This window comes from Hyperolius riggenbachi, chromosome 3, assembly GCF_040937935.1.
Source record: "Hyperolius riggenbachi isolate aHypRig1 chromosome 3, aHypRig1.pri, whole genome shotgun sequence".
Taxonomy (NCBI): Eukaryota; Metazoa; Chordata; class Amphibia; order Anura; family Hyperoliidae; genus Hyperolius; species Hyperolius riggenbachi.
Window position 1 is genome coordinate 431,605,730 of NC_090648.1, and position 211,192 is coordinate 431,816,921.

General features: G+C 44.9%; 2 protein-coding genes across 2 annotated transcripts; both read right to left on the bottom strand.

Annotated features, from left to right (window-relative positions):
* Positions 1 to 49,089: 49,089 nt before the first annotated feature.
* LOC137562380 (tubby-related protein 3-like) lies at positions 49,090 to 65,167 on the bottom strand. The gene is made up of 10 exons (XM_068273719.1): positions 65,063 to 65,167; positions 64,482 to 64,646; positions 64,242 to 64,401; positions 61,240 to 61,343; positions 59,678 to 59,875; positions 59,487 to 59,599; positions 58,241 to 58,361; positions 56,694 to 56,792; positions 55,514 to 55,685; positions 49,090 to 52,025 (listed from the first exon to the last, which is right to left on the bottom strand). Exons 1-10 carry the CDS (start codon positions 65,165 to 65,167, stop codon positions 51,892 to 51,894), a joined length of 1,371 nt encoding a protein of 456 aa, XP_068129820.1. The 3' UTR covers positions 49,090 to 51,891.
* Positions 64,387 to 183,237, bottom strand: LOC137562381 (tubby-related protein 3-like). Its single transcript, XM_068273720.1, has 6 exons — positions 183,096 to 183,237; positions 170,028 to 170,083; positions 91,849 to 92,020; positions 85,851 to 85,976; positions 65,063 to 65,231; positions 64,387 to 64,612 (listed from the first exon to the last, which is right to left on the bottom strand). Coding segments are annotated over exons 1-5 (498 nt in total). The 3' UTR covers positions 64,387 to 64,612; positions 65,063 to 65,229.
* Positions 183,238 to 211,192: the final 27,955 nt, after the last annotated feature.

Consider the following 211,192-nt stretch of genomic DNA (forward strand, 5'->3'; position numbering starts at 1 on the left):
CTCTACAGCTCAACACCCCAATGTGGAAACAGGCTGCAGACAGCCCATGTAAAGAGGGTCATCCGCCACCTGCTTCCGGAAGAAAGGAACTGAAAACGTATTGCAAAAAAGGGTGCACATGCAAAACATAACATAACCACTAACAAATATGCAATCATATGAACAAAGATCTAGCTATAAACACGACAGACATCCATGTATTGACATAAACACAGTACTTTACCCCAATAGAAGATTTTTCAAGAAGAAAAAAATCCAACAATACAATCCTATTTTCAAATCTCCTACAATCATCTCCATTCATCCCTACCTTTCACTACAAATCATCACTCACACACACACACATACACTCACACTAAAATTCACATACGCACATCAAATATTTTTGTGAAATCTAAACGCTTGTACCTAGAGAAATACAAAAATGTACATTACCCCAATAGAAGAATTTTCTGATTACAACTTGATTGCTTCCACTCTGCCACTAATTTTCCAAAAGGCGCACAACGGTATTGGGTCACAGGCCGTTTTCAAGTGTCTTCTCCTCAATGTGCTGGCCTTCTCTTCAATAGCAGGATCTGAAAAGAGAAGAAAAAAGAAACAATCCAGACCCCCCACCCCAACACATGCAAAACATAAGCACTAACAAATTTGCAATCATACGAACAAAGATCTAGATATGAACACAACAGGCATCTATGTGTTGACATAAACACAGTACTTTACCCCCATAGAAGAATATTCAAGAAGAAAAAATCCAACAGTACAATCCTATTTTGAAATCTCCTACAACCATCTTCATTCATTCCTACCTTTCACTACAAATCCTCACTCACACACACACACTCCCACTAAAATTCCCCTACGCACATCAGATATTTTTATGAAAACTAAACGCTTGTACATAGAGAAATATAAAAACACACATTACCCCAATAGAAGAATTTTCTGATTACAACTTGGTGGCTTCCACTCTGCCACTAATTTTCCAAAAGGTGCAGAACAGTATTGGTTCACAGGGCGTTTTCAACTCTCTTCAGCTCAATGTCCTGGCCTTCTTTTCAATGGCAGGATCTAAAAAGATATGAAAAAAGAAACAATCCAGACCCCCCCCCCCCCACCCCCCCACCCCAACACTGTCAAAAATATTTAATCTTTATTATCAGGTTGTCATTAGGTAAACTGAAATAGTGTAAGCACTATAATTAGAGAAACATATGCATATCTTATGGTATATGACTAATGTAACTGTTTGCATTATTATATCATGTGCAGTGTGTGTTTAATAATCCTATTATATCTGGTGTGCTGTGAATTATAATAACCGTATGAACTGCTTATGAACTATAGATGCCCTTTTACCTAGTAAGCTCAAACTCTAGGTGAACTCTGTGAAATCAACTCTCACCTAGAGAGAATGAACTTTAAATGACCCATTCAACTGTGCATAAACCCTGGAGTCGTAAATTTCAAGTTGGCCCCACGTTGGGCGCCAAAATTGCCAGCTCCTATATAATATAGGTAAGAACCCATCTGACCGATCTGAGGAGAACTAACGCTTCACTGAGTTAGTATTCTCCATAGTTGGTTACCTATATTATATAGGAGCTGGCAACACATGCAAAACATAACCACTAACAAGACACAGGCAACTATGTATTGACATAAGCACAGTATTTTACCCCAATAGAAGAATTTTCAAGAAGAAAAAAAATCCAACAATACATTTCTATTTTTATTTTTACTACAATTATCTCCATTCATTCCTACCTTTCACTACAAGTTATCACTCACACATACACACTCCTACTAAAATTCCCTTACGCACATCAGATTATTTTTGTAAACAGTAAACGCTTGTACATAGAGACATACAAACACGTACATTACCCCAGTAGAAGAATTTTCTGATTACAACTTGGTTGCGTCCACATTGCCTCTAATTTTCCAAAAGGTGCACAACAGTATTGGGTCACAGGACATTTTCAATTGTCTTCTGCTCAATGTGCTGGCCTTCTCTTCAATAGCAGGATCTGAAAAGAGAAGAAAAAAGAAACAATGCAGCCCCCCCCCCACCCCAACACATGCAAAACATAACCACTAACAAATATGCAATCATACGAACAAAGATCTAGATATAAACTCGACAGGGATCTATGTGTTGACATAAACACAGTACTTTACCCTAATAGTGGAATATTCAAGAAGAAAAAATTCCAACAGTACAATCCTATTTTTATATCTGCAACAATCATCTCCATTCATTCCTACCTTTCACTACAAATCATCACTCACACACACACACACACTCACACTAAAATTCACTTACGCACATCAGATGTTTTTGTGAAAACGAAATGCTTGTACCTAAAGAAATACAAAAACACACATTACCCCAATAGAAGAATTTTCTGATTACAACTTGGTTGCGTCCTCACTGCCTCTAATTTTCCAAAAGGCGCACAACAGTATTGGGTTACAGGGTGTTTCAATTTTCTCCTGCTCAATCTGTTGGCCTTGTTTTCAATGGCAGGATCTGAAAAGAGAAGGGAAAAAAAAACAACAATCCAGACCCCCCACCCCTAACACATGCAAAACATATTGCAAAAAGGGTGTGTGCATCAAACACCAAGTGAACCCATATATACCTGGCTTTGCAGATAAGGCCTAATTAGCTTATTCATGAGACACTGCTCAAGCAAATCTGCATTCGCTTTCGCATGCCAGGATATGCAGGGTTTTGCCAACTAACTCATCGCTAAATGTTTGCCCTGCCGGGGATTACTTTGCGCAGCATTTAGCACTTATCCAGGATCGCCACGTGGAGGCCCCCCCAGGATCCCAGGAAAAGGGGGGCCAACAGGGCACTCCAAGCACTTCACTGCTCAGACACTCTGTAGCGCCCCCTGGGGGGGAGGTTGAGAAGTGCGGGTAGGCCCGCCCAAGCGTTGCCACCACCAGGGAGGGCCGCCCGCACCCACCTCCCAAAGGATAGGACCTACCTTATTTCGTATTGCGTCCAAGTGCATTATTATGCCAGGCCAAATGTGCACAACTTGGGAGCACGACAGGGGGGGAGTGAAGCATAGGTCACCCCAAGCCCGGTAAAGCTCAAGGGTGACTCTACAGCTCAACACCCCAATGTGGAAACAGGCTGCAGACAGCCCATGTAAAGAGGGTCATCCACCACCTGCTTCCGGAAGAAAGGAACTGAAAACGTATTGCAAAAAAGGGTGCACATGCAAAACATAACATAACCACTAACAAATATGCAATCATATGAACAAAGATCTAGCTATAAACACGACAGACATCCATGTATTGACATAAACACAGTACTTTACCCCAATAGAAGATTTTTCAAGAAGAAAAAAATCCAACAATACAATCCTATTTTCAAATCTCCTACAATCATCTCCATTCATCCCTACCTTTCACTACAAATCATCACTCACACACACACACACTCACACTAAAATTCACATACGCACATCAAATATTTTTGTGAAATCTAAACGCTTGTACCTAGAGAAATACAAAAATGTACATTACCCCAATAGAAGAATTTTCTGATTACAACTTGATTGCTTCCACTCTGCCACTAATTTTCCAAAAGGCGCACAACGGTATTGGGTCACAGGCCGTTTTCAAGTGTCTTCTGCTCAATGTGCTGGCCTTCTCTTCAATAGCAGGATCTGAAAAGAGAAGAAAAAAGAAACAATCCAGACCCCCCACCCCAACACATGCAAAACATAAGCACTAACAAATTTGCAATCATACGAACAAAGATCTAGATATGAACACAACAGGCATCTATGTGTTGACATAAACACAGTACTTTACCCCCATAGAAGAATATTCAAGAAGAAAAAATCCAACAGTACAATCCTATTTTGAAATCTCCTACAACCATCTTCATTCATTCCTACCTTTCACTACAAATCCTCACTCACACACACACTCCCACTAAAATTCCCTTACGCACATCAGATATTTTTATGAAAACTAAACGCTTGTACATAGAGAAACACAAAAACACACATTACCCCAATAGAAGAATTTTCTGATTACAACTTGGTGGCTTCCACTCTGCCACTAATTTTCCAAAAGGTGCAGAACAGTATTGGTTCACAGGGCGTTTTCAACTCTCTTCAGCTCAATATCCTGGCCTTCTTTTCAATGGCAGGATCTGAAAAGATAAGAAAAAAGAAACAATCCAGACCCCCCCCCCCCCCCACCCCAACACATGCAAAACATAACCACTAACAAGACACAGGCAGCTATGTATTGACATAAGCACAGTATTTTACCCCAATAGAAGAATTTTCAAGAAGAAAAAAAATCCAACAATACATTTCTATTTTTATTTTTACTACAATTATCTCCATTCATTCCTACCTTTCACTACAAGTTATACTCACACATACACACTCCTACTAAAATTCCCTTACGCACATCAGATTATTTTTGTAAACAGTAAACGCTTGTACATAGAGACATACAAACACGTACATTACCCCAGTAGAAGAATTTTCTGATTACAACTTGGTTGCGTCCACACTGCCTCTAATTTTCCAAAAGGTGCGCAACAGTAGTGGGTCACAGGACATTTTCACTTGTCTTCTGCTCAATGTGCTGGCCTTCTCTTCAATAGCAGGATCTGAAAAGAGAAGAAAAAAGAAACAATCCAGACCCCCCCACCCCAACACATGCAAAACATAACCACTAACAAATATGCAATCATACAAACAAAGATCTAGATATGAACTCGACAGGGATCTATGTGTTGACATAAACACAGTACTTTACCCTAATAGAAGAATATTCAAGAAGAAAAAATTCCAACAGTACAATCCTATTTTTATATCTGCAACAATCATCTCCATTCATTCCTACCTTTCACTACAAATCATCACTCACACACACACACTCCCACTAAAATTCACTTACGCACATCAGATGTTTTTGTGAAAACGAAATGCTTGTACCTAAAGAAATACAAAAACGCACATTACCCCAATAGAAGAATTTTCTGATTACAACTTGGTTGCGTCCTCACTGCCTCTAATTTTTCAAAAGGCACACAACGGTATTGGGTTACAGGGTGTTTCAATTTTCTTCTGCTCACCCTGCTGGCCTTCTTTTCAATGGCAGGATCTGAAAAGAGAAGGGGAAAAAAACAACAACAATCCAGACCCCCCACCCCTAACACATGCAAAACATATTGCAAAAAGGGTGTGTGCATCAAACACCAAGTGAACCCATATATACCTGGCTTTGCAGATAAGGCCTAATTAGCTTATTCATGAGACACTGCTCAAGCAAATCTGCATTCGCTTTCGCATGCCAGGATATGCAGGGTTTTGCCAACTAACTCATCGCAAACTTTTTGCCCTGCGGGGGATTAGTTTGCGCAGCATTTAGCACTTATCCAGGATCGCCACGTGGAGGCCCCCCCCCCCCCAGGATCCCAGGAAAAGGGGGGCCAACAGGGCACTCCAAGCACTTCACTGCTCAGACACTCTGTAGCGCCCCCTGGGGGGAGGTTGAGAAGTGCGGGTAGGCCCGCCCAAGCGTTGCCACCACCAGGGAGGGCCGCCCGCACCCACCTCCTAAAGGATAGGACCTACCTTATTTCGTATTGCGTCCAAGTGCATTATTATGCCAGGCCAAATGTGCACAACTTGGGAGCACGACAGGCTGGGAGTGAAGCATAGGTCACCCCAAGCCTGGTAAAGCTCAAGGATGACTCTACAGCTCAACACCCCAATGTGGAAACAGGCTGCAGACAGCCCATGTAAAGAGGGTCATCCACCACCTGCTTCCGGAAGAAAGGAACTGAAAACGTATTGCAAAAAAGGGTGCACATGCAAAACATAACATAACCACTAACAAATATGCAATCATATGAACAAAGATCTAGCTATAAACACAACAGACATCCATGTATTGATATAAACACAGTACTTTACCCCAATAGAAGATTTTTCAAGAAGAAAAAAAATCCAACAATACAATCCTATTTTCAAATCTCCTACAATCATCTCCATTCATCCCTACCTTTCACTACAAATCATCACTCACACACACACACACTCACACTAAAATTCACATACGCACATCAAATATTTTTGTGAAATCTAAATGCTTGTACCTAGAGAAATACAAAAATGTACATTACCCCAATAGAAGAATTTTCTGATTACAACTTGATTGCTTCTACTCTGCCACTAATTTTCCAAAAGGCGCACAACGGTATTGGGTCACAGACCGTTTTAAAGTGTCTTCTGTTCAATGTGCTAGCCTTCTCTTCAATAGCAGGATCTGAAAAGAGAAGAAAAAAGAAACAATCCAGACCCCCCACCCCAACACATGCAAAACATAACCACTAACAAATTTGCAATCATACGAACAAAGATCTAGATATGAACACAACAGGCATCTATGTGTTGACATAAACACAGTACTTTACCCCCATAGAAGAATATTCAAGAAGAAAAAATCCAACAGTAATCCTATTTTGAAATCTCCTACAACCATCTTCATTCATTCCTACCTTTCACTACAAGTCCTCACTCACACACACACTCCCACTAAAATTCCCTTACGCACATCAGATATTTTTATGAAAACTAAACGCTTGTACATAGAGAAATACAAAAACACACATTACCCCAATAGAAGAATTTTCTGATTACAACTTGGTGGCTTCCACTCTGCCACAAATTTTCCAAAAGGTGCAGAACAGTATTGGTTCACAGGGCGTTTTCAACTCTCTTTAGCTCAATGTCCTGGCCTTCTTTTCAATGGCAGGATCTGAAAAGATAAGAAAAAAGAAACAATTGAGACCTCCCACCCCACCCCAACACATGCAAAACATAACCACTAACAAGACACAGGCAACTATGTATTGACATAAGCACAGTATTTTACCCCACTAGAAGAATTTTCAAGAAGAAAAAAAATCCAACAATACATTTCTATTTTTATTTTTACTACAATTATCTCCATTCATTCCTACCTTTCACTACAAGTTATCACTCACACATACACACTCCTACTAAAATTCCCTTACGCACATCAGATTATTTTTGTAAACAGTAAACGCTTGTACATAGAGACATACAAACACGTACATTACCCCAGTAGAAGAATTTTCTGATTACAACTTGGTTGCGTCCACACTGCCTCTAATTTTCCAAAAGGTGCACAACAGTAGTGGGTCACAGGACATTTTCAATTGTCTTCTGCTCAATGTGCTGGCCTTCTCTTCAATAGCAGGATCTGAAAAGAGAAGAAAAAAGAAACAATCCAGACCCCCCCACCCCAACACATGCAAAACATAACCACTAACAAATATGCAATCATACGAACAAAGATCTAGATATGAACTCGACAGGGATCTATGTGTTGACATAAACACAGTACTTTACCCTAATAGAAGAATATTCAAGAAGAAAAAATTCCAACAGTACAATCCTATTTTTATATCTGCAACAATCATCTCCATTCATTCCTACCTTTCACTACAAATCATCACTCACACACACACACACACACTCCCACTAAAATTCACTTACGCACATCAGATGTTTTTCTGAAAAAGAAATGCTTGTACCTAGAGAAATACAAAAACGCACATTACCCCAATAGAAGAATTTTCTGATTACAACTTGGTTGCGTCCTCACTGCCTCTAATTTTCCAAAAGGCGCACAACGGTATTGGGTTACTGGGTGTTTCAATTTTCTTCTGCTCAACCTGCTGGCCTTCTTTTCAATGGCAGGATCTGAAAAGAGAAGGGGAAAAACAACAACAATCCAGACCCCCCACCCCTAACACATGCAAAACATATTGCAAAAAGGGTGTGTGCATCAAACACCAAGTGAACCCATATATACCTGGCTTTGCAGATAATGCCTAATTAGCTTATTCATGAGACACTGCTCAAGCAAATCTGCATTCGCTTTCACATGCCAGGATATGCAGGGTTTTGCCAAGTAACTCATCGCAAAATTTTTGCCCTGCGGGGGATTTGTTTGCGCAGCATTTAGCACTTATCCAGGATCGCCACGTGGAGGCCCCCCCAGGATCCCAGGAAAAGGGGGGGCCAACAGGGCACTCCAAGCACTTCACTGCTCAGACACTCTGTAGCGCCCCCTGGGGGGGAGGTTGAGAAGTGCGGGTCGGCCCGCCCAAGCGTTGCCATCGCCAGGGAGGGCCGCCCGCACCCACCACCCAAAGGATAGGACCTACCTTATTTCGTATTGTGTCCAAGTGCATTATTATGCCAGGCCAAATGTGCACAACTTGGGAGCACGACAGGGGGGGAGTGAAGCATAGGTCACCCCAAGCCTGGTAAAGCTCAAGGGTGACTCTACAGCTCAACACCCCAATTTGGAAACAGGCTGCAGACAGCCCATGTAAAGAGGGTCATCCACCACCTGCTTCCGGAAGAAAGGAACTGAAAACGTATTGCAAAAAGGGGTGCACATGCAAAACATAACATAACCACTAACAAATATGCAATCATATGAACAAAGATCTAGCTATAAACATGACAGACATCCATGTATTGACATAAACACAGTACTTTACCCCAATAGAAGATTTTTCAAGAAGAAAAAAAATCCAACAATACAATCCTATTTTCAAATCTCCTACAATCATCTCCATTCATCCCTACCTTTCACTACAAATCATCACTCAAACACACACACACACTCACACTAAAATTCACATACGCACATCAAATATTTTTGTGAAATCTAAACGCTTGTACCTAGAGAAATACAAAAATGTACATTACCCCAATAGAAGAATTTTCTGATTACAACTTGATTGCTTCCACTCTGCCACTAATTTTTCAAAAGGCGCACAACAGTATTGGGTCACAGGCCGTTTTCAAGTGTCTTCTGCTCAATGTGCTGGCCTTCTCTTCAATAGCAGGATCTGAAAAGAGAAGAAAAAAGAAACAATCCAGATCTCCCACCCCAACACATGCAAAACATAACCACTAACAAATTTGCAATAATACGAACAAAGATCTAGATATGAACACAACAGGCATCTATGTGTTGACATAAACACAGTACTTTACCCCCATAGAAGAATATTCAAGAAGAAAAAAAATCCTACAATCACACTATGATCCTATTTTTATTTCTATTACAATCATCTCCATTCATTTCTACCTTTCACTTTAAACCATTACTCACACACACACACTCCAGGCCCAGTTGTATTCCCAACTCAGGCAGATCTGCCTTCACAGCTATCCACCAAATCCCCAAATTACATTGGATGAAAAAGAGCAATTGGGGCGGGACTTCAGGTCAGCTTTCAAGACGACAAAAACACTGAGAATCAGTAACAGGACATAACAGGCCTTCATCTCACCCGAGCAGAATACGATCCATTACAAGGAGAAGTATGGATCAAGTACAGCGAGGAGAGAGAGCTAACATCTTCCAACATGGCCGACTTCCTGGCTGTGACATCATGTTTTTGCCCGGCCCGACCTGTGTGAAGCCTCGCCCCCAACTGCGTGAAGCCCCACCCCCAAATCACCATGAAGCCCCACCCCCAAATCACACGCGAAGCCCCGCCCCCACGGACATATAAACAAATAGAGCACATGTCTACAAATATGGCTGGCAGGCTGACTGCCTGGCTCGGGTGCAGCAGTGATGAAAGATACGATCCATTACAAGGAGAGGCATGGATCAAACAAAGTGAGCTGCTGAGGGGCTAGAGCTGACATCTTGCAAGATGGGCGACTTCCTCACTGCGGTGCAGCTGTGACATCATGAGTTGGCCACGCCCCCAAGGCCTGCATGAAGCCTGCCCTCAAACTGTCACTCAAAGCCCCACCCCCAAACAACCACAAAGCTCCGCCCCACGGGCATATAAAGCAAAATGGTGAAAATCTGCCAAAATGGATGACTGCCTGGCTGGGGTTCAGCTGTGACATCATGCTTTGGCTCCGCCATCATACTGTCACTCAAAGCTGTGCCCCCTAACCACCATTAAGCTCCGCCCCCACGGGCATATGACGCAAACTTGAGAACATCTGCCAATATGGCTGACTGCCTGCCTGGGGTGCAGCTGTGACATCAGATACCAATGGAGACAAGTCAGGGATGGTTCACACTTGGCGCTTTTTCAGCGCTTTTGTGGTCGCCGACAATCACCTAAGTGCTGCTACTAATGTGTCTTGCCTGTGAATCGAGATCGGAGGGCAAGCGGCGGTGAATTCGCCGAATGTGAACCGGCCTTAACAACATTTCAGTTATGCTCAAGCCTACATCTATGCTGAGGGTTTTGTTTTCCCCTTTACTTTTAACCAGGATAGGATCGCAATACACCTGCGTGTGCCACAGGGAAGGGGGAGGAGACACACAACACGTACATGTGACCACACATGCGCAATTACGCGGCCACTTTCAACCTCCTATGGACAGTCAAGAAGGGGTTAATTTCGTTGTAAAATATTTGTTTTTCGTTTTTTCACATATACCTTATTTTACATGCATTGATGAGTATAAAGGGGCCTGTTAACGGTACAAATTTTTCATCAGACGCAATCTTTTGATGTATTTTGTAGTAATTGAAAGTAATAGGAAGGTAATCATCTATTGTTCCCATAAACAGGTTAATTAGGGCATTTTCTCTCTCTCTGAACCATTACATTTTCTGATCCAATCGACCATAGAATCGATTTTCACCACATACTTTTTTTATATATACAATTCAATTGTAATAATTGCATTGAAAGATTGCATCTGTTGAAAAAATTGTACTGTTAATGGGCACCTTTAAGCATGGGATGGTCTCAAAGCAAATGGGGAAAGCAGACAAAGGGCCTTTTACCACTACGTAACACAATCACAAGCGTAATCATGCTGCGTAATGATCGCGGTACCTTGCCGTGATTTCCTTGCGATCCGTCGGATATTTGAGCACAATAACAGTGAAAATCACGCAGGCTGGTGATTGTTATTTGGGAGAAAGAGAATAGCGCTAGTGGAAAACCAGCACTGCCATTTACATGTTACTTGCGGTGCTGCTACAATCAGCTAAAGAGCAATTGGGGGCGGGGCTTCAGGTCAGTTTTCAAAACAACAAAAACACAGCAAATCAGTAACAGGACATAACAGGCCTTCATCTCACCCGAGCAGAATAAGATCTATTACAAGAAGAGAGGCATGGATCAAGCACAGTGTGCTGGAGAGGAGAGAGAGCTAACATCTTCCAAAATGGCTGACTGCCTGGCTGGGGTGCAACTGTGACATCATGCTTTGGCCCCGCTTCCAACCACGTGAAGCTCCGCCCCCAAATCGCGCGCCAAGCCCCGCCCCCACGGGCATATAAACAAAGAGAGCATGTCTGCCAATATGGCTGGAAGGCTGACTGCCTGGCTGGGGTGCAGCAGTGATGAAAAATAAGATCCATTACAAGGAGAGGCATGGATCAAACACAGTGAGCTGCAGAGGGGCTAGAGCTGACATCTTGCAAGATGGGCGACTTCCTGACTGGGGTGCAGCTGTGACATCATGAGATGGCCACGCCCCCAAGGCCTGCATGAAGCCTGCCCTCAAACTGTCACTCAAAGCCCCACCACCAAACAACCACAAAGCTCCGCCCCCACGGGCATATAAAGCAAAATGGTGAACATCTGCCAAAATGAATGACTGCCTGGCTGGGGTTCAGCTGTGACATCATGCTTTGGCTCCGCCATCATACTGTCACTCAAAGCTGTGCCCCCTAACCACCATTAAGCTCCGCCCCCACGGGCATATGACGCAAACTTGAGAACATCTGCCAATATGGCTGACTGCCTGTCTGGGGTGCAGCTGTGACATCAGATACCAATGGAGACAAGTCAGGGCTGGTTCACACTTGGCGCTTTTTCAGCGCTTTCCTGATCGCCGGCGATCAGCTAAGTGCTTCTGCTAATGTGTCCCTATGTAAACATTCACACTGAAGCGTTTGCGATTTCGATCAATCGCAAATGGAGTGATTGCGCTGTGATTCTCGTTCTATTGATCGGAAATCACAAGCGCAAATCACAGTGAATCGCTAGGTTTTGCCCGTGAATCGAGATCGCGGGACAAGCGGAGGTGAATCGACGAATGTGAACCGGCCTTAACAACATATGCTCAAGCCTACATCTATGCTGAGGGTTTTTTTTTTACCCTTTACTTTTAACCACTTTCTGCCAAACTGACATTTTAAAACACTTTCTTTTTTTTTACTTTTTTTTTGCACTTTTCAGAGCAAAACTGTCATTTTAAAATGATCTGTTTTGCAGGAGATAGGATCGCAATACACCCGTGGGTGCCACAGGGAAGGGGACACACAACACGTATACGTGAACACTAGAGATGGCCCGAACCATTCACCGGGCGAATCTCTCTGGGCCCTGTACTACTTCCGGGTCGCTATGACCCGGAAAAGTACGCCTGCGCTGGCCCGACAGTGCGCGTCCTAGATCACGCTCCTGTTGCCGGGCACTTTCTGCGCATGAGCGTGACGTCGCGCACATGCGCAGAAAGTGCCCGGCAACAGGAGCGAGATCTAGGACGCGCACTGCCGGGCCAGTGCAGGCGTACTACTCCGGGTCATAGCGACCCGGAAGTAGTACAGGGCCCAGAGATGGTGAGATGTTCGCCGGCGAACGGTTCGTTAACCGTTCGGGCCATCTTTAGTGAACACGCATGCGCAATAATGCGGCCACTTTCCACCTCCTATGGACAGTCAAGAAGGGGTTAACTTAGTTGTAAAATATTTGTTTTTCAACTTATACTTTAATATTTTACATGCATTGATGAGTTTAAAGGGGCCTGTTAACGGTACATTTTTTTCATCAGATGCAATCTTTTGATGCATTTTGTTGCAATCGAAAGTACTAGGAAGGTAATCATTTATTGTTCCTATAAACAGGTTAATTAGGGCATTTTCTCTCTCGGAACCATTACATTTTCTGATCCAATTGACCATAGAATCGATTCTTACCACATACTTTTTTTTAATATACAATTCAATTGTAAAAATTGCATGAAAAGATTGCATCTGTTGAAAAAATTGTACTGTTAGTGGGCACCTTTAAGCATGGGATGGTCTCATAGCAAATGGGGAAAGCAGACAAAGGGCCCTTTACCACTACGTAACACAATCACAAGCGCAATCATGCTGTGCAAGGATCGCGGTACATTGCAGTCACTTCCTTGGGATCCCTTGAATAATCGAGCACAATAACAGTGAAAATCACGCAGGCTGGTGATTGTTATTTGGGAGAAAGAGAATAGCGCTAGTGGAAGACCAGCACTGCCATTTACATGTTACTTGCAGTGCTGCTACGATCATCAAAAGGGCAATTGGGGGCGGGGCTTCAGGTCAGTTTTCAAAACAACAAAAACACAGCAAATCAGTAACAGGACATAACAGGCCTTCATCTCACCCGAGCAGAATAAGATCTATTACAAGGAGATAGGCATGGATCAAGCACAGCGTGCTGGAGAGGAGAGAGAGCTAACATCAGCTAACATCTTCCAAAATGGCTGACTGCCTGGCTGGGGTGCAACTGTGACATCATGCTTTGGCCCCGCTTCCAACCACGTGAAGCTCCGCCCCCAAATCGCGCGCGAAGCCCCGCCCCCACGGGCATATAAACAAAGAGAGCATGTCTGCCAATATGGCTGGAAGGCTGACTGCCTGGCTGGGGTGCAGCAGTGATGAAAAATAAGATCCATTACAAGGAGAGGCATGGATCAAACACAGTGAGCTGCAGAGGGGCTAGAGCTGACATCTTGCAAGATGGGCGACTTCCTGACTGGGGTGCAGCTGTGACATCATGAGATGGCCACGCCCCCAAGGCCTGCATGAAGCCTGCCCTCAAACTGTCACTCAAAACCCCACCACCAAACAACCACAAAGCTCCGCCCCCACGGGCATATAAAGCAAAATGGTGAACATCTGCCAAAATGGATGACTGCCTGGCTGGGGTTCAGCTGTGACATCATGCTTTGGCTCCGCCATCATACTGTCACTCAAAGCTGTGCCCCCTAACCACCATTAAGCTCCGCCCCCACGGGCATATGACGCAAACTTGAGAACATCTGCCAATATGGCTGACTGCCTGTCTGGGGTGCAGCTGTGACATCAGATACCAATGGAGACAAGTCAGGGCTGGTTCACACTTGGCGCTTTTTCAGCGCTTTCCTGATCGCCGGCGATCAGCTAAGTGCTTCTGCTAATGTGTCCCTATGTAAACATTCACACTGAAGCGTTTGCGATTTCGATCAATCGCAAATGGAGTGATTGCGCTGTGATTCTCGTTCTATTGATCGGAAATCACAAGCGCAAATCACAGTGAATCGCTAGGTTTTGCCCGTGAATCGAGATCGCGGGACAAGCGGAGGTGAATCGACGAATGTGAACCGGCCTTAACAACATATGCTCAAGCCTACATCTATGCTGAGGGTTTTTTTTTTACCCTTTACTTTTAACCACTTTCTGCCAAACTGACATTTTAAAACACTTTCTTTTTTTTTTACTTTTTTTTGCACTTTTCAGAGCAAAACTGTCATTTTAAAATGATCTGTTTTGCAGGAGATAGGATCGCAATACACCCGTGGGTGCCACAGGGAAGGGGGAGGGGACACACAACACGTATACGTGAACACTAGAGATGGCCCGAACCATTCACCGGGCGAATCTCTCTGGGCCCTGTACTACTTCCGGGTCGCTATGACCCGGAAAAGTACGCCTGCGCTGGCCCGACAGTGCGCGTCCTAGATCACGCTCCTGTTGCCGGGCACTTTCTGCGCATGAGCGTGACGTCGCGCACATGCGCAGAAAGTGCCCGGCAACAGGAGCGAGATCTAGGACGCGCACTGCCGGGCCAGTGCAGGCGTACTACTCCGGGTCATAGCGACCCGGAAGTAGTACAAGGCCCAGAGATGGTGAGATGTTCGCCGGCGAACGGTTCGTTAACCGTTCGGGCCATCTTTAGTGAACACGCATGCGCAATAATGCGGCCACTTTCCACCTCCTATGGACAGTCAAGAAGGGGTTAACTTAGTTGTAAAATATTTGTTTTTCAACTTATACTTTAATATTTTACATGCATTGATGAGTTTAAAGGGGCCTGTTAACGGTACATTTTTTTCATCAGATGCAATCTTTTGATGCATTTTGTTGCAATCGAAAGTACTAGGAAGGTAATCATTTATTGTTCCTATAAACAGGTTAATTAGGGCATTTTCTCTCTCGGAACCATTACATTTTCTGATCCAATTGACCATAGAATCGATTCTTACCACATACTTTTTTTTAATATACAATTCAATTGTAAAAATTGCATGAAAAGATTGCATCTGTTGAAAAAATTGTACTGTTAGTGGGCACCTTTAAGCATGGGATGGTCTCATAGCAAATGGGGAAAGCAGACAAAGGGCCCTTTACCACTACGTAACACAATCACAAGCGCAATCATGCTGTGCAAGGATCGCGGTACATTGCGGTCACTTCCTTGGGATCCCTTGAATATTCGAGCACAATAACAGTGAAAATCACGCAGGCTGGTGATTGTTATTTGGGAGAAAGAGAATAGCGCTAGTGGAAAACCAGCACTGCCATTTACATGTTACTTGCAGTGCTGCTACAATCAGCTAAAGAGCAATTGGGGGCGGGGCTTCAGGTCAGTTTTCAAAACAACAAAAACACAGCAAATCAGTAACAGGACATAACAGGCCTTCATCTCACCTGAGCAGAATAAGATCTATTACAAGAAGAGAGGCATGGATCAAGCACAGCGCTGCAGAGGAGAGAGAGATAACATCAGCTAACATCTTCCAAGACAGCCGACATCCTGGCTGGGGTGCAACTGTGACGTCATGCTTTGGCCCCGCTTCCAACCACGTGAAGCCCCGCCCCCAAATCGCGCGCCAAGCCCCGCCCCCACGGGCATATAAACAAAGAGAGCACATGTCTGCCAATATGGCTGGAAGGCTGACTGCCTGGCTGGGGTGCAGCAGTGATGAAAGATAAGATCCATTACAAGGAGAGGCATGGATCAAACACAGTGAGCTGCAGAGAGGCTAGAGCTGACATCTTGCAAGATGGGCGACTTCCTGACTGGGGTGCAGCTGTGACATCATGAGTTGGCCACGCCCCCAAGGCCTGCATGAAGCCTGTCCTCAAACTGTCACTCAAAGCCCCACCACCAAACAACCACAAAGCTCCGCCCCACGAGCATATAAAGCAAAATCGTGAACATCTGCCAAAATGAATGACTGCCTGGCTGGGGTTCAGCTGTGACATCATGCTTTGGCTTCGCCACCATACTGTCACTCAAAGCTGTGCCCCCTAACCACCATTAAGCTCCGCCCCCACGGGCATATGACGCAAACTTGAGAACATCTGCCAATATGGCTGACTGCCTGCCTGGGGTGCAGCTGTGACATCAGATACCAATGGAGACAAGTCAGGGCTGGTTCACACTTGGCGCTTTTTCAGCGCTTTTCTGATCGCCGGCGATCAGTTAAGTGCTGCTACTAAGGTTTCCCTATGTAAACATTCACACTGAAGCGTTTGCGATATCGATCAATCGCAAATGGAGTGATTGCGCTGTGATTCTCGTTCTATTGTTCGGAAATCACAAGCGCAAATTGCGCAGAATCACTATATTTTGCCCGTGAATCGAGACCGCGGGACAAGCGGAGGTGAATTGCCAAATGTGAACCGGCCTTAAAGAGAGTCTGAAGCGAGAATAGATCTCGCTTCAGACCTCATACATAGCAGGGGCACTTGTGCCCCTGCTAAAACGCCGCTATCCCGCGGCTTAACGAGGGTCCCTGTCCCTCCAAATCCCCTCCGTGCGGCAGGGTAGCGCTTCCGCATTGGGGCAGGGCTAACCGCCGCAGCCGTGCCTCATGCGCGTCTATCAGACGCGTATCTCCGCCTCTCCCCCGCCCCTCTCAGTCTTCCTTCACTGAGAGGGGCGGGGGAGAGGCGGCGATGCGCGTCTGATAAACGCGCTGTGAGGCAGGGCTGCGGCCGTTAGCCCTGCCTCCAGCAGCAGCAAAATCTACGACCAAGTTGGTCGTAGATTTTGCAGGGGGTGGGTTGGGGGGGTCAGGGACCCTCGTTTAGCCGCGGAATAACGGCGTTTTAGCAGGGGCACACATGCGCCTGCTATATATGAGACAAGAAGCGAGATTTAGTCTCGCTTCAGTGTCTCTTTAAGAACATTTCAGTTATGCTCAAGCCTACATCTATGCTGAGGTTTTTTTTTCCCCTTTACTTAACCACTTTCTGCAAAACTGACATTTTAAAACCTTTTTTTTTTCTTTTTTTGCACTTTTCAGAGCAAAACTGTCATTTTAAAATGATCTGTTTTTCAGGATATAGGATCACAATACACCTGCAGGTGCCACAGGGAAGGGGAGGGGACACACAACACGTATATGTGAACACTAGAGATGGCACGAACCGTTCACTGGGCGAATCTCTCTGGGCCCTGTACTACTTCCGGGTCGCTATGACCCGGAGTAGTACGCCTGCGCTTGCCCGGAGGTGCGCATCCTAGATCGCGCTCCTGTTGCCAGGCACTCTCTGCGCATGAGCGTGACCTCACTCATGATGTCACGCACATACGCAGAAAGTCCCCGGCAACAGGAGCGAGATCTAGGACGCGCACTGCAGGGCCAGCGCAGGCGTACTACTCCGGGTCATAGCGACCCGGAAGTAGTACAGGGCCCAGAGATGGTGAGATGTTCGCCGGCGAACGGTTCGGGAACGGTTCGGGCCATCTTTTGTGAACACGCATGCGCAATTATGCGGCCATTTTCCACCTCCTATGGACAGTCAAGAAGGGGTTAACTTAGTTGTAAAATATTTGTTTTTCAACTTATACTTGAATATTTTACATGCATTGATGAGTTTAAAGGGGCCTGTTAACGGTACATTTTTTTCATCTGACGCAATCTTTTGATGCATTTTGTTGCAATCGAAAGTAATAGGAAGGTAATCATTTATTGTTCCTATAAACAGGTTAATTAGGGCATTTTCTCTCTCGGAACCATTACATTTTCTGATCCAATCGACCATAGAATCGATTTTCACCACATACTTTTTTTTAATATACAATTCAATTGTAAAAATTGCATGAAAAGATCGCATCTGTTGAAAAAATTGTACTGTTAATGGGCACCCCAGAAGCCCTCCCATAGAACTGGCTCCTAACCGCATCTATTTACATCAAGACATTCTATAGCGGCCACACGGGGGAGCTCCACACACAAGTGCAATGGACATTTTACAGTACCGGCCACAAGAGGGAGCTCCGCACTCAATGTTGCCGGCTTACATACGGGCTCCTGGATCCTGGCTACTCAGTGTGATGCCTCCAGAGAGCGGACTTTCTTCCTCCTCACTCAGCTGTGCAGAGCGGAGACTCCTCCACCTCCTCCGGCTGGCAATCGCTCGAGCGTGCTGTGCACGCGGAGGTCTTTGTTCGGTCCCGCTGCTGCTGTAGATGCCTCGCGCTGGTGACGTAGAGTTGTGCATCGCGCTCTCCTGGCTATATGTAATGTATACAATAACATTGCGTACTACAGTATACTGTAATCGATGCTATATACTAGGCATAGCGCCATACAGTATATTGCCTGTCTGTGTAAATGGGAAGCAAAGCTTTTTATTTGTTTCTGCAATTAGGTGTACAATACTTTTATGCTGTTACTGGGGACTTCTTATTCTGCTGGTCTATCCTTACACTAATAACACAGTCCACTTCAGCTTATAGGAGGGCTATCTAACTCTGAGCTCACCTCCATCTCTACTGGGCTTTTATTTACCCCAGGGCCGGATTTACCATAAGGCACTGTAGGCACGTGCCTATAGGCGCCTTATTGGTCAGAGGCGGCTCCCCGAATGTCCCCATATGTACAGGGAAAGTGCGGAGAGCAATGTGACTCATCCCTGCCCCAGTCCATTCACTCTCCCGCACGCTCGCTTTCACATCCGCCTGCCCGCTCTCCCGCACGCTCAGTGTCATCGGGTCCCCCTTGAAAGCCACATGGGAGTGCGATGTGACTCATCCCTGGCCCGCTCGCTCACCAGCCCGCTCTGCGTGTGATGGGGTCTTAGTAGCTGCAGCTGCCCGAATGTCCACCGCGGTAGCTGAGGTGCACTTCACTTGGCAGTTGGCACTCCAGTGCCCTGCAGAGCGTGTGTGGGCATGGGGAGGTAGAGAGCACGCTGGCCGGCGGCCGCTTGTGCAAAGAATTACCTGCTGACGCCTGCCGGGAATAATAGGCATGGAGAGGGGGGAAGCCCACGCTGGCCGTTTGGGTAATAGCTTCTTTGCTGCCGGGAGCCATCTGTGTGGGGGAGCTGCTGCCTTCATCCTGGGCTCGGCAGGCTACATCCGTCCTTTTGGAGCTGCAGCCCCAGCCGGAAAGAAAGTTTGCGACAGGACACCTGGAACACAAGTTTGTGGCAAAGTATGTTTCTCCTTGCTATCTGCTTGAATGGGTGTGTATGTTTGTGTGCGTGTGTGTGTGTGTGTGTGTGTATATGTCTGTGTGTGCATGTCTGTGTGTGCATGTCTGTGTGCATGTGTATGCATGTCTGTGTGTGCATGTGTATGCATGTCTGTGTGTGTGTGTGCATGTTTTTTTCTGTGTATCTGCATGTATGTGTGTCTGTGTGCGTGTGTGTCTGTGTGTGTGTGTCTGTGTGTGCATGCATGTGTTTTTCTGTGTGTGTGGGCATGTGTGTCTGCCTGTTTGAGTGCATGTGTTTTTGTGTGTGTCTGTATGTGTGTGTCTTTTCTGTGTGCATGTGTGTCTGTGTGTGTGCATGTGTTTTTCTGTGTGCATGTGTGTCTGCATGTGTTTTTCTGTGTGCACGTGTGTCTGTGTGTGTGTCTGTGTGTGTGCATTTGTTTTTCTGTGTGTGTGCGCATGTGTGTCTGCCTGTGTGCGTGCATGTGTTTTTCTGTGTGTCTGTATGTGTGTGAGTGTGCATGTGTGTCTGTGTGCGTGCCTGTGTTTTTTTTGTATGTGTGCCTGGCCGCATTCTGTAGGCCAGGGGCTACTTTGTGCCCTAATAGAGAAAGGGGGGCTGAAGGAGGTAGGCTTTATGGGGCGTTCTTGCCTAGGGTATTTGGGTTTGTACAGGGTGGCACTGGCGCGCAAAAGACAGGTCCAGCTACCTGCTCGAGCATGACTTTACAGGCAAACGCTGTTAACTCCCTGTGAACCTCTTGCTCAATCCCTTCTGTGTGTCCTCTCTGGCTATATTAAAGATTGTGTCACTTGTATTTGCTGCTGTATGGCTATCGCTCTCATATGCAAATGAAAACGATACAGGCTTCAATAAAGAGGGCACTCACAGCAGGGATAAAGCAAGAGGTACACGAGATGTTGTCTGTATACCTGCGCTCATGACATGTATCTGGGCCAGTCTTTTTTGTGCCACCCTGTACTTTAACAGGCAGGGGAGGGGGTTGCTGCCTAGGCCACAGTAAAGCTTTATAAGGGGCAGGTATCATCTAGGCCCCAGGCAGACAATAGCGTAACCATAGCCTCCACTAGTTTAGTGACTGCAGAGGGGCCTGGGGACTAAGAGGGCCCACCTCTCTCCCCTATCCAGTGGAGAATAAATACCAACGCCTTCAGCTCTGGGTCCTCTTGTCTCTTTATCACTGCCGCCATTCATGCTGCTGCATTCCTCCATCAGGGTCCGAAATTCATGTCATGTGACATCGGGAGCCTATGTAGAAACATTACTGCCTGCTGATTGGTGGAAGTGAATAGGAGACTAGAGTACCTGGACTTTCAGTAGGTAAATGTGCTACGCCGCTCTGCTGTTTGTTATGGGATGGAAGAGGTGACACCCACATTAACCCCCCCATCCCCTCCATTCCACCGTAGTGCCCGGGGATTACATTTTATACTGACCACACAGGGTAAAATGGGCAGCAACCACCAACTAATTGCTAATTGTGTACCCACTATTTATCAGTCACCTGCTGCTTTCCAAATTGTTATTACCTGCTTAGCACTAAATCTACCATTAACTGTCTGCTTGTTGTTGGTAATGTTGAGCTATTTTTGGTAAATTTTGTGTGTCATTAGTAATATTCGCATATTGTTGGTATTCTTGTCTTTGGCAATATCTGCATGACCTTGTGTGGTTTTCTTCATAAGGGATGGGGGTTTCATTGGGGGCGTGGTCTGTGCAGAGGGGCGGAGTTTAGGGCACCAGATTTTCTGTGCCTATAGGCTCCTGAGCTGTAAATCCGGCCCTGATTTACCCTGTTCCTCAGTTATCAATGCTGGTTCAGCTGTACCACAAAGCAGCCCTCCAATCCCATTTGTATAGCTGCTGAGCCATAAGATATCAGCAATTCTTCTTAGCAAGGAGTGATATGCTGGGGACAGGGGCGTCTTTAGCCATTCTTGTCTCTCCAGGCGAGAAAACCTGTGGCGCCCCTCCCCCCCAAATCTTTCACCATAAAATAATCATAACGCAGCAATGATTCACCATAAAATAATTGTAACGGCACAATGATTCACCATAAAAAAAATCGTAATGTGGGCAGCCTTCACCATAAAATAATTGTAATGTGGCCAGCGTTCACCAGAAAATAATCGTCCGTGGCCAGCGTTCACCAGAAAATAATCGTCCGTGGCCAGGGTTCACCAGAAAATAATCATCCGTGGTCAGCGTTCACCAGAAAATAATCGTCCGTGGCCAGCGTTCACCAGAAAATAATCGTCCGTGGCCAGCGTTCACCATAAAATAATCGTCCGTGGCCAGCGTTCACCAGAAAATAATTGTCCGTGGCCAGCGTTCACCAGAAAATATTCGTCCGTGGCCAGCGTTCACCAGAAAATAATCGTCTGTGCCCAGCGTTCACCAGAAAATAATCGTAATGAGGTCAGCGTTCACCAGAAAATTATCGTAATGCGGCCAGCGTTCATCAGAAAATAATGTTCTGCGGCCAGCGTTCACCAGAAAATAATCGTCCGTGGCCAGCGTTCACCAGAAAATAATCGTCCGTGGTCAGCGTTCACCAGAAAATAATCGTAATGTGGTCAGCGTTCACCAGAAAATAATCGTAATGTGGTCAGCGTTCACCAGAAAATAATCGTAATGTGGTCAGCGTTCACCAGAAAATAATCGTAATGTGGCCAGCGTTCACCAGAAAATAATCGTAATGTGGCCAGCGTTCACCAGAAAATAATCGTAATGTGGCCAGGGTTCACCATAAAATATTCGTAATGTGGCCAGGGTTCACCAGAAAATAATGTTCTGTGGCCAGCGTTCACCAGAAATTATTCGTATGTGGCCATGGTTCACCAGAAAATTATCCTAATGCGGGCAGCGTTTCACTAAAAAATGTATAATTGCCTGTAAAAAGAAAAGCATTTACTCACCTGTAGAAGACTCCTCTCCCTGGGCGAAGCACCCCCGACAATCTTCCTGCTGCAGCGCAGCCAGCCTCCGAAAGTTCCGCGCTGATGGGCAGAGCAGGGCTACAAGAAGATGGCGTCCGAAGCCCTGTACTGGAGACACAAATAGTCTCCAGTACAGGGCTTCAGACGCCATCTTCCTGTAGCCCTGCTCTGCCTGCTGGAAGACTATGCAGGCTGTAACAGTGAGCTGCGGGCTTTGGGGATGAACTGGTGCGGAGTCTAGTAGACGCCGCAGCCAGTTCACCGCAGGGGTCGCACAGTCTGACGGGGGAAGGTGGGCACTTCCCCTCGTCCCCCACCCGCGGCAGTGCCCCTCCTCCACCCGGCGCTCCAGGCCACCGTTTGTCCTTGCCTGGTGGCTGGGACGCCTCTGGCTGGGGATATTCTGTTTAAAGAATACCAGAGCCCAAGAGAAGATGAGAAACAGGGAGGGCATGGGCGTAACAATAGGGGATGCAGCCCCCCCCCCGGGGCCCGCTCGTGCCGTTTTGGGGGCTGGAGGGGTCACACCATGAGGGGAAAGCTATGGCCACACTTGGCGGGGAGGGGGGAAGGTCCCCCCCCCCCCCCTCCCTCACCTCGGGCTTTCCCCTCTGTACTCCCCTCCAGCTTCTAGCTATACAAGTGCAGCGGCAGGCAAACATACCTTCCGTGCGTTCCAGCGCGGACACTTCTCGCTCTAGTGACTGACGTGACTTCCTGTATAAAACAGGAAGTCGTGTCAGTCACTAGAGTGAGAAGCGTCCGGACGCACGGAAGGTATGTTTGCCTGCCGCTGCCCGCCGCTCTGCTCGCTGCACTTGTATAGCTAGAAGCTGGAGGGGAGCACAGAGGGGAAAGCCCGAGGTGAGGGAGGCGAATGTGGCCATAGCTTTCCCCTCATGGTGCGACCCCTCCAGCCCCCCAAAACAGCCACGAGCGGGCCCTGGGGGGAGGGGGGCCCGCTCACAATTTCTGCAGGGGGGCCCGGGGGCTCTTAGTTACGCCCCTGAGGGAGGGGGATGGAAGCTGGCGAGTTTGGTGAAATTGGATGTGTGTATGCACCCTTATTAGGCCTGTTTTTCACAGGCGGCTGAAGTTCTCATTTGTCGCACAGTTCAGCCTCCTGGCTGCTGGATACAAGTGCCATTTGGTTGCAATTACATGCAGCTGGATGGAAGCGTTTGTGAACGCCACACACGTCACATTTGACATGCGATGGTGTTACCTGTCAGCCAAAATCCATCTCATTTCACCACCACCATGCTTATATGCGACTCCATGTTGTGCACCTCGACATGCAGTAGGTGGCACAGAGGGGGACACTGCGGTTAAAGGGGCTACAGGGGACAGAGGGGGAACAGTGTTTCGACTTAAGTATGGGTTCAGGTTAAAAATTAAGGTGTGGGTCCTAATGAAGCACATAGCTGGAAATAGTCTACAATGGGCTCTATTCATAAAAAAGTTGTGGCGAAAAAACTCCTGGAGGGAAAATACCGCAGCGGTATTTTACACTTCTGGGTGGTCATTCAAAAAAATCTTGCCAGCTGCGATGCAAGAGAGGAGATCTCCCGCTGAAAGCTGGCGGTAAGCTGTCGGAAGGCATGCGGAAACACTTCAGCTGGCAGAGTCCCTCCGTGCACTGCTCTCTCTGGGAGGTCTGTCCCATTCACTTGTATGTAATCCGCAAAATCAGAGGAAGCGGTATTTCCCGTCCACATACCGCTTCCTCTAAACTTTATGAATGGCCATTTTGTTACTTTTTTCTAGATAAATCTAAAAAAACACTGGAGAAGGCGGAAATTTCTCGCTCTGCTGGGGGATTGTAGATTTTCATGCGGGAACAGCTTTTATGAATGCCTACTTTGCTAAATGGACGGGAAAATCCGCTGTTTTGAGCGGTAAACTTGCGGTAAGGTTTTATGAATAGAGCCCAATGTAGACTAGGGATGGTCAATGAGGTGCAATAATTGCTAGTTGATGTAGGCTTATGCAAAGTGTGAATCAATTGTAAATGTATGCAGCTTGAAAATAGGCCAATCCAATCTCATGAAGGTGGAATTTGATTGGTCCACTTTCAAGCACCATGCACCTGCCCTGCCAGCACATTCATCCTTCTCCTGTCCAGTCACTGCACCATGGCAATGCTGCCAGCATGTAACATTGATTTCAACATGCCAATGGGAAATAATTATGTTGTGTCATCTCATTACAGCTGGAAATATTGGGAGGCTCAAACACAGGACTGAACAAGTCCAGCACACTCCGCCTGCTGTTTACTTTGCAATGACTGGAAGAACTTCATTCTCAAGGGGCAAATGACTTCTTACTTCTAAGGCACGTGACTACCGAACTCGGCTACTTAGATGTGGTATCAGGTGGGTATGTGGATACCTAAATACTGCATCTGGGGCACATAGTTCCTTCATTCTGATACCTGGGGGCACATGGCTAGTTAATTTTGGTGTCTGGGGACTGGCAAACAAAGCTGCTCAATTGTAATGAATGGCTGCTGTATTCTGGTATTGTGCGGTGTATAGCTACCTCATTCTAGTATCTGGCAGCATATGGCTGCATATATTGTGAAAAAGGGGAAAACACTGTTTACATTGGGGGCTGCTTTCCCTTTTTCTTTTTTTTTTTCTGCTGCATAGTTAATACTAAACATTTGTTAAACTGTGCATTCAGGAACATCTCCAATATTACTTATATTTTTGGTTTTCAGCACCGGAACAATTAGGTGAAAAAAAAGATCTATTTACTAGGAGTACTCCATAATTGTGAAATAATACTTTTCTATCATTCTCCCAGTCTAAGACTGTTTCTGGCATTGCTTGATGATTTTTAATTCACTATTAATACTTGTTCAGATGTAATTGTATATTATCATTTTTAAGCCTCACAAATTCTTATACTGTACACCCGGGGAGGGGGGGGGGGGGGGGTACACGTACCACGTGTTCAGAACCTAACAGCTATTGGGTTCTTAAGGGCTCGTTTCCACTATTGCGGTGCAGAATCGCCTGGATTCCACCGCTGTTGAAATTCCATGAATTAGCATGCGGATGCGAATTTTTGCGCGTTTTTTGCCGCGAATTCGCATGCGAATTCGCATAGGTGAGGGTATATGCGAAATTAACCATGTCACTGCCTGTTTGAATTACATTGGTACCTATGCGAATTCGCATGCAAATTCGCATGAAAATTCGCATACCATAGCCGCATGCGAATTTCCTATTAAAAACAACGCGGCTCACTCTGACGTCCACATCGAAGAGCACCAGGCGTTGCGTTAGGTGCACGTTATGCGACCTTAACGTGGCACCTAACGCAACGTCTTAGTGTGCAAGTAGCCTAAAGGATGAATGAAATGAAATGACGTGCGTGCAGTTGCTGCAGCATACCGTACATGTAATGGCATCACTGACACTTTGTAAAAATGTACTGCAGGTACTGTATATGGCTACAGTTACAAGACTGCTATATGACAAAACATCACTGCAACCTCAACCATTATTATAATTTCTGATTATCTTCCACCCTTATTTTTTGCTCAAATTGGAAAAAAAATGCCTAGCATCACTAGAGATGCTAAGTAGGGCCCTGCCCAGCCATGATGGTTAGAGGCCAGCAGGAATAGTGACCTGTGAGGGATTACCCCCCCCAACCTCCTCACTAACCAATCCACATGAGAATGATGAGGTGCTTTGCAAGAGATGTTAGGAAAATCTACCCCTTCCTTGAGCATGACTTAGGGCCTGTTTCCACCAGAGCAAATCTGCATGCGTTTTCTGCATGCAGTTTCGCATACTCAATAATAGTCAATGGCCCTGTTTCCATTTGTCAGGAAATCTGTGCGGTGGACTGTGCAGAAAAAAACCTGCACAGCAGAGCCATTAGAATTCGCCTGTAATGTAATTAATAGGAAAACCGCATGCGTTTTCGCTTACGTTTTCGCAAAAAATGTAAAAGCACACAGGCACTGACATAGTTTAAATTGTATACTTACAAACCGATGCAAATTTTAACACGTTTTTGCGTTAAAATTTGCATACAAACGCGTATGAATTTGCATCCGCATGCAAATTCGGTTTCACGTTTTCCACAATGGAATCGCACCGCACTAGTGGAAACTTAGACTTAGGGCCCGTTTTCACTAGCGCGAATTCGCATGCATTTTCTGCATGCAGATTCGCATAACCAATACAAGTAAATGGGCCTGTTTCCGCTTGTCAGGAAAACTGAGCGTTTTGCTGTGCAGGAAAAATCTGCACAGCAAAGCCATCAGAATTTGCACACCGCACACTTGCGATTTGCATGTAATGTATTTAATAGGAATTCGTATTGTGTTTTCGCTATGCCAATTTTCCAGGCGAATTCACTTATGTTTTCATGTAAAATCGCACAGGCATGGTTAAGATCGCATACTTACAAAAATATACAAAAACGCATGCGAATTTGCATGAAAAATTGCAAACTCATACGAATTTTCATCTGCATGCAAATTCATTTATGCATTTTTCGCAAAGAAATCGCACCGCACCAGTGGAAACGGGCCCTAAAGGACAAGATGATCCTAAAAAGTACCGCACCACTCACGAATATCTAATTAGAACACGAATCGGTCTTTATTAATACAAACAAAAGCACTTAAAAGCCAGGTACATGAAAAGTAGCACTCAAAACGAGTATCAACAAATAATGATAATATTGATCATTCCAATAAATACAGATAAATGTGATACATGGTCCTATGACTCCATGGTAGCCAACATATGGTTCAAACCCTATTGAAATGCAACGGGCAGCAAGGTGGCGTAGTGGTTAGCGTTCTTGCCTTGCAGCGCTGGGTCCCCGGTTTGAATCCCAGCCAGGTCAACATCTGCAAGGAGCTTGTATGTTCTCCCCGTGTCTGTGTGGGTTTCCTCCGGGCACTCTGGTTTCCTCCCACAGCCCAAAAAATACAGATAAGTTAATTGGCTTCTCCCTAAATTGGTCCTAGACTACAATACATACACTACACAATACATACATAGACATATGTCTATGGTAGGGACTAGATTGTGAGCTCCTCCGAGGGACAGACGAACACACACACTTTTTTTTACTATGTACAGCGCTGTGGAAGATGTCGGCGCTATATACATACTAAATAATAATAATAATACTGTATATGCATAATTTATGCCAGCAACTTCCATATAAAGTGCAATGTGCTAAGAATATATATAGGATGAGAATGAATCCCAAAAGTATAAGTGAAATATAAATGGCAAGAAAACAAACGAAGGATCCAAAAGGGACATGAAGAGTGTGGGCAGCAGTGAGGGAAGTGAAGGAAACAAGGCGCTCACAAGCACCGTGAGAGCAGAGCGCAGGCACCGCAACCAGATGTAGAAAAGGGAAGGTAGAAGCTGGCTGGAGGTGTGAGGGAGCTTATAGAGGAGAGCTGGGCGAGGCTCCTGACCGCCACACAAGGGCAATGTAAGTCTATGGGGACTTGCACACTATAGCAACACGATGCAGTGCGACGGAAGTAGCTAAATCGACACAAGGCTGCCGCAAACTCTGCAGTGCATTGCCGCATGATCCGTGCTTACCGCATGGATTACGCAACAGTGCAGGTCTATGGTGACGCCGTAAGTGTGAATCCTATTGCAGCAGCGGTGCAGCACATAGTCAGAGCGATGACATTCCAGTGATGTACTTCCTGTCCAGCAGGAAGTACATCACTGCGCAGGGGAAGCACTACACATATTACCCTGTTGGTGCACTTTGCCGAAGTATAATATACCTGGGGAAATGGTGCACCCTGAGCTCTCCTGCTGCAGGATGGCTGCACTGCACAATGGCCTTGATTCACTAAAGCTACTGCCCACAAACAGCGCGGGTTATTAGCACACAGGTGCAACGCGCAGTCCTGTCAGCAAAGCGTGTGCGCTTAACTTACGCGAGATGCTTGTAACTGCCACGCGATGTGCTTGTAGTGTGACTGCGATACTCTGTTAGTGCGGCTGCTACAGTGGATTATGGCGGTTATGCTACAAGCACATCGTGCAGAAGTTAAAAGCATTGCACGTAAGTTGAGAACGCACACTACGCTGATGGGACCTCGTGCTAATATTAACTGGGGCTGTTTGTCTGCGGTAGCTTTAGTGAATCAAGGCCTGTATGTCAAATTGGCCTTAAAGGGTCCCTGAGATGGGGATAGAAGAAATTCATACATACGTGGGGCCTTCTCCAGCCCCCTTCCGCCTGATCCGTCCCTCGCTGCCATCCTCCGCCTTCTGGATTTACCGTGAAGGCTCCCATAAGTTCGGCCAGTTTGGCCGCGCACACACCCCTGTTGCGCTCATATAGCTGGGAGCGTTCTGTGCCTGTGCAGTACTATGCAGTCGCAGAACATTCTTAGCCACGAGAGTGCAATGGGGGAGCACGCGCAACCACACTGCACATGCGCAACTGGCCGTACTTACGGAAGCACTTACAGAGGATCCAGAAAACGTAGGATGGCGGAGAGGGAGCGATCACGTTTAAGAGGGCTGGAGGAAGCCCCAGGTATGTATGAATGTTCTCTATCCCCCGGTCTCAGGTACGCTTTAAGGAACTATCTTCTAAACTGTACAGTTTCAATACTGTGTAAGTACTCAGTGGGCCTGATTTGTCAAGACCAGCACAAGGAAAACTGATGCAAAAGTGTTGCAGTTGTCCTGAGCAATCAGTCAGAATTTCTATTTTATTTGACAGTTAATCCCTGATTGGTTGCTCTCGGCGGCATAATTACGCTACTTTATATTGCATTTGTGTAATAAATCAGCCTCAATACCGTCCTACACAACACTTCATAAGTCAGGTGCATACAGTTCATTAAGCAGTAGAAGTATACATCAGAGCCTATAAGAAGGTGCCCAGGTGTATTATAGCTTTGGCTATGCCACCAGTCATGTAGGTATAGGAGCATTATGTTAAAATGTAATGCACTGCAAGTCTGTGTGAACCAGCCCTTAGGTGACATGAACAACAACAAGGCCTTTCCCCATAAAACCGCACCACAACAGATTAGGAAAATATCAAAAAAGCTTTATTATGTCACAATTGGATTCCACAATAAAAACAATTAAAATGCATTCCAGGATACACACCAAAAATATATCAATCAATAAACACAATGGAATGTTGCATTATAATCACTTCCATAATAACCCCCCAATTATTAAATGAAATAGCAAGTCAAAATGGGTGGGTAGCTAAAGTGCTATCAAATAAAACAAACCTCTGAACCAATAAGTGCTAATAAAGGTGGATGCCCCCCTGCGTGCACCAATCGTGCCCCCAACAAGGCATCCTCCCGAAAGGAAGCAAAAGTGGTGAGAAAGATGTGTAACAATGAGGTAGGACCGGCTAGATCCGGAAATCCATGCTGAAAAAAGAGTGGACACAGCGCTGAACGGCGTCAGCGACAACAGCGTGCAAAGTGTGAGTGACAAAGGCTTACCAGCTACTGAATAGTGGGGTGGAAGTGAGGTGTGTCCCGGAGGCACCACCCCACTATTCAGATTTCCGGATCTAGCCGGTCTTTCGCTTCCTTTCGGGAGGATGCCTTGTTGGGGGCACGATTGGTGCACGCAGGGGGGCATCCACCTTTATTAGCACTTATTGGTTCAGAGGTTTGTTTTATTTGATAGCACTTTAGCTACCCACCCATTTTGACTTGCTATTTCATTTAATAATTGGGGGGTTATTATGGAAGTGATTATAATGCAACATTCCATTGTGTTTATTGATTGATATATTTTTGGTGTGTATCCTGGAATGCATTTTAATTGTTTTTATTGTGGAATCCAATTTTGACATCATAATAAAGCTTTTTTGATATTTTCCTAATCTGTTGTGGTGCGGTTTTATGGGGAAAGGCCTTGTTGTTGTTCATGTCATATTAATACTATTCCCCTTCTGCACGCTTGGGATTCATATTATCCTTATATAAGAAAAGCTTGTTTACATGATTTGACCGGTGCTTGCCTCGTCTTTGTGTCTTTAACCAGCCCTTAGGTAGCATCTCCTAGGTAGCGCCACAAAATATGCTGGTGCTTTTATAAATCAATTACCCTGGACGTGTTTAAATCCAGACTGAAAACCCACCTGTTCAGTTTGGTATTTGCAGAAATATAACTTTTGTTGTGTGAATACTTCATCCTACTACCAACTACTGAATCTGAGAGAGCCTAAGCACTTTGAGTCATATGAGAGAAAAGCGCTATGGAAATGTTATTATATTGTATTATACGTTACCTGTCCTGTAGCAGCCTCTGCGCGGTGTTCATAACCTTCCGTGTGGCCTCTGTCAGACGTTATGCACCAGTTGCGTGTACAGAGAGCCTCCCGGGGGTTACAGACATCGCGCGGAGGCTGCTACAGGACAGGTCACTCATGACGTCACGCACAAGCGCAGAAAGTGCCCGGCAACAGGAGCGGCATCTAGGACGCGAACTGCCGGGCCAGCGCAGGCGTACTACTCCGGGTCATAGCGACCCGGAAGTAGTACAGGGCCCAGAGATGGTGAGATGTTCGCCGGCGAACGGTTCGTTAACCGTTCGGGCCATCTTTAGTGAACACGCATGCGCAATTATGCAGCCACTTTCCACCTCCTATGGACAGTCAAGAAGGGGTTAACTTAGTTGTAAAAGATTTGTTTTTCAACTTATACTTTAATATTTTACATGCATTGATGAGTTTAAAGGGGCCTGTTAACGGTACAATTTTTTTCATCAGACGCAATCTTTTGATGCATTTTGTTGCAATCGAAAGTAATAGGAAGGTAATCATTTATTGTTCCTATAAACAGGTTAATTAGGGCATTTTCTCTCTCGGAACCATTACATTTTCTGATCCAATCGACCATAGAATCGATTTTCACCACATACTTTTTTTTTTAATATACAATTCAATTGTAAAAATTGCATGAAAAGATCGCATCTGTTGAAAAAATTGTACTGTTAGTGGGCACCTTAAAGCATGGGATGGTCTCATAGCAAATGGGGAAAGCAGACAAAGGGCCCTTTACCACTACGTAACACAATCACAAGCGTAATCATGCTGCGCAAGGATCGCGGTACGTTGCGGTCACTTCCTTGGGACCCGTTCAATATTCGAGCACAATAACAGTGAAAATCACGCAGGCTGGTGATTGTTATTTGGGAGAAAGAGAATAGCGCTAGTGGAAGACCAGCACTGCCATTTACATGTTACTTGCAGTGCTGCTACAATCAGCTAAAGAGCAATTGGGGGCGGGGCTTCAGGTCAGTTTTCAAAACAACAAAAACACAGCAAATCAGTAACAGGACATAACAGGCCTTCATCTCACCCGAGCAGAATACGATCTATTACAAGGAGAGGCATGGAGTGGCATATGCCCCCCACCACACCAATGCCAAGTGTTGGCAGCAGAACCAGGCCTCTAGTGTTTGTCCCCGGACCAGAGATGGATGAAGGTGTAATGGGGCCCTAGGCAACGAAGTAGATTTGGGGCCCCTTGTGGTCTTCTTGGTAAGCTGAAGTGAAGGTGGCTGATGGGCCCCTTGACATCCACTAGGCCTCTGGCACCTGCCAAGGTTGCCTAGTGGATGATCCTGCTGTGCCCAAGACACAGGCACAGCACAGAAGAGACAGGGAGGAGAGGTCCGGGCGGCAAAGGAGAGAAGACGTCAGCGGTGGACATGTGAGTATAAGCTTTACTGCGAGCACATCGGTCGTCCCAAAACTGAATGCAGCTACCGATGCGGTCTGACCTGCCTCCAAAGTATATCGTCCATCCGGTGTGACCAACCGATGATTTATTACGGCTGATGATTTTACTATTGTATCTGAAGAGAAATAGTGCTCTTCTGAAGCCGTTTATGGGAACAATTGATAATTACCTTCTGATTACTTACAATCCAGTAAATCTGATCGAACATTTGCATTATCGGTAAATCCAGTTTTAAAAGAATTGTGCACGATGCATGCAATGTCCTGTCATATCCACAGGGTGAACTGATCATTTCCGACATGTCTTATCTGCTCCCGATCAATGAAGAGATCGGTTTTCAGATCACTACTGCACAAAATCGATCCCGCAATCGATCAGAAGTAGATTGGACAAGTCGAAAATTATCAGTTCGCCCCGTCGATCTGATGGGACATTGCATGCATCGTGCACAATTTTTTTTAAAACTGGATTCAACGATAATGCAAATTAGTGCTTACACCCATCATTCTGATGAGAAATTGCTATGGTGTGTACCTATCATTACACCTGGCTGGGAGTTCCTTGCCACGGGGGCATAAGCGAGGAGGGGCGTGGCCCAGGCCACACATGCGCAGTAGCCGCGACAGGCAATCTTTCCGTGGATCACAGCTGATCACTGGAGCACAGCGGGAGGACAGCGAGGCACCTGTAAGGCTTCTCTGCTTGTCCGTCATTCTGTATTTAGAAACTGCCACAGTGGCGTTTTCTACCCAAAGTTTTTCAGAAGCTGTGGCCACACTTACCTATGTTGCCTCAGCCCACCCACAGCTTGGCAGCTGCGACCTAATAGGTGGCTGCTGTCGGCGGCTGGGCCGTGGCAACACAGGCGGGGGAAGCCACAGCTTTGGAAACATTCAGGGTAGGAACACACTAGGCAACGCGTTCAAGTTAGCGTTTTGCTGCATATGCGTTTGTGCATTTTCAGTGCATTTTGCGTGGGTTTGCATTTTTGTTCCGCACATGCATTTTGTGTGCGTTTTTTTAATGCATTTGTGGTTCGCCTATATAAATTGCATATGTGTGTTGTATGCGTTTTTGCGTAAATGCTGCGATTAGCAGTTACAGCAGGAAATAGCAGGCGCCTGCTGCTGTATATATAGAGGGCACCTCTGGCGCCCAAATTTCCTGTTGTAGTAGCTAATTGCAGCTTTTACCATTGGCAGATATGACACCATCCAAACTTCCCTGGTTACTAATAGGCTAAATTAGCGGGCGAAGCGAAAATGTGCAAAAATGTGGCTTAGTTGCGCTACTGTGTATTGAATAACCGATATTGATTAAAGATCAGTATTAACTGCGCCGATGTTTACTGCCACTAGTATGCCACTGGTGCATCCTGCCACTGGTACACCACTGGTGCACCCTGCCACTGGTACACCACTGGTGCGCACTGCCACTGGTACCCTACTGGTGCAAAGTGCCTTCTGGGTCCTCAGGTATTCCAGCCCAGTCCAGTATCGATGGGACATCAGTCAGGGCATCCATCAGTATCCTATCATCATCTGTTTAAACAGCTCAAGTTGCCAGCTTTTTCCCATCCCACCTGCAGATACTGTGGCCTGCTGATAACCAGCAGGGATGAGCTCACGAGTAATCACGATTCAGTAAGGACTCAAATTCATAATTAACCACTTGAGGACCACAGTGTTAAACCCCCCCCCCCCCTAAAGACCAGGCCTTTTTTATAAAATAGGCCACTGCAGCTTTAAGGCCAAGCTGCAGGGCCACAAAACACAGCACACGAGTGATTTCCTCCCCCCCACCCCCACCCCCCTTTTCTCCCCACCAACAGAGCTTCCTGTTGGTGGGGTTTGATTGCACCCCAGGTGTTGTTGTTTTTTTTAATAAATATTTATTTGTGGGGTTTTTTTTTATCAAAATAGTGTATTTTTTTTAAATTTCCCCTGCAGTGGCCACTCCCTCCCTCCCCCCTCCAGCCTATTAGTGTGATCGGCAGTCATAGGCTTCAGCCTATGACAGCCTATCACTTCTGGGCCAATGGAAGGGACAGCTGTGTCACACGGCTGTCCCCAGTACATCTCTGCACCAGATCGCGGCGCTGTATAAGCTTTATAGATGGCGGTTTCGCCATCTAACATTCTCCCGAGACTGAAGGCAGGGTGAAGCTCCTCCCCCAAGCAGGAGATGCGCGCAATCTCCTGCATTAGCTGGCCCCAGGAATTTACGCCGATGGCCGTTAGGCGGTCCTGGGGCTGCCGCCGCGGCCACGCCTGTGAGGATATATGTGGTGATGATATGTACGGTAATATGCAGAACATGGGTACCATTTTTTTTTTTATTAGTATCTAAGGTAGCCTCCATCTTGTGTGTCTACTTCACATGTGTGGGGCTATGAAATATTGTAGTGTCTCCTGGAAATAGTACAAATGCATCTGAAGGTGAGCTCATGTGAACAATAGAGCAGGAACTGCTAAAGTGACTTGCTAGCTTAGGGCAAGGGAATGGTTCATTAGGCCACTAGCAGTCATGTCCTCACCTTTGATCTGCTGTGAAATACTGTCTCAGATGTGTACTATTTTCACCTGGCTCAAAGAAGCTGCTAATGTGATTGTCGGTATGTCAATGAAATTACATTTGCATTCAGTTCCTCTGGATACAGGTAATTAGGTAACAACCCTCTATTCTGTCCTGGATCTTGCATTGCTTTGAACTTTGTGTATATGTAAACAAGCCAGTATACAGGATCTTCTCAAAAAATAAGCATATTGTGATAAAGTTCATTATTTTCTGTAATGTACTGATAAACATTAGACTTTCATATATTTTAGATTCAAATACACACAACTGAAGTAGTTCAAGCCTTTTATTGTTTTAATATTGATGATTTTGGCATACAGCTCATGAAAACCCAAATTTCCTATCTCAAAAAATTTGCATATTTCATCCGACCAATAAAAGAAAAGTGTTTTTAAAACAAGTCAACCTTCAAATAATTATGTTCAGTTATGCACTCAATACTTGGTCTGGAATCCTTTTGCAGAAATCACTGCTTCAATGCGGTGTGGCATGGAAGCAATCAGCCTGTGGCACTGCTCAGGTGTTATTGAGGCCCAGGATGCTTCGATAGCGGCCTTAAAGTGATCCTTAAGTCAACTGAAAAAAATGAGATTTACTCACCTGGGGCTTCCTTCAGCCCCCAGCAGCCGATCGGTGCCTCCGCTCTGATGTCCCAGGACCCGCCGGCGAGCACTTCCGGTTTGGCCGTCACCGGCCGACAGGCATGGGAACGCGAGTGATTGTTCGCGTTCCCAGCCTGTATATCGCCCCCTATGCTGCTATTGCAGCCTCCTGGCTGCTGTACTAAGCCAACGCTCATAGCCTAGAAGAGACTGCAGTGTAATTTACGTTACAAGTTCAGTGCCTGATTGTGCCTTGCTACTGTACGATTGTAGTGTGTGTGTGTGTGTGTGTGTGTGTGTGTGTGTGTGTGTGTGTGTGTGTGTGTGTGTGTGTGTGTGTGGCGTTCCCGTATTCGGACTAAAGCGCAAAGCTGACCAGAATATGAAAACACGGACTGCGTGCAGATCACTCGACAGCAGAGTGGGAATCGTGGAAGTGTCTAGCAGCAGCTAGTGGTGGCAGCGAGAAGTGCTTTGAGGGGTGACAGCCTTGTTGTAGCTTGAATAAGGCTGCTTCCCTCTCGATCTGGTCAAACCCGCAGTCGGGAACGGTATCTGCACGCTTGCCACGGGGCCGGTTCCTGACAACGCCCATCGGCGTGACGCGGTCGGCAGGAGGTTAAAATGAGCCTTAATTGCCGCAGCTGTGCGGCTGGATGATAAGGGGTTATTTACCCATAATTCCGCCGTCCTGCCTGCACTCCAAACAGCTTGCACGCGTCCTATTGGACCCATTGCAAGCCTCACTACGCGCACTTCCTCCTTTAAGCCGGAAGGAGGAAGTGCGCGTAGTGAGGCTTGCAATGCGTCCAATAGGATGCGTGCAAGCGGTTTGGAGCGCAGGCAGGACACCAGAATTATGGGTAAATAACCCCTTATCATCCAGCCGCACAGCTGCGGCAATTAAGGCTCATTTTAATTACGAAATCTTAAAGAGAACCCGAGGTGGGGTTCTGACAATGCAATCCACATACAGAGGCTGGGTCTGCCTATACAGCCCAGCCTCTGTTGCTATCCCAATCCTCCCTAAGTTCCCCCTGCACTCTGCAATCCCCCATAAATCACAGCCACGCTGTACTGTCACTATGCGTGCTCCCCCCGCCTCCTGCATAGCTCTGGTCCTGCCCGCGTCCCTTCCCTTCAATCAGCGGGGAGGGAAGGGACGCGGGTGGGGACCGGAGCTCTGCAGGAGGCGGGGGGAGCAGCAGACTGACAGTACAGAGATAAACACAGCCCGCTGCAACACGCTGTGTGTCGACAGCGAGGCTGTGATTTATGGGGGATAGCAGAGCGCAGGGGGGCTTAGGGGGATTGAAATAGCAACAGAGGCTGGGCAGTATAGGCAGACCCAGCCTCTGTATGTGGATTGCATTGTCAGAACCCACCTCGGGTTCTCTTTAAGCCTGGTACACACTTGCAATTATGATTGGCCAATGACTGACTAATTTTACCACCTCCATATAGTATGAGGGTCAACAGATACTGAATACTATGAGCAGATTTTGTAGGTAAACCCTCATACTACATGGAGGTGGTAAAATTGGCAGTGATTGGCCAATCATAATTAAAGTGTGTACCAGGCTTTACTCGTGAGCTCATCCCTGATAACCGGCATGGTCAGTGAGATGCTAATCATTCTGAGTTGATGCAGATTATATGCAAATTAAAGAAAATTGTATGCAGCTTTGAAATCATCCAATCAAACGCAACAGCTATTTCGTTTAAATGGTCCATTTCCATGCAGCATGTATTTGCATAAAAATACCACAAAAACACTTGGAATCATTGGCATGTAATTTTATAATTAATCTGTTAATCTTTATGTATATCCTCATGTGACTATAAGGACCACATGCACAAGATTAGATTATTGTGTTAGAGTGACACTTTAAGTAAAAGGAATATTGTTAACCAAGGAGTTATCACGATATCACTGAATATATGTTTTGAACTATTTACTGTGCACAGTCTTCTATGTCCTTCACAGTGAAATTCCAGAACGACCTTCCTCCCCCCTCCCGTCTGTTGTACCAGGCACAGAGAAGGAATTCTTTGGGAAGGGCAGTTTGAACCAGATTTCCATGGGCAGATTTGTCTTTGCTGAACACTGGCTAGAGGTCATAACGAAACTCCACCACTGTTTCATTTCCAGTGAAACGGAAGTCAGCCTGAAAGTGAAAGCTGAAATACAGGAAGTTTCTTGAAAGACACAGGGAAAACCCGCCCAAAGAATAGTCCCCTTTGGACATTGTTCATTGGACTCATGGGATGACAGACTGTTTGGAGGGAGGAATATATTAGCATGTTAACTGGGGTATAAAGATCAACAGAGGAAGGAAGTCTGCCCCCTTTTGTGACTGGCCAGGCTGCAGCTAGCCTGTTTCTCCTTTAATAAATGCTGGTATTTTAAAGGGTCCTCAGCTGAGTGAATAAAGATTTCATTTTCATTGGCACGAATTGGAGAAGTCTCATTGAGTAAGTTATTTTCCTTTAACACATGTCACTGACCATCCCCAGTGCTAAAGCTCGCCATATACATGTAGATTTTCACCTGATGATCCAAAACAATTGATTCCTCTCTCATTGAAATCGATTAAAGCCTGCCAATACAGATCCAACTGATTGCCCAATTTCACCACTTCCATGTAGTGTAGGAGCTTACTTACACAATCTATCCGTAGTTTTCAAAGTCTGTTGGCCTTCATACTTACATGAAGGTGGTAAAATTTGTTCAGTGATTGGCCAATCAAAATTGGATGTGTGTATGCACCTTTAGAAGGGAATAGATTCTTATCCAACAACAAATTTAATTTTCAGTAGATTCCAGCAGGGAATCTATGGAGTATCTCGTCTTTGGAGCATTCCGAAGACTTCCCGAAGTCACCTTCACCAGGGGAGCGAGCAGTGTTTGACCAAATTAGTAAAATACTGCTCCTGGGGACAGCGCTGCACTGAGGGCACTGGGAGAGGTAAGTATTACGGGAGATGTAAGTATTACCTTAGGTAAGTATCTGGCTTTTTTTTTTTAAGTAACAGTTCCCATTTACTTTAAACCAAAATACCACTATGGGATTCCAGGAAAGTCCTATTTAGGGTTAGGACTATAGATACCGTTGTTTATCTCATCAGTTAATTTACAGGTTTGCTTAATAGCTTGGAAGGTATTACATCATATCCGGTTTCACCAACAAAATCAGTACTATAGTGTATTTATGTTACTAGGGAGGACTGGATTCAGAAACAATGCCAAAAGGTACGTTAATTGGACTCGTAGGCCCAGTGCACACCAAAAACCTCTAGCAGATCCGCAAAACGTTAGAGGTTTTTGAAGCAGATTTCAGAACGATTCTAGGCATGTTTTCTAAAGCGTTTTTGTGTAGCAGATTTCATATATTGATACAGTAAAGCTGTTACTGAACAGCTACTGTAACAAAAACGCCTGGAAAACCGCTCTGATCTAGCGTTTTTCAGAGCGGTTTTCCACTTTCCTATACTTTAACATTGAGGCAGTAATGCCTCAGAAATCTAAAAAATGCTGCAGCCCCCGTGTTTGCGTTTGTGGAAAAAACGTACCGCTCTGGCGTGCACCAGCCCTTAGACAAGAACATGACAGACACATACACCAGTCTTATAGCTCCAATACAATAAACTTTATTGCCAAAATACAAAGTACACAATATAAAAATCAATGTAGTACAATGATAAACAAAAGCTTCATGATTAAAGTGCTGGAGACACAGAATGAGCCTTACAAAGTATTTTCCCTTTTTTGTACCAGATGAGCACCTTGTGACAATGCAGACATTTATTTAATAAGGACCATATCTCAGAGACTTCAATTTCCTGGTCCTGCTGACCCCACCTCTGACTCCTGATCCTAAATTCCCCATTGTCAGACCAGAAACATCACAAGAAGTGGGTAGAGCTGAGAACTCCACTGAGATTATGCTCAGAACAGGATGATTAGGGCCCGGTGTAGACTTTTTGCTGTCTGAGGCAAACTTGTGAAGATGCCAAAGCCCCTCCCCCCCCCCCCCCCCCCCTTCCGATTTGGAATGATCGCACAGCACCCTACTTCAATGTTCTCACGTGACGTGCTGCAGCTCAACACAATAGCAAACTGTCTGGCTGTGAGTCTGTGACAAACTGCTCTCCCTCAGCCACTCCATTCCTCCTAAGTCAGGACAGCAGTGCCACCTCCTCCCTTCTGCTGTTCAGGTCAAATTACACACTGCTGCTCTCTGGCCTCTCCCCTCCTCACTCACTGTCACACCTCACATCTGCTTTTCCCCAATGATGACCTCTTCACCTCGCTCTCCTCCCGCTTCTCCTCCTACTCTGACTATATGCTGTAAGGGCCTCTTGTCCACTAGAGCGTTTGTGATTGCTGAATCACAAAATCGCAAATCGCTACGGTTTGCTAAATAACATAGGAATCGCGGTAGGTCATTCTCTACCGCGATACGTATTTTACTAAATCGCGGGGTGGAACGATTTTTGCCGTGATTTTGCTATGCAGTGCATAGCATAGCAAAATCGTGATCGCAAACATCGGGAAATCGCCGGGAAATTTTTATTTTTTGCTGAATCGCAATCGCTAGTGTTTAGCGTGAACGCTAGCGATTGCTAGTGGAAAAGGGCCCCTTAGTGTAGTACAAACATGCTACCCCTGTAATCTCTGCGCCTGATGCAAATGTTTCGCCTTGCTTCATGAGAGAACCGGCCATGAGCATGATGATTTAGCACATACTGATGTTTCCCCCACATATGTGACTAATCACAACTATAATTTGATCTCGCAGCTGTGTCAGCTGGTAGCCAATTGTAGACGCAGGATGTTAACCCCATGTCTGCTTCCATGAAAGCAGTAAGTAGCCAGACTGCCGATGTATTGCAGGATTTGTAACAGCTGACACTAAGAAATGTTTTTCTTTAAAGCTTATTATGCTGTTGCTTATCTTTTAGAGCAGAGAGGAAGTTCTAGGTCCGCTTTAAGCAACTGTTCAAGCGTTGCAAACTGAAATCTTATTATCCTGATTTTTATACAGAACAGATAACCCAACATTTACAAGTGTGTTAATGACTGATAAGCATTAGCTTTTTACAAAAATAACTTGATATTTAAATGGACAGATCCACATACGGAATTACATTCTCCAGAATACAGAGGACAGCATGATCCTAGTAATAAGGCAGGATATTTATATTTCATACTAATGACATAAACATGGCAATTTCCCTGAATAAGGCCTCTTTCACCTGGGAGGCTAAAGATGGTGAATTCCCCGCCTGTCAGCAGCTCCCGGGCATCAGCTGGGCACTTAGTATGGGTGGTGAAGGGGTTACACCCCCTATGGAGTCGCATCTAAGCGCGGCCGTGCTCTCTCCTGACATGCCGCAGGTTTCTGCCTCTGGGTAAAGTCACTGCAAGTCAAGTGATGACAAATGTGTGGCTACAAACACTGCCATTCAGCTGCATATCAATGGCACCCGAATGGTGCTTGTGACCAGCAGCCAGGAGACTGACCTGCCCGACAAGCGCACAGTTCAGCCTCCCATATGATAGAGGCCTAAAGGCAGCAGGAAGGAGTATGTAGTTAGCCTAATATGGTGTAGTCTGTACACAGCGCTCTACAAGCAGCACACAGCACCGTACAGAGGCAGAGGCCAGGTGCTGCAACCTATGTGGCTGCAATAAGGACAGTAGACTGAGTGCAGCAGTGCTTAGTAATGTCACCTGAATCACTTTTATATAAGGCACAAATTTCAGCACCAAACCGTACCTAAAACAACAGCAGCAGCTCTGTCCCCACCCCGAGCCCCGCCCTACATGCAGCATCACAGCACATCCAAGCAGCCTTCACTACAAGTGAGGTCAGCGCAGAATGACCATGCATTGAGGCTTTGCAGCTAGCTTTCTTTGTAGTTTTGTTTTTGATTTTTTTTTTTTTTGGGGGGGGGGGGGGGGGGGGGGTTGCGGGGCACAATGGCTGGTTGGTGGAGCACATTTGGTTGATCAAAATCAATGTCCGTATGGCAAGCTTTAGATATTTTCGGTCTAACTCAGATAATAAGATTAAGGTTAACTGGTTCAGCAATGATAGGAACCAAATGTAAACCTCACAAAAAGAATTTAAAGGCTTTTAAGTAGAGCAGATTGTCCAAATGATGGTGCTTTTATTGAAGAAAAGTTACCTACAGATGTACTTGGCTAGTTTGCTTGCATGCTCCTTACTTGCTAGTAAGCTGCTCCTGTGGGACAGATCACAGACAAAGCATTCCAGCCCCCAGCCTGTGTCTCACGAATCTACAAGCAAGGGGATGGGGAAGAGGCAGGAGGGAGAGAAACACTGTGTGTAGTTCCTTATTAGTAGTCCTTAGTAGTTAAGCATTTAGTTTAAAAGAAAGAAAGCCTTCTTCAGACTCTATTCCTATTGATTGTTAATGTTAGTACATACTGTATAATCAGAAGGAATTAGAGACATTTCTTTGCAAATATAAGTGTCATCCAGATACATAAATTAGAAAGGGATCTTGCAAAGATTGTGGGGTTTTTATGGCAAATAGACAAGACTCTTGGTTTACATAACACCTACACAGACTCAAGCTGACATGGGAGAGTTTTTTTTACAGATCCTAGCCTGTTCACTGTATGCTGCTGGGGCCTGGAAACAGTTAACTGTACATTACTGAGCAGGGAAGGGGGCACTCGGGGGGGAGGAGTCACTTGTTGCAGCTAACAAGTGATTCCTCCTTTCATGCCGCCCATGAAAGGAGGAGTCACTTGTTAGCTGCAAAGCTGCTGATCAGAGTCTCAGGCTGAGTGTCTCCCAGCATCTGAATGAGCCAGGAATAAGCAGAGAGACAGGTGATCTGCATTATATTCAGGGCCGGATTTGTACTTTCCAGCGCCCTAGGCCGGCTGTCACCAACCGCCCCCCCCCCCATTCTGTCCAACTCTGACTAGTGATCACTGGTTTACATGGGCTCCTGTCTGTTTTGCTGCTTTGCCCCCCCCCCCCCCCCCCCCCGTTCAAAGAAGCAGTGCATGCTCTGTCCACTCCATGTAATTTTGCACTCCAGCCTGGATGCACAGCAGCCGATAGTGTTCTGGGCTTGCATAATTCAGAAATGATGCTCATATATGAGCAGCACTTGTCAAGTACACATACCCATAACACTCCCAGCCTCGGCTGCTGTGCACATCAGTACAGGAGTGCGTAATAACAAGAAGCCCGAGAGGACAGAGCATGCACTGCTTCTTTGTCCTTTGTGCGACTTGCTTCAATCAGAGTCACAAACAGGTGATGGTGCAGCGCAAAGGAGAGAAACCCATCCAAAGCAGAACAGGTAAGTAGAAGGATCCAACACTACACACGCTGGCATAGATGTCGTGTAATGCTAGGTACACACGATGCAATTCTGAGATTTACTGTCAGATCGACTGTTTACAATGTCTGATCTGATTTCCGATCAATTTTTCAATCGATTTTCCGTTCATTTCTATGAAAAAAATCATTCAGAAAATCTATCGGATAGCAGATGGGACATGTTGGAAATAGTCGATCTGACAGTAAATCTGTCAGAAAATTGCATCATGTGTATCTAGCATAAGCTCAGGTGTACTTTACACAGTGACAATTTAGCACTTGGGGCAAGTTAAGACAGATCTTAATCAGTCAGCAGGAAGTTTTTACGTTTTGTAATAGAATGATAATATTTATTGGCTAACCAAAAGAAAATAGTGAGCCTTTGGCTAATGAGTCATCTTCAGACTTTGTTCCTGTATACAAGATGTAAGATGTTGGGGAACCCAGATATATATAAAGTCAGCAGGAGATGCATACATTGTTTTGTAAATATAAATAAATGTAATACAGTTGTCATTCTGTTTCAAAACATCCTGCTTTCACTGATGGCTAAAACAGAACAATGCTTTGCTGCTTCTAAAACATGTCAGGAAAGAGTTAAACTGTAGCAAAGAGAATGTTGTTGTCAGGAAAGAAAACAAACCATAAATCTTACAGGTCTCAGGTCTTTAACAGCTCTGACCAAGTAATAAAACATCAGTCTGGGGGAGAAGAGAGCTGATAATTCCTGTCCGTGAATGCGTGCTGCATAAAGAAACTAATCTGAACTCAAAAGTTCTACTACTTGAGCCCATATATTTTTCTTCTCACAGCAGCTTGTATGTCCCCACTCATTATACTAAGGACAAGATCCTCAGATGACAACACATGCTGACTGTCATCACACACACTCTGCAGTGAGAGAGATGCAGGGATCTCTGGAATTCAGGCAGAATAGAGCAAAGCAGAAGTGATTTACTTTGACATGTGACCTCTTATCTCTCTAAGTCCAGCGCCCTGCTAAATTTTATCGCCCTAGGCCTTGACCTTTGTGGCCTTTCCAGAAATCCAGCCCTGATTATATTTACACTTGTCATCTGTAACGCACAGCAGAAGCTGCTTGTCATTTTATGTGTGTGAAAAAAGGTAGAGCCAGGAAAATTGAAGCAAAACAGGTTTCTACGTGGAGCAGTTGCTCAGAACAACCAATCAGAGTGATCGATCTGGGTACCTGCTCCACCTCTGCTCAAACTTCCCTGTCATTGGTTTTGAGAAATCGGCCCTAGTGTGTTTTCAGTGGCAAAAATGCTGTTTTCTACTTTCGATAAAGATGTTTGATAGCGATAAAAATGCTTTTTTTTTGCAATATTTTAAAGCTGATAATAAGCAAAAGAGAATACAAAGATCACTAAGAACTGGTATAACGAAGGATATGTTTATTTAGCAGAGCCTGGAGCTCCCCTCCAACACTGAGGGCCCGTTTCCACTACAGGTAGTCCCCGACTTACGAACAACCCGCTGTTACGAATGGCATGGATTGTGTTTCCATGGGAACAAGTGAAAAACATTTTTTTTTTTTAATTGGACTTGTAGTTTTTGAAAAAATAGATAAAAAAAAAATTCAAAGTAAAAATGGCTTTTAAAGGGACTCCGAGGAGTGCCCGAATTCAAAAGAATACACTTACCTGGGGCTTCTTACAGTTCATCATACGCGGTGAGGTCCCGCGGCGTCCTCCTGGCTCCTCTCCTTCAGGCTCCGCCGGCCCCCGTTACCGGCGTCACCCGGCGTGTCGGGCCGGCTCCTCCTGGTTAATGTCGGAAAACCGGCGCATGAACAGACGTGTCACGCCGGCCGCCGTGATGACGCGAAGCTGATGATGCATTGTGTCATTAACCAGGAAGAGTAATGGGGGCCAGCGGAGCCTGAAGGAGAGGAGCCAGGAGGACGCCGCGGGACCTCGCCGCCTATGGTGAGCTAGAAGAAGCCCCAGGTAAGTGTATTCTTTTAAATTCGGGCACTCCTCGGAGCCCCTTTAAACTTGTATAAGCAGGTACAGAGGGCACAGAGGGGGACACTGGAGGCACAGGGGACAGAGATGGCACAATGTTTCGACTTAAGAACAGATTCAGGTTAAGAACAAACCTATAGTCCCTATCTCGTTTGTTAACCGGGGACTACCTGTACATGCAAATTCACATGCATTTTCTGCACACAGATTGGCATAGCAATGTGTTTCAATGGACCTGTTTCCACTGTATCCAAAATTCGCAAGCAGAAAAAAATCTGGACAGCAGTGCTACAAAATTACAGATGCCGTATGGTAAGCGTCTTCGCGTTCTCGTGTGCCTTTTTGTTTATGTCAATAGAGGCAAAACACGAAAAGAAAAAGGGAAAAAAGTAGCGATTCCACATGCGAATTTGCATGCAAAAAATGGATGCAAGTGCATCCAAATTTCCACATGCATGCAGTTGCAGGTCTGGAAAATAGCATGTGAGTTTGCATGCTTGTAGTGGAAATGTACCCTTAGCCTGGAGGCACTGTCTCATTCACTGTGTCTTAAAATGAAGAAGAAGCTCTGGGTGTCATTTATTAAGGCTGTCCCTAGCTGGAGATCATTGGAGGGCATACGTGATTCAGCCAACTTAGCGTAGATTTAATAGAAACTGTCTGCTACAACGTAACAAACACTTGCAGCCCTGACCTGGGTTATATTGGACTATAACAAGGAATTGTGTGACTGCAGTTCTATGCACAGCCCCATAAGCATGTGGAAGGACGTTCAGCTGTAGGGAGACAATCACATACTGATTGCTCCTCTTTCTAAGATGGCCACCATGTCCTGCCCTATGTGAGCATAACAGCAAGCTTTTATTATATGTGTTCCCACTTATTTGAAAGTCATTGGGTATAGCTAAAAAAAATGAAGCAGATACTTACCTAAGGAAAGGGAAGGCTCTGGGTCCTATAGAGTTACCGCTCCTCTCCCGATCCCCTCTGATAAGCACTTACTCCCCCTGCTTGCACTCCCCGCCTCGGGGAACTTTGGGAGCTGAATCCTCCGGAAGACAGGCGGCTTCATACTGTGCATGCGCGAGTGCACAAGAGAGGGCGCTCACTCGTGCGCAGTATAGAGCAGCCCATTGTTTGGAGCACTCGGGCTCCTGAAGACTTCCGAAGCCTCCTTCTGCAGCAGAGAGATAGAGAGCAGTATTTGGCCAAATTGGTGGAATACTGCTTCCTGGGAGTCAGCGCTGAAGAGGGGACCGGGAGAGGAGAGGGAAGGCTCTATAGGACCCAGAGCCTTCCCTCTCCTTAGGTAAGTATCTGCTTCACTATTATTTTTAGCAGTTCCCATTGACTTTAAAGGCTGGCCATACACAACACAATGTAACTGTACAATCTTTCTTGAATCCTAAACTAGCTATAAAGCCATCGCAAGTGGTCGTACTTTGCGTCCGCACTGAATGCAATTGGAATATATAGTTCAGGTGGGTCAACAGGATTGTGTGGTGGGTGGTCAGCCTTAACACTGGGAAATTATCATGCATATACAAGAAAAGTGCTCTGCTATACCTTCACAATTCAATAACTATGCAATTTATATATACACTCTGCACCTAAACTAACACTAAAAGGAAAACTGATAAAATGCATTACCAGAGAACTGTCCAGAGAGCACAATCCAAATCAGAATGACTGCAAAACTGAAATTATAATTTTAACATTAAAAAAAATGACCTTTTCATTACAGCTTGAAGCCAGCCAAGATTAGGGTTATTTTATAAAACTGCTAAAAAAAAGCCTATAATTCCTCTATCATGCAACCATGGCAACACGACTGCTCAACCAGGGGAACTGGAAACTGGTTGAGCGGAAGCTCCTGCTGCCATGAATGTGCGCAATCATAGTGGTCATTAGCTAGCTCACAGCCACGCTTGCCCAGTTCAAACTTGCTCATTTGCAGCAGAGGGCGCTTCTGCTGGACTGGTTCTCAGTCAGCTGCCACACCACTTCTAAATCTACCTGCTTAACTATGGGGATCGGGGGCTCCCGGGGCTGCCATGTTTCTTTCCACACACGAGGCAGTGAGCACCAGCAGATCACAGTATGGATAGCTACTGAGAGGTATACCTTTGGTTACAAGATCCATATAACTGTAGTGCAGCATTGGGGAAATCCATTTATTGTATATTCTGGCGTATAAGACTTTTTAACCCCTGAAAATCTTCTGAAAAGTCAGCGGTCGTCTTATACGCCGGGTATCATTGATACCGGGTGATACGCCCAGGGCCAGTTCAAGTAACAATTGGGCCCTAGGGCAAGATTAGCCTGGGGGCCCCCCAACAGACACCCCCCGACCAAAAAGCATCATTAGAGTCCCTTTGTCGCAGCCAAACTTCCCTCCTGGGCCCCTGAGCTGGCTGCTGACCCTCCCCCAATCACCTCCCAACTTAACAGACCCTGCATAGTCCCTGGGGAGCAACAGTTAAGATGGGGGAGGGACAACCTGGGGGCCCCTACAGGCTCTGGGGCCCTGGGGCAATTGCCCATTTTTTCCTATGGTAACTCCGGCCCTGGATATGCCCTATCCTGTTACCGACTCTCATGTCTGACTGCTGAGGACTGTGGTGAAGGAGCGCAGGCACATGTGTGAGATCTGAGAGGCAGAGAAGGAGGTAAATAGGATAGAAGGGCGGGCCAGACGGGTGAAAGAGGCGTGTTTTGTGGGCACAGCGCAATCTATTCTTCCATACAGCTCTGATAAACAGGTAGACAAGGAGAGCTGACCAATCCATTTAGGGAGAGCCGACCAATCCAACCAATCAATCGCCTGTATACTGTTCTATATAGGGCTGATCAAATCCGGATCCGGGAGATACCCGGATAGTTGCTATCCGGATATCTCCCAGTAAACCTGGGCGGGGGAGTCAAGCTTACCTGTCTGACGTCTTCTTCGTCCGTCCCTGGCGCCTCCCACGATGCAGTCCACGAGGCGGTCACGTGACTACAAACACTTCCTCCTTCCGGGTTGAAGAAGGAAGTGTTTGTAGTCACGTGATGCGTGTGGACCGCATCGTGGGAGGCGTCAGGGACGGACGAAGAAGACGTCAGACAGGTAAGCTTGACTCCCCCACCCAGGTTTACTGGGAGATATCCGGATAGCAACTATCCGAGTATCTCCCGGATCCGGATTTGAGCAGCCCTACTGTTATATACTGGGTATCACATACAGTACAGCACTTGTATCTGTTCATACATAGCACTAGTATATGTTATTTGGTGTGTGTTGGAAGAGGGGTAGTCTTATACACCCAGTCGTCTTAGATGCCGGAATATACAGTATATATGTTTTGTAAGTGGCCTTATCCTTTCGTTTTTGCGTTTCTACGTACTGTGAATATCGCACTCTGCTCACACAATAGCCCCATATAGTCAATGGCGTACCGATGCCCAACAATCTACCCGGGTGATTAGCTGGTTTGGATTATTTTGACTGATTTCTTTGTTTCTGTCCGTACTCGGAAGCCCCCTGTATCTGATCCCCTTTCCCTCTCTATAGGAGAGTACATGAACCTGCAAGGCCCAATCCACATTCCAAATCTTTTTTCGATCAGAAGATGGTTTGTCAATGAACAGTCAATCAGTTGTCCATACACTGTACATGATATCTGATTTTGTTAGACTTGTGCTGTCGATCAAACTGTTCAGGAAGTGAGTCATAATACCATCTCCCCCCCCTTTCTTCCACCAAGCTGATGATGCGCATGTTCAGATACACTAAATACATTATTTTCTTTCCATACACTTAGCAACGTAAGTTGCTGTTGTATGATGTAAGGATAACGCATAATGATGCGATGAGAAGCACATACAGGTTATTTTGTGTTTGCTACTATGAAATATAGGGAAAGAAACAAAATTAAAGTGGGTGCTTATGGTATTGCTTTTTATCTAAATTCCTTCATGTATGACCACCTTAAAGGATACCTGAACTGAGAGTGCCATATTTATTTCCTTTTAAAAAATGGCAGTTGCCTGAGGTCCTGATGATCTCTTTGGCTGCAGTAGTGTCTGGATTACACCCCTGAAACAAGCATTCAGCTAATCTTGTCAGAAACGCCTGATCTGCCTGCTTGTTTGGGGGCTATGGCTAAAAGTATTAGAGGCAGATGATCAGCATGGCAGCCAGGCAACTGGTATAGTTTACAAGGAAATTAATATGACAGCCTCCATATCATTCTCAGTTTACGTGTCCTTTAAAGGACAACTGAAGTGAGAAGGATATGGAGACTGCCATATTTATTTCCTTTTAAACAATACCAGTTGCCTGGCAGCCCTGCTTATCTATTTGTCTGCAATTGTGTCTGAATAACACCAGAAACCAGCATGCAGCTAATAATGTCAGATACACCTGATCTGCATATGCTTGTTCAGGGCCTATGGTTAAAAGTATTAGAGGCAGAGGATCAGTGGGGCTGCCAGGTAACTGGTATTGCTTAAAAGGAAATAAATATGGCAGCCTTCATATCCCTCTCACTTCATTTGTCCTTTAAGTACAGCTACCAAACGGTGTCACAAGTACCTCGGCTATCCTCCAGATACCTTACTGTGATCCAGCTGTCTCTGGCCCACACAGGATAGAGGCCTGACTTGAAGCTCCGCCCATCCCTTCCTGTCACATCCAACCCCATGACAGGCTTATATTGTAGAATGGCTGGATGTGAAAGGGGATAAAAAAGCAGCTTCTATTATTGGATGTGATCCTGACTGATATTAGTTGGACTTTTGTGTACTCAGCCTGTTCAGGCCCATTTTTATGTTATTAGCAGAACATGATTTTAACATAAATATGCATAAAACAAGTTTTCATAAAAATAGTTGCTGCACTAATTCTCGTTTCCCAAGCTCCTCAGGAACCACCAGCTGCCAGCTCACTCAGGCCTCTTTCACATGGGCGGCTGAACTGCACATTTGCGTTTGTGGTTCTGCTTCCTATCGGCCAAGATTCGTGCAGCACCCAGATGCCATGCAGCCAAATGGCAGCATTAGTAACCACACATCGCTGGCTAGTACAAGGTGCAGTTAGGCCGAGGGACCACTAGAGAGCAGCATTTTGGAATCACCTAGTGCTAAATTAATGAAAGTCAATGGAGGGCATGGCACAGTAGCGACTGCAATTTTCCAAAATCCCAATCGCTGCAGCATTTGCACTTGTATATAGGATCGCTGCAAAGTCGCTTTTCAACCACCATACAGAACAATTTTGTGGTCCTTTACTGCCAAATCTGTGGAAATCCCAAATCACTATGGAAATTGCAATCACTGTACAAATTGTACAGGGCAGTAGGGGAGAGACCGGTACTAGATGTCAGCTGGCAGTGTGGCCCCGAGTCATTGCTACTCATAAAATGTGCACACCAGAAAGGACATCCATATAGGTAAAGACAGATATAGTGGCACTGGATCAGACAGACGGGTACCTATATTGTAGTTCGGGGTACAGACAATATTGTGGTATAAAGTGGGAGGGATAAGAGGACCCTGACAGCTCTTCAGAAGCTGCACTTTAGCCTCTGAAAAAGTGTGTAACCGTAAAACAGCTATCAGGCTCCTCCTACCCCTCACTGCATACCACGTTGTCTGTACCCATGAACCACAATAAAAGTACCGTTTGTCTGATCCAGTGCGGCTATATCTGTCTTCAACTATACAAACTGCTTGCTTTACATTTATAATCGCTTAAGAAACACCAGAAAACACTCTGAAAAATGCAGCAAATCACAAAAAAATCGCTACTAAAAGCACTCAGCAATTAGTGTTTTCTTGTGGATCCCAGCCCAGAGGCCTGCTGGGACGTACTACAGATAGCTGATCACTGTCGCTCAACGTTTTTGCTAGTGTTTTGTAGAGCGTTTTCAGCAGCAATTCCCTGCCTTTTTTGTAGCAGTTTTATTTTATTGCTGCCAATTGAAAAAGCCATTGCAATTAACAATTTAAAGTTCTGCAAGGGATTTTGTGTAGCAGTTTGGTGGTTTCTGGGTCGTACAAGAACTGTAAAATCGCTATGTATAGAGTTTGAAAAGTGATTTTGCTGCAATCCTATACTTAACATTAAATCATGATCGCTAGCAAAATGGTGGCAAATTAGGCAAAGCCAAATCGCAAATTTAGCCAAATCGCAATTACTTCAGTTGGCTCACCTCCAACCACTTTCATTGGCAGTGATTTTTAGAATTGCCGGCAATTCCTAGAATGACCTAACTGTGTAACAGAAAACCATTACATGTAACATCTAGGAGGTGGCTGCAGCCCACTCAGGTGTGTATGTGGAAGGGACCCCTCATTACCTGTGCCTGACACTTACACTGCAATTGCCTACAACCAGATCCATGGGAGCAGCTCACAAGCACTGGATGTATCTCTGTCCACTGCCTGTGTGGAAGAGGCCTAAATCAGTCTCTTCCTTTTTAATCCCATAGGCATGCAGGGGGAAGAGTGATTGCTTCATCAGCTGAAGCCACACCTCTCTGCTGACGGCCTATCATGGCTCAGTCGCTAGTAGGAAGGTGTGGCTTCAGACTAACTAAGAGATGGAATGAACAGGTAGCTGGGGGTTGCTGAAGAGGCCATGATGATTAATGAATTGGTGCAGAAGTTTTTTTTCTATTAGCAAAAGAAAGCAAAAATAGTGTTCTATCAAATGGATATAAAAGAACTGTGCCAGGACGGGCTTAAAGCGACTGAAAGGTTGTGGATGTTGCATCAGAACCACCATATGGTGCACCCAGGGCTGGCGGACTGCCAGAGACCACAAGAAAAGATGTGCAGTATAAAACACCTTGTGGTAGCTGCACCTCACCAGTAGTGTCTGTTTATGGACATCACAAACTGCGACTGTTAAGCTAGAGAAAGCAGCAGAGAGGTTGTCCCACCTGCCTTGTTGCATATTGGGTGTTAGTATAGGCACAATGGCGTTTGTGCACTACAGGCGCAGGTCAGTACTTTAGAGGTAAGGACGGACACACGCGTTTCTCCTGAATGAGGCTCCGCCTTGTCCTGAGCGTTGAGCATGAGGATGATATCCAAGAGAAAGGCGCCACCTTCATAAATGTGCGTAGATGAAGGGCGGAGATGCTTCTTGTTCACTCACATGCAAGCTTGCTGTCAAAGCTGGAGAGGGCCACTGCGAAAGCCTGCAGAGCACACATGGGGTAGCTGTAATCCAGGGTGAAGAGGTCCTCTGCTACCCGGCCAAACTGCATGACGATGTACTCGGCTAGAGGGGAACAGAGGAGGCCAAGGTCAGACGCAGAGACAAACTTACATAAAACCAGCAATACACAACCACAGTCAGGAGTGTGGAAGGTTAGGGCAGTAAACAGTGGAGACAATGATGAAAGCATTACTTAAAACTTTAAAAGAGAAATACAAGACATTTGATAATGGTGACAACAAAAGATTTTCCTTCTTTTTTTTCTGGATTTAGAAGAGGAACTTCTCACTTTGCAATGTATTAATTTATTTTTTTTCTCCCTACTGCTAACTTTCGGTAAAGTTCCTCTTTACGTTTAACAGTCTTCCAGACAGTTCTTCAGGTCAACCTTGTGGAGGAGGATTAGGCCTGGTTCACACTGCAAGAGCTTTTTAAAGCGGGATTGTCACCATAAAAATCGAATTTCAACAGAAACTGGTCTGAGTGTTTTAAGTGACAGAGATGCTAATCCTGCATTCAAAACTATTCTGCTGTTAATCACATACCTTAGGAGCACTGGCCCTTTAATTGCCATTGCCAAACAGTTGCATGCTGGGGGTCTTTTTTTTCAATAATATATTACTCCTCTTCCCTTTATTTTCCCCTCCTTCTAATGACATAAGACAGTGCACTTTCTAGTATAAACCTCAGTGGGAGTATCAGAAGACTCTGGGAGGAGGGCGGGTAACAAATACACAATTATCAAGAGAGAAAAAAAAGAGTGAGGGAGGAAATGTCAGGAGGTTAACGGTAACCAAGATGGAAACTGCCTAGAATAGGAATATTTGCTTTCCCTTTATAAAATTCACAGGCATCATAACGCATACAGTGCAATACATCTGTTATGTAAGTAGAACTAGTATTTATCTACTCATATACAGTACAGACCAAAAGTTTGGACACACCTTCTCATTCAAAGAGTTTTCTTTATTTTCATGACTATGAACATTGTAGATTCACACTGAAGGCATTCAAACTATGAATTAACACATGTGGAAGTATAGTACATAACCAAAAGTGTAAAACAACTGTCATGTCATATTCTAGGTTCTTCAAAGTAGCCACCTTTTGCTTTGATTACTGCTTTGCACACTGTTGGCATTCTCTTGATGAGCTTCAAGAGGTAGTCACCTGAAATGGTTTTCACTTCACAGGTATGCCCTGTCAGGTTTAATAAGTGGGATTTCTTGCCTTATAAATGGGGTTGGGACCATCAGTTGCGTTGTGGAGAAGTCAGGTAGATACACAGCTGATAGTCCTACTGAATAGACTGTTAGAATTTGTATTATGGCAAGAAAAAAGCAGCTAAATAAAGAAAAACGAGTGGCCATCATTACTTTAAAGAGAACCCGAGGCGGGGTTTTTACAACGCAATCCCCATACAGAGGCTGGGTCTGCCTATAGAGCCCAGCCTCTGTTGCTATTTAGCTTCCTCCAAAACCCCCCCTGCGCACTGTGAGACCCCATAAATCGTTTACCTCTCTAATGTCAATCTCCGCTCTCCCCCGCCTCCTGCATTGCTCCCGTCTCCGCAAGCGTCCCTTCCCTCCAATAAGCAGCGAGGGATGGGGTGGGGACCGGAGCGATTCAGGAGGCGGGGAGAGCGGAGACTGACATTAGAGAGAATAACACAGCCCGCTGCGACACGCTGCGTTTCGACAGCGCGGCTGTGTTTTATGGGGTCTCACAGCGCGCAGGGGGGGGGGGGGGGGGCTTTGGAGGAAGCTAAATAGCAACAGAGGCTGGGCTCTATAGGCAGACCCAGCCTCTGTATGGGGATTGCGTTGTAAGAATCGCGCCTCGGGTTCTCTTTAAGAAATGAAGGTCAGTCAGTCCAAAAAATTGAGAAAACTTTGAAAGTGTCCCCAAGTGCAGTCTCAAAAACCATCAAACGCAACAAAGAAACTGGCTCACATGCAGACCGCCCCAGGAAAGGAAGACCAAAAGTCACTTCTGCTGCAGAGAATAAGTTCATCCAAGTCACCAGCCTCAGAAATCGCAGGTTAATAGCAGATCAGATTAGAGACCAGGTCAATGCCACACAGAGTTCTAGCAGCAGACACATCTCTAGAACAACTGTTAAGAGGAGACTGTGTGAATCAAGCCGTCATGGTAGAATATCTGCTAGGAAACCACTGCTAAGGACAGGCAACAAGCTGAAGAGACTTGTTTGGGCTAAAGGACACAAGGAATGGACATTAGACCAGTGGAAATCTGTGCTTTGGTCTGATGAGTCCAAATTTGAGATTTTTGGTTCCAACCACCGTGTCTTTGTGCGACGCAGAAAAGGTGAACGGATGGTCTCTACATGGCTGGTTCCCACCGTGAAGCATGGAGGAGGAGGTGTGATGGTGTGGGGGTGCTTTGCTGGTGACACTGTTGGGGATTTATTCAAAACTGAAGGCATACTAAACCAGCATGGCTACCACAGCATCTTGCAGCGGCATGCTATTCCATCCGGTTTGCGTTTAGTTGGACTATCATTTATTTTTCAACAGGACAATGACCCAAACATACATCCAGGCTGTGTAAGGGCTATTGGAACAGGAAGAAGAGTGATGGGGTGGATGGTTTAGGGTGAGCTGGACCTCAGAGTGAAGGCAAAAGGGCCAACAAGTGCTAAGCATCTCTGGGAACTCCTTCAAGACTGTTGGAAGACCATTTCAGGTGACTACCTCTTGAAGCTCATCCAGAGAATGCCAAGAGTGTGCAAAGCAGTAATCAAAGCAAAAGGTGGCTACTTTGAAGTACCTAGAATATGACACATTTTCAGTTGTTACACACTTTTTGGTTATGTACTATACTTTCACATGTGTTAATTCCTAGTTTGCAGGGGCGTAGCAATAGGGGGTGCAGAGGTAGCGACCGCATCGGGGCCCTTGGGCCAGAGGGGCCCCGAAGGGGCCTCCCTCAACTCCAGTATTAGCTCTCTATTGGTCCTGTGCTCATAATAATCACTTCTATAGATACTTTGAATAGTGGTAATCATTAACAGACTGTTCCCCACCCCCTTCTTGCACCTCTGACACTGTAGTTACCATTGGCAGGTTTTGGTGCGCTGTATCAATTATTATGTATAGAGTGCTTGGGGGGCCCCATTGTAAAACTTGCATCGGGGCCCACAGCTCCTTAGCTACGCCACTGCTAGTTGGGATGCCTTCAGTGTGAATCTACAATGTTCATAGTCATGAAAATAAAGAAAACTCTTTGAATGAGAAGGTGTGTCCAAACTTTTGGTCTGTACTTTATGTGTTTTAAATTTCTAGGTTAGCATGGGTGTCACTGGTTCTTTAAATCGCTAGTGCTGTGATGCTATGGGTGATGTTTATAAAGTCACTTTGCTCAAGTGAGAACACAGCCACAGCATTTACTTTCGCAAGAACTTTTAAAATCACAAGCGCTTAGAAAAAGCTCTTGTAGTGTGAACCAGGCCTGAGACTGTAGAGGGGGGAAGGAAAAGCCAGAGATAAAGGAGGAAGACACATACGGCAGCTGGTGTACAAAGGACTTACGGTCATTGTCATGTACAATCTGGAAGTTCTTGACGGAGGCGTGAGTGACGCGGCCGTGGAAGTTCAGCACATAGGACTGAGTGTCGTCATTCCACACCGGCACCTTGTTGTGCAGCTCGATTATGTTTTCATTGCGTTTGCTCTGCCACCGGGACAGAAGACTCTCCGATTCCTGAGAAGGATAACAAACATCACTGTGACATCACTGCGGACTCTGGAGGACACGCCCCCCATGTGCTTCAGAATGTGGCACTAGAGATGTGCAAATCTAGCTGTGTGCTCACAATGCCATGTGCCAGTGACCCATTACATGGCAAACAACTGGAAAATAAAGGGGAGCAGCTGTATCTCTGTGTGCAGCAGAGAAGGAATTAGTATGAATATGTCTATCTGTGCTATGCTGCTCCTGTTGGTATAAACCAGGAAACCCCTGATTCTTGAAAGAATCATAAAGTTCCACTGCCCCCCCCCCCCCCCCCCCCCAGAGCATCCATCCTCTGATGCGTGAAACCCAGATGCCCCCCTCCCCGTGCGATGCACCCATTTCCGTCCCCCCTTGTTCGTCTAACCTATGATACCTTTCCGGTGCGCCTGTGCACTTATAGGGCGGTGGCTTAGTTTGGGCGGCGGCTTACTGCGGAGGTTGTAGTGTGCATGCGCAGCTGTGCGTCCGTGCATACTTCCAACCTTAATTTAGTAATAGAGATGAAAAGCTGCTGAGTGCAGATCACAGTATATGGGGTCAGTGCATTGTACGGGGGGTCATTGGGGTGTACAGTGCATGGGGGTCAGTGCATTGTATGGTCAGTGGAGTGAACAGTGCATTGGGGTCAGTGGTGTATACAGTGTTTGGTGGTCAGTGCATTGTATGGTCCAGTGAGGAGCACAGTGTAGGGGGTCAGTGGGGTGTACAGTGCATGGGGGTCGGTGCATTTACAGGGGTCAGTGGGGTGTACAGTGCATGGGGGTCGGTGCATTGTACAGGGGTCAGTGGGGTGTTCAGTGCACCGGGGTCGGTGCATTGTACAGGGGTCAGTGGGGTGTACAGTGCATGGGGGTCGGAGCATTGTACAGGGGTCAGTGGGGTGTACAGTGCACCGGGGTCGGTGCATTGTACAGGGGTCAGTGGGGTGTACAGCTACTGCACAATAAAAGGCCCATAAAAAAATGGGAAACTTACATTTACTGGCTGGAAAGGAACCCGTTCATGATTAATATTCATTCCAGGGATTAACACAGACATCTTCCGGGGTCCTTTAAAGCCCAAAACATTGGTCTCCTAAGGGATGAAATGATAAGAATAAGCAATAAAGAGAGGAGAGGGAGAGGCAGGTAGGAAGGGACAGACAAAAAAAAAGAGGAGGAAAAAAACAGAAGAAAAAGAACGAGAGTTCACATGCAATTTTTCAAAAAAAGCGATTGCTACATAGGTCATGTATTTCAATGGCACTACGTTTTATTAGCATTTGTGCATGCTTACATAATTTCTCTGCGGTTTATATTTGGATCATAAGTCTGCTTAACCACTTGCCGCCCGCACACTCATACCGTGTGGCGGCAAAGTGGTAGCTGGAGGACCAGCGACACACATCTACGTCGCCAGGTGCCTCCCTAATTAATTAGGAAAGGCCACTCGCGCGAGCGGCCGTTTCCTGTTAGATCACGAAGCGGGTCTCCGAGAATAGTCTGCGAGCCGCGATCAACAGGAGACGTTTGTCTCCTTTGTTTACATTGAACGGCGCTGCTGCTACAGCAGCGCCGTAAGGCAGATCGGCGATCCCCGGCCAATCAGCGGCCGGGGATCGCCGCCATGTGACAGAGGACAGCCTGTCACAGGCTGCACAGGACGGATAGCGTCCTGTGCAGCCCCGATCACCAGGGGTGACAGGGAGGGGGGGGGGGAATTTCGCCGCGGAGGGGGGCTTTGAGGTGCCCCCCCTGCAACACCCAGGCAGGCAGGAGCGATCAGACCCCCCCCTGCACATCATCCCCATAGGGGGGAAAAGGGGGGGTGATCTGATCGCTCTGCCTGCAACCTGATCTGTGCTGGGGGCTGCAGAGCCCACCCAGCACAGATCATAAAAAACAGCGCTGGTCCTTAAGGGGGGGGGGGGGGGGGGGGTAAAGGCTGAGTCCTCAAGTGGTTAATTTTATGTGCAATGTGCAAGTCGAGCTTCAATGCAAGTCAATGGAAACACAGAATATTTCTGTTAACATTTGCATGTGATTTTGAAGTTAATTAGATGGAAAAAAAATCAAAATGCAAAATCTTGCACACAAAAACATATATATAAAAGGGTCAGGGAGCACTGATTATAGGACAACTATTGCACAAAAGATGTAAATACATACATATAAAACATACATCTCTCCCTGAGTAAAATGCACTATAAATTTATTACTTTTTTCCAAGTTCCTGTCACTTACGGAAGGCAGGAGACTAGTCCATCTCACAAGTAGGAAAGCTGGCTTTGCGGGGGGTGGTTTTGTAAAAATAAAAGGAGGTACAGAGAATCCCCCATGAGGAGATGGGCTAGTCCAATATATGACAGATTTGTCAGGGACAGCATTATAGGAAACAAATAATGTACTGTGCATTTAACTCTAGGAGAAATGTACATTTTATATGTATGTATTTTAAATGTTACAATTTTTGGTGATAGCGGTCCTTTGACTATGAATAAGAGTATGGGGGTTCAGGAGAGAAGAGTAGGAGGAGCCTCTTACATAACAAACAGCCGCCAGCTCCTGCCTCATTTTGTTAGTGTCCATCGCTCCAGCAGCCTTGCCCTTACCGGGGCTCTCACCATCGTCATATACAGTAAACTTGGTCCCCATCAGGTTGGATCTAACAAGAAAGTAAATAGATCATTACAACAACCCAGAATATAGACCTCAGGCAGCCATTCGCTGATGAGGACAAATCTAGACCAGAGATGTACAGGTGCAGAGGATACTGCAGCAGGACGCAGCTGATGGAAGAAGACTGGAGTAAGGAAAGGATCACCCTGGCATGCTCCATAGGCACACTCAGCATGTGGAGGCGGGGCTGAGGGCAGCCCAGTAACCTGAATATATTTATAAATTAATAGATTTGCTTTTCACATGTCTATCTCCTACTCCTAATTATGACTTTTTTTATAATCCTACAATTTTAAAGGTGTGTCTCATCTAAAATTAAGGTATGTTTACACATTAGGTGTGTCTGTTGAGAATGTGCTCAACAGAACGTATTATGTTACTGCTGCGCCGGGGTAGTCATCATATGACTGATACAGTCTTGGACCTGAACTCTTGCACAGGACAGAAGGAAAACAGAGAGAAATGCACCCTGTATGTATTTAGAGAGTTTAGCCTGTTAATTCTCCTCATCTGTGACTAAAAGCACAAGTTGTAATTTGATCCCTTAGCTGTATCAGCTGACTGTCACGGCAGAGCAGCTAAATTGGTAAAGACAGGATGTTAACAATATGTCTGCTTCCACGAAAGCAGAAAGTGACACACTGCAGATTTATTGCAGGATTTCTATCAGTTGTAACAAGGAAACGCTTTTCTTTAAAGGTCATTATGCTGTTGCGTAGAGCAGAGAGGAAGTTCTGAGTTCAGGTCCGCTCTCAGTGTCCCAGAAGCTAAAATATATGAACTACTGACCTCTTTCATCTATCCCCTCACTCAGAAGCTGTTCTCTACCAGGAAAGAGTTTTACGGCTGTAGTTCCTCATCAGTGAGGGTTATGCTATAGTCTGACAGTCGCAACAGGAGACAAACTGTCACTTGCATACCTGATGTTTAATTTTCTGTTTAATTACATTTTATATGTATGTATTTTAAATTGTACAACCTTCTACGATAGTGGTTCTTTAGGAAAAGGTATGCTAATGCTTTAAATATACATTTTGGCAAATTCAATAGCCTATTTATTGACCATTGAGAGATAAAAGAGAACAGTGCAATGTGAAATATGTCTGCATACCGGAGTTTGCCAATGAAACATTCCCCTTCCCGGGACAGGTCTGTGGGGTCGATGGAAATCAGATAATTGGATGTTTTGCTTTTTTTCCGCTTTCTTCCAGCCAGAAGGAAAATCTGAAACAGAAGCCTGAGTAAGCAGGATGCGGGGATTGTGCCCCGCCCACCCGGAAGCACAGGCCTCAGCAGCCTCACCTTGCGGGTGTCATCTTTCTCCAGGTGCATATAGTAGGTAGGGAACAGTCCGCGGTCCATCCCCTTCTTGACACGGCTAATGCGGCACCGTACAGTGACACCTCGGGGGGCCGGCTGCAAGGCAAATTCTTTCAAGTCACCCACTTCTCCTACGTCACTTTGAGCAGCAATAGGTATGGTCTCTGCAGACGCAGATTCCTGCAGAGAACAGAGCAGTGGTTACTCAGTTATGTCATGAGGACTATTTTCAACAAACTTTAATAGACAGCAGACAGCCAATAGCAAGAGCCACCCCCCTCCTTCTTTTCACCCTATTTGATCCGATTCACTTGTAGGTCGGACTTCAGAATGACAGAGCTGGAGAAAGAGACACTCCAAAGAGGCTTTTCTGCATCACTATAAATGAGCAGATCTATATAGGGATACAGAGAAGAGTGGCATCTAGTGGCATGTAAGCACATTTAACTACTTAAGGCCCGCTGTGATTGAAATCTATGCCCTGTTTTGGTGGGCTCCTGGCTGGCAGGGCGTAGATTTCAATCACCGCCCGCAGCGCGCATCCGCCGTTTCCGTCACTCCCCGCCGATCACACCGCTCAAACACAACGCCTCTCACCGCAGCTCACTGGCTCTGCTTGTCTCTATGACGGCAGAGCCACGTGAGCTGGTCAGGAGCCGATTTCATTGGCTCCAGGGCGTGTCTATCAATGTAAGCCGCTCCCATTGGCTTACATTGATAGACACGGTCAGGAGCCAATGAAAGTGGCTCCTGACAGGCTCACGTGACTCTGCCATCATAGAGACGGCAGAGTCTATGTCAGGAGGATCCCGGCGTGCGTCGGTTGTGGTGGGTATGCGTCGGTATTGTACCAGCGGCCTCTGGTTCTGAAGGGGGCAGAGACCGCTGGTACTTAAGTGGTTACAGTGATGCAGAAAGCCTTTTCCTCTCTGTCACAGGAGCGTCGGCACAGCTTGCTGCAGAGACCTTAGCTGACTTAATACCCAACAGGCCTTGGTGTATTGAAGCAACATTTTTCAGTAATTTACTGAAATTTTACCGCATCTGTGAAAATCTTTGTGAATTTGGGGGAAAAAAAGTCTAAAATAATGAATGCGGTATTTTACTTTTTGTCGAACAGCCTATTGTTAATTGTAGCCATTGCCATGCTCCCAAGTCAGCAATTTATCTCACAAGTCAGTAATTTCAGCTTTCCATGCGGTACCGAACGGCCTTAGTGAACTGACATTTCACAAAATGTTCAGTAAAATCAGCTGTGTTCTGCCTTACTGTAATGCTTATGTAGTAATTGATTAAATGTATTACTAAACTTAAAGCAAAGTAAAGCCTATGTAGTAATAAATTACGTTTCCTTGGATTGGCAGAGCTCTGGTTTTGTGTTTCTGTTCACATTACTCTGATTTTCACTTCTGAATCTGTACTCTGCCATTTCTGGTGCTACTCGAAATTTAGATATGTGGTTTTCACTGTAGGTATCCCCCTGTAGACAGCTTTTCAGCATGCTCTATGGAGGTCTAAAGCAGCTTGTCCGTCCCAGAACTTACGGTCAGAGACTTTTTGCTGGCTGAAGAACCGGGCCGAGTACTTCCAGAGTCTCCCTCCTCCTCATCGGTTGTGTCTTCATCAAAAGGTAGACTGTCTGAGATGCCTGTTCATAATACCAATTCAATTATGTTAGAGCAGTTAGAGAATGAAACAAAACATGACCTCTGATGTATGACAGTCAGGAGTCCACTAGATGGCAGCATTATAGCCATCTAATGAAGGGAACCTGTGACAGGGACACAATTACTTTAGCTTTCAGCAGTATACCATCTCTACAGGTCTGTCATTCTACATATCTATGCTTTAAATGTTTTATGATGCCTCATAAATGTTTTATAGCAAAAAGATTGGGATATTAAACTAGGAGATTTCAAAGGGCCTGTTTACATAAAGACAGTATGAGAATGTAGCACTGTGAAGTATTTTGGCCACAGAGATAAGAGTAACCATTCTCCAGAGGCTTTCCCCATCCTTCTGGAGACCACTGCTGCTGCCCAAGACCGGCTGTATGACCATGTCTTTAAGTTTGTCTTGAATACACTTTAAAATTGGCGCTATTATAATGCACACAGTCTAGAGAAAATAGTAGAGTGAATTTAGGAAACAGTTTATACAGAGGGGCAGCATGGTGGTGTAGGGATTAGCACTCTCGCCTTGCAATGCTGGTTTCCGGTTCGAATCCCAGCCAGGGCACTATCTACACAGAGTTTGTATGTTCTCCCTGTGTCTGTGTGGGTTTCCACAGGCTCTACAGTTCCTTTCACATCATAAAAACATACAATTAAAGTGAACCTGAGATAGTTCACTAGCCCCTATTTATACATACCTGGGGCTTTCTCAAGCACTGTGGCCTCCCTCGCCATTCGTTCGGCCCCTCCGTTCTGCCGATATGTCCTCCGTTCTGCTGAGCAGTCGTGGGCCTCTGCGCATGCATGGCTCAGCCTCAGGTACACTTTAAGTTAACTGGCTTCCCCCTATAAACTGGCCCTAGACTTTATTACATAGACTACACAATACATACATAGACATATGACTATGGTAGAGATTAGATTGCAAGCCCCTCTGAGGGACAGTCAAGTGACAAGACAATATACCCCTATACAAACAAAGGATTGAGGAAAACTTTGAAAATGACTCAAACCCAAAGAGGATGTGGCAAAGCATTCAACTATTCACAGATTACAAAAAGAATAGCACTCCATATACACTGGACAATAACATCCCCAGCCTAGCAGAGGAACTTAACAACCTCTTTGCTAGATTTGAAAAAGACAACAATCGGCCTCCAGTCAACTTTGGGCCCACTACAGACTCACAGCCTTTAATCCTTCACATACATGAAGTGCAGCAAGCACTCACAAATATCAACACCAGGAAAGCTGCAGGTCCTGATGGTGTGTAAGGACGTGTGCTCCAGGCCTGTGCTGGTCAACTAGCGAAAGTTTTTACACAAATATTCAACCTTTCTCTGTTCTTGGGTGTAGTTCCATCATGCCTTAAATCTACAACCATTGTGCCAGTCCCAAAAAATCCTAGGATAACCTGTCTTAATGATTATCGACCAGTTGCTCTAACCCCTGTCATCGCCAAGTGCTTTGAACGACTGGTAGCCACACACATCAAGGCCTCCATCCCAGCAAATCTAGATCAACACCAGTTTGCTTACCGAACAAAGAGATCGACTGAGGATGCCATCTGTGTAGCTCTCCATGCTGCCCTCTCACACCTGGAATAGCCCAACTCCTATGTTAGGATGCTCTTTGTTGACTACAGCTCAGCATTTAACACCATTGTACCTAGCCAGCTGACCAACAAACTCCATGCACTAAGTCTTGCTCCCTCCATATGTACTTGGTTATTGGACTTCCTTACTAATCGCCCTCAAACTGTCAGACTAGGAAAACAGACATCCTCCACCCTTACCCTGAACACTGGTGTGCCACAGGGCTGTGTATTAAGCCCTCTCCTCTATGCACTTTTCACCCATGACTGCCAGCCTATCCATACCTCAAACATAATTGTTAAGTTTGCAGATGAAACGACTGTCATTGGGCTTATATCAGACAATGAGGAAGCTGCATACAGAGAAGAAGTTAGGAACCTGACTGCATGGTGCGACATTAACAACCTGTTATTAAATACAAAGAAGACCAAAGAAATTATTCTGGACTTTAGGACCACCAAAAAGACCACTCACCTACCGCTAATGATCAATGCAGAGGCTGTGGAGAGAGTTTCCAGCTTCAAATTTTTGGGAGTCACCATCGCAGAGAACCTGTCCTGGGCTGACAATGCTTTAGCTCTAACTGGCAAAGCACAACAACGCCTCTACTTTCTGAGAAAACTAAGGAGCGCTAACCTCCCACAGAAGCTGCTGGTTAATTTCTACAGATGCACTATAGAAAGCGTTCTGACCAATTGCATGACGGCCTGGTACAACAGCTGCACGAAGGCTACTAAAGAAGCCCTGCAGCGAGTTGTTAAAACAGCAGAAGCCATTATTGGCACTGAACTACCGTCACTGGAACTTTTGTATAATACTCGCAGCATGAGAAGGGCCAAAAACATTATCAAGGACAACACTCACCCTGGAAATGCCTTGTTTGAGCTCCTTCCATCAGGTAAACGTTTTAGATCAATCCGCACACACACAAACAGACTGAAAGACAGCTTTTTCCCATCTGCCATAAACTTGATGAACTCTGAATCCTCTCTGAAATAATTAACACTGTGTACAAATTGTTTAAATATCTGTAATACCTGGCATATGTGTATAATTTCTTCTCTTCCTTGTTACTATCACTATCCTCTTCCTTGTTACTATCACATGTTCCCTATATGCACCGTGGGGTTGTCATGAAAAGTAATTTCGTTGTGTTACACAATGACAATAAAGTGAATTGAATTGAATAGAGCGCTGTGGAAGATGTTATCGCTCTATAAATACTAAATAATAATAATACACTTTAGACATTCGAAGACATTATTTGTCACCACTGACCTCTCTCCTGCAGCAATTCCTGCAGGTCTCGTCTAGATTCCTCATGGTTTTCCTGGGCCCCCTCCTCATGAACAGGCCTGGCTGTGGTCTTGCTGGCAGCAGGACGGGATATGACCTCTTTCTTCTGGGGTTTCACCTCACTGACTCTTGCTGGAGTCTGCTAGTGTCAGTGGTGACCTCTGAGCTACCTCTATTCTCCACTGACACCTTGCCTTCACCTGGCCTCGGCCTATTGCTCACATCACTCGACTCAGGTCTGGAGGATTCCAATTCCTCCTCATCAGGACAAGTCTCGCCCACTGATAAAATGTGGATTTTGTATTCTACATCCTGAGTATCGGAATGCAGGAAGGCAGCTGGACCGTCAATTCCTGTAGTGATGAAGAAAGAGAAGAGGTACAGGAACTTTGAGAACAATTCTAGAGGTATTTAGAAGGTGACAAATTGTAATAACTAAAGATGGCAGTCTCCATTTTATCCTCATTGTAGGTTCTCTTTAAAGTGAACCTGGAGTGAGAGTAATATGGAGGCTGCCATATTTATTTCCTTTTAAATAATGCCAGTTGCCTGGCAGCGTTGTTGATTTTCTGGCATCAGTAGTGTCTGAGCCACAACTCTGAAACAAGCATGTGGCTAATCCAGTCAGACTTCAGTCAGAGCACCAGGTCTATGGCAGTCTCCATATTTAGCTGATGCTGCTTGCCACTGAATAGTTATCATACTATCAACTAGTATTTCTAAGCCCTCTCCGGGTGTGATGTTCCCAGGTGTATACAGCACATTATCAGGCTTTCTGTGTGATCTCAATCACCAGCTCTTACCATCCAGGATGACATCTGAGCTGGCAGATCAAGGCGTGTGACATGGCATGAGAAGAGCCTGCTCCTCGCTCTTTCTCGATTTCGGTCTTCGCTGTCTGGGCTCATGGTTGGGCTGCACCATTAGGATCTCCTGCCTCTTCTTCCTCTGCTTCTGCTCCAACAGTGCCCTCTAGTAATTGGAAGGAGACAGAAGAAGCTCAGAAATAACACACATTAAAGTGGACCCAAACCGAAATTTTTTTAGTTGCGCCACTCTGACACATACAAAGATAAACACACCTTCAAGCCTATGAGCATTTCAGTGCATCCCTCTCACCCTTCTCTTTTCATTACTAGGGTTATACAGGTGGCAGCCATTAGCAATTCCTCCTTTGCCGGACACCACCTACTTCACCTGTCTGCCGGATTCTGTCCCGGCAATATGAAAAGAAAGGAAGGGTTCCTCTAATAAATGTAAAATATTTTATATTTGTCATCATGCAGCTGAAAAAAGGCTGCTATTTATTAATATAATTTAGAAAATAGGTTTTATTTCTGAAATCTTGCATTTTTAATTTGGGTCCACTTTAAAGAAAAATCCCACAAGGTGTCACTGGCTTAGACATTGAGTGGACCTGAACTCGTGCTTAGGACAGAAAGAAAACATAGAAAAATCCACCCTGTACGTATTTAGAGAGTTTAGCCTGTCTATTTCCCCTCATCTGTGACTTACCACAAGTGTAATTTGATATTTCAGCTGTTTTAGCCCAAGAATTCTCGCCAGCCTGGGCAGAACAGCTAATTTGTAAACACAGGATGTTAACCCCATGTCTGCTTCCATGAAAGCAGTAAGTAGCCACACTGCCGATGTATTGCAGGATTTGTAACAGCTGACACTAAGAAATGTTTTTCTTTAAAGCTTATTATGCTGTTGCTTATCTTTTAGAGCAGAGAGAAAGTTCTAGGTTCAGGTCCGCTTTAAGCAACTGTTCAAGCGTTGCAAACTGAAATCTTATTATCCTGATTTTTATACAGAACAGATAACCCAACATTTACAAGTGTGTTAATGACTGATAAGCATTAGCTTTTTACAAAAATAACTTGATATTTAAATGGACAGATCCACATACGGAATTACATTCTCCAGAATACAGAGGACAGCATGATCTTAGTAATAAGGCAGGATATTTATATTTCATACATTTTTTTTTTCTGGCTTAAGTGTCTCTTTAACCACTTCACCACTGAGGGGTTTTACCCCCTGACCACCAGAGCAATTTTCACCTTTCAGCGCTCCGTCCATTCATTCGTCTATAACTTTATTATTACTTATCGCAATGAAATGAACTATATCTTGTTTTTTCCGCCACCAATTAGGCTTTCTTTAGGTGGGACATTATGGCAAGAATTATTTTATTCTAAATGTGTTTTAATGGGGAAAATAGGAAAAAAATGTGGGAAAAAATTATTATTTTCAGTTTTCGGCCATTAGTTTTTAAATAATGCATGCTACTGTAATTAAAACCCATGAAATTTATTTGCCCATTATTCCCGATTATAAAACCGTTTAAATTATGTCCCTATCACAATGTTTGGCCCCAATATTTTATTTGGAAATAAAGGTGCATTTTTTCAGTTTTGCGTCCATCCCTAATTACAAGCCCGTAGTTTATAAAGTAACAGTGTTATACCCTCTTGACATAAATATTTAAAAAGTTCAGTCCCTAAGGTAACTATTTATGTTGTTTTTTTTTATTGTATATATATATATTTTTTTTTTAAATTACAAAAAAAAAAAAATTGGGGAGTGTGGGAGGTAATGAGTTAATTTATTATGTAAAACAATTTATTTGTATGTGTAAAATGCATTAAGGTGTAGTTTACTATTTGGACACAAGATGGCCACAGTGAGTATGTTTACATGCGACCTGTAAGCGACCGGAAGGACGCTTACAGGAAGCAGTAGGAGGCTGGGAGACTCACAATGATCGCGCTGTTTCTGAAAGAAGCAGCAGATCATTGCGGGGGCTTAGATCAACGAACGGGAATGGATTTTCCCGTTCATTGATCTCCGGGCAAGCGGGCAGCGGCGTGCACGAGCGGCGGGTGCGCGCGCACGAGCGGCGGTAGCGCGGACAGCGGCGGGAGCGCGGAAGGTACGGATTTCTCCGTCCCTGTTTTTTTAGGAGGGAAAAAAGTGACAGAGAAATTCGTACCGCCGGGGGTAAAGTGGTTAACTATGGGGATGGGGGGCTGCCATGTTTCTTTCCACACACGAGGCAGTGAGCACCAGCAGATCACAGTATGGATGGAAGCAGCAGATTTGGGCGCATGAGACAAGTGGACAAAAGGGCGCCCCATTCACTCCCATTATAAATATTGTTTAATGGGCGCCGAACAGGGAGGGGGCTATGCCGCGCAGGAGGAGATCTCAGCCCCTGGTGGGGCGATTTTCATCCTGTAAAGTGCTGTACGCGCAGCTAGCACTTTGCTAGCTGGGCGTACAGCTTGATCGCCGCCGTACAGCTTGATCGCCGCCGCTCTGCGGCGATCGCCCGCACGCAGCGGCGCAAGAGGGCCCCCGCCAGAGCCCTGCGCTGCCCGGACCAATGAGTTCCGGGCGGCGCTATGGGCTGGATCGGAGACGTCTGACGTCAGGACGTCCATGACGTCATTCCGATCGTCGCCATGGCGACAGGAGAAGCCAATCAGGGGAGCGCGTTATATACGCGTTCCCCTGTTTGCTATTGTTGCCGGCGACGATCGAACTAGAGGGACACATGCGCCCTCTAGTGGAGTTTCATGTAGCTACCACTCTGGTAGCTTTACATGAAACATAAAAATTTTTTTTTTTAAAAATTGGATTTCTGCAATTTTTGCAGAAAAAATTAACCGCCAAGGAGGTTAACGTTTTACAAACGGCGCCCAGAGATTTTTAATGTTTTGTAACTGTGCTTGTGATGATTTACGTTTAGATAATGAGCCTGTGATGAATAACGTTTATAAAAAATACTAAACATATGTATCCTATTTAATTAAAACATTATTTAACATTTTAACCCTTACTTTTTGTAAAACATTATTATTCACAAAATAAAGCGATCAGTACGTAACGTAAATTGCAATATATTTTTTACAATCACTATTTGTAAAACATTTCTAAAACATTATTATCCACCCCCAAAAATTATTTAAATTTTTTTATTTACATTTTTCATTTATTAATGTTTGTAAAACATTATTATCCATAGGGTGTCTTAGGTTTAGGCACCACCAGGGAGGTCTTAGGTTTAGGCACCACCAGGGGGGTCTTAGGTTTAGGCACCCCCAGGGGGGTCTTAGGTTTAGGTACCCCCAGGGGGGTCTTAGGTTTAGGTACCCCCAGGGGGGTCTTAGGTTTAGGCACCACCAGGGGGGTCTTAGGTTTAGGCACCACCAGGGGGTCTAGGGGTTAGGGATGGGTACAGGGAGGGTTCTATGTGAGAGTAGGGTTAGGTATAGTTTTAGTACAATTTTAATAATACTAATCAACAGTTATTATGAATGTACTTATATTAATATCATTGTTATAAACAATATTTTCACATTTTATTATAATAATAAATGATAAACCAAGATTATTCATAACAATATATAATTATAATGTTTAAACAAATAATACAGTTTTTTTAACAAATGTAATTATAAGTTTCAGTTTAGAAACAGGGAAGATTAACGTTTTAAGAATTGCCGATTTCATACACATTATTTAATGATTTATAAATTCTTAAAACACTATTTGTAAACGAAATTCTACACAATATTTTTATAAACGATAATACTGGTTATCATTTACACCACGCGCCCTTTTTTCCCGACGCCCTTTTTTGATGAACGCGTATGGATAGCATTCCGGGAATGCGGAAAAAGCTACGCATGGCCAGTCCTGACGGGCCTGTCGGCAAAAACGAGACTAGCTGGCAGCGGGGGACCAGAGGATTAGTGAGTGGCTGCGAGGGCACAGGATTGCTGCAGGGGGCTGGTAGAAGCCCCAGGTGAGTATTACTCATTTTTTTTCTGGCTTAAGTGTCTTTTTAACTATGGGGATGGGGGGCTGCCATGTTTCTTTCCACACACGAGGCAGTGAGCACCAGCAGATCACAGTATGGATAGCTACTGAGAGGTATACCTTTGGTTACTAGCTCCATATAACTGTAGTGCAGCATTGGGGAAATCCATTTACTGTATATTCTGGCGTATAAGATTTTTTAACCCCTGAAAATCTTCTGAAAAGTCAGGGGTCGTCTTATATGCCGGGTGTCATTGATGCCGGGTGATACGCCCTATCCTGTTACCGACGCTCATATCTCGCTGCTGAGAACTGTAGTGAAGTAGCGCAGGCGCACATGTGTGAGAAGGAGGCAAATAGGATAGAAGGGGCGGGCCAGACGGGTGAAAGAGGCGTGTTTTATGGGCACAGCGCAATCTATTCTTCCATACAGCTCTGATAAACAGGTAGACAAGGAGAGCTGACCAATCCATTTAGGGAGAGGGAGAGCTGACCAATCCAACCAGCCAGTCGCCTATATACTGTTATATACTGGGTATCACATACAGTACAGCACCAGTATCTGTTCATACATAGCACCAGTATATGATATTTGGTGTGCGTTGGAAGAGGGGTAGTCTTATACGCGCAGTCGTCTTATATGCCGGAATATACGGTATATATGTTTTGTTTTATAAGTTCCCATATCCTTTAGTTTTTGCGTTTCTACGTACTGTGAATATCGCACTCTGCTCACACTATAGCCCCATATAGTCAATGGCGTACTGATGCCCAACTATCTACCCGGGTGATTGGCTGGTTTGGATTATTTTGACTGATTTCTTTGTTTCTGTCCGTACTCGGAAGCCCCCTGTATCTGATCCCCTTTCCCTCTCTATAGGAGAGTACATGAACCTGCAAGGCCCAATCCACATTCCAAATCTTTTTTTGATCGGAAGATGGTTTGTCAATGGATGAACAGTCAATCAGTTGTCCATACACTGTACATGATATCTGATTTTGTAAGATTTGTGCTGTCGATCAAACTGTTCAGGAAGTGAGTCATAATACCATCTCCCCCCCCCCCCCCCCCTTTCTTCCACCAAGCTGATGATGCGCATGTTCAGATGCACTGAATACATTATTTTCTTTCCATACACTTAGCAATGTGAGTTGCTGTCGTATGATGTAAGGATAACGCATCATGATGCGATGAGAAGCACATACAGGTTATTTTGTGTTTGCTACTATGAAATATAAGGAAAGAAACAAAATTAAAGTGGGTGCTTATGGTATTGCTTTTTATCTAAATTCCTTCATGTATGCCCACCTTAAAGGATACCTGAACTGAGAGTGCCATATTTATTTCCTTTTAAAAATGCCAGTTGCCTGATGTCCTGATGATTTCTTTGGCTGCAGTAGTGTCTGGATTACACCCCTGAAACAAGCATTCAGCTAATCTTGTCAGAAACGCCTGATCTGCCTGCTTGTTTGGGGGCTATGGCTAAAAGTATTAGAGGCAGATGATCAGCATGGCAGCCAGGCAACTGGTATAGTTTACAAGGAAATTAATATGGCAGCCTCCATATCATTCTCAGTTTACGTGTCCTTTAAAGGACAACTGAAGTGAGAAGGAATTGGAGACTGCCATATTTATTTCCTTTTAAACGTTCCTTTTAAAGTTGCCTGGCAGCCCTGCTTATCTATTTGTCTGCAATTGTGTCTGAATAACACCAGAAACCAGTTTGCAGCTAATAATGTCAGATACACCTGATCTGCATATGCTTGTTCAGGGCCTATGGTTAAAAGTATTAGAGGCAGAGGATCAGCGGGGCTACCAGGCAGTGCAGTTTCTAGGCTAAAATGCACCCAGGGCGAGGGTGTAAAAATTGCGCCCCCCCCCCCCGAAGCAAGGTATGGGTGCCCGCAGTGTAAGTTAGCCAGGTCTAGTTGCACTCAGTATAGATTCCCCCAGAATAGGTACCCCAGTATAGGTAGCCAGCTATAGGTCCCCCCGTATAGGTAGCCAGGCATAGGTGAGCCAGTATAGTTGCCTCCGGTATAGGTTAGCCAGGTAGGTGCCTCCATTATAGGTAGCCAGTATAGTTGCCCACAGTATAGGTTAGATAGGCAGGCGTCCCCGGTATAAGTTAGATAGGTAGGTGTCCCCAGTACAGGTTAGCTAGGTGGGTGCCTCTAATATAGGTAGCCAGAATAGTTGCCCCCAGCATAGGTTAGATAGGTAGATGCCCCCAGTATAGGTTAGTTAGGTAGGTGCCTCCAATATAGGTAGCCAGTATAGTTGTCACCTGTATAGACTAGCTAGGTAGGTAGGTAGGTGCCCCCAATACAGGTTAGATAAGTTAATGCTCCCACTATAGGTTAGATAGGTAGCTGCCCCCCAGTATAGGTTAGGTAGGTGCCCCCCAGTATAGGTTAGATAGGTAGGTGCCCCCCAGTATAGGTTAGATTAGGTAGGTGCCCCCTAGTATAGGTTAGATTAGGTAGGTGCCCCCCAGGATAGGTTAGATAGGTAGGTGCCCCCCCGTATAGGTTAGATTAGGTAGGTGCCCCCCAGTATAGGTTAGATTAGGTAGGTGCCCCCCAGGATAGGTTACATAGGTAGGTGCCCCACAGGATAGGTTAGATAGGTAGGTGCCCCCAGTATAGGTTAGATTAGGTAGGTGCCCCCAGTATAGGTTAGATTAGGTAGGTGCCCCCCAGGATAGGTTAGATTAGGTAGGTGCCCCCCAGTATAGGTTAGATAGGTAGCTCCCCCCCAGTATAGGTTAGATAGGTAGGTGCCCCCCAATATAGGTTAGATAGGTAGGTTCCCCCCAGTATAGGTTAGATTAGGTAGCTGCCCCCTCAGTATAGGTTAGATTAGGTAGCTGCCCCCCAGGTTAGATAGGTAGCTGCCCCCCAGTATAGGTTAGGCAGGTGCCCCAGTATAGGTTAGATAGGTAGCTGCCCCCCAGTATAGGTTAGATAGGTAGCTGCCCCCCAGTATAGGTTAGATAGGTAGCTGCCCCCAGTATAGGTTAGATAGGTAGCTGCCCCCCAGTATAGGTTAGATTAGGTAGGTGCCCCCCAGTATAGGTTAGATTAGGTAGCTGCCCCCTCAGTATAGGTTAGATTAGGTAGCTGCCCCCCAGGTTAGATAGGTAGGTGCCCCCCAGTATAAGTTAGATAGGTAGCTGCCCCAGTATAGATTAGGTAGCTGCCCCCCTAGTATAGGTTAGATTAGGTAGGTGCCCCCCAGTATAGGTTAGATTAGGTAGGTGCTCCCAGTATAGGTTAGATAGGTAGCTGCCACCCAGTATAGGTTAGATAGGTAGGTGCCCCCAGTATAGGTTAGATTAGGTAGGTGCCCCCAGTATAGGTTAGATAGGTAGCTGCCACCCAGTTTAGGTTAGATAGGTAGGTGCCCCCAGTATAGGTTAGATTAGGTAGGTGCCCCCCAGGATAGTTTAGATAGGTAGCTGCCACCCAGTTTAGGTTAGATAGGTAGGTGCCCCCCAGTATAGGTTAGATTAGGTAGGTGCCCCTCAGGATAGGTTAGATAGGTAGGTGCCCCCCCAGGATAGGTTAGATAGGTAGGTGCCCCCAGTATAGGTTAATTAGGTAGGTGCCCTCCAGGATAGGTTAGATTAGGTAGGTGCCCTCCAGGATAGGTTAGATAGGTAGGTGCCAACCAGGATAGGTTAGATAGGTAGCTGCCCCAGTATAGGTTAGGTAGATGCCCCCCATGATGGAGGGGGGAGCCGCAGCCGCGGGGAGGGCAGCCCGACCTCTCCCTCCCTTCCTCTACCCGGGCCGCCCACCGTGCGATTCCCCCCTCGGAGTGCAGAGTAATGCAGCAGGGAAGCGCTATGCAAAACTACTCACCTCGCTGGCTCCAAGCGCTGCTCTCTCCCCCCCCCCCCCCGAAGCAAGTTATGGGTGCCCGCAGTGTAGGTTAGCCAGGTTTAGTTGCACTCAGTATAGATTCCCCCAGAATAGGTACCCCAGTATAGGTAGCCAGCTATAGGTCCCCCCGGTATAGGTAGCCAGGCATAGGTGAGCCAGTATAGTTGCCTCCGGTATAGGTTAGCCAGGTAGGTGCCTCCAGCATAGGTAGCCAGTATAGTTGCCCACAGTATAGGTTAGAGAGGCAGGCGTCCCCGGTATTAGTTAGATAGGTAGGTGTCCCCAGTACAGGTTAGCTAGGTGGGTGCCTCTAATATAGGTAGCCAGAATAGATGCCCCCAGCATAGGTTAGATAGGTAGATGCCCCCAGTATAGGTTAGTTAGGTAGGTGCCTCCAATATAGGTAGCCAGTATAGTTGTCACCTGTATAGACTAGCTAGGTAGGTAGGTGCCCCCAATACACGTTAGATAAGTTAATGCTCCCACTATAGGTTAGATAGGTAGCTGCCCCCCAGTATAGGTTAGGTAGGTGCCCCCCAGTATAGGTTAGATAGGTAGCTGCCCCCCAGTATATGTTAGATAGGTAGGTGCCCCCCAATATAGGTTAGATAGGTAGCTGTCCCCCAGTATAGGTTAGATAGGTAGGTTCCCCCCAGTATAGGTTAGATTAGGTAGGTGCCTCCAGTATAGGTTAGATAGGTAGCTGCCCCCCAGTATAGGTTAGATAGGTAGCTGCCCCCCAGTATAGGTTAGATTAGGTAGGTGCCCCCCAGTATAGGTTAGATTAGGTAGCTGCCCCCTCAGTATAGGTTAGATTAGGTAGCTGCCCCCCAGGTTAAATAGGTAGGTGCCCCCCAGTATAGTTTAGATAGGTAGCTGCCCCAGTATAGATTAGATAGCTGCCCCCCAGTATAGGTTAGATTAGATAGGTGCCCTCCAGTATAGGTTAGATTAGTATAGGTTAGATAGGTAGGTGCCCCCCAGTATAGGTTAGATTAGGTAGGTGCCCCCCAGTATAGGTTAGATTAGGTAGCTGCCCCCTCAGTATAGGTTAGATTAGGTAGCTGCCCCCCAGGTTAAATAGGTAGGTGCCCCCCAGTATAGTTTAGATAGGTAGCTGCCCCAGTATAGATTAGATAGCTGCCCCCCAGTATAGGTTAGATTAGATAGGTGCCCTACAGTATAGGTTAGATTAGGTAGGTGCCCCCCAGTATAGGTTAGATTAGGAAGGTGCCCCCCAGGATAGGTTAGATAGGTAGCTGCCACCCAGTTTAGGTTAGATAGGCAGGTGCCCCCCAGTATAGGTTAGATTAGGTAGGTGCCCCCGAGTATAGGTTAGATTAGGTAGGTGCCCCCCAGGATAGGTTAGATAGGTAGCTGCCACCCAGTTTAGGTTAGATAGGTAGGTGCCCCCCAGTATAGGTTAGATTAGGTAGGTGCCCCCCAGGATAGGTTAGATAGGTAGGTGCCCCCCAGGATAGGTTAGATAGGTAGGTGCCCCCAGTATATGTTAGATTAGGTAGGTGCCCCCAGTATAGGTTAGATTAGGTAGGTGCCCCCCAGGATAGGTTAGATTAGGTAGGTGCCCCCCAGTATAGGTTAGATAGGTAGCTGCCCCCAGTATATGTTAGATAGGTAGGTGCCCCCCAATATAGGTTAGATAGGTAGCTGTCCCCCAGTATAGGTTAGATAGGTAGGTTCCTCCCAGTATAGGTTAGATTAGGTAGCTGCCCCCACAGTATAGGTTAGATTAGGTAGCTGCCCCCCAGGTTAGATAGGTAGCTGCCCCCCAGTATAGGTTAGGTAGGTGCCCCCAGTATAGGTTAGATAGGTAGCTGCCCCCCAGTATAGGTTAGATAGGTAGCTGCCCCCCAGTATAGGTTAGATTAGGTAGGTGCCCCCCAGTATAGGTTAGATTAGGTAGCTCCCAGGTTAGATAGGTAGGTGCCCCCCAGTATAAGTTAGATAGGTAGCTGCCCCAGTATAGATTAGGTAGCTGCCCCCCAGTATAGGTTAGATTAGGTAGGTGCCCCCCAGTATAGGTTAGATTAGGTAGGTGCTCCCAGTATAGGTTAGATAGGTAGCTGCCACCCAGTATAGGTTAGATAGGTAGGTGCCCCCCAGGATAGGTTAGATAGGTAGCTGCCCCAGTATAGGTTAGGTAGGTGCCTACCATGATGGAGGGGGGAGCCGCAGCCGCTGGGGAGGGCAGCCCGACCTCTCCCTCCCTTCCTCTACCCGGGCCGCCCTCCGTGCGATCCCCCCTCGGAGTGCAGAGTAATGCAGCAGGGAAGCTCTATGCAAAACTACTCACCTCGCTGGCTCCAAGCGCTGCTCTCTCGCCGCCAGTCTCCTCTCTACCTACAGGCTTATACATACACACGCTGCTAAACAGGAAGCAGCGTGTGTGTGTATCAGCGTGTAGGCAGAGAGGAGACTGGCGGCGAGAGAGCAGCGCTTGGAGCCAGCGAGGTGAGTAGTTTTGCATAGCGCTTCCCTGCTGCATTACTCTGCACTCCGAGGGGGGATCGCACGGAGGGCGGCCCGGGGAGAGGAAGGGAGGGAGAGGTCGGGCTGCCCTCCCCGCGGCTGCAGCTCCCCCTCCATCACAGCGCCCCCCTCCCAGCAGCGCCCCAGGCGGCGGCACGCCCCGCACGGTCGTAGAAACGGCCATGCTACCAGGTAACTGGTATTGCTTAAAAGGAAATAAATATGGCAGCCTTCATATCCCTCTCACTTCATTTGTCCTTTAAGTACAGCTACCAAACGGTGTCACAAGTACCTCGGCTATCCTCCAGATACCTTACTGTGATCCAGCTGTCTCTGGCCCACACAGGATAGAGGCCTGACTTGAAGCTCCGCCCATCCCTTCCTGCCACATCCAACCCCATGACAGGCTTATATTGTAGAATGGCTGAATGTGAAAGGGGGAAAAAGCAGCTTCTATTATTGGATGTGATCCTGACTGATATTAGTTGGACTTTTGTGTACTCAGCCTGTTCAGGCCCATTTTTATGTTATTAGCAGAACATGATTTTAAAATATGCATAAAACCAGTTTTCATAAAAATAGTTGCTGCACTAATTCTCGTTTCCCAAGCTCCTCAGGAACCACCAGCTGCCAGCTCACTCAGGCCTCTTTCACATGGGCGGCTGAACTGCACATTTGCGTTTGTGGTTCTGCTTCCTATCGGCCAAGATTTGTGCAGCACCCAGATGCCATGCACCCAAATGGCAGCATTAGTAACCACACATCGGTGGCTAGTACAAGGTGCAGTTAGGCCGAGGGACCACTAGAGAGCAGCATTTTGGAATCACCTAGTGCTAAATTAATGAAAGTCAATGGAGGGCATGCCACAGTAGCGACTGCAATTTTCCAAAATCCCAATCGCTGCAGCATTTGCACTTGTATATAGGATCGCTGCAAAGTCGCTTTTCAATCACCGTACAAAACAATTTTGTGGTCCTTTACTGCCAAATCTATGGAAATCCCAAATCACTATGGAAATCGCAATCACTGTACAAATTGTACAGGGCAGTAGGGGAGAGACCGGTACTAGATGTCAGCTGGCAGTGTGGCCCCGAGTCATTGCTACTCGTAAAATGTGCACACCAGAAAGGACATCCATATAGGTGAAGACAGACATAGTGGCACTGGATCAGACAGACGGGTACATTTATTGTGGTTTGGGGTACAGACAATGTAGTATATGTAGGCATACAATGCCCAGCACACACCGTCACCCACCTTTGTCGCCTAGAATGGTATGTCTTTATTATGAACAACATGTGTTTACAGTTGTCACCTTTTGCACTTGGAATAAATATTTGACAGCAGTGCCGGTCTCCTCTCCTCTCTCTCCCTCTTCTATGCAGCACAATACTGTTACTATTGACCAGAGCACGCAGTCTTAGCCACGTAGTGCATGCTACATTGTGGGTCCTGCCAATTAAGCTCCTCGCTCAAGTACAATTCTTTTTGCTACAGTGCCAACCTAACAACCTTTCCACCTTGAAACTTCCAGACAATGTAGTATAAAGTGGGAGGGGTAAGAGCAGGGGTCGAGTCCTGCGTGGACGCGGGTGAACGGCGTCCACCCACTTTTTCTTCAGCGTGGACGCCGTTCACCCTGGCTTGTGTGGAGGGGAGCAGAGCAGAGAAGAGAAGGCGAGCTATGGGGACAGCGGGGATGGGCGGACATCCCCCCCCCCCCCCATCCCTCACCTTCATGCTCCCCTTCCTGCCTCTCCCCTCCAGTGTTGTGAAGTGTTGGGCCCGGCGGAAAAAGTGGGCAGAGACTTACCGCCTTCTTCCGGCCGCAAGGGACGCTCCGCTCTGTGTGCGGCTAGAAGACCAGACTAGCCGCACACAGAGCAGAGCGTCCCTTGCAACTGGAACGCGGTAAGTCTCCGCCCACTTTCGATGCCGGGCCCGACACTTCACAACACTGGAGGGGAGAGGCAGGAAGGGGAGCACGAAGGTGAGGGATGGGGGGGGGGGGGGAGATGTCCGCCCATCCCCACTGTCCCCATAGCTCTCCTTCTCTGCGCTGCTCCCCTCCTGCTGGGGGCAAACCTGGCTACCTGGGCACATATCCCACTGGCTATATATACTGGGCACATATCCCACTGGCTATATATACTGGGCACATTTACCCATGCCTATATATACTGGGCACATATACCCCTGGCTATATATACTGGGCACATATACCCCTGACTACATATACTGGGGACATATCCCACTGGCTACATATACTGGGCACATATACCCCTGCCTATATATACTGGGCACATATACCCCTGGCTATATATACTGGGCACATATACCCCTGACTACATATACCGGGGACACATCCCACTGGCTACATATACTGGGGACTACTATACTCAGGGCCTGTTCTACCGCCGTGCGGCCCGTGCCGCCGCCCTGAGCGCTGCTGGGAGGGGGGCGCTGTGATGGAGGGGGGAGCCGCAGCCGCGGGGAGGGCAGCCCGACCTCTGTCTCCCTTCCACTCCCCGGGCCGCCCTCCGTGCGATCTCCCCTCGGACTGCAGAGTAATGCAGCAGGGAAGCGCTATAGAAAACTACTCACCTCCCTGGTTCCGATCGCTGCTCTCTCGCCGCCAGTCTCATCTTTCCATAGACGCTGATACACACACACACTGCTTCCGGCTAAATAGGAAGCAGCGTGTGTGTGTATCAGCGCCTATGCAGAGAGAGGAGACTGGCGGCGAGAGAGCAGCGATCGGAACCAGGGAGGTGAGTAGTTTTCTATAGCGCTTCCCTGCTGCATTACTCTGCAGTCCGAGGAGAAATCACACGGAGGGCGGCCCGGGGAGTGGAAGGTAGGGAGAGGTCGGGCTGCCCTACCCGCGGTTGCGGCTCCCCTCTCCATCATGGGGGGCACCTACCTAACCTATATTGGGGCAGCTACCTATCTAACCTATCCTGGGGGGCACCTACCTAATCTAACCTATCCTGGGGGGCACCTACCTAATCTAACCTATACTGGGGGGCACCTACCTAATCTAACCTATACTGGGGCAGCTACCTATCTAACCTATCTTGGGGGGCACCTACCTATCTAACCTATCCTGGGGGGCACCTACCTATCTAACCTATCCTGGGAGGCAACTACCTATCTGACCTATCCTGGGGGGCACCTACCTATCTAACCTATACTGAGGGGCAGCTACCTATCTAACCTATACTGGGGGGCACCTACCTAATCTAACCTATACTGGGGGGCACCTACCTAATCTAACCTATACTGGGGGGCACCTACCTAATCTAACCTATACTGGGGCAGCTACCTATCTAACCTATCCTGGGGGGCACCTACCTATCTAACCTATCCTGGGGGGCACCTACCTATCTAACCTATCCTGGGGGGCACCTACCTATCTGACCTATCCTAGGGGGCACCTACCTATCTAACCTATACTGAGGGGCAGCTACCTATCATCTAACCTATACTGGGGGGCAGCTACCTAATCTAACCTATACTGGGGGGCAGCTACCTAATCTAACCTATACTGGGGGGCAGCTATCTAACCTATACTGGGGGCAGCTACCTATCTAACCTATACTGGGGGGCAGCTACCTATCTAACCTATACTGTGGGGCACCTACCTAACCTATACTGGGGGGCAGCTACCTATCTAACCTGGGGGGCAGCTACCTAATCTAACCTATACTGAGGGGGCAGCTACCTAATCTAACCTATAGGGCAGCTACCTAATCTAACCTATACTGAGGGGGCATCTACCTAATCGAACCTATACAGGGGGGCACCTACCTATCTAACCTATACTGGGGGGCAGCTACCTATCTAACCTATAGTGGGAGCATTAACTTATCTAACCTGTATTGGGGGCACCTACCTACCTAGCTAGCCTATACAGGTTACAACTATACTGGCTACCTATATTGGAGGCACCTACCTAATTAAAGGGAAGGTTCAGGGAGGGTGGCTAAAAAATTAAAATCAATTTCCACTTACCTGGGGCTTCCTCCAGCCCGTGGCAGGCAGGAGGTGCCCTCGCCGCCGCTCCGCAGGCTCCCGGTGGCCGACCCGACTTGGCCAGGCCGGCTGCCAGGTCGGGCTCTTCTGCGCTCCAAGGCCCGGCACTTCTGCGTCCCACGCCGGCGCGCTGACGTCATCGGACGTCCTCCGGGCTGTACTGCGCAGGCGCAGTAGTTCTGCGCCTGCGCAGTACAGCCCGGCGGACGTCCGATGACGTCAGCGCGCCGGCGTGGGACGCAGAAGTGCTGGGCCTTGGAGCGCAGAAGAGCCCGACCTGGCAGCCGGCCTGGCCAGGTCGGATCGGCCACCGGAGACCATTGGGAGCCTGCGGAGCGGCGGCGAGGGCACCTCCTGCCTGCCACGGGCTGGAGGAAGCCCCAGGTAAGTGGAAATTGATTTTTATTTTTTAGCCACCCTCCCTGAACCTTCCCTTTAACCTATACTGGGGGCATCTACCTATCTAACCTATGCTGGGGGCAACTATTCTGGCTACCTATATTAGAGGCACCCACCTAGCTAACCTGTACTGGGGGCACCTACTACCTATCTAATTTATACCAAGGACGCCTGCCTATCTAACCTATACTGGGGGCAACTATACTGGCTACCTAAACTGGAGGCACCTACCTGGCTAACCTATCCCGGAGGCAACTTTGCTGGCTCACCTATGCCTGGCTACCTATACTGGGGGGGATCTATAGCTGGCTACCTATACTGGGGTACCTATTCTGGGGGAATCTATACTGAGTGCAACTATACCTGGCTAACCTATACTGCGGGCACCCATACCTTGCTGCGGGGGGGGGGGGGGGGGAGGGCAATTTTTACACCCTCGCCCTGGGTGCATTTTAGCCTAGAAACTGCACTGACTATACTCATGGCTACTTATACTGGGGACACCTATAGACCTGGCTACCTGTGGGTACCTATTTTGGGGGAACTGCTGTCAGATTATCTGCATTTTTGTGGAACCGCTGTTATGTATTTTGCGGAACAGCTGCCAGATTATGTGTATGTTAGGGGAATGGCTGCTGCCAGATTACGTGTATTTTGGGGAACTGCTGCCAGATTGTGTATGTTTGAGGGACCACTACTGCCAGATTATATGTCCTTTGGGTGTTACGTGTATTTAGGGTGATCCGCTGCCAGGTTTCTCGTATTTTGGGGAACTGCTTCCAAATTATGTGTATGTTGGTGGAACTGCTGCTGCCACATTGTCTATTTTGGGGGAACCACTTCCATATTATCTGTATCTTTTTGGCTGAAATGTTGTCAGATTACATCTATTTTTGGGGGATACACTACGGCAGAGCTCATACTTCCTCGTCAGACCTTTTACATCACTGCTAAGGTCATGTATATTTGGCCCCACCCATGACCATGCCCACAGTGTGCTTGACCACGCCCATTTTTGGGTGCGCCGCGCAGGAGTTCTCCAAATGAGTCCACTCACTTCTTTTCCCAGGACTAGACCCCTGGGTAAGAGGATCCTGACAGCTCTTCAGAAGCTACACTTTAGCCTCTGAAAAAGTGTGTAACCATAAAACGGCTATCAGGCTCCTCCTACCCCCCACTGCATACCACGTTGTCTGTACCTATGAACCACAATAAAAGTACCCTTTGTCTGATCCAGTGCGGCTATATCTGTCTTCAACTGTACAAACTGCTTGCTTTAAATTCATAATCGCTTAAAGCCAATGGGTACAGTTTTAAAAACAAAAAGTTAGATACTCACCTAAGGAGAGGGAAGGCTCGGTCCTAATGAGCCTTCCCTCTCCTCTCCCGGTGCTGCGCTGGCTCCCCCGTTCGCGTCCGCCGCCGCAGGGACTTCGGAGGTCTTCGGGAGCACTCGGGCTTCCGAAGACGGGCCGCTCCATACTACGTACGCGCGAGCGCGTCATAGAGGGCGCTCGCGCATGCGTAGTAAGGAGCGGCCGCGTCATTGGGAGCCCGAGTGCTCCCGAAGCCTTCCGAAAGCTCCATTCGGCATGCGGAAGTGGCAGTATTTGCCCGAACTGGTCGAATACTGCCACAGGGGATCCTGCGCGGGACCGGGCACCGGGAGAGGAGAGGGAAGGCTCATTAGGACCGAGCCTTCCCTCTCCTTAGGTGAGTATCTGACTTTTTGTTTTTAAAACAGGTAAACATTCACTTTAAGAAACACCAGAAAACACTCTGAAAAAATGCAGCAATCACTCTGAAAAAATTCGCTACCAAAAGCGCTCAGCAATTGGTGCTTTCTAGTGGATCCCAGCCCTGAGGCCTGCTGGGACGTACTACAGATAGCTGATCACTGTGGCTCAACGTTTTTGCTACTGTTTTGTAGAGCGTTTTCAACAGCAATTCCCCGCCTTTTTTGTAGCGGTTTTATTTTATTGCTGTCAATAGCAAAAGCCATTGCAATTAACAATTTAAAGTTCTGCAAGGGATTTTGGGTAGCAGTTTGGTGGTTTCTGGGTCGTACAAGAGCTGTAAAATCGCTATGTATAGAGTTTGAAATTTGGCTTTAACTCTCCTGGCGGTTTATCAAAATCCGCCAGGGGGCAGCAAAGCCGTGTTTTTTTTTTTTTTTTTAAATTCTCGCTACATGATAGCCGCTGCTCAGCGGCATCCTCCCAGCCCCTCCAATCGGAGATCAGGAGATCCCGTTCAAAGAACGGGATCTCCTGGAGGGCTTCACCCGCCATGGTGACGGGCGGGATGACGTCACTGACATCGACGTCGTGACGTCAAAGGGGACTCCGATCCACCCCACAGCGCTGCCTGGCACTGATTGGCCAGGCAACGCACGGGGTCTGGGGGGGGGGGGGGGGGGGTGCGGCGCGACGGATTGCGCCGGATCGTCGGGTAGCAGCGGCGATCAGATTGCAAACGCAGCTAGCAAAGTGGTAGCTGAGTGTAGCAAAAAAAAATTATGCAAATCGGCCCAGCCGGCCTGAGCGGTGCCTTCCGGCGGCATAGCCCGAGCTCAGCTCGGGCTTACCGCCAGGAAGGTTAAGAAACACCACAGCTGTGAAACAGCCCTCATCCAAGTCTGCAACGATCTGCTCATGGCAAGGGACAGAGGGGAATGCTCCATCCTAATCCTGTTGCATCTCTCAGCGGCTTTTGATACAGTTGACCATGAAATCCTGCTTAAAGAGGAACTGTAACGACAAAACGGCCCCTGGGGGGTACTCACCTCGGGTGGGGGAAGCCTCAGGATCCTAATGAGGCTTCCCACGCCGTCCTGCGTCCCTCGGGGGTCTCGCTGTAGCCCTCCGTACAGCGGTGACGCAATATTTACCTTCCTGGCTCCTGCGCAGGCGCTCTGATGGCTGTCGGCGCCGAAGTAGGCGGAAATACCCGATCGCCGTCGGGTCTGCTCTACTGCGCAGGCGCAAGTTTCCGGCGCCTGCGCAGTAGAGCGGACCCAACGGAGATCGGGTATTTCCGTCTATTTCCGTGCCGAAAGTCGCCACAGCGCCCCCGCTGGAGCCAGCAAAGGTAAATATTGAACTGACAGTCGGCACAGTCGCCGGCTGTTCGGAGAGCTGCGGCGAGACCCCCGTGGGACAGAGGACGGCGTGGGAAGCCTCATTAGGATCCAGAGGCTTCCCCCACCCGAGGTGAGTACCCCCCAGGGGATGTTTTTCATGTTACAGAGTCTCTTTAACAGACTGCAGAAGTACTGTGGCATCAGTGGATCAGTCCTCCAGTGGTTCAGATTATTCCTTACTGACAGAACACAGAGAGTGTCCTTAGGTCCTATAATGTCCAAACCTGCACCTCTACAATTCGGAGTGCCACAAGGATCAATCTTATCCCTTCTGCTGTTTGCAATCTACATGTTGCCACTCGGTACACTTATCCTACGTCATGGCCTGACGTACCACTGCTACGCCGATGACACACAGCTATACCTGTGCTTCAAACCTGGTGGAACAGACCCTACCCCAAAAATAAACTCTTGCTTAGCTGAGCTACAGGCATGGATGAATGATAACTGGTTGAAACTGAATGCTGACAAACTGAGGTCCTGTTTGTCCAAAGCCAGCACTCGCCATCAAAACGGCTCTATCCTAAAGCAACACCAATCAGGATTGGGAATTCAGACATAAACAGCTCCAACCTTGTGCGCAGCCTTGGCGTGCTAATGGATGGGGAAATGAGTTTCAGAAACCAAATTTCATCTGTAGATAAATCTTCCTTCTTTCATCTGAAGAACATTGCAAAGATTAAACATCTGATTCCCCCAGAGGATCTTCCAACCCTAGTCCACGCCTTCATCACATCACGGCTGGACTACTGCAATGCCCTTTATGCTGGCCTCCCCAAAAAGGACCTGCGTCGCCTGCAATTAGTGCAGAATGCTGCTGCCAGATTGCTAACAAACCAGCCTCGCCACTGTCACATTACACCGATCCTTCGCTCACTGCACTGGCTACCAGTAGAATGGAGAATACTCTTCAAGATTGGACTGCTGACATTCAAATCCCTGCACAATCTGGGCCCTGGATACATGAAGGACCTGCTGAAGCTGCACCACACCTCTCACAACCTCAGATCAGCAAGTTCTATAAACTTGGTCACTCCCTGAGTGCACCTCAAAAAATCTGGAGATAGAGCCTTCTGTCATGCTGCCCCTATTCTTTGGACTCCCTGCCACACCCAGTAAAGACAGCACCATCCCTGGAGCTATTCAAATCCAGACTGAAAAGCCACCTGTTTAGCCTGGCATTTCCAGACTTATAAAATTCTTCCTCTGTACCACGATGGTCGGAGCCATGCTTATGCGCTTTGAGTCCCATGGGAGAAAAGCGCTCTACAAATGTTATTTGTTGTTGTTGTTGAAAAGTGATTTTGCTGCAATCCTATACTTAACATTAAATCATGATCGCTAGCAAAATGCTGGCAAATGAGGCAAAGCCAAATTGCAAATTTAGCCAAATCGCAATTACTTCAGTTGGCTCACCTCCTACCATTTTTATTGGCAGTGATTTTTAGAATTGCCGGCAATTCCTAGAATGACCTAACTGTGTAACAGAAAACCATTACATGTAACATCTAGGAGGTGGCTGCAGCCCACTCAGATGTGTATGTGGAGGGGACCCCTCACTACCTTTGCCTGACACTTACACTGCAAGTGCCTGCCACCAGATCCATGGGAGCAGCAGGCACTGGATCTATCTCTGTCCACTGCCTGTGTGGAAGAGGCCTAAATCAGTCTCTTCCTTTTAATCCCATAGGCATGCAGGGGGAAGAGTTATTGCTTCATCAGCTGAAGCCACACCTCTCTGCTGACGGCCTATCATGGCTCAGTCGCTAGTAGAAAGGTGTGGCTTCAGACTAACTAAGAGATTAAATGAACAGGCAGCTGGGGGTTGATGAGGAGGCCATGATTATTAATGAATTGGTGCAGACGTTTTTTTTTCATTTAGCAAAAGAAAGCAAAAATAGTGTTCTATCAAATGGATATAAACGAACTGTGCCAGGACTGGGGCTTTAAGCGACTGAAAGGTTGTGGATTTTGCATCAGAACCACCATATGGTGCACCCAGGGCTGGCGGACTGCCAGAGACCACAGGAAAAGATGTGCAGTATAAAACACCTTGTGGCAGCTGCACCTCACCAGTAGTATCTGTTTATGGACATCACAAACTGCGACTGTTAAAGGGACACTTAAGTCATCCCAAAAAAATGAGTTTTACTCACCTGGGGCTTCTAGCAGCCCCCTGCAGCTGTATCATGCCCACGCAGACTCCATAAGATGCTCCTGGCCCCGCCGGCAGCCACTTCCGGTTTCGGCGACAGGAGCCGACAGGCTGGGAACACGAGTGATTCTTCGGGTTCCCGGCCACAATTGCGCCCTCTATGCTGCTATATGAAATATCCTCTATGCTATAGCAGCATAGAGGGCGCTGTTGTGGCCGGGAACGCGAAGAATCACTTGTGTTCCCAGCTTGTCGGCTCCTGTCGCCGAAACCGGAAGTGGCTGCCGGCGGGGCCAGGAGGATCGGAGGGAGACTGTGTGGGCACTGGACAGCTGCAGGGGGCTATTGGAACCCCCAGGTGAGTAAAACTCATTTTTTTGGGATGACTTAAGTGTCCCTTTAAGCTAGAGAAAGCAGCAGAGAGGATGTCCCACCTGCCTTGTTGCATATTGGATGTTAATAAAGGCACAATGGCGTTTGTGCACTACAGGCGCAGGTCAGTACTTAAGAGGTAAGGACGGACACACGCGTTTCTCCTGAATGAGGCTCCGCCTTGTCCTGAGCGTTGAGCATGAGGATGATATCCAAGAGAAAGGCGCCACCTTCATAAATGTGCGTAGATGGATGGCGGAGCTGCTTCCTGTTCACTCACATGAAAGCTTGCTGTCAAAGCTGGAGAGGGCCCCTGCGAAGGCCTGCAGAGCACACATGGGGTAGCTGTAATCCAGGGTGAAGAGGTCCTCTGCTACCCGGCCAAACTGCATGACAATGTACTCGGCTAGAGGGGGAAAAGAGGAGGCCAAGGTCAGACGCAGAGACAAACCTACATAAAACCAGCAATACACAACCGCAGTCAGGAGTGTGGAAGGTTAGGGCAGTTAACAGTGGAGACAATGATGAAAGTATTACTTAAAACTTTAAAAGTGAAAAACAAGACATTTGATAATGGTATCTGTGGCGAATAAAATGGCATATCGCGCCACTGATGACGCATAGCGATTGCGCCATCAGTAGACATGACATTCTCGCTGAAAAATGACAAGCAGATATCTTTTCTCTCTCTGCTCTTAAAAAGCAGAGCTCAGTAACTTCCCCCCACTCCTGTGAGGTCAGAAAGGAACGTGGTCAACCCCCTAGGCAGAGCCATTTGGTGCACAGCTCATTCCCCCAAAGGAACTAGCTCCAACTAGTAAGATAAGAGATTCCCTCCAAAATCATACAATCAAACAAAGATAACTTTTATGTATTTGTAATTCAAAATAGCCTTGTCGCAGAAAGACAAAAAACACATTTTCTGATACCTAGAAATCAGTTCTATCATTCACCTGAACTACAATTTTCTAACTGTCAGGAATCCGTAGGAAAACCACTTTATCCGGCCTGCGTAGAGCGAATGCGATAGAATAGGCATGTATAGCCTCGTTTGATACAGGGTCGCAGGCCGCTTATGAATATAGCCTCGGATTTGTGATGCGCCAATCTGGGGCGGAGTCACACAGAGAATTCATAAATGTTACATTTTTTGCTCTGAGTCTGGGGGGTGGCAACCTGATGATTAGGAGGTAATACCGCCTTAAACACACCTACTTTCCAGGTAGTGACAGCCCAAAACTCAGGTCCTATAAAAGTGGGGCGGGACCAAACCCACCCAGTTCTCCAAATTCCATCGACCAGGAAAGTCCAGGCATGCGTTCAAGGGGAACCGACGCATGCTGTGTTTAAGGACTCTTAACATTAATGCCTACTTTTAAACTGGACTCTGTTTCTTCATTCTCCAAATGGACTGCAGCCATAACTACGTAAGAACTTTCTAATTTTACTCCTTTATTTTTAAGCTTTGTGATATATGTTAATTGGTGTATATAACTGTATGTAATGCATTTTTGTTATTAAACATTTTAAAAATCGTTTAGCGGTTATGACCTGTTGCTGAACATGCACAATCGTACCTATTCTCCTGAAATCGCTACCCTGTGTTTAATAGAAGTGTACCTTTATAACCCGTATGCGAGAACCCGGCCCAGATATAAAGATCTGACCCAGGTTCCTGCATACTGCTAAGGGTTAATAGAGCGTTCTCAAAGTCCTAGTATAAATACAGTAGCGGGTTGTGTAACCCGCTTGGTGGCAGATCTTTGAATTGTATGTTTGTGGTGAATCCTTTGGTGTCTGAACGCTCCCTCCGCGAGTCGGTTCATCAAATTGCAAAGTCGGGTTTCCCTTCGTGATGAGCAAAATGACCGCGTGAGAGGATTTCTGAAGCTGATCGATTGACCCCATCCGCAGACCGGCTGTAATAAGACGGCGGCCTGACCGCATTCAGCAAGCGGAACGCGGAGGTTTGGCCGCGTCCGCATCAGCGGCACCATCCACCACATGGTCGCATGCGGAACGCGGAGAAACATCCGCATCGGCGTTGCGATCCACCGTTCGGTCACAGGCCTCTCGGCGTACTTTACGTCGAGGCTGTGGTCCGGTTCTTCCCTCACAGGCCTCAGGGCCTGCCACACACCAACGCTATCCTCAATCCAGTCTGGACCCCGTAGGGGCTGCGCGCGTGTGCAATAAAGCCTTTTATACTCTTAGAAGGAGAGTCAGCTGACCAGCTGGTCAGCTGACCTCAGTAAGGTCCTTGAGCTGTGCTGCAAGGTCCTTGAACTGTGTTGTGATTGGCTGATTGGCTGGGCGGGCTGGTTGAGCCCAGCACAGTATAAAAGCAGGCATTCTGTCAGTTGCAAGTTGTCTGCAGTAAGCGTTACTTTGTGATAGCCCTCAGACCTTAGCTAGATCCGAGAGAGACAGTCCTAGCTGGAGCAAGGCTCCTGTCTCTCATCAGTCAGTCTTTGTTGTTTTCCTGATTATTGTATATTTGTATGTAACCTGATCTCTGTTATAGTCAGCCAGTCAGTTGATCTAATAGTCAGCCAGATAGTGATCTGACAGTCAGTACCATCGTGGGCCAAGTGCGGCTTGCCGTAACTAGCCCACAACAGTCAGACTTGTTATTTTCCTGATCTGCGACATATATTGGTTTTGCCAATATATTCGCAAGCACTATTGTTATCTGTGCCATTTTCTGATCTCCCGTTGCCGAACCTCTGCTTGTCTATTTCACTACGAGTTCGGCTTTCTGACTTTGTACCTCCGCCTATCTAATTTCCGTTACTGACCTTGGCTAGATTTCTGACTTTGCCTCCTTTAGTGGTTCTCCCACTAAAGGGTTTATTCTGCTGAATCCCTCCTTGCGGAGGTCTCAGTGGTTCCCCAGTATATCATTGCTGCTGGGGAACGCGATTCTAGCGTTACGTCATCTAGTCGCAGAATCGCACACACTGCGTTTCTCTTTTAGAGGTACCCAGTCCTCTTAAAGATATCAGTGTGGTGGGTTTTCCACTGTTGTTATACCCGGTATCCAGAGTTACAAATAAATATCCGCATTATTGGCGATTCCGCAGATCGCCACATAATCGGATATATCAGCATTATTGGTGATACTGCGGATCACCAACAATCTGAATACTCTGAGTGTGCACCAAACACCACACATTGTTACACCGGCCTTGCGGTCTGTGACAGTGACAACACAAGATTTTCCTTCTTTTTTTTCTGGATTTAGAAGAGGAACTTTAACCCAAGACTGAACTTCATCCCAATCAGTAGCCAATTAGGCCTGGTTCACGTCTGCTTTTTTTTACGGAATGTAACTGGAACATATACTGTTCAAATGGAACGGATGTAAAAGGATCCAATGTTAACCCAACGGACTGTTCACATGCGTCCATTGGTACGGATACGTTCAGTACGATCAGTTCCCAGGATCAAAAAATTGCAGCAGGCCCTAATTTTCCGGACCTTGCTGCCCAGCGGAACAGAACCGGATGAAAAATGCTTTTGCATTGGGGGCAATGGAGAACGGAATGTTTCTTCACGCTAGTTCCACGGGGGATGTGGGGACGTGAACCTGAGTGGCGGGAGGGTGAGGGAGAGTGCAGCAGCCAGGCGGGTGGGTGAGCGAGGGTAACCAGGCCTTAAATACATACCTAAAGGCCGGCGGTAGAGGCTTCTGTCTTCTTCCGCGTCATGTAACTAGTCACGTGACGCGCTGCATAATCACAGCGCAAGAAGAGGAAGCCTCTGCCGCTGCCATTAGCTATGCATTTGCTGGCAAAAAGAATGAAAACCGATCCGATCCAACAGTGATCAGATCAGTTTTCACAATTCATTTGCCAATGTGCACAGAGCCATCCTGATCCGGTGAAGCGGAGACCAGATCTGCTCACTGGATCCGTTTGGCTCATATTTTCTAATGTGAACCGGGCCTTACACCCTTTCCCACTAGAAATCTTTACCTTTTCTCTAATAGATCATCAGGGACATCTGTATAGCTGATATTGTGGTGAAATCCCTTCCACACTGTGATGACAGAGTATGTAAACCTAATTGTATTGTGAGAAATATAATACACATACACACAACCATTTAGCCCATCACATTGGTAGTGGGTGTGTTTATAGATAATAGCTGTTGGTGCTGTTTTTTCTTGTCTGCCTGCAGTAAAGATGATGGCCCGCAGGCTCATGGTGAATCAAAAAACATAAATGAGATTACACTTGATAAAGAAAAATAGGCGGGCACTACACCGCTAGTGTTTCACAATGGGATGCACATGTGACATTTTACATTCTTTACAGATTTTTTCCACAGGAAAAGCTCTGGGATGGTGTACATTATGTAAATACTTAAATTGGCACTTGACTTAGGGATCAAGAAAACAGGCCATGTCCACATAATCATTAAGGCCTAATGCCCCCATGGCATCAGTTCTAATGATCCATTGGGTTTCTCTTCTCAACAACAACTTCTTTCTGTCTCCACCTCTCTGTGGGGTCATAACCTGTTCCAGTCCAGCAAATTTTAGACATCCTGGATCTCCACCATGTTGTGACTTGACATGTTCAATTAAACGAGGGCAGCCTTTTCCTGATCCTATGGACCCGATATGCCCCTGTATTCTTTCTTTTCGTTTTCTGGTGGTCATGCCCACGTAAAAACGTAGGCACGGGCACCAGATGATATATACTACATATCTGGTCTGACATGTGATTGATGTTTTTGGTGGAACGCACGAACTTCCGGTTCCAGCGTGACGTCGGGTAAGCGACGGCTGGCCGGGAGATTAGGCGTACGGCGGTGAACAAGCACGCAAGCAAGAGGAAGGACTTCCCTATAAAGTTATCCAGGAATGGATGCCACGGCGTGCAGAGAGCCTCTGAGGACGCTCAGTGAGCTAAAACGGTCGTCAGGCCCAACACTGCTCCCACCATACCCCACAGCGCTTGGAGAACCTGGTAGGATTTTTATATGCAACTTTTTCTATCCATATGACTGAAATGTCGTTTTTGGAAGCCAGATAAATAAAGCTTTTTTAAGAGAAATGCATGTGCCAAACTACTCTTTCCCGTTTTAGTTGGCTGATGGTGTAATGGTTAAGGGCTCTGCCTCTGACACAGGAGACCAGGGTTCGAATCTCGGCTCTGCCTGTTCAGTAAGCCAGCACTAATTCAGTAGGAGACCTTTGGCAAGTCTCCCTTACACTGCTACTGCCAATAGAGCGCGCCCTAGTGGCTGCTGCTCTCGCGCTTTGAGTCCGCAAGGAGAAAAGCGCAATATAAATGTTATTTGTCTTGTCTTGTCTTTTTTTTCTCTTTTTTTGATAAATGAGATTACACAGAGATTATTTTTAACTTCTCACTTTGCAATGTATTAATTTATTTTTTTCTCTCCCTACTACTAACTTTCGGTAAAGTTCCTCTTTTCGTTTAACAGGCTTCCAGACAGTTCTACAGGTCAAGCTTGTGGAGGAGGATTAGGCCTGGTTCACACTGCAAGAGCTTTTTAAAGCGGGATTGTCACCATAAAAATCAAATTTCAACAGCAACTGGTGTGAGCGTATTAAGTGACAAAGATGCTAATCCTGCATTCAAAACTATTTCTGCTGTTAATCGCATACCTTAAGAGCACTGTCCCTTTAATTGCCATTGCCAAACAGTTGCATGCTGGGGGTCTTTTTATCTATAATATATTCCTCCTCTTCCCTTTATTTCCCCCTCCTAATGACATAAGACAGTGCACTTCCTAGTATAAACCTAAGTGGGTAAGTGGGAGTATCAGAAGATTCTGGGAGGAGGGCAGGTAACTAATACACAATTAGCAAGAGAAAAAAAGAGTGAGGGAGGAAATGATGTCAGGAGGTTAAAGGTAATCAAGATGGAAACTGCCTAGAATAGGATTCTTTGCTTTTCCTTTATAAAATTCACAGGAATCATTACGTGGATAGCACAATACATCTGTTATGTAAGTAGAACTAGTATTTATCTACTCATATATGTGCTTTTTATTTCTAGGTTAGCATAGGTGTCACTTGTTCTTTAAACGCTAGTGATGTAATGCTATGGGTGATTTTTGTAAAGTCACTTTGCTCAAGTGACAACACAGCCACAGCATTTACATTCGCAAGAACTTTTAAAATCACAAGCGCTTAGAAAAAGCTCTTGTAGTGTGAACCAGGCCTGAGTCTGTAGAGGGGGGGAAGGAAAAGCCAGAGATAAAGGAGGAAGACACATACGGCAGCTGGTGTACAAAGGACTTACGGTCATTGTCATGTACAATCTGGAAGTTCTTGACGGAGGCGTGAGTGACGCGGCCGTGGAAGTTCAGCACATAGGACTGAGTGTCGTCATTCCACACCGGAGCCTTGTTGTGCAGCTCGATTATGTTTTCATTGTGTTTGCTCTGCCACCGGGACAGAAGACTCTCCGATTCCTGAGAAGGATAACAAACATCACTGTGACATCACTGCAGACTCTGGAGGACACTCCCCCCATGTGCTTCAGAATGGGGCACTAGAGATGTGCAAATCTAGCTGTGTGCTCACAATGCCCTGTGCCAGAGACCCACAGCTGGAAAATAAAGGGGGGCAGCTGTACCTCTGTGTGTGGCAGAGAAGGAATTAGTATGAATATGTCTATCTGTGCTATGCTGCTCCTGTCGGTATAAACCAGGAAACCCCTGATTCTTGAAAGAATCATAAAGCTCCGATGCACCCCCCCCCCCCTTCCCAGGGCATCCATCCTCCGATGTGTAAATCCCAGATGCCCCCCCTCCCCCTGCGATGTACCCATTTCCGTTCCTCCCTTGTACATCTAACCGCAGGGATGCCAAACCGGTCCTTCGAGGGCCGAGGTCCTCACACATTTTAGACACAGCTCAATTTAATTAATGGGTCTGAATCAGGAAAGGTGTGGTCCATTAGGTAAAACACATTCCTCTCTTTCTCAGTCCATCCTAAACACTGGCATGGATCTGGCCCTCCAGGCCTGGAGTTCAACACCTGAGGTCCAACCTATGATGCCTTCCCGGTGTGCCTGTGCACTTAAAGGGTGGTGGCTTAGTGTGGCTGGCGGCTTACTGCAGAGGTTGTAGTGTGCATGCGCAGCTGTGCGTCCGTGCATACTTCCAACCTTGAGTTTAGTCATGGAGATATGAAAAGTTGCTGAGTGCAGATCACAGTATATGGGTTTCAGTGGTGTGTACAGTGCACGGGGGCCAATGGGGAGCACAGTGCATGGGGGTCACTGGGTTGTACATAGCATGGAGGTCAGTGGTGTGTTCAGTGTATGGGGGTCAGTGCATTGTATGGTCAGTGGGGTGTACAGTGCATTGGGGTCAGTGGTGTGGCAGTGTATGGGGTCAGTGCATTGTATGGTCAGTGGGGAGCACAGTGTATGGGGTCAGTGGGGTGTACAGTGCATGGGGGTCAGTGAGGTGTACAGTGCATAGGGGTCGGTGCATTGTATGGTCAGTGGGAAGCACAGTGTATGGGGTCAGTGGGGAGTACAATCCATAGGGGTCAGTGGGGTGTACAGTGCATGGGGGTCAGTGGTGTGGCAGTGTATGGGGTCAGTGGGGTGTACAGTGCATGGGGGTCAGTGGGGAGTACAGTGCATAGGGGTCAGTGGGGTGTACAGTGCATAGGGGTCAGTGCATTGTATGGTCAGTGGGAAGCACAGTGTATGGGGTCAGTGGGGAGTACAATCCATAGGGGTCAGTGGGGTGTACAGTGAATGGGGGTCAGTGGTGTGGCAGTGTATGGGGTCAGTGGGGAGCACAGTGTATGGGGTAAGTGGGGTGTACAGTGCATAGGGGTCAGTGGGGTGGCAGTGTATGGAGTCAGTGGGGAGCACAGTGTATGAGGTCAGTAAGGTGTACAGTGCATGGAGGTCAGTGGGGTGTACGGTGCATGGGGGTCAGTGGGGTGTACAGTGCATGTGGGTCAGTGAGGAGTACAGTGCATAGGGGTCAGTGGGGTGTACAGTGCATGGGGGTCAGTGGTGTGGCAGTGTATGGAGTCAGTGCATTGTATGGGGTCAGTGGGGAGCACATTGTATGGGGTCAGTGGGGTGTACAGTGCATGGGGGTCAGTTGGGTGTACAGTGCATGGGTGTCAGTGGGGTGTACAGTTCATGGGGGTCAGTGGTGTGGCAGTGTATGGGGTCAGTGCATTGTATGGTCAGTGGGGAGCACAGTGTACGGGGTCAGTGGGGTATACAGTGCATGGGGGTCAGTGGGGTGTACAGTGCATGAGGGTCAGTGGGGAGTACAGTGCATGATGTGCCTGTGCACTTAAAGGGTGGTGGCTTAGTGTGGGTGGCGGCTTACTGCAGAGGTTGTAGTGTGCATGCGCAGCTGTGCGTCCGTGCATACTTCCAACCTTAAGTTTAGTCATGGAGATATGAAAAGTTGCTGAGTGCAGATCACAGTATATGGGTTTCAGTGGTGTGTACAGTGCACGGGGGCCAATGGGGAGCACAGTGCATGGGGGTCACTTGGTTGTACAGAGCATGGAGGTCAGTGGTGTGTACAGTGTATGGGGGTCAGTGCATTGTATGGTCAGTGGGGTGTACAGTGCATTAGGGTCAGTGGTGTGGCAGTGTATGGAGTCAGTGCATTGTATGGTCAGTGGGAAGCACAGTGTATGGGGTCAGTGGGGAGTACAATCCATAGGGGTCAGTGGGGTGTACAGTGCATGGGGGTCAGTGGTGTGGCAGTGTATGGGGTCAGTGGGGAGTACAGTACATGGGGGTCAGTGGGGAGTACAGTGCATAGGGGTCAGTGGGGTGTACAGTGCATAGGGGTCAGTGCATTGTATGGTCAGTGGGAAGCACAGTGTATGGGGTCAGTGGGGAGTACAATCCATAGGGGTCAGTGGGGTGTACAGTGCATGGGGGTCAGTGGTGTAGCAGTGTATGGGGTCAGTGGTGTGGCAGTGTATGGGGTCAGTGGGGTGTACAGTGCATGGAGGTCAGTGGGGTGTACGGTGCATGGGGGTCAGTGGGGTGTACAGTGCATGGAGGTCAGTGGGGTGTACGGTGCATGGGGGTCAGTGGGGTGTACAGTGCATGTTGGTCAGTGAGGAGTACAGCGCATAGGGGTCAGTGGGGTGTACAGTGCATGGGGGTCAGTGGTGTGGCAGTGTATGGAGTCAGTGCATTGTATGGTCAGTGGGGAGCACATTGTATGGGGTCAGTGGGGTGTACAGTGCATGGGGGTCAGTGGGGTGTACAGTGCATGGGGGTCAGTGGGGTGTACAGTGCATGGGGGTCAGTGGGGTGTACAGTGCATGGGAGTCAGTGGTGTGGCGGTGTATGGGGTCAGTGCATTGTATGGTCAGTGGGGAGCACATTGTATGGGGTCAGTGGGGTGTACAGTGCATGGGGGTCAGTGGAGAGTACAGTGCATGGGGGTCAGTGGAGAGTACAGTGCATGAGGGTCAGTGGGGAGTACAGTGCATGGTGTGCCTGTGCACTTAAAGGGTGGTGGCTTAGTGTGGGTGGCGGCTTCCTGCAGAGGTTGTAGTGTGCATGCGCAGCTGTGCGTCCGTGCATACTTCCAACCTTAAGTTTAGTCATGGAGATATAAAAAGTTGCTGAGTGCAGATCACAGTATATGGGTTTCAGTGGTGTGTACAGTGCACGGGGGCCAATGGGGAGTACAGTGCATGGGGGTCACTGGGTTGTACAGAGCATGGAGGTCAGTGGTGTGTACAGTGTATGGGGGTCAGTGCATTGTATGGTCAGTGGGGTGTACAGTGCATTGGGGTCAGTGGTGTGGCAGTGTATGGGGTCAGTGCATTGTATGGTCAGTGGGGAGCACAGTGTATGGGGTCAGTGGGGTGTACAGTGCAAAGGGGTCAGTGGGGTGTACAGTGCATAGGGGTCAGTGCATTGTATGGTCAGTGGGAAGCACAGTGTATGGGGTCAGTGGGGAGTACAATCCATAGGGGTCAGTGGGGTGTACAGTGCATGGGGGTCAGTGGTGTGGCAGTGTATGGGGTCAGTGGGGAGTACAGTGCATAGGGGTCAGTGGGGTGTACAGTGCATAGGGGTCAGTGCATTGTATGGTCAGTGGGAAGCACAGTGGATGGGGTCAGTGGGGAGTACAATCCATAGGGGTCAGTGGGGTGTACAGTGCATGGGGATCAGTGGTGTGGCAGTGTATGGGGTCAGTGGGGAGCACAGTGTATGGGGTCAGTGGGGTGTACGGTGCATGGAGGTCAGTGGGGTGTACGGTGCATGGGGGTCAGTGGGGTGTACAGTGCATGGGGGTCAGTGGGGAGTACAGTGCATAGGGGTCAGTGGGGTGTACAGTGCATGGGGGTCAGTGGTGTGGCAGTGTATGGAGTCAGTGGGGAGCACAGTGTATGGGGTCAGTAAGGTGTACAGTGCATGGAGGTCAGTGGGGTGTACGGTGCATGGGGGTCAGTGGGGTGTACATTGCATGTGGGTCAGTGAGGAGTACAGTGCATAGGGGTCAGTGGGGTGTACAGTGCATGGGGGTCAGTGGTGTGGCAGTGTATGGAGTCAGTGCATTGTATGGTCAGTGGGGAGCACATTGTATGGGGTCAGTGGGGTGTACAGTGCATGGGGGTCAGTGGGGTGTACAGTGCATGGGGGTCAGTGGGGTGTACAGTGCATGGGGGTCAGTGGTGTGGCAGTGTATGGGGTCAGTGCATTGTATGGTCAGTGGGGAGCACATTGTATGGGGTCAGTGGGGTGTACAGTGCATGGGGGTCAGTGGGGTGTACAGTGCATGGGGGTCAGTGGGGAGTACAGTGCATGGGTTTCAGTGGGGTGTACAGTGCATGGGGGTCAGTGGTGTGGCAGTGTATGGGATCAGTGGGGAGCACAGTGTATGGGGTCAGTGGGGTGTACAGTGCATAGGGGTCAGTGGGGTGTACAGTGCATGGGGTTAGTGGGGTGTACAGTGCATGGGGGTCAGTGGTGTGGCGGTGTATGGGGTCAGTGCATTGTATGGTCAGTGGGGAGCACATTGTATGGGGTCAGTGGGGTGTACAGTGCATGGGGATCAGTGGGGTGTACAGTGCATGAGGGTCAGTGGGGAGTCCAGTGCATGGGTGTCAGTGGGGTGTACAGTGCATGGGGGTCAGTGGTGTGGCAGTGTATGGGGTCAGTGGGGAGCACAGTGTATGGGGTCAGTGGGGTGTCCACTGCATGGGGGTCAGTAGTTTGTACAGTGCATGAGGGTCAGAGGGGAGTACAGTGCATGGGTGTCAGTGGGGTGTACAGTGCATGGGGGTCAGTGGTGTGGCAGTGTATGGGGTCAGTGGGGAGCACAGTGTATGGGGTCAGTGGGGTGTACAGTGCATGGGGGTCAGTGGGGTGTACAGTGCATGGGGGTCAGTGGGGTGTACGGTGCATGGGTGTCAGTGGGGTGTACAGTGCATGGGGGTCAGTGGGGTGTACAGTGCATGGGGGTCAACAGATTATTTTTGTAAACAGTAAACGCTTGTACATAGAGACATACAAACACGTACATTACCCCAGTAGAAGAATTTTCTGATTACAACTTGGTTGCGTCCACACTGCCTCTAATTTTCCAAAAGGCGCACAACAGTATTGGGTCACAGGACATTTTCAATTGTCTTCTGCTCAATGTGCTGGCCTTCTCTTCAATAGCAGGATCTAAAAAAAGAGAAGAAAAAAGAAACAATCCAGACCCCCCCACCCCAACACATGCAAAACATAACCACTAACAAATATGCAATCATACGAACAAAGATCTAGATATGAACTCGACAGGGATCTATGTGTTGACATAAACACAGTACTTTACCCTAACAGAAGAATATTCAAGAAGAAAAAATTCCAACAGTACAATCCTATTTTTATATCTGCAACAATCATCTCCATTCATTCCTACCTTTCACTACAAATCATCACTCACACACACACACTCCCACTAAAATTCACTTACGCACATCAGATGTTTTTTTGAAAGCGAAATACTTGTACCTAGAGAAATACAAAAACGCACATTACCCCAATAGAAGAATTTTCTGATTACAACTTGGTTGCGTCCTCACTGCCTCTAATTTTCCAAAAGGCACACAACGGTATTGGGTTACAGGGTGTTTCAATTTTCTTCTGCTCAACCTGCTGGCCTTCTTTTCAATGGCAGGATCTGAAAAGAGAAGGGAAAAAAAAAACAATCCAGACCCCCCACCCCTAACACATGCAAAACATATTGCAAAAAGGGTGTGTGCATCAAACACCAAGTGAACCCATATATACCTGGCTTTGCAGATAAGGCCTAATTAGCTTATTCATGAGACACTGCTCAAGCAAATCTGCATTCGCTTTCGCATGCCAGGATATGCAAGGTTTGGCCAACTAACTCCTCGCAAAATGTTTGCCCTGCCAGGGATTACTTTGCGCAGCATTTAGCACTTATCCAGGATCGCCACGTGGAGGCCCCCCCAGGATCCCAGGAAAAGGGGGGCCAACAGGGCACTCCAAGCACTTCAATGCTCAGACACTCTGTAGCGCCCCCTGGGGGGAGGTTGAGAAGTGCGGGTCGGCCCGCCCAAGCGTTGCCACCGCCAGGGAGGGCCGCCCGCACCCACCTCCCAAAGGATAGGATCTACCTTATTTCGTATTGCGTCCAAGTGCATTATTATGCCAGGCCAAATGTGCACAACTTGGGAGCACGACAGGGGGGGAGTGAAGCATAGGTCACCCCAAGCCTGGTAAAGCTAAAGGGTGACTCTACAGCTCAACACCCCAATGGGGAAACAGGCTGCAGACAGCCCATGTAAAGAGGGTCATCCACCACCTGCTTCCGGAAGAAAGGAACTGAAAACGTATTGCAAAAAGGGGTGCACATGCAAAACATAACATAACCACTAACAAATATGCAATCATATGAACAAAGATCTAGCTATAAACACGACAGACATCCATGTATTGACATAAACACAGTACTTTACCCCAATAGAAGATTTTTTAAGAAGAAAAAAAATCCAACAATACAATCCTATTTTCAAATCTCCTACAATCATCTCCATTCATCCCTACCTTTCACTACAAATCATCACTCACACACACACACACTCACACTAAAATTCACATACGCACATCAAATATTTTTGTGAAATCTAAACGCTTGTACCTAGAGAAATACAAAAATGTACATTACCCCAATTGAAGAATTTTCTGATTACAACTTGATTGCTTCCACTCTGCCACTAATTTTCCAAAAGGCGCACAACGGTATTGGGTCACAGGCCGTTTTCAAGTGTCTTCTGCTCAATGTGCTGGCCTTCTCTTCAATAGCAGGATCTGAAAAGAGAAGAAAAAAGAAACAATCCAGACCCCCCACCCCAACACATGCAAACCATAAGCACTAACAAATTTGCAATCATACGAACAAAGATCTAGATATGAACACAACAGGCATCTATGTGTTGACATAAACACAGTACTTTACCCCCATAGAAGAATATTCCAGTAGAAAAAATCCAACAGTACAATCCTATTTTGAAATCTCCTACAACCATCTTCATTCATTCCTACCTTTCACTACAAATCCTCACTCACACACACACACTCCCACTAAAATTCCCTTACGCACATCAGATATTTTTATGAAAACTAAACGCTTGTACATAGAGAAATACAAAAACACACATTACCCCAATAGAAGAATTTTGTGATTACAACTTGGTGGCTTCCACTCTGCCACTCATTTTGCAAAAGGTGCAGAACAGTATTGGTTCACAGGGCGTTTTCAACTCTCTTCAGCTCAATGTCCTGGCCTTCTTTTCAATGGCAGGATCTGAAAAGATAAGAAAAAAGAAACAATCGAGACCCCCCCCCCCCCAACACATGCAAAACATAACCACTAACAAGACACAGGCAACTATGTATTGACATAAGCACAGTATTTTACCCCAATAGAAGAATTTTCAAGAAGAACAAAAATCCAACAATACATTTCTATTTTTATTTTTACTACAATTATCTCCATTCATTCCTACCTTTCACTACAAATCATCACTCACACATACACACTCCTACTAAAATTCCCTTACGCACATCAGATTATTTTTGTAAACAGTAAACACTTGTACATAGAGACATACAAACACGTACATTACCCCAGTAGAAGAATTTTCTGATTACAACTTGGTTGCGTCCACACTGCCTCTAATTTTCCAAAAGGCGCACAACAGTATTGGGTCACAGGACATTTTCAATTGTCTTCTGCTCAATGTGCTGGCCTTCTCTTCAATAGCAGGATCTGAAAAGAGAAGAAAAAAGAAACAATCCAGACCCCCCCAACACATGCAAAACATAACCACTAACAAATATGCAATCATACGAACAAAGATCTAGATATGAACTCGACAGGGATCTATGTGTTGACATAAACACAGTACTTTACCCTAATAGAAGAATATTCAAGAAGAAAAAATTCCAACAGTACAATCCTATTTTTATATCTGCAACAATCATCTCCATTCATTCCCACCTTTCACTACAAATCATCACTCACACACACACACTTCCACTAAAATTCACTTACGAACATCAGATGTTTTTGTGAAAACGAAATGCTTGTACCTAGAGAAATACAAAAACGCACATTACCCCAATAGAAGAATTTTCTGATTACAACTTGGTTGCGTCCACACTGCCTCTAATTTTCCAAAAGGTGCACAACAGTAGTGGGTCACAGGACATTTTCAATTGTCTTCTGCTCAAAGTGCTGGCCTTCTCTTCAATAGCAGGATCTGAAAAGAGAAGAAAAAAGAAACAATCCAGACCCCCCCACCCCAACACATGCAAAACATAACCACTAACAAATATGCAATCATACAAACAAAGATCTAGATATGAACTCGACAGGGATCTATGTGTTGACATAAACACAGTACTTTACCCTAATAGAAGAATATTCAAGAAGAAAAAATTCCAACAGTACAATCCTATTTTTATATCTGCAACAATCATCTCCATTCATTCCTACCTTTCACTACAAATCATCACTCACACACACACACACTCCCACTAAAATTCACTTACGCACATCAGATGTTTTTGTGAAAACCAAATGCTTGTACCTAAAGAAATACAAAAACGCACATTACCCCAATAGAAGAATTTTCTGATTACAACTTGGTTGCGTCCTCACTGCCTCTAATTTTCCAAAAGGCACACAACGGTATTGGGTTACAGGGTGTTTCAATTTTCTTCTGCTCAACCTGCTGGCCTTCTTTTCAATGGCAGGATCTGAAAAGAGAAGGGGAAAAAAAAAAAAATCCAGACCCCCCACCCCTAACACATGCAAAACATATTGCAAAAAGGGTGTGTGCATCAAACACCAAGTGAACCCATATATACCTGGCTTTGCAGATAAGGCCTAATTAGCTTATTCATGAGACACTGCTCAAGCAAATCTGCATTCGCTTTCGCATGCCAGGATATGCAGGGTTTTGCCAACTAACTCATCGCTAAATGTTTGCCCTGCCGGGGATTACTTTGCGCAGCATTTAGCACTTATCCAGGATCGCCACGTGGAGGCCCCCCCAGGATCCCAGGAAAAGGGGGGCCAACAGGGCACTCCAAGCACTTCACTGCTCAGACACTCTGTAGCGCCCCCTGGGGGGGAGGTTGAGAAGTGCGGGTTGGCCCGCCCAAGCGTTGCCACCACCAGGGAGGGCCGCCCGCACCCACCTCCCAAAGGATAGGACCTACCTTATTTCATATTGCGTCCAAGTGCATTATTATGCCAGGCCAAATGTGCACAACTTGGGAGCACAACAGGGGGGGGAGTGAAGCATAGGTCACCCCAAGCCTGGTAAAGCTCAAGGGTGACTCTACAGCTCAACACCCCAATGGGGAAACAGGCTGCAGACAGCCCATGTAAAGAGGGTCATCCACCACCTGCTTCCGGAAGAAAGGAACTGAAAACGTATTGCAAAAAAGGGTGCACATGCAAAACATAACATAACCACTAACAAATATGCAATCATATGAACAAAGATCTAGCTATAAACACGACAGACATCCATGTATTGACATAAACACAGTACTTTACCCCAATAGAAGATTTTTCAAGAAGAAAAAAAATCCAACAATACAATCCTATTTTCAAATCTCCTACAATCATCTCCATTCATCCCTACCTTTCACTACAAATCATCACTCACACACACACACACACACTCACACTAAAATTCACATACGCACATCAAATATTTTTGTGAAATCTAAACGCTTGTACCTAGAGAAATACAAAAATGTACATTACCCCAATAGAAGAATTTTCTGATTACAACTTGATTGCTTCCACTCTGCCACTAATTTTCCAAAAGGCGCACAACTGTATTGGGTCACAGGCCGTTTTCAAGTGTCTTCTGCTCAATGTGCTGGCCTTCTCTTCAATAGCAGGATCTGAAAAGAGAAGAAAAAAGAAACAATCCAGACCCCCCACCCCAACACATGCAAAACATAACCACTAACAAATTTGCAATCATACGAACAAAGATCTAGATATGAACACAACAGGCATCTATGTGTTGACATAAACACAGTACTTTACCCCCATAGAAGAATATTCAAGAAGAAAAAATCCAACAGTACAATCCTATTTTGAAATCTCTTACAACCATCTTCATTCATTCCTACCTTTCACTACAAATCCTCACTCACACACACACTCCCACTAAAATTCCCTTACGCACATCAGATATTTTTATGAAAACTAAACGCTTGTACATAGAGAAATACAAAAACACACATTACCCCAATAGAAGAATTTTCTGATTACAACTTGATTGCTTCCACTCTGCCACTAATTTTCCAAAAGGTGCAGAACAGTATTGGTTCACAGGGCGTTTAAAACTCTCTTCAGCTCAATGTCCTGGCCTTCTTTTCAATGGCAGGATCTGAAAAGATATGAAAAAAGAAACAATCCAGAACCCCCCCACCCCACCCCAACACATGCAAAACATAACCACTAACAAGACACAGGCAACTATGTATTGACATAAGCACAGTATTTTACCCCAATAGAAGAATTTTCAAGAAGAAAAAAAATCCAACAATACATTTCTATTTTTATTTTTACTACAATTATCTCCATTCATTCCTACCTTTCACTACAAATCATCACTCACACATACACACTCCTACTAAAATTCCCTTACGCACATCAGATTATTTTTGTAAACAGTAAACGCTTGTACATAGAGACATACAAACACGTACATTACCCCAGTAGAAGAATTTTCTGATTACAACTTGGTTGCGTCCACACTGCCTCTAATTTTCCAAAAGGTGCACAACAGTAGTGGGTCACAGGACATTTTCAATTGTCTTCTGCTCAATGTGCTGGCCTTCTCTTCAATAGCAGGATCTGAAAAGAGAAGAAAAAAGAAACAATCCAGACCCCCCCACCCCAACACATGCAAAACATAACCACTAACAAATATGCAATCATACAAACAAAGATCTAGATATGAACTCGACAGGGATCTATGTGTTGACATAAACACAGTACTTTACCCTAATAGAAGAATATTCAAGAAGAAAAAATTCCAACAGTACAATCCTATTTTTATATCTGCAACAATCATCTCCATTCATTCCTACCTTTCACTACAAATCATCACTCACACACACACACACTCCCACTAAAATTCACTTACGCACATCAGATGTTTTTGTGAAAACCAAATGCTTGTACCTAAAGAAATACAAAAACGCACATTACCCCAATAGAAGAATTTTCTGATTACAACTTGGTTGCGTCCTCACTGCCTCTAATTTTCCAAAAGGCACACAACGGTATTGGGTTACAGGGTGTTTCAATTTTGTTCTGCTCAACCTGCTGGCCTTCTTTTCAATGGCAGGATCTGAAAAGAGAAGGGGAAAAAAAAAAAAACAATCCAGACCCCCCACCCCTAACACATGCAAAACATATTGCAAAAAGGGTGTGTGCATCAAACACCAAGTGAACCCATATATACCTGGCTTTGCAGATAAGGCCTAATTAGCTTATTCATGAGACACTGCTCAAGCAAATCTGCATTCGCTTTCGCATGCCAGGATATGCAGGGTTTTGCCAACTAACTCATCGCTAAATGTTTGCCCTGCCGGGGATTACTTTGCGCAGCATTTAGCACTTATCCAGGATCGCCACGTGGAGGCCCCCCCAGGATCCCAGGAAAAGGGGGGCCAACAGGGCACTCCAAGCACTTCACTGCTCAGACACTCTGTAGCGCCCCCTGGGGGGGAGGTTGAGAAGTGCGGGTCGGCCCTCCCAAGCGTTGCCACCACCAGGGAGGGCCGCCCGCACCCACCGCCCAAAGGATAGGACCTACCTTATTTCATATTGCGTCCAAGTGCATTATTATGCCAGGCCAAATGTGCACAACTTGGGAGCACAACAGGGGGGGGAGTGAAGCATAGGTCACCCCAAGCCTGGTAAAGCTCAAGGGTGACTCTACAGCTCAACACCCCAATGGGGAAACAGGCTGCAGACAGCCCATGTAAAGAGGGTCATCCACCACCTGCTTCCGGAAGAAAGGAACTGAAAACGTATTGCAAAAAAGGGTGCACATGCAAAACATAACATAACCACTAACAAATATGCAATCATATGAACAAAGATCTAGCTATAAACACGACAGACATCCATGTATTGACATAAACACAGTACTTTACCCCAATAGAAGATTTTTCAAGAAGAAAAAAAATCCAACAATACAATCCTATTTTCAAATCTCCTACAATCATCTCCATTCATCCCTACCTTTCACTACAAATCATCACTCACACACACACACACTCACACTAAAATTCACATACGCACATCAAATATTTTTGTGAAATCTAAACGCTTGTACCTAGAGAAATACAAAAATGTACATTACCCCAATAGAAGAATTTTCTGATTACAACTTGATTGCTTCCACTCTGCCACTAATTTTCCAAAAGGCGCACAACTGTATTGGGTCACAGGCCGTTTTCAAGTGTCTTCTGCTCAATGTGCTGGCCTTCTCTTCAATAGCAGGATCTGAAAAGAGAAGAAAAAAGAAACAATCCAGACCCCCCACCCCAACACATGCAAAACATAAGCACTAACAAATTTGCAATCATACGAACAAAGATCTAGATATGAACACAACAGGCATCTATGTGTTGACATAAACACAGTACTTTACCCCCATAGAAGAATATTCAAGAAGAAAAAATCCAACAGTACAATCCTATTTTGAAATCTCTTACAACCATCTTCATTCATTCCTACCTTTCACTACAAATCCTCACTCACACACACACTCCCACTAAAATTCCCTTACGCACATCAGATATTTTTATGAAAACTAAACGCTTGTACATAGAGAAATACAAAAACACACATTACCCCAATAGAAGAATTTTCTGATTACAACTTGATTGCTTCCACTCTGCCACTAATTTTCCAAAAGGTGCAGAACAGTATTGGTTCACAGGGCGTTTAAAACTCTCTTCAGCTCAATGTCCTGGCCTTCTTTTCAATGGCAGGATCTGAAAAGATATGAAAAAAGAAACAATCCAGACCCCCCCCCCCCACCCCAACACATGCAAAACATAACCACTAACAAGACACAGGCAACTATGTATTGACATAAGCACAGTATTTTACCCCAATAGAAGAATTTTCAAGAAGAAAAAAAATCCAACAATACATTTCTATTTTTATTTTTACTACAATTATCTCCATTCATTCCTACCTTTCACTACAAATCATCACTCACACATACACACTCCTACTAAAATTCCCTTACGCACATCAGATTATTTTTGTAAACAGTAAACGCTTGTACATAGAGACATACAAACACGTACATTACCCCAGTAGAAGAATTTTCTGATTACAACTTGTTGCGTCCACACTGCCTCTAATTTTTTAAAAGGTGCACAACAGTAGTGGGTCACAGGACATTTTCAATTGTCTTCTGCTCAATGTGCTGGCCTTCTCTTCAATAGCAGGATCTGAAAAGAGAAGAAAAAAGAAACAATCCAGACCCCCCCACCCCAACACATGCAAAACATAACCACTAACAAATATGCAATCATACAAACAAAGATCTAGATATGAACTCGACAGGGATCTATGTGTTGACATAAACACAGTACTTTACCCTAATAGAAGAATATTCAAGAAGAAAAAATTCCAACAGTACAATCCTATTTTTATATCTGCAACAATCATCTCCATTCATTCCTACCTTTCACTACAAATCATCACTCACACACACACACACTCCCACTAAAATTCACTTACGCACATCAGATGTTTTTGTGAAAACCAAATGCTTGTACCTAAAGAAATACAAAAACGCACATTACCCCAATAGAAGAATTTTCTGATTACAACTTGGTTGCGTCCTCACTGCCTCTAATTTTCCAAAAGGCACACAACGGTATTGGGTTACAGGGTGTTTCAATTTTCTTCTGCTCAACCTGCTGGCCTTCTTTTCAATGGCAGGATCTGAAAAGAGAAGGGGAAAAAAAAAAAACAATCCAGACCCCCCACCCCTAACACATGCAAAACATATTGCAAAAAGGGTGTGTGCATCAAACACCAAGTGAACCCATATATACCTGGCTTTGCAGATAAGGCCTAATTAGCTTATTCATGAGACACTGCTCAAGCAAATCTGCATTCGCTTTCGCATGCCAGGATATGCAGGGTTTTGCCAACTAACTCATCGCTAAATGTTTGCCCTGCCGGGGATTACTTTGCGCAGCATTTAGCACTTATCCAGGATCGCCACGTGGAGGCCCCCCCAGGATCCCAGGAAAAGGGGGGCCAACAGGGCACTCCAAGCACTTCACTGCTCAGACACTCTGTAGCGCCCCCTGGGGGGGAGGTTGAGAAGTGCGGGTCGGCCCGCCCAAGCGTTGCCACCACCAGGGAGGGCCGCCCGCACCCACCTCCCAAAGGATAGGACCTACCTTATTTCATATTGCGTCCAAGTGCATTATTATGCCAGGCCAAATGTGCACAACTTGGGAGCACAACAGGGGGGGGAGTGAAGCATAGGTCACCCCAAGCCTGGTAAAGCTCAAGGGTGACTCTACAGCTCAACACCCCAATGGGGAAACAGGCTGCAGACAGCCCATGTAAAGAGGGTCATCCACCACCTGCTTCCGGAAGAAAGGAACTGAAAACGTATTGCAAAAAAGGGTGCACATGCAAAACATAACATAACCACTAACAAATATGCAATCATATGAACAAAGATCTAGCTATAAACACGACAGACATCCATGTATTGACATAAACACAGTACTTTACCCCAATAGAAGATTTTTCAAGAAGAAAAAAAATCCAACAATACAATCCTATTTTCAAATCTCCTACAATCATCTCCATTCATCCCTACCTTTCACTACAAATCATCACTCACACACACACACACACACTCACACTAAAATTCACATACGCACATCAAATATTTTTGTGAAATCTAAACGCTTGTACCTAGAGAAATACAAAAATGTACATTACCCCAATAGAAGAATTTTCTGATTACAACTTGATTGCTTCCACTCTGCCACTAATTTTCCAAAAGGCGCACAACTGTATTGGGTCACAGGCCGTTTTCAAGTGTCTTCTGCTCAATGTGCTGGCCTTCTCTTCAATAGCAGGATCTGAAAAGAGAAGAAAAAAGAAACAATCCAGACCCCCCACCCCAACACATGCAAAACATAAGCACTAACAAATTTGCAATCATACGAACAAAGATCTAGATATGAACACAACAGGCATCTATGTGTTGACATAAACACAGTACTTTACCCCCATAGAAGAATATTCAAGAAGAAAAAATCCAACAGTACAATCCTATTTTGAAATCTCTTACAACCATCTTCATTCATTCCTACCTTTCACTACAAATCCTCACTCACACACACACTCCCACTAAAATTCCCTTACGCACATCAGATATTTTTATGAAAACTAAACGCTTGTACATAGAGAAATACAAAAACACACATTACCCCAATAGAAGAATTTTCTGATTACAACTTGATTGCTTCCACTCTGCCACTAATTTTCCAAAAGGTGCAGAACAGTATTGGTTCACAGGGCGTTTAAAACTCTCTTCAGCTCAATGTCCTGGCCTTCTTTTCAATGGCAGGATCTGAAAAGATATGAAAAAAGAAACAATCCAGAACCCCCCCACCCCACCCCAACACATGCAAAACATAACCACTAACAAGACACAGGCAACTATGTATTGACATAAGCACAGTATTTTACCCCAATAGAAGAATTTTCAAGAAGAAAAAAAATCCAACAATACATTTCTATTTTTATTTTTACTACAATTATCTCCATTCATTCCTACCTTTCACTACAAATCATCACTCACACATACACACTCCTACTAAAATTCCCTTACGTTGGGAGTCATACAAGATGAGGGTCTAGACTCTTCCTTAAAGACCCTCATGTCTGAAACGTTATTCATGGCCAGACAGGAGGTGGCACGCAGATGGCTTGCGCCCGCGCCCCCTCTGGTTGCCAACTGGATAAACAGAGTAAACAGCTCCCTACCTTATAAAAAACTCATCTACACCCACAGGGGCAAAGCCCCAAAATTCCAACTCATATGGGACAAGTGGAAGAATTAATCACACAAATTACTCAACCTCCATAAGCAATGTACAAAATGTGGATATGTTTAAACTCATAATGTATGTCACTGACAAAACAACAAATAAGCCCTAATAACTCCCTACAGCCTAGCCCTTATAAGCATGTGCACCTTATATGTCTATATAGTCGGCCACCTAGGCCACACGGCATGCATCCACCTGTATTAACATTCACTGTGTTTTTTTTTAGCTAAAACCTTAAATATTTCTCTACGCTATGTGGCAACTTTGTGCGCTTCTTGATTACTCAAGTACGTGTAACTGGTAACTCATATGCATCTTTATATGTATGTTATACATTTGCTCAAACAACTTACTGTAATACTTGTATTATTCTTGCAAACATTAAATAAAGCCGTTTTGTTTAAAAAAAAAATTCCCTTACGCACATCAGATTATTTTTGTAAACAGTAAACGCTTGTACATAGAGACATACAAACACGTACATTACCCCAATAGAAGAATTTTCTGATTACAACTTGATTGCTTCCACTCTGCCACTAATTTTCCAAAAGGCGCACAACTGTATTGGGTCACAGGCCGTTTTCAAGTGTCTTCTGCTCAATGTGCTGGCCTTCTCTTCAATAGCAGGATCTGAAAAGAGAAGAAAAAAGAAACAATCCAGACCCCCCACCCCAACACATGCAAAACATAACCACTAACAAATTTGCAATCATACGAACAAAGATCTAGATATGAACACAACAGGCATCTATGTGTTGACATAAACACAGTACTTTACCCCCATAGAAGAATATTCAAGAAGAAAAAATCCAACAGTACAATCCTATTTTGAAATCTCTTACAACCATCTTCATTCATTCCTACCTTTCACTACAAATCCTCACTCACACACACACTCCCACTAAAATTCCCTTACGCACATCAGATATTTTTATGAAAACTAAACGCTTGTACATAGAGAAATACAAAAACACACATTACCCCAATAGAAGAATTTTCTGATTACAACTTGGTGGCTTCCACTCTGCCACTAATTTTCCAAAAGGTGCAGAACAGTATTGGTTCACAGGGCGTTTAAAACTCTCTTCAGCTCAATGTCCTGGCCTTCTTTTCAATGGCAGGATCTGAAAAGATATGAAAAAAGAAACAATCCAGACCCCCCCCCCCCCCACCCCAACACATGCAAAACATAACCACTAACAAGACGCAGGCAACTATGTATTGACATAAGCACAGTATTTTACCCCAATAGAAGAATTTTCAAGAAGAAAAAAAATCCAACAATACATTTCTATTTTTATTTTTACTACAATTATCTCCATTCATTCCTACCTTTCACTACAAATCATCACTCATACATACACACTCCTACTAAAATTCCCTTACGCACATCAGATTATTTTTGTAAACAGTAAACGCTTGTACATAGAGACATACAAACACGTACATTACCCCAGTAGAAGAATTTTCTGATTACAACTTGGTTGCGTCCACACTGCCTCTAATTTTCCAAAAGGTGCACAACAGTAGTGGGTCACAGGACATTTTCAATTGTCTTCTGCTCAATGTGCTGGCCTTCTCTTCAATAGCAGGATCTGAAAAGAGAAGAAAAAAGAAACAATCCAGACCCCCCCACCCCAACACATGCAAAACATAACCACTAACAAATATGCAATCATACAAACAAAGATCTAGATATGAACTCGACAGGGATCTATGTGTTGACATAAACACAGTACTTTACCCTAATAGAAGAATATTCAAGAAGAAAAAATTCCAACAGTACAATCCTATTGTTATATCTGCAACAATCATCTCCATTCATTCCTACCTTTCACTACAAATCATCACTCACACACACACACACTCCCACTAAAATTCACTTACGCACATCAGATGTTTTTGTGAAAACCAAATGCTTGTACCTAAAGAAATACAAAAACGCACATTACCCCAATAGAAGAATTTTCTGATTACAACTTGGTTGCGTCCTCACTGCCTCTAATTTTCCAAAAGGCACACAACGGTATTGGGTTACAGGGTGTTTCAATTTTGTTCTGCTCAACCTGCTGGCCTTCTTTTCAATGGCAGGATCTGAAAAGAGAAGGGGAAAAAAAAAAAACAATCCAGACCCCCCACCCCTAACACATGCAAAACATATTGCAAAAAGGGTGTGTGCATCAAACACCAAGTGAACCCATATATACCTGGCTTTGCAGATAAGGCCTAATTAGCTTATTCATGAGACACTGCTCAAGCAAATCTGCATTCGCTTTCGCATGCCAGGATATGCAGGGTTTTGCCAACTAACTCATCGCTAAATGTTTGCCCTGCCGGGGATTACTTTGCGCAGCATTTAGCACTTATCCAGGATCGCCACGTGGAGGCCCCCCCAGGATCCCAGGAAAAGGGGGGCCAACAGGGCACTCCAAGCACTTCACTGCTCAGACACTCTGTAGCGCCCCCTGGGGGGGAGGTTGAGAAGTGCGGGTCGGCCCTCCCAAGCGTTGCCACCACCAGGGAGGGCCGCCCGCACCCACCGCCCAAAGGATAGGACCTACCTTATTTCATATTGCGTCCAAGTGCATTATTATGCCAGGCCAAATGTGCACAACTTGGGAGCACAACAGGGGGGGGAGTGAAGCATAGGTCACCCCAAGCCTGGTAAAGCTCAAGGGTGACTCTACAGCTCAACACCCCAATGGGGAAACAGGCTGCAGACAGCCCATGTAAAGAGGGTCATCCACCACCTGCTTCCGGAAGAAAGGAACTGAAAACGTATTGCAAAAAAGGGTGCACATGCAAAACATAACATAACCACTAACAAATATGCAATCATATGAACAAAGATCTAGCTATAAACACGACAGACATCCATGTATTGACATAAACACAGTACTTTACCCCAATAGAAGATTTTTCAAGAAGAAAAAAAAATCCAACAATACAATCCTATTTTCAAATCTCCTACAATCATCTCCATTCATCCCTACCTTTCACTACAAATCATCACTCACACACACACACACACACTCACACTAAAATTCACATACGCACATCAAATATTTTTGTGAAATCTAAACGCTTGTACCTAGAGAAATACAAAAATGTACATTACCCCAATAGAAGAATTTTCTGATTACAACTTGATTGCTTCCACTCTGCCACTAATTTTCCAAAAGGCGCACAACTGTATTGGGTCACAGGCCGTTTTCAAGTGTCTTCTGCTCAATGTGCTGGCCTTCTCTTCAATAGCAGGATCTGAAAAGAGAAGAAAAAAGAAACAATCCAGACCCCCCACCCCAACACATGCAAAACATAAGCACTAACAAATTTGCAATCATACGAACAAAGATCTAGATATGAACACAACAGGCATCTATGTGTTGACATAAACACAGTACTTTACCCCCATAGAAGAATATTCAAGAAGAAAAAATCCAACAGTACAATCCTATTTTGAAATCTCTTACAACCATCTTCATTCATTCCTACCTTTCACTACAAATCCTCACTCACACACACACTCCCACTAAAATTCCCTTACGCACATCAGATATTTTTATGAAAACTAAACGCTTGTACATAGAGAAATACAAAAACACACATTACCCCAATAGAAGAATTTTCTGATTACAACTTGATTGCTTCCACTCTGCCACTAATTTTCCAAAAGGTGCAGAACAGTATTGGTTCACAGGGCGTTTAAAACTCTCTTCAGCTCAATGTCCTGGCCTTCTTTTCAATGGCAGGATCTGAAAAGATATGAAAAAAGAAACAATCCAGACCCCCCCCCCCCCCCCCACCCCAACACATGCAAAACATAACCACTAACAAGACACAGGCAACTATGTATTGACATAAGCACAGTATTTTACCCCAATAGAAGAATTTTCAAGAAGAAAAAAAATCCAACAATACATTTCTATTTTTATTTTTACTACAATTATCTCCATTCATTCCTACCTTTCACTACAAATCATCACTCACACATACACACTCCTACTAAAATTCCCTTACGCACATCAGATTATTTTTGTAAACAGTAAACGCTTGTACATAGAGACATACAAACACGTACATTACCCCAGTAGAAGAATTTTCTGATTACAACTTGTTGCGTCCACACTGCCTCTAATTTTTTAAAAGGTGCACAACAGTAGTGGGTCACAGGACATTTTCAATTGTCTTCTGCTCAATGTGCTGGCCTTCTCTTCAATAGCAGGATCTGAAAAGAGAAGAAAAAAGAAACAATCCAGACCCCCCCACCCCAACACATGCAAAACATAACCACTAACAAATATGCAATCATACAAACAAAGATCTAGATATGAACTCGACAGGGATCTATGTGTTGACATAAACACAGTACTTTACCCTAATAGAAGAATATTCAAGAAGAAAAAATTCCAACAGTACAATCCTATTTTTATATCTGCAACAATCATCTCCATTCATTCCTACCTTTCACTACAAATCATCACTCACACACACACACACTCCCACTAAAATTCACTTACGCACATCAGATGTTTTTGTGAAAACCAAATGCTTGTACCTAAAGAAATACAAAAACGCACATTACCCCAATAGAAGAATTTTCTGATTACAACTTGGTTGCGTCCTCACTGCCTCTAATTTTCCAAAAGGCACACAACGGTATTGGGTTACAGGGTGTTTCAATTTTCTTCTGCTCAACCTGCTGGCCTTCTTTTCAATGGCAGGATCTGAAAAGAGAAGGGGAAAAAAAAAAAACAATCCAGACCCCCCACCCCTAACACATGCAAAACATATTGCAAAAAGGGTGTGTGCATCAAACACCAAGTGAACCCATATATACCTGGCTTTGCAGATAAGGCCTAATTAGCTTATTCATGAGACACTGCTCAAGCAAATCTGCATTCGCTTTCGCATGCCAGGATATGCAGGGTTTTGCCAACTAACTCATCGCTAAATGTTTGCCCTGCCGGGGATTACTTTGCGCAGCATTTAGCACTTATCCAGGATCGCCACGTGGAGGCCCCCCCAGGATCCCAGGAAAAGGGGGGCCAACAGGGCACTCCAAGCACTTCACTGCTCAGACACTCTGTAGCGCCCCCTGGGGGGGAGGTTGAGAAGTGCGGGTCGGCCCGCCCAAGCGTTGCCACCACCAGGGAGGGCCGCCCGCACCCACCTCCCAAAGGATAGGACCTACCTTATTTCATATTGCGTCCAAGTGCATTATTATGCCAGGCCAAATGTGCACAACTTGGGAGCACAACAGGGGGGGGAGTGAAGCATAGGTCACCCCAAGCCTGGTAAAGCTCAAGGGTGACTCTACAGCTCAACACCCCAATGGGGAAACAGGCTGCAGACAGCCCATGTAAAGAGGGTCATCCACCACCTGCTTCCGGAAGAAAGGAACTGAAAACGTATTGCAAAAAAGGGTGCACATGCAAAACATAACATAACCACTAACAAATATGCAATCATATGAACAAAGATCTAGCTATAAACACGACAGACATCCATGTATTGACATAAACACAGTACTTTACCCCAATAGAAGATTTTTCAAGAAGAAAAAAAATCCAACAATACAATCCTATTTTCAAATCTCCTACAATCATCTCCATTCATCCCTACCTTTCACTACAAATCATCACTCACACACACACACACACACTCACACTAAAATTCACATACGCACATCAAATATTTTTGTGAAATCTAAACGCTTGTACCTAGAGAAATACAAAAATGTACATTACCCCAATAGAAGAATTTTCTGATTACAACTTGATTGCTTCCACTCTGCCACTAATTTTCCAAAAGGCGCACAACTGTATTGGGTCACAGGCCGTTTTCAAGTGTCTTCTGCTCAATGTGCTGGCCTTCTCTTCAATAGCAGGATCTGAAAAGAGAAGAAAAAAGAAACAATCCAGACCCCCCACCCCAACACATGCAAAACATAAGCACTAACAAATTTGCAATCATACGAACAAAGATCTAGATATGAACACAACAGGCATCTATGTGTTGACATAAACACAGTACTTTACCCCCATAGAAGAATATTCAAGAAGAAAAAATCCAACAGTACAATCCTATTTTGAAATCTCTTACAACCATCTTCATTCATTCCTACCTTTCACTACAAATCCTCACTCACACACACACTCCCACTAAAATTCCCTTACGCACATCAGATATTTTTATGAAAACTAAACGCTTGTACATAGAGAAATACAAAAACACACATTACCCCAATAGAAGAATTTTCTGATTACAACTTGATTGCTTCCACTCTGCCACTAATTTTCCAAAAGGTGCAGAACAGTATTGGTTCACAGGGCGTTTAAAACTCTCTTCAGCTCAATGTCCTGGCCTTCTTTTCAATGGCAGGATCTGAAAAGATATGAAAAAAGAAACAATCCAGAACCCCCCCACCCCACCCCAACACATGCAAAACATAACCACTAACAAGACACAGGCAACTATGTATTGACATAAGCACAGTATTTTACCCCAATAGAAGAATTTTCAAGAAGAAAAAAAATCCAACAATACATTTCTATTTTTATTTTTACTACAATTATCTCCATTCATTCCTACCTTTCACTACAAATCATCACTCACACATACACACTCCTACTAAAATTCCCTTACGTTGGGAGTCATACAAGATGAGGGTCTAGACTCTTCCTTAAAGACCCTCATGTCTGAAACGTTATTCATGGCCAGACAGGAGGTGGCACGCAGATGGCTTGCGCCCGCGCCCCCTCTGGTTGCCAACTGGATAAACAGAGTAAACAGCTCCCTACCTTATAAAAAACTCATCTACACCCACAGGGGCAAAGCCCCAAAATTCCAACTCATATGGGACAAGTGGAAGAATTAATCACACAAATTACTCAACCTCCATAAGCAATGTACAAAGATGTGGATATGTTTAAACTCATAATGTATGTCACTGACAAAACAACAAATAAGCCCTAATAACTCCCTACAGCCTAGCCCTTATAAGCATGTGCACCTTATATGTCTATATAGTCGGCCACCTAGGCCACACGGCATGCATCCACCTGTATTAACATTCACTGTGTTTTTTTTTAGCTAAAACCTTAAATATTTCTCTACGCTATGTGGCAACTTTGTGCGCTTCTTGATTACTCAAGTACGTGTAACTGGTAACTCATATGCATCTTTATATGTATGTTATACATTTGCTCAAACAACTTACTGTAATACTTGTATTATTCTTGCAAACATTAAATAAAGCCGTTTTGTTTAAAAAAAAAATTCCCTTACGCACATCAGATTATTTTTGTAAACAGTAAACGCTTGTACATAGAGACATACAAACACGTACATTACCCCAATAGAAGAATTTTCTGATTACAACTTGATTGCTTCCACTCTGCCACTAATTTTCCAAAAGGCGCACAACTGTATTGGGTCACAGGCCGTTTTCAAGTGTCTTCTGCTCAATGTGCTGGCCTTCTCTTCAATAGCAGGATCTGAAAAGAGAAGAAAAAAGAAACAATCCAGACCCCCCACCCCAACACATGCAAAACATAACCACTAACAAATTTGCAATCATACGAACAAAGATCTAGATATGAACACAACAGGCATCTATGTGTTGACATAAACACAGTACTTTACCCCCATAGAAGAATATTCAAGAAGAAAAAATCCAACAGTACAATCCTATTTTGAAATCTCTTACAACCATCTTCATTCATTCCTACCTTTCACTACAAATCCTCACTCACACACACACTCCCACTAAAATTCCCTTACGCACATCAGATATTTTTATGAAAACTAAACGCTTGTACATAGAGAAATACAAAAACACACATTACCCCAATAGAAGAATTTTCTGATTACAACTTGGTGGCTTCCACTCTGCCACTAATTTTCCAAAAGGTGCAGAACAGTATTGGTTCACAGGGCGTTTAAAACTCTCTTCAGCTCAATGTCCTGGCCTTCTTTTCAATGGCAGGATCTGAAAAGATATGAAAAAAGAAACAATCCAGACCCCCCCCCCCCACCCCAACACATGCAAAACATAACCACTAACAAGACGCAGGCAACTATGTATTGACATAAGCACAGTATTTTACCCCAATAGAAGAATTTTCAAGAAGAAAAAAAATCCAACAATACATTTCTATTTTTATTTTTACTACAATTATCTCCATTCATTCCTACCTTTCACTACAAATCATCACTCATACATACACACTCCTACTAAAATTCCCTTACGCACATCAGATTATTTTTGTAAACAGTAAACGCTTGTACATAGAGACATACAAACACGTACATTACCCCAGTAGAAGAATTTTCTGATTACAACTTGGTTGCGTCCACACTGCCTCTAATTTTCCAAAAGGTGCACAACAGTAGTGGGTCACAGGACATTTTCAATTGTCTTCTGCTCAATGTGCTGGCCTTCTCTTCAATAGCAGGATCTGAAAAGAGAAGAAAAAAGAAACAATCCAGACCCCCCCACCCCAACACATGCAAAACATAACCACTAACAAATATGCAATCATACAAACAAAGATCTAGATATGAACTCGACAGGGATCTATGTGTTGACATAAACACAGTACTTTACCCTAATAGAAGAATATTCAAGAAGAAAAAATTCCAACAGTACAATCCTATTGTTATATCTGCAACAATCATCTCCATTCATTCCTACCTTTCACTACAAATCATCACTCACACACACACACACTCCCACTAAAATTCACTTACGCACATCAGATGTTTTTGTGAAAACCAAATGCTTGTACCTAAAGAAATACAAAAACGCACATTACCCCAATAGAAGAATTTTCTGATTACAACTTGGTTGCGTCCTCACTGCCTCTAATTTTCCAAAAGGCACACAACGGTATTGGGTTACAGGGTGTTTCAATTTTGTTCTGCTCAACCTGCTGGCCTTCTTTTCAATGGCAGGATCTGAAAAGAGAAGGGGAAAAAAAAAAAACAATCCAGACCCCCCACCCCTAACACATGCAAAACATATTGCAAAAAGGGTGTGTGCATCAAACACCAAGTGAACCCATATATACCTGGCTTTGCAGATAAGGCCTAATTAGCTTATTCATGAGACACTGCTCAAGCAAATCTGCATTCGCTTTCGCATGCCAGGATATGCAGGGTTTTGCCAACTAACTCATCGCTAAATGTTTGCCCTGCCGGGGATTACTTTGCGCAGCATTTAGCACTTATCCAGGATCGCCACGTGGAGGCCCCCCCAGGATCCCAGGAAAAGGGGGGCCAACAGGGCACTCCAAGCACTTCACTGCTCAGACACTCTGTAGCGCCCCCTGGGGGGGAGGTTGAGAAGTGCGGGTCGGCCCTCCCAAGCGTTGCCACCACCAGGGAGGGCCGCCCGCACCCACCGCCCAAAGGATAGGACCTACCTTATTTCATATTGCGTCCAAGTGCATTATTATGCCAGGCCAAATGTGCACAACTTGGGAGCACAACAGGGGGGGGAGTGAAGCATAGGTCACCCCAAGCCTGGTAAAGCTCAAGGGTGACTCTACAGCTCAACACCCCAATGGGGAAACAGGCTGCAGACAGCCCATGTAAAGAGGGTCATCCACCACCTGCTTCCGGAAGAAAGGAACTGAAAACGTATTGCAAAAAAGGGTGCACATGCAAAACATAACATAACCACTAACAAATATGCAATCATATGAACAAAGATCTAGCTATAAACACGACAGACATCCATGTATTGACATAAACACAGTACTTTACCCCAATAGAAGATTTTTCAAGAAGAAAAAAAATCCAACAATACAATCCTATTTTCAAATCTCCTACAATCATCTCCATTCATCCCTACCTTTCACTACAAATCATCACTCACACACACACACACACACTCACACTAAAATTCACATACGCACATCAAATATTTTTGTGAAATCTAAACGCTTGTACCTAGAGAAATACAAAAATGTACATTACCCCAATAGAAGAATTTTCTGATTACAACTTGATTGCTTCCACTCTGCCACTAATTTTCCAAAAGGCGCACAACTGTATTGGGTCACAGGCCGTTTTCAAGTGTCTTCTGCTCAATGTGCTGGCCTTCTCTTCAATAGCAGGATCTGAAAAGAGAAGAAAAAAGAAACAATCCAGACCCCCCACCCCAACACATGCAAAACATAAGCACTAACAAATTTGCAATCATACGAACAAAGATCTAGATATGAACACAACAGGCATCTATGTGTTGACATAAACACAGTACTTTACCCCCATAGAAGAATATTCAAGAAGAAAAAATCCAACAGTACAATCCTATTTTGAAATCTCTTACAACCATCTTCATTCATTCCTACCTTTCACTACAAATCCTCACTCACACACACACTCCCACTAAAATTCCCTTACGCACATCAGATATTTTTATGAAAACTAAACGCTTGTACATAGAGAAATACAAAAACACACATTACCCCAATAGAAGAATTTTCTGATTACAACTTGATTGCTTCCACTCTGCCACTAATTTTCCAAAAGGTGCAGAACAGTATTGGTTCACAGGGCGTTTAAAACTCTCTTCAGCTCAATGTCCTGGCCTTCTTTTCAATGGCAGGATCTGAAAAGATATGAAAAAAGAAACAATCCAGACCCCCCCCCCCCCACCCCAACACATGCAAAACATAACCACTAACAAGACACAGGCAACTATGTATTGACATAAGCACAGTATTTTACCCCAATAGAAGAATTTTCAAGAAGAAAAAAAATCCAACAATACATTTCTATTTTTATTTTTACTACAATTATCTCCATTCATTCCTACCTTTCACTACAAATCATCACTCACACATACACACTCCTACTAAAATTCCCTTACGCACATCAGATTATTTTTGTAAACAGTAAACGCTTGTACATAGAGACATACAAACACGTACATTACCCCAGTAGAAGAATTTTCTGATTACAACTTGGTTGCGTCCACACTGCCTCTAATTTTCCAAAAGGTGCACAACAGTAGTGGGTCACAGGACATTTTCAATTGTCTTCTGCTCAATGTGCTGGCCTTCTCTTCAATAGCAGGATCTGAAAAGAGAAGAAAAAAGAAACAATCCAGACCCCCCCACCCCAACACATGCAAAACATAACCACTAACAAATATGCAATCATACAAACAAAGATCTAGATATGAACTCGACAGGGATCTATGTGTTGACATAAACACAGTACTTTACCCTAATAGAAGAATATTCAAGAAGAAAAAATTCCAACAGTACAATCCTATTGTTATATCTGCAACAATCATCTCCATTCATTCCTACCTTTCACTACAAATCATCAGTCACACACACACACACTCCCACTAAAATTCACTTACGCACATCAGATGTTTTTGTGAAAACCAAATGCTTGTACCTAAAGAAATACAAAAACGCACATTACCCCAATAGAAGAATTTTCTGATTACAACTTGGTTGCGTCCTCACTGCCTCTAATTTTCCAAAAGGTGCAGAACAGTATTGGTTCACAGGGCGTTTAAAACTCTCTTCAGCTCAATGTCCTGGCCTTCTTTTCAATGGCAGGATCTGAAAAGATATGAAAAAAGAAACAATCCAGAACCCCCCCACCCCACCCCAACACATGCAAAACATAACCACTAACAAGACACAGGCAACTATGTATTGACATAAGCACAGTATTTTACCCCAATAGAAGAATTTTCAAGAAGAAAAAAAATCCAACAATACATTTCTATTTTTACTACAATTATCTCCATTCATTCCTACCTTTCACTACAAATCATCACTCACACATACACACTCCTACTAAAATTCCCTTACGTTGGGAGTCATACAAGATGAGGGTCTAGACTCTTCCTTAAAGACCCTCATGTCTGAAACGTTATTCATGGCCAGACAGGAGGTGGCGCGCAGATGGCTTGCGCCCGCGCCCCCTCTGGTTGCCAACTGGATAAACAGAGTAAACAGCTCCCTACCTTATAAAAAACTCATCTACACCCACAGGGGCAAAGCCCCAAAATTCCAACTCATATGGGACAAGTGGAAGAATTAATCACACAAATTACTCAACCTCCATAAGCAATGTACAAAGATGTGGATATGTTTAAACTCATAATGTATGTCACTGACAAAACAACAAATAAGCCCTAATAACTCCCTACAGCCTAGCCCTTATAAGCATGTGCACCTTATATGTCTATATAGTCGGCCACCTAGGCCACACGGCATGCATCCACCTGTATTAACATTCACCGTGTTTTTTTTTTAGCTAAAACCTTAAATATTTCTCTACGCTATGTGGCAACTTTGTGCGCTTCTTGATTACTCAAGTACGTGTAACTGGTAACTCATATGCATCTTTATATGTATGTTATACATTTGCTCAAACAACTTACTGTAATACTTGTATTATTCTTGCAAACATTAAATAAAGCCGTTTTGTTTAAAAAAAAAATTCCCTTACGCACATCAGATTATTTTTGTAAACAGTAAACGCTTGTACATAGAGACATACAAACACGTACATTACCCCAATAGAAGAATTTTCTGATTACAACTTGATTGCTTCCACTCTGCCACTAATTTTCCAAAAGGCGCACAACTGTATTGGGTCACAGGCCGTTTTCAAGTGTCTTCTGCTCAATGTGCTGGCCTTCTCTTCAATAGCAGGATCTGAAAAGAGAAGAAAAAAGAAACAATCCAGACCCCCCACCCCAACACATGCAAAACATAAGCACTAACAAATTTGCAATCATACGAACAAAGATCTAGATATGAACACAACAGGCATCTATGTGTTGACATAAACACAGTACTTTACCCCCATAGAAGAATATTCAAGAAGAAAAAATCCAACAGTACAATCCTATTTTGAAATCTCTTACAACCATCTTCATTCATTCCTACCTTTCACTACAAATCCTCACTCACACACACACTCCCACTAAAATTCCCTTACGCACATCAGATATTTTTATGAAAACTAAACGCTTGTACATAGAGAAATACAAAAACACACATTACCCCAATAGAAGAATTTTCTGATTACAACTTGATTGCTTCCACTCTGCCACTAATTTTCCAAAAGGTGCAGAACAGTATTGGTTCACAGGGCGTTTAAAACTCTCTTCAGCTCAATGTCCTGGCCTTCTTTTCAATGGCAGGATCTGAAAAGATATGAAAAAAGAAACAATCCAGAACCCCCCCACCCGACCCCAACACATGCAAAACATAACCACTAACAAGACACAGGCAACTATGTATTGACATAAGCACAGTATTTTACCCCAATAGAAGAATTTTCAAGAAGAAAAAAAATCCAACAATACATTTCTATTTTTATTTTTACTACAATTATCTCCATTCATTCCTACCTTTCACTACAAATCATCACTCACACATACACACTCCTACTAAAATTCCCTTACGCACATCAGATTATTTTTGTAAACAGTAAACGCTTGTACATAGAGACATACAAACACGTACATTACCCCAGTAGAAGAATTTTCTGATTACAACTTGGTTGCGTCCACACTGCCTCTAATTTTCCAAAAGGTGCACAACAGTAGTGGGTCACAGGACATTTTCAATTGTCTTCTGCTCAATGTGCTGGCCTTCTCTTCAATAGCAGGATCTGAAAAGAGAAGAAAAAAGAAACAATCCAGACCCCCCACCCCAACACATGCAAAACATAACCACTAACAAATTTGCAATCATACGAACAAAGATCTAGATATGAACACAACAGGCATCTATGTGTTGACATAAACACAGTACTTTACCCCCATAGAAGAATATTCAAGAAGAAAAAATCCAACAGTACAATCCTATTTTGAAATCTCTTACAACCATCTTCATTCATTCCTACCTTTCACTACAAATCCTCACTCACACACACACTCCCACTAAAATTCCCTTACGCACATCAGATATTTTTATGAAAACTAAACGCTTGTACATAGAGAAATACAAAAACACACATTACCCCAATAGAAGAATTTTCTGATTACAACTTGATTGCTTCCACTCTGCCACTAATTTTCCAAAAGGTGCAGAACAGTATTGGTTCACAGGGCGTTTAAAACTCTCTTCAGCTCAATGTCCTGGCCTTCTTTTCAATGGCAGGATCTGAAAAGATATGAAAAAAGAAACAATCCAGAACCCCCCCCACCCCCACCCCAACACATGCAAAACATAACCACTAACAAGACACAGGCAACTATGTATTGACATAAGCACAGTATTTTACCCCAATAGAAGAATTTTCAAGAAGAAAAAAAATCCAACAATACATTTCTATTTTTATTTTTACTACAATTATCTCCATTCATTCCTACCTTTCACTACAAATCATCACTCACACATACACACTCCTACTAAAATTCCCTTACGCACATCAGATTATTTTTGTAAACAGTAAACGCTTGTACATAGAGACATACAAACACGTACATTACCCCAGTAGAAGAATTTTCTGATTACAACTTGGTTGCGTCCACACTGCCTCTAATTTTCCAAAAGGTGCACAACAGTAGTGGGTCACAGGACATTTTCAATTGTCTTCTGCTCAATGTGCTGGCCTTCTCTTCAATAGCAGGATCTGAAAAGAGAAGAAAAAAGAAACAATCCAGACCCCCCACCCCAACACATGCAAAACATAACCACTAACAAATTTGCAATCATACGAACAAAGATCTAGATATGAACACAACAGGCATCTATGTGTTGACATAAACACAGTACTTTACCCCCATAGAAGAATATTCAAGAAGAAAAAATCCAACAGTACAATCCTATTTTGAAATCTCTTACAACCATCTTCATTCATTCCTACCTTTCACTACAAATCCTCACTCACACACACACTCCCACTAAAATTCCCTTACGCACATCAGATATTTTTATGAAAACTAAACGCTTGTACATAGAGAAACACAAAAACACACATTACCCCAATAGAAGAATTTTCTGATTACAACTTGATTGCTTCCACTCTGCCACTAATTTTCCAAAAGGTGCAGAACAGTATTGGTTCACAGGGCGTTTAAAACTCTCTTCAGCTCAATGTCCTGGCCTTCTTTTCAATGGCAGGATCTGAAAAGATATGAAAAAAGAAACAATCCAGAACCCCCCCCCACCCGACCCCAACACATGCAAAACATAACCACTAACAAGACACAGGCAACTATGTATTGACATAAGCACAGTATTTTACCCCAATAGAAGAATTTTCAAGAAGAAAAAAAATCCAACAATACATTTCTATTTTTATTTTTACTACAATTATCTCCATTCATTCCTACCTTTCACTACAAATCATCACTCACACATACACACTCCTACTAAAATTCCCTTACGCACATCAGATTATTTTTGTAAACAGTAAACGCTTGTACATAGAGACATACAAACACGTACATTACCCCAGTAGAAGAATTTTCTGATTACAACTTGGTTGCGTCCACACTGCCTCTAATTTTCCAAAAGGTGCACAACAGTAGTGGGTCACAGGACATTTTCAATTGTCTTCTGCTCAATGTGCTGGCCTTCTCTTCAATAGCAGGATCTGAAAAGAGAAGAAAAAAGAAACAATCCAGACCTCCCACCCCAACACATGCAAAACATAACCACTAACAAATTTGCAATCATACGAACAAAGATCTAGATATGAACACAACAGGCATCTATGTGTTGACATAAACACAGTACTTTACCCCCATAGAAGAATATTCAAGAAGAAAAAATCCAACAGTACAATCCTATTTTGAAATCTCTTACAACCATCTTCATTCATTCCTACCTTTCACTACAAATCCTCACTCACACACACACTCCCACTAAAATTCCCTTACGCACATCAGATATTTTTATGAAAACTAAACGCTTGTACATAGAGAAATACAAAAACACACATTACCCCAATAGAAGAATTTTCTGATTACAACTTGATTGCTTCCACTCTGCCACTAATTTTCCAAAAGGTGCAGAACAGTATTGGTTCACAGGGCGTTTAAAACTCTCTTCAGCTCAATGTCCTGGCCTTCTTTTCAATGGCAGGATCTGAAAAGATATGAAAAAAGAAACAATCCAGAACCCCCCCCCCCACCCCAACACATGCAAAACATAACCACTAACAAGACACAGGCAACTATGTATTGACATAAGCACAGTATTTTACCCCAATGGATTTTTTTTCTTCTTGAAAATTCTTCTAACAATACATTTCTATTTTTATTTTTACTACAATTATCTCCATTCATTCCTACCTTTCACTACAAATCATCACTCACACATACACACTCCTACTAAAATTCCCTTACGCACATCAGATTATTTTTGTAAACAGTAAACGCTTGTACATAGAGACATACAAACACGTACATTACCCCAGTAGAAGAATTTTCCGATTACAACTTGGTTGCGTCCACACTGCCTCTAATTTTCCAAAAGGTGCACAACAGTAGTGGGTCACAGGACATTTTCAATTGTCTTCTGCTCAATGTGCTGGCCTTCTCTTCAATAGCAGGATCTGAAAAGAGAAGAAAAAAGAAACAATCCAGACCCCCCCACCCCAACACATGCAAAACATAACCACTAACAAATATGCAATCATACAAACAAAGATCTAGATATGAACTCGACAGGGATCTATGTGTTGACATAAACACAGTACTTTACCCTAATAGAAGAATATTCAAGAAGAAAAAATTCCAACAGTACAATCCTATTTTTATATCTGCAACAATCATCTCCATTCATTCCTACCTTTCACTACAAATCATCACTCACACACACACACACACACTCCCACTAAAATTCACTTACGCACATCAGATGTTTTTGTGAAAACCAAATGCTTGTACCTAAAGAAATACAAAAACGCACATTACCCCAATAGAAGAATTTTCTGATTACAACTTGGTTGCGTCCTCACTGCCTCTAATTTTCCAAAAGGCACACAACGGTATTGGGTTACAGGGTGTTTCAATTTTGTTCTGCTCAACCTGCTGGCCTTCTTTTCAATGGCAGGATCTGAAAAGAGAAGGGGAAAAAAAAAAAACAATCCAGACCCCCCACCCCTAACACATGCAAAACATATTGCAAAAAGGGTGTGTGCATCAAACACCAAGTGAACCCATATATACCTGGCTTTGCAGATAAGGCCTAATTAGCTTATTCATGAGACACTGCTCAAGCAAATCTGCATTCGCTTTCGCATGCCAGGATATGCAGGGTTTTGCCAACTAACTCATCGCTAAATGTTTGCCCTGCCGGGGATTACTTTGCGCAGCATTTAGCACTTATCCAGGATCGCCACGTGGAGGCCCCCCCAGGATCCCAGGAAAAGGGGGGCCAACAGGGCACTCCAAGCACTTCACTGCTCAGACACTCTGTAGCGCCCCCTGGGGGGGAGGTTGAGAAGTGCGGGTCGGCCCGCCCAAGCGTTGCCACCACCAGGGAGGGCCGCCCGCACCCACCTCCCAAAGGATAGGACCTACCTTATTTCATATTGCGTCCAAGTGCATTATTATGCCAGGCCAAATGTGCACAACTTGGGAGCACGACAGGGGGGGAGTGAAGCATAGGTCACCCCAAGCCTGGTAAAGCTCAAGGGTGACTCTACAGCTCAACACCCCAATGGGGAAACAGGCTGCAGACAGCCCATGTAAAGAGGGTCATCCACCACCTGCTTCCGGAAGAAAGGAACTGAAAACGAATTGCAAAAAAGGGTGCACATGCAAAACATAACATAACCACTAACAAATATGCAATCATATGAACAAAGATCTAGCTATAAACACGACAGACATCCATGTATTGACATAAACACAGTACTTTACCCCAATAGAAGATTTTTCAAGAAGAAAAAAAATCCAACAATACAATCCTATTTTCAAATCTCCTACAATCATCTCCATTCATCCCTACCTTTCACTACAAATCATCACTCACACACACACACACTCACACTAAAATTCACATACGCACATCAAATATTTTTGTGAAATCTAAACGCTTGTACCTAGAGAAATACAAAAATGTACATTACCCCAATAGAAGAATTTTCTGATTACAACTTGATTGCTTCCACTCTGCCACTAATTTTCCAAAAGGCGCACAACTGTATTGGGTCACAGGCCGTTTTCAAGTGTCTTCTGCTCAATGTGCTGGCCTTCTCTTCAATAGCAGGATCTGAAAAGAGAAGAAAAAAAAGAGAAGAAAAAAGAAACAATCCAGACCCCCCACCCCAACACATGCAAAACATAACCACTAACAAATTTGCAATCATACGAACAAAGATCTAGATATGAACACAACAGGCATCTATGTGTTGACATAAACACAGTACTTTACCCCCATAGAAGAATATTCAAGAAGAAAAAATCCAACAGTACAATCCTATTTTGAAATCTCATACAACCATCTTCATTCATTCCTACCTTTCACTACAAATCCTCACTCACACACACACTCCCACTAAAATTCCCTTACGCACATCAGATATTTTTATGAAAACTAAACGCTTGTACATAGAGAAATACAAAAACACACATTACCCCAATAGAAGAATTTTCTGATTACAACTTGGTGGCTTCCACTCTGCCACTAATTTTCCAAAAGGTGCAGAACAGTATTGGTTCACAGGGCGTTTTCAACTCTCTTCAGCTCAATGTCCTGGCCTTCTTTTCAATGGCAGGATCTGAAAATATATGAAAAAAGAAACAATCCAGACCCCCCCCCCCCCCCCCCACATGCAAAACATAACCACTAACAAGACACAGGCAACTATGTATTGACATAAGCACAGTATTTTACCCCAATAGAAGAATTTTCAAGAAGAAAAAAAATCCAACAATACATTTCTATTTTTACTACAATTATCTCCATTCATTCCTACCTTTCACTACAAGTTATCACTCACACATACACACTCCTACTAAAATTCCCTTACGCACATCAGATTATTTTTGTAAACAGTAAACGCTTGTACATAGAGACATACAAACACGTACATTACCCCAGTAGAAGAATTTTCTGATTACAACTTGGTTGCGTCCACACTGCCTCTAATTTTCCAAAAGGTGCACAACAGTATTGGGTCACAGGACATTTTCAATTGTCTTCTGCTCAATGTGCTGGCCTTCTCTTCAATAGCAGGATCTGAAAAGAGAAGAAAAAAGAAACAATCCAGACCCCCCCACCCCAACACATGCAAAACATAACCACTAACAAATATGCAATCATACGAACAAAGATCTAGATATGAACTCGACAGGGATCTATGTGTTGACATAAACACAGTACTTTACCCTAATAGAAGAATATTCAAGAAGAAAAAAATCCAACAGTACAATCCTATTTTTATATCTGCAACAATCATCTCCATTCATTCCTACCTTTCACTACAAATCATCTGCTCAGACACTCTGTAGCGCCCCCTGGGGGGGAGGTTGAGAAGTGCGGGTCGGCCCGCCCAAGCGTTGCCACCGCCAGGGAGGGCCGCCCGCACCCACCTCCCAAAGGATAGGACCTACCTTATTTCATATTGCGTCCAAGTGCATTATTATGCCAGGCCAAATGTGCACAACTTGGGAGCACGACAGGGGGGGAGTGAAGCATAGGTCACCCCAAGCCTGGTAAAGCTCAAGGGTGACTCTACAGCTCAACACCCCAATGGGGAAACAGGCTGCAGACAGCCCATGTAAAGAGGGTCATCCACCACCTGCTTCCGGAAGAAAGGAACTGAAAACGTATTGCAAAAAAGGGTGCACATGCAAAACATAACATAACCACTAACAAATATGCAATCATATGAACAAAGATCTAGCTATAAACACGACAGACATCCATGTATTGACATAAACACAGTACTTTACCCCAATAGAAGATTTTTCAAGAAGAAAAAAAATCCAACAATACAATCCTATTTTCAAATCTCCTACAATCATCTCCATTCATCCCTACCTTTCACTACAAATCATCACTCACACACACACACACACACACACTCACACTAAAATTCACATACGCACATCAAATATTTTTGTGAAATCTAAACGCTTGTACCTAGAGAAATACAAAAATGTACATTACCCCAATAGAAGAATTTTCTGATTACAACTTCATTGCTTCCACTCTGCCACTCATTTTCCAAAAGGCGCACAACTGTATTGGGTCACAGGCCATTTTCAAGTGTCTTCTGCTCAATGTGCTGGCCTTCTCTTCAATAGCAGGATCTGAAAAGAGAAGAAAAAAGAAACAATCCAGACCCCCCACCCCAACACATGCAAAACATAACCACTAACAAATTTGCAATCATACGAACAGAGATCTAGATATGAACACAACAGGCATCTATGTGTTGACATAAACACAGTACTTTACCCCCATAGAAGAATATTCAAGAAGAAAAAATCCAACAGTACAATCCTATTTTGAAATTTCATACAACCATCTTCATTCATTCCTACCTTTCACTACAAATCCTCACTCACACACACACTCCCACTAAAATTCCCTTACGCACATCAGATATTTTTATGAAAACTAAACGCTTGTACATAGAGAAATACAAAAACACACATTACCCCAATAGAAGAATTTTCTGATTACAACTTGGTGGCTTCCACTCTGCCACTAATTTTCCAAAAAGTGCAGAACAGTATTGGTTCACAGGGCGTTTTCAACTCTCTTCAGCTCAATGTCCTGGCCTTCTTTTCAATGGCAGGATCTGAAAAGATATGAAAAAAGAAACAATCCAGAACCCCCCCACCCCCACCCCAACACATGCAAAACATAACCACTAACAAGACACAGGCAACTATGTATTGACATAAGCACAGTATTTTACCCCAATAGAAGAATTTTCAAGAAGAAAAAAAATCCAACAATACATTTCTATTTTTATTTTTACTACAATTATCTCCATTCATTCCTACCTTTCACTACAAATCATCACTCACACATACACACTCCTACTAAAATTCCCTTACGCACATCAGATTATTTTTGTAAACAGTAAACGCTTGTACATAGAGACATACAAACACGTACATTACCCCAGTAGAAGAATTTTCTGATTACAACTTGGTTGCGTCCACACTGCCTCTAATTTTCCAAAAGGTGCACAACAGTAGTGGGTCACAGGACATTTTCAATTGTCTTCTGCTCAATGTGCTGGCCTTCTCTTCAATAGCAGGATCTGAAAAGAGAAGAAAAAAGAAACAATCCAGACCCCCCACCCCAACACATGCAAAACATAACCACTAACAAATTTGCAATCATACGAACAAAGATCTAGATATGAACACAACAGGCATCTATGTGTTGACATAAACACAGTACTTTACCCCCATAGAAGAATATTCAAGAAGAAAAAATCCAACAGTACAATCCTATTTTGAAATCTCTTACAACCATCTTCATTCATTCCTACCTTTCACTACAAATCCTCACTCACACACACACTCCCACTAAAATTCCCTTACGCACATCAGATATTTTTATGAAAACTAAACGCTTGTACATAGAGAAACACAAAAACACACATTACCCCAATAGAAGAATTTTCTGATTACAACTTGATTGCTTCCACTCTGCCACTAATTTTCCAAAAGGTGCAGAACAGTATTGGTTCACAGGGCGTTTAAAACTCTCTTCAGCTCAATGTCCTGGCCTTCTTTTCAATGGCAGGATCTGAAAAGATATGAAAAAAGAAACAATCCAGAACCCCCCCCCACCCGACCCCAACACATGCAAAACATAACCACTAACAAGACACAGGCAACTATGTATTGACATAAGCACAGTATTTTACCCCAATAGAAGAATTTTCAAGAAGAAAAAAAATCCAACAATACATTTCTATTTTTATTTTTACTACAATTATCTCCATTCATTCCTACCTTTCACTACAAATCATCACTCACACATACACACTCCTACTAAAATTCCCTTACGCACATCAGATTATTTTTGTAAACAGTAAACGCTTGTACATAGAGACATACAAACACGTACATTACCCCAGTAGAAGAATTTTCTGATTACAACTTGGTTGCGTCCACACTGCCTCTAATTTTCCAAAAGGTGCACAACAGTAGTGGGTCACAGGACATTTTCAATTGTCTTCTGCTCAATGTGCTGGCCTTCTCTTCAATAGCAGGATCTGAAAAGAGAAGAAAAAAGAAACAATCCAGACCTCCCACCCCAACACATGCAAAACATAACCACTAACAAATTTGCAATCATACGAACAAAGATCTAGATATGAACACAACAGGCATCTATGTGTTGACATAAACACAGTACTTTACCCCCATAGAAGAATATTCAAGAAGAAAAAATCCAACAGTACAATCCTATTTTGAAATCTCTTACAACCATCTTCATTCATTCCTACCTTTCACTACAAATCCTCACTCACACACACACTCCCACTAAAATTCCCTTACGCACATCAGATATTTTTATGAAAACTAAACGCTTGTACATAGAGAAATACAAAAACACACATTACCCCAATAGAAGAATTTTCTGATTACAACTTGATTGCTTCCACTCTGCCACTAATTTTCCAAAAGGTGCAGAACAGTATTGGTTCACAGGGCGTTTAAAACTCTCTTCAGCTCAATGTCCTGGCCTTCTTTTCAATGGCAGGATCTGAAAAGATATGAAAAAAGAAACAATCCAGAACCCCCCCCCCACCCCAACACATGCAAAACATAACCACTAACAAGACACAGGCAACTATGTATTGACATAAGCACAGTATTTTACCCCAATGGATTTTTTTTCTTCTTGAAAATTCTTCTAACAATACATTTCTATTTTTATTTTTACTACAATTATCTCCATTCATTCCTACCTTTCACTACAAATCATCACTCACACATACACACTCCTACTAAAATTCCCTTACGCACATCAGATTATTTTTGTAAACAGTAAACGCTTGTACATAGAGACATACAAACACGTACATTACCCCAGTAGAAGAATTTTCCGATTACAACTTGGTTGCGTCCACACTGCCTCTAATTTTCCAAAAGGTGCACAACAGTAGTGGGTCACAGGACATTTTCAATTGTCTTCTGCTCAATGTGCTGGCCTTCTCTTCAATAGCAGGATCTGAAAAGAGAAGAAAAAAGAAACAATCCAGACCCCCCCACCCCAACACATGCAAAACATAACCACTAACAAATATGCAATCATACAAACAAAGATCTAGATATGAACTCGACAGGGATCTATGTGTTGACATAAACACAGTACTTTACCCTAATAGAAGAATATTCAAGAAGAAAAAATTCCAACAGTACAATCCTATTTTTATATCTGCAACAATCATCTCCATTCATTCCTACCTTTCACTACAAATCATCACTCACACACACACACACACACTCCCACTAAAATTCACTTACGCACATCAGATGTTTTTGTGAAAACCAAATGCTTGTACCTAAAGAAATACAAAAACGCACATTACCCCAATAGAAGAATTTTCTGATTACAACTTGGTTGCGTCCTCACTGCCTCTAATTTTCCAAAAGGCACACAACGGTATTGGGTTACAGGGTGTTTCAATTTTGTTCTGCTCAACCTGCTGGCCTTCTTTTCAATGGCAGGATCTGAAAAGAGAAGGGGAAAAAAAAAAAACAATCCAGACCCCCCACCCCTAACACATGCAAAACATATTGCAAAAAGGGTGTGTGCATCAAACACCAAGTGAACCCATATATACCTGGCTTTGCAGATAAGGCCTAATTAGCTTATTCATGAGACACTGCTCAAGCAAATCTGCATTCGCTTTCGCATGCCAGGATATGCAGGGTTTTGCCAACTAACTCATCGCTAAATGTTTGCCCTGCCGGGGATTACTTTGCGCAGCATTTAGCACTTATCCAGGATCGCCACGTGGAGGCCCCCCCAGGATCCCAGGAAAAGGGGGGCCAACAGGGCACTCCAAGCACTTCACTGCTCAGACACTCTGTAGCGCCCCCTGGGGGGGAGGTTGAGAAGTGCGGGTCGGCCCGCCCAAGCGTTGCCACCACCAGGGAGGGCCGCCCGCACCCACCTCCCAAAGGATAGGACCTACCTTATTTCATATTGCGTCCAAGTGCATTATTATGCCAGGCCAAATGTGCACAACTTGGGAGCACGACAGGGGGGGAGTGAAGCATAGGTCACCCCAAGCCTGGTAAAGCTCAAGGGTGACTCTACAGCTCAACACCCCAATGGGGAAACAGGCTGCAGACAGCCCATGTAAAGAGGGTCATCCACCACCTGCTTCCGGAAGAAAGGAACTGAAAACGAATTGCAAAAAAGGGTGCACATGCAAAACATAACATAACCACTAACAAATATGCAATCATATGAACAAAGATCTAGCTATAAACACGACAGACATCCATGTATTGACATAAACACAGTACTTTACCCCAATAGAAGATTTTTCAAGAAGAAAAAAAATCCAACAATACAATCCTATTTTCAAATCTCCTACAATCATCTCCATTCATCCCTACCTTTCACTACAAATCATCACTCACACACACACACACTCACACTAAAATTCACATACGCACATCAAATATTTTTGTGAAATCTAAACGCTTGTACCTAGAGAAATACAAAAATGTACATTACCCCAATAGAAGAATTTTCTGATTACAACTTGATTGCTTCCACTCTGCCACTAATTTTCCAAAAGGCGCACAACTGTATTGGGTCACAGGCCGTTTTCAAGTGTCTTCTGCTCAATGTGCTGGCCTTCTCTTCAATAGCAGGATCTGAAAAGAGAAGAAAAAAAAGAGAAGAAAAAAGAAACAATCCAGACCCCCCACCCCAACACATGCAAAACATAACCACTAACAAATTTGCAATCATACGAACAAAGATCTAGATATGAACACAACAGGCATCTATGTGTTGACATAAACACAGTACTTTACCCCCATAGAAGAATATTCAAGAAGAAAAAATCCAACAGTACAATCCTATTTTGAAATCTCATACAACCATCTTCATTCATTCCTACCTTTCACTACAAATCCTCACTCACACACACACTCCCACTAAAATTCCCTTACGCACATCAGATATTTTTATGAAAACTAAACGCTTGTACATAGAGAAATACAAAAACACACATTACCCCAATAGAAGAATTTTCTGATTACAACTTGGTGGCTTCCACTCTGCCACTAATTTTCCAAAAGGTGCAGAACAGTATTGGTTCACAGGGCGTTTTCAACTCTCTTCAGCTCAATGTCCTGGCCTTCTTTTCAATGGCAGGATCTGAAAATATATGAAAAAAGAAACAATCCAGACCCCCCCCCCCCCCCCCACATGCAAAACATAACCACTAACAAGACACAGGCAACTATGTATTGACATAAGCACAGTATTTTACCCCAATAGAAGAATTTTCAAGAAGAAAAAAAATCCAACAATACATTTCTATTTTTACTACAATTATCTCCATTCATTCCTACCTTTCACTACAAGTTATCACTCACACATACACACTCCTACTAAAATTCCCTTACGCACATCAGATTATTTTTGTAAACAGTAAACGCTTGTACATAGAGACATACAAACACGTACATTACCCCAGTAGAAGAATTTTCTGATTACAACTTGGTTGCGTCCACACTGCCTCTAATTTTCCAAAAGGTGCACAACAGTATTGGGTCACAGGACATTTTCAATTGTCTTCTGCTCAATGTGCTGGCCTTCTCTTCAATAGCAGGATCTGAAAAGAGAAGAAAAAAGAAACAATCCAGACCCCCCCACCCCAACACATGCAAAACATAACCACTAACAAATATGCAATCATACGAACAAAGATCTAGATATGAACTCGACAGGGATCTATGTGTTGACATAAACACAGTACTTTACCCTAATAGAAGAATATTCAAGAAGAAAAAAATCCAACAGTACAATCCTATTTTTATATCTGCAACAATCATCTCCATTCATTCCTACCTTTCACTACAAATCATCTGCTCAGACACTCTGTAGCGCCCCCTGGGGGGGAGGTTGAGAAGTGCGGGTCGGCCCGCCCAAGCGTTGCCACCGCCAGGGAGGGCCGCCCGCACCCACCTCCCAAAGGATAGGACCTACCTTATTTCATATTGCGTCCAAGTGCATTATTATGCCAGGCCAAATGTGCACAACTTGGGAGCACGACAGGGGGGGAGTGAAGCATAGGTCACCCCAAGCCTGGTAAAGCTCAAGGGTGACTCTACAGCTCAACACCCCAATGGGGAAACAGGCTGCAGACAGCCCATGTAAAGAGGGTCATCCACCACCTGCTTCCGGAAGAAAGGAACTGAAAACGTATTGCAAAAAAGGGTGCACATGCAAAACATAACATAACCACTAACAAATATGCAATCATATGAACAAAGATCTAGCTATAAACACGACAGACATCCATGTATTGACATAAACACAGTACTTTACCCCAATAGAAGATTTTTGAAGAAGAAAAAAAATCCAACAATACAATCCTATTTTCAAATCTCCTACAATCATCTCCATTCATCCCTACCTTTCACTACAAATCATCACTCACACACACACACACACACTCACACTAAAATTCACATACGCACATCAAATATTTTTGTGAAATCTAAACGCTTGTACCTAGAGAAATACAAAAATGTACATTACCCCAATAGAAGAATTTTCTGATTACAACTTGATTTCTTCCACTCTGCCACTCATTTTCCAAAAGGCGCACAACTGTATTGGGTCACAGGCCATTTTCAAGTGTCTTCTGCTCAATGTGCTGGCCTTCTCTTCAATAGCAGGATCTGAAAAGAGAAGAAAAAAGAAACAATCCAGACCCCCCACCCCAACACATGCAAAACATAACCACTAACAAATTTGCAATCATACGAACAGAGATCTAGATATGAACACAACAGGCATCTATGTGTTGACATAAACACAGTACTTTACCCCCATAGAAGAATATTCAAGAAGAAAAAATCCAACAGTACAATCCTATTTTGAAATTTCATACAACCATCTTCATTCATTCCTACCTTTCACTACAAATCCTCACTCACACACACACTCCCACTAAAATTCCCTTACGCACATCAGATATTTTTATGAAAACTAAACGCTTGTACATAGAGAAATACAAAAACACACATTACCCCAATAGAAGAATTTTCTGATTACAACTTGGTGGCTTCCACTCTGCCACTAATTTTCCAAAAAGTGCAGAACAGTATTGGTTCACAGGGCGTTTTCAACTCTCTTCAGCTCAATGTCCTGGCCTTCTTTTCAATGACAGGATCTGAAAAGATATGAAAAAAGAAACAATCCAGACCCCCCCCCCCACCCCAACACATGCAAAACATAACCACTAACAAGACACAGGCAACTATGTATTGACATAAGCACAGTATTTTACCCCAATAGAAGAATTTTCAAGAAGAAAAAAAATCCAACAATACATTTCTATTTTTATTTTTACTACAATTATCTCCATTCATTCCTACCTTTCACTACAAGTTATCACTCACACATACACACTCCTACTAAAATTCCCTTACGCACATCAGATTATTTTTGTAAACAGTAAACGCTTGTACATAGAGACATACAAACACGTACATTACCCCAGTAGAAGAATTTTCTGATTACAACTTGGTTGCGTCCACACTGCCTCTAATTTTCCAAAAGGTGCACAACAGTATTGGGTCACAGGACATTTTCAATTGTCTTCTGCTCAATGTGCTGGCCTTCTCTTCAATAGCAGGATCTGAAAAGAGAAGAAAAAAGAAACAATCCAGACCCCCCCACAAAACAAGAATGTTCTGATTACAACTTGGTTGCGTCCTCACTGCCTCTAATTTTCCAAAAGGCACACAACGGTATTGGGTTACAGGGTGTTTCAATTTTGTTCTGCTCAACCTGCTGGCCTTCTTTTCAATGGCAGGATCTGAAAAGAGAAGGGGAAAAAAAAAAACAATCCAGACCCCCCACCCCTAACACATGCAAAACATATTGCAAAAAGGGTGTGTGCATCAAACACCAAGTGAACCCATATATACCTGGCTTTGCAGATAAGGCCTAATTAGTTTATTCATGAGACACTGCTCAAGCAAATCTGCATTCGCTTTCGCATGCCAGGATATGCAGGGTTTTGCCAACTAACTCATCGCAAAATTTTTCCCTGCCAGGTATTACTTTGCGCAGCATTTAGCACTTATCCAGGATCGCCACGTGGAGGCCCCCCCAGGATCCCAGGAAAAGGGGGGCCAACAGGGCACTCCAAGCACTTCAATGCTCAGACACTCTGTAGCGCCCCCTGGGGGGGAGGTTGAGAAGTGCGGGTCGGCCCGCCCAAGCGTTGCCACCACCAGGGAGGGCCGCCCGCACCCACCTCCCAAAGGATAGGACCTACCTTATTTCGTATTGCGTCCAAGTGCATTATTATGCCAGGCCAAATGTGCACAACTTGGGAGCACGACAGGGGGGGAGTGAAGCATAGGTCACCCCAAGCCTGGTAAAGCTCAAGGGTGACTCTACAGCTAAACACCCCAATGGGGAAACAGGCTGCAGACAGCCCATGTAAAGAGGGTCATCCACCACCTGCTTCCGGAAGAAAGGAACTGAAAACGTATTGCAAAAAAGGGTGCACATGCAAAACATAACATAACCACTAACAAATATGCAATCATATGAACAAAGATCTAGCTATAAACACGACAGACATCCATGTATTGACATAAACACAGTACTTTACCCCAATAGAAGATTTTTCAAGAAGAAAAAAAATCCAACAATACAATCCTATTTTCAAATCTACTACAATCATCTCCATTCATCCCTACCTTTCACTACAAATCATCACTCACACACACACACACACACTCACACTAAAATTCACATACGCACATCAAATATTTTTGTGAAATCTAAATGCTTGTACCTAGAGAAATACAAAAATGTACATTACCCCAATAGAAGAATTTTCTGATTACAACTTGGTTGCGTCCTCACTGCCTCTAATTTTCCAAAAGGCACACAACGGTATTGGGTTACAGGGTGTTTCAATTTTGTTCTGCTCAACCTGCTGGCCTTCTTTTCAATGGCAGGATCTGAAAAGAGAAGGGGAAAAAAAAAAAACAATCCAGACACCCCACCCCTAACACATGCAAAACATATTGCAAAAAGGGTGTGTGCATCAAACACCAAGTGAACCCATATATACCTGGCTTTGCAGATAAGGCCTAATTAGCCTATTCATGAGACACAGCTCAAGCAAATCTGCATTCGCTTTCGCATGCCAGGATATGCAGGGTTTTGCCAACTAACTCATCGCTAAATGTTTGCCCTGCCGGGGATTACTTTGCGCAGCATTTAGCACTTATCCAGGATCGCCACGTGGAGGCCCCCCCAGGATCCCAGGAAAAGGGGGGCCAACAGGGCACTCCAAGCACTTCACTGCTCAGACACTCTGTAGCGCCCCCTGGGGGGGAGGTTGAGAAGTGCGGGTCGGCCCGCCCAAGCAATGCCACCACCAGGGAGGGCCGCCCGCACCCACCTCCCAAAGGATAGGACCTACCTTATTTCATATTGCGTCCAAGTGCATTATTATGCCAGGCCAAATGTGCACAACTTGGGAGCACGACAGGGGGGGAGTGAAGCATAGGTCACCCCAAGCCTGGTAAAGCTCAAGGGTGACTCTACAGCTCAACACCCCAATGGGGAAACAGGCTGCAGACAGCCCATGTAAAGAGGGTCATCCACCACCTGCTTCCGGAAGAAAGGAACTGAAAACGTATTGCAAAAAAGGGTGCACATGCAAAACATAACATAACCACTAACAAATATGCAATCATATGAACAAAGATCTAGCTATAAACACGACAGACATCCATGTATTGACATAAACACAGTACTTTACCCCAATAGAAGATTTTTCAAGAAGAAAAAAAATCCAACACTACAATCCTATTTTCAAATCTCCTACAATCATCTCCATTCATCCCTACCTTTCACTACAAATCATCACTCACACACACACACACTCACACTAAAATTCACATACGCACATCAAATATTTTTGTGAAATCTAAACGCTTGTACCTAGAGAAATACAAAAATGTACATTACCCCAATAGAAGAATTTTCTGATTACAACTTGATTGCTTCCACTCTGCCACTAATTTTCCAAAAGGCGCACAACTGTATTGGGTCACAGGCCGTTTTCAAGTGTCTTCTGCTCAATGTGCTGGCCTTCTCTTCAATAGCAGGATCTGAAAAGAGAAGAAAAAAGAAACAATCCAGACCCCCCACCCCAACACATGCAAAACATAACCACTAACAAATTTGCAATCATACGAACAAAGATCTAGATATGAACACAACAGGCATCTATGTGTTGACATAAACACAGTACTTTACCCCCATAGAAGAATATTCAAGAAGAAAAAATCCAACAGTACAATCCTATTTTGAAATCTCATACAACCATCTTCATTCATTCCTACCTTTCACTACAAATCCTCACTCACACACACACTCCCACTAAAATTCCCTTACGCACATCAGATATTTTTATGAAAACTAAACGCTTGTACATAGAGAAATACAAAAACACACATTACCCCAATAGAAGAATTTTCTGATTACAACTTGGTGGCTTCCACTCTGCCACTAATTTTCCAAAAGGTGCAGAACAGTATTGGTTCACAGGGCGTTTTCAACTCTCTTCAGCTCAATGTCCTGGCCTTCTTTTCAATGACAGGATCTGAAAAGATATGAAAAAAGAAACAATCCAGACCCCCCCCCACCCCCACCCCAACACATGCAAAACATAACCACTAACAAGACACAGGCAACTATGTATTGACATAAGCACAGTATTTTACCCCAATAGAAGAATTTTCAAGAAGAAAAAAAATCCAACAATACATTTCTATTTTTATTTTTACTACAATTATCCCCATTCATTCCTACCTTTCACTACAAGTTATCACTCACACATACACACTCCTACTAAAATTCGCTTACGCACATCAGATTATTTTTGTAAACAGTAAACGCTTGTACATAGAGACATACAAACACGTACATTACCCCAGTAGAAGAATTTTCTGATTACAACTTGGTTGCGTCCACACTGCCTCTAATTTTCCAAAAGGTGCAAAACAGTATTGGGTCACAGGACATTTTCAATTGTCTTCTGCTCAATGTGCTGGCCTTCTCTTCAATAGCAGGATCTGAAAAGAGAAGAAAAAAGAAACAATCCAGACCCCCCCCACCCCAACACATGCAAAACATAACCACTAACAAATATGCAATCATACGAACAAAGATCTAGATATGAACTCGACAGGGATCTATGTGTTGACATAAACACAGTACTTTACCCTAATAGAAGAATATTCAAGAAGAAAAAATTCCAACAGTACAATCCTATTTTTATATCTGCAACAATCATCTCCATTCATTCCTACCTTTCACTACAAATCATCACTCACACACACACACTCCCACTAAAATTCACTTACGCACATCAGATGTTTTTGTGAAAACCAAATGCTTGTACCTAAAGAAATACAAAAACGCACATTACCCCAATAGAAGAATTTTCTGATTACAACTTGGTTGCGTCCTCACTGCCTCTAATTTTCCAAAAGGCACACAACGGTATTGGGTTACAGGGTGTTTCAATTTTGTTCTGCTCAACCTGCTGGCCTTCTTTTCAATGGCAGGATCTGAAAAGAGAAGGGGAAAAAAAAAAAACAATCCAGACCCCCGACCCCTAACACATGCAAAACATATTGCAAAAAGGGTGTGTGCATCAAACACCAAGTGAACCCATATATACCTGGCTTTGCAGATAAGGCCTAATTAGCTTATTCATGAGACACAGCTCAAGCAAATCTGCATTCGCTTTCGCATGCCAGGATATGCAGGGTTTTGCCAACTAACTCATCGCTAAATGTTTGCCCTGCCGGGGATTACTTTGCACAGCATTTAGCACTTATCCAGGATCGCCACGTGGAGGCCCCCCCAGGATTCCAGGAAAAGGGGGGCCAACAGGGCACTCCAAGCACTTCACTGCTCAGACACTCTGTAGCGCCCCCTGGGGGGGAGGTTGAGAAGTGCGGGTCGGCCCGCCCAAGCGTTGCCACCACCAGGGAGGGCCGCCCGCACCCACCTCCCAAAGGATAGGACCTACCTTATTTCATATTGCGTCCAAGTGCATTATTATGCCAGGCCAAATGTGCACAACTTGGGAGCACGACAGGGGGGGAGTGAAGCATAGGTCACCCCAAGCCTGGTAAAGCTCAAGGGTGACTCTACAGCTCAACACCCCAATGGGGAAACAGGCTGCAGACAGCCCATGTAAAGAGGGTCATCCACCACCTGCTTCCGGAAGAAAGGAACTGAAAACGTATTGCAAAAAAGGGTGCACATGCAAAACATAACATAACCACTAACAAATATGCAATCATATGAACAAAGATCTAGCTATAAACACGACAGACATCCATGTATTGACATAAACACAGTACTTTACCCCAATAGAAGATTTTTCAAGAAGAAAAAAAATCCAACAATACAATCCTATTTTCAAATCTCCTACAATCATCTCCATTCATCCCTACCTTTCACTACAAATCATCACTCACACACACACACACTCACACTAAAATTCACATACGCACATCAAATATTTTTGTGAAATCTAAACGCTTGTACCTAGAGAAATACAAAAATGTACATTACCCCAATAGAAGAATTTTCTGATTACAACTTGATTGCTTCCACTCTGCCACTAATTTTCCAAAAGGCGCACAACTGTATTGGGTCACAGGCCGTTTTCAAGTGTCTTCTGCTCAATGTGCTGGCCTTCTCTTCAATAGCAGGATCTGAAAAGAGAAGAAAAAAGAAACAATCCAGACCCCCCACACCAACACATGCAAAACATAACCACTAACAAATTTGCAATCATACGAACAAAGATCTAGATATGAACACAACAGGCATCTATGTGTTGACATAAACACAGTACTTTACCCCCATAGAAGAATATTCAAGAAGAAAAAATCCAACAGTACAATCCTATTTTGAAATCTCATACAACCATCTTCATTCATTCCTACCGTTCACTACAAATCCTCACTCACACACACACTCCCACTAAAATTCCCTTACGCACATCAGATATTTTTATGAAAACTAAACGCTTGTACATAGAGAAATACAAAAACACACATTACCCCAATAGAAGAATTTTCTGATTACAACTTGGTGGCTTCCACTCTGCCACTAATTTTCCAAAAGGTGCAGAACAGTATTGGTTCACAGGGCGTTTTCAACTCTCTTCAGCTCAATGTCCTGGCCTTCTTTTCAATGGCAGGATCTGAAAAGATATGAAAAAAGAAACAATCCAGACCCCCCCCCCCACCCCAACACATGCAAAACATAACCACTAACAAGACACAGGCAACTATGTATTGACATAAGCACAGTATTTTACCCCAATAGAAGAATTTTCAAGAAGAAAAAAAATCCAACAATACATTTCTATTTTTATTTTTACTACAATTATCTCCATTCATTCCTACCTTTCACTACAAGTTATCACTCACACATACACACTCCTACTAAAATTCCCTTACGCACATCAGATTATTTTTGTAAACAGTAAACGCTTGTACATAGAGACATACAAACACGTACATTACCCCAGTAGAAGAATTTTCTGATTACAACTTGGTTGCGTCCACACTGCCTCTAATTTTCCAAAAGGTGCACAACAGTATTGGGTCACAGGACATTTTCAATTGTCTTCTGCTCAATGTGCTGGCCTTCTCTTCAATAGCAGGATCTGAAAAGAGAAGAAAAAAGAAACAATCCAGACCCCCCCACCCCAACACATGCAAAACATAACCACTAACAAATATGCAATCATACGAACAAAGATCTAGATATGAACTCGACAGGGATCTATGTGTTGACATAAACACAGTACTTTACCCTAATAGAAGAATATTCAAGAAGAAAAAATTCCAACAGTACAATCCTATTTTTATATCTGCAACAATCATCTCCATTCATTCCTACCTTTCACTACAAATCATCACTCACACACACACACTCCCACTAAAATTCACTTACGCACATCAGATGTTTTTGTGAAAACCAAATGCTTGTACCTAAAGAAATACAAAAACGCACATTACCCCAATAGAAGAATTTTCTGATTACAACTTGGTTGCGTCCTCACTGCCTCTAATTTTCCAAAAGGCACACAACGGTATTGGGTTACAGGGTGTTTCAATTTTGTTCTGCTCAACCTGCTGGCCTTCTTTTCAATGGCAGGATCTGAAAAGAGAAGGGGAAAAAAAAAAAACAATCCAGACCCCCCACCCCTAACACATGCAAAACATATTGCAAAAAGGGTGTGTGCATCAAACACCAAGTGAACCCATATATACCTGGCTTTGCAGATAAGGCCTAATTAGCTTATTCATAAGACACTGCTCAAGCAAATCTGCATTCGCTTTCGCATGCCAGGATATGCAGGGTTTTGCCAACTAACTCATCGCTAAATGTTTGCCCTGCCGGGGATTACTTTGCGCAGCATTTAGCACTTATCCAGGATCGCCACGTGGAGGCCCCCCCAGGATCCCAGGAAAAGGGGGGCCAACAGGGCACTCCAAGCACTTCACTGCTCAGACACTCTGTAGCGCCCCCTGGGGGGGAGGTTGAGAAGTGCGGGTCGGCCCGCCCAAGCGTTGCCACTGCCAGGGAGGGCCGCTAGCACCCACCTCCCAAAGGATAGGACCTACCTTATTTCATATTGCGTCCAAGTGCATTATTATGCCAGGCCAAATGTGCACAACTTGGGAGCACGACAGGGGGGGAGTGAAGCATAGGTCACCCCAAGCCTGGTAAAGCTCAAGGGTGACTCTACAGCTCAACACCCCAATGGGGAAACAGGCTGCAGACAGCCCATGTAAAGAGGGTCATCCACCACCTGCTTCCGGAAGAAAGGAACTGAAAACGTATTGCAAAAAAGGGTGCACATGCAAAACATAACATAACCACTAACAAATATGCAATCATATGAACAAAGATCTAGCTATAAACACGACAGACATCCATGTATTGACATAAACACAGTACTTTACCCCAATAGAAGATTTTTCAAGAAGAAAAAAAATCCAACAATACAATCCTATTTTCAAATCTCCTACAATCATCTCCATTCATCCCTACCTTTCACTACAAATCATCACTCACACACACACACACTCACACTAAAATTCACATACGCACATCAAATATTTTTGTGAAATCTAAACGCTTGTACCTAGAGAAATACAAAAATGTACATTACCCCAATAGAAGAATTTTCTGATTACAACTTGATTGCTTCCACTCTGCCACTAATTTTCCAAAAGGCGCACAACTGTATTGGGTCACAGGCCGTTTTCAAGTGTCTTCTGCTCAATGTGCTGGCCTTCTCTTCAATAGCAGGATCTGAAAAGAGAAGAAAAAAGAAACAATCCAGACCCCCCACCCCAACACATGCAAAACATAACCACTAACAAATTTGCAATCATACGAACAAAGATCTAGATATGAACACAACAGGCATCTATGTGTTGACATAAACACAGTACTTTACCCCCATAGAAGAATATTCAAGAAGAAAAAATCCAACAGTACAATCCTATTTTGAAATCTCCTACAACCATCTTCATTCATTCCTACCTATCACTACAAATCCTCACTCACACACACACTCCCACTAAAATTCCCTTACGCACATCAGATATTTTTATGAAAACTAAACGCTTGTACATAGAGAAATACAAAAACACACATTACCCCAATAGAAGAATTGTCTGATTACAACTTGGTGGCTTCCACTCTGCCACTAATTTTCCAAAAGGTGCAGAACAGTATTGGTTCACAGGGCGTTTTCAACTCTCTTCAGCTCAATGTCCTGGCCTTCTTTTCAATGGCAGGATCTGAAAAGATAAGAAAAAAGAAACAATCCAGACCCCCCACCCCAACACATGCAAAACATAACCACTAACAAGACACAGGCAACTATGTATTGACATAAGCACAGTATTTTACCCCAATAGAAGAATTTTCAAGAAGAAAAAAAATCCAACAATACATTTCTATTTTTATTTTTACTACAATTATCTCCATTCATTCCTACCTTTCACTACAAATCATCACTCACACATACACACTCCTACTAAAATTCCCTTACGCACATCAGATTATTCTTGTAAACAGTAAACGCTTGTACATAGAGACATACAAACACGTACATTACCCCAGTAGAAGAATTTTCTGATTACAACTTGGTTGCGTCCACACTGCCTCTAATTTTCCAAAAGGCGCACAACAGTATTGGGTCACAGGACATTCTCAATTGTCTTCTGCTCAATGTGCTGGCCTTCTCTTCAATAGCAGGATCTGAAAAGAGAAGAAAAAAGAAACAATCCAGACCCCCCCCCGCCCTAACACATGCAAAACATAACCACTAACAAATATGCAATCATACGAACAAAGATCTAGATATGAACTCGACAGGGATATATGTGTTGACATAAACACAGTACTTTACCCTAATAGAAGAATATTCAAGAAGAAAAAATTCCAACAGTACAATCCTATTTTTATATCTGCAACAATCATCTCCATTCATTCCTACATTTCACTACAAATCATCACTCACACACACACACACACACACACACTCCCACTAAAATTCACTTACGCACATCAGATGTTTTTCTGAAAACGAAATGCTTGTACCTAGAGAAATACAAAAACGCACATTACCCCAATAGAAGAATTTTCTGATTACAACTTGGTTGTGTCCTCACTGCCTCTAATTTTCCAAAAGGCACACAACGGTATTGGGTTACAGGGTGTTTCAATTTTCTTTTGCTCAACCTGCTGGCCTTCTTTTCAATGGCAGGATCTGAAAAGAGAAGGGAAAAAAAACAACAATCCAGACCCCCCACCCCTAACACATGCAAAACATATTGCAAAAAGGGTGTGTGCATCAAACACCAAGTGAACCCATATATACCTGGCTTTGCAGATAAGGCCTAATTAGCTTATGCATGAGACACTGCTCAAGCAAATCTGCATTTGCTTTCACATGCCAGGATATGCAGGGTTTTGCCAACTAACTCATCGCAAAATTTTTCCCTGCCAGGTATTACTTTGCGCAGCATTTAGCACTTATCCAGGATCGCCACGTGGAGGCCCCCCCAGGATCCCAGGAAAAGGGGGGCCAACAGGGCACTCCAAGCACTTCAATGCTCAGACACTCTGTAGCGCCCCCTGGGGGGGAGGTTGAGAAGTGCGGGTCGGCCCGCCCAAGCGTTGCCACCACCAGGGAGGGCCGCCCGCACCCACCTCCCAAAGGATAGGACCTACCTTATTTCGTATTGCGTCCAAGTGCATTATTATGCCAGGCCAAATGTGCACAACTTGGGAGCACGACAGGGGGGGAGTGAAGCATAGGTCACCCCAAGCCTGGTAAAGCTCAAGGGTGACTCTACAGCTCAACACCCCAATGTGGAAACAGGCTGCAGACAGCCCATGTAAAGAGGGTCATCCACCACCTGCTTCCGGAAGAAAGGAACTGAAAACGTATTGCAAAAAAGGGTGCACATGCAAAACATAACATAACCACTAACAAATATGCAATCATATGAACAAAGATCTAGCTATAAACACGACAGACATCCATGTATTGACATAAACACAGTACTTTACCCCAATAGAAGATTTTTCAAGAAGAAAAAAAATCCAACAATACAATCCTATTTTCAAATCTCCTACAATCATCTCCATTCATCCCTACCTTTCACTACAAATCATCACTCACACACACACACACACACTCACACTAAAATTCACATACGCACATCAAATATTTTTGTGAAATCTAAATGCTTGTACCAAGAGAAATACAAAAATGTACATTACCCCAATAGAAGAATTTTCTGATTACAACTTGGTTGCGTCCTCACTGCCTCTAATTTTCCAAAAGGCGCACAACTGTATTGGGTTACAGGGTGTTTCAATTTTGTTCTGCTCAACCTGCTGGCCTTCTTTTCAATGGCAGGATCTGAAAAGAGAAGGGGAAAAAAAAAAAACAATCCAGACCCCCCACCCCTAACACATGCAAAACATATTGCAAAAAGGGTGTGTGCATCAAACACCAAGTGAACCCATATATACCTGGCTTTGCAGATAAGGCCTAATTAGCCTATTCATGAGACACAGCTCAAGCAAATCTGCATTCGCTTTCGCATGCCAGGATATGCAGGGTTTTGCCAACTAACTCATCGCTAAATGTTTGCCCTGCCGGGGATTACTTTGCGCAGCATTTAGCACTTATCCAGGATCGCCACGTGGAGGCCCCCCCAGGATCCCAGGAAAAGGGGGGCCAACAGGGCACTCCAAGCACTTCACTGCTCAGACACTCTGTAGCGCCCCCTGGGGGGGAGGTTGAGAAGTGCGGGTCGGCCCGCCCAAGCAATGCCACCACCAGGGAGGGCCGCCCGCACCCACCTCCCAAAGGATAGGACCTACCTTATTTCATATTGCGTCCAAGTGCATTATTATGCCAGGCCAAATGTGCACAACTTGGGAGCACGACAGGGGGGGAGTGAAGCATAGGTCACCCCAAGCCTGGTAAAGCTCAAGGGTGACTCTACAGCTCAACACCCCAATGGGGAAACAGGCTGCAGACAGCCCATGTAAAGAGGGTCATCCACCACCTGCTTCCGGAAGAAAGGAACTGAAAACGTATTGCAAAAAAGGGTGCACATGCAAAACATAACATAACCACTAACAAATATGCAATCATATGAACAAAGATCTAGCTATAAACACGACAGACATCCATGTATTGACATAAACACAGTACTTTACCCCAATAGAAGATTTTTCAAGAAGAAAAAAAATCCAACACTACAATCCTATTTTCAAATCTCCTACAATCATCTCCATTCATCCCTACCTTTCACTACAAATCATCACTCACACACACACACACTCACACTAAAATTCACATACGCACATCAAATATTTTTGTGAAATCTAAACGCTTGTACCTAGAGAAATACAAAAATGTACATTACCCCAATAGAAGAATTTTCTGATTACAACTTGATTGCTTCCACTCTGCCACTAATTTTCCAAAAGGCGCACAACTGTATTGGGTCACAGGCCGTTTTCAAGTGTCTTCTGCTCAATGTGCTGGCCTTCTCTTCAATAGCAGGATCTGAAAAGAGAAGAAAAAAGAAACAATCCAGACCCCCCACCCCAACACATGCAAAACATAACCACTAACAAATTTGCAATCATACGAACAAAGATCTAGATATGAACACAACAGGCATCTATGTGTTGACATAAACACAGTACTTTACCCCCATAGAAGAATATTCAAGAAGAAAAAATCCAACAGTACAATCCTATTTTGAAATCTCATACAACCATCTTCATTCATTCCTACCTTTCACTACAAATCCTCACTCACACACACACTCCCACTAAAATTCCCTTACGCACATCAGATATTTTTATGAAAACTAAACGCTTGTACATAGAGAAATACAAAAACACACATTACCCCAATAGAAGAATTTTCTGATTACAACTTGGTGGCTTCCACTCTGCCACTAATTTTCCAAAAGGTGCAGAACAGTATTGGTTCACAGGGCGTTTTCAACTCTCTTCAGCTCAATGTCCTGGCCTTCTTTTCAATGACAGGATCTGAAAAGATATGAAAAAAGAAACAATCCAGACCCCCCCCCCCCACCCCAACACATGCAAAACATAACCACTAACAAGACACAGGCAACTATGTATTGAGATAAGCACAGTATTTTACCCCAATAGAAGAATTTTCAAGAAGAAAAAAAATCCAACAATACATTTCTATTTTTATTTTTACTACAATTATCTCCATTCATTCCTACCTTTCACTACAAGTTATCACTCACACATACACACTCCTACTAAAATTCCCTTACGCACATCAGATTATTTTTGTAAACAGTAAACGCTTGTACATAGAGACATACAAACACGTACATTACCCCAGTAGAAGAATTTTCTGATTACAACTTGGTTGCGTCCACACTGCCTCTAATTTTCCAAAAGGTGCACAACAGTAGTGGGTCACAGGACATTTTCAATTGTCTTCTGCTCAATGTGCTGGCCTTCTCTTCAATAGCAGGATCTGAAAAGAGAAGAAAAAAGAAACAATCCAGACCCCCCCACCCCAACACATGCAAAACATAACCACTAACAAATATGCAATCATACAAACAAAGATCTAGATATGAACTCGACAGGGATCTATGTGTTGACATAAACACAGTACTTTACCCTAATAGAAGAATATTCAAGACGAAAAAATTCCAACAGTACAATCCTATTTTTATATCTGCAACAATCATCTCCATTCATTCCTACCTTTCACTACAAATCATCACTCACACACACACACACACACTCCCACTAAAATTCACTTACGCACATCAGATGTTTTTGTGAAAACGAAATGCTTGTACCTAAAGAAATACAAAAACGCACATTACCCCAAAAGAAGAATTTTCTGATTACAACTTGGTTGCGTCCTCACTGCCTCTAATTTTCCAAAAGGCACACAACGGTATTGGGTTACAGGGTGTTTCAATTTTGTTCTGCTCAACCAGCTGGCCTTCTTTTCAATGGCAGGATCTGAAAAGAGAAGGGGAAAAAAAAAAAACAATCCAGACCCCCCACCCCTAACACATGCAAAACATATTGCAAAAAGGGTGTGTGCATCAAACACCAAGTGAACCCATATATACCTGGCTTTGCAGATAAGGCCTAATTAGCTTATTCATGAGACACTGCTCAAGCAAATCTGCATTCGCTTTCGCATGCCAGGATATGCAGGGTTTTGCCAACTAACTCATCGCTAAATGTTTGCCCTGCCGGGGATTACTTTGCGCAGCATTTAGCACTTATCCAGGATCGCCACGTGGAGGCCCCCCCAGGATTCCAGGAAAAGGGGGGCCAACAGGGAACTCCAAGCAGTTCACTGCTCAGACACTCTGTAGCGCCCCCTGGGGGGGAGGTTGAGAAGTGCGGGTCGGCCCGCCCAAGCGTTGCCACCACCAGGGAGGGCCGCCCGCACCCACCTCCCAAAGGATAGGACCTACCTTATTTCATATTGCGTCCAAGTGCATTATTATGCCAGGCCAAATGTGCACAACTTGGGAGCACGACAGGGGGGGAGTGAAGCATAGGTCACCCCAAGCCTGGTAAAGCTCAAGGGTGACTCTACAGCTCAACACCCCAATGGGGAAACAGGCTGCAGACAGCCCATGTAAAGAGGGTCATCCACCACCTGCTTCCGGAAGAAAGGAACTGAAAACGTATTGCAAAAAAGGGTGCACATGCAAAACATAACATAACCACTAACAAATATGCAATCATATGAACAAAGATCTAGCTATAAACACGACAGACATCCATGTATTGACATAAACACAGTACTTTACCCCAATAGAAGATTTTTCAAGAAGAAAAAAAATCCAACAATACAATCCTATTTTCAAATCTCCTACAATCATCTCCATTCATCCCTACCTTTCACTACAAATCATCACTCACACACACACACACTCACACTAAAATTCACATACGCACATCAAATATTTTTGTGAAATCTAAACGCTTGTACCTAGAGAAATACAAAAATGTACATTACCCCAATAGAAGAATTTTCTGATTACAACTTGATTGCTTCCACTCTGCCACTAATTTTCCAAAAGGCGCACAACTGTATTGGGTCACAGGCCGTTTTCAAGTGTCTTCTGCTCAATGTGCTGGCCTTCTCTTCAATAGCAGGATCTGAAAAGAGAAGAAAAAAGAAACAATCCAGACCCCCCACCCCAACACATGCAAAACATAACCACTAACAAATTTGCAATCATACGAACAAAGATCTAGATATGAACACAACAGGCATCTATGTGTTGACATAAACACAGTACTTTACCCCCATAGAAGAATATTCAAGAAGAAAAAATCCAACAGTACAATCCTATTTTGAAATCTCATACAACCATCTTCATTCATTCCTACCTTTCACTACAAATCCTCACTCACACACACACTCCCACTAAAATTCCCTTACGCACATCAGATATTTTTATGAAAACTAAACGCTTGTACATAGAGAAATACAAAAACACACATTACCCCAATAGAAGAATTTTCTGATTACAACTTGGTGGCTTCCACTCTGCCACTAATTTTCCAAAAGGTGCAGAACAGTATTGGTTCACAGGGCGTTTTCAACTCTCTTCAGCTCAATGTCCTGGCCTTCTTTTCAATGGCAGGATCTGAAAAGATATGAAAAAAGAAACAATCCAGACCCCCCCCCCCACCCCAACACATGCAAAACATAACCACTAACAAGACACAGGCAACTATGTATTGACATAAGCACAGTATTTTACCCCAATAGAAGAATTTTCAAGAAGAAAAAAAATCCAACAATACATTTCTATTTTTATTTTTACTACAATTATCTCCATTCATTCCTACCTTTCACTACAAGTTATCACTCACACATACACACTGCTACTAAAATTCCCTTACGCACATCAGATTATTTTTGTAAACAGTAAACGCTTGTACATAGAGACATACAAACACGTACATTACCCCAGTAGAAGAATTTTCTGATTACAACTTGGTTGCGTCCACACTGCCTCTAATTTTCCAAAAGGTGCACAACAGTATTGGGTCACAGGACATTTTCAATTGTCTTCTGCTCAATGTGCTGGCCTTCTCTTCAATAGCAGGATCTGAAAAGAGAAGAAAAAAGAAACAATCCAGACCCCCCCACCCCAACACATGCAAAACATAACCACTAACAAATATGCAATCATACGAACAAAGATCTAGATATGAACTCGACAGGGATCTATGTGTTGACATAAACACAGTACTTTACCCTAATAGAAGAATATTCAAGAAGAAAAAATTCCAACAGTACAATCCTATTTTTATATCTGCAACAATCATCTCCATTCATTCCTACCTTTCACTACAAATCATCACTCACACACACACACTCCCACTAAAATTCACTTACGCACATCAGATGTTTTTGTGAAAACGAAATGCTTGTACCTAAAGAAATACAAAAACGCACATTACCCCAAAAGAAGAATTTTCTGATTACAACTTGGTTGCGTCCTCACTGCCTCTAATTTTCCAAAAGGCACACAACGGTATTGGGTTACAGGGTGTTTCAATTTTGTTCTGCTCAACCTGCTGGCCTTCTTTTCAATGGCAGGATCTGAAAAGAGAAGGGGAAAAAAAAAAAACAATCCAGACCCCCCACCCCTAACACATGCAAAACATATTGCAAAAAGGGTGTGTGCATCAAACACCAAGTGAACCCATATATACCTGGCTTTGCAGATAAGGCCTAATTAGCTTATTCATGAGACACTGCTCAAGCAAATCTGCATTCGCTTTCGCATGCCAGGATATGCAGGGTTTTGCCAACTAACTCATCGCTAAATGTTTGCCCTGCCGGGGATTACTTTGCGCAGCATTTAGCACTTATCCAGGATCGCCACGTGGAGGCCCCCCCAGGATTCCAGGAAAAGGGGGGCCAACAGGGCACTCCAAGCAGTTCACTGCTCAGACACTCTGTAGCGCCCCCTGGGGGGGAGGTTGAGAAGTGCGGGTCGGCCCGCCCAAGCGTTGCCACCACCAGGGAGGGCCGCCCGCACCCACCTCCCAAAGGATAGGACCTACCTTATTTCATATTGCGTCCAAGTGCATTATTATGCCAGGCCAAATGTGCACAACTTGGGAGCACGACAGGGGGGGAGTGAAGCATAGGTCACCCCAAGCCTGGTAAAGCTCAAGGGTGACTCTACAGCTCAACACCCCAATGGGGAAACAGGCTGCAGACAGCCCATGTAAAGAGGGTCATCCACCACCTGCTTCCGGAAGAAAGGAACTGAAAACGTATTGCAAAAAAGGGTGCACATGCAAAACATAACATAACCACTAACAAATATGCAATCATATGAACAAAGATCTAGCTATAAACACGACAGACATCCATGTATTGACATAAACACAGTACTTTACCCCAATAGAAGATTTTTCAAGAAGAAAAAAAATCCAACAATACAATCCTATTTTCAAATCTCCTACAATCATCTCCATTCATCCCTACCTTTCACTACAAATCATCACTCACACACACACACACTCACACTAAAATTTACATACGCACATCAAATATTTTTGTGAAATCTAAACGCTTGTACCTAGAGAAATACAAAAATGTACATTACCCCAATAGAAGAATTTTCTGATTACAACTTGATTGCTTCCACTCTGCCACTCATTTTCCAAAAGGCGCACAACTGTATTGGGTCACAGGCCGTTTTCAAGTGTCTTCTGCTCAATGTGCTGGCCTTCTCTTCAATAGCAGGATCTGAAAAGAGAAGAAAAAAGAAACAATCCAGACCCCCCACCCCAACACATGCAAAACATAACCACTAACAAATTTGCAATCATACGAACAAAGATCTAGATATGAACACAACAGGCATCTATGTGTTGACATAAACACAGTACTTTACCCCCATAGAAGAATATTCAAGAAGAAAAAATCCAACAGTACAATCCTATTTTGAAATCTCATACAACCATCTTCATTCATTCCTACCTTTCACTACAAATCCTCACTCACACACACACTCCCACTAAAATTCCCTTACGCACATCAGATATTTTTATGAAAACTAAACGCTTGTACATAGAGAAATACAAAAACACACATTACCCCAATAGAAGAATTTTCTGATTACAACTTGGTGGCTTCCACTCTGCCACTAATTTTCCAAAAGGTGCAGAACAGTATTGGTTCACAGGGCGTTTTCAACTCTCTTCAGCTCAATGTCCTGGCCTTCTTTTCAATGGCAGGATCTGAAAAGATATGAAAAAAGAAACAATCCAGACCCCCCCCCCCCCCACCCCAACACATGCAAAACATAACCACTAACAAGACACAGGCAACTATGTATTGACATAAGCACAGTATTTTACCCCAATAGAAGAATTTTCAAGAAGAAAAAAAATCCAACAATACATTTCTATTTTTATTTTTACTACAATTATCTCCATTCATTCCTACCTTTCACTACAAGTTATCACTCACACATACACACTGCTACTAAAATTCCCTTACGCACATCAGATTATTTTTGTAAACAGTAAACGCTTGTACATAGAGACATACAAACACGTACATTACCCCAGTAGAAGAATTTTCTGATTACAACTTGGTTGCGTCCACACTGCCTCTAATTTTCCAAAAGGCGCACAACAGTATTGGGTCACAGGACATTCTCAATTGTCTTCTGCTCAATGTGCTGGCCTTCTCTTCAATAGCAGGATCTGAAAAGAGAAGAAAAAAGAAACAATCCAGACCCCCCCCGCCCTAACACATGCAAAACATAACCACTAACAAATATGCAATCATACGAACAAAGATCTAGATATGAACTCGACAGGGATATATGTGTTGACATAAACACAGTACTTTACCCTAATAGAAGAATATTCAAGAAGAAAAAATTCCAACAGTACAATCCTATTTTTATATCTGCAACAATCATCTCCATTCATTCCTACATTTCACTACAAATCATCACTCACACACACACACACACACACACACACTCCCACTAAAATTCACTTACGCACATCAGATGTTTTTCTGAAAACGAAATGCTTGTACCTAGAGAAATACAAAAACGCACATTACCCCAATAGAAGAATTTTCTGATTACAACTTGGTTGTGTCCTCACTGCCTCTAATTTTCCAAAAGGCACACAACGGTATTGGGTTACAGGGTGTTTCAATTTTCTTTTGCTCAACCTGCTGGCCTTCTTTTCAATGGCAGGATCTGAAAAGAGAAGGGAAAAAAAAAAAAAACAATCCAGACCCCCCACCCCTAACACATGCAAAACATATTGCAAAAAGGGTGTGTGCATCAAACACCAAGTGAACCCATATATACCTGGCTTTGCAGATAAGGCCTAATTAGCCTATTCATGAGACACAGCTCAAGCAAATCTGCATTCGCTTTCGCATGCCAGGATATGCAGGGTTTTGCCAACTAACTCATCGCTAAATGTTTGCCCTGCCGGGGATTACTTTGCGCAGCATTTAGCACTTATCCAGGATCGCCACGTGGAGGCCCCCCCAGGATCCCAGGAAAAGGGGGGCCAACAGGGCACTCCAAGCACTTCACTGCTCAGACACTCTGTAGCGCCCCCTGGGGGGGAGGTTGAGAAGTGCGGGTCGGCCCGCCCAAGCAATGCCACCACCAGGGAGGGCCGCCCGCACCCACCTCCCAAAGGATAGGACCTACCTTATTTCATATTGCGTCCAAGTGCATTATTATGCCAGGCCAAATGTGCACAACTTGGGAGCACGACAGGGGGGGAGTGAAGCATAGGTCACCCCAAGCCTGGTAAAGCTCAAGGGTGACTCTACAGCTCAACACCCCAATGGGGAAACAGGCTGCAGACAGCCAATGTAAAGAGGGTCATCCACCACCTGCTTCCGGAAGAAAGGAACTGAAAACGTATTGCAAAAAAGGGTGCACATGCAAAACATAACATAACCACTAACAAATATGCAATCATATGAACAAAGATCTAGCTATAAACACGACAGACATCCATGTATTGACATAAACACAGTACTTTACCCCAATAGAAGATTTTTCAAGAAGAAAAAAAATCCAACACTACAATCCTATTTTCAAATCTCCTACAATCATCTCCATTCATCCCTACCTTTCACTACAAATCATCACTCACACACACACACACTCACACTAAATTTCACATACGCACATCAAATATTTTTGTGAAATCTAAACGCTTGTACCTAGAGAAATACAAAATGTACATTACCCCAATAGAAGAATTTTCTGATTACAACTTGATTGCTTCCACTCTGCCACTAATTTTCCAAAAGGCGCACAACTGTATTGGGTCACAGGCCGTTTTCAAGTGTCTTCTGCTCAATGTGCTGGCCTTCTCTTCAATAGCAGGATCTGAAAAGAGAAGAAAAAAGAAACAATCCAGACCCCCCACCCCAACACATGCAAAACATAACCACTAACAAATTTGCAATCATACGAACAAAGATCTAGATATGAACACAACAGGCATCTATGTGTTGACATAAACACAGTACTTTACCCCCATAGAAGAATATTCAAGAAGAAAAAATCCAACAGTACAATCCTATTTTGAAATCTCATACAACCATCTTCATTCATTCCTACCTTTCACTACAAATCCTCACTCACACACACACTCCCACTAAAATTCCCTTACGCACATCAGATATTTTTATGAAAACTAAACGCTTGTACATAGAGAAATACAAAAACACACATTACCCCAATAGAAGAATTTTCTGATTACAACTTGGTGGCTTCCACTCTGCCACTAATTTTCCAAAAGGTGCAGAACAGTATTGGTTCACAGGGCGTTTTCAACTCTCTTCAGCTCAATGTCCTGGCCTTCTTTTCAATGACAGGATCTGAAAAGATATGAAAAAAGAAACAATCCAGACCCCCCCCCCCCCCACCCCAACACATGCAAAACATAACCACTAACAAGACACAGGCAACTATGTATTGACATAAGCACAGTATTTTACCCCAATAGAAGAATTTTCAAGAAGAAAAAAAATCCAACAATACATTTCTATTTTTATTTTTACTACAATTATCTCCATTCATTCCTACCTTTCACTACAAGTTATCACTCACACATACACACTCCTACTAAAATTCGCTTACGCACATCAGATTATTTTTGTAAACAGTAAACGCTTGTACATAGAGACATACAAACACGTACATTACCCCAGTAGAAGAATTTTCTGATTACAACTTGGTTGCGTCCACACTGCCTCTAATTTTCCAAAAGGTGCACAACAGTATTGGGTCACAGGACATTTTCAATTGTCTTCTGCTCAATGTGCTGGCCTTCTCTTCAATAGCAGGATCTGAAAAGAGAAGAAAAAAGAAACAATCCAGACCCCCCCCACCCCAACACATGCAAAACATAACCACTAACAAATATGCAATCATACGAACAAAGATCTAGATATGAACTCGACAGGGATCTATGTGTTGACATAAACACAGTACTTTACCCTAATAGAAGAATATTCAAGAAGAAAAAATTCCAACAGTACAATCCTATTTTTATATCTGCAACAATCATCTCCATTCATTCCTACCTTTCACTACAAATCATCACTCACACACACACACTCCCACTAAAATTCACTTACACACATCAGATGTTTTTGTGAAAACCAAATGCTTGTACCTAAAGAAATACAAAAACGCACATTACCCCAATAGAAGAATTTTCTGATTACAACTTGGTTGCGTCCTCACTGCCTCTAATTTTCCAAAAGGCACACAACGGTATTGGGTTACAGGGTGTTTCAATTTTGTTCTGCTCAACCTGCTGGCCTTCTTTTCAATGGCAGGATCTGAAAAGAGAAGGGGAAAAAAAAAAAACAATCCAGACCCCCCACCCCTAACACATGCAAAACATATTGCAAAAAGGGTGTGTGCATCAAACACCAAGTGAACCCATATATACCTGGCTTTGCAGATAAGGCCTAATTAGCTTATTCATGAGACACAGCTCAAGCAAATCTGCATTCGCTTTCGCATGCCAGGATATGCAGGGTTTTGCCAACTAACTCATCGCTAAATGTTTGCCCTGCCGGGGATTACTTTGCGCAGCATTTAGCACTTATCCAGGATCGCCACGTGGAGGCCCCCCCCAGGATCCCAGGAAAAGGGGGGCCAACAGGGCACTCCAACCACTTCACTGCTCAGACACTCTGTAGCGCCCCCTGGGGGGGAGGTTGAGAAGTGCGGGTCGGCCCGCCCAAGCGTTGCCACCGCCAGGGAGGGCCGCCCGCACCCACCTCCCAAAGGATAGGACCTACCTTATTTCATATTGCGTCCAAGTGCATTATTATGCCAGGCCAAATGTGCACAACTTGGGAGCACGACAGGGGGGGAGTGAAGCATAGGTCACCCCAAGCCTGGTAAAGCTCAAGGGTGACTCTACAGCTCAACACCCCAATGGGGAAACAGGCTGCAGACAGCCCATGTAAAGAGGGTCATCCACCACCTGCTTCCGGAAGAAAGGAACTGAAAACGTATTGCAAAAAAGGGTGCACATGCAAAACATAACATAACCACTAACAAATATGCAATCATATGCACAAAGATCTAGCTATAAACACGACAGACATCCATGTATTGACATAAACACAGTACTTTACCCCAATAGAAGATTTTTCAAGAAGAAAAAAAATCCAACAATACAATCCTATTTTCAAATCTCCTACAATCATCTCCATTCATCCCTACCTTTCACTACAAATCATCACTCACACACACACACACTCACACTAAAATTCACATACGCACATCAAATATTTTTGTGAAATCTAAACGCTTGTACCTAGAGAAATACAAAAATGTACATTACCCCAATAGAAGAATTTTCTGATTACAACTTGATTGCTTCCACTCTGCCACTAATTTTCCAAAAGGCGCACAACTGTATTGGGTCACAGGCCGTTTTCAAGTGTCTTCTGCTCAATGTGCTGGCCTTCTCTTCAATAGCAGGATCTGAAAAGAGAAGAAAAAAGAAACAATCCAGACCCCCCACCCCAACACATGCAAAACATAACCACTAACAAATTTGCAATCATACGAACAAAGATCTAGATATGAACACAACAGGCATCTATGTGTTGACATAAACACAGTACTTTACCCCCATAGAAGAATATTCAAGAAGAAAAAATCCAACAGTACAATCCTATTTTGAAATCTCATACAACCATCTTCATTCATTCCTACCTTTCACTACAAATCCTCACTCACACACACACTCCCACTAAAATTCCCTTACGCACATCAGATATTTTTATGAAAACTAAACGCTTGTACATAGAGAAATACAAAAACACACATTACCCCAATAGAAGAATTTTCTGATTACAACTTGGTGGCTTCCACTCTGCCACTAATTTTCCAAAAGGTGCAGAACAGTATTGGTTCACAGGGCGTTTTCAACTCTCTTCAGCTCAATGTCCTGGCCTTCTTTTCAATGACAGGATCTGAAAAGATATGAAAAAAGAAACAATCCAGACCCCCCCCCCCCCCACCCCAACACATGCAAAACATAACCACTAACAAGACACAGGCAACTATGTATTGAGATAAGCACAGTATTTTACCCCAATAGAAGAATTTTCAAGAAGAAAAAAAATCCAACAATACATTTCTATTTTTATTTTTACTACAATTATCTCCATTCATTCCTACCTTTCACTACAAGTTATCACTCACACATACACACTCCTACTAAAATTCCCTTACGCACATCAGATTATTTTTGTAAACAGTAAACGCTTGTACATAGAGACATACAAACACGTACATTACCCCAGTAGAAGAATTTTCTGATTACAACTTGGTTGCGTCCACACTGCCTCTAATTTTCCAAAAGGTGCACAACAGTAGTGGGTCACAGGACATTTTCAATTGTCTTCTGCTCAATGTGCTGGCCTTCTCTTCAATAGCAGGATCTGAAAAGAGAAGAAAAAAGAAACAATCCAGACCCCCCCACCCCAACACATGCAAAACATAACCACTAACAAATATGCAATCATACAAACAAAGATCTAGATATGAACTCGACAGGGATCTATGTGTTGACATAAACACAGTACTTTACCCTAATAGAAGAATATTCAAGACGAAAAAATTCCAACAGTACAATCCTATTTTTATATCTGCAACAATCATCTCCATTCATTCCTACCTTTCACTACAAATCATCACTCACACACACACACACACACTCCCACTAAAATTCACTTACGCACATCAGATGTTTTTGTGAAAACGAAATGCTTGTACCTAAAGAAATACAAAAACGCACATTACCCCAAAAGAAGAATTTTCTGATTACAACTTGGTTGCGTCCTCACTGCCTCTAATTTTCCAAAAGGCACACAACGGTATTGGGTTACAGGGTGTTTCAATTTTGTTCTGCTCAACCTGCTGGCCTTCTTTTCAATGGCAGGATCTGAAAAGAGAAGGGGAAAAAAAAAAAACAATCCAGACCCCCCACCCCTAACACATGCAAAACATATTGCAAAAAGGGTGTGTGCATCAAACACCAAGTGAACCCATATATACCTGGCTTTGCAGATAAGGCCTAATTAGCTTATTCATGAGACACTGCTCAAGCAAATCTGCATTCGCTTTCGCATGCCAGGATATGCAGGGTTTTGCCAACTAACTCATCGCTAAATGTTTGCCCTGCCGGGGATTACTTTGCGCAGCATTTAGCACTTATCCAGGATCGCCACGTGGAGGCCCCCCCAGGATTCCAGGAAAAGGGGGGCCAACAGGGCACTCCAAGCAGTTCACTGCTCAGACACTCTGTAGCGCCCCCTGGGGGGGAGGTTGAGAAGTGCGGGTCGGCCCGCCCAAGCGTTGCCACCACCAGGGAGGGCCGCCCGCACCCACCTCCCAAAGGATAGGACCTACCTTATTTCATATTGCGTCCAAGTGCATTATTATGCCAGGCCAAATGTGCACAACTTGGGAGCACGACAGGGGGGGAGTGAAGCATAGGTCACCCCAAGCCTGGTAAAGCTCAAGGGTGACTCTACAGCTCAACACCCCAATGGGGAAACAGGCTGCAGACAGCCCATGTAAAGAGGGTCATCCACCACCTGCTTCCGGAAGAAAGGAACTGAAAACGTATTGCAAAAAAGGGTGCACATGCAAAACATAACATAACCACTAACAAATATGCAATCATATGAACAAAGATCTAGCTATAAACACGACAGACATCCATGTATTGACATAAACACAGTACTTTACCCCAATAGAAGATTTTTCAAGAAGAAAAAAAATCCAACAATACAATCCTATTTTCAAATCTCCTACAATCATCTCCATTCATCCCTACCTTTCACTACAAATCATCACTCACACACACACACACTCACACTAAAATTCACATACGCACATCAAATATTTTTGTGAAATCTAAACGCTTGTACCTAGAGAAATACAAAAATGTACATTACCCCAATAGAAGAATTTTCTGATTACAACTTGATTGCTTCCACTCTGCCACTAATTTTCCAAAAGGCGCACAACTGTATTGGGTCACAGGCCGTTTTCAAGTGTCTTCTGCTCAATGTGCTGGCCTTCTCTTCAATAGCAGGATCTGAAAAGAGAAGAAAAAAGAAACAATCCAGACCCCCCACCCCAACACATGCAAAACATAACCACTAACAAATTTGCAATCATACGAACAAAGATCTAGATATGAACACAACAGGCATCTATGTGTTGACATAAACACAGTACTTTACCCCCATAGAAGAATATTCAAGAAGAAAAAATCCAACAGTACAATCCTATTTTGAAATCTCATACAACCATCTTCATTCATTCCTACCTTTCACTACAAATCCTCACTCACACACACACTCACACTAAAATTCCCTTACGCACATCAGATATTTTTATGAAAACTAAACGCTTGTACATAGAGAAATACAAAAACACACATTACCCCAATAGAAGAATTTTCTGATTACAACTTGGTGGCTTCCACTCTGCCACTAATTTTCCAAAAGGTGCAGAACAGTATTGGTTCACAGGGCGTTTTCAACTCTCTTCAGCTCAATGTCCTGGCCTTCTTTTCAATGGCAGGATCTGAAAAGATATGAAAAAAGAAACAATCCAGACCCCCCCCCCCCCCCCCACCCCAACACATGCAAAACATAACCACTAACAAGACACAGGCAACTATGTATTGACATAAGCACAGTATTTTACCCCAATAGAAGAATTTTCAAGAAGAAAAAAAATCCAACAATACATTTCTATTTTTATTTTTACTACAATTATCTCCATTCATTCCTACCTTTCACTACAAGTTATCACTCACACATACACACTGCTACTAAAATTCCCTTACGCACATCAGATTATTTTTGTAAACAGTAAACGCTTGTACATAGAGACATACAAACACGTACATTACCCCAGTAGAAGAATTTTCTGATTACAACTTGGTTGCGTCCACACTGCCTCTAATTTTCCAAAAGGTGCACAACAGTATTGGGTCACAGGACATTTTCAATTGTCTTCTGCTCAATGTGCTGGCCTTCTCTTCAATAGCAGGATCTGAAAAGAGAAGAAAAAAGAAACAATCCAGACCCCCCCACCCCAACACATGCAAAACATAACCACTAACAAATATGCAATCATACGAACAAAGATCTAGATATGAACTCGACAGGGATCTATGTGTTGACATAAACACAGTACTTTACCCTAATAGAAGAATATTCAAGAAGAAAAAATTCCAACAGTACAATCCTATTTTTATATCTGCAACAATCATCTCCATTCATTCCTACCTTTCACTACAAATCATCACTCACACACACACACTCCCACTAAAATTCACTTACGCACATCAGATGTTTTTGTGAAAACCAAATGCTTGTACCTAAAGAAATACAAAAACGCACATTACCCCAATAGAAGTATTTTCTGATTACAACTTGGTTGCGTCCTCACTGCCTCTAATTTTCCAAAAGGCACACAACGGTATTGGGTTACAGGGTGTTTCAATTTTGTTCTGCTCAACCTGCTGGCCTTCTTTTCAATGGCAGGATCTGAAAAGAGAAGGGGAAAAAAAAAACAATCCAGACCCCCCACCCCTAACACATGCAAAACATATTGCAAAAAGGGTGTGTGCATCAAACACCAAGTGAACCCATATATACCTGGCTTTGCAGATAAGGCCTAATTAGCTTATTCATAAGACACTGCTCAAGCAAATCTGCATTCGCTTTCGCATGCCAGGATATGCAGGGTTTTGCCAACTAACTCATCGCTAAATGTTTGCCCTGCCGGGGATTACTTTGTGCAGCATTTAGCAATTATCCAGGATCGCCACGTGGAGGCCCCCCCAGGATCCCAGGAAAAGGGGGGCCAACAGGGCACTCCAAGCACTTCACTGCTCAGACACTCTGTAGCGCCCCCTGGGGGGGAGGTTGAGGAGTGCGGGTCGGCCCGCCCAAGCGTTGCCACTGCCAGGGAGGGCCGCTAGCACCCACCTCCCAAAGGATAGGACCTACCTTATTTCATATTGCGTCCAAGTGCATTATTATGCCAGGCCAAATGTGCACAACTTGGGAGCACGACAGGGGGGGAGTGAAGCATAGGTCACCCCAAGCCTGGTAAAGCTCAAGGGTGACTCTACAGCTCAACACCCCAATGGGGAAACAGGCTGCAGACAGCCCATGTAAAGAGGGTCATCCACCACCTGCTTCCGGAAGAAAGGAACTGAAAACGTATTGCAAAAAAGGGTGCACATGCAAAACATAACATAACCACTAACAAATATGCAATCATATGAACAAAGATCTAGCTATAAACACGACAGACATCCATGTATTGACATAAACACAGTACTTTACCCCAATAGAAGATTTTTCAAGAAGAAAAAAAATCCAACAATACAATCCTATTTTCAAATCTCCTACAATCATCTCCATTCATCCCTACCTTTCACTACAAATCATCACTCACACACACACACACTCACACTAAAATTCACATATGCACATCAAATATTTTTGTGAAATCTAAACGCTTGTACCTAGAGAAATACAAAAATGTACATTACCCCAATAGAAGAATTTTCTGATTACAACTTGATTGCTTCCACTCTGCCACTAATTTTCCAAAAGGCGCACAACTGTATTGGGTCACAGGCCGTTTTCAAGTGTCTTCTGCTCAATGTGCTGGCCTTCTCTTCAATAGCAGGATCTGAAAAGAGAAGAAAAAAGAAACAATCCAGACCCCCCACCCCAACACATGCAAAACATAACCACTAACAAATTTGCAATCATACGAACAAAGATCTAGATATGAACACAACAGGCATCTATGTGTTGACATAAACACAGTACTTTACCCCCATAGAAGAATATTCAAGAAGAAAAAATCCAACAGTACAATCCTATTTTGAAATCTCCTACAACCATCTTCATTCATTCCTACCTTTCACTACAAATCCTCACTCACACACACACTCCCACTAAAATTCCCTTACGCACATCAGATATTTTTATGAAAACTAAACGCTTGTACATAGAGAAATACAAAAACACACATTACCCCAATAGAAGAATTGTCTGATTACAACTTGGTGGCTTCCACTCTGCCACTAATTTTCCAAAAGGTGCAGAACAGTATTGGTTCACAGGGCGTTTTCAACTCTCTTCAGCTCAATGTCCTGGCCTTCTTTTCAATGGCAGGATCTGAAAAGATAAGAAAAAAGAAACAATCCAGACCCCCCCACCCCAACACATGCAAAACATAACCACTAACAAGACACAGGCAACTATGTATTGACATAAGCACAGTATTTTACCCCAATAGAAGAATTTTCAAGAAGAAAAAAAATCCAACAATACATTTCTATTTTTATTTTTACTACAATTATCTCCATTCATTCCTACCTTTCACTACAAATCATCACTCACACATACACACTCCTACTAAAATTCCCTTACGCACATCAGATTATTCTTGTAAACAGTAAACGCTTGTACATAGAGACATACAAACACGTACATTACCCCAGTAGAAGAATTTTCTGATTACAACTTGGTTGCGTCCACACTGCCTCTAATTTTCCAAAAGGCGCACAACAGTATTGGGTCACAGGACATTCTCAATTGTCTTCTGCTCAATGTGCTGGCCTTCTCTTCAATAGCAGGATCTGAAAAGAGAAGAAAAAAAGAAACAATCCAGACCCCCCCGCCCTAACACATGCAAAACATAACCACTAACAAATATGCAATCATACGAACAAAGATCTAGATATGAACTCGACAGGGATCTATGAGTTGACATAAACACAGTACTTTACCCTAATAGAAGAATATTCAAGAAGAAAAAATTCCAACAGTACAATCCTATTTTTATATCTGCAACAATCATCTCCATTCATTCCTACCTTTCACTACAAATCATCACTCACACACACACACACACACTCCCACTAAAATTCACTTACGCACATCAGATGTTTTTCTGAAAACGAAATGCTTGTACCTAGAGAAATACAAAAACGCACATTACCCCAATAGAAGAATTTTCTGATTACAACTTGGTTGTGTCCTCACTGCCTCTAATTTTCCAAAAGGCACACAACGGTATTGGGTTACAGGGTGTTTCAATTTTCTTTTGCTCAACCTGCTGGCCTTATTTTCAATGGCAGGATCTGAAAAGAGAAGGGAAAAAAAACAACAATCCAGACCCCCCACCCCTAACACATGCAAAACATATTGCAAAAAGGGTGTGTGCATCAAACACCAAGTGAACCCATATATATCTGGCTTTGCAGATAAGGCCTAATTAGCTTATTCATGAGACACTGCTCAAGCAAATCTGCATTCGCTTTCGCATGCCAGGATATGCAGGGTTTTGCCAACTAACTCATCGCAAAATTTTTCCCTGCCAGGTATTACTTTGCGCAGCATTTAGCACTTATCCAGGATCGCCACGTGGAGGCCCCCCCAGGATCCCAGGAAAAGGGGGGCCAACAGGGCACTCCAAGCACTTCAATGCTCAGACACTCTGTAGCGCCCCCTGGGGGGGAGGTTGAGAAGTGCGGGTCGGCCCGCCCAAGCGTTGCCACCACCAGGGAGGGCCGCCCGCACCCACCTCCCAAAGTATAGGACCTACCTTATTTCGTATTGCGTCCAAGTGCATTATTATGCCAGGCCAAATGTGCACAACTTGGGAGCACGACAGGGGGGGAGTGAAGCATAGGTCACCCCAAGCCTGGTAAAGCTCAAGGGTGACTCTACAGCTCAACACCCCAATGTGGAAACAGGCTGCAGACAGCCCATGTAAAGAGGGTCATCCGACACCTGCTTCCGGAAGAAAGGAACTGAAAACGTATTGCAAAAAAAGGGTGCACATGCAAAACATAACATAACCACTAACAAATATGCAATCATATGAACAAAGATCTAGCTATAAACACGACAGACATCCATGTATTGACATAAACACAGTACTTTACCCCAATAGAAGATTTTTCAAGAAGAAAAAAATCCAACAATACAATCCTATTTTCAAATCTCCTACAATCATCTCCATTCATCCCTACCTTTCACTACAAATCATCACTCACACACACACACACTCACATTAAAATTCACATACGCACATCAAATATTTTTGTGAAATCTAAACGCTTGTACCTAGAGAAATACAAAAATGTACATTACCCCAATAGAAGAATTTTCTGATTACAACTTGATTGCTTCCACTCTGCCACTAATTTTCCAAAAGGCGCACAACGGTATTGGGTCACAGGCCGTTTTCAAGTGTCTTCTGCTCAATGTGCTGGCCTTCTCTTCAATAGCAGGATCTGAAAAGAGAAGAAAAAAGAAACAATCCAGACCCCCCACCCCAACACATGCAAAACATAACCACTAACAAATTTGCAATCATACGAACAAAGATCTAGATATGAACACAACAGGCATCTATGTGTTGACATAAACACAGTACTTTACCCCCATAGAAGAATATTCAAGAAGAAAAAATCCAACAGTACAATCCTATTTTGAAATCTCCTACAACCATCTTCATTCATTCCTACCTTTCACTACAAATCCTCACTCACACACACACTCCCACTAAAATTCCCTTACGCACATCAGATATTTTTATGAAAACTAAACGCTTGTACATAGAGAAATACAAAAACACACATTACCCCAATAGAAGAATTTTCTGATTACAACTTGGTGGCTTCCACTCTGCCACTAATTTTCCAAAAGGTGCAGAACAGTATTGGTTCACAGGGCGTTTTCAACTCTCTTCAGCTCAATGTCCTGGCCTTCTTTTCAATGGCAGGATCTAAAAAGATATGAAAAAAGAAACAATCCAGACCCTCCCCCCACCCCAACACATTCAAAACATAACCACTAACAAGACACAGGCAACTATGTATTGACATAAGCACAGTATTTTACCCCAATAGAAGAATTTTCAAGAAGAAAAAAAATCCAACAATACATTTCTATTTTTATTTTTACTACAATTATCTCCATTCATTCCTACCTTTCACTACAAGTTATCACTCACACATACACACTCCTACTAAAATTCCCTTACGCACATCAGATTATTTTTGTAAACAGTAAACGCTTGTACATAGAGACATACAAACACGTACATTACCCCAGTAGAAGAATTTTCTGATTACAACTTGGTTGCGTCCACACTGCCTCTAATTTTCCAAAAGGTGCACAACAGTATTGGGTCACAGGACATTTTCAATTGTCTTCTGCTCAATGTGCTGGCCTTCTCTTCAATAGCAGGATCTGAAAAGAGAAGAAAAAAGAAACAATCCAGACCCCCCCCACCCCAACACATGCAAAACATAACCACTAACAAATATGCAATCATACGAACAAAGATCTAGATATGAACTCGACAGGGATCTATGTGTTGACATAAACACAGTACTTTACCCTAATAGAAGAATATTCAAGAAGAAAAAATTCCAACAGTACAATCCTATTTTTATATCTGCAACAATCATCTCCATTCATTCCTACCTTTCACTACAAATCATCACTCACACACACACACACTCCCACTAAATTTCACTTACGCACATCAGATGTTTTTGTGAAAACGAAATGCTTGTACCTAAAGAAATACAAAAACGCACATTACCCCAATAGAAGAATTTTCTGATTACAACTTGGTTGCGTCCTCACTGCCTCTAATTTTCCAAAAGGCACACAACGGTATTGGGTTACAGGGTGTTTCAATTTTGTTCTGCTCAACCTGCTGGCCTTCTTTTCAATGGCAGGATCTGAAAAGAGAAGGGGAAAAAAAAAAAAACAATATAGACCCCCCACCCCTAACACATGCAAAACATATTGCAAAAAGGGTGTGTGCATCAAACACCAAGTGAACCCATGTATACCTGGCTTTGCAGATAAGGCCTAATTAGCTTATTCATGAGACACTGCTCAAGCAAATCTGCATTCGCTTTCGCATGCCAGGATATGCAGGGTTTTGCCAACTAACTCATCCCTAAATGTTTGCCCTGCCGGGGATTACTTTGCGCAGCATTTAGCACTTATCCAGGATCGCCACGTGGAGGCCCCCCCAGGATCCCAGGAAAAGGGGGGCCAACAGGGCACTCCAAGCACTTCACTGCTCAGACACTCTGTAGCGCCCCCTGGGGGGGAGGTTGAGAAGTGCGGGTCGGCCCGCCCAAGCGTTGCCACTGCCAGGGAGGGCCGCCCGCACCCACCTCCCAAAGGATAGGACCTACCTTATTTCATATTGCGTCCAAGTGCATTATTATGCCAGGCCAAATGTGCACAACTTGGGAGCACGACAGGGGGGGAGTGAAGCATAGGTCACCCCAAGCCTGGTAAAGCTCAAGGGTGACTCTACAGCTCAACACCCCAATGGGGAAACAGGCTGCAGACAGCCCATGTAAAGAGGGTCATCCACCACCTGCTTCCGGAAGAAAGGAACTGAAAACGTATTGCAAAAAAGGGTGCACATGCAAAACATAACATAACCACTAACAAATATGCAATCATATGAACAAAGATCTAGCTATAAACACGACAGACATCCATGTATTGACATAAACACAGTACTTTACCCCAATAGAAGATTTTTCAAGAAGAAAAAAAATCCAACAATACAATCCTATTTTCAAATCTCCTACAATCATCTCCATTCATCCCTACCTTTCACTACAAATCATCACTCACACACACACACACTTACACTAAAATTCACATACGCACATCAAATATTTTTGTGAAATCTAAACGCTTGTACCTAGAGAAATACAAAAATGTACATTACCCCAATAGAAGAATTTTCTGATTACAACTTCATTGCTTCCACTCTGCCACTAATTTTCCAAAAGGCGCACAACGGTATTGGGTCACAGGCCGTTTTCAAGTGTCTTCTGCTCAATGTGCTGGCCTTCTCTTCAATAGCAGGATCTGAAAAGAGAAGAAAAAAGAAACAATCCAGACCCCCCACCCCAACACATGCAAAACATAAGCACTAACAAATTTGCAATCATACGAACAAAGATCTAGATATGAACACAACAGGCATCTATGTGTTGACATAAACACAGTACTTTACCCCCATAGAAGAATATTCAAGAAGAAAAAATCCAACAGTACAACCCTATTTTGAAATCTCATACAACCATCTTCATTCATTCCTACCTTTCAGTACAAATCCTCACTCACACACACACTCACACTAAAATTCCCTTACGCACATCAGATATTTTTATGAAAACTAAACGCTTGTACATAGAGAAATACAAAAACACACATTACCCCAATAGAAGAATTTTCTGATTACAACTTGGTGGCTTCCACTCTGCCACTAATTTTCCAAAAGGTGCAGAACAGTATTGGTTCACAGGGCGTTTTCAACTCTCTTCAGTTCAATGTCCTGGCCTTCTTTTCAATGGCAGGATCTGAAAAGATAAGAAAAAAGAAACAATCCAGACCCCCCCCCCCCCCCCAACACATGCAAAACATAACCACTAACAAGACACAGGCAACTATGTATTGACATAAGCACAGTATTTTACCCCAATAGAAGAACTTTCAAGAAGAAAAAAAATCCAACAATACATTTCTATTTTTATTTTTACTACAATTATCTCCATTCATTCCTACCTTTCACTACAAATCATCACTCACACATACACACTCCTACTAAAATTCCCTTACGCACATCAGATTATTTTTGTAAACAGTAAACGCTTGTACATAGAGACATACAAACACGTACATTACCCCAGTAGAAGAATTTTCTGATTACAACTTGGTTGCGTCCACACTGCCTCTAATTTTCCAAAAGGCGCACAACAGTATTGGGTCACAGGACATTTTCAATTGTCTTCTGCTCAATGTGCTGGCCTTCTCTTCAATAGCAGGATCTGAAAAGAGAAGAAAAAAGAAACAATCCAGACCCCCCCCCCCCCCCCCCCCCACCCTAACACATGCAAAACATAACCACTAACAAATATGCAATCATACGAACAAAGATCTAGTTATGAACTCGACAGGGATCTATGTGTTGACATAAACACAGTACTTTACCCTAATAGAAGAATATTCAAGAAGAAAAAATTCGAACAGTACAATCCTATTTTTATATCTGCAACAATCATCTCCATTCATTCCTACCTGTCACTACAAATCATCACTCACACACACACACTCCCACTAAAATTCACTTACGCACATCAGATGTTTTTTTGAAAGCGAAATACTTGTACCTAGAGAAATACAAAAACGCACATTACCCCAATAGAAGAATTTTCTGATTACAACTTGGTTGTGTCCTCACTGCCTCTAATTTTCCAAAAGGCACACAAGGGTAATTGGGTTACTGGGTGTTTAAATTTTCTTCTGCTCAACCTGCTGGCCTTCTTTTCAATGGCAGGATCTGAAAAGAGAAGGGAAAAAACAACAACAATCCAGACCCCCCACCCCTAACACATGCAAAACATATTGCAAAAAGGGTGTGTGCATCAAACACCAAGTGAACCCATATATACCTGGCTTTGCAGATAAGGCCTAATTAGCTTATTCATGAGACACTGCTCAACAGGGGCGTCGCTAGCCCTGTTTTAGGGGGGCACGTGCCCCCAATCTTTCCTGGGGTGCCACGGATCTCCCGGCCGCCGCTGCCCCCTCTGTCAGCGGCTCCCTCCAGCCGCCGCCGCCGCGTCTCAGACCTCAGGATCAGGCGGCGAGCCGGCGACCAATCGTGCGGGCGCTAGGACCCAGCGCCCGCACTGATATGCGGAAGTGACATCACTTCCGCATATCGAGCGGGTGCGTCCAGCGCCCGCTCGTACATCTGGTCGGGTCGCCGCTGATCCTGAGGTCTGCTGAGAGGTAGGGGGGGGAGCGGCGGCGGCTAGAGAGGGGGCCTCCCTGTCACTCACTCACTCACTCACTAAAGGGGCTCCCTGGCACTCACTCACTCCCTAAAGGGGCTCCCTGTCTCTCACTCACTCCCTAAAGGGGCTCCCTGGCACTCACTCACTCACTCCCTAAAGGGGCTCCCTGTCACTCACTCACTCCCTAAAGGGGCTCCCTGTCACTCACTCACTCCCTAAAGGGGCTCCCTGTCACTCACTCACTCCCTAAAGGGGCTCCCTGGCACTCACTCACTAAAGGGGCTCCCTGGCACTCACTCACTCCCCAAAGGGGCTCCCTGGCACTCACTCACTCCCTAAAGGGGCTCCCTGTCACTCACTCACTCCCTAAAGGGGCTCCCTGTCACTCACTCACTCCCTAAAGGGGCTACCTGTCACTCACTCACTCCCTAAAGGGGCTACCTGTCACTCACTCACTCCCTAAAGGGGCTACCTGTCACTCACTCACTCCCTAAAGGGGCTATCTGTCACTCACTCACTCCCTAAAGGGGCTCCCTGTCACTCACTCACTCCCTAAAGGGGCTCCCTGTCACTCACTCACTCCCTAAAGGGGCTCCCTGTCACTCACTCACTCCCTAAAGGGGCTCCCTGGCACGCACTCACTCCCTAAAGGGGCTCCCTGTCACTCACTCACTCCCTAAAGGGGCTCCCTGTCACTCACTCACTCACTCCCTAAAGGGGCTCCCTGTCACTCACTCACTCCCTAAAGGGGCTCCCTGTCACTCACTCACTCCCTAAAGGGGCTCCCTGGCACGCACTCACTCCCTAAAGGGGCTCCCTGGCACTCACTCACTCCCTAAAGGGGCTCCCTGGCACTCACTCACTCCCTAAAGGGGCTCCCTGTCACTCACTCACTCCCTAAAGGGGCTCCCTGTCACTCACTCACTCCCTAAAGGGGCTCCCTGTCACTCACTCACTCCCTAAAGGGGCTCCCTGGCACTCACTCACTCCCTAAAGGGGCTCCCCTGGCACTCACTCACTCCCTAAAGGGGCTCCCCTGGCACTCACTCACTCCCTAAAGGGGCTCCCCTGGCACTCACTCACTCCCTAAAGGGGCTCCCCTGGCACGCACCCACTCCCTAAAGGGGCTCCCTGGCACGCACCCACTCCCTAAAGGGGCTCCCTGGCACGCACCCACTCCCTAAAGGGGCTCCCTGGCACGCACCCACTCCCTAAAGGGGCTCCCTGTCACTCACTCCCTCCCTAAAGGGGCTCCCTGGCACTCACTCACTCCCTAAAGGGGCTCCCCTGGCACTCACTCACTCCCTAAAGGGGCTCCCCTGGCACTCACTCACTCCCTAAAGGGGCTCCCCTGGCACTCACTCACTCCCTAAAGGGGCTCCCCTGGCACGCACCCACTCCCTAAAGGGGCTCCCTGGCACGCACCCACTCCCTAAAGGGGCTCCCTGGCACGCACTCACTAAAGGGGCTCCCTGGCACGCACTCACTCACTAAAGGGGCTCCCTGGCACGCACTCACTCACTAAAGGGGCTCCCTGGCACGCACTCACTCACTAAAGGGGCTCCCTGGCACTCACTCACTCCCTAAAGGGCCTCCCTGTCACTCACTCACTCCCTAAAGGGCCTCCCTGTCACTCACTCACTGCCTAAAGGGGCTCCCTGTCACTCACTCACTGCCTAAAGGGGCTCCCCGTCACTCACTCACTGCCTAAAGGGGCTCCCTGTCACTCACTCACTGCCTAAAGGGGCTCCCTGTCACTCACTCACTGCCTAAAGGGGCTTCCTGTCACTCACTCACTGCCTAAAGGGGCTTCCTGTCACTCACTCACTGCCTAAAGGGGCTCCCTGGCACTCACTCACTGCCTAAAGGGGCTTCCTGGCACTCACTCACTGCCTAAAGGGGCTTCCTGGCACTCACTCACTGCCTAAAGGGGCTTCCTGGCACTCACTCACTGCCTAAAGGGGCTCCCTGGCACTCACTCACTACCTAAAGGTGCTCCCTGTCACTCACTATCGGGGTCCCTGTCACTCACTACCTAACTGGAGGCGCCTGTCACTCACTAGCTAACCTGGGGGTCCCTGTCACTCACTACCTAACTTGGGGGGGCTACCATATTAAGGGGGCATTCTGCCTATTTATGTGAAATGCTGTCTATTTATGTGCCTCATGACTGCTGAATGTGTCTTGTTGGGAGCCTTATGATTTGTTGGGGGCCTCATGATTGCTGAATTTGTCTTGTTGGGGGCCTCATGATTTGTTGGGGGCCTCATGATTGCTGAATTTGTCTTGTTGGGGGCCTCATGATTGCTGAATTTGTCTTGTTGGGGGCCTCATGATTTGTTGGAGGCCTCATGATTGCTGAATTTGTCTTGTTGGGGGCCTCCTGATTTGTTGGGGGCCTCATGATTGCTGAATATGTCTTGTTGGGGGTCACATGATTGCTAACTGCGAGACTATGGGAAAAGCTGAATCCTTATCATATGAGACAATAGCATTAAACCTACTTTTTTAGCGTTTTAAAACAGAAAATAAAACTGGGAGGTTCTAAAAAATTGAATACATTTTTCAGGAGTAGGATGGATGAAATTGTTTATCTTCACAGTTTATTTTCAACTTGGATTTTCCATAATGTTCATGTATGAGTTAAAACGTTTGTACAGTATTTAGTTTAAATTGCTGTTGCCACTTTGCGATAGATACCGGTAAGTGACTTTTGGGTTGCAGTTTGGGCACTCGGCCTCCAAAAGGTTCGCCACCACTGTCCTAATCTGATGTCCCACCATTGCTAGGTTCATGTAAATTTGTCTCCACCCGTTACCACACCTATATTCTGGTCCATGGCCCACCCATTTTTTGGTGCGGCGCGATAAGCACGCCACACAACGTGATCGTCATATTTTTGGCACGCTAGCTGCAGTGTGCTGAATTCTGCTGCCTACAGTATGTACAGTATACGCTGTTCTCTAGTGCTTGCACTGTGTGCTGATTTACCTCCAGTGTGTACAGTGTAAGGTGTTACTCTGTGCCTTTATTGATTGTAAACCAGCTGTATTGTATGCTGATCCCTGCTACTTTCAGTATGTACAGTATTAGCTGTAAAGCCTTGTACACACATACAATTTTGATTAGCCAATTTTAGCTCTGTTCATAAAATTCATTGTCTGTTGGCCCACTTACTGCACGGGGGTGGGAAATTGGGGGTCAGTGATTGACCAATCAAAATTGTATGTGCGTATACATCTTTGATCTATGCCTATACTGATTGTAAATGATCGAAATAAAGGACAGGGGGCTCCGTCCAATATTTCGATGGGCAGGCCCGTTATCCGTAGCTTACACCGCTGCTAAGTTCATGTACATTTGGCCCCACCCATGGCCACGCCCACTCACCGCATGGCCATGCCCATTTTTTGCCGCGGCGCGCATGTACCTCCCCTCCTGGTGCCCACAGGTGCCACTGATCTCCAGGGACCCTAGAAACGCCCCTGCTGCTCAAGCAAATCTGCATTCGCTTTCACATGCCAGGATATGCAGGGTTTTGCCAAGTAACTCATCGCAAAATTTTTGCCCTGCGGGGGATTCGTTTGCGCAGCATTTAGCACTTATCCAGGATCGCCACGTGGAGGCCCCCCCAGGATCCCAGGAAAAGGGGGGGCCAACAGGGCACTCCAAGCACTTCACTGCTCAGACACTCTGTAGCGCCCCCTGGGGGGGAGGTTGAGAAGTGCGGGTCGGCCCGCCCAAGCGTTGCCATCGCCAGGGAGGGCCGCCCGCACCCACCACCCAAAGGATAGGACCTACCTTATTTCGTATTGTGTCCAAGTGCATTATTATGCCAGGCCAAATGTGCACAACTTGGGAGCACGACAGGGGGGGAGTGAAGCATAGGTCACCCCAAGCCTGGTAAAGCTCAAGGGTGACTCTACAGCTCAACACCCCAATTTGGAAACAGGCTGCAGACAGCCCATGTAAAGAGGGTCATCCACCACCTGCTTCCGGAAGAAAGGAACTGAAAACGTATTGCAAAAAAGGGTGCACATGCAAAACATAACATAACCACTAACAAATATGCAATCATATGAACAAAGATCTAGCTATAAACACAACAGACATCCATGTATTGACATAAACACAGTACTTTACCCCAATAGAAGATTTTTCAAGAAGAAAAAAAATCCAACAATACAATCCTATTTTCAAATCTCCTACAATCATCTCCATTCATCCCTACCTTTCACTACAAATCATCACTCAAACACACACACACACTCACACTAAAATTCACATACGCACATCAAATATTTTTGTGAAATCTAAACGCTTGTACCTAGAGAAATACAAAAATGTACATTACCCCAATAGAAGAATTTTCTGATTACAACTTGATTGCTTCCACTCTGCCACTAATTTTCCAAAAGGCGCACAACTGTATTGGGTCACAGGCCGTTTTCAAGTGTCTTCTGCTCAATGTGCTGGCCTTCTCTTCAATAGCAGGATCTGAAAAGAGAAGAAAAAAGAAACAATCCAGATCTCCCACCCCAACACATGCAAAACATAACCACTAACAAATTTGCAATAATACGAACAAAGATCTAGATATGAACACAACAGGCATCTATGTGTTGACATAAACACAGTACTTTACCCCCATAGAAGAATATTCAAGAAGAAAAAAAATCCTACAATCACACTATGATCCTATTTTTATTTCTATTACAATCATCTCCATTCATTTCTACCTTTCACTTTAAACCATTACTCACACACACACACTCCAGGCCCAGTTGTATTCCCAACTCAGGCAGATCTGCCTTCACAGCTATCCACCAAATCCCCAAATTACATTGGATGAAAAAGAGCAATTGGGGCGGGACTTCAGGTCAGCTTTCAAGACGACAAAAACACTGAGAATCAGTAACAGGACATAACAGGCCTTCATCTCACCCGAGCAGAATACGATCCATTACAAGGAGAAGTATGGATCAAGTACAGCGAGGAGAGAGAGCTAACATCTTCCAACATGGCCGACTTCCTGGCTGTGACATCATGTTTTTGCCCGGCCCGACCTGTGTGAAGCCTCGCCCCCAACTGCGTGAAGCCCCACCCCCAAATCACCATGAAGCCCCACCCCCAAATCACACGCGAAGCCCCGCCCCCACGGACATATAAACAAATAGAGCACATGTCTACAAATATGGCTGGCAGGCTGACTGCCTGGCTCGGGTGCAGCAGTGATGAAAGATACAATCCATTACAAGGAGAGGCATGGATCAAACAAAGTGAGCTGCTGAGGGGCTAGAGCTGACATCTTGCAAGATGGGCGACTTCCTCACTGCGGTGCAGCTGTGACATCATGAGTTGGCCACGCCCCCAAGGCCTGCATGAAGCCTGCCCTCAAACTGTCACTCAAAGCCCCACCCCCAAACAACCACAAAGCTCCGCCCCACGGGCATATAAAGCAAAATGGTGAAAATCTGCCAAAATGGATGACTGCCTGGCTGGGGTTCAGCTGTGACATCATGCTTTGGCTCCGCCATCATACTGTCACTCAAAGCTGTGCCCCCTAACCACCATTAAGCTCCGCCCCCACGGGCATATGACGCAAACTTGAGAACATCTGCCAATATGGCTGACTGCCTGCCTGGGGTGCAGCTGTGACATCAGATACCAATGGAGACAAGTCAGGGATGGTTCACACTTGGCGCTTTTTCAGCGCTTTTGTGGTCGCCGACAATCACCTAAGTGCTGCTACTAATGTGTCTTGCCTGTGAATCGAGATCGGAGGGCAAGCGGCGGTGAATTCGCCGAATGTGAACCGGCCTTAACAACATTTCAGTTATGCTCAAGCCTACATCTATGCTGAGGGTTTTGTTTTCCCCTTTACTTTTAACCAGGATAGGATCGCAATACACCTGCGTGTGCCACAGGGAAGGGGGAGGAGACACACAACACGTACATGTGACCACACATGCGCAATTACGCGGCCACTTTCAACCTCCTATGGACAGTCAAGAAGGGGTTAATTTCGTTGTAAAATATTTGTTTTTCGTTTTTTCACTTATACTCTATTTTACATGCATTGATGAGTATAAAGGGGCCTGTTAACGGTACAAATTTTTCATCAGACGCAATCTTTTGATGTATTTTGTAGTAATTGAAAGTAATAGGAAGGTAATCATCTATTGTTCCCATAAACAGGTTAATTAGGGCATTTTCTCTCTCTCTGAACCATTACATTTTCTGATCCAATCGACCATAGAATCGATTTTCACCACATACTTTTTTTATATATACAATTCAATTGTAATAATTGCATTGAAAGATTGCATCTGTTGAAAAAATTGTACTGTTAATGGGCACCTTTAAGCATGGGATGGTCTCAAAGCAAATGGGGAAAGCAGACAAAGGGCCTTTTACCACTACGTAACACAATCACAAGCGTAATCATGCTGCGTAATGATCGCGGTACCTTGCCGTGATTTCCTTGCGATCCGTCGGATATTTGAGCACAATAACAGTGAAAATCACGCAGGCTGGTGATTGCTATTTGGGAGAAAGAGAATAGCGCTAGTGGAAAACCAGCACTGCCATTTACATGTTACTTGCGGTGCTGCTACAATCAGCTAAACAGCAATTGGGGGCGGGGCTTCAGGTCAGTTTTCAAAACAACAAAAACACAGCAAATCAGTAACAGGACATAACAGGCCTTCATCTCACCCGAGCAGAATAAGATCTATTACAAGAAGAGAGGCATGGATCAAGCACAGCGTGCTGGAGAGGAGAGAGAGCTAACATCAGCTAACATCTTCCAAAATGGCTGACTGCCTGGCTGGGGTGCAACTGTGACATCATGCTTTGGCCCCGCTTCCAACCACGTGAAGCTCCGCCCCCAAATCGCGCGCCAAGCCCCGCCCCCACGGGCATATAAACAAAGAGAGCATGTCTGCCAATATGGCTGGAAGGCTGACTGCCTGGCTGGGGTGCAGCAGTGATGAAAAATAAGATCCATTACAAGGAGAGGCATGGATCAAACACAGTGAGCTGCAGAGAGGCTAGAGCTGACATCTTGCAAGATGGGCGACTTCCTGACTGGGGTGCAGCTGTGACATCATGAGATGGCCACGCCCCCAAGGCCTGCATGAAGCCTGCCCTCAAACTGTCACTCAAAGCCCCACCACCAAACAACCACAAAGCTCCGCCCCCACGGGCATATAAAGCAAAATGGTGAACATCTGCCCAAATGAATGACTGCCTGGCTGGGGTTCAGCTGTGACATCATGCTTTGGCTCCGCCATCATACTGTCACTCAAAGCTGTGCCCCCTAACCACCATTAAGCTCCGCCCCCACGGGCATATGACGCAAACTTGAGAACATCTGCCAATATGGCTGACTGCCTGTCTGGGGTGCAGCTGTGACATCAGATACCAATGGAGACAAGTCAGGGCTGGTTCACACTTGGCGCTTTTTCAGCGCTTTCCTGATCGCCGGCGATCAGCTAAGTGCTTCTGCTAATGTGTCCCTATGTAAACATTCACACTGAAGCGTTTGCGATTTCGATCAATCGCAAATGGAGTGATTGCGCTGTGATTCTCGTTCTATTGATCGGAAATCACAAGCGCAAATCACAGTGAATCGCTAGGTTTTGCCCGTGAATCGAGATCGCGGGACAAGCGGAGGTGAATCGACGAATGTGAACCGGCCTTAACAACATATGCTCAAGCCTACATCTATGCTGAGGGTTTTTTTTTTACCCTTTACTTTTAACCACTTTCTGCCAAACTGACATTTTAAAACACTTTCTTTTTTTTTACTTTTTTTTTGCACTTTTCAGAGCAAAACTGTCATTTTAAAATGATCTGTTTTGCAGGAGATAGGATCGCAATACACCCATGGGTGCCACAGGGAAGGGGGAGGGGACACACAACACGTATACGTGAACACTAGAGATGGCCCGAACCATTCACCGGGCGAATCTCTCTGGGCCCTGTACTACTTCCGGGTCGCTATGACCCGGAAAAGTACGCCTGCGCTGGCCCGACAGTGCGCGTCCTAGATCACGCTCCTGTTGCCGGGCACTTTCTGCGCATGAGCGTGACGTCGCGCACATGCGCAGAAAGTGCCCGGCAACAGGAGCGAGATCTAGGACGCGCACTGCCGGGCCAGTGCAGGCGTACTACTTCGGGTCATAGCGACCCGGAAGTAGTACAGGGCCCAGAGATGGTGAGATGTTCGCCGGCGAACGGTTCGTTAACCGTTCGGGCCATCTTTAGTGAACACGCATGCGCAATAATGCGGCCACTTTCCACCTCCTATGGACAGTCAAGAAGGGGTTAACTTAGTTGTAAAATATTTGTTTTTCAACTTATACTTTAATATTTTACATGCATTGATGAGTTTAAAGGGGCCTGTTAACGGTACATTTTTTTCATCAGATGCAATCTTTTGATGCATTTTGTTGCAATCGAAAGTACTAGGAAGGTAATCATTTATTGTTCCTATAAACAGGTTAATTAGGGCATTTTCTCTCTCGGAACCATTACATTTTCTGATCCAATTGACCATAGAATCGATTCTCACCACATACTTTTTTTTAATATACAATTCAATTGTAAAAATTGCATGAAAAGATTGCATCTGTTGAAAAAATTGTACTGTTAGTGGGCACCTTTAAGCATGGGATGGTCTCATAGCAAATGGGGAAAGCAGACAAAGGGCCCTTTACCACTACGTAACACAATCACAAGCGCAATCCTGCTGTGCAAGGATCGCAGTACATTGCGGTCACTTCCTTGGGATCCCTTGAATATTCGAGCACAATAACAGTGAAAATCACGCAGGCTGGTGATTGTTATTTGGGAGAAAGAGAATAGCGCTAGTGGAAAACCAGCACTGCCATTTACATGTTACTTGCAGTGCTGCTACAATCAGCTAAAGAGCAATTGGGGGCGGGGCTTCAGGTCAGTTTTCAAAACAACAAAAACACAGCAAATCAGTAACAGGACATAACAGGCCTTCATCTCACCCGAGCAGAATAAGATCTATTACAAGAAGAGAGGCATGGATCAAGCACAGCGCTGCAGAGGAGAGAGAGATAACATCAGCTAACATCTTCCAAGACAGCCGACATCCTGGCTGGGGTGCAACTCTGACGTCATGCTTTGGCCCCGCCTCCAACCACGTGAAGCCCCGCCCCCAAATCGCGCGCCAAGCCCCGCCCCCACGGGCATATAAACAAAGAGAGCACATGTCTGCCAATATGGCTGGAAGGCTGACTGCCTGGCTGGGGTGCAGCAGTGATGAAAGATAAGATCCATTACAAGGAGAGGCATGGATCAAACACAGTGAGCTGCAGAGAGGCTAGAGCTGACATCTTGCAAGATGGGCGACTTCCTGACTGGGGTGCAGCTGTGACATCATGAGTTGGCCACGCCCCCAAGGCCTGCATGAAGCCTGTCCTCAAACTGTCACTCAAAGCCCCACCACCAAACAACCACAAAGCTCCGCCCCACGAGCATATAAAGCAAAATCGTGAACATCTGCCAAAATGAATGACTGCCTGGCTGGGGTTCAGCTGTGACATCATGCTTTGGCTTCGCCACCATACTGTCACTCAAAGCTGTGCCCCCTAACCACCATTAAGCTCCGCCCCCACGGGCATATGACGCAAACTTGAGAACATCTGCCAATATGGCTGACTGCCTGCCTGGGGTGCAGCTGTGACATCAGATACCAATGGAGACAAGTCAGGGCTGGTTCACACTTGGCGCTTTTTCAGCGCTTTTCTGATCGCCGGCGATCAGTTAAGTGCTGCTACTAAGGTTTCCCTATGTAAACATTCACACTGAAGCGTTTGCGATATCGATCAATCGCAAATGGAGTGATTGCGCTGTGATTCTCGTTCTATTGTTCGGAAATCACAAGCGCAAATTGCGCAGAATCACTATATTTTGCCCGTGAATCGAGATCGCGGGACAAGCGGAGGTGAATTGCCAAATGTGAACCGGCCTTAAAGAGAGTCTGAAGCGAGAATAGATCTCGCTTCAGACCTCATACATAGCAGGGGCACTTGTGCCCCTGCTAAAACGCCGCTATCCCGCGGCTTAACGAGGGTCCCTGTCCCTCCAAATCCCCTCCGTGCGGCAGGGTAGCGCTTCCGCATTGGGGCAGGGCTAACCGCCGCAGCCGTGCCTCATGCGCGTCTATCAGACGCGTATCTCCGCCTCTCCCCCGCCCCTCTCAGTCTTCCTTCACTGAGAGGGGCGGGGGAGAGGCGGCGATGCGCGTCTGATAAACGCGCTGTGAGGCAGGGCTGCGGCCGTTAGCCCTGCCTCCAGCAGCAGCAAAATCTACGACCAAGTTGGTCGTAGATTTTGCAGGGGGTGGGTTGGGGGGGTCAGGGACCCTCGTTTAGCCGCGGAATAACGGCGTTTTAGCAGGGGCACACATGCGCCTGCTATATATGAGACAAGAAGCGAGATTTAGTCTCGCTTCAGTGTCTCTTTAAGAACATTTCAGTTATGCTCAAGCCTACATCTATGCTGAGGTTTTTTTTTCCCCTTTACTTAACCACTTTCTGCAAAACTGACATTTTAAAACCTTTTTTTTTTCTTTTTTTGCACTTTTCAGAGCAAAACTGTCATTTTAAAATGATCTGTTTTTCAGGATATAGGATCACAATACACCTGCAGGTGCCACAGGGAAGGGGAGGGGACACACAACACGTATATGTGAACACTAGAGATGGCACGAACCGTTCACTGGGCGAATCTCTCTGGGCCCTGTACTACTTCCGGGTCGCTATGACCCGGAGTAGTACGCCTGCGCTTGCCCGGAGGTGCGCATCCTAGATCGCGCTCCTGTTGCCAGGCACTCTCTGCGCATGAGCGTGACCTCACTCATGACGTCACGCACATACGCAGAAAGTCCCCGGCAACAGGAGCGAGATCTAGGACGCGCACTGCAGGGCCAGCGCAGGCGTACTACTCCGGGTCATAGCGACCCGGAAGTAGTACAGGGCCCAGAGATGGTGAGATGTTCGCCGGCGAACGGTTCGGGAACGGTTCGGGCCATCTTTTGTGAACACGCATGCGCAATTATGCGGCCATTTTCCACCTCCTATGGACAGTCAAGAAGGGGTTAACTTAGTTGTAAAATATTTGTTTTTCAACTTATACTTGAATATTTTACATGCATTGATGAGTTTAAAGGGGCCTGTTAACGGTACATTTTTTTCATCTGACGCAATCTTTTGATGCATTTTGTTGCAATCGAAAGTAATAGGAAGGTAATCATTTATTGTTCCTATAAACAGGTTAATTAGGGCATTTTCTCTCTCGGAACCATTACATTTTCTGATCCAATCGACCATAGAATCGATTTTCACCACATACTTTTTTTTAATATACAATTCAATTGTAAAAATTGCATGAAAAGATCGCATCTGTTGAAAAAATTGTACTGTTAATGGGCACCCCAGAAGCCCTCCCATAGAACTGGCTCCTAACCGCATCTATTTACATCAAGACATTCTATAGCGGCCACACGGGGGAGCTCCACACACAAGTGCAATGGACATTTTACAGTACCGGCCACAAGAGGGAGCTCCGCACTCAATGTTGCCGGCTTACATACGGGCTCCTGGATCCTGGCTGCTCAGTGTGATGCCTCCAGAGAGCGGACTTTCTTCCTCCTCACTCAGCTGTGCAGAGCGGAGACTCCTCCACCTCCTCCGACTGGCAATCGCTCGAGCGTGCTGTGCACGCGGAGGTCTTTGTTCGGTCCCGCTGCTGCTGTAGATGCCTCGCGCTGGTGACGTAGAGTTGTGCATCGCGCTCTCCTGGCTATATGTAATGTATACAATAACATTGCGTACTACAGTATACTGTAATCGATGCTATATACTAGGCATAGCGCCATACAGTATATTGCCTGTCTGTGTAAATGGGAAGCAAAGCTTTTTATTTGTTTCTGCAATTAGGTGTACAATACTTTTATGCTGTTACTGGGGACTTCTTATTCTGCTGGTCTATCCTTACACTGATAACACAGTCCACTTCAGCTTATAGGAGGGCTATCTAACTCTGAGCTCACCTCCATCTCTACTGGGCTTTTATTTACCCCAGGGCCGGATTTACCATAAGGCACTGTAGGCACGTGCCTATAGGCGCCTTATTGGTTAGAGGCGGCTCCCCGAATGTCCCCATATGTACAGGGAAAGTGCGGAGAGCAATGTGACTCATCCCTGCCCCAGTCCATTCACTCTCCCGCACGCTCGCTTTCACATCCGCCTGCCCGCTCTCCCGCACGCTCAGTGTCATCGGGTCCCCCTTGAAAGCCACATGGGAGTGCGATGTGACTCATCCCTGGCCCGCTCGCTCACCAGCCCACTCTGCGTGCGATGGGGTCTTAGTAGCTGCAGCTGCCCGAATGTCCACCGCGGTAGCTGAGGTGCACTTCACTTGGCAGTTGGCACTCCAGTGCCCTGCAGAGCGTGTGTGGGCATGGGGAGGTAGAGAGCACGCTGGCCGGCGGCCGCTTGTGCAAAGAATTACCTGCTGACGCCTGCCGGGAATAATAGGCATGGAGAGGGGGGAAGCCCACGCTGGCCGTTTGGGTAATAGCTTCTTTGCTGCCGGGAGCCATCTGTGTGGGGGAGCTGCTGCCTTCATCCTGGGCTCGGCAGGCTACATCCATCCTTTTGGAGCTGCAGCCCCAGCCGGAAAGAAAGTTTGCGACAGGACACCTGGAACACAAGTTTGTGGCAAAGTATGTTTCTCCTTGCTATCTGCTTGAATGGGTGTGTATGTTTGTGTGCGTGTGTGTGTGTGTGTGTGTATATGTCTGTGTGTGCATGTCTGTGTGTGCATGTCTGTGTGTGCATGTGTATGCATGTCTGTGTGTGTGTGTGCATGTTTTTTTCTGTGTATCTGCATGTATGTGTGTCTGTGTGCGTGTGTGTCTGTGTGTGTGTGTCTGTGTGTGCATGCATGTGTTTTTCTGTGTGTGTGGGCATGTGTGTCTGCCTGTTTGAGTGCATGTGTTTTTGTGTGTGTCTGTATGTGTGTGTCTTTTCTGTGTGCATGTGTGTCTGTGTGTGTGCATGTGTTTTTCTGTGTGCATGTGTGTCTGCATGTGTTTTTCTGTGTGTGTGTGTGTCTGTGTGTGTGCATTTGTTTTTCTGTGTGTGTGCGCATGTGTGTCTGCCTGTGTGCGTGCATGTGTTTTTCTGTGTGTCTGTATGTGTGTGAGTGTGCATGTGTGTCTGTGTGCGTGCCTGTGTTTTTTTGTGTGTGTGCATGTGTGCCTGGCCGCATTCTGTAGGCCAGGGGCTACTTTGTGCCCTAATAGAGAAAGGGGGGCTGAAGGAGGTAGGCTTTATGGGGCGTTCTTGCCTAGGGTATTTGGGTTTGTACAGGGTGGTACTGGCGCGCAAAAGACAGGTCCAGCTACCTGCTCGAGCATGACTTTACAGGCAAACGCTGTTAACTCCCTGTGAACCTCTTGCTCAATCCCTTCTGTGTGTCCTCTCTGGCTATATTAAAGATTGTGTCACTTGTATATGCTGCTGTATGGCTATCGCTCTCATATGCAAATGAAAACGATACAGGCTTCAATAAAGAGGGCACTCACAGCAGGGATAAAGCAAGAGGTACACGAGATGTTGTCTGTATACCTGCGCTCATGACATGTATCTGGGCCAGTCTTTTTTGCGCCACCCTGTACTTTAACAGGCAGGGGAGGGGGTTGCTGCCTAGGCCACAGTAAAGCTTTATAAGGGGCAGGTATCATCTAGGCCCCAGGCAGACAATAGCGTAACCATAGCCTCCACTAGTTTAGTGACTGCAGAGGGGCCTGGGGACTAAGAGGGCCCACCTCTCTCCCCTATCCAGTGGAGAATAAATACCAACGTCTTCAGCTCTGGGTCCTCTTGTCTCTTTATCACTGCCGCCATTCATGCTGCTGCATTCCTCCATCAGGGTCCGAAATTCATGTCATGTGACATCGGGAGCCTATGTAGAAACATTACTGCCTGCTGATTGGTGGAAGTGAATAGGAGACTAGAGTACCTGGACTTTCAGTAGGTAAATGTGCTACGCCGCTCTGCTGTTTGTTATGGGATGGAAGAGGTGACACCCACATTAACCCCCCCCATCCCCTCCATTCCACCGTAGTGCCCGGGGATTACATTTTATACTGACCACACAGGGTAAAATGGGCAGCAACCACCAACTAATTGCTAATTGTGTACCCACTATTTATCAGTCACCTGCTGCTTTCCAAATTGTTATTACCTGCTTAGCACTAAATCTACCATTAACTGTCTGCTTGTTGTTGGTAATGTTGAGCTATTTTTGGTAAATTTTGTGTGTCATTAGTAATATTCGCATATTGTTGGTATTCTTGTCTTTGGCAATATCTGCATGACCTTGTGTGGTTTTCTTCATAAGGGATGGGGGTTTCATTGGGGGCGTGGTCTGTGCAGAGGGGCGGAGTTTAGGGCACCAGATTTTCTGTGCCTATAGGCTCCTGAGCTGTAAATCCGGCCCTGATTTACCCTGTTCCTCAGTTATCAATGCTGGTTCAGCTGTACCACAAAGCAGCCCTCCAATCCCATTTGTATAGCTGCTGAGCCATAAGATATCAGCAATTCTTCTTAGCAAGGAGTGATATGCTGGGGACAGGGGCGTCTTTAGCCATTCTTGTCTCTCCAGGCGAGAAAACCTGTGGCGCCCCTCCCCCCCAAATCTTTCACCATAAAATAATCATAACGCAGCAATGATTCACCATAAAATAATTGTAACGGCACAATGATTCACCATAAAAAAAATCGTAATGTGGGCAGCCTTCACCATAAAATAATTGTAATGTGGCCAGCGTTCACCAGAAAATAATCGTCCGTGGCCAGCGTTCACCAGAAAATAATCGTCCGTGGCCAGGGTTCACCAGAAAATAATCGTCCGTGGTCAGCGTTCACCAGAAAATAATCGTCCGTGGCCAGCGTTCACCAGAAAATAATCGTCCGTGGCCAGCGTTCACCATAAAATAATCGTCCGTGGCCAGCGTTCACCAGAAAATAATTGTCCGTGGCCAGCGTTCACCAGAAAATATTCGTCCGTGGCCAGCGTTCACCAGAAAATAATCGTCTGTGCCCAGCGTTCACCAGAAAATAATCGTAATGAGGTCAGCGTTCACCAGAAAATTATCGTAATGCGGCCAGCGTTCATCAGAAAATAATGTTCTGCGGCCAGCGTTCACCAGAAAATAATCGTCCGTGGCCAGCGTTCACCAGAAAATAATCGTCCGTGGTCAGCGTTCACCAGAAAATAATCGTAATGTGGTCAGCGTTCACCAGAAAATAATCGTAATGTGGTCAGCGTTCACCAGAAAATAATCGTAATGTGGTCAGCGTTCACCAGAAAATAATCGTAATGTGGCCAGCGTTCACCAGAAAATAATCGTAATGTGGCCAGCGTTCACCAGAAAATAATCGTAATGTGGCCAGGGTTCACCATAAAATATTCGTAATGTGGCCAGGGTTCACCAGAAAATAATGTTCTGTGGCCAGCGTTCACCAGAAATTATTCGTATGTGGCCATGGTTCACCAGAAAATGATCCTAATGCGGGCAGCGTTTCACTAAAAAATGTATAATTGCCTGTAAAAAGAAAAGCATTTACTCACCTGTAGAAGACTCCTCTCCCTGGGCGAAGCACCCCCGACAATCTTCCTGCTGCAGCGCAGCCAGCCTCCGAAAGTTCCGCGCTGATGGGCAGAGCAGGGCTACAAGAAGATGGCGTCCGAAGCCCTGTACTGGAGACGCAAATAGTCTCCAGTACAGGGCTTCAGACGCCATCTTCCTGTAGCCCTGCTCTGCCTGCTGGAAGACTATGCAGGCTGTAACAGTGAGCTGCGGGCTTTGGGGATGAACTGGTGCGGAGTCTAGTAGACGCCGCAGCCAGTTCACCGCAGGGGTCGCACAGTCTGACGGGGGAAGGTGGGCACTTCCCCTCGTCCCCCACCCGCGGCAGTGCCCCTCCCCCACCCGGCGCTCCAGGCCACCGTTTGTCCTTGCCTGGTGGCTGGGACGCCTCTGGCTGGGGATATTCTGTTTAAAGAATACCAGAGCCCAAGAGAAGATGAGAAACAGGGAGGGCATGGGCGTAACAATAGGGGATGCAGCCCCCCCCCCGGGGCCCGCTCGTGCCGTTTTGGGGGCTGGAGGGGTCACACCATGAGGGGAAAGCTATGGCCACACTTGGCGGGGAGGGGGGAAGGTCCCCCCCCCCCTCCCTCACCTCGGGCTTTCCCCTCTGTACTCCCCTCCAGCTTCTAGCTATACAAGTGCAGCGGCAGGCAAACATACCTTCCGTGCGTTCCAGCGCGGACACTTCTCGCTCTAGTGACTGACGTGACTTCCTGTATAAAACAGGAAGTCGTGTCAGTCACTAGAGTGAGAAGCGTCCGGACGCACGGAAGGTATGTTTGCCTGCCGCTGCCTGCCGCTCTGCTCGCTGCACTTGTATAGCTAGAAGCTGGAGGGGAGCACAGAGGGGAAAGCCCGAGGTGAGGGAGGCGAATGTGGCCATAGCTTTCCCCTCATGGTGCGACCCCTCCAGCCCCCCAAAACAACCACGAGCGGGCCCTGGGGGGAGGGGGGCCCGCTCACAATTTCTGCAGGGGGGCCCGGGGGCTCTTAGTTACGCCCCTGAGGGAGGGGGATGGAAGCTGGCGAGTTTGGTGAAATTGGATGTGTGTATGCACCCTTATTAGGCCTGTTTTTCACAGGCGGCTGAAGTTCTCATTTGTCGCACAGTTCAGCCTCCTGGCTGCTGGATACAAGTGCCATTTGGTTGCAATTACATGCAGCTGGATGGAAGCGTTTGTGAACGCCACACACGTCACATTTGACATGCGATGGTGTTACCTGTCAGCCAAAATCCATCTCATTTCACCACCACCATGCTTATATGCGACTCCATGTTGTGCACCTCGACATGCAGTAGGTGGCACAGAGGGGGACACTGCGGTTAAAGGGGCTACAGGGGACAGAGGGGGAACAGTGTTTCGACTTAAGTATGGGTTCAGGTTAAAAATTAAGGTGTGGGTCCTAATGAAGCACATAGCTGGAAATAGTCTACAATGGGCTCTATTCATAAAAAAGTTGTGGCGAAAAAACTCCTGGAGGGAAAATACCGCAGCGGTATTTTACACTTCTGGGTGGTCATTCAAAAAAATCTTGCCAGCTGCGATGCAAGAGCGGAGATCTCCCGCTGAAAGCTGGCGGTAAGCTGTCGGAAGGCATGCGGAAACACTTCAGCTGGCAGAGTCCCTCCGTGCACTGCTCTCTCTGGGAGGTCTGTCCCATTCACTTGTATGTAATCCGCAAAATCAGAGGAAGCGGTATTTCCCGTCCACATACCGCTTCCTCTAAACTTTATGAATGGCCATTTTGTTACTTTTTTCTAGATAAATCTAGAAAAACACTGGAGAAGGCGGAAATTTCTCGCTCTGCTGGGGGATTGTAGATTTTCATGCGGGAACAGCTTTTATGAATGCCTACTTTGCTAAATGGACGGGAAAATCCGCTGTTTTGAGCGGTAAACTTGCGGTAAGGTTTTATGAATAGAGCCCAATGTAGACTAGGGATGGTCAATGAGGTGCAATAATTGCTAGTTGATGTAGGCTTATGCAAAGTGTGAATCAATTGTAAATGTATGCAGCTTGAAAATAGGCCAATCCAATCTCATGAAGGTGGAATTTGATTGGTCCACTTTCAAGCACCATGCACCTGCCCTGCCAGCACATTCATCCTTCTCCTGTCCAGTCACTGCACCATGGCAATGCTGCCAGCATGTAACATTGATTTCAACATGCCAATGGGAAATAATTATGTTGTGTCATCTCATTACAGCTGGAAATATTGGGAGGCTCAAACACAGGACTGAGCAAGTCCAGCACACTCCGCCTGCTGTTTACTTTGCAATGACTGGAAGAACTTCATTCTCAAGGGGCAAATGACTTCTTACTTCTAAGGCACGTGACTACCGAACTCGGCTACTTAGATGTGGTATCAGGTGGGTATGTGGATACCTAAATACTGCATCTGGGGCACATAGTTCCTTCATTCTGATACCTGGGGGCACATGGCTAGTTAATTTTGGTGTCTGGGGACTGGCAAACAAAGCTGCTCAATTGTAATGAATGGCTGCTGTATTCTGGTATTGTGCGGTGTATAGCTACCTCATTCTAGTATCTGGCAGCATATGGCTGCATATATTGTGAAAAAGGGGAAAACACTGTTTACATTGGGGGCTGCTTTCCCTTTTTCTTTTTTTTTTTCTGCTGCATAGTTAATACTAAACATTTGTTAAACTGTGCATTCAGGAACATCTCCAATATTACTTATATTTTTGGTTTTCAGCACCGGAACAATTAGATGAAAAAAAAGATATATTTACTAGGAGTACTCCATAATTGTGAAATAATACTTTTCTATCATTCTCCCAGTCTAAGACTGTTTCTGGCATTGCTTGATGATTTTTAATTCACTATTAATACTTGTTCAGATGTAATTGTATATTATCATTTTTAAGCCTCACAAATTCTTATACTGTACACCCGGGGAGGGGGGGGGGGGGGTACACGTACCACGTGTTCAGAACCTAACAGCTATTGGGTTCTTAAAAGTTCTGCAACATTTATCTGGGTCATATCAGATCAGTTAGTATTGCTAAGGCTGCTTCCACACAGGGACGTTACAGGCGGACGTTAGTGCAGCCTGTAACGCTCCCCCAACGCACAGCAATGTAACACAAGTGGGCTGTTCACACTGCCCACGTTGCGTTACATGTAACGCTGCACGTTATTCAGAAAGTGCAGCATGCTACGGCGTTACAGCGGCTTAAGCCGCGTTAGACTGTCTGCACATGCTCAGTAATGTTGGGGAGGAGCGGAGAGTTGCCAGGCACATGGCTAATTAATATTCACTGCACGTTGTGACGTGCAGTGTTTACTTCCTGGAGCGGCCGCTCTGTGCGGCGATTGGCCGGCGGGACCACGTGATGCCGCATGCGTCCAACAGTACGCATCACGGACGCCAGAGTGAGCTGCACAACGCGGCTCACTCTGACGTCCACATCGAAGAGCACCAGGCGTTGCGTTAGGTGCACGTTATGCGACCTTAACGTGGCACCTAACGCAACGTCTTAGTGTGCAAGTAGCCTAAAGGATGAATGAAATGAAATAGCGTGTGTGCAGTTGCTGCAGCATACCGTACATGTAATGGCATCACTGACACTTTGTAAAAATGTACTGCAGGTACTGTATATGGCTACAGTTACAAGACTGCTATATGACAAAACATCACTGCAACCTCAACCATTATTATAATTTCTGATTATCTTCCACCCTTATTTTTTGCTCAAATTGGAAAAAAAATGCCTAGCATCACTAGAGATGCTAAGTAGGGCCCTGCCCAGCCATGATGGTTAGAGGCCAGCAGGAATAGTGACCTGTGAGGGATTACCCCCCCCCAACCTCCTCACTAACCAATCCACATGAGAATGATGAGGTGCTTTGCAAGAGATGTTAGGAAAATCTACCCCTTCCTTGAGCATGACTTAGGGCCTGTTTCCACCAGAGCAAATCTGCATGCGTTTTCTGCATGCAGTTTCGCATACTCAATAATAGTCAATGGCCCTGTTTCCATTTGTCAGGAAATCTGTGCGGTGGACTGTGCAGAAAAAAACCTGCACAGCAGAGCCATTAGAATTCGCCTGTAATGTAATTAATAGGAAAACCGCATGCGTTTTCGCTTACGTTTTCGCAAAAAATGTAAAAGCACACAGGCACTGACATAGTTTAAATTGTATACTTACAAACCGATGCAAATTTTAACACGTTTTTGCGTTAAAATTTGCATACAAACGCGTATGAATTTGCATCCGCATGCAAATTCGGTTTCACGTTTTCCACAATGGAATCGCACCGCACTAGTGGAAACTTAGACTTAGGGCCCGTTTTCACTAGCGCGAATTCGCATGCATTTTCTGCATGCAGATTCACATAACCAATACAAGTAAATGGGCCTGTTTCCGCTTGTCAGGAAAACTGAGCGTTTTGCTGTGCAGGAAAAATCTGCACAGCAAAGCCATCAGAATTTGCACACCGCACACTTGCGATTTGCATGTAATGTATTTAATAGGAATTCGTATTGTGTTTTCGCTATGCCAATTTTCCAGGCGAATTCACTTATGTTTTCATGTAAAATCGCACAGGCATGGTTAAGATCGCATACTTACAAAAATATACAAAAACGCATGCGAATTTGCATGAAAAATTGCAAACGCATACGAATTTTCATCTGCATGCAAATTCATTTATGCATTTTTCGCAAAGAAATCGCACCGCACCAGTGGAAACGGGCCCTAAAGGACAAGATGATCCTAAAAAGTACCGCACCACTCACGAATATCTAATTAGAACACGAATCGGTCTTTATTAATACAAACAAAAGCACATAAAAACACTTAAAAGCCAGGTACATGAAAAGTAGCACTCAAAACGAGTATCAACAAATAATGATAATATTGATCATTCCAATAAATACAGATAAATGTGATACATGGTCCTATGACTCCATGGTAGCCAACATATGGTTCAAACCCTATTGAAATGCAACGGGCAGCAAGGTGGCGTAGTGGTTAGCGTTCTTGCCTTGCAGCGCTGGGTCCCCGGTTTGAATCCCAGCCAGGTCAACATCTGCAAGGAGCTTGTATGTTCTCCCCGTGTCTGTGTGGGTTTCCTCCGGGCACTCTGGTTTCCTCCCACATCCCAAAAAATACAGATAAGTTAATTGGCTTCTCCCTAAATTGGTCCTAGACTACAATACATACACTACACAATACATACATAGACATATGTCTATGGTAGGGACTAGATTGTGAGCTCCTCCGAGGGACAGACGAACACACACACTTTTTTTTACTATGTACAGCGCTGTGGAAGATGTCGGCGCTATATACATACTAAATAATAATAATAATACTGTATATGCATAATTTATGCCAGCAACTTCCATATAAAGTGCAATGTGCTAAGAATATATATAGGATGAGAATGAATCCCAAAAGTATAAGTGAAATATAAATGGCAAGAAAACAAACGAAGGATCCAAAAGGGACATGAAGAGTGTGGGCAGCAGTGAGGGAAGTGAAGGAAACACGGCGCTCACAAGCACCGTGAGAGCAGAGCGCAGGCACCGCAACCAGATGTAGAAAAGGGAAGGTAGAAGCTGGCTGGAGGTGTGAGGGAGCTTATAGAGGAGAGCTGGGCGAGGCTCCTGACCGCCACACAAGGGCAATGTAAGTCTATGGGGACTTGCACACTATAGCAACACGATGCAGTGCGACGGAAGTAGCTAAATCGACACAAGGCTGCCGCAAACTCTGCAGTGCATTGCCGCATGATCCGTGCTTACCGCATGGATTACGCAACAGTGCAGGTCTATGGTGACGCCGTAAGTGTGAATCCTATTGCAGCAGCGGTGCGGCACATAGTCAGAGCGATGACATTTCAGTGATGTACTTCCTGTCCAGCAGGAAGTACATCACTGCGCAGGGGAAGCACTACACATATTACCCTGTTGGTGCACTTTGCCGAAGTATAATATACCTGGGGAAATGGTGCACCCTGAGCTCTCCTGCTGCAGGATGGCTGCACTGCACAATGGCCTTGATTCACTAAAGCTACTGCCCACAAACAGCGCGGGTTATTAGCACACAGGTGCAACGCGCAGTCCTGTCAGCAAAGCGTGTGCGCTTAACTTACGCGAGATGCTTGTAACTGCCACGCGATGTGCTTGTAGTGTGACTGCGATACTCTGTTAGTGCGGCTGCTACAGTGGATTATGGCGGTTATGCTACAAGCACATCGTGCAGAAGTTAAAAGCATTGCACGTAAGTTGAGAACGCACACTACGCTGATGGGACCTCGTGCTAATATTAACTGGGGCTGTTTGTCTGCGGTAGCTTTAGTGAATCAAGGCCTGTATGTCAAATTGGCCTTAAAGGGTCCCTGAGATGGGGATAGAAGAAATTCATACATACGTGGGGCCTTCTCCAGCCCCCTTCCGCCTGATCCGTCCCTCGCTGCCATCCTCCGCCTTCTGGATTTACCGTGAAGGCTCCCATAAGTTCGGCCAGTTTGGCCGCGCACACACCCCTGTTGCGCTCATATAGCTGGGAGCGTTCTGTGCCTGTGCAGTACTATGCAGTCGCAGAACATTCTTAGCCACGAGAGTGCAATGGGGGAGCACGCGCAACCACACTGCACATGCGCAACTGGCCGTACTTACGGAAGCACTTACAGAGGATCCAGAAAACGTAGGATGGCGGAGAGGGAGCGATCACGTTTAAGAGGGCTGGAGGAAGCCCCAGGTATGTATGAATGTTCTCTATCCCCCGGTCTCAGGTACGCTTTAAGGAACTATCTTCTAAACTGTACAGTTTCAATACTGTGTAAGTACTCAGTGGGCCTGATTTGTCAAGACCAGCACAAGGAAAACTGATACAAAAGTGTTGCAGTTGTCCTGAGCAATCAGTCAGAATTTCTATTTTATTTGACAGTTAATCCCTGATTGGTTGCTCTCGGCGGCATAATTACGCTACTTTATATTGCATTTGTGTAATAAATCAGCCTCAATACCGTCCTACACAACACTTCATAAGTCAGGTGCATACAGTTCATTAAGCAGTAGAAGTATACATCAGAGCCTATAAGAAGGTGCCCAGGTGTATTATAGCTTTGGCTATGCCACCAGTCATGTAGGTATAGGAGCATTATGTTAAAATGTAATGCACTGCAAGTCTGTGTGAACCAGCCCTTAGGTGACATGAACAACAACAAGGCCTTTCCCCATAAAACCGCACCACAACAGATTAGGAAAATATCAAAAAAGCTTTATTATGTCACAATTGGATTCCACAATAAAAACAATTAAAATGCATTCCAGGATACACACCAAAAATATATCAATCAATAAACACAATGGAATGTTGCATTATAATCACTTCCATAATAACCCCCCAATTATTAAATGAAATAGCAAGTCAAAATGGGTGGGTAGCTAAAGTGCTATCAAATAAAACAAACCTGTGAACCAATAAGTGCTAAGTGCTAATAAAGGTGGATGCCCCCCTGCGTGCACCAATCGTGCCCCCAACAAGGCATCCTCCCGAAAGGAAGCAAAAGTGGTGAGAAAGATGTGTAACAATGAGGTAGGACCGGCTAGATCCGGAAATCCATGCTGAAAAAAGAGTGGACACAGCGCTGAACGGCGTCAGCGACAACAGCGTGCAAAGTGTGAGTGACAAAGGCTTACCAGCTACTGAATAGTGGGGTGGAAGTGAGGTGTGTCCCGGAGGCACCACCCCACTATTCAGATTTCCGGATCTAGCCGGTCTTTCGCTTCCTTTCGGGAGGATGCCTTGTTGGGGGCACGATTGGTGCACGCAGGGGGGCATCCACCTTTATTAGCACTTATTGGTTCAGAGGTTTGTTTTATTTGATAGCACTTTAGCTACCCACCCATTTTGACTTGCTATTTCATTTAATAATTGGGGGGTTATTATGGAAGTGATTATAATGCAACATTCCATTGTGTTTATTGATTGATATATTTTTGGTGTGTATCCTGGAATGCATTTTAATTGTTTTTATTGTGGAATCCAATTTTGACATCATAATAAAGCTTTTTTGATATTTTCCTAATCTGTTGTGGTGCGGTTTTATGGGGAAAGGCCTTGTTGTTGTTCATGTCATATTAATACTATTCCCCTTCTGCACGCTTGGGATTCATATTATCCTTATATAAGAAAAGCTTGTTTACATGATTTGACCGGTGCTTGCCTCGTCTTTGTGTCTTTAACCAGCCCTTAGGTAGCATCTCCTAGGTAGCACCACAAAATATGCTGGTGCTTTTATAAATCAATTACCCTGGACGTGTTTAAATCCAGACTGAAAACCCACCTGTTCAGTTTGGTATTTGCAGAAATATAACTTTTGTTGTGTGAATACTTCATCCTACTACCAACTACTGAATCTGAGAGAGCCTAAGCACTTTGAGTCATATGAGAGAAAAGCGCTATGGAAATGTTATTATATTGTATTATACGTTACCTGTCCTGTAGCAGCCTCTGCGCGGTGTTCGTAACCTTCCGTGTGGCCTCTGTCAGACGTTATGCACCAGTTGCGTGTACAGAGAGCCTCCCGGGGGTTACAGACATCGCGCGGAGGCTGCTACAGGACAGGTCACTCATGACGTCACGCACAAGCGCAGAAAGTGCCCGGCAACAGGAGCGGCATCTAGGACGCGAACTGCCGGGCCAGCGCAGGCGTACTACTCCGGGTCATAGCGACCCGGAAGTAGTACAGGGCCCAGAGATGGTGAGATGTTCGCCGGCGAACGGTTCGTTAACCGTTCGGGCCATCTTTAGTGAACACGCATGCGCAATTATGCAGCCACTTTCCACCTCCTATGGACAGTCAAGAAGGGGTTAACTTAGTTGTAAAAGATTTGTTTTTCAACTTATACTTTAATATTTTACATGCATTGATGAGTTTAAAGGGGCCTGTTAACGGTACAATTTTTTTCATCAGACGCAATCTTTTGATGCATTTTGTTGCAATCGAAAGTAATAGGAAGGTAATCATTTATTGTTCCTATAAACAGGTTAATTAGGGCATTTTCTCTCTCGGAACCATTACATTTTCTGATCCAATCGACCATAGAATCGATTTTCACCACATACTTTTTTTTTTAATATACAATTCAATTGTAAAAATTGCATGAAAAGATCGCATCTGTTGAAAAAATTGTACTGTTAGTGGGCACCTTAAAGCATGGGATGGTTTCATAGCAAATGGGGAAAGCAGACAAAGGGCCCTTTACCGCTACGTAACACAATCACAAGCGTAATCATGCTGCGCAAGGATCGCGGTACGTTGCGGTCACTTCCTTGGGACCCGTTGAATATTCGAGCACAATAACAGTGAAAATCACGCAGGCTGGTGATTGTTATTTGGGAGAAAGAGAATAGCGCTAGTGGAAAACCAGCACTGCCATTTACATGTTACTTGCGGTGCTGCTACAATCAGCTAAAGAGCAATTGGGGGCGGGGCTTCAGGTCAGTTTTCAAAACAACAAAAACACAGCAAATCAGTAACAGGACATAACAGGCCTTCATCTCACCCGAGCAGAATACGATCTATTACAAGGAGAGGCATGGAGTGGCATATGCCCCCCCACCACACCAATGCCAAGTGTTGGCAGCAGAACCAGGCCTCTAGTGTTTGTCCCCGGACCAGAGATGGATGAAGGTGTAATGGGGCCCTAGGCAACGAAGTAGATTTGGGGCCCCTTGTCGTCTTCTTGGTAAGCTGAAGTGAAGGTTGCTGATGGGCCCCTTGACATCCACTAGGCCTCTGGCACCTGCCAAGGTTGCCTAGTGGATGATCCTGCTGTGCCCAAGACACAGGCACAGCACAGAAGAGACAGGGAGGAGAGGTCCGGGCGGCAAAGGAGAGAAGACGTCAGCGGTGGACATGTGAGTATAAGCTTTACTGCGAGCACATCGGTCGTCCCAAAACTGAATGCAGCTACCGATGCGGTCTGACCTGCCTCCAAAGTATATCGTCCATCCGGTGTGACCAACCGATGATTTATTACGGCTGATGATTTTACTATCGTATCTGAAGAGAAATAGTGCTCTTCTGAAGCCGTTTATGGGAACAATTGATAATTACCTTCTGATTACTTACAATCCAGTAAATCTGATCGAACATTTGCATTATCGGTAAATCCAGTTTTAAAAGAATTGTGCACGATGCATGCAATGTCCTGTCATATCCACGGGGTGAACTGATCATTTCCGACATGTCTTATCTGCTCCCGATCAATGAAGAGATCGGTTTTCAGATCACTACTGCACAAAATCGATCTCGCAATCGATCAGAAGTAGATTGGACAAGTCGAAAATTATCAGTTCGCCCCGTCGATCTGATGGGACATTGCATGCATCGTGCACAATTTTTTTTAAAACTGGATTCAACGATAATGCAAATTAGTGCTTACACCCATCATTCTGATGAGAAATTGCTATGGTGTGTACCTATCATTACACCTGGCTGGGAGTTCCTTGCCACGGGGGCATAAGCGAGGAGGGGCGTGGCCCAGGCCACACATGCGCAGTAGCCGCGACAGGCAATCTTTCCGTGGATCACAGCTGATCACTGGAGCACAGCGGGAGGACAGCGAGGCACCTGTAAGGCTTCCCTGCTTGTCCGTCATTCTGTATTTAGAAACTGCCACAGTGGCGTTTTCTACCCAAAGTTTTTCAGAAGCTGTGGCCACACTTACCTATGTTGCCTCAGCCCACCCACAGCTTGGCAGCTGCGACCTAATAGGTGGCTGCTGTCGGCGGCTGGGCCGTGGCAACACAGGCGGGGGAAGCCACAGCTTTGGAAACATTCAGGGTAGGAACACACTAGACAACGCGTTCAAGTTAGCGTTTTGCTGCATATGCGTTTGTGCATTTTCAGTGCATTTTGCGTGGGTTTGCATTTTTGTTCCGCACATGCATTTTGTGTGCGTTTTTTAATGCATTTGTGGTTCGCCTATATAAATTGCATATGTGTGTTGTATGCGTTTTTGCGTAAATGCTGCGATTAGCAGTTACAGCAGGAAATAGCAGGCGCCTGCTGCTGTATATATAGAGGGCACCTCTGGCGCCCAAATTTCCTGTTGTAGTAGCTAATTGCAGCTTTTACCATTGGCAGATATGACACCATCCAAACTTCCCTGGTTACTAATAGGCTAAATTAGCGGGCGAAGCGAAAATGTGCAAAAATGTGGCTTAGTTGCGCTACTGTGTATTGAATAACCGATATTGATTAAAGATCAGTATTAACTGCGCCGATGTTTACTGCCACTAGTATGCCACTGGTGCACCCTACCACTGGTGCGCACTGCCACTGGTACCCTACTGGTGCAAAGTGCCTTCTGGGTCCTCAGGTATTCCAGCCCAGTCCAGTATCGATGGGACATCAGTCAGGGCATCCATCAGTATCCTATCATCATCTGTTTAAACAGCTCAAGTTGCCAGCTTTTTCCCATCCCACCTGCAGATACTGTGGCCTGCTGATAACCGGCAGGGATGAGCTCACGAGTAATCACGATTCAGTAAGGACTCAAATTCATAATTAACCACTTGAGGACCACAGTGTTAACCCCCCCCCCCCCCCCCCCCCCCCTAAAGACCAGGCCTTTTTTGTAAAATAGGCCACTGCAGCTTTAAGGCCAAGCTGCAGGGCCACAAAACACAGCACACAAGTGATTTCCTCCCCCCCACCCCCACCCCCCTTTTCTCCCCACCAACAGAGCTTCCTGTTGGTGGGGTTTGATTGCACCCCAGGTGTTGTTGTTTTTTTTAATAAATATTTATTTGTGGGGTTTTTTTTTATCAAAATAGTGTATTTTTTTTAAATTTCCCCTGCAGTGGCCACTCCCTCCCTCCCCCCTCCAGCCTATTAGTGTGATCGGCAGTCATAGGCTTCAGCCTATGACAGCCTATCACTTCTGGGCCAATGGAAGGGACAGCTGTGTCACACGGCTGTCCCCAGTACATCTCTGCACCAGATCGCGGCGCTGTATAAGCTTTATAGATGGCGGTTTCGCCATCTAACATTCTCCCGAGACTGAAGGCAGGGTGAAGCTCCTCCCCCAAGCAGGAGATGCGCGCAATCTCCTGCATTAGCTGGCCCCAGGAATTTACGCCGATGGCCGTTAGGCGGTCCTGGGGCTGCCGCCGCGGCCACGCCTGTGAGGATATATGTGGTGATGATATGTACGGTAATATGCAGAACATGGGTACCATTTTTTTTTTATTAGTATCTAAGGTAGCCTCCATCTTGTGTGTCTACTTCACATGTGTGGGGCTATGAAATATTGTAGTGTCTCCTGGAAATAGTACAAATGCATCTGAAGGTGAGCTCATGTGAACAATAGAGCAGGAACTGCTAAAGTGACTTGCTAGCTTAGGGCAAGGGAATGGTTCATTAGGCCACTAGCAGTCATGTCCTCACCTTTGATCTGCTGTGAAATACTGTCTCAGATGTGTACTATTTTCACCTGGCTCAAAGAAGCTGCTAATGTGATTGTCGGTATGTCAATGAAATTACATTTGCATTCAGTTCCTCTGGATACAGGTAATTAGGTAACAACCCTCTATTCTGTCCTGGATCTTGCATTGCTTTGAACTTTGTGTATATGTAAACAAGCCAGTATACAGGATCTTCTCAAAAAATAAGCATATTGTGATAAAGTTCATTATTTTCTGTAATGTACTGATAAACATTAGACTTTCATATATTTTAGATTCAAATACACACAACTGAAGTAGTTCAAGCCTTTTATTGTTTTAATATTGATGATTTTGGCATACAGCTCATGAAAACCCAAATTTCCTATCTCAAAAAATTTGCATATTTCATCCGACCAATAAAAGAAAAGTGTTTTTAAAACAAAAAAAGTCAACCTTCAAATAATTATGTTCAGTTATGCACTCAATACTTGGTCTGGAATCCTTTTGCAGAAATCACTGCTTCAATGCGGTGTGGCATGGAAGCAATCAGCCTGTGGCACTGCTCAGGTGTTATGGAGGCCCAGGATGCTTCGATAGCGGCCTTAAAGTGATCCTTAAGTCAACTGAAAAAAATGAGATTTACTCACCTGGGGCTTCCTTCAGCCCCCAGCAGCCGATCGGTGCCTCCGCTCTGATGTCCCAGGACCCGCCGGCGAGCACTTCCGGTTTGGCCGTCACCGGCCGACAGGCATGGGAACGCGAGTGATTGTTCGCGTTCCCAGCCTGTATATCGCCCCCTATGCTGCTATTGCAGCCTCCTGGCTGCTGTACTAAGCCAACGCTCATAGCCTAGAAGAGACTGCAGTGTAATTTACGTTACAAGTTCAGTGCCTGATTGTGCCTTGCTACTGTACGATTGTAGTGTGTGTGTGTGTGTGTGTGTGCGTGGCGTTCCCGTATTCGGACTAAAGCGCAAAGCTGACCAGAATATGAAAACACGGACTGCGTGCAGATCACTCGACAGCAGAGTGGGAATCGTGGAAGTGTCTAGCAGCAGCTAGTGGTGGCAGCGAGAAGTGCTTTGAGGGGCGACAGCCTTGTTGTAGCTTGAATAAGGCTGCTTCCCTCTCGATCTGGTCAAACCCGCAGTCGGGAACGGTATCTGCACGCTTGCCACGGGCCGGTTCCTGACAATGCCCATCGGCGTGACGCGGTCGGCAGGAGGTTAAAATGAGCCTTAATTGCCGCAGCTGTGCGGCTGGATGATAAGGGGTTATTTACCCATAATTCCGCCGTCCTGCCTGCACTCCAAACAGCTTGCACGCGACCTATTGGACCCATTGCAAGCCTCACTACGCGCACTTCCTCCTTTAAGCCGGAAGGAGGAAGTACGCGTAGTGAGGCTTGCAATGCGTCCAATAGGATGCGTGCAAGCGGTTTGGAGCGCAGGCAGGACAGCAGAATTATGGGTAAATAACCCCTTATCATCCAGCCGCACAGCTGCGGCAATTAAGGCTCATTTTAATTACGAAATCTTAAAGAGAACCCGAGGTGGGGTTCTGACAATGCAATCCACATACAGAGGCTGGGTCTGCCTATACAGTTCCCCCTGCACTCAGCAATCCCCCATAAATCACAGCCACGCTGTACTGTCACTCTGCGTGCTCCCCCCGCCTCCTGCATAGCTCTGGTCCTGCCCGCGTCCCTTCCCTCCAATCAGCGGGGAGGGAAGGGACGCGGGTGGGGACCAGAGCTCTGCAGGAGGCGGGGGGAGCAGCAGACTGACAGTACAGAGATAAACACAGCCCGCTGCAACATGCTGTGTGTCGACAGCGAGGCTGTGATTTATGGGGGATAGCAGAGCGCAGGGGGGGCTTAGGGGGATTGAAATAGCAACAGAGGCTGGGCAGTATAGGCAGACCCAGCCTCTGTATGTGGATTGCATTGTCAGAACCCACCTCGGGTTCTCTTTAAAGGGGAACTTCAGCCTAAACAAACATACTGTCATTAAGTTACATTAGTTATGTTAATTAGAATAGATAGGTAATATAATTTTTTACCCACCCTGTTTGTGATTCATGGGGGCTGCCATCTTTGTCATGGGGGCAGCCATCTTTTTGGTTGAAAGGAGGTGACAAGGAGCAGGAGACACAGTTCCAACTGTCCTGTGTCCTGATAACCCCTCTCAGCTGCACACGCTAGGCTTTAAATGTCAAATTCAAAATGTAAAAAAAAAAATTTGCACCAAAACAGCAGAACGAGAGTAACAACATCAGAAATCCCATCATGCTTTGCACAGCATCAGGGGGAAAAAGCCCGGGCAGTTTTCTTCTGTGCAGCTAAAAATGAGGCTTGGATAAAAGAAACAAAGTTCTGATGCTGTGAAACTGTTAAAAGAAACACTAGGCCTTTTCAGTGCTGCTGAGTCGATTTTTAGTCCGGAGGTTCACTTTAAGCCTGGTACACACTTGCAATTATGATTGGCCAATGACTGACTAATTTTACCACCTCCATATAGTATGAGGGTCAACAGATACTGAATACTATGAGCAGATTTTGTAGGTAAACCCTCATACTACATGGAGGTGGTAAAAATGGTCAGTGATTGGCCAATCATAATTAAAGTGTGTACCAGGCTTTACTCGTGAGCTCATCCCTGATAACCGGCATGGTCAGTGAGATGCTAATCATTCTGAGTTGATGCAGATTATATGCAAATTAAAAAAAATTGTATGCAGCTTTGAAATCATCCAATCAAACGCAACAGCTATTTCGTTTAAATGGTCCATTTCCATGCAGCATGTATTTGCATAAAAATACCACAAAAACACTTGGAATCATTGGCATGTCACTGACCATCCCCAGTGCTAAAGCTCGCCATATACATGTAGATTTTCACCTGATGATACAAAACAATTGATTCCTCTCTCATTGAAATCGATTAAAGCCTGCCAATACAGATCCAACTGATTGCCCAATTTCACCACTTCCATGTAGTGTAGGAGCTTACTTACACAATCTATCCGTAGTTTTCAAAGTCTGTTGGCCTTCATACTTACATGAAGGTGGTAAAATTGTTCAGTGATTGGCCAATCAAAATTGGATGTGTGTATGCACCTTTAGAAGGGAATAAATTCTTATCCAACAACAAATTAATTTTCAGTAGATTCCAGCAGGGAATCTATGGAGTATCTCGTCTTTGGAGCATTCCGAAGACTTTCCGAAGTCACCTTCACCAGGGGAGCGAGCAGTGTTTGACCAAATTAGTAAAATACTGCTCCTGGGGACAGCGCTGCACCGAGGGCACTGGGAGAGGTAAGTATTACCTTAGGTAAGTATCTGGCTTTTTTTTTTTTTTAAGTAACAGTTCCCATTTACTTTAAACCAAAATACCACTATGGGATTCCAGGAAAGTCCTATTTAGGGTTAGGACTATAGATACCGTTGTTTATCTCATCAGTTAATTTACAGGTTTGCTTAATAGCTTGGAAGGTATTACATCATATCCGGTTTCACCAACAAAATCAGTACTATAGCGTATTTATGTTACTAGGGAGGACCGGATTCAGAAACAATGCCAAAAGGTACGTTAATTGGACTCGTAGGCCCAGTGCACACCAAAAACCTCTAGCAGATCCGCAAAACGTTAGAGGTTTTTGAAGCAGATTTCAGAACGATTCTAGGCATGTTTTCTAAAGCGTTTTTGTGTAGCAGATTTCATATATTGATGCAGTAAAGCTGTTACTGAACAGCTACTGTAACAAAAACGCCTGGAAAACCGCTCTGATCTAGCGTTTTTCAGAGCGGTTTTCCACTTTCCTATACTTTAACATTGAGGCAGTAATGCCTCAGAAATCTAAAAAATGCTGCAGCCCCCGTGTTTGCGTTTGTGGAAAAAACGTACCGCTCTGGTGTGCACCAGCCCTTAGACAAGAACATGACAGACACATAAACCAGTCTTATAGCTCCAATACAATAAACTTTATTGCCAAAATACAAAGTACACAATATAAAAATCAATGTAGTACAATGATAAACGAAAGCTTCATGATTAAAGTGCTGGAGACACAGAATGAGCCTTACAAAGTATTTTCCCTTTTTTGTACCAGATGAGCACCTTGTGACAATGCAGACATTTATTTAATAAGGACCATATCTCAGAGACTCCAATTTCCTGGTCCTGCTGACCCCACCTCTGACTCCTGATCCTAAATTCCCCATTGTCAGACCAGAAACATCACAAGAAGTGGGTAGAGCTGAGAACTCCACTGAGATTATGCTCAGATCAGGATGATTAGGGCCGGTCTAGACTTTTTGCTGTCTGAGGCAAACTTGTGAAGATGCCAAAGCCCCCGCCCCCCCCCCCCCCCTCCCGATTTGGAATGATCGCACAGCACCCTACTTCAATGTTCTCACGTGACGTGCTGCAGCTCAACACAATAGCAAACTGTCTGGCTGTGAGTCTGTGACAAACAAACTGCTCTCACTCAGCCACTCCATTCCTCCTCAGTCAGGACAGCAGTGCCACCTCCTCCCTTCTGCTGTGCAGGTCAAATGAAACACTGCTGCTCTCTGGCCTCCCCCCCCCCCCCCCCCTCCTCACTCACTGTCACACCTCACATCTGCTTTTCCCCAATGATGACCTCTTCACCTCGCTCTCCTCCCGCTTCTCCTCCTACTCTGACTATATGCTGTAAGGGCCTCTTGTCCACTAGAGCGTTTGTGATTGCTGAATCACAAAATCGCAAATCGCTACGGTTTGCTAAATAACATAGGAATCGCGGTAGGTCATTTCCACTACCGCGATACGTATTTTACTAAATCGCGGCGTGGAACGATTTTTGCCGTGATTTTGCTATGCAGTGCATAGCATAGCAAAATCGTGATCGCAAACATCGGGAAATCGCCGAGAAATTTTTATTTTTTGCTGAATCGCAATCGCTAGTGTTTAGCGTGAACGCTAGCGATTGCTAGTGGAAAAGGGCCCCTTAGTGTAGTACAAACATGCTACCCCTGTAATCTCTGCGCCTGATGCAAATGTTTCGCCTTGCTTCATGAGAGAACCGGCCATGAGCATGATGATTTAGCACATACTGATGTTTCCCCCACATATGTGACTAATCACAACTATAATTTGATCTCGCAGCTGTCAGCTGGTAGCCAATTGTAGACGCAGGATGTTAACCCCATGTCTGCTTCCATGAAAGCAGTAAGTAGCCAGACTGCCGATGTATTGCAGGATTTGTAACAGCTGACACTAAGAAATGTTTTTCTTTAAAGCTTATTATGCTGTTGCTTATCTTTTAGAGCAGAGAGGAAGTTCTAGGTTCAGGTCCGCTTTAAGCAACTGTTCAAGCGTTGCAAACTGAAATCTTATTATCCTGATTATTATACAGAACAGATAACCCAACATTTACAAGTGTGTTAATGACTGATAAGCATTAGCTTTTTACAACAATAACTTGATATTTAAATGGACAGATCCACATACGGAATTACATTCTCCAGAATACAGAGGACAGCATGATCCTAGTAATAAGGCAGGATATTTATATTTCATACTAATGACATAAACATGGCAATTTCCCTGAATAAGGCCTCTTTCACCTGGGAGGCTAAAGATGGTGAATTCCCCGCCTGTCAGCAGCTCCCGGGCATCAGCTGGGCACTTGGTATGGGTGGTGAAGGGGTTACACCCCCTATGGAGTCGCATCTAAGCGCGGCCGTGCTCTCTCCTGACATGCCGCAGGTTTCTGCCTCTGGGTAAAGTCACTGCAAGTCAAGTGATGACAAATGTGTGGCTACAAACACTGCCATTCAGCTACATATCAATGGCACCCGAATGGTGCTTGTGACCAGCAGCCAGGAGACTGACCTGCCCGACAAGTGCACAGTTCAGCCTCCCATATGATAGAGGCCTAAAGGCAGCAGGAAGGAGTATGTAGTTAGCCTAATATGGTGTAGTCTGTACACAGCGCTCTACAAGCAGCACAAAGCACTGTACAGAGGCAGAGGCCAGGTGCTGCAACCTATGTGGCAGCAATAAGGACAGTAGACTGAGTGCAGCAGTGCTTAGTAATGTCACCTGAATCACTTTTATATAAGGCACAAATTTCAGCACCAAACCGTACCTAAAACAGCAGCAGCTCTGTCTCTACCCCGAGCCCCGCCCCACATGCAGCATCACAGCACATCCAAGCAGCCTTCACTACAAGTGAGGTCAGCGCAGAATGACCATGCATTGAGGCATTGCAGCTAGCTTTCTTTGTATATAGCAGTTTTGTTTTTGATCTTTTTTGGGGGGGGGGGGGGGGGGCACAATGGCTGGTTGGTGGAGCACATTTGGTTGATCAAAATCAATGTCCGTATGGCAATCTTTATGGCAAGCTTTAGATATTTTTGGTCTAACTCAGGTAATAAGATTAAGGTTAACTGGTTCAGCAATGATAGGAACCAAATGTAAACATCACAAAAAGAATTTAAAGGCTTTTAAGTAGAGCAGATTGTCCAAATGACGGTGCTATTATTGAAGAAAAGTTACCTACAGATGTATTTGGCATGCTCCTTACTTGCTAGTAAGCTGCTCCTGTGGGACAGATCACAGACAAAGCATTCCAGTCCCCAGCCTGTGTCTCACGAATCTACAAGCAAGGGGATGGGGAAGAGGCAGGAGGGAGAGAAACACTGTGTGTAGTTCCTTGTTAGTAGTGCTTAGTAGTTAAGCATTTAGTTTAAAAGAAAAACAGTAAGCTTTCCGCTTGTAAGCCTTCTTCAGACTCTATTCCTATTGATTGTTAATGTTAGTACATACTGTATAATCAGAAGGAATTAGAGACATGTCTTTGCAAATATAAGTGTCATCCAGATACATAAATTACAAAGCGATCTTGCAAGGATTGTGGGGTTTTTATGGCAAATAGACAAGACTCTTGGTTTACATAACACCTACACAGACTCAAGCTGACATGGGAGAGTTTTTTATAGACCCTAGCCTGTTCACTGTATGCTGCTGGGGCCTGGAAACAGTTAACTGTACGTTACTGAGCAGGGAAGGGGGCACTCGGGGGGCACAGTGATTTCAAGAGGGGGCAGTGCCCCAGTGTAGTGCCGCCCATGAAAGGAGGAGTCACTTGTTAGCTGCAAAGCTGCTGAACAGAGTCTCAGGCTGAGTGTCTCACAGCATCTGAATGAGCCAGGAATAAGCAGAGAGACAGGTGATCTGCATTATATTTACACTTGTCATCTGTAACGCACAGCAGAAGCTGCTTGTCATTTTATGTGTGTGAAAAAAGGTAGTGCCAGGAAAATTGAAGCAAAACAGGTTTCTACGTGGAGCGGTTGCTCAGAACAACCAATCAGAGTGCTTGATCTGGGTACCTGCTCCACCTCTGCTCAAACTTCCCTGTCACTGGTTTTGAGAAATCGGCCCCAGTGTGTTTTCAGTGGCAAAAATGCTGTTTTCTACTTTCGATAAAGATGTTTGATAGCGGTAGAAATGCTTTATTTTGCAATATTGCGCAGACCTGTCACGCCAGCAGACGTGATGACGCGAAGCGGCCGGCGTGATGACGCATTGCGTCATTAACCAGGAAGAGTAACGGGGGCCAGCGGAGCCTGAAGGAGAGGAGCCAGGAGGACGCCGCGGGACCTCGCCGCCTATGGTGAGCTGGAAGAAGCCCCAGGTAAGTGTATTCTTTTAAATTCGGGCACTCCTCGGAGTCCCTTTAAACTTGTATAAGCAGGTACAGAGGGCACAGAGGGGGACACTGGAGGTACAGGGGACAGAGATGGCACAATGTTCCGACTTAAGAACAGATTCAGGTTAAGCACAAACCTATAGTCCCTATCTCGTTTGTTAACTGGGGACTACCTGTACATGCAAATTCACATGCATTTTCTGCACACAGATTGGCATAGCAATGTGTTTCAATGGACCTGTTTCCACTGTATCCAAAATTCGCAAGCAGAAAAAAATCTGGACAGCAGTGCTACAAAATTACAGATGCCGTATGGTAAGCGTCTTCGCGTTCTCGTGTGCCTTTTCGTTTATGTCAATAGAGGCAAAACACGAAAAAAAAAAGAAAAAAGTAGCGATTCCACATGCGAATTTGCATGCAAAAAATGGATGCAAGTGCATCCAAATTTCCACATGCATGCAGTTGCAGGTCTGGAAAATAGCATGCGAGTTTGCATGCTTGTAGTGGAAATGTACCCTTAGCCTGGAGGCACTGTCTCATTCACTGTGTCTTAAAATGAAGAAGAAGCTCTGGGTGTCATTTATTAAGGCTGTCCCTAGCTGGAGATCATTGGAGGGCATACGTGATTCAGCCAACTTAGCGTAGATTTAATAGAAACTGTCTGCTACAACGTAACAAACACTTGCAGCCCTCACCTGGGTTATATTGGACTATAACAAGGAATTGTGTGACTGCAGTTCTATGCACAGCCCCATAAGCATGTGGCAAGACGTTCAGCTATAGGGAGACAATCACATACTGACTGCTCCTCTTTCTAAGATGGCCACCATGTCCTGCCCTATGTGAGCATAACAGCAAGCTTTTATTATATGTGTTCCCACTTATTTGAAAGTCATTGGGTATAGCTAAAAAAAATGAAGCAGATACTTACCTAAGGAAAGGGAAGGCTCTGGGTCCGAAAGAGTTACAGCTCCTCTACCGATCCCCTCTGATAAGCACTTACTCCCCCTGCTTGCACTCCCCGCCTCGGGGAACTTTGGGAGCTGAATCCTCCGGAAGACAGGCGGCTCCATACTGTGCATGCGCGAGTGCACAAGAGAGGGCGCTCACTCGTGCGCACTATAGAGCAGCCCATTGTTTGGAGCACTCGGGCTCCTGAAGACTTCCGAAGCCTCCTTCTGCAGCAGAGAGATAGAGAGCAGTATTTGGCCAAATTGGTGGAATACTGCTTCCTGGGAGTCAGCGCTGGAGCGGGGACCGGGAGAGGAGAGGGGGAAGGCTCTATAGGACCCAGAGCCTTCCCTCTCCTTAGGTAAGTATCTGCTTCATTATTATTTTTAGCAGTTCCCATTGACTTTAAAGGCTGGCCATACACAACACAATGTAACTGTACAATCTTTCTTGAATCCTAAACTAGCTATAAAGCCATCGCAAGTGGTCGTACTTTGCGTCCGCACTGAATGCAATTGGAATATATAGTTCAGTTGGGTCAACAGGATTGTGTGGTGGGTTGTCAGCCTTAACATTGGGAAATTATCATGCATATACAAGAAAAGTGCTCCGCTATACCTTCACAATTCAATAACTATGCAATTTATATATATATATATATACACTCTGCACCTAAACTAACACTAAAAGGAGAACTGATAAAATGCATTACCAGAGAACTGTCCAGAGAGCACAATCCAAATCAGAATGACTGCAAAACTGAAATTATAATTTTAACATTAAAAAAATGACCTTTTCATTACAGCTTGAAGCCAGCCAAGATTAGGGTTATTTTATAAAACTGCTAAAAAAAAGCCTATAATTCCTCTATCATGCAACCATGGCAACACGACTGCTCAACCAGGGGAACTGGAAACTGGTTGAGCGGAAGCTCCTGCTGCCATGAATGTGCGCAATCATAGTGGTCATTAGCTAGCTCACAGCCATGCTTGCCCAGTTCAAACTTGCTCATTTGCAGCAGAGGGCGCTTCTGCTGGACTGGTTCTCAGTCAGCTGCCACACCACTTCTAAATCTACCTGCTTAACTATGGGGATCGGGGGCTCCCGGGGCTGCCATGTTTCTTTCGACACACGAGGCAGTGAGCACCAGCAGATCACAGTATGGATAGCTACTGAGAGGTATACCTTTGGTTACAAGATCCATATAACTGTAGTGCAGCATTGGGGAAATCCATTTATTGTATATTCTGGCGTATAAGACTTTTTAACCCCTGAAAATCTTCTGAAAAGTCAGCGGTCGTCTTATACGCCGGGTATCATTGATACCGGGTGATACGCCCAGGGCCAGTTCAAATAACAATTGGGCCCTAGGGCAAGATTAGCCTGGGGGCCCCCCAACAGACACCCCCCGACCAAAAAGCATCATTAGAGTCCCTTTGTCGCAGCCAAACTTCCCTCCTGGGCCCCTGAGCTGGCTGCTGACCCTCCCCCAATCACCTCCCAACTTAACAGACCCTGCATAGTCCCTGGGGAGCAACAGTTAAGATGGGGGAGGGACAACCTGGGGGCCCCTACAGGCTCTGGGGCCCTGGGGCAATTGCCCATTTTTTCCTATGGTAACTCCGGCCCTGGATATGCCCTATCCTGTTACCGACTCTCATGTCTGACTGCTGAGGACTGTGGTGAAGGAGCGCAGGCACATGTGTGAGATCTGAGAGGCAGAGAAGGAGGTAAATAGGATAGAAGGGCGGGCCAGACGGGTGAAAGAGGCGTGTTTTGTGGGCACAGCGCAATCTATTCTTCCATACAGCTCTGATAAACAGGTAGACAAGGAGAGCTGACCAATCCATTTAGGGAGAGCCGACCAATCCAACCAATCAATCGCCTGTATACTGTTCTATATAGGGCTGATCAAATCCGGATCCGGGAGATACCCGGATAGTTGCTATCCGGATATCTCCCAGTAAACCTGGGCGGGGGAGTCAAGCTTACCTGTCTGACGTCTTCTTCGTCCGTCCCTGGCGCCTCCCACGATGCAGTCCACGAGGCGGTCACGTGACTACAAACACTTCCTCCTTCCGGGTTGAAGAAGGAAGTGTTTGTAGTCACGTGATGCGTGTGGACCGCATCGTGGGAGGCGTCAGGGACGGACGAAGAAGACGTCAGACAGGTAAGCTTGACTCCCCCACCCAGGTTTACTGGGAGATATCCGGATAGCAACTATCCGAGTATCTCCCGGATCCGGATTTGAGCAGCCCTACTGTTATATACTGGGTATCACATACAGTACAGCACTTGTATCTGTTCATACATAGCACTAGTATATGTTATTTGGTGTGTGTTGGAAGAGGGGTAGTCTTATACACCCAGTCGTCTTAGATGCCGGAATATACAGTATATATGTTTTGTAAGTGGCCTTATCCTTTCGTTTTTGCGTTTCTACGTACTGTGAATATCGCACTCTGCTCACACAATAGCTCCATATAGTCAATGGCGTACCGATGCCCAACAATCTACCCGGGTGATTAGCTGGTTTGGATTATTTTGACTGATTTCTTTGTTTCTGTCCGTACTCGGAAGCCCCCTGTATCTGATCCCCTTTCCCTCTCTATAGGAGAGTACATGAACCTGCAAGGCCTAATCCACATTCCAAATCTTTTTTCGATCAGAAGATGGTTTGTCAATGAACAGTCAATCAGTTGTCCATACACTGTACATGATATCTGATTTTGTTAGACTTGTGCTGTCGATCAAACTGTTCAGGAAGTGAGTCATAATACCATCTCCCCCCCCTTTCTTCCACCAAGCTGATGATGCGCATGTTCAGATACACTAAATACATTATTTTCTTTCCATACACTTAGCAACGTAAGTTGCTGTTGTATGATGTAAGGATAACGCATAATGATGCGATGAGAAGCACATACAGGTTATTTTGTGTTTGCTACTATGAAATATAGGGAAAGAAACAAAATTAAAGTGGGTGCTTATGGTATTGCTTTTTATCTAAATTCCTTCATGTATGACCACCTTAAAGGATACCTGAACTGAGAGTGCCATATTTATTTCCTTTTAAAAAATGGCAGTTGCCTGAGGTCCTGATGATCTCTTTGGCTGCAGTAGTGTCTGGATTACACCCCTGAAACAAGCATTCAGCTAATCTTGTCAGAAACGCCTGATCTGCATGCTTGTTTGGGGGCTATGGCTAAAAGTATTAGAGGCAGATGATCAGCATGGCAGCCAGGCAACTGGTATAGTTTACAAGGAAATTAATATGACAGCCTCCATATCATTCTCAGTTTACGTGTCCTTTAAAGGGCAACTGAAGTGAGAAGGATATGGAGACTGCCATATTTATTTCCTTTTAAACAATACCAGTTGCCTGGCAGCCCTGCTTATCTATTTGTCTGCAATTGTGTCTGAATAACACCAGAAACCAGCATGCAGCTAATAATGTCAGATACACCTGATCTGCATATGCTTGTTCAGGGCCTATGGTTAAAAGTATTAGAGGCAGAGGATCAGTGGGGCTGCCAGGTAACTGGTATTGCTTAAAAGGAAATAAATATGGCAGCCTTCATATCCCTCTCACTTCATTTGTCCTTTAAGTACAGCTACCAAACGGTGTCACAAGTACCTCGGCTATCCTCCAGATACCTTACTGTGATCCAGCTGTCTCTGGCCCACACAGGATAGAGGCCTGACTTGAAGCTCCGCCCATCCCTTCCTGTCACATCCAACCCCATGACAGGCTTATATTGTAGAATGGCTGGATGTGAAAGGGGATAAAAAAGCAGCTTCTATTATTGGATGTGATCCTGACTGATATTAGTTGGACTTTTGTGTACTCAGCCTGGTCAGG

Coding starts and splice junctions, on each gene's coding strand:
- LOC137562380 (XM_068273719.1), bottom strand. CDS start 65,167: ATGAGCCCAGACAGCGAAGACCGAAATCGAGAAAGAGCGAGGAGCAGG. Junction 61,344..64,241: donor GGAATTGCTGCAGGAGAGAG/GTCAGTGGTGAC, acceptor TATTATGAACAG/GCATCTCAGACAGTCTACCT. Junction 52,026..55,513: donor GATTGTACATGACAATGACC/GTAAGTCCTTTG, acceptor GTTCCCCTCTAG/CCGAGTACATCGTCATGCAG.
- LOC137562381 (XM_068273720.1), bottom strand. CDS start 183,237: ATGGATGTAGCCTGCCGAGCCCAGGATGAAGGCAGCAGCTCCCCCACA. Junction 170,084..183,095: donor TTCCCGGCAGGCGTCAGCAG/GTAATTCTTTGC, acceptor TTCTCTTTTCAG/ATCCTGCCATTGAAAAGAAG. Junction 92,021..170,027: donor GAAGAAAATTTAAACACCCA/GTAACCCAATTA, acceptor TATCCTTCTCAG/GAATCGGAGAGTCTTCTGTC.